Below are 218,253 nucleotides of genomic sequence, written 5' to 3' on the forward strand. Positions count from 1 at the left end.
CTATTAATACTATTTAATGTAGCATCTGCTTTAACTTTTATTGTAGTCACTTCCCAGAATTTAACCCTAACCAACTCTTCCTCCTGAAAAACAATGCTGGAATTGTAGAAAGTCACAGTTCATGTGTGAACACAATTCACATCTTTTCAATGTGGCCCTATTTCACCTTACATAAATATTCATAATCACATCACATGTGCTGTCAAAGAAGGAAGCTTTTAGGTTCATTCACACTCTTGATTAGGTGAAATCAAGTGGCAACTGTAGAGCATGCCGTCTCATCTCCAGGTTCTGATAAAAGGGTAAGCTTTGCAAACTACAGCCTTCCTATTAATATCTCAAAATCAAGATCATGACCACAAATCATCATCATGCGCCAGACAATGTGGGTGGGTTGAGCTGATGACCACTGACATCAATGGGAGTTTTTGGATGATAAAGGAAAGAACAGGTGGATTGCTTAATTGATTAGTATTGCGCTGAAGGCTAGATCAGCTTTGAGCAGACCCATCAGATCCTCACAGTTGGTCTATTTCTTATTAAAGATCTGACAAGATTAGAACATTTGAATGGGTATGGAGCTAATATTTCTCTGAAGTCAACTGGACATCAGCTCTTATGGCAGTAAAAGTTTTACAGTAATATATTATATAAGACTGTTGGTGAATCTTTGAGCGATGATGTGACCTGCACTGCTGCTCCTTCCTCCTTAACCCATTCCCCACTTGCACTTACTGTTGTTGAAAGCTTCACTAGTCACAAGACTTTGCAGTCTTGTGATTATTATCTTCCTATCCTCCCTTTCCTTTTCTCCTCACATCAGTCCTGTAGTGTTCCTTCCACAGTCTCCAAAATCCGTGTTTTCTTCTCTATTCCCCATTCCAACAGTATTCGTGTCCTTATCTCAGCACAGTTACTGCAATCTGTGTCTCTGGCTTCTCTATCTCTGACATCACCTCTCCCATCCATTGACTACTCAGCAAGCAAAATAATATTCCTATCATATTAAACTCACCCTCAAATTCCTCCACTGGCTTAATCTCCTTTCATCTCAAGGTCAGGCTGTTCATACTGGCCTTCAAGGCTCTGTACAGTGCTGGACCTGCAGGCATTTCTGCCATGGTATCCTACTACCCTACCTTTGGTACACTACTTAGACAACTCATCCCACCTCACTGAACTTTGCATCTTTGACCCTGGTAGCATTGGAGAGCATTATAATTATTAATTATTTATACAACAGCTCATTGGGAAATTCCAATTTGAGGGCTTGCTTCGGGAAGGTACCATAATTAGAACCCTCAGAGATCAGTTAGAATTCACAGCATAGGGTAGCACCTTCCAGCTCAGAAAATCAATGGGAAGCAGGGAATAACCCGCTTAGTTTTGTTTTGTTTTTTTAAATCCCATAAGGTGCCTTTCTACATCTTTAGACCCCTTAATACCAGCTGACCCTTAGGCAGTTTTGAAAGTTTTACCCTGCATCTTAATGACTATTGTGTTAGTTAATTTATGAGAGCCAGAGGGCAGAGAAAGCTGCTCTATAAATCTCTATTGCTTTCCAAGCAGAAATATCCTGAGAAGCTATGAGTAACTGTAGTTAAAGGCAGCAGGAAGGGTAATTTAGTCAACCTTGCCTCTGCTGGTACAATAGGTACAGTCAGTGTATCTGTGAGTTTTCAAATAAGGCTGTTAGGAAATATATATGTTTGTTTGTGTGTGTATTTCCCTCCTCTCCGTCCCATAAGAAAAAAGTCATTTGATACTGTGAAATTTCACAGTATCAGTTTTTTGCTTCACAGGAAGCATTGATGTAATGGCTGGCATTTCATACAAATATTTATTATCAGTAGTAGGAAAAAAAAATCACATGGCTTAGCCTCTTCACCCTATAGAACGGCACCTTCTCTCCCCTGAAACATTTAAAAAATGTACAAAAGTAAATTTTTCATGTTAATAAAATTTTAACCTGAAATATCTAATCTCAAAATTCAGATTATTACTTCAAATCTGTTTTCCTAAAAAGTGAAGTTTTGCAGGTTTTTCTGCAAAACAAGCAACACCCTTATGATAGGACTCCCTCACCACTCATGGCACCCCCTCCTGGCAGTCCTGGGGATCAGCTCTGCCAAGTGCTTTGCCCTCCTCAGCAGTCTCTCTACCAGTCTTCTGCCCTATCTGCAGCCTCTGGTTTGTGGCTTAGCCCTCTAGCCAGGTCACTAAATTCCTCCCCTTCCAGGGAAATCACAGTCCTTTCGGACCAACTGTTTGGCTGACGTCTCCTTGTGCCACTATCCAGGGGCTGGTAGAGGACAGGTCTGGGTTCCAGCCTAGGAATCCGATAACATGTAGCCAGGGCTTGTACTGGCTTAGCCTTTGCTGCTATTTCCTAGGGCTCCTTCCTCCAACCCTCTCTGGGTACACCAGCCTTCCAGCTCCCTCCTCTCAGGGAGGAACTGCCTTTCCTGCAGGCCCCCCTTACCACTTGCAGCTCCTGGGCTTCTTCCCCATGTTCCGTCACAGAAAAGGACAAGATGGCCTTCTAGAGGAGAGGTGTTATAACTCACGTATTATATCCACTCTGTAAGCAACAATCCACTTATAGTGGTGAGCTGTAATGCACTGTGCCTACTGTTTAAATGTAATATTTTTTGAATTAACTTAATCCATCCTTTGATGAGCTGCCCAGTGTATTAGAAAAAAAGGAAACAGCTGATATATAAATAGCTACTGAGTGAGCTGCCCAGTGTAGTTCAGGAAATACAACAAACCCACTGATTCTGGTTCATGATATACCATGTTGAATAGTTTCTGTGTTTAGGTAAATGTGAGTCAACTTTGCCAAGTCTTAATATCAAATGTTCTTGGGGTTTGATAGTATATTCTGGGCAAAAAATGTGCTGCAATAATGAATAGAATAGCTGAAACACAGATCTGTATTTCAGTTGGTGTTGATGTAAGTCACTCCTTTTTCAGAGACACAAAGAGGGAGATTTTCAAGAGATACTGTCACAGGGTGCACCACTCACCACTGGCCTGGCACGTCCTCCTCATCACTCTGGGGATTAGATCCTGAGGTAGATGCCCCCATCCACAGCTTGCACAGTACCACTCTGACTCTAGTCTGCAGGTCCTCTCTCTCCAGGATCCGGCAGCATCTCCTTCATGACTTAGCCCTCTGGCAACGTCACTCAGCATTCCCCCTTCCAGGGTAGCCCATCAGCAGTCCTAGGGAGTCTTTCCATCCACTGCCTCAATTCTATGCCACACCCTCAGTGCTGGTAATGGAACTCAGGCCCACGCTCTTCTCTGGGTTCTACTCTAGGGACCCTCAACTTAGCAGCTTTAGGCTTCCTCCCTCTGCCCTCACTGCTCTTTCTCTAGACTGCTTGATCCCCTTCTTGCACTGAGTGTACAAGCTCCAAGCAACTGCTTCCTGCCTTTGCCATTCCCACCAGCCTTATCTGGCCTCAGCACTTGGGCTTTATAGGCCCCATCTCATCCTGTCCCTCTGAGCTTCCTTTAATCAACTGCCTCCAGGCTAAAGCTCCCTTGTTTGCAGCCTAATTAGCTGATTGAGTCCACCTGGCCCAATTCAGTTCTTGCAGGGCTGGTGTGGGGAGTTCACCCCATCACAGATACATACAGTTCTTATAATACTGCCAATGGGAAAAACCCCACTACCCCTAAAATCTTACATAAAAATCAGATTGCAAGCTCTTTAGGATAAGGGGCTGCTCATGTACTACTTTTTTTTGTACAGTGACAAGCACAAATAAGTTACAGCCTAGTTGAGAGCTCTAGGTGCTACTGCAATACATATGTATAATAATAATAATAATATACTAAATTGGCATGCATGTAGCACGGGAAGGGCATCAAGAATCCTGTACAACACATGTCTAGGGACATGGTGATTATATTAAATGATGAGACTTTATCTTTTCCTCAGTAATACAAGCAGACCTCCAGAGCTCAATGCCTCAAGACACATACAAAGGTATTTCGACACGGAAGTTATCCAGCTACCTACACAGACAGACAGACATACGGTGACACGATGGAGTTGAAAAGAAAAGGATCTGCAAATATTTTACAGGTGCCACAATGATGGATGTTTAACATGAGTCTAAGAGTACGAGAGGCTACTGTGACTAAGAAAATCGTACAAATCAGTATCCATTAGAAAGAAAAGGGAATTGATTCAGTCTCCATTGCCCTGTTGACTCTTCAGCTACCACAGAATCATGTACAATGTTGCCAAGTACATTTACTCTGTATAACACACTCTGTGTAGATGTAACAGTGTAGACGTACTTGTACTTTATTTTTTTTTTAAATGTATGTATGGCAAATACTTTATTCTTCCAATTTAAAGTAATAGATTTTACTAGGCTTACTGGTATTATTTAGGCTTCTATTAAACATGTGTCTTAAAATATAACCCCTTAAATTCATTCAAGGCTATAATTTGGGCCCAGCCCTGAGAAAGGGGAGCTCTGTGTCTCAGAAGGTAAAATTCCTCTCCTCCCTGCTCTGGGGTAGTATTTTGTACCCCCATGTGCTGGCTTAGTGAGTTGGTGGGTGGCACCAAAGCTCCTCCCATTCCTCACCCTTCCTAATTCACTGACTCTGGAGTGGAAGTAAATGGATTTGGAGCAGCTACTTACTGCTGCTTAGATATCTTGCACAGGAGTGTAAGGGGAGTTCTTATTCCTAGCATAAGCATGCAGTCCATCACAATTAAGTCTTTGCTGTTTTACTCACTGTTGTCTAATGATCTGAATATGATTGTATAAGCGGAAGACTGTTCTGGACAGTATGCAGAAAACCACACTTGCAGAATCTTTTGGCTATAATAATTAATTCAGTATTTCATTTGGAGCTTACTCCATTAGCTAGCTCTTTATAGTCATGATAGTAGTTGAACAACATGCTAGAATAAGATTGAGAAGGTAAATTCCTTTCAGGTTTTTCCAAATTTCTATTTTAAATCATACTTTTCAGGTCTAATAACTTGACTATATAAAAGCACTTTGGGCTAAAACCCTGTATGGTATACAAGCTATTAGCAAGAAAGCAGCTTTGCTTCACACACTTTATATTTTTGCCAGACTTTAGCAAAAAAATAAAAAAAAATTGCCTTAAACAAGTCAAATTTAAAGGCATTTACCGTGGTTACAATTCCCAAGTAGGACAATCTCAGGGGAAAACTTGTGCTTCTCTTCTGGGTTTTTTTTCACTTCTCACTGAAAAGGAGTGAGGCACTTGCGAGGACTCACAGAGCATCGTACATTTTTAAGCAATCTCCTGTTTGTTTTGAATCGGACAGCAGAGAAGATGCTGAGACCAACATTTTCAAATGTGGTCTGTAGTTTTGGTGTCTTATATAAAACTACTTCATTAGGAGTGCTCATGTGCTTAAAGTTAAAGTGTGTAATCAAGTGCATTGACTTGCTATGTCACGGTTTTAGCAACTTAGCAATCTTATCAAACTAAGCAATGAGAACTGAGGTGGATGCAAGAAAGGAAGAAGAGGCAGAGTGAAAGGGGCAGGAATACCAAGTACGAGGGCCCATTAGATTCTGAGTTTAGGGCAGACAAGACAATGTGATCATAAAAGGGCTTTTATGGAAAACAATGTACTTCATCAGGAACTGTGAGCAGGCCCGAGGTGTCTAAAATCAGGCAATCCAAAAATAAAAAACCTTGAATTGGAGCTACTTTTGAAAATCTGGGTCTTACTATACACCTCATTGGGTTTCACTCAGAGATGGGCTGAATAAGTAATGTTGAGCTGCAGATCTGGATTAGGTTTAGGTTAGAGTCTGCCAGATATCCAATTTTACGATTTTAAAATAATCCCAGATGTACATCAGAGGTAGCAACCATACCTGGTGCCCAGGGTGGGTCTGGTTTCTCCTGCCAACCACTGGTAAGGTGGTGTCAAGCCCTGATATAGAGAGCTGTGACTGCTGGAAGGCCTGAGAAAAGGTATATGAACCTTCACATCCAAAATCGAGAGAGATATATTGAGCACTTGTGTTTTTGCTGGACTTTGTTGCCCCAGAAGGGATGGGACTAAATGTGACTTAGCCAGGAGGTGGAAGGAGTGGGGACTGAGTCATGGCAAAAGGCAGACCATTTCAGGGCCAGCATGGCATTCGGCAGGGTGTGCTAGATGAGGAGAGCCTGGTATGCCTCATGGGGGCACACTGCAGTGAGTACGCCCTTCTAAAATGTTACTGTTACTGAAGAAAACGTATTTGATGTCCACATTTCATACTTTATTATTTAGGGTGATAGGTGCTAACCACCTATTAAGCACATGGGATGAAATGTTTAGGTTGTCAAAATATTTTAATTTTGAGAGTTTTTGATTTACTGCACAGCAAAACTGTGATTGTGTGAATCTTAGTATTTTTCAGTCATGGTTTTAGTAAATTATGACATTGTGGTGGTATAGTAATCTACCGATACTTTTCTAGTCAACATTATGCAGGATTATCACATTAATTTTATGCTACAAAATCTTATTGAAATAAGTTAGAGGAGATATGGGGGTTACATTTGTACAGTGAGACCCTGTCTACACTTACCTCCGAGATTCAGCGGCAGTCGACGGGAGTTACGCAAGCGATGCAAAAAACTTGCGTAACTCCCGTTGACTTCTCTGCTACTCTTCTGCGCACCGTCTTCACTGCACTACACCAACGGGAACTACGCCACTTGTGAAGGTGGTCTTAGTATGTCGATTTCTGGATCGACTGAGCGGGTCTTCACTGACCGACCGCTCAGTTGATCCAGAGAAATCGATCTGATGGCGGCGACTTTGCTGCCATCAGTGTAGCCGTAGCCTAAGTGTAATATCGTTTTATATTGCACAGAGAGAGATTGGACTAGATTCTGATCTCTGTTATACTGATGTAATCCTGGAATAACTCCATTAAATTCAATGAAGCTACTCTGGATTTGTTCAGGTGTTACTAATGGCCAGAGTGACTGCAGTATGTGGTAAGTAAAAATAGTAGGCCTTTCTGTAGAAGGAAAAGGGAATAGTTTTACTATGTTTTGTTTCTATTGAATAAAGTCACTTATTTAATGTAAAAATGTACCATGGGTTTCAATAGGACTTTGCCTAATTATCAGACTGAGTAGTAATTCTGCATAATACTGACATAATATGATATAGCTACTGTGCAAGAAGCTAACTTGGTTGCTGCTGCACCTGAGGGGACAAAAACCACATTCCACTTGGGAAAATGTCCTATGCTATTTGTACTATTACTTAAGACTATCCTTAAACAAACAGACAAAAGTTAAGCTGTAAGGTATACATTTTCCATTTGCTATGCAGGGAATTAATCCCATCAGCAAGAATAGGAGCTGTATTTTTGTATTGAATAGTTTGCATACTGCATTGAAAATTGACCCCATAAATCTGATGAGTTTACAGAAGCGAGGGAATTCAGAGTGGTTCTATGGTTTGAACAAGGGGTGATCTTGCTCCATCTTTAACTCTTGCTGGCCCTTTCCAAACAAATGGTCAAATGAATTCTTAAAGGTGTGTGTGTGTGTGTAGATTATGAAATATCCATTTCTCCAAAGGATTAAACTTTAAGTGGTTTGCCTGAGCATTATATACAGCACTATAAATCTAACAGCCCAACGAGATTTATTTTTGCTTCCTGTAGAGCCTCAGGTATTTCTGCTGCCAGATGGCCTACTGGTGTAGTTTGCTCTCAGAAAGAACACCCAGCAGGGGGCGGGGTGGAGATTTTGGTTCTGAATCTGGCTTAGGTTTAGGTTTGACTTCACGCTTCAGGTTCAAGGCCGAATGAAATCAAGAGTTCAGGGTTATTGACACTGACATCTCAGAGGTGGTGGTGGCTTCAGATGGTGAAAAACATAACAGGTTAGCCATTCTCCATGTGTCTTTCTCCACTTTTGGCAGAAAATCTGTCTTTGACCCAGAAAATCAGATCCCACTGGTTTTGGCTCTACCCTGCACCCAAAGGTGTTGGGAAGAAATAAACACAGGTATTCGAATATGAGCTACCTTGACTTCCCAAAGTCCAAGGGGTTTAGATAAGAGGGCTTCATTTTGGCCCATCTCTATTGTTGTCCCATTTCCAAAGAGCCTCTTACATACCACATAGGCAGCAGTACTTTGCTACAGCATAGTGTATTAAGATCAGAATGTAAGCATCCCTCATCCCCCCTCTTTCTATGTGTGATTTTGTTTCATACACAGAACAAGCTCTTTAGAAGTCCAAGTGAGAAAAACCACTACGAAGGACACTTTCTGGTTTTTGTTCCTGGCTCTTTCATGACCTGCTGGGTGACTTTGGGCACATTGCTTCACCACTCTATGCCTCAGTTTCCACATTTGTGAAATGAGAACAACAATGTTTACGTTCCATTGTAAGGTGCTTTGAGAAGAGTGGCTGAGAAAGCACTACATAGGCGCTAAGTAAGATTATTTTCCAACAAAATAACATGCTTGTATATTAAAAGTTTAGCATAATTAGTTAAAATAGACATGGCTTTGATTTAACTGCAAAATCTTAAATACTTGAATGTTTTTGTTGACGTAGGGCTATGGAAGAATGTGTACATGTTTTGGTCGTGGTGTGTGTCAATGTAACATACACAATACAGAGGCACGGATCAAGCAACATTGTGTTTAATGCTTTGTTAAAAAGAGACGCATTGTTCCAAAGTGGACCACTGTGGGGCCTGTTTATTCAAGCTCTTGTGTGGCAGGCCAGCAGTTCTCTTCTGAGATATAAGAGGATGTGTGGGGTAGGAAGAATAAAATAGAGGTTGGTAGAGGTTATATAGAGGTAGAGATTAATGAAGCTGTGGGAAGACCGCTGGAACTGTCAGTGTGTGGCTGGGTAAACTGTTTGATAGTTAAAGAAATCCTTGTAAAGTGGTTTATGGGCACATTGAGGTTGGGAAGAACTTCACACAGAAAGGAAAGACCAGCTCAGAAAAGTTCAGGAGAAGTTACTGTGACTCTTTCAGTCTTCTGGAAGCAAAGGTGTGTTCAGTTTCTCACGGGACTGTTTGTGTCTGTGCATTACCCCTTCCATTCAGAGTGCAATATAAACATAATGGATAGAACTTTTCTAAAGTTAAAATCCAAGCATGCACAGATTTAAAATGTACACATGATATACACACCCAAGGAATAAAGGTGTGTGTATGTAAAAATCATAGTAGGGGTGGCACATGAAGTGAGATATACAATAGGAACACCATAGTCTGATGGCTAGAGAATTGCCGGTATCACCCTATAACCACACAGGATAAGAGGTATTACCCCTAAGAGATAATATAAGAAAATAAAACACAGAAATATTTTATTTTGAACCAAAAGTTAAAATTTTATTTTGAATATCAATATCCCCCACGCAAAAAAAATAAAAAGTTCATCTTAGGTAGTGAAATATCCATTTGAAAATGGTAAAATAAAGATATTTCTCTTATTGTCTCCTAAGTATCGTATACATTTAATCTTATCTGAAGAGGAATCTAGCTCAAGCTTTAATATTTCAAGAAGCCAAAAAGGTGTAGTGGCTTTTGAGGAAGCAGAAAAGTCAATTAGAGCTGTGGGGTGGATGAGGTTTTTTTTTGGCAAATGGGCCTGTTTGAAGCTGCCCAGGACTAGGAAGAAGTGGAACTTCTGAGAAATATTATGATGTCAGTGGAATTCTGCTGTATGTCCAATAGGAAAGAGAATTTAAAACTCATCTGCTGGGCAAAATGCAGCATTCCACTGAGATATTGAAGTTATAGGAAAGGCCCGTTACTGCCCAAGCAGCAGAACGCACTCTACACAGTTGTTCTAACTAGGGTTGATGTAGCTGGTTATCTTGAAACCTGCTTGGTGGTTTTGGCTCCCATAGAAAAAAAACTCCAAACCCCATTCCAAGACTCTAATCCTGCAACTGGTTCCTGATGGGTAAAGACCCCTCTGGTCACGTACAGCCACAGTGACGTCAGTGGAGCTCTGCATTGACATGGATCCAGTTGCAGGATTGGGGCCTAGTGGAGTATTTTGTCTTTAAATGAATATAAGAAATATAGAAATAAAATAATAGAAAAATATTGAAGATATCTCCTTATAATTTCTGAATTCATGTTAGGGAGGGTAATGTGGCTAAGGATTAATGACTTCTGTGTCTTCAGGGCCTGTGAGGTGCTGAGCAACCTCAACACCCATTGAATTTAGGATTTAGGTCTTTTATCAACTTGTAGGACTGGACTCTAAAGGCCTGAACCAAAGCCCACTGAAATCAATGGATGTCTTTCCATCAACTTCAATGGGATTTGAATCAGGCCCTGAAGGAGAGAGACATTACACTGATGTTGGAATTCATCATCATCCATAAAGTATATCTATATTTATTTGCATATAAATATATTATACTGTTATAAATGCTTCTGAAATACAGGACAGAAAGCAAACAATTAATTTGTTTTGATACATCACATTGCACCACACTGTATCTGGTACCTGGCCACAAAGGCTGCTGTTTTCATAGTCACAATCATTTGTGTCTTATGCAGTCTATTACATAAAACTGACTACCTGAATACAGGAGGACTTTAGCTCACTTAAGTGGTTGGTCAACTAACATTCTCCCAAGACTTAACTTTATAACAGAGAAGAAACATACTGAAATGAAGTCTTCAGGGTCAAAAGCTGTCAAACTTTATATATATATATAAACAATTCTAAAGTTGTCAAACACTTGAGTGGGACCAGAGAGCCACTGTATAACTAACTACTCAACAAAATGCTTAGGACAGACCATTTCACTGAAGTATTATTCCATCGGCCACGGTAGTATAAGCTGTATGAAATACCACCCATTTACATTAGACTCATGTCTAGAAAGGTTGCCAATCCACATCTAAAAATTAGGACAGTAGATGTCATAGGTTGACATCAACCTGCACCTTGATTTGTAAACAGCTTTTATCAGTAACTATCACCTCTTGGAACACAGGACTGGATTGCCTTATATATCTACAGTAACATACACCCTAATCCATGACTCCAACTACTAAGGTTGCTTGTTGACTGTATTTCATTTGCATGGCTGTGTCCTTAGCTTGTAAGGTAAATGGAGTTGTTAGTTTACTGTGACATTCTACTGGTGGGCTCCATATGAGTAGTCTCTTTTGCAGCCAGTCACTCTTATGCGCTATCTGGGAGATCATAGATAAATCATTTGTGACTCTGATGTACAACTGTTTGTAAGCATTGGTTATCTTCCCACAGGCACAACTTAAAGAGCTTTCAGACTTACCCTACTTTTTGACATTTTATTAACCAGTTGAAAATATTTTCTTTAAATAGTCACTATGCAATATCACTGTTTAATGAGAACCAAATTTTGCTCTTAGCTGCAGTAGTACATATCCAGAGTAACTTCATTGACTTCAGTGAAACCATGCTGGATTTATACCTGTGTAAATCAGAACCGATTTTGGCTCCAGTGTGCTGAATTCATCATTGATGCAACTTCCTTGACTTCACAAGGCCAAATGAATCCCATAAACAGTACTTCCAACTGTCATCATTTTATCCTAGGTCTATAATACTTAGTTTTTCTCTTAGTCTGAGCTCCTGGAGTCATGTGACTACAACAGAGTCTTCTTGGCTTTCATTGAAAAAAAGGTAAGTCTCTAGCCCTCATGTTTGTTTGTAAAGGTTGAAACTGTGACTCTTAAAGCACAAAATGCTGAAGGCAAAGGAAAAGAACCCAACATTTATTATTTTTAAATCATGATTTCTTAGGGCATGAGTCATGAATTTAACAGTTTGGACTGACAATACTGCATAAACTTCAGCGGAATTACACCAGGACTGAAGCTGGTCCAGTATGTTAAACCTAGATGTTATTGGGTTGAAGGAGGGTGTCTGAATACAATGTGAACATAAAAATAAACATTTTGTATTTGCTGTTAATCTAATTTAAAGAAATTGAGAATATCACATTTGAATCTAGTGAAACTTCATCAGTAAAAATTTTACTGTACAATACTGCAATATAAATAAATGAGTCCATAGTATGGTATTGGATAAACTGTATGGCATCTGATAAATGACAATTCAATTTTCAGTGTGGCCATCAATTTCCTCAGATATACTGCCAAATATAATTCTAATCCTGTTATTTGAGTAGTCCCATTTATTTGCATGAAGACTTTACTCAGTAGCTGAGTTCCCACTGGACTTCAATAAGCCTTCTAAGGTATGTTTACACAGCAAATGAAGGTGGGATTGTAGGTGCAGGTAAACATAACCACGCTAACAATATCTGTGAAGATGTGCCAACATAGGGTGGCTGACCCAGTACAAACCATCTGTGGACCTTGGTATGTACTTGGTTTACTAACCCATGTTGAAGTCCATGCTACCACATCTTCACTACTGTTACTCATGCTAGCTTTAATCTAGCTAGCATAGGTATGGCTACCCATGCAATACGCACATCTTCATGTGCTGTGCAGATGTATCCGAAGTGGAGTAAGGTACTACTCGTTGGGTGAAATTCTGGTTTCATTTACGTCAAGGGCAAAGCTCCCAGGAATTCAGTCTGGTCCTATATGTTTAAGGACGGTATCATTGGTACCTTGACAAATTAAACAAAATGATGTGTAAAATACTGTATATTGTTTGAAAATACGGCAAAAAAAAAAAAAAAAAGATTATTTAAAAAAGTATACTGTATTTTCCCTCTGCTTAAACCATTGAGATCAGCCTACAATACTTTACCTATCTATGGTCTAGCTTTTTATTTGTATGTTTACTGAGCCCTTAAATAAACATGAAAGAAATGAAAATTAATGCAATTTCCCCCCAACTAGTCAGATAAAAGAAATGGTGCTACAGAGTGAAAATGTTGGCCTCAGTCAAGTCAATGGCAAAACTCCCATTGGTTTCAGTGGGGACAGGATTTCAACAGACATGTGGGTCACTTTCACCTCCTCTTTGTTTATTACAGCTTGCCTAGAAATGATTAGAGATCACAGCAACACAGAACTGAACATCTGCGTGGCACAACTGTCTGCTTTTACCAACATTTGTGTTCTGACTGAATTCAAGTTTAATTTTGCCTTTTCCATCCTTAATTATTTTGCTTCTCTTATGTTACTGATATCTTTAAACCAGGGCAAAAATTAAGCAGGAGTAAACAGCTTATTGTGCATTATAATTATCTACTTCCAAAGCTGTGAAATACCATCATTTACACATTTAATTGGTTTTCTTTAATAGTTCCATTTATACAGAGGTTCTATCATTTAAGCTCATGTCCTTTTCACTACTGAATATCAGATTTTGCTGTTGGTAATGTACCATAAAATAAGGCTAGATCAATAATTTAAGTAACACACATGTAAACTTGTTTTTCTGCTTGTTACAGTTATGGGTAGGCCCCCACAAACTTTCTGATTATTTTAAAAGCATTCACATAATATGGGATGTAACTTTATTTTTTTTCTTCTTCACATAATGAGACACGGAAAGCCCTTGTCATCTCTAACAGCTCTATTAAGCAGCTCTGTTTTATGAATGACAGCACAATTAAAGCCAAAATAATAATACTTTGTACTGTACAATCTCCAGTTGAAGCAAGAAAGATAATGACAATCTTTTGCATTAGCCAGAAAATATGATTCTCTTCCACTGCACTTTTTTCTCACAACGTGTATATGGGTGTAGTTGTTGTGTATATTCTATGCAGAACAGCAACTCCTATTCTGTTCATCTAGTTCTTCTAATTGTTTAGTTAAACTACCAAACTGATACAATTTTGAATACTACGTTAACACATTTAACATCAAGTTTACATACTTGCTTTTTGAAATACTAGGAACTTGTACACATTTTATTTGGCTTTGTAAGGACTGAAATATTACAGATAATGCAATCTACTTTTCTTTGAAAGAATATGGCTCTTATCAACTAACTCTCTCTGAGGTTCAGAGTGAAATACCTTTTCTCATATCTGTAGCTGACTTGAGAATAGGTGGTCTTCTTAAGTGGTCAGTAGGATACTACAGTACAGATTGTTTTTAATTAAGGATAATTCTCTCCGGACATTAGAGCTAAGCTGTTGCAGCAAAATTACTTCATTTAGACTAATTTTTCTATGCAAGTCTCAAGAAAAATTATTCCAAGTGTGTTTCATTGTAGTATTTCCGTATGACCAGAGGAGGGCACTTTAAACATCTTTGCACTGCTTATTAAGCAAATGCAGAAACACAGTGTTACCCAAAGTCACATTATACAGTCCTGCCGAATGCTATTAAGGTTGCAGATATCTTTTTCTGAAGTTCACAAAAATATAAAATATGTGCTGTACCACAGGGCTCTATTCTGTAGATAGAGTGCTTATCTCTAGCTATTTAGGTTTTCTTCTGATTCCTCCCCACCTTCATTTACTTCAACTGCAGTTATAATGCTGATTAATCTGAGACCAACAGATAATATATTAGGGGGTTCTCTCTCTCAACCCCCTCACCCATTGCAATGTTGCTAGCCCCAGGTAATTTAACAGAGATTGATTTAACCTTCTGTCTTATTCTGCTGCAGAAATTCCTTGATTTTGATTGGAAAATGCACTTGGAAAAAGCACTCGGAGATATGGTATGTATTGTAACAGCACATCTCATCACACTAAAATGGTGTAAAATTACTCCTCCTCTCTGCCTGCTCAAAGCATTGATGTTGCATCCCAGATCTGCGTGCACAGCATAGTACAGAGTGGGGAAATCAATCTTTTATCCACTCCATTCACTACTGCAGTGGAGTTCAATGACTTTCCATAACAGACATTCAAGGTAACCATTCATTTTTCACATTTGGGCTAACATGTCAACCCTTTAGGAGAAAGTTTTTAATTTTGTAGCTGTACTGGTATCATAGACACAGTTTGTCTGCTATCTGCTTTGTTCAAATTTAATTCAGAAAAAATTAGAAAGGATATAGAAATAATTTGTTTTTAATAAAAGTCTTTCTTCCATCTTTGGGGAAGCACAACACTTTTCCCCCCCACAAGATGTTATTTTCCTTCTTCAGTTTTTCCTTTCTTTTTCAGAGCTGACAGGTTCAAGAAGGAAGATGTCTTTCATCAGCAGTCCATTGAGATGGAGTAGAATTCAGTGAGTCCTCACCATGATAGGATCATAAACTTACTGGGTTAAACCACCCTAGCTGTCCCTAAGCTGCTGAGTTTTAGCTGCACCATACATATGTTTCCTTGTGCCATTTTCTTTTGTTTGTTTTTCTTTTGTTTTTCTTGATGACCCTGAGCTATGGCTTCTGTCTCGTTTCTACCACTAGTCAGCCTTCCTTGCTTTTCTGGTTTTGCCGATGTAGGCCTCAAAGAAGAAATGGCAGAATAACACAAAGTAGCTGAGGTACATGAGAGAAGACCAGATGATGTTCTGAACATGGGAGTGGCACTGCCCCTGTTGCATCCAGGAGAAGACCAGGTAATTAACTACACAACCAATCAACATCTGAGTGATCTGCGATAAGGTGATGAACATGGCAAACTTGCGTGAGACTCTGAAGCCAGCAGCCCGCAAGGCATAGTAAGAGTACATAACTGCGTGCACCCCATAGTTCATGGTCATAAACCAGCCACCACCAGCCACCATGTCCTTGTAAGAGTACCAAGAATAAAGCAGCACTGTAATGTGGTGGTACCAGTGGAGGAAGATGAGCTTCTGTTTCCTAAGAATAATGAATATTGTATCTCCTGTAAGAGAGAAGATGGGGGAGGGGGAAATATCAGAAACAAATCAAACTACTTTGTTATTCTTGTGTTCTGCCAGGTTTCCTTTCCTTTAAAGTCATGGAAGGTTATGTAGATTGTACTGTTTTGGGGCATCGATGAAAATTTCATATCTAACCACCCCTGAACTTTATTGGGGTTTAGAATCTACTTCTGTATGTACGTCCAGAGCCACATTTTACTCTTGTCCCTTTATCCTTATGATGGGGAGACAAAAAGCTCCAGGTCCAAACTGTTGGGGTGTTTGTTTGAAAACATAGGATCCAAACTTTGACATGGGTAACTGCTCTTTTAAAATGCCAGTGCTTAATTTAGAGACATTTGCTATTCAGAAGGTAATGTGTGAAAGTCTCCCGTAAGCATTGTATTTTTTATGTATATTTTTACATTTTGAGCACAAGCAATGTCTATTTGTCTGATGCAACTGCAGGAAGCAGTGCTATTTAAATAGACACCAGAAAACCATATTTATCAAATCAAAAGCTAACTATAATAAGTAAACACTGACTATATTTTGTCCCTGAGTTATAAGGTAGCAAATTCAAGTTAACATTTTCAAACCTGGGCGCCTAAACTTAGGCTCCTAATCCTATATTTAGGTGCATGAATGAAAGTGTCTGATTTCCAGAAGTACTGAGCAACCCCTGGCCACATTAAAAGTCAATGAGAGTGGTAGCTGCTCAGCCCTTTTTATTAGGAGCCTAAATATGGATTTAAGCACCCAAAACTTAGCACCTCCCCCTCCCCCAACGTTTGAAAATTTCAACCACAGAATACAAAGATTTTGTATCACTGGATCCTGGCATATAGGACAAAGTAAAGAAGATTCCTTGTGGGACTCATCCTCCCCTGTGTCCGTTTGTCAGTGGAATTACACTGGGGTAAGAACAGAATCAAGCTCTGTAGAGTTACACACAGCAATGACAGTCCTGAGTAACAGGGAAGAGTTTGTGCCATTGTGTTCTAACAATAAATATCCAGTCCACTGTGGTACTAAGTTGTTAATATAAATAACAGGAGGGCCTATACTAAAAATTGTTTTGTAGCGAAGTTTTATGTCTGTAATAATTAAGAAATCTGTTAAATGTACATCACTTCAGAGTTTGTATAAAGAATATTATGACTTGAGCAAACTATTGTCAAATCTTTCACTGTCGATCAACACAAAGGTCATTAACAAACAATTAAAGAAAGTAAGCCTTTCTGCAAAAGGCTTTAAGTCTTTCCCTCCAGGCAAACAGCATTTTTTGACGGTAACTGCCAGCATTGTTAATGGGACCTTAGCAGTTAGGGGTGTGGCGGTGGAGGGGAATATAGAATAAAACAATGAGTATAGTCAAGATTTTCAAAATGATTAGTGATTTTGGGTGCCTCAGTTTTTTGAATGACCAATTTGGGACGCCTGAAATGGTCCTGGTCTTCGGGGCAGGTGCTCAGCAATTTCTGTAAATAAGGCCTATTTAAGGTGCCTCAAAAATCTGAGGCAACCAAATCACTAATTATATTTGAGAATCTTGGCTGCACCTTCCATTGACACTTTACTCAAAACTCCAACTCAACTGTGTCTGAGATTTTGAAAAGGCCCTGGGACTTTTATCTATCATTGGTTGTCATTTTCACACATTTCTGCACTTCTTGACTGTGGCTTGACTAAAAGTACTAAATAATTGAAATCTTAAAAAGAAAAGACCTCTGCTGTTTCTAGCCAAACTGAAGTGGGAAGTACCAGGCATCTCAAAGGAGTACCTGATCTCATGAGAGTTTGAGCTCATTTTTTAAGACTCAGGTCAATAAATTCTCTTCTCTGTTACATACATCTATGTAAAGTTGGAGTAGCTCCATTAATGGCAATGGAGTTGTTCTGGATTGACTGAGTAGTGTGACAGCATCGGGCTCAACAGGTTCAAACCATTTGAATAAATATCTGAATGCTTGATACTTATGCAAATCAACCTGAACCATCTGTGTTCACTTATTACTATGCAAAATGCTACTGTATATGTAACCTATACCATTGGAGGGGGAATGCAAGTTTTAGATAGGTTTTAGATAGGAAACAGGGTACTTCTGAAATATCTCAGTCTTTTCCTCCAAATTCTCATGGTACTGCTGCAGAAATATGTTTTAGTCCTCTTTCCACTTACTGTTTTCCTCTCTTCCTGATGCTTGCCCCTATTGCATTAATCTTAATTACTTTATTTATGCACATATACTTTTATTATAGATAGACAGTGATCTATAGGGGGAAAAAGCATCAGGCGTGAAGCACGAAGTGTGTTATGTGCCTATATCCTTGGAAAATCCAAATGATGAACATTAATGAGGGGTAAACTGAACCTATGCCTTATATACTAAGGCTGCAGTTATAAATGCTTCATTAGCTGCAGAAATGCTGAGTCACATTCGTAAGAACCGAGACTTGTAGCAGATAGTTCCTGATTTTAACAAAATCAAATCTTGGTGGCTTTTGATTTAATTCAAACAGTAAGAAATCAGAGTCAGAAGCAGCAAGATGGCGGCTGTGTGTCTTGTCTCCTGTGCTGAGAAATTGCTAATCTGAAATACACTGAACTGAGTTTGCTGCTGAAATAGAAACCTATTCTTGCTGTTTATCTGTATTTAGTGAATTCTGCAGCCCTGTGAGGTTTCAGTAACCTGTAGCCTCAGAAGTGAACACTGGAGGGCTGCTGACTCATGGTCTCCTACTTTGTATTAACACCATCCTCTCTCATATTAAGAAGTCCTAGGAGCAGCAAACGTACAGGTTGGGTACTAAACATACTCTAGCAAGTATATTTTTTATAGCCTTACAAAAATTGCTGGAGAGAAAACCATTTACAAAATCTGTGTCCAATAGGAGGGTGGGTGGAAAAAACGCAATACTACTGGAAAGGGTTTTTTTTTTGGTCTGCAAGAAGCAAACTGCCAACTGGGCCTCTGTGTGTTTTGGGGAAAAAACCACATTGTTCCTAATTATGTGTACACATACAAAATAAGGACAAATAAAACAGCACTGAGGTAGAATGGGGCCTGAAGCCTCTTACTTCCATAGCTTGATGTTATCGTGTGTGTGGCTTCCAGATTTATATAGAGTAAGGCAGAGATTGAGTGACTCTGCAGATCCCTTTACTAATGTTTATCTGTAATCACTGACAGTTTCAGACATGGGGCATCTTGTTCAGTCTGACACTAAGTTTTTTGTACATGGTTATTTATGGGAAAGGCCTAGATAAGGTTAAGAGGAGCCTGGTGTATTGCTTTATACTGGGCTCAGGGCTTGTCCCTCTGTAACCAGTCAAAGCCCAAGACTGCAACTCTTCCTTGACACAGTCAGTATGACGTCTATTCTTGAATATTGAACCTGCGACCTACAGAGCTTGGATATACCTTCTTGGATATTGAACCTTGCGACCTACAGAGCTTAACCATAAACCTGAACAGCTTGAGCTAAAGAACCCCAAATGACAGTTGTAATTCATCTCTGCTGTGGACAACAAATAGAGAGGGGAGGCTGAGTAATGGCTTACATCAGGTTTTCTTGACCTGGTGACTAATATGAAGTGGGTGTTCTTCAGCCACCATCTGCAAGAAGTTGAATAGCCCCAGGTACCTGGACCTAACAACACTTGTATTTCAAGATGGTACCTCTTTGGTCCCTTCCCTGTCTCCTAATTTCTACTGACCCTAGGTGGCTTGTTGGGTGGTTCCCTATGGCTATAAGGAACAGTCAACCACTTCCTCTCCTTATACTCCAATCTGGATAACTTGTTCTGGCTGCACATTCTGGGAATTCCTATTACATTTTATTTTTATTCTGAACAAATTGTATCAGGAATACACTGATTTAAGTGAAGAATAACTCTCTTGAGGTTAATGTCATTTTGCTGGTGAAAAGTTCATATCAGAGGATGAATCAATCAAACCTTAAGTAATCTATACGTTGGCTGTTCAATTTCAGTCAAGAAGTCATGGTCACTAGCTCAATGGCCGACATCCAGCCCTGGTTAGTAGCTGACTACAAAAAGCAATTGATTTTTAGCTGCGTAAAATGAGTTGATGGTTGTGGTTTGGTCACTAGGTGCCCACATCACCAAAACCACTAACACCCTATCCGCTATCTCAGCAGAGAGGCTAAGGACTATAGAGAGAACTATAATTTCAGTCCTACATGTGATCTGTCCAGATCAGTTTTGGTGTATATTAGCATGATAGTATGGGGAAGCTTGCATTGCCAATGCCTGTACTACATCTGAGAAAGCGCTTCATAGTGCAGGGCTGCTGAACTAGCAAGTTTAATAAGTGCTAAATTCACTTCCAAAAATGAAATTTAGAAATAGGGGGCAAGGCCCAACTATTTTGCAGAAGGCCTGGGTTTATGATCATTAAAGTAAAGTAATGAAGCTTCTAGCGCCATGGTTGGTACAACCACTAGATAAGATTTATTTATCTCTAGATAAGGTAGGAGGATAAACAATGAACCCTATGAAGAGATAAATGAAGAACAACACAACATGGATTTATTTGACACTCTCTGTCACCTCCTATGGGAGAGGAGATTGCCCTATCATGAATTTTTTGCTTAAATCACCAGAGGAAGCACTGCCTCCGAGCTAGCAGATAACACTAGGTCACTCCCATTTCCACTATGAACTGCTAATAGGGGCTCGGTTGTCCCTAACCCTAGCATAGGTGTGCAGAAATAGTGGGGAAAACAAGGGCACAAAAGCTGTCTCTGTCTCCTTCCATACCCTCCAAAAAAGTCAAGGAGAAAAAAGATCCCTGAGCTTGGGGAAGCACAGTGACTGCTCCATCCATTGCCCCAATTAATACACTGTGCTCCAGAGAGGGGGATGAGAGGTACAGAGCCATGGGCCTACTTGCCCTCTACATTGGCTCATGGAGTTGGGTGGGTACACCGGGAGGAAGCAGCCTGCACCAACCCAGAGGTATGGGGGAGCTAAGGGAGGGACACAACATGTAGGCTCTATGTGGTTCTTTAATATCCCCAACTCAGGAGCTGTGATTAAATGCCAGGGGCATGCATTAATTAAGCAAAATCCCAGCTCGCCTAAGCTGAATCAAAACTGCTACAATTTAAGGTGAATTGACTTGAGGGGTTTGGGAATCATTTTATTCAACTTTTCATTGCTCTAATCTTAGCTCAAATGAGATTAAAGATTAGCGATTGAGGAATATGGGGTTTTTGGTTTGGCTTTTTTATTTACTAGCCTGAAAAGTGGTTTTCTGCAGCACTGAATGGTTTTGCATGTTTTCTGCATGAAGTCTTTTGCCCAAAATGTGCACATTAAACAAAAATGAGAACAGGTACTCACCTAGTTCAGGTGCTTTGCTTAGCACAAATGCATAAGCCCAGAATTTGCTGACAGGTCCATTGTAAAAACTCTGGTCACACACTGACTGCTTCAGGCCTTTGGACATCAGAATGTACAGCATATAAGCACCAGTTCGAACAGCACCAAATATACTTCAGAATAGAAAGAGAAAATAAAGAATATTCAGTAGCTACTTAATAGCTAAACTTAACTTCAAATCATTATAGTAAAAAGCCAGTGACGTTCTCAATTATTAGCAGTATGGGGCCAAATATTGATATTAATTCAGGTGTAAAGCTGGAGCAACTTCACTGCCTTCAAGAAATTCTTCTGAATTTCCACTGATGTAAGTGAGAGGAGAATATGAGTGGTCTGCTTTTTTACTGGACTGAAATAATGCTGCTGGTTACAATCTGATAGTCATATCAGCTCCCTTCTTTCAGTCCTAGGGAAATGCTACTTCAGGTGTCAGGAGTAGGTGGGAATGTCTCCTTTAAACACTGTGTGTGCAACCTGTGGAATTTTGATCTGGGTGGCTGGGAAACTACACTGCCCACAAGCGATGAGTTTAATAATAGCTTGCATTTTTTATTGTTATTAACTCCCTCCTCTGGGTTCCTCAGTGCGTTCTGTCATCTGTTTTCTGTGCCCCAGTCCTGCAATGAATTTCATGCAAGCAGAATGCCTGTGCCCACACAGACCTTGACTGACTTCAGTGGGGGACCTACTTCAAGAGTGGAGCTTAAGCTTGTAAACTCCTTACTATGAGAAGAACTGGCAAGCTAGCACTAGACGAATTCATTTAATGAGAAGCAAAAATCACCCTAATTTTCTTAAACCTGTTTGGACAGCAAGGTATGTTGTATTCTGTAAATGAGAAACATTAGGAAGTACATTATGGTGTTAGTGACATTGACGGAGGAGCTCATTTTAGATTACAACAGGCATACAGGTGGCACTATTGAGACAGCTTGGCTTCAGTACTACCATCTGTACCATCATCTAGTAGCTGAGCAGGTTTTAGTCTCCACTTTCCAACCCCTAGCTGTTGGCTCGGTAACCAGAAGGATGAAAGGCCATTCTGATGGCAAACATAGATGCATTACACTCCAGCTTGAAAACTGAATGTGGAGAGCGAGAGACTCAAAGGCTTCTTTCTGACCACAGAAACACCCTATAGTGGCAACATAGGCACTGGCTTGGTCCTGGTGAAGGGAAATTTGAATAGCTTGCTATGTTACAACAAGAGCACTCAGGCATACTGGCTAATTAAGTAGCTTCACTAGCATTTCTGAAACCGTACTTTGAGAAACTTTAAGTAACACAAACAACCTGAAGAAAGTTCAGGCCTTTCACGGTCTGAACACTCAGAGATGCAGAATTCATCACCCTTCATCACTGTGCGCCAACACTGCCCCGCCTCACCTCAGCCAGTGCTTTGTTTCATCGCTGTGCACAACCACCGCCCCGCATCACCTCAGCCAGTGCTACGTCCCATCACTGCCCCCTGCATTACCTCAGCCAGCGCTACGTCCCATCGATGTGTGCCAGCACTGCCCTGCATCATCTCAGTCAGCGCTACGTCCCATCGATGTGCGCCAACACTACCCGCCTCATCTCAGCCAATGCTACGTCCCATCACTGCCCCCCTGCATTACCTCAGCCAGTGCCACGTCCCATTGATGTGTGCCAGCACTGCCCCACATCCTCAGCCAGCGCTACCTTACATTGCTGTGCACCACCACTGCCCTGCATCACCTCCCCGCATCCTAAAGGTCCATTATTGTCCCACATCACCATGCCCATTGCTGCTCAATTTAACTGTGCTGCATCATCTCCCCCATCACTGTGACTCCTCCCTTCCCAGTATCACACTGCTCACAGCCTCATATCACTATGCCTCATTTCCAGTGCCCTGCACCATCATTCCCAATCACTGCTTAGTGATACTGTACCCATCACGGCGCCACATCACCTACTCCATCAATTCCCTGCATCCATCTGTGTCCCCCATCACCTCCTCCATCAGAGTCTCATAGCACTGTGCCCCCATCACCACCGTGTCACTGCCCCCATCAGCTCCTCCACTGTCCCTCATCACTGCGACCCATCACTGACCCACATGACCAGCTGGTCCCCTGTGACAGCCACATGACAGCAAGAGGGATGAAGTGATGGATTTGACTGTTGAAATGTATGCATATTGGCAATACATATTCATCACACACGCAAAAAAGATGAAATAAAGTGCACTTTTTTACAGTGAGGTACTTAGCCATTGGGACAGCTCACCTGGAGTTGTGGTGGATTCTCCATCACTTGCAGGCTTTAAATCAAGACTGGATCTTGCCAGAGACATGCTTGATCTCAAACAGAAGTTATGGGCTTGAGGCAGAAATTACTAGTTGAGTTTCTATGACCTGTGTTACACAGAAGGTCAGGCTAGACAATTATAATGGTCCCTTCTGTCCTTAACATCTGTGACTCTACTAATCTAGTTCTATATATAATTTGTATAACATCTCTTGATTTCCAGACTGACAACATTAAAAGATATGCCATAAACTGATCATTGCTCAGGCCAGCAACACCCCATCCTCACACTCACTGCCACATACAGCGCTGCACACGAACATTGTACCAGACATTACAGTCATTTTTAACTTCCTGTAAAGCATCAAGTATTGGGCTTTATAGCTCTGCTGCACATGGAGGGAAATATTGCTTCCGGACTCCTGCTCTGATCGTCTTATGCCTTGAAGCATGAGGTTTGGTTATTCTGTTAGCATATGCAACTACAATTGTTATGAACACACAAGTTATCCTGTTCTTCTAAAAGTCAAGCTTCATTATGTGATATGATGGTGATATCATCATTTGTATAACAATAGCTCTTAGGACCCCACCCCATTGTGCTAGGTGCTGTATAAGCACAGAACAAAACAGAAACAATGGAGATGGCAACTGATTTACTTATTTAAATACATACATTCAACTGATATATTGGGGTGTGCTGGGTGCCAAAATTCTATCCAATGTACAATCTGAAGTTACCAGACAGAGTAATGTTTTATGAATGGTCCAAAGAAACAGAGCTGCTTTTTGTGTCCCCATCATTTAATCATGTTGTTCCTTCTGGGAGGCGTGATCAACCAACTGATTTACGTCTCGCATAGAAATGATGTGCATGAGGGTGGTGGAATTGTTGCTCAGGAAATCACTTCTGCTTCATTTTGCCCAGGCTCTGCTCTGTAGTGTAATTATTGTGAGGCATTAAAATGAACTGCCTACCACAGCAGTCTGGCGAGTGGGAATCAGCTGGGATTCTAGAATCAAGGTAATGGTGAATTACTGAACAGTGACAGCCTTTCCAAATGAAGAGACTTATCAAAGACATACTGCACTGGCAAATATTGCTGTCTCATCTATTCAGATAAAAAATGGCCTCCATTTCTTTCCCTTCAGGCTGTGCCTTCTCAAGTAGACTAACAAGTGTCCAACTGATATATTTGATCATGCTATGGACAGTGAAATATCTGCTAATATAAAAATAATACTCTTCACTTACTTTCTTCTTTTAACATGAGACTCTCAAAACACTTTAAAATGTGGATTAAGACCATGAGACTTTTGAGAAGGCAGCATTATCACCCTCATTTTGGAGACGGGGAAATTGAGGCACAGAGCAGATAAGTGAGAGGACTAAGGTCAAAAAGCAAGTCAGAGATAGAAGCTAGGAATGGAATCTAGGAACCCCGACTTTTAGTTGGTTGATATAACCACTAGGCAACATTCTTTCCACATAACTGTAATACAGTAGAACCTCAAAGATACGAACACCAGAGTTACGAACTGACCGGTCAACTGAACACCATGTGAAGCCAAAAGTAAGCAATCAGGCAGCAAAGGAGGGCAGGGGGGGAAGCAAATACTATACTGTGCCTGTATTACATCTTAAAAGCCAGCACATCTGGGTTTCCTGTCCCCGACTCCACTTGCCATGTGAAGGGCAGCCACTTACAGATAGAAGGTGAAGACTCTGAGGTTCACAGTCACTGCTGTGAGTCCCTGCTGCTTGCCCAAGGCAGCCTGACTAGAGCAGTGTTTCTCAATTAAATTTGGCCGCGGAACCCTTTTTAACTTCTGCGGGGCCATGCGATACCCTCCGCTGAAAAATCCGGGACATCTTCCCCTTTTCGGCAGCGCGGTATCGGCTGTTTTCGGCGGCGCGCGCTGTCAGCTGTTTTCGGCGGCGCGATTTCAGCAGCTTTCGGTGGCGCGATTTCAATTTTTCGCAGAACCCTGAAATTCATCTCGAGGAACCCCAGGGTTTCACGGAACACCAATTCAGAAACACTGGACTAGAGTATGCAGGGCCGAAGCACTGCCCCTCCCCCTCAGGAGGGGGCCAAGCTTACAAACCCGGTGGGAGGAGTCTGAGTCCCCAAAAGAAGGAGCTGCTGAGAGCTGCTGCTGTTACAATCAAATCCTGGCCTGGAGTGGGAGCCAGAGGCTGCACTCTGGAGGAGTTTCAAAGGGCCACAGCCTGTACACCGATGCAGCCCAAGCTTTCCTGTGGCTGCACTCCTGGGTCATGACTGCACCTCTGGGAGTGCAAGGGGCAGGGGAGGGAAGGGCGCTGGCAACGGGCCAGCCTTGCCACATGCTGCCTCTGGAGTGCAGTGGGCAGTGGACAGAGCAGGGTGAGCCCTGGGGAGAGGCAGCTGAGGGCTGGGGCTTTTAGCACCAAGGGTGCACCGCAGGTCTTCCCAGTTCCACCCAAAGGCAAGAAACAGGAACAGGGCAGGGAACTGCTCGCAAACCAGGAAGTCCTGCCAGGTGCCAGCTTTGCAGAGATCTCTCCCAGCTTCAGCTGGAAGACACTGACTGCAGGGTACTATGCCATAATGTTTTGTTCAGAGTTACGAACCTTTCAGAGTTACGAACAACCTCCATTCTCGAGGTGTTCGTATCTTTGAAATTCTACTGTAATGGGAATTGCACCTGCTTATGCACGGGCTGAATTAACTCTTGGTGTCTATGCTACATAGATAGGAAAGCATCTGACAGCGACTACTACATATACCAAAATATCGCCATTGCAGAGCTGAGCAGAGAACATGGTCTCATTTAGCTCTTTAGAACTATCCAGAAATATCCAATTTTCTTGTTTAGCTCGCTGCAGTACAAGTACTTTCTGTTATTCCACATGGAACATTTTTGACATACATTTTATTTTCTGCTCACAGATCTAGAGACAAAACCCATTTTGACATGCACATCTTAGAACAGAAAACAACGTCATCCCGTACGTCAAACAGGTCCTCCTATCAGTCAGCACAAATATAGCACTCTGGCTGTTCTTTTTATAAAAGAAAAAAAACCAGAACAAACACATAGCTTTGTTTCTGCATGACTAGTTGAAGATGGGGCCATACTGGAATCTGTAAGAATTCTGCATATGGTTCAGCTAAATTTAAAATTCATCAGCTATGGGTTACACTAATGTTTTACATGTACACAGTGTCTCTTATGCCAAAGGATCCTACCATGCTTTACTAACTATGTACATATGGCAGGGGTGAAGTGCAGCCATCTCAAGCACGGAGGCCAGCAGCCAATTATATCATAGCAGACTGCACAAAAACAGAGGTGGGGAAATTTTGGCCAAGGACTTCAGGCAAAACCCTTCTCATACACATGGGATATTTAAACACAAAAGAGAAAGGAGCTTGGCTTTTAAGATCTCATCACAAATTCACCTTCTCCCATCCACCAACCCACAATAAGTCTGGGTTGGAAGAACAAAAGAGTGAGCTTTGAACCACTAGTTCCAGGAAGCCAAGGTATTCCAAACTTGCAGTTTGGGTGTCACTCCCTTTCACGGAAACATCTATGGGAAAAACTGGGTGGGGGGGCTGTCATGTGACTATGTTAAAGATTCAAAGAAAGTCTCTTTCTTCTAACACTTAGGAAGGAGCATCATTAGAATGAGGATAATAGTATTATCCCTAAAGGTACTCTGTCTCACTGTGTTTCACTGTAGATCTTCTGCTTAGAAATAGTTCCAACCATGATTCCTGTTACAAGTTTAAAAAAACCCTAGCAAACATACTCTTGCAGTTTCCCTCTTTCTTTATAAAGAGTCTTAGAACATAAGAATGCCCATACTGGGTCAGACCAATGGTCCATCTAATCCAGTATCCTGTCTTCTGACAGTGCCAATGCAAGGTGCTTCAGAGGGAATGAACAGAACAGATAATCATCACATGATCCATCCCATCAGCCATTCCCAGCTTCTGGCAAACAGCAATCCTTGCCCATCCTGGCTAATAGCCATTGATGGACCTATCCTCCCGTTATGGTCTTGGCCTTCCCAACATCCTCTGGCAAGGAGTTCCACAGGTTGACGGTGTGGTGTGTGAAGAAATACTTCCTTTTGTTTGTTATAACCTGCTGCCTATTAATTTCGTTTGGTGACCTCTAGTTCTTGTGTTATGAGGAGTAAATAATATTTCCTTATTTATTTTCTCCATACCAGTCATAATTTTATAGACCTCTATCATATCCCCCCTTAGTCATCTCTTTTCCAAGCTGAAAAGTCCCAGTCTTATTAATCTCTCTTTGTATGGAAGCTTTTCCATACCCCTAATCATTTTTGTTGCCTTTTTCTGTACCTTTTCCTATTCCTATACATCTTTTTTGAGATGGGGGGGACCAGATCTGCACGCAGTATTCAAGATGTGGGCATAAGGATTTATAAAAAGGCAATACGATATTTTCTGTCTTATTATCTATCCCTTTCCTAACGATTCCCAACATTCAATTAGCTTTTTTGACTGCCGCTGCACACTGAGTGAACGTTTTCAGAGAACTATCCACAATGACTCCAGTATCTCTTTCTTGAGTGGAAACAGCTGGTTTAGATCCCATCATTTTATATGTATAGTTGGGATTATGTTTTCCAATGTGCATTACTTTGCATTTATCAGCAGTGAATTTCACCTGCCATTTTCTTGCCCAAGTCACCCAGTTTTGAGAGATCCTTTTGTAACTCTTCGCAGTCTGCTTTGGACTTAACTATCTTGAGTAGTTTTGTATCATCTGCAAATTTTGCCACCTCACTGTTTACCCCTTTTCCCAGATCATTTATAAATGTGTTAAACAGTACTGGTCCCAGTACAGACACCACTATTTACATTTCTCCAGTCTGAAAACTGCCCATTTATTCCTATCCTTTGTTTCCTATGTTTTAACCCATTACTCATCCATGAGAGGACCTTCCCTCTTATCCCATGACAGCTTATTTTGCTTAAAATCCTTTGCAGAATGATCTTGTCAAAGGCTTTCTGAAAATCTAAGTACATTATATCCACTGGATCACCCTTGTCCACATGCTTATTGACCTCCTCAAAGAATTCTAGTAGATTGGTGAGGCATGATTTTCCTTTACAAAAACCATATTGACTCTTCCCCAATAAATTGTATTCATCTATGTGTCTGATAATTTTGTTCTTTTACTATAGTTTCAACCTATTTCCCTGGTATTGAATTTAGCTTACCATCCTGTAATTGCCAGGATTGCATCTGGAGCCTTTTAAAAAAAATTGGCATCACATTAGCCATCTGATACAAGAATTAATATGTAACAACAAATATAACATATCACTGGAACATAGCATACTCCTGGAAGTCAGGATACCCCTTAACTGGTACAGGGTGCGTGCCAGGGATGGGGAAAAACAGGACTTGTAGGGTCCATTAAGAACCCAGTGGCAGAACTCAGAGCTGTCCAGTTGCAATCATTGTGAAACCCAGCCCTGAATATCAGGGAGCATAATTCTGTCTTTTCATATTTATGAAAAGGTATGCATTTCAAGGAATAGACATATATCAGCAGTGAGTTTCTGTTGGAGTGCACATCTGTAGTGTTAGCCAAATTTTCCACTAAGCATATGTCATAGTTAAATCCAAATCAAATAAATTTCATACTTAAGAGATCACACACTCCTAATTGAGATCAACTTACATGCAAAGTTTGAAGCTTCAGTAGCTTTCAGCCTCTTCTGCTATATACCAATAAAGAAAAGAAGTGAAGCCACAATTTTTTATAATGAGAAGATTTACAGGTGAAATGTGCTGAGTCAGATAGAAATGTCTCAAGGTCAGTTCCTAAAAATTTGACATTTTTTAACACATAACAAAAGTTAAGTAGGCTTAATGTTTCATTCAATAGAAGATAATTTATTGAATGTATTAGGCTTTCCATTCTTCTACCAAAGAACTGGTTTCTTAATGGTTTGGGGCCTCACTATGCCAGCAAGTCTGCATGCTAATTTAATAGCTGCAACTTCTTACGAATGTGCAATAGGTTATATTTTCTTTTAGTGATGTAGAAATTGAGCTGTTGCATGTGTGTCTGAAACAGTGACATCCCTCACACTGACGGGAATAAGTGACATGGTGTACTACAAACATGCTGTGATAGATCAGAGATATGGTAAAAACACCGAACAGAAAATCTCTGTACATAGCTGAGTGAGAGAAAAATGGATAGCAGCAGGTTATATAAGGTCATCTATAGGAAAAATAATTATTTTATCAAGGTTCATAGCAAATAGATGCTACTGATGTTCTGTATGTATAATGACATTTACCCCAGTAAATAGCAGTCACAAAACCCATCAAAACAGCCTGTCTCAAATCCTCATATTGGAAGTTGCCTTCTTTGAATTCTGGATCAGTGAAGCAGCATTGGAATCTGGAGACTAGAAATCTGTAATATTACATGCATAGTGCATCAAGTTCATAACTAACATAAATGGAGTTGGGCCCATAAGTAAATTTGGCCCATACCTTCCATGTTGTAAGAGACGCTGTCACTTTCTTTTTTAAATTAATAAAAACCCATTTCTGACATAACAACCTTGAAATATGAAAGGATTTTTAAAAGGCTTTTCTACTCTCATACTGATGTTTATACAGGCAACAGAGAAGCTTCCTTCAAAATGTTTCATATTTGCTAGAACCTTTTGAAGCTGGATCCAAAAATATCTGTGACCAACTTTGTTTGAAAGTCTACCATTGAGAAGCACAGAGAAAAAAAAATCAGCCATGGCATAAGTGGAAACAACTTCTATTTTTTCCACAGGACTTGTACCTGCTTATGTCTGGGATAAATGTGGTCCTTCATCTTCATCTTCTAGTGGTCCTTTTCCTGTTCACTGCAAAACAAGTTTTCCCACAGATGATCTGAGATAAGGTCGGCAAGAAACTGTTGTTGAGAAACAGATATTCCTTTGGCATGTATAAGCAAGTATAGGATAGTCTGTAACAACAGTGCAAAGATCCTACAAACAGCTTCATTCATTGCATAACCTTAACTCAACTCCAAAATATGGATCATCCTGTGGACTGAATGAGTACTGGAGGAAAAATAGTATGGGATCATGTAATTAAAGAATGTATCCTAATGCATACACACAAAGGAGCTGAAATAGGATTGGACAGGCAACCTTAATTCTGGCATTTCCTAAGCATTTTGAGTGCTTGACTTAGTAACGTTAACATTAGCTGGGTGTTTTTTGTAATCAACACTTTCAGTTGGCAGCTGAAAGGGAGAGTTCTTGCGTAGGACTAAGAATAGCCAAAGAAAGACACCTGTCCCTTGTAGATTTGTGCCCAGGTTTTACACTCACGCTGGGGCAGAACTATGAGAGCTTAATCAGTGCTATGTACAAGAGAGAGCTGTGTGAAAAACTTTACACAGAATTTAAAAACCTGAAATTTTAAACACTCAAAAATCAAGAGTTTTTCATTTTGTTTTGAATTTTCAAAAATTCTTATTTTGTGAAATACCTAAGCTATATGGCAGTGTGGCGGGAAAGTTGGTTCTAAAATTCGGGCCAGTAGGGAGCGAAGTGTTCCCTTTCTCTATGTCCATGTTAAAATGCAAAACACTCCTGGATGACCTCAAAGCCTCACAGAGGCAAGAACTGCAGATGCAAGATGAAGAAGAGAGTATTTAGTGCTTCTTGAAAAATCCAACAAAGACATAGAGGAGAGGGTGCCTTTGAAGATGAGAGATGGTTCTGGAACATAATGGGAGAGGGGTGGAGCTCACTGACTAATTTTCCAATGGTTCACTCCATGTGCAGCTTGGAGCAAGAAGTTCCTACCAACCTGATGCTTCAAGCACGAATTGTGGTCTGTACAAACTCTGTCATTTACGGTTTGTGAGACTTGCACCATCTGAAACTGGGACATTTGACCTAGCTGTAGAGCTACCGATCAGCACGAGAGAACTGGAGCTCTTATTCATTCAGGTGTTGAAGGCTGGTTTCCACTCCTTTAGAAACGAACCTCAAAGAAGGGAGCGTGTGCACATTAAAGCTTGTTAGAAAGAGAAACTATTATTCACAACAAACACGTTTTTCTTTTTCGTTTGTTCCAAATTTTGTTTCAAAGGATTTTTTTCTGTCCAGCACACAAGTATGTGGTGGTGCTGAGTAAAATTCTAGGATCAATAGTCTACTTATTTTCACTCTTTTCTGGACACTTTTTTCAAACGTATTGTTTAAAAAGCCTTCACTCTGTCTATTTGTCCCATCTGACGGAAGAATTCAGCAGGACATCATTTAGCATTTTTTAGCAGTCCTCCTCCCCTAAAATGGGATTCATTCCATTGCAGGGACAGGACCTGCTAGATTTTCTATGAAATATGAATTACCTGATATATGGAAACAAAGGATGAATGAGCAATATAATCCCTGATTATATTTTCTCCTCAGTTGTGTATTCCTGAAGAGAAAAGCGGCACATAGCTACATTGCTTCCCACTAACACATGAGCTTTTTTTCCCGTTATTAACAATGAATCTGTAAAGGAATGAAAGTTTCAAAGGAGCAGAACAATTAACCAGAGTCTGTAATAACTTTGCTACCCTTGATAGTACACAGGGTACTACTGGGTACTTGCAAACTGGGTAGATTTCATTGCAGATGTTCTTTCCCTTTTTTAAAATTAATCATTTCTTACTCTACCATTTGTTTCCTTAAATGAAGAAATCCACACTCCTACACAGCTTTGAAGTGGGAAGAGACCCGCCTTATTAGTCTTGTCGAGCATAACTTCTTATGCATGCTTTGGGTGCCATATAAGTAACATGGGATTTTCCAGAAGGAATGGATCCTTCTAATGACAACAGATAGTAATTCATCTTTTGACAGCTTCAACATTCTTTTATTAGAAGGCCAGTGGGAATACTGATGTGATCTTCGGCGTGATTCTGATCTCGCTTTACAATGATTTTACCCAAGTGTAATTCCAGGTCTTCAGTGGAGTTATTCCTGCTTTAAATAAGTGTAAAGACTGTGGTATGCTGTTTATATATCTGTGACTAGATAAGTATTATCTTTTATCAAGCCATGTCTTTAAACAGAGGTTTTGCGTCCGTTACCATGAGATATGCAGTGTTGCTGAAGCCACATCAGTCCCAGTAACAGAAATTGGTCCAATAACAGATATTGCATCACCCACTTCGTCTCTCAAATTACCATGAGATGCTAAGTGATTGATTTCTTGGTCACCAGTTAAAATCTGGAGCAGGTTGGTAATGACTGCAAGTTATTACTATTTTATGGTTGTTTAGTGACCTATGTGGAATTAACTGATCTCATTTCAGTTCCTAATAGATAGGTGTCTGCATCCCAAAAGCAGACATGACAATTTGGCATGTTATCTAACTCCAGAAGGGAAACAGGATAGAAATGGATTTGTAGTCTGACTACAGGCTCCCACCCTGCCAGTGCCACACAAGCACAGTGTTCCTTGGTATCATGTTGGCTGTGAGGTGCATGAGTCAAAACTCTGACCAAAGAGTACAGGCAAACCTCATTTAACCAGATTCCCAATTATCCAAAACTCAGCGTCGGAACCGATTCTTATTCTGAGTAGTGTCTTAAATCCATAGACAAACCTTTGTCTTATCCAAAACCCTGCTTAGCCACATTATTTTCGCTTTCCCCATCTTCTTTTGATAAACAAGATTTGACAGTAACTGATAAAAAATGTAGCTTTCAAATAAGATGTCTCTCTGAATGTTAGGAATGCTGTGCTGATCAAACTGTAGCTGGTTTCTTTTAAACCAGATCCAAGAATGAGAGGGTGCGTGAAGCAATCACTCTAGATTTGACCTCTCAGTCCTCATCCTTAAAAGAGACCTACACAACGCCTTTGAAATACGAGCCTGGGAGCTGAAATTCATAACTTTGCTGGACACTAAAATAATGGACTGAACAGAAATACTGGATTTATGGCTCATTACAACAACCTGCAACCCCCTAACCCCCCTGCCCCCAGCTTCCCTTCCCTCCATGACTGGAGAGGTGTTAACAGGCCCCTTCACCTTGAATGACAAGTTATACTAACTAGTCCGTTTCAACCTTTTTTAGCTGTGACACCGAGTTCTTTCCCCAGGCCTGAAGAAAAGCTCTGTGTAAGCTCAAAAGCTTGTCTCTCTCACCAACAGTAGTTGATCCAATAAAAATAAAAAAAATAAAAAGACCTCATCCACTTTGTCTCCCTATTCTGAGGCTCCCAGGCAAAAGAACTACCACCTCCCTTTTGGGCTGCCCCATAACTAATTATCCACAAGCAGGCGGCTTCAGTGGTATTCTTGCCAGTGATACCTTTGGTTCCATCTCAGACATACCCTATATAAAGAGAGCTTCACCAAGCATCAGCCTTTAAGCATAGCGCTACTCTAAATACTGAGTTCTGGCACTGCTTGAACTCAAGTCTAGCTTCCCCCAGCCTCTGTTTCTATCTATTCTGGTACTTCTATGTCACTCATCCCTACGGTATCTGAGCACCTCACAATTATTAATGGTTTTAGCCATGCAGCACTCCTATAAGATGGCAAAGTTTTATACTCCTCTTACAGACAAGGAACTGAGGCACAAAGTAGTTTAAGTGACTTTTAAGGAAGTCAGTATCTGAGCCAGGATCTGAATCCAGGACTTGAGTCCCGGGTCAGAGCCCCATCCACTAAACTATCCTTCCTAGATCTGTCTGAGACAAGCAAAGGGGGCTTTGTGCTCTACTTTACATCAGCGAGGACTTATACTACTGAATTAGTGCACTAAGCACACTATAAGCAGGAACTATCCAGGCAGGAATCTAACTCACAGCAGCCTTCTGTAACTTTTCACTTTTAAAGGTTTTCTGTAAATATTTCTAAGCTTACAAGCCCCAAATCATCTGTATTCCAACAGATGCACTAAGACCCTTCAGGATAAATGTGTTAAGGATATAGGAGCTGTTATTACACCTCTTTAGATCACATTTGCATCATCTGCTCATGCGATGTACTAGCAACACACTTCAGGACCTAAATATATGTGGTGATGCACAGAGCTGTAGTGAAAGTTTACAAAAGTGCAAGGTCTTAGGAACAAGAACACACAGCTGAAAAATCTACCAATTTAGCATAAATGCCATAGAAGAGCAGCAGAAGTCTTCTAAAAATTCAGTAGCTGTCTTTCTTCAACTCTTTTTCCTGGACTCACTATGCAATGGGTGGGCATAGTGTGCTATAGGCGTTCTAAACTCACTCAGCACCTACAGTTTTTCCAGTAATATCTCCCTTGGTGCCTAGGTTTCCATCTTCATGCAAGTGCACTGCAGCCTCTCTCTAGGCACCCAGGTGCCTAAGCCCCAGGGCAATGCATGCTCTGAAAGAAGATAGAAGATCCTCTGCCTAACTCACCTGCAGGGCCTGATCCAGAAAGTGTGCTCGGAGGCCACTTAGCAGATCCGGCCCTGCACACAACCTTAATCAAAAGGGGAGGTGAGAAGAACTTCCCTCAACTTTGAGCCCAATGGTTAGGGTATCAGCTAGGATGTGGGAGTCTCCCAGTTCAAGTTCTCTCTCTGCCTTAGGGGGAGAAGGGATTTGAAACCTTTTAGAGGAGTTCCCTAACCAATGGGCTATGGGATATTTTGTTGAGGGAGCCCCACATCCTCTGTGGTTGAAGCTGTTTCACTTCAGCTAAATAATTAAATAGTCACTGAAGCCAGGGGACCTGATCCTGGGTCTCCCATATGTTGGATGAATGCACTAACCACCAAACTACAGAGTCAAGCTCATGCTTGCTTTTATTCTCTCGGGCCCACTGACTCCTTAATTATTTATACATAGTGGAACAGCTTCAACAGGAGAGGCAGTCTGAGGGAGGCAGGAGCCTCACATCAGAATATCCCACAGCCTACTGGTTAGGGTACTATGCATCTAAACCTTTTAAATACATGCCGGTTAAGTTATTATGTCCAGAAACACTTATGTTCATTTAACACTGTTTAAACAAGAATATGGAATTTATGGCTGTTCCGTTCACTGGTGTGAAAGTTCACAGATTATGATGCAAAAGTTGTGCTAAGCCTCATAGTTTTTATCGCTAGTGTTGACATAGGAATTTTTTACTTTCATTAAGGACAAATTCACATGCACTTTGAGGTTTAGGTTTGATTCGACTTAAAATCTCAAAGCTCTATTCAGTAAAATCTGATGAGTTTGCCCCTTTAAAAAAAACAAAAAACCTCCCACTGAAACTATGCATTTCAGAGCAAAACAAACAATTGTCCCATGAGGTCTCAAAAGGCTCCTTACTAAATTTCTCAATTAATGTGATTTAGCTTTGGAGTTGAAACAAAATGCGAATCCAGGGAAGTTTAGAGTGATTTAGCATTTTGTGCAAATATTTTGCACAGCTCTACTAAACATGCATCGGCATGTGCAGATGTATAAATAGGCAAGTGCATGTGTCTGTGACTGGTTGTTATTTTCCTACCTGAGCGTTTGTTTGCTCTGTGTATGTGCGTATGTGTGTAAAAAGTGAGATATTGCTCTTGAGATATCGGATATAAAGTGAGAAAACTGTAAATTAGCACTATGAGTAAAGATTTGCCTAATGTTTTCCAGAATAAGTTATGGAAAATATTAATTTGGGTCATTCTCATCACTCTTCAGTTCTCCTCTCCCTACTTTTATAGCCTAGGCACCTTCCTCCACCTCCCAAATGGAAATATAACATGGCTTAAGTTTACAGAAGGATAAAGAAAGAACAAAAATGAAAGGAAAGAAGCACTGCCAAGTGAACGGTAAATGCTCGGAGATATGGGATGACAGGATGCAATTGGGAGAGGAAGAAACATAATAAATTTCATTCCTTCTGGGGCCTTATGTCCAAAGGTCTCAAAGTACTTCACAAATATGAATGATTTAATCCTCAATGCATGCTGGGGTGGCAGGGAGAGGGAAGTTACAAAGTGGGAAAGCCAAATGCAACCTCAAAGAAGATGCATAGGTAAATCTGGCTCAGAATGATTCAGTAGCTTGCTTTAAATGACCTGGGAAGCCTGTGGCAGAGGAGGCACAGACCCCAGATGTTTTAACTACCAGTCCTCTGCCTTAACTAAATGCCACCTCAATTACTTTTATCAAGACTATTTGTCTGACAGCTCAGAGAGTCTCACATAATGCTAACAAAGAGCCCCTTGCCACACCATGTACATGCCCAACTTCAGTCAATGGAATTTTCAGTAACAACTCACACTTCCCCTGAACCTATGTCCCTTTCCCTTGCAATAACAGAATCTGAAAACACTATGCCTAAGGTAGTCCTTCAAGTCCCAGGAGACCTCATTAAGTACACCCAAACAATAGCATCCCCAATTGGCCCTAAATGCTGAGGATCAATGATCCCTGTCTGCTGGAGACTTTAAATCACATAATGCTGCAGTAGAGTAAAATCCATCCACCTCTCATTTCTAATGTGTCAAAACTCAACATCTCTGGCAGCTGCTGCAGCTACCACTTGGATTGATTTTTTTTTTAAACACATAAATAGGACTTCCATCCCAGCTACTTCTGTTCTCGTATAGCCTTAGTTCCCTCTCCAGGGAATGCAATTTGATGCTCCAAACCCACCCTTGTTATGAGAGGGATTAGCTGTTTTATTCCAATATTCAGACAATCCCATGGAGTCCAGCACATTACCAATCAATGAACTGAAGCGCTGTTAATTGCTGCAAAGAATTTCACCAATTTAAAAAGCAACTATCACAGAAATAAGTGGCATGATTAAATCCTTGTTTATATTATTTTTACCAGATGAGGAAATTGGTGGAAACAGAATGGGGGTGCAGCTCCATAGAGAAAGTAAGGGTCCACCAAACAGATCATTCACTAGTTATTGAAGGCTTGGCAGCTTTTGGCTAGGAGATGAAACAACAGCAACTGTCATGCTGGAGACCAGCTTTGGTCAATCGTCTTTCTTTAGACACGAAAGGCATCCTTTGCTTATTGAGACATCAGCTTAACCCTATTCCAATGAAGAATAACTAACTGTTCTCAAGGATGGAAGAAGCATTTATTAACCTTATCCACTTTCAACTTTCCGTCTAATAGTCCTCTTCCAAATAGTCCCCTAGAAACTAATCAACAGTTTCATACCACTGTTTCTTTCTGTAAGCAAGGGAATAATAGAGTCTTGCCTGTGTGCTGTCAATTGAAACTGCTCATTGGATTTCTGATATAGGTGGAAGGCATCTCAAAGGAACATTATTTATTGAGTGAATCCATCATTTTACAAATAACTCACTAATCCACCCACGAAAATAACTGAACCTCTGTGCATACCCCACTGACTCTCCAGCACTCGTAAAATAATTTGTCAACTGAACAACCTTATCAAGAAACATTTCTTAGTTCCGCAATATTCATGTTAACAAGTTTGGGCTATAGCTAAATTACTAAAAAAAAAAAATTCAATTTTCACCTTAAAGTTTGTGTTTGGCAAGAAATCACATAAGAATTAAGGAACCCTCTTAAGGATTACTAAAGTAGCCCTAAAGGAATTCATAAGCATAGCATGAATTACTCCTAAGTAATCCTTAATGAATGCTTCAGGGGCATTTGCGCTTATTCCCTGCATTATTACTGAAACTATTTTAGGCTCTTAACATTATCTCAAGAAGATTTCAGAATAATCTGTAATATTCTGGCAATTTGAACAGTAATCCAAAAAAGGGGTATACCTATTTCTGCAGGATAATTTTAAGATTCTTACAGGATCAAACGTATCAAGTTGTTATAGCAACTGGAATACTTACCATTGAAATGTATGTATTCAGGAGTTTAAAATTACCCTAGCCAAATTATGCAACAAAAGTAATAAAATGAAAGATTTACCAGTGAATAACGTCAACTCAAGAGGACTAACGATCACTAAAACTGTAAAACAGTCAGCAAACAAATTAAGCAAAATCTAAATTACAAGGAAAGATTAGTATTTGACAGGCTAAAGGAGGATTAAAGAAGCTAAAAATTATAATATAGCTATAATGAACTGCTCAGCTCGATAAAATGAATGGCAATTACAGGGCTAGTGCCACAGATTCTTACTTAGTTTTCATTCTTTACTTTTGCAAATTCCTGTTGATTTAAGTAGAAGTCCAGATCTCAGGATTTAGCCTGCAGTTAGTAAACAATATATGCATGTGCAATCTAATAGCAATTTAGAGAAGACATTGAATGGAACATTGCAGATAAAGGAAATTGAACTGCTCTTCTAAACAAACTTGTAGCTTACAGATAAATACACAAACCTCTATCTCCATTTCCTCCCATTGCTCCTCTAATCTTATTTCACTAGAACTCACTGTTTGAGATTACTAAATTAATAGACTCATTCATGAACCAACTGTTGGATTTGCTGAGGCATAACAGGTTAAAGAGTTGTCAGCATTTGTTCCAGTGAAATCCCACAAGGATAATCTTTTGTGGGCATATTCAGCAGAAAGTAGCTGGAGACTTCTGTTTCACAGAAGGTCCCTGCTCTTCCACCTGCGCCTATCCAAGTTTTATTTGACAGAATAACATGGGTCACATATCCAGGTTGACCAAGATGTCAAAGTGCCTTCCACAGAGATACACAACTGGGGTGGCTGACATCCTATAAGTATGTCCCATTCACACAAGTGCAGTTCTCTTCCTGATTCATCAGCCTGGGTGTTTTTAATTCCTCAAACAATCAAAAAATTTTAATTCACTAACAAACTGGAGAAAGCACTGGCTCCTGCCATTGGACCATATTCTTTCTGATAACCTGGCTCATTTTCAGTAGTGCCTTGCAAGTGCTCCCATAGACTCCAGTACGGTTAGAAAGATAGAGAACATCACCCCTTGAACTCAATGACAGCCCTTCATTGGCTTTGATGAGAGCAGCACTGGATCAAAATTCTCTTTGAAACAGCAGATCTCCAGAAGATGTACTGAATTCACATTGCAAAAATGAAAAACTAAACCCCACAAAATTTTGGCCAAAACCCATTTTTGGGAGGGGTTTTCAGCTCGCTCTCACATCGCCCACCAACCAGGAAATTAGACACTTTCCAATAAAATTTTAGTTTAGCTTTTCCAGTTTCCCACTGAAAAATGTTTTGATGGACATTTTTCTGCCACTCCTATCTATAATGTCTGCTGTAAACTGGCAACAATCCACTACCCTTTGCTTGTGGCAAAGCCACGATTTAACCCTTTATGGGGCCTGATTCTCCTCTCAGGTATGCCAGTGTAAATCTGGAATAACTATTAAAATCAATAGAGTTATAGAGGGGTAAATCTGTTTGTATGAGAAGAGAATTAGGCCAATGACATAAAAGTACAAGTATATGATTTATTTCCTAATTTAAAGACATATAATAACAGTTTCATCTGATTGCAAAAGAAAGAAAAACATGCCTATGCTGGGTAATAAAACTATACAGGATCACAGAGGTCAGGAAATGATGAGAAATTAATAGCAGGAAATTCCATCACATGACGTTAATGATGAGCCTATCTAGCCATAGGAATAGAAATATTTGGATGGGATGGTATTAACTAAAATAAATGAGTGACTGTAGTTGTGATATTAGAAATATATCTTTACTTCATTATGTTATCCTGATCGCTGTTACAGTGTGTATGCTGTAATAATATAATAAATCATTTCTAGTTTCTGTTCCGAGCCAGTGTCTAATTTGTTCTTCAGTTTGTCAATTCAGCCTACACAGCACGACTTGTATTTCCTTATCAGGATTATCTAGTTGCTGCTACTGAAGTCACAAATATAGGGTCATAAATATAGGTGAATTGAAATTAGTTTTTTTCAGACTCCAACAATCCCTGTCTTTTTCCCTCCCTGTTCAGCTTTAGAATATGTTTTAATATACAGATTTGTTGAGGATGTAACCCCGCTGGCATGATTTTGTTATGAGTTAGAATATGGAATAAGTGACTCCAACGCTGAAGATTGATTTACCAATCAATTACACGTTTCTGAGGAAGGCATAGTACTCACAATAAGCAGTATATTAGGACAGCCTTCCAAAAGAAAAAATGACAGCGATTTTCTAATGAGGTTTGCATGTATTGTGATCCAAGTATAAGATGGATCACTAGTGGGATACTCGCCTCTTAGTTTTGCCAAATATGTGACTTACCAACAGCCATGCTAGATAGTGAAGCTGCCACTTTTGATGAACACACACGTAAGTACTTAAATCTGAAAGATGCACCCAGGGAAATTACTTTTGGCCATCAGTTAATTAGGCCTTGTATTCACTACAAAACTTTGTTGCATTAGGATACAACTGTGAAAAGTTCAGTTAGCTGAAATGATGGCCACAGCGTAGGCAAGGACAAGCCTGTTCAGCATTGCATCAGCTCATCATGGTTAAAACTTGGTTTAGTCTTGTCTTCATTGACTGCAAAGTTGTAGTTAGCACTTTTAGCTAACTTGGCTCCTTACTGTCATGTAATAACAGGGGCATGTACAAGGCGGGGCAAGCAGGGGCCCGGCCCCCCGCACCCCATATTCTCCATGTGTCCCTGCAGCCCTGGGAGGGAGAAAGCAGCAGGGTGACTGGCTTCCGGCTGAGTTCCTCCTCACCCCATTCCTACAGCTGCTGCTTCTCCTTGCATGCTGCTGGAGTCCCATGCATTGCTTCTGCCTCTACCCCCTGACATGCCTCAGTGGGTGGTCTGCAAAGCAGGCAGCTGTGCTGGGACGCCAGCAGTAGGGAAGGAGAAGCAGCAACTGTAGGGGTGGGGCAGGTAGAAGTTCAGCCAGCAGCCAGCCGCCCTGCTGCTTCATCCCTCTCTGGGCTGCAGGGACACGGAGAGTGCCGCTGTCAGGGGGAGCTGCCGCCTCCTTGCTGCTGGGCATCCCCACCAGAGGTGTCCTGAGAAATGGGGACAGGGGGTGTCACACAAAACTTTCCTTTGTGTTTGTTTTAACGTGCCCCTCCAAAAGCGGTCAAATTGAAATTCCTGCACATGCCCCCGTGTAATAACATGATAAAGTGTTGTAGGACAAGCCCTTAGTGGCATTACAGGCAAATATGGCACTCCTTCCGCTACACATAGCATTTTAAAAAGGCAGGTCAAAGGAAAATGAGGCCCTGCTGCTGTTTGGTGTGAAGAGTAGGTGGTCAAATATACACCTGACCTATCGAAACTTTTGTTGCAGAATTCTGGATAATAGTGCAACATACACAGTAAACAGTCTGGAAGGTCTATGAAGAATTAATTGCAATAATCTAGCTGAGATGTAATGAAAACATGAACTAATGGCTCAGTCTCCTTCTGTGAGAGCACTGTTCACAGTTTAGCTGTGTCCTAGGAATGCCAGCATGATATTTTTACTGTAGTGTAGCTAAGAACAAGTATCAAAAATGACCCTAACTTTACCTTTGCAATAGGATGTAAACTAACCTTATCTAGAGGAACTGGCAACTCAAATTAGCTGTGTTCTATCAGAATTTAACTTCAGGAAATGTTCAAACATCCAGGACTGAATACCATTTAGACACCTAATCAAATTAGATATTGCTTCCTCGGGTCATTTGAGATGGAAAAATAAACCTGTGTCAGCATCATAAACACAATGATAATGGTTAATTGTTACTCATCCTGTAGCTGAAATTATGCAGCCGAATGAGAGGAAGCAATGGGAACATACTGACACAGAACAACAAAGATTTAAAAATTGAACCCTCTGGAACTTCATCAAAGAATTGAGATGGGTACAGTACATCCAGCTCTCGTAATTAAAATGTGAGAGCTGAATGAAATAAGACTAAAATAATTTGAGATAGCACCAAAGAGTTATCCTTAAGTCTCTCACACTTGAAATGGGCCAATAGGCCAGTGAAGGGAAACAAATGCCTACATTCCTAGCAAAACACATGAAAAATCATGTTTTTTGTTGTTTCAAAATGAAAAATATTTTGTGGTTGTAACTGTTACTATTGTTAAACTATTTTTACTGCAAAAATGACATTATACCTGAGAGTAATATTTGAAAATTGGCAACATTTCCAAAGAAAAACCAAGTCATTTGTCACCCTCAAAAATGCTGCTTGCTGTTGGCATTGACAGGTTTACCAGCCTAGTGGAGGTAGCAGTAGATGTGAAATATCTTGATTTTAGAAAGGCTTTTGACACAATCCCACATGACATTCTCATAAGCAAACTAGGGAAATGTGGTCTAAATGAAATTATAAGGTGGGTGCACAACGGGTTGAAAGACCGTACTCAGAAAGTATTTATCAATGGTTTGCTGTTAAGCTGGGAGGATGCATTTAGTGGAGTGCCACAGGGTCAGTCTTGGGTCCGTTACTATTAAATATTTTCATTAATGACTCGGATAAAGGAGTAGAAAGCATACTTATAGAATTTTATATATAACACCAAGCTAGAAGGGGTTGCTAGCACTTTGGAAGACCCAATTAGGATTCAAAATGACCTTGACAAATTGGAGAACTGGTCTGAAATCAACAAGATGAAATTCAGTCAAGGCAAGTACAAAGTACTACACTTAGGAAGAAAGAAAATCAAATCTACAACAACAAAATGGAGAATAATTAAGTAATAGTACCGCCAGAAAGGATTTGGGGGTTATAGTAGATCACAGATTGAATAAGTCAGCAGTGGGATGCAGTTGCTTAAAAGGCTAATATAATTCTGGGGTGTGTTAAAAGGAATGTTCTATGTTAGAAATGGGAGGTAATTGTCCCACTCTACTCAGCAGCAGTGAGGCCTCAGCTGGAGTACAGTGTTCTGTTCTGGCATCACATTTTAGGAAAGATGTGGACAGCAACAAAAATGATGAGGTTTTTCTAAACCTATGAGGAAAGATTAAAAAAATTGGGCATGTTTAATCTTGCAAAAAGATTGAGGGGGACCCAATAAAAGTCTTCAAATATGTTAAGGGCTGTTATAAAGAGGATGGTGACAAATTGTTCTCCCTTTCCACTGAAGGCAGGACAACAAATAATTAGCATAATCTGAAGCAATGGAGATTTAGGTTAGATATTAGGAAAAACTTTCTACCTATAAGGGTTGTCAAACTCTGAAATAGGCTTCCAAGGGAGGATGTGGAGTCCCTCATCACTGGAAGCTTTAAAAACAAGTTGGACAAACACCTGCCAATGATGGTTTAGTTTACTTGGTCCTTACCCAAGGGGGGCTAGACTCGAGGTTCCTTTCAGCCCTACGTTTCTATGATTCTACGACTAAAATTCACCCTTGAACAAATGAACTCACATTAAACTCTCAATAATTTGTGTGTGTTCTATTGTTGTTTTTTCTTAGAAGCACAGCTAGTTTCCTATCATAGATACCACCACACTTCAATGATCTTGGCAAGAAAAAGCACATTGATACAGTTTGAAGAATGGCAAACATTGCATGGCAAACAGAATTTCCTATTTTAGTCTAGGACACAAGTTCTCAAATCTCAGCAAAGTGTTAATATTTATGATGATACCTTGAGCAGATAAAATGGTAGGATTATTAGAAGATGCAGTGAGCAAGAAACTCACTTCTTACTTTAAAAAATGGCTTTCACAGGCCTTGAAGTTGTATACAGGACTAATCTATCAGATTTTGATTAGACATCACTACACAGCAGATAAGAACATGGATTATTAAAGTCTCTGATTGATACAGTAAAAGTAATATAATTTCAACAAAAAGTAAGAAAAGCTAAGGAGAAATGCTGTACAAAAATAAAAGTATTTTCCTGTAGAAGATGGGAGTCAGATCCTACTCATATGCATACAAATTCTATCCAATGTTCCCGAAGTTTTGGAGCAGACATTTCCTTCTCATGCTATACCTTACTGCCTTCAGCAGGACAATTACCTCCCGTGTTTTACATATAATACTCCTGTTAATACACCCCAAAATGATATTAGCCTTTTTCACAACTGCGTCACATTGCTGGCTCATTCATTTTGTGATCCACATTTCTTTGGGGACCTGGCAAAAGCATTAAAGCCACTGGCAAAGATTACAGCAGTAGCAATGCTGGATTATGTTTAGCACACTTCAATGAGACTGGTAGTGACTGATAGCCCTAAGGATGGAACTGGAAATTGTGCATCCAGGAAGAGACACTGAAAACTAGTTTCATAAGAACTCTCCAACATAAATTTTATTTATTATTATGGATTCGCTCTATCCTGCGGCAAGTGGTTCTTTTCTTTGAGATAGTATGTGAACATGGAAGCCTCATAATTAAAGTTGTCCAGAAAAGGGAAATTCTTTCCCACAAAAAATGCTGCAGTTTTGGAGGGTGAGGGGAAGCTAGTCCTGGACTAGGACAAAAAAGTCAAAAATATGAAAATTTTCGAGGGAAGGGATTTCTAGAAAAATTCTCTTTTGGGAGAATAAAAAGGGAATTGTTTTGCTTCCTGGATGCGTGCCTGGAAGGCTCCAGTCAAGTGAAAGAGAGTGAAACAGCACAAAGTGAAACTGACAAGAGACTTCCAGACCAGCTGTGGGGCGCAGCAGAGCAAGGGCATTGCTAGAGAAGCGAAGAGCCTGGCTGCCACGACCACTTCTCCCTGCAGTTCCAGGGTGGAGAGGCAGAGAGCGCAACGGTTGTTCAGACTCTGTTGTCCCAATGCTGGGCACTCCATCTCCGTGCCGCACTGCTGGGGGGGCGAGCTGAGAGCCGGGGAAGTGGAGAGTCAGGGTGCTCAGCTTTGCCAGCCCTCCTAGAAGACTTTTGTCAATTTTACTTTCTGCCCGCAGACAGACAGTGACATTGAAATTGGGGAGCTTTTTCCCCCAATGGAAAACTGATTTTTTTCCCAGCAAAACAGACGTTTTCCACCAAAAAAATTTCAATTTTGCAAAAACAGCACTTTCTGTCAGAAAATCATTCCAACGGAAAATTCCCAACCCATTCTACTCATAATCCACCTTATAGTTACATTTTCTTTTCATAAGATGTTGACCTCCTTCTTCCCTCTTCCCCCTATACAATGCAATTGCATCATATCGTTAAGATGCTCTAAAGCCAGTCCTAGAGAAAGGCGTACATCTTAAGCTTGAACTCCAATAGTACCACTGTCATAGAAATACAGTATACTGAAGCCAAATGTATTGATATAGTCTTATGGAAATGATAAAAGGGACATCTAGTCATATGTTTTAGGTGCCCTTAATGTAACTTAAAATAAAATCCTTCCTAAAGGCAGCCAATACGTTTTAATACAACTCCACCAGTAACTCAGGCAACTTCAAAACTCAGATCTCCATCTCTGCCCAAAACTACCCACCCTTGCAGTCTCCCCCCATTTTCCAGCATGTGGGGAAAATGATGAGTTTTGCGATGTACCCTGACGGTCACTGGAACTGGACTATTTAGACTGTGGGGGGCAAGGAAGAGGAAGCAAATTCCAAAGCAAATTCTCCCTCCCAGATAATGCCCTAACAATAGCTCAAGCGCCTCTGCTCGTCCTCAGTGCACCATATTCTGCATGAGTTTCAGTTTCTGGATGTTTTAGCCCCATGGTACATTTTCCTGGTCATTCTTCTGAGTGGAACATATTGTTTGTTTGGAAAACCCTTAATAAAAAAAAGCTTTAGAAACTTCATCGGGTCATGATTATGGTATATTTACTTCAATGTATCTCAGCCTGGGGCCAATCTGCATTGAATGCAATTTTTTTAAAAATCATCTTGGTGGCCTCTTTCAAAGACACAGATATGCAATCGCACTACACTTTCTCAAATTGGGAATTAAGCTAACATTATATTACAGAAGGCAGCTAGCCACTAATGGCTATATTTTATTGGTAACATAATTGTAATCATGTGTGTGTTTCAATCAAATGCATCCCAAATCACTTTACAAATTCATCTAGAAACCATTTAGGAACCAATGCACTCATCACTGATATTAGACACTTCTGGGAGAAAGTATAGCAAATGCTAACAGGTGCCCAGCAATCGTATGGGTCCATGAAGGATAGGAAGTGGAGAATGCAGTGCTAATTGAAGCTATCAGGAAATTATACGTTGTCAGAATGTAAGAACTGAAAGTAAAATTTAGCCAGGACACTCCAGGCTTGTCTTCACTAGGCAAAAGATGATGATTATTTTAAGAACAGTGTTTCCCAAACAGTGGGTCCTGATCCACCAATGAGTCACAGAACAGTTCTAGATGGATTGGCATATCCAAGGCTGGATTAACCAGTTGATCACTGGGCTCTGGCTTTGGTAAACACATGCTTCAGGTGCTGGGGCCGAGGAAGGAGGAGAACCTGTCCTGCACTTCCCCTGGAGCCATGACTTCTGTCCTGCCGGGCTGGGCTTCCCATTCTGGGCACTGTGATCTGGTGCACTCCGGTTGGTCTGGCTGCCCCTGTGACCCCGTGTACCAGGTCGCAACACCACTCGCTCAAATTTAGCCCGGTTGCCCCTTTACAGCTGGTCAGACCTAAGTGGAGAGTGGGCCAAACCTGGTGCAGGGAGCTGCTGTTGCAGGGTGAGTCTGGGGTGGGATCGCTCTCCACCCTCTAGAGGCTCCCCTCCGCACCTGGTTGGGATTAAAGTTGCAGTACTGGAGCAAAGGGTGCATATATGTAACTATGTAATGGGAGTCGCAAACAAAAGACAAAATTCAATGGTGGGTCGCCTTGTGAAGTTTGGGAAACATTGCTTAAGAACATCTTAGCTAGCACGTTCAAACTAGCAGGTTATAAAGCTCTAGTGCAGACAAGGCACAGGCAAGCACAGGCTCGCTGGCTGAGTCAATCTGAGTACATCTTATCTTCTCTAAACTATGTTTTAGACTGTTAAAACTTGCCAACATTTAAAAAAAAATAAAACACAAATCCTTTTATGGTAGTGAAGACAAATCCTCAAACCAACAGTCTGTGAAATAATCTGTAAATCATCCATAATGTTCTACTGACATCTTTGTTCACTTTGCAAACCTGCATCATGGGCTTGTGAACTACTATAATGAAGTTATGGAGTTATTATGATGTTAGAAATATATGCAGTTATGAGTGGTCTTTGATATTGGTTTACAAATTGTTTCCATGCTGCACAGTGAACTATAACACGTGTTCCGTATAAACACCGAAATCTGTGATACTCTGAGTTCACGATCACTAGTTCTCTGTACATTAGTAGCCTGTGGTCAGTGAATTGAGTTGGTACCATGTGTATCTGGAAAGGGAATTAGGGGAAAGCTGTCACTAATATCAATCAGACTCACTGCAGGATCCAATAGGTGACAAAGGGCCTCTCTCCGCTATCAATGAGAGTTTCACCACTGATCAAGTTCAAGCTCAGAGGAGGTAGGTCACAGCACAGTAAGATTCTTTCCCATCGCCCACTATCATCCCTTGCCAATGCATTAATAAATTCTTTATTTTACATCCTTGGAATAACCCCAGGGCTAGATTCTGACCTCAGTACACCAGTGTAACTTCATCCATGTCAACAAAGTATTTCCAGATTTACACCAGAGTAACAGATCAGAATCATGGCCTAATTATTCTACTAACACAACCATAATACTAAACTATAAAGGGGAACAAGTCTAACAGCATAACTGGCTTATTTCATTTTGTAGGTTAGATCGCTAGGATAGTTTGGCTGTCACAAAAATACAAAGTAATTTTCTGATTTAATCACTTCTCACCTTACTCTTTAAGAGATTGGCTATTAGTTTTCTTCCTCTTAAGATGTTTATGATGTGATGGGCAGAATAGGACTATTTTGGGGTTGGGGGACTTAATGTCATTAAATGATAAAACTAAAGCAATACTTCTTGATCATTTTGATGCTCTTGTTATGGCTGCATTTCCTTTAACTCTGTTAACTTTAACTCTGTTAATAAACTAACGCAAACAATTCCTTGCTGTTTCAAAAAAGGCCTACCTGAAGACTGCAAGGCTCAGGGACCAGAGCACTAGTGGTTTCCTCAGTTCAAATTTTGCTCGTTTGTTCATTAGGTGCCGACCACCAAATATAAAGGCAGCGTATAGAGCTGAAAACAGAAAAGATTTCTTCCTGTAAAAAAAGCGAAGAAAAAAAAATCCTCATAAAATATTTATTATTCATCAGTTGCACACAGTGTTTTCTCATCTTTAGATGATTGCCAAGAACTTGTCACTAAACTTGCTAAAACCAAAACAATTTGAATGTACTTCTGCCACTAATTTGGATAACGGAATAGCCAAAATTACATGAGTATAAATCCAGATCCTGAAATTCCAATCAGGGCAAAATTCCCATCGACTAAATTGGAACTTTCCTGAATAAATACTGCAAGCTTTGACTGGTATTGCAGATATTTCCTCTCCCCACTCGTTGTGAATGTTTTCTTTTAGTGAATAAAAACAGATGTCACATAGGCCCATTTGGGCCTCTGCCCATGCGTGTAGTTCTAAAATCAGTGTTCAGTCTGTATCTGAAGCAACTGATCACATTTTGTGGATCATTCAGCATGTTCAATTGATAGATCATTGCCTGCACGTTTCTTGCTGAACATGCACTTACTTCTCATTGCGTCCTCAAATAAGAATTTTGACTACCTTCTGTACTGCAAAATAAAATTGGAAGAGGCTCCTAAAAGGTGGGAACATCTGGCTAGAGGCCAATAGTTCTATTATTCAGTGTTCATATTATTTTGATTTTTTATAGTTCGTGAGTTGCAATTTGGGAGAAGTGCAAGATTATTCTCTGTGGAGAAGAAGTCTAATGAGTTTGCTGAAATGGTCATATACTACTCTGCTAATGAACTGAACTACAAAGGTAGTGTTGGATTTGCAAGCTTCACTTGAAAATGCCTATAAATCATACATCAGGATATTTCCATCAGCCAACATTCGAACCTCATTCTTATAATTCACTGAGGCTCAACCATAGCAGGTCAAAAAAGGATGAAATTTGGGATCCCTTTCTTCACACACAAGGGATTCAGATGGCTTGTATCAAGCGTTTATATGCCCAATTAATAATGATGCACAACATTACTAATGTCCTAACTGTGTAAATATATATTTAGGAACAGGTTTTGGACAAAGTATGTAATTGCAAACAAAGGGAAAATGAGTGATCATAAATATCAATGGACTATATAAGCCCAGCTGCAGCAGATTGCTCTTCGCTGTAGTACTACAAAGTGAGCCAGTTTCATCTCCAGCCTTAATGAGTGATAAACATATAAATATAATACAACAATGAAAGCTAAATAGTAATATAAGCCCAAAGACATGAAAACAAATCTATAGCACTAGGGATTGAATAACAGGGACAACATAGGATTTTCATGTTTCCTAAAAGAGCGTGTTTCTCTTGACACAGTTATGGCAACATGTAACAAATCATCAACTGGAAAGAAAAAGCAATTAATAATACTGCATGAAGAGTTGTGCTGATGTACAGACAACTCTGCTGTGCCTTAAGCTGTCTCCCCAGCTGAAAATATCCTTGTCTGGCCTGGCACTGGGGTCACCTACTTTAACTTCAGTATCCATGCGGAAAAGGACACTTGTACGTGGACTCATTTCAAAGATTCCATGACAAGCACGGGTCTGTCCTGTCTTGGAGAACACATTGAGATCGTGAGTCACTAGGATGGCAATGACGTAAGCATGTTTATCATCCAGCAATATGCTTTTTTCAATCAGACCTGGATCGTACCCTTGTGCTTTCCTGAGATGAAGCACTGGTGGCCCACTGAGATGGGGCACTGATGAAGATGAGTTGGCTGAATTTCACTCCAGACTAGAGGGAGGTGATACCAATGGGCACAGAAAGCTTTTAGGTAAATTGGATGAGGCTGTGTATTGTGACGGGGCCAGCCCTGACGGCTATAGGAGGGTGCTCCTATTTGCAAACTAGGGTTATAGGAGGGTGCTGGAAGGCATATATATTAGCCCCGGGCTTAGCAAATCCCTGTTCCCTGGGTAATCCTGCTGGGGCTACTCCACGGCAATTAGGCCAATTAGGCCAGCTGAGGCCAATCAAAGAGCTTGCCCCAGCAGTTAAAAGCCTCCCAGCCAGGCAGATGGGTGCAGCTGAGGGGGACTTGAGTGGAGCAGAGCTGCTGCAAGGTGTGGAGTCAGTGGAGGAGTGGAATAGAGCGGAGCAGAGCTGCTGCAAGGCGTGGAGTCGGTGGAGGAGTGGAATAGAGTGGAGCAGAGCTGCTGCAAGGTGGGGAGCTGGTGGAGGAGCTAGTGTGGGTGTGGTGAGAGCACCCAGCCATGGGAGTTAAGCAGGAGCCTGTCCAGGCAAGACCAGAGGACACTTGCCCCAAAGAGACTGAAGGAGGACCACAAGTGGAGGGGCTACAGATGAGCGACCCAGGGAAGTTAGTAGCCCCTGGACTAAGCTGTTTGAGGCTACTCCTTGCAAGGTCCCTGGGTTGGGGCCTGGGGTAGAGGGTGGGTCTGGCCCCCCCAGCACACCACCAGCATAGCTGTAGGGAGCACAGACCCATGGGGCCAAACAGGCCCACCTTGCCACAGTATGCTCCCTCTGTACAGGGTATACTCACCCTTTGTCAAAGAGGTTCACACTTATGGGGTTATTTGGACCCTAAATTGCTCTAGACTGGAATCATACTGTTTTACATCTATGCTTGTCTAGGGTATTGCTACTCTTTTTCTTGACTACGGTCTTTATCATATAGTTATCCATACCTTTGTCATCTCTAGGCTAGACTAGAAATCCCCTCTACCTGGGACCACTCAAACAGAGACTCTTCAGCTGGTGCAAAACTCAGCAGTCTGCTTAATTAGCGATGAAAGCTGTATTGAGTACTTTATATCTGTGCTCTGTATGTCCTACTGGCTTTGTCATTGCTTCCGAGTGGGATTTTCAAAATCACCTGGGGGAATTAGACACCACAGCTGGGCATCCAAATCTCCTAGATAGTTTTGAAAATCTGAGTCTCTAAGCATATAGTTTTAGGTTTTAGCGCTAATCCATAAAACCATGCATGCTGAGCATCCTGACTGTTTTAATCTGCCTCTCTCCCTGCTGTATGTATCCTCCTAGGAGCTGAGATCAACCATGGTGTTTTTGATAACACTGTTTGAATTCTGGGGGGCTGAAGGCAAGTCATTTTCTCTGGAGTGTCCATAACTCTGAAATTGACCCCTGTTCTGCTTTACATGCTGAATCACCATAGTGGAAAGAAATAAAATGAATCCCTATGGAATATTTAATATGTCAAAATGATCATGGGTCAATTTTTTAAATTTATCTAAAGATATAGACAGGTGCCTAGGCACTTTTGAAAATCACATGAGGTGCCTCTCTGCATCTTTAGGTACCTAAATGAATATCTTTGGAAACCTGGGCCCATGTTCCTGTCTTAATAAAGAAGATATAATGTACTTTCAATGTTTGTCTTTTCTTTCACAGTTAGGAAAGAAACATAATTATGCCCCTTCATAGGCAAGTTAACACTTATTTACCCAAATGGCATTTCATTTAGGCTATTATTAATGAAATCATTGCTTTCTGTTAAGTCTAACCAAGTAGGTCAGTAATTATATTATACTAATTGGTATAGCTATATTTTAGGTCACTTCATCAGTTTTTTTTAATGAGTTCCATATTTCTTATTTTAATGGTACAGTGTCTGTACAGGAGTTCCCATTGGCACTGACAAATGCTAGAGTATTTGACTGTATTGATTATCTGTACAGAACAGTTTTAAATTAAGAGGGGCACAATAGTACAGTCCTGTGGTCACTACAGGTACAGTATATAAGGGAGTCTGATATTGAAAGCATCCCTTCGTTTTCTTTTTGATTGTTCACTTTTTAATCATTCAATTTTTCTATCAGTAGCTTTTTATTTTTTTATTTTTCCCTTATGGATTAATTATTTTAAAGGACATTGTATTATTAGAGGACTGAGTAGTAGTACAGATGATTGGTTATTAGGCTGCAGAGCCTTTCATTCTAAAATTATTGGTTCAAATCTGGACAAGATCAGTAATGACCAGAAGTTATTTTGCAACGTTTGTATGATGTTCCGTGTGAAATGTTGGTAGTCTCAGTCCAGTTCCTAATGAACAGATATAAAGCAATGGTAATCAAATGCTATTCAGTTTTTAACTGCAATAGTTCTGGCCAGCAGGACACCGGTATTTATCTTTTTGGAGTAATTCTAGGACATTATTATACCATTGTAATATAATGGTATAATCCCTGACGACAATCTAAACACAATAGAACAATAAAGTAATATTAAGACTTGAAGCTCAAAACCCAAAAGGGTAAGCCAGTAACTTCAGTGTTAGCACATTCATATGTTTGCCTTCAATTCTGTTCTCTAGGTAACACAGTAGACATAAAGAAAGACAAGGCTGCCAAGTCCCCCATTTTGCAGGAGTTCCTGCTTCTCACAGTTGTCTTCCACCTTCCTACATTTCCAGTCTTCAGGGATTAAGCACTATCTGTACTGAGTACGCTGCAGCCTTTGTTAAACCTCTGAAAATTGCCTGCTGTCTCTCAGTCACAAAGACTGGAGGAATCGTCCTAAAAGCTATATACAGAGCACTGTGCTCAGTATGGGGATTGCCAGAGGGAGGAAGATGTGTGGACTTGCAGGCTGAAAATGTGGGGGAGATCTTCTGAAAATCACAGCAGAGAAAGGGAAACCTTAGCATGGCAGAAAGGAAATTGGAAGGGAAAGGTTTGTGGGAGAAGACAGACAAAAGTGGTTGACAAGTGGAAGGAAAATGGAGGAGGAAGGAGAGGATGACGATGATGGAAAGAGAGAAAAGGAAGTTGGCAGGAAAGAGAAGGAAGTGAAGGTAAGAAAACAGAGGGGAAAGAGAAATGAAGTGTAATAACAGGAGAAGTACAATGAGAAAACAGGAGATAGAAAACAGACAAAAAGGAAAGGATTAAAAACCGAGAAAGGAGAGGCAGAGACTGCAGGAAACAAAGAAAGATGGAGAAAATCCATCCCACCAGAAACAGTGCTTCTTGTCAGTCACAGACAGGAAGTGTTGCCTCCAGGAAAGCCAATTCAGGTATCAAGAAGTGGCAGGGAGAGTCTGAGTCACCTGGCCTAAGGTAGGAAAACAAAAAAAAGTAAACAAGACAAAAGGTAAAGAGAAAGGTACGGTGTGATAAATCTTCCTTCCCCTCCCCTCCAAAATATGTAATTTGTAAAATATTGAAGAATAATTTTTTAGAACTAATATTCTTGTTGGTGAAATGAAAGCTAATATGCTTTTAAGTGTTTTTCTCCTATCAGAATCAGCCTTCCACAGAAAAAGGCTATTGCTGTTATGATTAAAAGATCAGACTTATGACTAGTTTAAACTACATTTGACCTGAGAAACTTTAAACTACACAGCACATCTATGTGCTCATTTTGCAAACAGCCTGTGCAACTCAGGAATGTTGATTTCTTCAAGATGCTAATTTAAGATTGCAAGTTCTGTTCATATAAAAAAAGGTGTGAAACCATTCATCATCAACTTAGCATTTGTACTTCTGAGATACCAACAAAACAAAAACTTTCTCTAGCTTCACAGATACAATGAGAAAAATCACCAACAAGGGGTTTGCTGTACGGATTTGTCAGCTTTAGATAATAATAACTATAAATCCAGAATGCAAATATGAAATTCTGCAACTGTTTCTTCCATACTCTATAGTACTTAAGAATTTTAAAGGAGGGAAATACATCAGAAGACCAATCTTATAAACATGTCAGTGTAATCTGGTTTATGCCTACAGCACAATGTCCTGTGATATTTATATTTAGAGCACTGACAATGAAAGTCAATCACATGGGTAAGTGCACTCATTAATGAGGTTCTTCCAAATAACACATTACCAGTGAAATACAACTTAAACAGGTGTCAGCTTCACCTTGTTTCCCCCTTTGCTGGATTTCTACAAAAATTGGCTTTCAAAATGCTAGTGTGACATTACCATGGGTACAATTTGGACTGATGAACAGCTGTGTCCCCTCAGTTCTCCAACCTGGGGTGCCTCTTACACTGCGTCGCTGTGAGAACCGCAACTCCTGGTCTGCAGACACACTGCCTCCAGCATGTAAGTTACTCCCAGTTATATTGTACAAGTGCTATAGCCAGCCACTCTTGAATTACACTGCAGAGCAATGCCAGCAAATTCTTAGTCCCAGACTTTCACCTAGAAATGTGCAACTCGTACTGCCCAGATCTTTCCTGGACAATACTAGCTCATATAAAGTCGATCATTTTATTAATAGAAAATGATATGCACAAACCCTGTTATCCGAAATGGAGTTTCGCAAACATTCCCATCCAAACTCACTGGTTTAGATAAAACAATTTAAAAAATGTACTAACTCGAGAAAGATAGATTTTAAGTGACTAAAGTAATGAGCCATGTGTTTCAGCATGTTACTGGCTGAATTCCTTTCAGTCAGGATCCCTCCCCAGTCCAATGATGCTTCCTTTGTTCTTCAAGTTTTGTCGATGCCAGGGGTAGAGAGGAAGGGAGAGATCAGTCGAGGTGTGTCTGCTCTCCCTTCTTATAGTTCTCTCTCTTCTTTGAGAATCATCGCCAGCTGAGGTTCAGGAGACACACAGTCTGGTGAACAGGAACCCCAGCTGTTTCTCTGTCATGATGTAGATTTTCACCCACATTCTCTTTGCTGCCAAAGAATGGCCACTTAACCAGGTGATGGTCCATTAGATTTTGTTGACACCTAGCTAAGGCGTCGGCTAGCCTTTTGTCACTAAGCCATGCCTCACCAGCTACCCTGGTGCTAGGGGACCTATGTGAGAATGTACACTACACATTGCCAAAAGAAGTATGCCGCATAGATGTACCTTAGACTACTATAGCCTGAAAGAAACAGCTATTTAAACAAGTTGCAGAGCACTGGATAATCGATCCATGTTTTGTTTCAGTTATGTATTAGAGTCAGATCTCATTGTCTTGAGTATAAATCCTTAAGTAACCCTGTTTTTTGTACGGTTACTTGGGATTTTCACCAGTGTAACTAAGAACAGACTCTGGGCTGTTCATTTCTGGTAACCTACAAAACAGTGAACATCCCAGCAATATTAGAGGTCAGAGTGCAAGGAGATTTAGTGTCACACAGTTCCCATTTAAGTTAATGGGAATCCATGTAGCTAAATCTTTCTCAGCACAATGTCTTATAGCAAGACTCCGTTATAAAAGAGGCAATGGTGATAAACTATTTCTGCTTGGACATGTTATTGCATTCTCAAGACATTGCTGGAGTTGTCTGTCCATCATCAGAGGGCTGGCACAATGTAGAATAACAACAAGGAAGATTATGTAGGTCACAGCCACTGTAGCTCTGATGCAAAGCTACAGTACTTTCACTTTTAATATTATCAGCTTCCATTTAAACTTCTGCCCTTTACTAGCTCCAGATTTGTGTTATAAACAGATACAATTGCAGCTAGTCTTGGGGACTACTCACCCACATCTCACCTAGTTACAAGGATACTATTTGTATCAGAGTTTCACCAAAGGTTATTCAATTAAAATATCTACAGGGAGAAGTCCATTTTACAAAAACAGTACAAAAACTTAAATCTCCATCACATTGTCAATTCTCCCGGGTCCCCATAAAGCAGATCAATATCAAAGTGACCAAATTCTTTTCCAGTTATTCTCATTTCATTATCTTTTTTCATTTTAAAGATAAAATCTTATATTTTAAAACCTTTCATCCAAAAGGCTCCTGTAATAGTCAACCCTCTTTTGGGCACCCCTTCACAGCCTGAAGTGGCTCTTGCCTTAGTTTTCCCTTCACTCAGCATCCTCAATGACTATACAAAGCCTTGTGACCCATAACAACCCTTCCTGGTGTTTTGTTTACTAGCATAAAGCAAACTCAAAATAAAGAATCTTCCACCCCATCTGTTTTTAATTTTCCAGTTTGGACACAGCTTATCAGCCCTTCACAGGTTCTGATCAGCCACTCCCTTCAGCCCACCATAGTCTCCTTAATACACTCCCTGCTCTCTTCAGAGCATCCACTCTCAGGCCTTCCGACCTGGAGTCCTTCCCTGTTTTTTATCTCTGCAGAAACTCCCAGGCGTTTTTGCCTGGAATTTTTCCACATGCTCACAGTGTCCAAGTGGTCCTTCAGGCCCAAACCCTTCCCACTGGCCAAGGATCTCCTGCAGGAGCCTCATGATGTCTGCAGCCCCTGCTACAGCTTCTTCTCCCTGTTTCCTGTCCTCCTCGGGCTCTTTATAAAGACCACCTACCTTGTATCAAGCCCCATTGAGAGGCTATGTTAATGAGGCACAGGTGGGCTGGACTAGTTCCCTCTAAAAGGGCCCAGTCCACCCTGTGAGAGCTCCTTTAACCTCTTTGGTCAGATTCACAGGGGGCACTTAGGCTCTGCAATCCTCAGCACCCTGCCATCTAGTAAAATTAGGCTCCTCGGCTCCTGACACAGTGCACAGGAAGAGTTAGGCACCTAAGAATGGGCTTCACAAAAGCTAGCACAATGAACACAGAGCCACCTAAGCTAGCCAATAAGACACAGAAATCATAGAAATGTAGGGTTGGAAGGGACCTCGAGAGACCTTCCCTCCACACTGAGGCAGGACCAAGTAAACCTAAGCATCCCGACACGTCTTTGTGTAACCTATTCTTAAAAACCTTCAATAGTGGGGATTCCACAACCTCCCTAGGTAAGCTGTTCCAGTGCTGAACTATCCTCAGAGTTAGAAAGTTTTTCCAAATATCTAAACAAAATCTCCCTTGCAGTAGATTAAGCCCATTACTTCTTATCCTCCCTTCAGCGGACGTGGAAAATAATTGATCACAGTCCTCATTGTAACAGACCTTAACATATCTGAAGACCTATTATTGTAAGGATCTGCAGGATTAGAATTTAGGGATGCAGCACCTGGGGCAGCTGACATTCCCACAGCCACCAGAAGGCACACCAAGGAAGTATCACCCAAAGGGACCAGAGCAACAGCAACTTCTGACCTTCTGATTGGCCCATGGTCGCTATTTAACCCTGGAGGATGGCCCAAGAAGTTGCCTGGGCAACCATGTATGAAAATTATAAATTAGCAGATAAATATAACCCCCCCCCCCGCCAAAAAAAAAAAAAAATGGATAGAAGAACTGGCCAGCACTGCTTGGATCTTATTAAAAGAAGATGTAGATATGGCTGTCATTATCATAACGATAGCACTGCAGCAGAAAGCAACTCGCTATCTATTGTAGTAACCTCACATACATACTGAAGAAGGGAGGTGACACAACAGAATCTGCAGGTAAGAACCCTTGGAGTGAGTGACCAATTACCCTACAATATTTTCTGACACCTCTCAGAAAAGAAAGAACAATGTTGCCAAAGAATAGGTCCTGGAAGCATGCCTGCAGCATCTTGTGATCATCAGTATCACAGACTGCTTGACAACTAAAAAAATCTGCAATGACACCTAACCTTCCTTCATTGCCAGGAGGAAATCAATGTCCAAGGATACTAATGAAATCACTGCAGAGTGCCCAGAACTAAAACTTGACTGATAGGAAACCAGAGGTATCCAGACAGAGCTGCACAAATCTTGCCATCACCTTTTCAACCTCCCCTCTAAAAGGAAGGTTTGAGAAAGAGGGCTCAACCCTGCTACAGGACCTCTGTGCTGCTTCTGCAGCCAGGTGGGCATTCTGCTGGTGTAGGGGGCAGGGTAGGGAGTGAATCAGGGGTGTAGCTAGACCATGCTGTGCTCCCGCAATGTTCAAATAGTAGAATGCCAACTTTATGCCATGATTTAGAGTCTAAACACCACCTCCTGGAGCAGGGAATGGCAACTGGCTCCTTTGCAGCTCCACTGCCTCTGATGTGCTCAGTAAAGACCGAATGCAGCAGAGAATTTAGCCAAGAGTGTTAACTGATTAGGTCATAAAGATAAAAAGGTGTATTCTGGAGCAAGCATTTAACATGGATTATTTAAAGGGAATTGGCACTTTACATACCGAGATGAGGTTTAAATCCCCGACAGTGAATAACAAACTCAAAATTTCCTTGTTGTTGACTTTTAACTAATCCATGATAGCCACATCATAGATTACAGCCTGCAGCTTCACCATTAAATACAGAACCACTGCACTTGAAACCAGTAAAACTCCAGCAGTGAACAGTACGTATGACTCATCCTGTTTTGACAGAGCTCTCATGGAAATATCCAGACTGGTCTGGATCCACTTCATTTTATTTGTGGAGAGGTGGGAAACCACTTTACAGTGAGAACCACTTTGAGTGGAAGTAGTTTCTATTCCACTGGGCTGCTAACCAAGTAGAACAGCCCAGCTGGTCAGGAATTCAAGGATATAATGATGGATATGAAAAAACACATTTAGCTTCCATTACAGCCATCTCACTGGAATGTAAAATCTCAGTTATGGAGTCTATGAGACCTGGAATGAATTTCCTGCCCCTGGTGCTCAATTTCCCTCACAAGGATCTTGCCAGTTCTTAATTCACCCAGATAGCCCTTATTCACTCACACAGCCCCTACACATCTGAGCAGGAATTTGCAGAACCAGGCTTACAAATCTTAATTTTAGCTCCACTGGTGTTCTAAGATGCCCTTACCAGAAGACAGATTTCAGGGCAGAAATCCAAGATGGAATATTTATCAAACAAATAATAAAACATTCCATTTGCTCACGGATCATGTAGAAACAGCAATATAAATAATATAGCTTACTAAAGTACTGACACAAAAAACAGAATCGTAGTGTATCCAAAAATGATTGCATCTCCCACGTTTTACCATCCTGGTGCACAAAACTATTAGTAAACGTTAGAATCTGGGAAATACCAAAGGAGGGGAGGGATTAAGAAACAAGATAACAGATTGTGAGGGTGCAAGTGATTACAACTATGATGGAACAGATTTTAGTGCAACAGGCTGCTGCTATGGTAGAAGTAGTAAGTGGTATTAAAATACTCTTGTAGCACAACGAATTGCTATTTCTTCAAAAGTAGCAATGTTCAGTTTGATTGCACTTGCACAGAGCTATCTCATTTCCACACAGAAGATCAGCACAATGGGCCAAAAACTAATTTTTTAAAATGAATGTATCATAATATTGGACTTAATGAAGTCACTAGTAGCTAGGATATAATATAGCAGTGTAAAGTTCAAAACCAACTTTGTAAATGGCGGAGTGTGACTGTGATTTTTAAGCAGAACTCCCACTGCCATTAAGGGCAATTCATGCTCCTATAATAAATGTACAGATGTTTCTCAAGCATAAGAACACTATGCAGCTAATAAAATAAAGTATACTACATCATATAGTTATCACATTATACAGTTTCAGGAAAATTCAGAGCAGCTGCACTTATAAAATATGAATGTCTTCCTTTTGGAAAGATATTAACTTTTCTGGTGGTTTTCCCCTTTTTAATTATAGGCAATCTCTCTCAAACTGGTAAAACCTTTCATAAGGGAAGAAACTTTTAAAATGTGACCTCTGTAAAGGCAAAGTGATCAGGTTAATGGCTGGCATTCATCATGTTAGTTTTCTGGGTATGCTTTATAAAAGTATCTAATTCTCATTTCAAAATGTCACTTAGGCCCATACTTTTAAAGGTATTTAGGCATTGCTTTAGTGAGCATTGCATGGCCTAAGTGATTTATGTGGCAGAGTCCCATTTTCAAAAGTGACTTACCCACTTAGGAGACTACATCCCACTGACGTTCAATAAATGAATAAAAGCAGAAGAAAGGATTGTGGGACTAACAGAGACAAACAGAATTTTAGCTACTTTAGATAAAATGACCAGACATATTTTAAAGACCAGGATACTTAAAAGCGAAGAGCGAATGAGAGAGAATAGAGTATTAAAAGTATGAAATCAAGCATGAAGTTAAGAGACTCTGATACCTTGCTTGATCCTTGTTCCTCCTGGTGACACGATTGGTTTTATACATTTGAAACTAACCTCATTACAAACATGCTTTTTTACTCTTTTTTAAAAATAAATGTAAAAAGTGGGAAAAATCAGTGTCCAATTTCTGATCTCATATTCGTGAGTAAAGTCATCCTATTGTACATTTATTGCAGTTATTGCTCTGTTTAATATCCAAACCAAGTCTGGATTTGTGGTTTGGATCATTTGAAAAATTCTGGACCGGAGTTCTGTAACATTTTGATGTCCTTATTTTAGGAAATGACAAATTCAGTTAATTAATTTGACTGAGATTTGAGTATCCAAACCCCTTAGACTGCTTTGAAAATCTACGCTAAAAATTATAGTAATAATCTAGCGTGATAACCATAGAGACATCAGATTGTTGTGGTTTATTATACTTGTTAGGGTGTCAGCCAGGAAAATGACTGGAGTCACTGTTTTCTTAAGCAACAGGAAATGGAAACACGATAGGTAGGTTCCTAGACTTACAGCAATGGTAAACCACAAGAGAGACATACTCCTCAAAAACATTTCCATGTTGAAAAAGGTGATTATAGTTAGTGACAGGTGAGGTTTTCAAGGTATCCTCTGTCTTTTGTCATAATGGGACTAATCATGGAAGGCAATGTGTTGAAAAGCTGAATAGTTATGGTCCGTTGTAAAACAAAGGGAAAAAAAACCCAAGAGTGTCTCAAGTCTTCATTTTTCTTGGCAAACATTGGTGCCTTTTAAATTCTTTGGGAACTGTAGATGTGATTATACTGACTGGCACATTGTTTAAACCTGTGATAGTGTGGCTGTTGCACAAATACCTCTATGTGGCACGTTTATTTACTCATATTTGATCTATATATAGATGAAGAAAACATGATTATTAAAAAGGCAAGACTGTCTTAAATTAATGGGAAATTGCCACATCACATGTGGTGAATGTTAGAAACCTGTGCAGCAGAACTTGTTTTATTCTAATAGAATGGAGGACATGGAAAAAACAAGGTTACTTACCAGTAACTGATGTTCTTCGAGATGTGTTGCTCATGTCCATTCCACAACCCACCCCGTGTCCCCGCTGCTGGAGTTGGCAGAAAGAAGGGACTGAGGGGGCGTAGGGTGGACAGTGCCTCACATACCACGGCATGCGTGCGGGACTCCAGGGGGCACCTAACGGGGTCTGCTAAGGGGAAAAAAGTTCCAGGAACTGCGCATGGTGGCGTGCACTCACCTATAGTAGAATGGACATGGGCAATCACTCAAAGAAGAAGTAGGCTCTTTTCAATGGAAGTAATGCATCTTATGGGACATAACTACTTAACAGGCCTTTTGAATAAAAGCAGTTCAAGTCAAGAGTATCGGCTGTATTCAAACCTACATACAGAAAACTGTCCTGTACCGGTTTCTTCAAACAATTACAGTTTTTATAAGAGCATCAATGAATCTGTGCCATTGCTTTCATGTCATGACCAGATGTTATTACTGCAGGTGAATTCAGTCACATTAATGCCTTTTTTGAGTTTATGGAAGACATTCTCTTTCATCCTTTCACTGTTGTTGCTCTTTTTCTGTTTTTGTAAGAGCTACAAATGAGCACATTGGTTCCTTGACAGCTGCAACCCCAGACATAGCAGTAGCCTTTTTCTTTTCCCCCTAAGATACCATTTTCCAGAACATGCCCTAAATGTTACAAAGCTTTCCAAATTTATAAATAAATTGCTCTTTGCAGTGTGCCCAGCACATCCTGTATATATCACTCGCTGAACTGTGAGAGCACTGATAACTGTGTTCCTCTCGGCACTGAATGGGCTGTCACACTGGTATGCCTTTGGCACACAATACAAGTCTTTTCAGTTCCATGCCTTCTTACTATTAGTAATAATTTCCTTCTGCAAACACATACCAGTCCACTTACTACAGTCTTCACTCTCTCCGTCTAGTTTAGAGGTGACCAGACTTTGCAACACCCACAGCTGAAGTGGGATCTTGCCAGGATTCTCAGGGCCATATTGAATGGGTATGTATAATATCATATGCTGACACTTTAAAAACCAGTCAATCAACTAACCAACCAGCCAAAAACTTCACAACCATACTAGTTGCTTGTATGTCTCTTTCTTGTTAGATAAATGGAAATTGCTTGTTGGTTGAGTTCAACAGCGAAAAAGACAAAGACAAAAATATTCAGAGACAGATGAATCGCAGACTTGGGCTATAGCCTACTGGACTGAGTAGCCTTCATGGGCCATGCTTTCATATCTATTGTAAATTATACAAGTTGGTAGCTGTGCACCACATGTTAAGATTCCAAACTTTACATTTTGGGCATCCATCCAGTACAAGGTATTTCTAATGCACCATAATCATATCATGTAGATGCCATGTCACCACAAACAGACTAAGATGTACAAGTCACCGATGTATATAATTGTGCTACTTTACTCTCATGGAAAATTAAACTACATGACTTGGTGATAAAGGTAATCTTGCACATGTGGGAACTTTTACAAGCTAAAAAGCCTGGGTTTTTTACATTCTTTTCCACTTAGGGGAGGTTGATGCTGTTTCACAGAGGTAATTCTGTGTGTATGGTCCAGTGTGACAGTATATTCGCCATCTAGTTAACAGAAGAGCTCAGAGAATAATTGTTATCAATACTATATCCAACAACTTTTCTGCTTGCAGAATACCCTGGAGCAGATTCCAATTTCCTCATGGGTATTCATTTTCAATTATTATTTTGCAACTGCAGCTTGGCACAAGTAGTTTTCTGCAATTTTTCACTATTTTTCTTTTTGAAATTAATAGATTTTAAGGCCAGAAGGGACCATCAGATCATCCAGCATGAATGTCTGTACAACACAGCTCATTGAATTTCATCCAGTTACCCCTGTACTGAGCCCAATAACTTGCATCTGGCTAACACATATCTTTCAGAGAGGTGTCCAGCTTGATTTGGAGATACATTGGGAATCTACCATTTCCCTTGATTCCAGGGATTAAAATTTTGTACCTTATTTCTTATCCGTATTTGCCCATGGTGACTAGCTGTGACTAGTTAGAAAAATCACATGGTATCTTATTTGATCCTCAACTGAATGAAGACAAAACACTTTTGATGTGAATACTTGTGTGTGCAATTTTTGATGAATACTCACAAATGCAACTTTGAAACTCACTTTATTAGCACTTCAGAGAGCTTACTCCATACACTGCAAAATGTCTTTTGCTGTTTCCATGTTCTCATCTCCTCAGATTTGTTTTTTGATGAAAATGAATCCGCAAGATTTTATGATGTATATTAAGGTGAGGGCGGAAAAAGGAAGAGGGAGCTGTTAAATAACATACGCGTGCCTCTTATCTTCCAGAATAAATTAATGAAGATACTGTGCAATTTTCCATGAAATTCTGTAGTCTTCCTGAGTCCTGTCTTTCACTATACCTACTGTCTGGTCCTGGTCCTCTCCTGAGCAGAAACAGCCCAGAGTACTAGACTTCAGCCTTGACCTGCAGTATCCCAGCAAACCAGTTTAGAGCCTCTCATGAGCAGAGGCTGCCAAGTGTACTAGGTTGTGCCAAGATTAAAAACCAAACAGCCCTGAACACATTCACTTCTGTGCTGAAATTGAATATATTTATTTTTAGACCTTGGTTTATGTTTTAATCCGTCTAGCTACCAAGGATATCTGCAGGAAGTTCCACAAAGCCATTCTTTTAGGTGTCTGTTGATCTTATATGAAGCTGGTGGTTCATTTAAAAAGAATAAAAAACTATACATACAGAACACTGCACTTTATATTTATGTTTGAATATATATATGCAGAGATGGACTTTTCCCGCCAATATTTTAGAATGCTAGATACATATTCAGAACCTCCCAAAATAGTAATGGAATTATGGTACAGACCTGGAAGTTAGGGCAAAACAGATTCTAGTCTCAGTGCTAGCAGAGTTTTTGAGATCTCAGGACCAGTCAGTTAACCTATGCTTTGGTTTATACCTTTATAACATGGGGATAACATCCGCCTAACCCACAGGACTGTTATGACACTTTAATGTTTGCAAAGTGCTTTGGGTAGATGGAAGGTTCATATAGAAAGCTGCAATCCAGATTCCTATACCCCCACTAACAATGAATAGTGTGATACTACTCAAGTGGCCCCATTAAAGAACGTGAGTTCATTCACAAAATGTTTAAGGATATCAGAATCTGGCCTTGAGTATTATGATGATGCCATTGTCACACTGCTGTTAAGTTTGTGTTTTGTTTTGCACTTAAAGCAGGAGTACAACTTCTGTGTTTTCTAAGGAAAGCAGCATACCTCTCCCTATAATCCGAGTAAAGGTTGACTTTTCTGAGACGTTTCAACAAAACAGTTAATTAGTTTGAGTTCTAATTAAACTTTAAAACTACAGACAATAGTTTTGTGGTCACTGTGATTTTGGTCGGCTGTCTCGGGTATGCAATTACTTTTTAATTAACAAAAAGGAAAAAAATGGCATTATTGGTCATAACTGAATTTTATATGCTGCAGTTAGCCACCTGAGAAAATGTTCTCTGTTAACAACTTCTGTTCTCCAACACAGTATATGGAAGCATTTTTACAGGGTTTAGGAGAGGGATATTAAACTATCTTTTGGCATATACCCCATTAATGCTCCCTGCATCCAAAATTTTCTTTTACAATTTGAGGTATAGGGAACGGATTTCACTAGTCAAATCGTGTTGTGTCAGAGAAAACCTTCAACATAATAATGACTACTTTCCTGAAGAACAGGCTCTCTCAAACTCCTGAACCAGCTGATCAGTTTAATGATGACCAAGATCTTTGACACTGTCCCTGTTGCTTTACTGAAAACCACAACCTGTGTGAAACTCATCAGCCAGTTCAAAAGCTCAGTTTCCTGAAGAGCAGGATATCCACCAAAGTAATCCATTACTTTGACAGAGATTCCATTCTGTGTTAAAAGAGCTATTGCTACCATCGACAATCCTACTCTTTGTTAGTTTGTTTAACTGGCTCAATGGCTCCCCTCCTGAATCGGGTGAAGACTGGAGCTGGCTGACATTTTTTTGAAAAAATCTTGGGAGAAAAATGGCCTCCCCCATTCCCCAAAATGGAACATTTCTAAAACACCTAAATGTGTTAGGATCTAATTGGATCCAGTAGGAGCAGCAGCAAGAGGTGAAGCAGAGAGGTTGTCTGGATACTTACCAGAGCAATCACCACACTGGCCCTCAGACAGCTAGAAGGAACAACTGCAGCCCAGCCAGATATGTAGAGATGTGTGACAAGGCTACACATTCACGAGAGCCAGGTAAGAGAAGTCAGAATTGACAGTAAAGTTCCGTGGTGTGAGTGAGGGCATAATACAGCTCATTGTCTTTCCTGTCCTTTTTTAGTTTGGTATGACTGGGCTGAAGATGCTGTGCCTAGACTTAAAAAGGGGTCGAAGGAGAGAACCTGGAAATGAAAATCTGAAAGAAACTGAATTCAAGTCATGAGTTTGAATTAGGGCAACCAACTACAGAGTGAAGGCAACCTCCCTTTTCTCCCCCCTTCAGATCCAGACTTGTTTAATGAGACTCTTCTTAGTGACTTTTCTTTTATAATTAATAAATGAAAAAGAAATACAAGTCTCTGCATTTTTTTTAAAAAAAACCACTGCAGCTGCTGCACACAAGTTACTTTAATTTCTAAGAGTGAAAAAGGATTTGCTGCCTCTATTTAAAGCAAAACACTGCTTTTCAGCCTCATTTAAAGGAGTTTTTTGACAACTGAGTGTCCTAAGGCTTACAATGTTCTTATATCCATTTTAAATAAAATATACAATAATGAAATATTTGTGCATGCTATCGATGACTCCCTTTTGGTTTGTTTCTGCTCCTGAGATATTTTAGAGAGTGGTCTCTCGGTGCCTTGATAATATCCAGGGTGCATGTTGCTATTTGGATGACATTCTCATGTTTGCTAAGACCCTTCCTGAGCATAATGCGATTCTGGACCAAGTGCTAACCCAACTTCAACAAACTGGCATAAGTTGAATGCTACCGAGTGTAATTTTGCAAAAGATGCTGTGGAATTTCTAGGGCATTCTCTGTCAGTTGATGGTGTGAAACTGACACCCTAATGGTTACAAGCTGTTGCTTTGCTACCATTACCCACTGATCATTGCAGTTTACATTTGTTCCATGGTCTAGCTCAATATATAAGCTGATGTGCTCTGCCCCATTTTAATACCCCTGCCAAGCACTGTGGGTTTTAACCCAGGGCCAGTTGGTTTGGACTAAAGATACAAAGCAGGGTTTTGAAACCCTGCATCAAGCCCTCTGTTGGATCCAATCCCACGCTTATGTTGATCCAAGGAAGCCAATAGTGATTCAGAGTGATGCATGCAATTGGGGCCCGGACTCAGTTCTGCTCCAGGAGGGACAGCCAGTTGCATCCCCTACTCTCATCCCAATGGAAGCAAAATATTCCCAGACTGAGCTAGAATTCTTGGTGATGGTTTTTGCTATTGTATGGCTGAATGTCTACTTAGACATTTGACATTAGAAACTGATCATTTGCCTATTTTGGGCTTCTATTATAAAGCCATTGACCTGCTGAACATGAGGCTGCAGCAGTGGATTATTCAGTTGCAACAATATCACTTTAATTTGGTACACATAGCATTTACTTGCCAATGCTCTTCCGAGAAAGGTTTGGCATCCTTGTATGCAGAAACGGCACAGTACACAATATGTTTTTTACTTAATGATATGCCAATTGACTAACTGCTGACACCGCTCTTCAAGATGCTGAACTGAGCAGGTTGTACAAGCAGATTGGACAGTTCTAGTCTTTAAGAGAACTTTGTCTACATTATATAAAATTTGTTCCATGCTCACAGTGAAGATGTGCTGCTGGACAAATTTTATGCACAGGAGCATAGCTACACACTGTTGTATTTTATAGACTATTATTCACATTACCCCTTTGCATGCACAATTTCACAAGGCACCTCAAAGGAGCTCATTTCTTGCCTAACCACTGTATTTGCAATATTTGGCCTATTAGAGAGCCTTGTTTCAGATAATGGGACACATTTTGTATCAAGAGAGTTTGAAAGCTTTCTGATGAGTATTGGTACAATACATTATCAATCTGCTGTGTGCCATCCCTGAGGAAATCGGATAGCGAAGAGCTAGTGCATGGGACTCTGAAGAAGTGTGTAGCTTTCACATTGGAGGAATGTCAAGATACACTCTTCCCTATTGCACTGAGCTCTGGTTTACATGAAACTTAGAGTACACCTCATGAAAGTACTGGAGAAACCCCTGTCTCTTGGCATATCAGCCAGCCTATGAGGACCAGGTTGTCTATGCTAAAAGAGAAGGTTCATCCCAGCCCTTTACCATCCTCGAAGCTGACTGATGTGACTAGGAAACATATGAGTTTCAGCAAGTGCATCCATGCAATTCTCCATGCATTTTGTCCTGGACAAGTAGCGTAGGTTAGGCGAGAGTCTAGAATAGTTTTTGATACTCATGGTGTGATCTTGTGGGCTGCAGGAAACAGAGCTTGGCAAGTACATTTACCATACAGAGAACGAATGCGCACACACTTCCTGCTCCTTGTTCCAATTTGTTTCCTGGTTCCTACTCCCTGAACTTAGTGTTCCAGTTCCAGTTCCTGTTCTCGTGTGTGTGTGTGTGTGTGTACACATAACATTGGTTGTGTGCAGTTACCCAGCACCTGCTGCTACAGACCTGCCATTTAGATTGTTATGATTTGATCAGACTGTTGCTGATGTAACTGATTCATGGTGTAAGTGTTTCTGGTTCCGTGGGAGGCCACAGTGGCTTTCTACAGGGGAATAGCTCGCGTTTGGCGAGAGATCAGTCTAGGCAATTCGCCCATATGTGGGGCGAGCACTCAGTCTACCACTCAAGCCCTCAGTCCGGGCGAGCGAGCAAGGAGTCTATCGCTCCAACCCCTAGGCAGAGGTGAGCAAATCGCTCAGGCCCTCAGTCCGGGTGAGCGAGCAAGGAGTCTATCGCTCCAACCCCTAGGCAGAGGTGAGCAAATCGCTCAGGCCCTCAGTCCGGGCGAGCGAGCAAGGAGTCTATCACTCCAACCCCTAGGCAGGGGTGAGCAAATCGCTCAGGCCCTCAGTCCGGGCAAGCGAGCAAGGAGTCTATCGCTCCAACCCCTAGGCAGGGGTGAGCAGAGGCGGATCGCTCACGCCCTCAGACGGGGCGAGCGACCAGGAGTCTAGGTTCTAACCCTTAGGCAGGGTCAGCAAAGGAGGCAACGGCTTCAGGCGGGGTCAGGAGAGCAATTCTCCTGGGGTGGCTAGGGAAAAGGGGAAGGGGAGGGGGACGCAGGCCCACCCGTCTCCACTGCGTCCCAGCCCAGGGCCCTAGCAGTGGCAGAAGCGGCTGCCACTGTGCTGGCGGGGCTCCCGCCGCAACACACCGGCTGTAAGGCGGCTTCAGCCACAGGCCGTGGCTGTCCCTGGGCTACTTCCTCCCCACTGACCCTAGTACCTGCTTCCTCCGTGGCACGGGGATAGTCCACCTGGTGTAGTGCCGTCAGTCCTTCCTCATCAATGGGGGGTAAGGCAGGAAGCTCCTCTTCAGGGGGCAGCTCCTCCAGGTCGTTGTAGGTGGGGAGTGGCTCGGCCTCGGGAAGCTCCTCCAAGTCCTGTCCCACTGCAGGGAGAGGCTCGGCGGACGGCAGTTCCTCCAAATCCGGCCCGGCCTCCGGGGGTGCCCGCCACTCGGGCTGCTCTGGGGTCTCGGCCCAGCCAGGCGGTTCCAGAGCACGGCCCCGGGCTCGGGGTCGGGGTAACTCGGCCCAGTCATCCTGGCTGGGTTGCCTTGTCCAGCTCCTCGAGGGCCCTATCCAATCCCCGGGCCCAGGTGGGGCTGGGGTTCGTCGGCGGCGGCTAGGCTCTGGCCTAGGCCTCTGCTGGCGGGGCAGCACGTCTGCCTCTGGCGGCAGTCTGGGCCCTACTGAGCTCAGGGGCCAGGCTTTTGTACTTCCCCTTCCTGTTGGGGCTCCGCCCCGCGGCTGCCAATTGGCCTGGCCGGGTGGCCCTATAACGGCCCGGGTCCCTTGTTGCCGGGCAGACTCTGGGGCAGGGTGTGAGTTGGGCCAATCAGAGCGCTTGTGTCCTTCCTCAGGCTCTGGTTCCATGGGAGGCCACAGTTGCTTCCTACACATGGTTATTACATATTTTGATTGACCACCTACCTGCATGTCTTGTTTTGATTTCCTTGTGTTTTGGGATTGTTATTCTGGGGTGCATCAGAGCGTAACACCTGTCCCATTGGGAAAAAACCCATAAGTCAAATACTTATTTCTCTATTAAGTTTTCCTACTTTGTGTGTGTGTAATAACTTTTGCTTTGGTTTCCAATTGTATTTTATCGCTTCTTCCTTTAGGACTTTCTTACAGACACTAAATATGACAGTCCATGATAATACTTTTTCTCTTCCATGCCAGTGCCTCTCGGATGAGTTCACCTGATGTTAACAGCTAGTTGTATCTCATATCTCATATTTTATATATATATATAATTCCCACCTAACTGTGGTATAGTGAATTTTAGTTCTTCATCAAACTCTTCATACAGGGAAGTACTTTTCAGTCATAATTTGAGAACATCTGGTGGAAGGTGCTGAAAAGCCTTTTCCAACAAATAATGAATTAAAATTCACGACCCCCACTAGGTGGGAATTAATGCCCCCATTTTACAGATAGGGAAAACATGGCACAAAGAAGAAAGTAACTTGTTCAAGGTCATACATGGAGTCTGTGGCAGAGCAAAGCCAAACTCTCCCAGCTTCTTGTTGCATGCTGTAAATAATAATCCATGGTTTGCATATATTTTTATATATTGTACTGGTATTATGGTGTGAGAGTTCACACCTGCTAGTAGTTGTGCATGAATTTGCGCCAACCCATTTTACTCAGTGGTGGTAAAACGAGATAGTAAATTGTTTAAAAAATACTTAAGTGATTTATGCTCCTCAGTCCCCTTTTCAAGAGCGACTTAGGCCAGATCCACTTTAGAATCTTTTGCCAGCATAGTAATGTTGGTTAAGTGTGTGATATTTTTTGCAACATTTTTATACTGACAGAAGCCCTAGCATAGGTACAGTTATAATGGCATAAAAATACTTTTTCTGGTTTAGCTTATTTTGTTTGGGGAACCGATATAAGCTACACCAGCAAAAGCACTTTTTTAGCATTGTAAGTTGCAGCTATACTAGGGGTACATATCTATGATTTGAGCTGAGGGTTTTGTTCTCAACTCAAGGAGACATATCTGTGGTTATGCTGATGGAATTAGTGCCCTAAAAATAGAGTGTGTAGCCCCAACAGCGTGAGCAGCAAGAGGTGCTCACTGCCCTGAATATATTCCTAGTTATTCCAGTAGAGCTGGACCAGCAAACATTTTCTAGTGTAGAGCTGGACTTAGTCTCCTAAGTCACTTAGATGCTTTTGAAAATTTTACTAAAAATGTTACACAATAGGGGTAAATCAAAAATTCTGAACAGGTGAACCGTGTATGGCCATGCAGTTCTGATTCAGCCAATTAAAACAGCCTATTTAAGTGCTCTGTGAAATAAACATTCTCATTACAGTGCCAAGCTGGCAGTGATAGGGGATATCCCTGAAAGGTTGTATTACCCTCAGGGGAAAAGTGCTTCTTGGAAATCACACTTATGCAACTCCTGTTACCTGCAGACCAATTGCTAGGAGTATGCTGGTTTCATGTCTATTCAGGAAAGAGCTCTTCTTCCTCCCAGGTCAGTTTCAGAGAACCTATGAGGGACCAAATTCACTGGGAACTTTCTGTTAAATAAGAACATATTTTATGTCCCTAGACTAAATTCCTGGCACCAGTGCAACTTACCAATGCTAGCCCTCACTTGCACTGATGCAATGTGTCTACATTAGGGATCTGCCTACTTCAGCGTAGTTACTTTGGTGGAAATTTCCCTAGTCTAGACAAGTCTTTAGAGGGCAACTAATGTATAGGAATAAGAGCAGAATTTATTGAAAGCAAAGCATATAGCTACATCTTTGTTTTACAGTAACTAATAAGTCACTGTTGTATAACCTGTATGCCAAATCACACTCTCACATACCTTTCCCATTAACTTTACTATGAGGCATTTAATTTCTCAGTTCCCTTTCTGTAAAATGGGGATAATAATTCTTCCTTTCCCTGATTTTTGTTTGCCTGGTTTATTTACACTGTAAGCATGACTGTCTCTGTACTATATGTCTGAACAGTACCTAGCCCAGTGGGGCCCAGATGTCAGTTGGGGCTCGTAGGCGCTATTATTATAATAAACAAAATAAGACATGCATATCTGAGGGCAGAATTTGATTCTCTTTCTTCAGCTGATTTCTCATATCTGTCAAGAATGACAGAAATTTTATGACCCATCTGAAACCATGTGAACACTGATGGATTAGCTTTTTTTTTTAAATATGGGTTATCTTTACCATATAGGATAAACAATCCTTTGCATAATTTAGAGAGAAAGCAGTTGTAGATGCAGCGCCTGATGGTGCTTGCAAACTGAACTGTGTGTTTGGTTCATGAGGTGTCTGGCAAAGAACCAGTATCTATATAGGCCCAAAGCTTGATTCTGTTATATTGATTTTATGAGAAAATACCCTTATTCTTTTAGTACATGACAAACAACCACAGCACTCTCTGTGAGGCTTTACATTTTGGCCATGTAGGGTGATCTGTTCACTATGAATAAGTTTGTATGAAACCACCATCTGTTTATTTGAAACTAACATTTAGTCATTGATTATCCTGTTTGTAAAGTTACCAAATATCATCCTGGGAAACCGTTGCTATTGTTGAAGTACATATATTTTAAGATCGCTGTTTAAAGTAACATCAGCAAATGTTCTGAAACAGAAAGATTCATTGTTAAATGATTGTGTTTTGTAATAGCAGGGAATGTTTTCAATAAAAAGAAATGTTATTGTTTCTGAAGGACACTTGCGTCCTCCAGTTACAAGTTTTAAGTAAATGTTAAGAAATTAGTGTTTAAATAGATGAATAAGTAATGTGTGTATGTGAGACTAGGGAGTGACGGAGAAAGGCGCCAGCCTCAAATGTTTAAGGGAGTGAAGATAACAACATTTACGACCCAGATGGCCAAGGAATGCCCGCCCTGATAACCCTGGGGTCCACATTGAAGGACAGAAACAAAATGAACAACAATGGTCACACTTGAAAAAAAAGGGTGATTGATAATCACACCAGAATGCAGATGCAGCATAACGAAGCAAAACCCATAGAGTGGCATAAGAGTGTACCCCTATAAAAAGGGGACAAAAAGATGAGGATGTTGGGTTTGGTTCTATAATCATCCTCCAGGAGCATCGGTGCGCACCGGCAGACCCCAGTTCCCTCCCTTGTGCCTTAGCCACCTGGCCAGTGGACTAACATGAGCAACTGAGGCTGGTAACTATACCCCATCTTTGTATAACTTTGTGTGTGTGTGTGTGTGTGTAGGCAATTGTTTTTTGAAATGTTTGTATTCACAATAAATGTGGCATATTGCCTTGTCCCCCTGAATAAGATCCTGCTGTTTATTTTATAAGTATAACATCTATCTAAAATACTTCTATGGCCCCAGGCACTGTAGTACCTGGGCACCTCACACTCTTTAGTGTCTTTATCCTCACAACACCCCTCTGCGGTAGGGAAGTGCTATTATCCCCATTTTACAGATGGGGAACTGGACACAGAGAGGCTAAATGACTTGCCCAAATTCATGGAGGCAGTCTGTGATGGAGCAGGGAACTGAACTCTGATCTCCTGACTACTAAACTAGTGCCCTAATCACTGAATTAGTTCCTTCACATTCATTGGGAGGTCTGAGTTAACACACAAACTTCCAAGGGAACATCCCACTCAACCCAACATGGGCCGCCTCCCTATGCAATCCTCCCAAAGCCCTTGAATCCTTCTATTTGCCATTGCCATTATCCTGAAAATGTAGGCACGGAGTGAATTTAGGTACCTACAGGGTTTGGTGGCAGCTGAGTGGGAGTTCTGTGGATCACAGTGGAGCCTAAAACTGTGACTTCGGTGCCTAAGTACTGTTGTGGATCTGGGCCTGACTGACTAATCCACCATCTTCTGTTTTTAGGGGATGACAGACAACGTCAGTACTGCACACACTCCAATACCAAAAGGTGAGGCCAGAAAATGTCTGTTCTTTCCAGAGGGCAGCAGGAGAGGGGAAAATCTCATCCTCCTGCCCTCGCAGCTCTACACTGAGCCCTAGGGCAGATATTGGCCTGTTGCGGTAGCGAAGTAATCTTTGAGGGCACCAAAACAATGAAGCTATTCCCAAGTAGCCACATGCATGGAATGACATGGCTTCACTTTCTTGAGAGTTCATTGCATGGGAACCACGGAGTGCTCCCTAGCTATTGCACTTGTCTTTGCAACTTCCTGCAGAGCTACTAAAGCAATAGAAGAGTTTCCTGTCCCACCCACAGCAGATTCTCAGGCCACTTCTTGTTACCTCCTACCATTGGGCAGTGTTCCACTGCCTAGGGGTCCCTTAAAAAGTGAATTTAGGAGATTGGCCAGCTCAAATTCCCCAGAGATCCAGGGGACGGACCACTGGGCTCAGAGATAATAGAGAGGGGAAAGAGGTGCTCCTCTGAATACGGTAATGGTCAATAAGGAATCCCCAGGCTTGTGGGGAAGGAGAAGGTTGTTTATTAAGAGAGGGAGGCTAATCCCAGGGCAGATGTTTCAAAAGGGGGTTCATATTTCTCTAGTGTGCTAATGTCTTTCCCCTAAGGACCAAAACATATTAAATCTTGAAGAAGTCACTCACCTTGTGCAGTAACGATGTTTCTTCGAGATATGTCCCCTGTGGGTGCTCCATTGTAGTGTATCTGCATCCCTGCGCTGCTGATCGGAGAACTTCGGTAGCAACGTCTGTTGGACCTGCACATGTGCTGTCTCCCCTCGTGCTGTGCCACAAGGCAAGCCAGCACGCGCAGGCTAACCGTCCTCAGTTCCTTCTCTACCACAGTCATAACAAGAACTCTGAAGTAGAAGGGAGGATGGCAAGTAGTGGAGCACCCTCAGGGACACATCTTGAAGAAACATTGTTACTGCACAAGGTGAGTAACTTCTTCTTCAAGTAGTGTCCCTATGGGTACTCCACTGTAGGTGACTACTTAGCAGTATCTCTTCTGGAGGGCAGGACTTCAGAACTGGGTTAGACACTGATGATAGGTGGAGCCAAAGATGGCAGCAGAGGCAGAATCCCTGGTGATCGCACGATGTTCTGCGAAAGTGTGGACTGATGCCCATGTCGCCACTCTGCAGATCTCTGAGACAGAAGGCGACAGTTGAGGAGATCGATCTTGTGGAATGTGTACAGATCAAGTTTGGAGGAGTCATGTTACGGATTTAGTAGCATTGTCTGATGCAACTGGAGACCCACTTGGAGAGCCTTTGGGCTGATATTGCTGACCCCTCAGATCTTTCCGCAATGGAGAGGAATAGTCTAGGGGACTTACTGAATGCCTTTGTCCTATTGAGGTAGAATACCAGGCCTCTCCTGACGTCTAATGTATGCAGTATGGCTCCCATATTGCCTTGGTGAGGCTTAGGGTATAAGGCTGGAAGATGAATAGACTGATTCCTATGAAACAATGAAGACACTTTAGGGATGAATCTTGGATGCGGCCTAAATGTAACCTTATCTGGGAAGAACACTGTGTATGGTATTTCCCCAATTCTTCTAGCTGAGGTAATTGTGATAAAAAAGACCGTTTTCATTGATAGGTATGATAGTGAACAGGTGGCCATAGTTTGAAAGGGGGCCTCATCAGCCCTTTCAGCACTAGGTTTAGATCCCACAGGGGGGGTAGGAAGTCAAGGTTGAAGGAAGAGATTTGTTATTCCTTGCAGGAACCTCTTAATGGCCAGGTGCAATAGAACTGAGTACCCCTCTACAGGTTGGTGAAATGCTGTAATAGCTGCCAGTGGACCTTGAGGCTGCTCAGGGATAATCCCAATTTTTTTAAGGGTCAGGGCATATTCCAGAACATGTGGAAGAGTTGCCAAGACTGGAGAGATTTGCTGGGATGTCCACCAAGTTTTGAACTTGGACCATTTCTGCAGGTAAGTGCATTGTGTGGAGGATTTTCTACTGGGAAGTAGAACCTCCTTTACTTCCTTTGAGCATGAGCTTTCTATGTGATGGAACCACATAGAAGCCATGCCTTGAGGGGGAGGATCGCCAAAAATTGGGATGTATGGTGCACTCTGTATCCTGAGGGAGAAGATGCGGAGTGGCCAGAAGGGATATTGGTGGGCATATTGCGAGCTGCATCAGGTATCAAGCTTTGCGAGCCCAGGAGGTAAGCTGTAGAAAAGGTGACATTGTGAGAGATGCATCAGTTCCATAGTTTCATCACCTCTGAGAACAGGAAGGGTGATCTGGCTCCTCCCCGGTAGTTGTTATAATACATACAGGCTATGTTGTCCATTAGGATCACATATAAAGACCTTGTTATCAGTAGGAGGAAATGGGTGCAGGTGTTCCTGACCGCTCTTAAATCGAGGGAATTGATATGAAGGGGTATCTCTGCAGGTGACCACTTATGTTGTGCTGTGAGGCCATTTAAATGCAAGCCTCATCTTATGAGGGATACGTCGGTGGTAAGGAGTAATGAAAGCAGTGTTTGAAGAAAGGGGATCCCCTGGCCTGTATTGGCCGGGTTCTTCCATCAGTCGAGGGAGTTCCTGACCCTGGTGGGTAGTGACAGATTTTTGACCAGACCTGTTCCTATTCAGTCTAGACTGAACCACATCTGTAGGCAACGCATGTGCATTATAGCATGTGGAATCACCACCATGCTGACTGCCATATGCCCCAGGAATTGGAGGCAGATTCTGGCTGGTATGTGACGGCTGCATTGAGTTGTGTCTATAAGTGATACCAGGGATAGAAACCTGTCTTGAGGTAGAAAAGCTTTGGCCTGCAGTGCATCAAAGTCGACCCCTATGAATTCTAGATGTTGAAATACCATGAAGGTTGACTTCTGGGAATTGATCTGCAGGCCCAGTTTCATGAACAAGTATATCGTGTCCTCGATGGCTTGATGGGCCTCTTGAAGTGACCAAGCTCCAAGGAGACAACTGTCCAACTAAGGTTAGATCATTTCCCCCATGATCGTAGATGACTGGCCATTACTGAGAGGACTTTAGAGAACACTCTAGGGGCCAATGACAGGGCAGGACTCTGTATTGGTAATGGTCGTGCCCCAGGGTGAACCTTAGGAGATGTCTGTGAGCTGGTAGTATCGAACTGTGAAAAATAAGCATTTTGTAGGTCGAGGGCCAAAAACCAGTTTCCCTTTTTCCTCTGGGGTTCATAGCCCCATTGTGATGGAAATTGGGATGAATGAGGTCTTTGTTGATATTGAGGGCTAAAGCATCTCTTTTGCCCTGATGTATACGGAGAGGCCCTGGAATCCTTCAAGGAGTGAAGGGAGGCATCAGTCTTCTCAGCAAAGAATCTCATGCCTTCAAAGGGGAGGTCCTCTTGGCCAATCAACGTCAAGGGCTGATTGCAAAGACATTTTTGTCACCAATTGCCTCTCCTAGACAATGGCCTTGAAGGAGTCTCAGGAGGTCTCTGGCAATTTATCAATAGTCATGTAATTTGTTTCAGTTCTGTAATCACATTTTGCCATGAGCACCTGGTAGTTGGTGACTCGAAGTTGTAAGATAGCCAAGGAACACACCTTTCAACCAAAGAGATTGAGGCGCTTCCAATCTCTATCGTAGGGTGTTGTCCTGGAGTGGTGTTGCCAGCCATGAGAGTTTACAGCATCCACATGAAGGAACTGGGTGGGTGGAAAATAAGAATTCTAAGTCCTTTGTGAGGACATAATACTTTTTGTTCGCTTGCCTGCATGTTGGGACCACTCAGGCTGGAATTTGCCACACTGTCTTGGCTGGGTCTAAGATGGCGTCATTGATCGAGAAGGCAATTTTGGGGGTGGCTGAAGCATGGAGGATGTTGATAAGCTGATGGTGTGTATCTTTAACCTCCTCCAGTGGTATGTGGAGGGTATCCACCGTGTTTGCCAGCTCCTGGAATAGGTGGAAATCATCCGCCATGGATGGTGGTGATGGCATGACCGTTTCATCTGGGGATGAGGGGGATATGGCCTTGGGTATGACCTCTTCCTCTGTGTCCATCTCTTGCTCCCCCCTTTTCTTGGGGTTCTGAGGCCTGTGATGTTGTAACCAAGGGGGCATATCTGTGAAGTTCTCGAGCAATGTTCAGTGTCCCTGAGAAAGGATATCAGTATGTGGCCCAGGGGTCCCAGTATGGCCATTGTGATGGCATTGTAAGGGCCCAGGGGAGGTGCCCATGGGTGACTGTACAAAGATGGTGGCAGTGCAATCTGATGATACATTCCTGGCCCCTGTTGATATTGGGTCCCATATGGAGCTTGGGAGGAGAAAGAAACCTCATCAGGCTCACTATCTGATCCCTTGCTTGACATCGGAGGGGATGGCATGACTGTGAGGAAATACCCCTTGGTTGGTCAATGGCTTGGTTCCGTGATCTTGGTACCAAGGTGTGGAGAGTTGGGAGCTTCCAACACAGCCTGGTCATTGGCCTGATGGAAATCTGCTGGTAGCAAGCATTCCAGTAATGGTGCTCAGGGGGGATAAGGCCCTCACCCTTACCGATCTCTCTGGTGCCAAATGGTCTGATGCCTCTGGTAGTACCAACACAAGCTCGCGTACTGGAAGCATCTTAGGGCTTGCCCTTGTGTCTCTGTACTGAAGATTTAGTGCCCATGCTCAAAGGGTCTGTGGGCCTATTAATGGCACCAAACATTGATGGTCGCCCTGAGGCGTGAGTGCTGGATGATCTGGTGGTGCTGAGGATACTGAGTGAGATGGAGATCGATTTTGGTTATCTCTAGGCTCACTGAGGGGACGTCCCATTCTCTTTTTTGATTTGTGAGAGGAGTTCCCTGACATTTCTTTGACCCACTATTCTTCAAACTCGAAGGTTGAAGGGAAGGCTCAATGGAGAGCTGTGGACAGAGAGCTACCTCCATAAAGATGATTTTATGGCAAAGCTCCCTGTCATTGCAGGATCTCAGTCGGAGCTGTTGGCAGAGGGGACAATTTTGTTGGTTGTGGTCCTCCGAGCCAGCAAATGCACTGGGAGTGCTTGTCCATGACCAGGATCGTCTTGCTGCAAGTACAACACTTCTTGAAGCCCAGAGAGCCAGGCATATCCTTGTCCAGGAGTTCCCTCCCCACCAGGGGTCGAAAGAAGAATAAAGTATTTTCTTTTCTCTCTTTTTTTTTTTTGTTTTGTTTAGGCATGGCCAAATAAAAGTCAAAGAAAGCTAAAGGGTTTCTAAAAACTAAAACTTAGTAATTGAAAAGGAGAACTAATGATCCATTAATGGACAGCTAAAGGCTCCATCTCTAGCCAGGGGTGGTTGAGAAGGAACTGAGGATGGTTAGCCTGAGGGTGCCGGCTAGTATCATAGCGTAACACGAGGAGAGACAGCATACGTGTGAGCCCAATGACCACTGCTACCGAAGTTCTCTGATCAGCAGTGCAGGGATGTAGACACATCTACAGTGGAGCACCCATAGGGACACTACTCCAAGAAGAACGTAGGCTTAGTGTAATTGGGTTCATGCTGTGATGCAAACATTTTACCTAGTACTGCTTTGCAAACCTTCTGAACACCTGAAGTAGGCAATAAGAATAAAAATGCTGCACAGGACTCTCTTTCTCTAAATAGACATACTTCTGATTATTTACTCCTTTAATTGATTGCATTAAGGAATCAGCAGCACCCAGCACTACTTATTTAGAACATTTCTGCATTCTTTTTTTTTTAATTCTCCTTCTTCATCATTTGTAATGTATTCCTCTCATTTACTATGAAAACAACGTTTTCCTAATGCAGACTGAATTTATTCTAGAGGACAAAAGTCAGTTGCCTCTACTACAAATATATGTACTTCAATGTACTTGATGGCTATTAATGAAATAACATTTGAGCTTTTGCCACTAAAATGTTAATGAGAGGGACTGGATAGTGGTTCGGTAATGGGATAGAGATCTTTTTACCTCTGGTTCATTAGTTCAAATCTGGCCCATGTCCATAGTTACCAAAGGTCATTATTACCTGGTGTCTGGATAATCTATGTGCAAGGATAGGTGGTCTCAGTCCAGTTCCTAGTAGAAAGAAGCCTTAAAAATACCCAACATCACAATTTACTCACTGTGAGCAGAGAGGTGGAAGGTAGGAGGGCTGTGGAGAATGTCTATGGTTTCCCTGCTAGAAGTAACCTTTTTATATCAGTGTTCAAGCACTTTTGTAAGTCAGTGTTGTGCCACTGCTTGTACTGTATCTGGCCTGGGGACAGAAAACTTCAGTATTCAGAGTTGTTTATCCAACACCTTTCATCAGCAGTAAATACAATGAAGAAGAATTGAGGGAAAGAAGTATTAGTTTAAAAGGAAAGGTTGTTTTGATGCAATATACAATTTAACAAGTTGAACTCAATGCTGCAAGTTATTACCGCTTAGCAAGCTTCAAAAGAGAATTAGACACTCAAACAACAATAGCTCAGCTAAAACCTACCAAAGCTATCACCCCTCTCATGTTTCAGAACATAAACTAATCACCACCTGGATTCAAGAAGAAATTTCCTTCTATGCTAGCAATTTGTACAATTGTTTGGTTGAATTATCAGTGGTGGAGGTTTCTGTTATTCTTAAGCATCTGGTAGAGGCAACTGATGAAGACACTATAGTAGACTAAACTGCTGCAAATATTGTTCAGGTCTACAAACAACATAATAAGTACCGACTAGTTTCTATGATGCCTCTCAACCAAGGATCCCAAAGCATTTGACAAACTGCAGTAATATAGTGATTGCTGAAGCAGAGACACTCTGGCATGTAAGATGGAATTTTTAAAAAAATTCCATAACCCTATACACAATTCTGAACAGAACTGAAGATAACTGGATCTTCCATCTGGATCCTTAGATGGCCCGCAACATAGTACTTGAGCTTCTCCAAAAAATCAATGAATACATCCTCAGAACATCCCTGTGAGCACAGTGAAAAATACTCCCTCCATTTTACAGATAAGAAACTGAGGCATAGAGCAATTAAGTTCTTTGCTCAAGGTCACACAGGAACTGAAACTGATTAAAATTATATGGGGAATTTTAGGAAGGCATCATGTAATTATTCAAATAGAAATCCAACCAGTTCATCAAGGCTAACCTCCCTTCTCCTGTAGCCACACGTGGTCTAGACCTAGGTTTTGTTTAATTGAGAAGATGGCACCTCCATACTGCAGTTCCCCTTACTACCATGCTGGACCATTGCTTCAGAGGAAAGACTGCTACTGACTGTATCCCATGTATCCCATTTCCTACAATACTTATTATTTTTAATAGAAACACGAACATATCATCCTGCATATCGTAATTTGAATTAAGCTTTCTTGTTTATACCTTTCTCTTCGCTTGTTTTTTGGTCATAGGAAGGGGGTTTTTAATTGGACTATATTCTCTCTTGGGAGTGGTGCTGGCGGTAGAGGAGGGAGCAGGCTTATGGATTCTTGTGGCTAGTATCAGCCTGATGCAACTTAAATTATTGCCATGCAGATAAAAGTTGTGTCTGTGGATCTCTGCCACACCCTCCACACATTAGTGTACTGTGTTGGATCATTCTTTTAAAGGTGTTTTTTGAGATACAGTGCCTGGATTGTCTCGGTGTTCGGGGATAGGAGAAATACAATAATGAAAGGCTTGTACTGTGTGGTCAGCAAAGTTTCATGGGAAACCACAGCAATACATACAATAATCAGTTTCACCCAGGCTAGTCTAGGGCCCTTTCAGAAAGCAACATTTCAGATAGCTAAACCCAGGGAGTCCAGAGAAACTCTTAAAAGATCACCTCAAATTATATTAAATGAGCCACACTGAAACTGGCCTATATTGGCGATGTAACTCTACTGTAAACATACATAGCTGGTATTTCATTAGCAATAAAGGATGCATCAGGCAGTCAGAGTTGCAAGGAACAGGGATTTATTAAACATAAAGGCCTAAATTTTCAAAAGTGACCAGTGATTTTGAGTGCCGCAATTTTCAGGTGTCAATTTGAGACCCCTTTAATGGGCTTGGTTTTCAGAGGACGGTTGCTCCGCACTTTTTGCAAATCACACACCTCTAGGATATTTCATATCAGGCACCCAAAGTTTAGGGCACCTAAAATCACTGTGAGACACCAGTATTATGTACTCAGGGTCTTGTGTTTTCATGCAACTTCCAGGAACAACTCTGAGACTATGCCCTCCTGAAAGCTGATACTTTTTCTCCAGTTCCAGTCATCACGGGCAGCACAGTATAAGGCTTTTGGGAAAAGTGTAAATAAAGCAAAAAAAACCCACAAAAACCCCCAACTAAACAAAAAGACCCCCACATCCTACCACTAGAAAACCAAAACCAACCCCCATCCCCGTCCCCGTCCCCCCAAAACAACCAAACAATGTAGACAAAGAAGGAGAGGTTACTCACCTTGTAGTGACCTGAGTTCTTCAAGATGTATTGTCCCTATGTGTAGAGCACTTCAGGTTGCATGTGTGCACCATTCCTCCAGGCCCAGAGAATTGGGCACTGTCCATATGGTCCATGCATGTATCCCCACCCTTCTTGTGCTGTGCAAAGAGGGCTGCTGGGCTGCCACCATCTTAGTTCCTTCTCTACCACCAGTCCCACAGGGAAAACCAGGCAGTGGGGAAGAAGGGCGGGTAGTTCACTACACATATGCACTGATCGTGTTTAGTGAAGGTTTGCACAGAACTCCAAGGTGCTGCTCTGCAAATGACAGTGACAGAAAAGAATCTCTACAGGAAGCTATTAATGCTGCCTGAGCTCTAGTCAAGTGAGTTCTCATGCTTCCCTCAAGGAAGACATTGTTGAGCCTGTGGTAGAATCAGAGGCTCTCAAGATCCATTGTGAGAGAATCCAAGGGTCAGGAAGTGAGGTCTGCTGGCTCCTGGGTCCACACTGCCACCTGACAGCTCTGGCAAAGCAGGAAACAGCAACCTATAAGCCCTACAGGTTCAAGCACCACTGGATGACCCACCCACGGAGGTCCAAACTGACAGAGCCTACCATGTTCCCTGATTGTCCCAGGCATGCTATTTAAGGCCTAGGGGAAACAGCTAGAGACTGGTGGAGCTCCTATTCTACCCCAGGAACTCAGAGTCTGCTTTGATTCCTAGTTCCATGCAGTGGAGGTATCGGACGATGAAGCTCCTACCTAGCCTGTGAGTGCTAAGAAGGAACTTAAGATGGTGGTGGTCCTGCAGACCTCTTTATCCTCTTCATGTACAGCACAAGAAGAGCAACAGAACACAACCAAAACAGACACTGCTAAAGAAAATTCTCTGGTCCTGGGCAGACCATATACATGTGCAACCCTAAGCGTGCTACACATACGGACAGTTTCCCTATACAATTCAGCATGCCTATTGCCCTTCTGACAGATAATAATGTCCACCCCAGGAACAAATTGGATCCATTGCTCCCTCTTCACTTGACTGTTGTAGCAGTCTTTACAGCTGCACAGTGGGCTGGCCCCTTATGTTCTTTCCATGAGCACGACTGAATAAAATCTGGAATATTCTCACCATGAAGAAGCTCCCACTACTAAAATTCACAAAGTAAACTCTGCAATACCTTGACTGGATATGATTCTTGTGCACTCTAGCTCATTTTCTGGAGATTATCGAGTTCCAGAGGTAAAAGTTAGAGCTGGTAGGAAAAATAGGTTGTTATTCCATGGAAAATTCTAACAAAAACTGTTTTTCCTTTTTGTCAATTTTCCCTAGAAAAATTCCACTTTTCATCAAAATATTGAAAAGCAAAATATTTTTATTCCAAACGCCACTGAGGTGCTGCTGCCTGTTGTAGTTTGGGTGCCTTATACTCCCATTCTCATCTATGGGTGGGCTGTCAGTCTGGACAACATCTCCTACGATGCAGCTCTTAATGAGAGGAGTGGGTGCATCAGAGGAGTCCTTGACCATGGTGCATCATTGGAATCATAGAACCATAGAATATTAGAGTTGGAAGGGACCTCAGGAGGTCATCTAGTCCAACCCCCTGCTCAAAGCAGGACTAACCTCAGCTATATCATCCCAGCCAGGGCTTTGTCAAGCCTCAGCTTAAAAACCTCTAAGGATGGAGATTCCACCACCTCCCTAGGTAACCCATTCCAGTGCTTCACCACCCTCCTAGTAAAAAACTTTTTCCTAATGTCCAACCTAGACCTCCCGCCCTGCAACTTGAGACCGTTGCTCCTTGTTCTGTCATCTGCCACCACCGAGAACAGCCTAGCCCCATCCTCCCTGGAACCCCCTTTCAGGTAGTTAAAGGCCGCTATCAAATCCCCCCTCACTCTTCTCTTTTGCAGACTAAACAAGCCCAGTTCCCTCAGCCTCTCCTCATAAGTCCTGTGCTCCAGCCCCCTAATCATTTTTGTTGCCCTCCGCTGCACTCTCTCCAGCTTGCCCACATCCTTTTTGTAGTGGGGGGCCCAAAACTGGACACAATATTCTAAATGCGGCCTTACCAATGCCGAATAGAGGGGAACAATCACTTCCCGTGACCTGCTGGCAATGCCCCTCCTAATGCAGCCCAATATGCCATTAGCCTTCTTGACAACCAGGGCACACTGCTGACTCATATCCAGCTTTTTATCCACTGTTACCCCCAGGTCCTTTTCTGCAGAGCTGCTGCCCAGCTCGTCGGTCCCCAGTCTATAGCTGTGCATGGGATTCTTCCTTCCTAAGTGGAGACGCAGTCTGGCCTGACAACCTGGACCACTGGGGAGAACAAGACAGGGGACACCTGAATTACAATTCCCATGTGGCACCATGGAGTTCTTTATAATTAAAATATTTCCATTTTTGTCTGAAAACTAAAAACTTTTCAGTTTTCACATGGAGTAGCAAGAATTTCTGCAGGAAGCTGATGATTTTCACGAAAAATTAGTTTAACCAAACCCCCAATTGTCTGTCAAAAGCAGTTTAGAAAGAAAACTTTCCACCAGCCCTAGCAAATGTAAATACATTAATTAAATATTTGAAACCACTCAATCCTATTTATTTGCTTTTTCAAAACTCCCAAACATCCAGATGAATTTTTCTTCTTTCATTTTAATTTTGTGTTCCGAGTTTCACCTTGGAATGAATTTTTAAATCTTGATTATAGGCCCCTGAAAGCAGAGGTTTCCAATAGAAATGTTTCCACATTCTAAGGAATACCAGGGGAAGCCAGTACCATTATGCACCCTCCACATTATCTACATGCATTGTCATTTTCAGTACAATCAAATTTGAGCAATTTGTGCATTATGTAATTCTATAATATTTACATCTGCTACTGTATTATTACATGGCAATTTCCTTTTGACATTGATGACTCACATCAATGCTGTTAGAAGGACATCCTTTTCAGGTAGTCTTAATTATAGTACATTAGGATCTAGCTTAATGCATAACCACGGTACACAAAAATGAATTCGTTTAATAGCTCAACCTGAACTTTACAGTTTGCTGCACTAGAAATTTAATCTTTTTTCTAGCATTCATGTCTTTATCAAGTTGTAAAATATGTTCTCTCCATTGATTTCTGGTGCTGTTCAACTGATAATATATCTTACCCTTTGGGTTTTTTCACAGTGGGATCCACTACACTTTCCAATGACATTCCTGAAATAACTTTAGAGAAGAAATAATGAGCCTCTTCTTATTTTATAGGTTCTCTAATACAAGGTAAGCAGCTTTACAAGGCTTAGCTCGTCTCTGTTGACCTAACTGCATACTTCACTCCTATGACAGGCTAACATCAGCATCCCGCTTCCCAAGACAACTCAGTACTTAAAATACCAGTTTTCCTTTTTTTTTTAAGGAAAAAAAATCACAATTTTCAAATCAGACAGAATAAGTTGCCACGGATGAAACTGTTCGAAACCTTTCATGTTTAGAGAGATCATCTTCATGTTAATAAGCAAATCAGTATATTGGTTGTTCTCAGGGACTGACACAGCCTCCCACTTCAATGGGTGCAGTGTGGGGTCACTGCCCTTCCCTGCATGAAGCTAGGAGGCCACTGCCTGTCCCGCCTCTCCTTGAGCTCTGGCCCTGCTGCCAGTGGGAATGGTATCGCTGCCTCCGCTCCCACCTCAAGCTCTGCACAACAACGGCAGTGGTGGGATTCAGACCCAGCTAGGCAGCCAAGTCACTCCCAGCACAACCATGGCAGGCAGCAAACCTGCACACCGGTTTGCAGGCCCCAATCTGCACACCAGATCAAAACACCACTTACTCAGATTTGGCCTGGCTGCCCCTCAACCATATTGGAGGGGCAGCCAGGTCAGACCTGAGATGGGGGCCCTGTCTGCAAGTGCACCAAGTGCACATTGGTTGATCCAGGCCTGCTTTCTCTGGGTGCAATTGCACCCATGGACCTTGGCTATAGACGCCGTTGGTGGTTCTTTTTTTGTTTTGTTTTTTTAATTTTACAATTGTTTTGATTTGTCTGCCTTTGATTCATATTATCACAAGCAGAACTTGTGTCTGAATCCCTGATGGCTGCTGAGTTTGACACATTGCCAATCAGCACTACACTGTCTATATAGAATCAGGCTGCTAGTGAGTCACACCATCCCCGCTGAGAGCACGAGGTCACTTGCTGCTAGATCAGAAGGCCAGAAGAGCTCCCTGACTGTGGATGGACTGGAGTGCGGAAAGAGACTTAGATCAGAGGATGATTTTAGACACCTAAGCACCTTTGAAATTCGGCCTCAAAAGAGGCAGGTAGGTGCCCAGTGGGATTTTTAAAAAAGTGTAAGCAGGTGAGGCACCTAACTACCCCTGACTTCAATGTGAGTTAGGTACCTTAAATACTAGGGTGGTTTCATAACCCCCACAGGTCACCTCTCGCATTTTTACTTATCTTTAATTCCTTTGAAAATCTTCACTGTTGCATCTATTTTCCATAAAGCTTCCTCTACTCTATATAGGAGAAAGCTCTCATTCACCGGTAAACTCACATTTCATGGCATTTATTATCTGGACAAACTATGTGCGTTATATTGCACAGAAGAAGAAATGAAGAGAGTTTTGTGGCTCAATACTATATACTTAGTAAGTAATATCTTTTTAGGGGTTAGATTGGAGAGAAAAAAATGTACTTTCCCAAGCTCTGCCCACTACTGATGCTACTGACAGTTGACTGTCCAAAATCTCCCAGCTTTTGTTGTTCAGCAGTGAAAGAACTCACAGAGATGATGTTTAAATTGACATCAAACTGCCACCATGGCATCTAAGCACCAATCTTTAATTTTTCTAATCTCTAGTTTTCTTAATGTGCCTGTTATTACAATAATCAGGCCATTGTGTGCGGCTGGCAATTTTCCTGAATTCAGCAGTAGATAAGAATTTATAATAAGCAACCGCTAGGTAGTATGATGCACTTTCCTTTATGAACAGAGCTACAAAGTTCCTACCATTGTAACTGCAACAGGAAACTGTGCTCATGCTCTCCATACTTTCACTGACAGCAGGATGGCATCACGCTCCAGAAAATCTTTCAGTGATTTTCAGCGGGCTGTCAATAAGCAAGACTGTGTAGGGGCAGTGCATTCTCTGAGAGAACGGTGGCACGAGGAGTCCTGGGGATGGAGTCAGAGAAATCACTGATTTTCATCCATCTCTTCCCTGAATACCAGTGAGAGAAATGGGGGAAAGAGAGCAGGAAGGAAGGATTTAGTTAGAACCAAAGTACAGTGTCCCAAGGAGTCTTTGCCCCAGAACTTCAACTTGAACAGGGTCTTGTTGCAGCAGCTGCCACTGCTGGTGAGAGTCAGATTAGAAGGGAAGTGTTACCTTTGAGGAACACTGTGCTATGTAGGCAGGCTTCAGCGAGGCAAAGTGACTGTTCCTGGGTCACAGCTCATACTGGACCGTCCCCCCAAGCTCCTATCCCTGTTCCTTGCACTGCGTCTCTTCTTCCTCCCTGACTTCATTCTTCATCCCCCTACAGTCAAGTCAAACTGTTTGCACCTTCTCCTCCACACTATCCGGATCCCAGTGGGAGAGCAGTGAGCGCACACAAGCTGAAACTTCCAGCCCTCCCTTCCCACCCCAAAAAAAATCAGCCTGAGGCAGACACAGCATGGAAAATTTAATCCTAAATGGTTTAAGTTTGGCAGAGTTATAAGCAACTGAAAATAGGGTTTTATAATTTCAGGTGTCAGACACCCTTAACTCTAGGTGTCACCACCTATGCAGCTTAAAATATATGCAGCGCACTGGATCAGATCATTAAACCCACATTTAGGACCCCGACTTAGAGTAGGAAACAAAAAGCTACAGTGTACAACCTGATTCAGGTTGTTTCCTGATTCATCTTGTACCCAGAGCTGTGTGCATGTAAAGTTATACATCAAAGTTAATTTAATATGAGTTGCTTTACTTTGTTTCAATTAAAAAAAAATCTGAGATCACCCCATAAAGATGATGAGTTTTCTAACACTTTGTATCTATAGTGTAGGTGCCTGTAAAAATATGTAGCATTTCAAGAAGAGTTCCTATTTATACTGATAGAAAATATTGCTGGAAAAACTAAAATGTTTCATTTTTACGTGCCCCCATTGTATATTTCTCTGTGTATACGGTACCTATTAAACTGATTTGTATGTATTTATATTAGAATGATTAGGTCTGTGTAAAACCACCAGAAGAATAATGTTCCAAAGCTTGGTATCGTCAGGGCAACACTCCAGATCCCACATTTAATTCACTCTTGTTTATTCATAGATTTATAGATTTTAAGGCCAGAAGGGAATGTTACAATCATCAAGCCTGACCTCCTACACAACAAAAACTACAGAATTTCACCCATCTCTACCATGCCTCCATTTTGTATCTCTTTCTTTTTTTAAAAAATCTGCTCTGGAAAGAGAAAAAGGTAGTTTGAATTACACAGGAAATAGTGAAGGCACAGTGACCAGGGTAGAAGCTAATAAAATATGGTCTGGAAAAATTTTTAACCCCATTTTAGCTAAACAGCCCAAAATAGATCTAAAATGAAAACTCGGTCCAATTTTCTAATCAGCCTCAGAAAACATTCTACATTAGTATGCTTGCAACTGCAGTTTGTGAAGAGTGAGAATCATTCTCTTCACGAGTCATTGGGGATCAGCTCTCTATTTCTCACTTTTCCTGAGAGTGACCAAGATTGATCTCCCTCATTGTCACGAAGAGTCTTTTGAAATGGAATTTGCTCTTTGCAGCCATATAAAGAGTGTGTCGAGTCCCGATTGCTGTCCTTACTGGCAACATGCACACTGCCAGAGGTAAGGGTGTCAACATGTAAATCCTTTCCCCAATGGACGGGGTTGATGGGTAGCCAGTAACTTCTCTGAAAGTAGAAATTAATGAATTTAGGATGTGGTCCAAACCCATGTCCCACTAAAGTCAATAGGAGTTTTACCATTGACTTCAATGGGTGTGGCATTTTGGTACAGTGCCTTTAGAACAGTGGTTCCCAACCTGTGGCCTGGGGGCCAAAAGTGGCCCACAGGGGCTGCCAAAGTGGCCCACAGCTCCTCTCCTGCAGGCTGCAGAATGGAGCCGCTCCCTAAGGACCCAGGTGGAGTCCGTTTCCTTGGATCTAAAAGACCGGTACAGGCTCCTTGCTGCAACCAAGGGGACGGGAGATCAGTGCTCCCCTTCCCCTGGTGGTAGCAGGGAGCACGGCAAAGCGCTGTGCCTAGGTCCATAGGCGCTAGGGTCCCTGCTGGAGCCAGAGGGAGGGGAGCACTGATCTTTCGTCCCCCTGGCTGCAGAAGGGAGCCACTGCCTAGGGACCCACATGGAGCGCACAGGATGTGTGAGGTTTCCCTGCTGCAGCCCAGGACACGGGAGATCAGCGAGGAGGCAGCTCCTTCCATCTGGCTGCAGTGCAGGGGAGCTGCTGGCAGAGACTGGTGGCCCTTCAGGGTTGTAAAAATGATATCTGTGGCCCCTGAGCCAAAAAGATTGGAAACCACTGCTTTAGATTCTCCTACATTCATCCCTGTAAACCCAGTAAAAAGGTCCTGGCTCCACTTCTGCCTATGCATGTGACTCTAACCATTAGCTGACCTTTTCCAATATACACAAAAATGTCTCCTGTGCTTTTTCTTCCTCTTCAGACATTTGACAATGCTCTGATGGAGAGAAAATGCTGACATGTCTCAGTCCAGAACAGGAATAGTGAGGGGGTCAGACTTGATTCCTACACATGCATGGAGACATGATGTAATCACACACATGCACCATTGTTTCTGATTGGAGCCCATAAACACATGCTGCATCTGCTCATTTTCCCCACCATCTATTTTATTAAAGATTAACAGCAACAGTGTGAAGAAAGGCACTGATTTGTTGGTCATTTGTGGCTGGACAAGAAGGGGGGGGAAAGCCAGCTGACCAACAGCAGGTGAATACTGGCATTTTCCCAAACTTTGTAACCTGAGAAATATGGAAATGTCAAGAGCACACAACAGCAAGAGCGCTACAACTAAAAGTATAGAAAAACCCCAGGTAGGCCTACTATGTGAAATCAAGGTTAAGTATATGTCTGAACAATTCACAGTTCAGAGAGGGAGAGAGTAGGGAGGGATGCTGTTGTTTTACATGTAACAAAGAAAAAAAAAAAGAGACTTGGTATATTATTTCTGCATGAGATCTTCATTTCTTCTCTGACTGTGTGTGGCAAACAGCAGATAAATTAAAGAGTGCTTTAAATAGATCTCCCTGTTGTAAGTCACAGTAAGAAAATGGATGAAAGTTATGGAGTCAACATGCTAACATTGTCATGACTGAGATATTGAAATCTCTGTTTTGATAAGAATGTAGTAAACCTTGTGCATTTCTTTTTCAGGATAAGATGGCCAGCAGGAAGAATCAAGAGAAATTATACTGTACAAAAAATTCATTATTCAATGTAAAGGTTGAGACTTTAATTGCACAAAAGTAAGGACATTTAGTTTTACCATTCCCAAACTAACTTTGTCCTCTTGCACTTGTGCATTGCATTCCTCACATTTTTGTGCAACTCTAGGCAAAGTGATGTATTTATTCAGCAAATTTACAATGTACAAGGAACTACACATTTTAAACAGCAGATGCATAAATGTTGTAATTTGCTTTTCTGTAATTATTCCAGAGCTGTACTTTAAATACTCCTTGTTCAATATGACTACATAAAAGTGCTTAATTCTGTACTATTCATGAACATTTGAAATGTACCCTTTCTTATAATTATAGATGCATGTTACATTTTGTATTTGTCATATTATCATATACTTCAAGAGCCTATTATAATGCATACAGGAAGAGTTATACTTGCTACAGGAACCTTAGCTCTAAATTTAGTTGGCCATACTTTGTGCTTTCACCCCATATTACACTGCTGAAGGTAATCAGGTTGCAAAGATGAATGTTGCTGCTGAATTTGGCTCCTTTTTTTGTATCATCTTAAAATCTCAAAAGTAACAGTTTATCAATAGCTTTGGGCATACATCTAGATAATGTTTAGAGCCATAAACTTCCCATAAAGTAACTCTAATTAGCCAGAAAGGGAATGATCTGCAAATACTGAAAGGAGGGGGAAAAAAATCAAACTCAATTTAATACAGCATTTGCTTTTTTGTTTTTTCTTGCTGTTGATGAACATCACATCTGTTGGCATTAATTCCCAAGTGTCTTCTGTAAACTTTCATCATTGTTCCCTACATACACAAGTCCTATATATCTTTAAAGGGATGCATACTTAGGGTTCTAAGGAAATTATTCTAAAAAATTAGAGAATTTAACAGTTCTATAGCTGAGATCTGATTTCCTAGTAAATTTGATAAGACTCTTCCATAAGTTCTGCATTTGTGCATATGTATCTGAAAGGAAAATTTGTGATGCACCTGATTTCCTAATGGACATAACAGGCCAAAATCAACCCTGATGTAATTCCATCCACTTGTCCCAGGATTAATTTGGCCGAATATATCGCAGGGAAAGTCTGATTATATTTACGTCTCTATGTGTAGTTTCAGTAATTAAGGAGGAGATATCAAATATTACACGTGGGTTAAATGAAAGGTAAGGAGACACTAGAAATTGATGCTCAACTGATACTGTACTCTAACTCTGGTCATTAACCATATACACAATCTCTGGAATTTTAAAAAGATTAATAGATACCCTCATATTCGGATTACATTTTCCCAGCTCCTAATAAAGTTTGGGTACAAACCTTAGACCACAGCAGGGACTTTTCTGTCTTCTGGGATCCTCTCCTTTCTTGCAGATTTGGAGCTCAATCATTCCCTAAGCTACATTGCTATGGCTGGCTTCAGGGAGCAGGAGTAAGTGAACACAGGAAAAAGTTTTTCACTAGGAGAGTGGTGAAGCCCTGGAATGGGTTACCTAGGGAGATGGTGGAATCTCCATCTTTAAAGGTTTTTAAGCTGCGGCTTGACAAAGCCCTGGCTGGGATGACTTAGCTGAAGCTAGTCCTGCTTTGAGCAGGGGGTTGGACTAGATGACCTCCTGAGTTCCCTTCCAACTCTAATCTTCTATGATTCTATGATAGAGAGTCAGCATCCCTGGACAGAGCAAGTGCATGGTGAGTGCTAAGAGAAAGCGTACAGGTTAACACATCAGCCATGAGACACAGACCCCAGCCCTTTGGCAAAGTTGTTAGGGAGAAGTTCAACACCATTACTGGTTATTGCATGCCCTAGTCAGGATACATCTGTTTTTGGTCAGAGGATGACTCCATTGTTTGACTATTGTCATCCATCCTCTCCTTCCTGTGGATTCTTGTCTTGGGTGGCAGGAGTTATTTACATCAGATGCCCTGGGCAATGTTTTTGCTCCTCTTCCTTGAATGATTTGGGGCAGAATTTAGCTCGTAACGTTTTTAAAAAAAACAAGTTGAACTGAAACGCATTTTAATAGGCAAGACAGGCTTAATTTACAGGCCCAACAACAGGCTATCAAGTGCGGATAAAGAGTGACAGGAGCAATATAGGAAACCAAAGAGAAGGGGGGAGGGTAAAAATGGACAATGGATTTCAGTAGAAGAGATTTCTGACCACAATGAACAGGGGAAAAGAATTAGAAACAAAGCATCACCCTTTATTTTTAGTTGAGTCTTTTCCTTTTCATATTAACAGGCGCATTCTCTCGATGGAAGGTGTTCTATAATGCCTAGTACTGCATTGATAAATTAGATCTGCACCAAGAGGTCCAGATTGGATATTAAGGAGTATTCTGCTCTCCTCCCTTCCCACATGCCAAGATTTCTTCTCAGGGAAAGGATTTCTACCCACTCTCTTCATTCTCATTTTCATGGATTTTTTTTAAAAATCAAAAAGCAGTGTGTGTACTTTGTAGGTGGTGAGACTTTTGGTTAGTCTAATCTGGTAGCTAGACCCCCTTGCCCTAGGTGACAAACTCTTCAGCTCTCAAGCCTTTTCCTCTGGGATCTCTTAGCTGCATTGTCTCAGAAGAGCAGAGTCACTTCCAAGAGCCATAGATTAGGAAATGGTGACCTGCATAGCAGGCTCCTTATCTGTTGATGACTTTAAAGAGTAGGATAGAAGGCCTTGCACGGGCAATGAAAGTCTTTGGTTAGTCAGTGAGGACAAGGAGCACTGCGTGATATGCTCACAGCAGCCTATCATGCTAGGGGGTGGACTGCTATATTCTACATAAATTGCAGCCTCTGTATTGCTTTCATCTCCAGCTCCAGGCATAATGAATTACAGAAACCCAGTCTGGTGCTTGGCTGTACCTACTTTCTCAGAGATTTCTACCTCTCTGATTTTACCTTACCCTCACCAAAGTAAGACGCTGGCTCTGGGAGAGGAATATTGTGCACTGAGCTGCTATACTGTACATGTCTGTGTGGCTAGCATTGCTCTTAAACACTGTGGCTTGGAAGGAGAAGGAAAACGATATTACATAAAAGGTGTGAGACTGTTACTAACCCTGATCCTCAGTTACATTACATTTTGAGGTAGCCATTTAGCGTGTGTGTACTTGTGCATGCACACACACCCCTAAAGAGAACTGTAGCTTTTCTTTGGAGAGCTTCTTGTGCAAGGTGAGCATCTAAAAAGTAACTGGTTTGTGCTTTCACTTCAAGAAGTCTGTACTTTATGCTTCAGTTCTTATTAATTTCTCTAGAGAATTTGGTATCTTGATTTATGAATCTACTTGCAGAAAAAGCATTAAAGTGATATGGTGGAAATCCCGCCAATAACATACACTGTCATTGTCAGCACAATCCACATCAATACAATAGCTTTAGGGCAGATTTTAAAATCCCCTAAATTAACCTTTTATCAGAACTAATGCAGTTAACCAAGTGATGCTGAAAACATGATGACCTATTGTTTTGCTGTAGTGGATATGGAATAAAGTTTTGTAAAACAAAACTGTGGTAGAAACATTGAAACTTTTTTTAAGACCTTAAAAAACCCAACAAACTGATGTGAAACATTTTCATACTGAACAACAAGATGAACTTAACTTTAAAGAGTACAATATAATGGGATTTAGGTTCCAGTTCACACTCACAAGGTAGGAGACAATTTAGACCCAGAACCCAAGATCCTCAAAGCCCTCAAGATAATCTGAGATCTGGACCTGAATTTTGTATCTGGAAATACAACTCTGATTATTATCACTCTGGTGTGAATCAGCAGCAGCTCCATTAAAGTCAATGGAGCTATACCTGTTTCAATGAGATCAGAATCAATCCCTACATCTCTAATAAAATAATCTTCCATAAAACATGGCATATACAGAAAACCTGATGATGTGATGCTAACGTTTTTATTGGCACTTGTTCTTGATTGTAGGAGCAAAATGGGAAACTGGGATCAGGCCTCTATAAAATATTGTTCCTTTAATTTCAAGTAACACTATGAAATTACAAATTGTTATTCTAACAATCACTAATGCATATTAAGTAGCATTTCTGGTTCAAGAACTAGTAAGCTGACATTTGCTATATCAGAAATGCTGACATCTTTAGGGCCTACTAAATGATACAGTCATTGGTCACTAGTCTTTAACCTTTGAAGACCAGAGTTTCAACAGGCTGAGGTTAGAAATTTGGTGGTCTTGTGTGGACATCTGTCTATCTCATAATATCACCATATAAAGCTCTGTCTACAGTGTACTAGTCTAGGCTCTTTATAGACAAGGTCTCTCATAATTTAAACAGATCATATGCAGACAAAGGAGAAGAGAATGAGAGCAATTAAAGGTAATGAGATTGAGTAGTGAAATTAACTAAGCATTTGTAGTTCCACAATTTCTGCCTGGATTGATTTTTCTTACACAGTTCTTCAGTAAATTAAGATAGATATAAACTCATCATGAGGGAGGGATTTATAAACGACCTTGTAGAATTCAATGTTATGTTTTGGGGTGTTTTTAAAAGATTATCTTTTCTATAATTATACAACAGTGTATTTATTTATAAAGGGGAAGATTTCACAAAGCTTATACAAAGAATCTTCACACAGCCGGGGCAAATAGCAGTGGGAACAAAGCCTTAAAGAGAAGTGCCTGGAGCTTCAGTTTGTCCAAAGTGTGTGTCATTCAGCCCCGGGATGAGCCCTCTAAATTCTGGGGAAATAGTCTCCAGACAGGACAGTCATGTCTCCCTACTTTTTAAGCAGATATTTCAAAGCTGGGCTGCAAAGCCTCTTTTCCAATTGGTCCTGCATGTTGGGGGTTCTTTAGCTTTGTGTTGGAGCAACTATTCTGCTCTGAGAAATTCAGCATGCAGCTGCAGAAGGGGACATACATTGGGGTTTTTTTGTTTTTTTTTACCAGAAGCAAGAGTTGATGTGTGTGAGAAGGAAAGAGCTCATTCGCTTGGTTCAGGCCTCCCTATACCAGCGTGCAAGGTAAAAGAAAAAAATCATTTGCCTGCAATAGGCACTAGAAGCAAAGAACTATGTTACAGAACAGACCCAATAGCGTGAGTGATACCTTAATGGTAAAAACAAAGTATTTTTTGTTTTTAAACTCTCACACTAATATGTCTGTTTCAAACTTTTCTGTTACTTTGAGGAAATAAAAATATCAATTCAAATCAGAGATTGCTAAGGCTCTTCACCAGTACATTTAATGAAAATTCAAAGGGCTAGAAAAGAACGGTCACATTTTATGCAGGATATGAAACTCTGCTCATCCTTTAAACATAGTTGCAATGGCTGATGGGACCATGCCTTTGCACTGAGGTCTCAATAGGAATAAACCAGAATTTTATCTTGTTGGAAGCAAATATTTGGCCCAATTTGTATCTGGAACAGATGATAAAATGTGAACACAAATCTGAATAAAGGGCTTGATCTTGCGAGCTCTTCACACATGGAGCTGCCAATGGACGTTCTGCACTGAAAAGACTTACAGAGGACTTGGTTCAAAAAGCAGAATGACATTTATGCCTTGAAAAATGACTTTCTGCTCAATGAAAATACCACAGAAGTTGGGCACCTAACTCCCTCCAACTCTTGTGGAAATCCCAACTTAAATCACTACTATTTTTAAATCCAGAATATCTGTTTGCCAATGCTCAGCACTGCTCTGGCTAATAATGCGAAATCTGCACCATTTAAATCATAATTAAGGAGTGACCTAGACAACCTGGTTCAGCATGCCTAAAAAACAAAAGCTAAAACCCCTCCGATGGATTACTTTAAGGCAAAGCCATCAAGCCCAAAGCACTCAGAATTGCCACACTTGGAAGCTGTAGAGACCAACAGGCAGATGTAGGAACGGCATCAGAAAGAAAAAAAAAGATTTTAAAGCTACTGCAAGTGCTGAATTCTCTACAATGTACAAACTGAAGAGCAGGACAAAGAGGTAACAAGGTAACAGGCTCTTGCTGCATTGCCAAGTGTCAGGATCCTGACAAGGGCAGTCAGGACCAACAGTCAAAGCATCAAACAGTAATGGAGAAGTTCGTAGTCAAGTTCCAGGTCAGGGTTGACACCAAAATTCAGAATCTGAGTCAGGTTTCAGGGTCTGGGTCAGCAGGCAAGGTCCAAATCAAGCTGAAGCCAAAACCGGGAGTTCAAGAGCAGGAATGGTTGTGGCAGCTACAGGAGATTGGTGCTATTGCCCGGACACTTCTTGGAATGCCCCCTGGGTTTACATGAGGGGGGAGCCAATCAGGAGCTGCGAGGCTGTCTGTTGGACCCCTTGAGGCAGGGCTTCCCATGGTCTGTGTCCACAGAGGTCATGCGTAGTGGAGCACAAGCTGGTTGCAGGTGGAAGTGTTTGCTGCCTGGCAGCTCAGTGTTCAAGAGTTGTTGGGCCTTACATCAAGTTATTCTTGGTACCTGCTCCTCTGCACATGTTAATAAACCAAGATGACTGGATTATATTATCAGACAATATCATCTAACTGATTTTGCCTAGAAGCATGTCACTTTTCATATGAAAACAGTGCACCCAACGAGACAGCTTTGAAGCAATACTCACTGAAATTAAACTTTGCACATAACTGTGATCAGATCCCAACATGTACTATTGATGATGCTGTTCTCTGCTTTTGGGACCCTCATGGGGCTGCAGTGGAAGGCAACCGCTTTTGTAGTCATTATAACTGTGGTGCATCACACTGCTCCCTTCCATGTGTGCTACACCCAAACCACTGCTTCTTTCTGCTGGCTGAAGCCTGATGACTCCAGTCCCTCAAGACCATCTTCCAGGGGGCCCTTGCTCCCATCCCCAGGAATATCTTTCCATCATTTCTAAATGTCTTTCACTTGTCCTTTCTCCCACCATACAAGATTTAGATAGCTTTCTTCACTTTCCCATATGGAAAATATAGAGGGTGCACAATTGATGGTAAGTAGGACCATGGTGGTGAGCATGACAATACTCCATAGAAGGCGAGTCCCTCCAAGATGAAGCACTTCTAAAGTTTTATTTTGTAGGCTGCCAACCTCAAAAGCCCAATCACAAGGAAATTCTTATTTCAAATTCCTCTAGGGATTCACTTCCTCCCTGGTGCCCACAAGAAGTAAGTCAGTCATTATATTAAATACATTATTCTAGCTATTCTCTCCTCTGGGTTTCACAGTGCATGTCCTCTATACCATGTCTGTCATGTGTAGCTTGAAAAGTCATTGGAGGCATGGCCTGTTTATAATTTGTATCTTCTACAAAGGGAAGCATGTTGTTGGTGCTTAACATTAAATAGTAGAAACAACACAGGGGGATTCACCAAGAGCCTCTAGACAATAGGAAAGAATCCAGTGAGGGGCATTGCTCTCTACATTGATGTTTTAGGGATTCCTTGGTTTTGGGTATTTTATGAGTCCCAACATGCAAGACCAACTAAATCTAGATTTCATGCATTTTTCTTTTGGCTGGATAGAGAGCTTGCAGGTAGATAATATTTGTATTCAAATGTCGACACTTCCCACCACAATCTGAGACAAATGTTAGTACTCTGTCTGCTGCAGTGTTTGCGCACAACACTAATAGCTGAGATAAAAAAGAACACAAATGGGAGAAGGGCGGGGGGGAAAGCAGTGTAAGAGTGAGTCAGCACATTCTCACATGTTAGTCTGATGTGTGTTTTTGAACTCACTGTGAGATTATAAATATCCCAGACAAAATCAATATGTGCAATCAGAACCCATCCAGCTCTGCTTACTTAGATAATACATCACTCTTGTGTTATGGCCTTCTTCTTTTGCAATATAAGCTATTTATTTCAATAGTATTTTGTGGAAGGCATCACTGCAGTTTTCTTTCATTACTCCAGTTAAGGTTAAGAAGGGGGGAGGGCGGGGAAATCTATATAATATTTAGAAAGACACAGATCTGTATGTAGTCTATATTATATTTACTAAAACAGAGGACTAAGGTCATGCTAATGCTGTATTAAACTGTCATGACAAAGAATGCATTTTCAGAATTTGCCTATTCATTTTGCCTGTCATATAATGCACTGTTAATTCTGTTTTACAAATCTGTGCCAGTGCTCTGGCTTATTCTGTTGAAATCAGGCACTTCTAAGTAAAAGAAACATTACATGGTTCCTGAGGACTGTATAGAAAGAAGATGCAAATATGTTGCCTATAGCACAGGTTTGGAAATATTTTTCAGTCAATGGGTCAGACTCCATAAATTAGAAATAATTTAATTAAAATTAGTGGACTACATCAGCATACAAACTATTGTAAGAGGAGAATCAGCCTCTAAGCAAATGCAATCTGTGCTTTTGCTGAAATCACTGGACCTTAAGGAAACTAGGATACTCTGCAATCTTGTTGATCTGAATCCTGCATTTTGCAGATTGGCTTTGCTTGATGTTACAATGAGAGTTTCCAAAATCTAGGATTCCAATCAGTTGATACACTGTGACTTTATCAGAGCCCTGCATTCTTATTATTTGCCTCTGCCACTGTTGTTTATGAACCAGGGATACTTTCAGGACATTTTAATTCAACTACATTTTCATCCTCCCCAGTTTATATCCTACATATAAACAACCTTTAAAATGGTGATGTGAACTTGGATTTTTCCTTTACATTCTGTAGGCCTCGTCTACATGAGAAAATTATATCCAAAATTTAAGTGCTAGAATGGGAGTTGATTCCAGCACTAATTTTATTAGTGCATGACCATAAATGCACTGAAGTCACAAGTACAGATCATCCTGTCTGATGTATTAAAAGCTGACAACTTCCCTTTCCCCCACAACTGCAATTCTTCACACTGGTGTTCTACCCATTGATTAAACAAAACAAAACGGGTGGAACTGGATATTCTGGTACCTATAGCCCAGGTCACTATCTGAGCAAGCTATATTCCTGGTTTCACTTATGAATGGGTAACAATGTTTGCCTAATTCACAAATTTGAATGTTTGGCTGCTGTCATGGGAGAGCCTTTTCTCCTTGTGCACACAGCCAGGTCCGATCCTTTCATACTGCACATGAGTGCATTTGAAGGTCCACCTGAAGAATTTACCAGCAGCCAGCCACGTCCATGCCAGAATATATGCTGGCACATGCTAGCAGATAACATAGCAAACGAAGGACAGATTATCTCCCCCTTCTGTAGCTAATGTGACTACTCACAGTAAGGAACTACTCAGCATGAGTAATGGGGAGAATCTGCCCCTAAGTCAATGGCTCCAACTTCAAGAAGCAGTAAACATGATCAGATTCACTATGGTAGCCTGTCCTGATGCCACCCCATGCAAGGTGTATGGCCAGGAATTCACCACTACTACCCTATGTGCTGGAGAACAAGGGAAGTGCAGGCTCTAGTCCAGTGTCTACATAAAATAAATAAAAAGTAGACAGCATGATGAGTTCAGCTATCAGAAAGTAGTACTGGTATGCTCGGAGCTTTAGTACATATAGGGGGATACTTGATCTCAGGGACCAGAGAGCACAAGTCCCATTGACTTTCAGTGAGACTTAAGGGATAGAGGTGCAGAAGTCCATTGAAAGTCATTTGAGGTTTTGCTCTCAAATCCCTTGGATGCCTTTGAATATCTCCCCCCGAATAAACGATAGTAGCTTTTGAGCCTGGTAATAAGGCTGGTATTTGTACGCAACTTCATAGTCTCACAATGCTTTACTGCCTTTAGATAATTAACCTTCAGCATCCCAGGGAAGTAGGTTAGTGTTATGATTTTCAATACACCTGTTCTCACTATTTTTACTACTAATGAAACATCAGGAGAAATGGAACAGTGTTACCATGGTATTTCTAGTGTTTTCCAGTTCTTCTTGGTTTGGACATCTTGCGAGATTTCCAACCAGAATGATTTGAGTAGCCTTCAGATAAGGATCTGAACTTCTCGAAGCTTAGCTGAATCAAACTAATCCTTTTAAAGGTATTGTCTCCTTCTGACTTTTAGGTATATGTTATTTTATGGCGCAAAGCTATACAATGTTCCTGACTCACCAAGAAATGTGACTATGGGATCTGTTGTCTATAGCAGAAGGAGTCTGTGGGATGGAAAAGAAAAGGGAAGAAAATAAAAGATCTCTGCCAAAATAACTAAGTGATCCTATCAAATGTTTCAGAGAAAATAAGGTCAAGTGCAGACACACCCAAGTGTCACTATTTTAAGGTATACAGCGCTTCACAAAAACAGCATGAGGGCTACTTGAAACTTCCCAACTCGGACAAATCTGAAAACAAACAGGGCTTCTGATGTTTCCAACTCATGTGCCAAATTAACCTTTGGTGTAAGCAGATACAATTCCCTTAACTTCAATGAATCTGTGCCTGCTTTTTGTCAGCAGCAAAAAGGGACCATGTTGCCCAGGATTTACAGTCATATCATAACTAATGAGGTCAGTAGGGCACAGCCTGTAAAAGGCAAGAGATCTGAACTTAAGCATAACAGATGAGTGCTAGCAAGATGTATGTGGTCTATCAAAAAACCTCTCTCAATGAAGGTGTAATTTAAATTGACCCAATACTAAAATGTTTGCCTCACTGACTAGAGTTATTCTTGACAAACGAAAAGAATATCCCAGATACCACATGCACAATAGATACTTCCTCTACCTGAACTCATATACATTCCATTGGGAAGGACGTTGTGAATGTACCACAACATTGAAACAATTGGAGACGTCACCGAACAGTTGAATACTGGAGAAAGGAGAACACCTAGAGAACTTGACTATTAAGTTTGCACAGCTGGCTTTAACGCTAACAGAAAATACACAATCCCATAACATCCCCAAATCCCACAACTTCCTTCCCCTGGATCAGGGCATGATTCAGTTTATTACCAATGGAAAGCACAATCATAGAAATGTAGGTCAGGAAGGGACCTCAGTACGTCATCTAGTCCATGATGAAAGAAAGATGGGAAGATGCTATACAATTTTGGCAGAACTTGATTGACTATGTAAGCTAAGGCACTTACGAAGCATGTACACATACTAAAAAGCTCAGGTTAGCCGTTGTTCTTCATCTTCTCCCTGTTCCCCTAGCTTATCCATTTTATCTCCCTGTTGTGTCTTGTCCTAAATCTAGGGATTTTCTTTTCCCTAGATGTTTTTATCATGCCTATTATAATGGAACCCTGATCCCCGTTTCGAGCCTTTATAAACAATAAATTTCAAAATATGAATGTCATACCAATCAAATTACATAGTTTATGCAATGCTGTCGTTTATCAAAAAGTATTAGTTCAGGTTGCAGTCCTGCTGCTCTTGAAGTTGGTGGAAGTTTTGCCATTGACTTCATTTGGAATTTTCATATCAGGTTATATGGAAACTTTCATATTGGATTATGCCAAGAGGATCCCAAATACCCTATCTGCATGACTAGATGAAAGAGGGCTCCCAAAACGTCTTTCTGTTGTAATCTGGGGTCATAGTATAGAATCATAAAACTCAAAGGGCCCTTTAAAGGTCATCTAGTCCAATCTCCTGAACATATGGGAGGACCAATCATTATCTAGACCATTTAAAAAAAAAAAGAAGACAATGATGACAAGTCTGGTGGGACGTGAACCCACAACCTTTGAATGCCCTCCACAAGGCTAACACGCAAGCCATTGCACCACAGATCCACCTGGAAGAAATGCACTGTACACCACACTATGGAAAGTACTGAGAACAACTAGGTACTCCATTCATTCAGAGGTAGGGTGACCATATCTCCCAAAGGGAAAACAAGACACTGTGTGGGCTAGCCTTAGTCCTCTCCTGTCCCGCTCCCCGTGAAGGGCTGGTCTGAGCCGCTCAACCAAGTCCAGTCCCTCTCCATCCCCATGGGGGACTGGCATTGCTGCTTGCCCAAGCACTACCAGGACCCTCAATCCCCACAGGGCTGGAATCGTTGTTTGCTCAAGCCTTGCCATCTCCCCTTTCCCTCTTGCATGAGGCTGGGGCTGGCGTTGCTGCTCGCCGGAGACCTGCCATCCCCCACCCAAACCCTGCTCCCTCCACTCCCTCCCCCCACTCTCCCCCCGCAGGGGGGCTGGTGTCGCTGCTCACTCCCCCCCCCCCACACATCTGACTTTTTTGGCAAAAGTGGAGCATTTGTCCCGGTCACCAAAAAAGTTGGGATGGCCGGGAAAGGGTTTAAAAAAGGGATTGTCCTGGCCAAAACAGGACATATGGTCACCCTATTCAGAGGTGGTAGAGGGGTAAGGTTAGGTTGTGAGTACTTCTGTACATTCGCAGTGCAGTGCGTCAAATACCATGAGCCACCTTTCTACCTTCCCCCGTACCTGGCCCAACCAGGAGTTACTCCAAATTGGGCTGCCTCCTGTGGCTCAACTGAATGAATGTATATGCTGCAAAGAGTAAACTGGTTTATTCTGTTATAGTCTCTCTCTATATCTTAGCTAACAAGTTCATCACGAAACCTAGGCTAAATGCAATGTATGGACATCATATGAAAGGCGCTCGTTCTTGTTTTAGGTGCTTCATGTTGCTGAATTGAGAAGGATGAGATCCAACACTAAAAAATGTTTATTTTCAAGTTGCTAAGAGAGGAAGAACACGAACATGTATTTCAAATTGAATGGTATATACCTCCTTTGATTTAGTTTTGCCACAGTCCCTCAGGATATGTACACTGCAATAAAAATACCTGTAGCTGGCCTGTGTCATTGGACTAGGTTGTGGGGCTATAAAAAGGCAGTGTAGATGTTCAGGTTCAGGTTGGAGCCCAGGCTCCAAAACTCCATAAGGGGGAAGGATCTCAGAGCCCAGGTTCCATCCCAAACCCAATCATCTACAGTGCAATTTTATAGCCCCAGAGCCTGCATCAGCTGCTACAGGTATTTTATTACAGTGTAGACATACCTTTAGGGTCCTAACCTGAATTCCTTACACTCCTATAACTGCTCTTAATGCCAGTTGAAGTTTTGGGTATGGAATGAATGCAAGACACGATCCTTTAAGTGTGAAGTTGCTCTTTGCAACTAAAGAATAGAGAAGTAATTAAACTTTGGGAATAAAATAGTTAAAATATCTTTAAAATGTTTCTCTTCCAACAACAACAACAAAAGTTATGGGCCAGACACACCAGATGTGTCAAACCCCAATCCTGCAAACACTCATGCGTGCTCAGTCTCATTGAAGGCAAAGGATCAGATCAGATTATTTGTGTGTAAAATTGAGCATGTTAAGTGTTTGCAGGATTGTGACCTGAATTAGAGAATTTTGTTGACTTCAGTAGAGTTGCCTTCACTAATACTAGCAGCTAATAAAGATATACAGGGCAAAATTCAATGTATTATTATGTTATTTGTGCATACTACTTCTTCCATTAAGCACATTTATATGTTGCTAATATGATTTTGTCTAACATTCACTGTAAGCTTAAATTTACTTATTTTCTTCCTCCTGGGAAGCAATCGTTGTTTCCATTATTTGATTCACCTCAAGTTTATATACAAATATTTCATTATTTGTACCAAGTTGTGACTTCAATATGTATCTTTCTTCTGATAAGCCTTTCAATTTTCAAAAGAAGAAACATGATAATCCAGTCAAGACATAAAAGGAAACAAATTACTGAACATGATGGATTTTGTAATGTTGGGCAAGTCATTCAACATCTTTATAACCCAGATCCCCATCTTCAAAATAGGAACCATAAACCTTCCTTGGTCTATTCACATTCTAAATTCTTTAGGAGCAGAGACTGTCTCTTACTATGTGTTTATGCAGGGGCAGATCCTTAACTGATGTAAATTGTCATAGCTCTGGTGACTTCCAAATAATATGATAATACTGGTTGAGGATCTCTTGCAGTGCCTTGCTCAGTGTGGCTCTGATCTAGATTGGGACTCTGGGTGCTACCATAATGCAAACAGTAAATAATAATAGTTTGGGTGTTTCTTTGCATTGGAAATCATCTGAACATGACAAAATGCAAATATCCCTGGGATTGTTTAACCCCATTCCCAAGCCTATTGGCTTGTAACTGAAACGTTTTCATGAAATTCAGACTCCGTCTGCTTTGATTGTAATAAGGTTTAATGCTAGGTCTTCACTGGGGGGGTTTTGATTGTCCAATTTCAGAAAATAAGGAGCTGAGTGATCCTACCTGTCCAAGATGCACCTGAATGAGGTAGTGTGTTACCTCCTTACAGCAACTAGTATCTGCAGCAACAACAGGTGCAGAAAGATTCTAATAGTGCAGCATGCCTGTGCAGAAGGGTTTTTCCAGCAGCTTCAGCTCAGATTGAAACTCACTAGTCACTTTTACTCTACAATCAGTGCTGCTGGCAAGCTCTTGCCAGAGCTGCTGGCCTGGCTGTTCTTAAGCAAAAAAAGTTACAGCAAAGATGAAAGAGAGACAGAGACAAAGGGAGGAGGAAGAAGGTGGAAATATGTAGAGAAAGTGAAAGATAGAATAAGGTCGAGAGACAATGGAAGACAATAAAAACAAAGGAGATACAGAGTGAGATGACAAACCATAGTCCAAAACCTTGTGTTAGATCAATGCTGGTATCCCACATGAAGGCTGCATCATTATGATTATGATGATGCACCACAGACTAGAGATGACTCACAGGTCTCTTACAAATATACAATGTCAATTTGTCTAAGTCTTTTTTTGCAGTTCACTTGTTTTAGTTCAGGACTCTAGTGACTGAAATTTAATGGCATCTCATGGCAGTTTGGAGGCTTATGTAAAATGAATTTGGTTTCAGTCATTTCCTACTAGACAGGAATCCATAGCACAAATAAATCACCAGAAATAGCCCTAACTAGATAAAGTCTGCAAAGTGATTGAAAGGCAAAAAGGAATCTATAACTATTAATATAATAATGAATAATAACTTGCACTCTTGTTGGCAGTCAACAAACGCCAGAGATTGAATGGTCATCGGTGTGGTAAGCCACCCAGAACAGGAGCAAGGCACACATGTGGGAAGCATGCACTGCCACTGTCCACCCTACACCACTTCGGTTGGTGACCAGATGACTTCAGTCTCCAAGGTTGTCAAAACAACACCTTGTGTAGGCACCGTGAGCCAGTTTTTCAGAAGAGGTCAGATTCCAAAACCTAGCTTTTCAAAATGAATTTAAATCCCATTTGGACATTAAAAGAAGTGGCAGCATTTTCAAACAGTTTAGCACCTTGGGTACTGAGGTCTTTTGAAAAATCTGGCCATAGGAGCTACTAAGTCCTGAGCAATTTTGAAATCAGGCCCTTATTTAATCACATATATGGGAGCTAAACTTTTGCAAATCTGGCCTCATCTGTGAGCACGGAGTACTTGAAAATCTGATTCATGCTCTACAGAGAGTCTGAAAGTTCACTAGAAATTGTTAAAAAAGAGTCAAAGGGGGAAACTATTTTAGACATTTAGTGTGTCTATTGACAGTACAGTTCTTTGTGAAATTGGTGTTTCAGTTTGTTTTATTATGCAGGCTTTTCAAGTTTTAATTTTTCTTTTTGTCCTGAAGTTGCTTAGAAAATTGCGCAGCAGTATTGCTGTACACTATCAACTCACTGCTGGTTTCCAGTAGAATGTGAAAGGACGCCCATGTTCTATAAATACGTGTGCAAAGCTTTTTGCATCTTTCAGAATAAAAATGTATGTTGTGTGTTATATATTATTATTGTTGTTAAAAATGGATTGACATCTTTAGGACATCTGGCAACAGAAGCAAGAGACCACTAGTAGACAGACTTCTGTTTCTTTTAGCCTGACCTTTTTGTATGTTTGTTTTATCCGACTTCCCGGCCCTGCCATATACTTTGTGCCAGTAAGCACAGCTGGCTCTAAGGCTACTGTCTCTCCATCACGCCAGTGGGCACAGTGTAAAGTTCATAATTTTATCACCCTGATGGTGATGACATAGTACAGCTGATCTCACTCTTGCATTACTGACACTAACTGCTAATATTTACCTTGACCATTTGAAAAAAAAAGTCATACTGTTTCACCCACTTATCTAAAACTAAGCCTTGGGGCACTTGAAAAAGGGACTGTATTTTTACAACATGTCTGTACAACACCTGTCATAATAGGACTTGGCCTGGTTGAGGCCTATAGGAGCTACTGAAATATATATTATAATAATTTGGAATTGTCCACATCATCCGTCAGGCCATGTATAAATTTTTTAAAACAGGATTTAACTCTAAGTTATTTATTAAATTCTGAAAGAGCAAAAGAATGATGTAACAAAAATTAGCTGATGTCTGCCTATGTTAATCACATTTGTGATGTGCAAACAGAATAAAGTCCAAGCCAGTAATACAGATAGTTGGCACTTTAGAAGGGTCAGTTTCACAAAGCTGAAAAAAATTATGAACCAAATCAATTGAGAGAGAATTTAAACAGAAAAATGTGAATGATAATTCAGAACTGTTTAGGAACATTTTACCAGATGCAACAATGGAGAAACATACTGGCTCAAAAAAAAAAAAAAAAAAAAATCAACCTGGCTTAAAGAGGCAGTGAATGCAGCTATACATTTTTTTAAAAAAATATATAATGAATGGAAAAAAGAGGAAGTTGATAGTAATGAATATTAATCAGAACCTAGGAATTGTAGAAAATCAATAAAGGAAGTAAAAAAAGGACACAAAGAAAAATCTGTAGTCAACAGAGTTAAGGACAATAAAGGGTTTTGGGGTTTTTTTAAGTTTACTAGGAACAAAAAAATCCTAACAATGGTACGGGTCTGTTACTAGATGAAAATGGTACAGCTGTCAATAAATATTTCTTATTTGTATTTGGGAAAAAACAGATGTAATCATATCATATGAAGATGAAGAAACATTTTCCATTTAAATAGTAACTCAGCAAGATGTTAAACAGCAGCTACATTTTTAAACAGCAGATTTGGATAACCTGCTTCCAGAGAGTTTTAGAAGAACTGACTGAGGAGCTCATTGGACTGTTAAAGTTTATTTTCAATAACTCTTTGAACACTGGGGAATTTCTAGAAGTCTGGAAGAAAGCTAATTTTGTGCCAATATTTAAAAAGGGTAAATGGGATGACCTGGGTAATTATAGGTCTGCCAGCCTCATATTGGAATTGATTGGTAAAGAATTAAAAGAGGATAATATAATTAATGCCAATTAATATGGGTTTATGGAAAATAGACCCTAACTAACTAAACTGATATTTTTTAATGGGATTACAAGTTTGGTTGGTAAAGGTAATAGTGTTGATGTAATACTGTAGTGAAGCAGTGTGCCCTCCCTCCGAGGCCGACACCAAGAGGCCAACACATGCCACCTACTGGGTAGGCCCGAGTATGGCAACACTCGCAAGCTGGAAGTGCAGGGGCAGGACAGGAAGATGAAGTATAAAAGCCAGGCCTTTCAGCTCAGTCAGAGGGAAGCTGCTGGAGGAGAAGGACGTCTCTTCCCCAGGGCTGGGACTTGAGCCCGACCCTAGGCCCGTTAAAGGGCCACCCGAGCTACTACTGGCTGGCGGCTAGGGGGCTGACCAGAGCTACCTGTCACCAGCAACTGGGAAGAGCTGCCTGCCAGAGGGCCTGGGCTATAGACTACTTACTTTGCCTACCCCGCCCTGCCTGATGATCAGAGCCACTGAATCTTTGCTTGCCCCGCCCTGACCAAGGGCCAGGGCCACTGACTCTTTGCCCGCCCCACCCAGATTGAGGGCCAGGGCTATAGACTATTTTTATCAATAACGGAGAAAGTTTGTAGATGACACAAAAATTGGGGGAGTGTTAATAATGAAGAGGACAGGTCACGGATACAAAGTGATCTAGAACACTTGGTTTCGTGAGCCCAGCTTTCGATATGTGTTTTAATACGGCCAAATGTAAAATTATCCATTTAGGAACAATGAATAAAAGCTATACTTAGAAGATGAGAGACTCTATCTGGGAGCAGGGATTCTGGAAAAGACTTGAGGGTCATGGTGGATAATCAGCTGAACAGATACTCCCAGTGTGACACTGTGGCCAAGAGGGCTAATGTAATCCTTGGATGCACAAACAGGGAATCTCAAGCAAGAGGAGAGACGTTAAACTACCTCTGTTTTTTGCACTGGTGCAACTGCCTCTGGAATAACATGTCCAGTTCGGGTGTCCACAATTCAAGAAGAATGTAGCTAAATTGGAGAGGATTCAGTGAACAGCCACAAGAATGATTAAAGAATTGGAAAACTTGCCTTAGAGTGTTTGAGCTCCTTGACTCTATCTATTCAGTTTAACAAAGAGAAGGCTAAGGGGTGACTCATTCACAGACTATAAGTACCTACGTGGGGAACTGTTGGAGGGCCGTCTGATCCAGTCCAGTCCCTTCCTCGGGTCCTGGCTCTGGGAGAGCCGCAGCGCCTTCCTAAAGGGGGAACAGTTCACTCTCTTGTGGGTCTTAGCCTGCCCCTCAGGCAGGGCGGGCGAGCGAGCATGCAGTCGATCGCCCCGGCCCTCAGGCAGGGCGAGCAGGCAGTGCTTCCACTCTTTGGAGCGGTAGCGAGGATGAGAATCTCCCTGGGGCGGCTAGGGAAGGCGGGAGGGGCCCTAGCAGTGGCAAAGGCATTGCCACTGAGTCGGCGGGGCTCCTGCTGCAATATGCCGACAGGGTTACCCCAGACTCAGCCACTGTCTACGGCTATCCCTGGGCTACTTCCTCCCCGTATCCCCATGTACCTGACTCCTCAGGGTCACTGGGGCAATCCGTCCGGGGTAGGCCCACCAGTCCCTCTTCGTCCACCAGCGGCAATGCGGGGAGCTCCTCTGCGAGGGAAAGCTCCTCTAGGTCACAGGGATCAGGGGAGGGTGCGGCCTCAGGCAGCTCGTCCAGGTCCTGTCCCGACTCTGGGGGCTCGGCAGCCGGCAGCTCCTCCAGCTCGTCCACTTGGGTTGCTCAGGGGGCTCGGCCCAGTCCCGGGGTTCGGGGGCTTGGTCCAGTCCCGGGGTTCGGGTATCTCGGCCCAGTCTCTCTGGCCAGGTTGCCTGGTCCAGCTACGAGAAGGCCCTACCCAGTCCCCAGGACCGGGTTGGTCCGGGGATGGTTGGAGTCTCGGCTCTGGCCTAGGCCACAGCCGGCGGGGCAGCACATCTGCCTCCGGCAGCGGTCTCCTCCAGATTGAGCTCTGGGGCCTGTCTCTTATACTGCCCCTTTCTTGAGAGGCTCCACCCCACTGCGGCTGATTGGGCAGCTGAGGTGGTCCTATCCCTGCCCGGCCCTTGCATTGCCGGGCAGACTGGCCTGCCAGCCCTATCACAGCCTGGCTGTTTCGTTGCCGGACAGACTTGTCTGTGGGGTCTACTCCTGTCCAGCCTGGCCACTGCAGCCCTTCCTCGGGTCCTGGCTCCGGGGGAGGCCACAGCACCTTCCTACAGGAACAAATACTTGATAATTCAAGCTGATAAATCTAGCAGACAAAGATCTAACAAGATTGAATGGCTGGAAGTTGATGGTAGACAAAGTCAGACGGGAAAATAAGATGCAAATTTTTAACAATGAGAGTAATTAACCATTAGAAAAATGTACTACAGTTCTGGTAGATTCTTCATCACTGGCAGTTTTTAAATTAGCATTAGATATTTTTCGAAAAGATACGGTCTAGTTGAAACAGGAATTAATCCAGGAAAGTTCTAAGGCCTGAGTTATACAAGAGGTCAGATTAGATGACCTTTTGACATTATAATCTCTGAGAGTTTCAACAGGAAGCCTAGAAATGTTTTTGGAAAGGAAAAAAAAAAAAAAGAAGAAGAAAACAACGTTTCATACGACGGTACAAAACCTTGCTCACATAAATTTTTATTATATTTACTGGTAGGGTTCAGTTTTCACGACTTAAACTTTCACGTTGGAAACACAAAGTGAAAACACAAGAACCAGGTGTGTTTTGCTGGATTCACATAATCCTGAACTTCTCTTCCCCACAGCACCCATAGCCTAGCCCCCCTCTACTCTCCTGGTCAGACAGAGTTACACACACAATTCTCAGTGTCTTCAAGGAGGGGCCATCTAGTCTATACCTCATCCCATCTCTCCAGGTGTGGTCTGCAAAGCAGACCTATTTCTACCTGACAATTGGTATCTTCAGGAAAATGCTTGTTTTCCCACAGTGGCCAGTGTATCCAGCAGCATACAGTGGGGATCATGAAAGTACAGAATACTCACCTTGTTCTTGTACGAGAAAGGGAATTTCCCTTAGGCCCAGTGCACTCTGGGGTATCAATTGACCCTAGAGATAAAGGGCCAGTACTGCAGTAGCAAATGCAAGAAAATGAGTGGCAAATAGTGTAGGCAGTATACCACTGGACGAAGAGCTTTACAATCAACCATTCCCTGAAGAACACGGGAGGGGGAGAACTGCAGTTCTACATAAGAAGCTGGATATGAGTCAACAGTGTGCCCTTATTGCCAAGAGTGTGCCCTTATTGCATATTGGGCTGCATTAGTAGGAGCATTGCCAGCAGATCGAGGGAAGGAATTATTCCCCTCTATTCGGCACTGATGAGGCCTCATTTGGAATATTGTGTCCTGTTTTGGGGCCCCCCACTACAGAAAGGATGTGGACAAATTGGAAAGAGTCCAGCAGAGGGCAACAAAAATGATTAGGGAGCTGAAATATATGACTTATGAGGAGAGGTTGACGGAACTAGGCTAGTTTAGCCTATAGAAGAGAAGAATGAAGGGGGATTTGATAGCAGCCTTTAACTACCTGAAGGGGGGTTCCAGGGAGGATGGAGCTAGGCTGTTCTCAGTGGTAGTAGATGACAGAACTAGGAGCAATGGTCTCAAGTTGCAGTGGGCAAGATCTAAGTTGTACATTAGGAAAAGCTTTTTCACAAGGAAGGTGGTAAAGCACTGGAATGGGTTACCAAGGGAGATGGTGAAATCTCCATCCTTAGAGGTTTTTAAGGTGTGGTTTGACAAAGCCCTGACTGCGATGATTTAGCTAGGGTTGGTGCTGCTTTTGAGCAGGGGGTTGGACTAGATGACCTCCAGAGGTCCCTTACAACCCTAATCTTCTACGATATTCTGCAGTTGAGACACATACCCAATTCCTAGTGATGTCAATACAAATTCTGAATTCAGAAGGAAGGAAGAGAAAATAAGCAACATAGATCTGTAGTGCAAATCAGAGAGGAAAGAATTTTTAAAAAGACAGATTTTGTAAACAATTATTAATGAAAACCACTATCTTCCCATGCCCCATGGGACAGTGCAACAACCTCATTTTTCTTTCATTAAATTTGTCTCCTTTTTTTCTGTCCACATATGAATATATCTTAAGGGACAGAGACCGCGGTGTAGATAGCTGTATTAAAACACAGGGTCAGAGTCATCCCTGGTATAATTCCAATGTCTTCAATGGACCATTTCGCTGAGGTCAGTTTGGCCCATTGTCTCTACCTCTTAAAGTGTCAATTAACCCCATGCAGTCCTGGGATCATATTTTTTCCAGTGTGTTTATATTTAATGAATGTTTAATCAAGATTTACAGAGAAGGTATTTATTCATACAAATGCGCTTTCATTGGGCATAAATTTCATATCCTGGAACACTTGAGGCAGTCAGTTGTTATAATCAAGATATTAAATTTGAAGAGCTCATTATAACAGAGGATTTTTTTTTTTAATGTTCACTCAATTTGCAGACATCAGATGCTGTGGCTAAATAACAACAAATCTTGAACAAATCTTTTCCTGCAGTTTACACTCTAGTTCTTCCTACCAAAGGATAGAGGCTCCTCTGCACACCTGAGATCTGTCCACCATTTCTTCACTGTGGTACACCTACTCTGCACAGACTCTATGCCAGGTCACTATTCTTCTAGACAAAGAGTAGACGGTACTCCTTTTGGAGATCTCTGTCCTGCTTTTTAATCAATAAGCGGGGCTGATGGTTATCAAAGTAAGCAAGCCCACACAAGGGCTCAACCAGTTGCTTCTGCTAGTCTGAGGAGATTAGGAAATAAACTCAAATATGGGTTGATCTCACGTCAGCGCACATATGAGAACTAGCACAATACCCTGTTATTATTAGTAAAGTAGCACCTGAAGGCCCCAGGCAGGATCAGGGAGCCATTCTGCTAGGCGTTGTACAAACAGAATAAAGACGGTCCCTGTCCCAAAGAACTTCAATTTAAAACTATAAGACTAGACTCAACAAGTGAGTTTGTCAAACAACAGGAGACTGAAGGGAAGGAAGGGTGAGAGTAGCAATGATAAGATAGTGTGGTTACATGAGGCGAGCTAGTGCCTACAATGATGAAGTCAGAGTCAGCTGGAAGTTCATTTGTTTTAAATCTTGACCAATGCAAATTTCCAGTTTAAGACCATAAGCCATAGGTGAAGGTTAAAATGAATATACCCCTTTTAAAACATGTAAAACTTCTCCCCAGATCTAATTTTTTTAAAATGATGGATTAGAGAGTCTTGCCATGGGCACTCCCTGCAGAATCTGTACTATAAAAAACAAAGCTATCATATCTCCATGAATGCTAATGAGGTTTATCACTGACTGTAATAAGAACAGAAGCTACAGCTCTGCTCCCGAGATGGTCTCCGGAAAATTTTTAATTTCCTATGTAGGCAGGTACTCTGTACACCCCAATTACTACATAGCCACAATTCCCTGAACTCCTAACTCAACCATCCTCCATCTTATCCAAAGTATAAACAACCATAAAAACAGAAACAGTACAGTCAGAGGAAAAAATATCAATGATCCTTTTTTCTCCAAACTTATTGCTAGAAGTCAGCAGCTCTAATAAGTTCGCTTAAAGAGGGGTTATGATAAAAGCCTTCATTAAAGGCCAGATTGTGACCTGGGATTGTGTGGCAGTACAAAGGAGTATAGATGCATAAACCACTCCCTTGCACCTTTGTGCTGGCTGCCTGCCTGCATTGCTGTAGTGCGGATGCCTTCCAGAGTGCGGATGCCTTCCCACCTCTTACAAGCAGTGGGGCCTGGGCAGAGCCTTATAGCATAGTTATACAGGTGCACTGGGGACCCACACTGCTGTGAGTAGAGGCCTCGCTATGGGTACTTCCTCTGCAGAGTAAGGGGAAACCTGGAGGCAAGATTGTGACTGAGAGGCACAATCTGCCTTCCAGTCTGTTCCTGTGGCAGCATGACAATGCACTGCCACTTGCTCAGGGCTGATGGAAAAGTCGTAAGTGATTGAGCCTTAAGAGAGCATGGCAATTCTTTAGTGAACAGGATTTCAGGATACACAAAATACTGTCATTACCCCCCTCTACCTCCCGAACAAAAAAGCGTTGACTCCTCTTAGCACTGGAGAGTCAAGACATCTGTGGAACAGTGGGATGGATTCCACTCTGCCTCATGCATCACCCACAAAACAGACAGCAAAGTTCTTATTATGGGTTCTTTAGTCCTGGTGACATGTTTTCAGATCCCAGGTGAAGGTTGTACACTAGGAACGGCAGATGTGAAAGATCATCTACATGGGAAACACAGCAGCACAAATCCCAGGAAGGTGGGACTGACTGGCTCAGCTAACAAAAAGGGAAGAAGGGATGGCCTGGGAGAGGACAGGGCAAGGCTCCTGAAGCTGTGTTTGTATAGTGCCTAGCACTCTGGTGCTCAGCGTGCACAACTGGGTTTTTAGGCACAGCTACAATACAAATAATCAATCCTCAATTCCATCATCTGTGGTGATGATTTGCCCCTGCGCTTGCAGGAGTCAGCTGTGCTGGAGAGGAGACTCAGACATAGGGGAACCATGTGATAGTAATTCCCTCTGCTCTCCCTTGGGGTATTGCCAGGCTGACATACAGAGCTCAGTTTTGGCCACTTCTCACCAGCCTAAGTGGATGGTGTCAACTAGGCAAATATTACACGGAAGCCAGTGCCTGGGGGGAAATACAGTTTCCCAATACCAGTTCTTCAAAACTTATTTGCAGAGCAGAACCACATTAGTGTTCAGATAATTTAGTCTATACATTGTTACAGTTCATGTGATTCACTCTAGCAATATTGAAATACACTGGTTCACATGCAAAACTTCTGTCCACTATTTTCTCAGGTAGCCATGACTTATTTCCAAAACTATGGAAAGTTATTATTGTTATTTATTATTAAAACACAATCAGCAGTGTACCAGATGCTTCACAGTTCTGCCAAACATTTCTGTTCCCAAATAATAAAACCAAGGAGGACGCTTATTTAAAAAGAAGTGAACAAATCTTAAGTAAAGAAAAAGCAATGAATAAAGCAGATGAAGAGATATTACAACCTGTTGTTCGGTCAATATGATCCTATTCTATTTGGCTTTGTATGCTGCATCCATCACTGTGGCATCGGATTGTCTACCCTGTGTATCACTTGTTCTGACATATGACTTTTATCAACTCTAACCTTTGACTGATCTGTGCAGTAAGGCTGAAAACTCCATGTCATTACTGTATCTCTTATGACATTATTGCTTAAGGACCAGGCTGTGGGCTGCTTTGAACAGGATGGAGAACTGGCCTAATAACTGAAACAAGGGTGACCAGGCCTAGTAGCCATGTATGGTTCAAAAACTTTGTTGCCATTGTCCCCAGTTATACTTTAGTGACCATGATCCTTGGGGGTGTAAGCTTACTTGCAGTAAATTCCTACCAGGACAAAAATTACTCTTTGTTTCTTTCCCCCTCAGAAGGAATGGGTTAAGATGTTGTTTCCAAGCCTTTGTTTGACACACTGCTTATTGGAGCTGTGATTCCTGATCCAACAGCTAAATGCAAGCAGCAAACTATAGGCCGGATCCTTATCACACTGAAGTCAACAGAAGCAGGGTCGGGCTTTCCGTTAGTAAGGACCAGCAGGCCCACTGGATATCATGAATGCTTAAATTATTATCACAGTAGCACCTAGTGGCCTCAACCAGTCAGGGCCCCACTGTGCTAGGCAGTATATAAATATAGTAAGTGACAGTCCTGATCCTACAATGAACTCTATGAGAGTGGACCCATGCTCACATGGAGCCCCACTGAAAACAGAAGTCTGTCCCCATGGAGTTCACTAGACGACTGCAGCCTAACATATTTCTATAGTCTGCCCACATTACCTTTCTAGTCATATTACTGCTGGAGAATTTAATCAGACTGTATCTATTTATTATGAGCAGCAGCACAAGAACAATCTCCTTGGTTGATTGTATTTACTGATTTTATATGAGGGATGTTAAGGATCGCCAAGTTGCAAAGAGCTGATAACTGCAAATACATTATTACAAATACTAATGGAAAAAAAAAAAAAAAGAATACATCAACCTAAATAACAGTGGTACACTGACAAGGTCTGATTAAAAAATGAAAATCATGAATGGAATATTATGCAACACCAGAGAGTAGTCAAGAATCATGGTTAATGTAACAAACTAACTGCTAACAGCACCTCAACTATGCTCATATAAACTTGTTTTTCTTAACATGTGGAAGTGACCTTTAAAGAACGAACTGATGAGGGACTGGTCTGAAATAAATAGGATGAAATTCAATAAGGAAATATGCAGAGTACAACACTTAGGAAGTAATAATCAATTGCACAATACAAAATGGGAAATGACTGCCTAGGAAAGAGTACTGGCAGAAAAGGATCTGGGGGTTATAATGGATCACAAACTAAATATGAGCCAACAATGTAATACTTTTATGAAAAAAAAGTGAACATCATTCTAGGATGTATTAGCAAGTGTGTTGTATGAAAGACACGAGAAGTAATTCCTCCACTGAACTCAGCACTGATAAGACCTCAGGTGGAGTGCCAGTTTTGGGCACCATACTTTGGGAAAGATGTGGACAAACTGGAGTTCAGAAGAGCACAGCAAAAATAATTAAAGGTCTAGAAACCATGACCTATGAAGAAAAGAGAAGACTGAGGGGGGACAAGATAACACTCTTCACATATGTAAAAAGTTGTTATATAAGAGAAAGGTGATAAATTCTTCTCCTTACCCATTGAAGACAGGACAAGATGTAATGGGGTTAAACTGCACCAAGGGAAATTTAGATTAGACATTGGGAAAAAAACTTCCTAACTGTAAGGGTAGTTAAGCACTAGAACAAATTACCCAGGATGGGTTGTGGAATCTTGGTCACTGGAAGTTTTTAAGAGGTTTGACAAACACCTGTCAGGGAAGGTCTAGATAATATTTAGTCCTGCTTCAGTACAGGGGACTGGACTGTATGACCTAATGAGGTCCCTTCCAGGCCTACATTTCTATTATTCTAATTTATGCCAGGGGGTGGCTTAAACCCCTCTCTGCCCTCCACATGTGCCTCTAACCTTGGACCTGGGTTGAGCATAGCTCAAGCAGATGAGAAACTCACGCTCCGTATGTGGAAAATACACACATTCTTTAGTTTTGGTGCTTCTACAAATCATGAAAAGCAAATGAATTTAAAAAAACCCAAAAATTTAGTTATCCATGTTTATGCTCTTCATTATCTCAGCTTTGACTCTGAAAATCAACTGTTAGACTCAAGTTTCTTTGTAATAACACTTTCAAGTTCTCAGTGCAGCAATGTTACAGTTTCAGACAATAAAGGGTTAAAAACAATTGCTGCCATTGGAATTTATTTTTAAATTGCAGAAACATTTCTATTTGTCTCGGGTTTATAAAGATAATTTTGGAGCCATATTTGAGTTGCCTGTGACCATTAAATAAATAATTGGCTTACTTCAAACAATGTTTCATTCTGTACTGTTCTTTCTGTTCATTCTTATTAAACAGCCCTCTGCTAGAAGATATCCAAAGAACATTTGTAGCAAAATAACTTACAGAGTTAGGACCAATGCTGCTCTTAACTGATACCTGGAACTCCATTTGGTCTGCAAGGTGTTAAATGAGAACAGAAACTGGCCTGTATAGTATATATATGTATGCATGTTTGTTTGTTTTAAGGAGATTAAATTATTTCAGAAATAAACAAACCTGAAAAAACAAATCTGAAAAAAGAAACAGTTTGAGGAAAAAGTACCTATAGGTAGCATACATGACTAGAAGAGCTATATACAGTGCCAGAAAACAGAAGGGGGAAAGTTTCTGTGAGGTTTTAGGCAAACCCTCTCCTGACGTAACCTTACATAGATAATCTCCGAGCAGTCAGCACAGACCTCCAGCTTTCCTATTGGTGAACACAGTGTCAGCAGACATCAGAAGATAATTATTATTGGCCAGACAATTACAACAGGAGCAACTGTCATTTAGTGCTGATAGCATAAACCTGGCAGTCTGCAGGCACATAAGGAAAGAAAGAGAGTGGGCATTTATAGCTCACTCAGTGAATTTTTATGATTTTTTCAAATCACTGACACACTGACTGCAGCTGTAAATCAGAAGCCCAGCTCTAGAATCCATTCCACAGTCCATCTGACGGCAGTGTAAATTTTCTTCAAACAAATGATTTATATGTACATTCTACATGACACAAAATAAATACAACAAATAAGTAAAAATGTATTAACTCCTCACCCAGCTGTTTAGCTGGAGAAACAAGAGTCTGCAGACTTTGCTAATTTTCTATATCCTCTTTCTATACCCTCCTTTTTTGCAAGAATGTAGAGCGTTTTTTTTGTTTGGTTGGTTTTTTTACATAATTTAAGAAATTATCTCAACAAGTTTTGGGCCCAGTCTTGCTTCCACTGAAGTCAACACTCCCAAAGCTTGGGCAGAGCACGGGTGAGGGAGACAGTATAGTTTGGTATTTTATAAAAGCCATCAGCTACATGTAAAAAACATACTTGCATCATGAAGTGAAGTAAGTTTTTATGATGACAAGTGGACCTACCAGTCCTAAAAGCATTGTTTGATTCTGTACATTAACTGCTGAGTCAGTAATCTCACCTTCAGTGAGTGGTGCATTACCAGGTCTTCGTCTGGCAGCCAGAAGAATCATTCTTAATTAATTTTTTAAGTGGGAAAGAATGAGAGATTATGGGGGGATAGCTGGAGGGGTGTATTTACATTACACACACACGTATTAACAGAGACATAAGATATATTAGCTCATACAGATCACAAAAAAATTGCTCATTTTGCCTGCATTTAAAGACACTATGCTACTTACTATATTGCCAATTTAGGCCCAAATTTCATTGGGACTCTGCACCAGCCTAGCAGTCCACCTATGTGCTACTCACTACAGGATCAGGGTCTTTATGAAGTAGAAGGAGAACATCTGGAGTTAAAACATGGAAGGCCTGATTTACCATGGTTACTCCCACTATACATCAGTGGCACTCCATTAATTTCGACCTCCAAGGGGGAGATTTTAAGAGGTACAAATAGGAGTTAGCGCCTAATTCCCATTCATTGTCACAAGTCCCCCTGTTGGAAGCTTGCTAGGGCAGAGCTGGAGGGTGAAAGTGTGCCAATAGTGTATGTTGCTATGAGGATTCTGGACTGTATCACAATCGATGGGCCATTTTAAGTTAGAGGGACATTTCGATCACTTGAGTGGCCCAGAATCCAGAGAGCATGAAAGGGGGAAAAGCCACTTTTGCCATACTTTCCCGTAGGCTTCAACTTCTGTCCTGAGTCTCTACAAATAATATTGTATAAACTATCTGAGATTCCACACATGCTATCCAAAATGCAGACGCAGTAAATTCCCTAGGCTCATTTCACCCTATCCATTCAGAACAGTCATTTAAAACATTGCAGATTTATTTTATGTAGCTTGGTAAAATATCAAGATACATTTCAAACATGGAACTGAAATAGTAAATGCCACACTTAAGTGATCTTCTTTCTACCTCCATGTTATGATGATGATGATGTATTCTAACTTAAAGGACTATTGCAAACTCTAGTATAAAACCTCCCACCAGTGGAATGTTTTGATTTTTTTTTTAAAGCAACAATTTTGCTTATTCCACTGATAGTTGCATTTGCTACAAAAACAAACATGTTTATCCCTGGAACATGCTCTTAAATATGCCTATTTTAGGACCCTTATATTAATGACACTGGTCCAGAAAACCGCATATTGAGCCTATAACGAAGTCAAGAAGCCACTTACTATCCTCGATATGGATAAATCCCATTGATGTCACTCTGTTAGGAGATAAAGAGGCCTTTTTCCCTCATTCTCTTTAGCTACAGAATTTTACCACGTAAGTTCTCTTAAAAATTAAAAATACTAGATACATCATGAATTGTTTTGTTAGAGAAGTGAATTTCCTGAACAAGTTTAAAATTTACTTTAATTATAAAGAATTGTACTAGCATTTCCAAGGGAATGCTCACAAGACAAAAAGCATCTCAATGGACATGACTCCATTTCGTTTTCAATAATGTTCTCAAACCTGAAACAAATCTCTCCTCTCCTACAGTTTAATATGGAGGTCTTAATTCATCAGTGCCCTTATAATAGAAGAAGTTAGATTGAGAAGACCAAGTCTCTTCAGTTGAAAAGTAATAGCATGAAAATGTTTGTTCCACTCTTAAACCTAAAGAGCAGGAGATTAATATTATTGGAATTCCAGCATGCAAACCTTTGCAGTAAATTCAGGCACTTAAAGTGATTTTAATAATACTATCTAGTGCTCATACAGTATTTTACATCTTCAAAACAATCTACAAACGTTAACTAATCAATCTTCAAAGCACTCTAACAGGTGGGTATGCAAGCAATATTATCCTCATGTTACAACTGGGGAAACTGAAGCACACAGCAGCAACGCAACTTCCTCAACGTGACAATCACATAATGAAGTGCTGTAGAGCCAAGACGAGACCATAGGAGCCTGACTTCCAGTCATATGCTTAATTCATTAGGCCACATGGCTTCTCTTGTGGGTTTATGAAAATATTTATTGAGGCAACAATCTCCTCCACCCAGGCATAATTAATTATTTTTTGTCAAGATCCAAATTTCTTGGTCAAGGCATAGTCAAGGTCCAGACTCCAGGGAAAATATTACAAAAATAATAACAATAATGATAATAAGTACATAAAATGTTTTGTGGTCTGTTCACACATCTGGAGGTCCAGATTTGGCCTGCGCTCCACCTATTGACTATCCCTGCCTCCACTCCTTTACTGAAGTTACATCATGAGGATAGGTTTCTCCAGGAGTAGAGAGAGAACTAAAGAAACAAGAGCTACTATGCCTAATGAGATGTGTAAGACCTAAGAAAATAAAAACAAACAAAGGCACACCAACAACAATCAAGCTGAACAGAGTGCCTCAGTGGGTACCCTTCTGGACTAATCTCCCTAATCATGTCTCTTGCAGGTGAACAGAGAAGTCAAAACATTTAATGGTCATTTTAATTCACTGCTTTTCTCACAGGTGCCACTAAGCCAACCCAGAAGCATCCCTGGTACCCCAGCAGGGCCTTGGATCATTCTGCCTTGCAAAACCAGGATGTGCAGCCTTAACCTGTAGCTGGCTCCTATCCCCCCATCTATCACCACCCGAGAAATAGGGAAGATACTGTGGAAAGGGCTGGGGGCAGGGGAAAGCAGAAGAAGAGAGATGGCAAGGGATGTGAAAGGTGTGTGTGGTGAAGGAGTGAAGGGATGGGACACACGATGTGAGGAGAAGGGCACAACACAGAGGCAAAGAAATGAGAGACAGGTTAGGGATCAGAGTGCAGCAAAACAGGTAAGCATAAGGGGCAAAGGGAGGAGAGGGGAGGGGAGGCAAAAAAAAATATAGCACAAAGTGGGAAGTGAATGCAGAGGGCAAAGGAATGACAGGCACAATATGCACTAGAAGGCAGATGGAGAGGGTAAGGAATGAAGGGATGAGAGGTGCAGGGAACCTAGTGGGTTGCAGTGAAAGGGGAAGGCATGTGATGAGGGATATAGAAGGAAAGCATCAGAAGCAGTGGGGGGAGAAGAGGTAAGGACCACAGGATGTGGGGTCAGGTGGGAGCCAGAAAGGAGAAGGCTGATGGGCACAGCTTCTCTCTGTGAAGGAGGGAAGGAAAGAAGAGCGCAGGACATGGGGTAAGGTGGGTTCAGTGAGTGAGAAGAGTACTGTGGACACCAGGTAGGTGCAGCAAGAAGGCATTGGGGGGGAGAGGTAACAGTCAAGGGAGAAGGAATGAAGGGTAAAGAAGCAAGAGCGGCAAATAGGGGAGAGGTGCAGGACAGGGGGGAGGTGGCACAGGGGCAAGTGCAGCACCAGATGAAGCTGGTGAGGCACTTGCTTTTCTCGCACAATCAAACCGCCACAGCAGAGAAGGCAGTGGCAGGCTCCGGGCCAAGCACCCGGGGCTCTACTGTCCACCTAACCTGCCCAACCGTTGCCAACTGTGGTGATTTTACAAGTTTCCTGATATTTGGTGTTTGTTGAAGCCCCAGCTCTGCAAAGCAGGTGAGGAGGTGTGACTCTTGGTTTTCATTCCCGAAACAAAGGAAGTTTCCAGCTCTCCCGGTTGCAGAGAAAAACTGAAAAGATGTGACCCCAGGGCAAAGGTCAGCAAAACCGAGGGCAAATAGAAAGAACCCAACATTTGTAATGAATTATTTTTAAGTCTCATGATTTTTAAGGCAATCTCGTCATTTTGGGGGGCCTGACTCATGAGACGTTTGGGGGTGGCAATACAACACTGCCATTTCGGGGGGTGGCAATGGTTTCTCTTTCTCCCCTTACAGGAGCCCCCCTCCCCCTCATGAGCAGAGCTGCAGCTGCTCCTGTACCCCAGCCTCCAGCAGCTTCCACGGCAGGGAACAGCCCCAGCCCCACGCAGCAGTGCAGACCCCCCCACGCCCAGCCTAGGCCCCAGCGCGAGGCGGGTTAAATGCGGCAGCGAAGGCCGGGCGATGCTCTGCCACAGCAGCCGCCGGTCCAGCCCCGCTGGGCGGGAGGGAGGGAGCGGAAGGAGGAGGTGGAAGATTTGAAAGGGAGGCAGGCGAGCGAACTGGAGAGAGGCGCACGTGTGTGTGTGGCCCAGTGCCCGGGGGATGGCGGCTCTGCAGTCCCGGGCGGCGCGGCGGTGGCAGGCCAGCGGAGACCGGCCAGCTCATCATCGGCCGGGCACGGGGGGCTTTTAGCCCCGCTCCCTAAAAACCACAGCGCAGAAGAGCGAGCGCCCTGTCTGCCGCGGCTCCTGCTCAGATCGCTCCCCCTCCTCTCTCCGGCTCATCAATGAGAGACAAGGGGTTTGTGAAAGAGAGCGAGCCAGTCTCGCCGGCGAGCCCTAGCTCTGTGAATGCCGCCAGCCGGGGTCTGGGGAGCCCTAGACCTCCGCACACAACAGGCTTTTTGCCCTAGCTTCAATCCTCCGCCTACGTGTATTTGTTCTCCCATCTCCGCCCGGTGAATACACAGGCAGTGCACTTTATAAACCCTGCCGGGTGACTCCATGCTCTGCTGTGCCCCGCCAGTGCACGGCTTGCAGGCACCCATCGCAGACATCATGTGCCCTGCATGCGAACTTCTACTGCTCGAGTTAGTTCCCTGCCTGCCTGCCTGCCGGCCCCTACGCACTTTAACTTTGCTCCATCAACTAGTAAATCCAGGTCCCTGAATACCTCCCCAGTTGCAGATACAGGCAGGCACAAAAAGTTAATAGGAGCGTGGCTGCAGTTTAAGTTTCATTTGAAGCAGGGGACTCTACACTTCCTCGTGTTTAACTTTTTCTCCTGCATTACAGTTGGAAGGAGGTAACTGGAGCAGTTTGGGGGGGGGGGGGGGGAAGAGACCCTGATTGAGGAAATGGGGCACACGTACAAAAAGGAATTGCAAGGAGAAAAGAAGGACATAAGGGAGATGGAAAAGAACGAACGAGAATGAGGGAAAAAAGGAACAAAAGTAAAATGGAAGCAGGTCGCAGGGAATCGTTTTCTCTCATTATAAAAATATTTTTATTAGTGGGATGTCATCGTGTTACATAACTTTTAGATTTAGAAAAACAGGGCAGTCTCAATCTTAGTATCCTTGTGGAGCTTTGGTTGTGTGGTTGGTTATGTCACTGGAATAATTCACACACACACACACACACACACAGCTAAGCATATGCACACACTAATGAATGTCTGCATATATCGGTATGTATGTTTATATATACACATACATACATACACATACCACTGCTCCTCATCAGAGCCGGCAATATACAGAGATTGGCTCAGCGATTACCCTGAACTCAATTATGTCTAATCCATCCATAGATATAAAACACACAAGCTCAGAGAGACAGCTACAGTAGCGACTGGTAAATACTACATTAACCATCACCTACCAATTCTCTTGCATCCACTGGATGGCTTCATTCTCGTTGAATTGCTTTTCAAATTCGTATTCTTGCAAAGTCAACACTGACATGTTCATTGGACCAATCTTCTGGGGGATGCCTTCCTATGTCTAAATATAAATCTATTCTCTACAGCTCTTTTCCCCGGCGTGTCTTCCCTTTAATCGCCCCTTTCTCTCTCTGTCTCTCTCTGTCTGTCTCTCAGCTATATCCTTGATTTCGCATTGCTTTTCTCCTCTTCCTAGCCTTCTCCACCCGACTCTCGAGGTCTCCTCCTCTCAGCTTCTGCATCCACCCTGCGAGGAAATGGAGGCGTTGCGGTCTTAGTGCCCGTCTATGTATAGCTCAGCCTCTGCTTCCTCACAGCGACATGCAGACCTCCTGCAAGTGAGAAAGTAGCAGCTGAGCTAGAAAATCCTCCAGTGTTTAGTACGAGACTCCTGCAAAATCTGGGAAATAAGATCTCCCAAGGTTGCAGCAGTAAGGGAATCACCCCTGAGCATTGGCTTCTTTGGCATCTAATCACGCTCACTTCCTTTATGGCTTTGAATGAGACACTCCTCCCAGCACTGGAAGTTGTTAATGACCTCACCCACTATTTCACGTTAAAGTAGTAAAAACAAACCAATCCCAGGAAACATTCAGTACTGCTAATATCAGAACAAAGCTCAAAGCAGATTGTCTCAGAGACTGGATTTGAATATTCACATTTCTTTCCTTTCCATTTCCCCTTTTTAAAAAGGCACTAAATGGATGTGAAAATGATGTGATCCTTCCTGCTGACTGTGACAGGAAATCACCGCGGAGTGGGCGGGCAGGGCGGGGAAGGAATTAGATCAACTGTCCCAATCAAATGCTTTCTCCCTCCTCACTACTACTAATTCGAATAATTTATTCCAATCAGTCAGATTCTGCTCCGGCAATCACTGTTCACTCTCGGGCACATCTTAACGCACATGACTGACCAGAAAACTCAGCCCGGTTGGTACTGGTCCCTAGAAACCATGGTGACGGGCACACGATAAATGCATAGAGTGGTAGGATGGATAGCACTAATATAGATACTTATATTTGCTGCACATCACACATTACTCTTTCCCCCTTTATTTCCCCTCACCCTTCTCAACTCAGTTGGAAGTTGCACCCACAAAACAATTTAAATAGATGCTGTCAGGTTAAACATCATGTGAGAGAGGACAAACTTCCTAAACTATTTTACAACCACCACCTTATTTTTCTTTATTAGCAAAATGTCCTTCTATGCTGTTTTTTCTTCGTCTTTCAGCTTAAACACTGAAACTAGTCATTTTCACATTTGTCATTAGTCATTTTCACTTCCAAGGCCATGCTCCAACACAATGATGCACTAGGTCAGTGAGTTTCAAGCTTTTTTATTTGTGGACCCCTAAAAAATTTCAGATGGAGGTGAGAAACCCTTTGGAAATCTTAGACATAGTCTGTAGACTCGCAGGGGTCCATGGACCACAGGTTGAAAACCACGGCACTAGTTAGATGGCAAACACTGCTGGGGAATAGTCACTAGTAGCTTCTATCATTTTAAAATAATTTTAAACCATTGGAATATTTTTATTGCGTTTAGGATTCTGATAAAGCTTCAATTCTGAGAGCTAAATATCTGGCAGAATTTGATCTGACAGGGTCCTTAGTAGAAGAATTTATCATTCTTTGGTTGATGGGAGGAATGCAAAGTGTAATGAATTTGGTGGGCTTCAGGACCCAGGAGACAGCTCTCCCTCTGCAGTTGATGAAACAGACAGGTTCTGTAGCCGAATGTCAAAATGGACTGCACCACTGAGATCTGAAAAGGGGGATACAACTCTCCTGTAAAGGGTCTATACGGATGGTCAAGACATTAAACAAAAACACTGAAATGAGAGTCAGCTGTAGCGATCCTTAAATAAACAAGCAGGGGCTGAAATTTAGGTAAAGAGTTTAGCGTCTAAATTAAATGTTTAATTTGTTGTGAAATATGTCAGAAAGGTCTAAATAAGTTAGTGGGGAACCCAACCCCTATTTTTTCCAGTTCAAATGAACCCTGTCTCTAGATTGTTCTGTAATCGAGGTATGAATGAAGTGATGTAAGACTAAGTGTTGTACCTATGTGCGCGGGAGGACGGTGGCGGGGAGAGATGAATGAGGAGCGGAAACCAGCAGGATGCTCATATGTTAATGCAGTTGCATGTGGCAGGTACAATCACTGCAGACCAGATGATCACTTGTGGACATGTGGTTGTAGCTGAACTTTTCTATATTCACCTCTCCCCTATAGAGAGGCACTCACAGCCAAGTGTCCCAAGATGGCTAGAACATGTGTGTTGTTTATGTGACTATTTAGAGTACAATCTTTGGGATTCCAGGTTGCTAACTGTTTAACCATTGTGTTCCCATAATCATCATATATAGCACTTACGTGTCCATAGCTTTGTTTTCACATCTTTCCAATCACATTAGTGACACCAGGATGTCATCTCCACTGATTTATTAGTTAGACAGCACCATATATGGACTCAGTGCTTTACAATATGACAAGTTGTGCCAAACCCATGACAGTCGCAACTCCCACAGGGGCTTGCAGTCTAAAGACAGAAGGCTTACAGCAGCAGAGAAATCTAGCCATAAATGAACTGATCCCACAAAGATCTGAGTGCTCTTAACTTGCATTGAGTTCAAGAGATTGGAGCGTGTTCACACTTTGTAGTTTTCAATACTGTCAACTCCAACCATTCAAAAATCACAAGTCAGACATCCTCCCTCCAGAATCATGAGATATTGACAACTAATCAATCAGGTTCTTATTATTTGCTGTCTGTTTTTTGAGCCCATGGGGAACATTTTAAAAATGAAAACAAATTCTCAGGGTCATTCTCTGGTTCCAGGGGCTTGGACTTTAAGCAAAACACCAAATATCACAAGATGTTAAAACTGCAACAGTTGGCAAAATTGAATTATTAATCAGTGTAGTGCCTAGGGACCCCAAATGAGATCAAGCCCTCATTGTGCTGGGGCAGTCCTCCCCCCAAAGAGTAGAATCTAAATAGACTAGACAGACAAAGAGTGGTAGAAAGGAAATATTATTCCCATTTGACAGATGGGTAACTGACACACACAGAGTTTAAAGGTGGGATTTTCCAAGGTGCCGACTGTGGGCCCAACTCTGCTTCCTCTGAAGTCAATAGTAAAACTTCCCAGAGGAGCACAGTTAGGCCAAAACTAGGTGCTTTTGAAAATCCCACCCCAAGTGAGTTTTCCAAGGTCACACAGGAGATTCTTGTCAAAGACAGGAATTTAACCCAGATATCCTGAACCTCAGCTCTGTGTCTTGACCACACAATCATCCTTATAATGCTCAGCACCACTCAAGATTGCACCCAATATTAGAATTATTTATCATTTGGATAGTGCTGTAGCTATACGTAATGCTTTACAACAGGTAAGATATGCTAAGCAAAAAACTAAATAGAATACAATAGCCTTGACTAACCATGTAAAAGTATGAACAGGTATGGTAGACAAAGTGGCATAGGGGCTTTATTACTGTCAGGCTAGAACAGATGAGTTTTCAGAAGTGATTTAATGAGAAAGCGTGCTTGCTTTCAGTACATTCGTTAGTGTGCTGTTTCCAAGAGTAAAGGACAGCATGAAAGGAGACAAAAAGAGCAGATAAGACTGAAGACCAGACTGTTGCTGGTATCTCAGGGGTGCCATTTAGGGGGTGCAGGAGGCCCTCCGAGTTTTGTACAGGATGTCTGAATGTGGGTTCTTCTGCAGAGGAGAGAGGCTGTTCCCAGTTTTTGCACCTGGGGCAGGGAATCAGTATTTTGTTTATAAACAGAGGCAGGGTGATTAAGATAAGAAAGGGCTGGTGATTAGATTAAGGCTATGAAAGTCCTTAGATGAGCCTGTACACAGGAATCCCTCAGCAGAAGTGTAGGGTCAGGGTTGAAGAGAGAATTCAGGTAACTAAGAAATACAGCCAACTCCTCTGATCCAAGGTTACATTCAGAAAAGAGGGAGATGCGAGATATCAGTGAGTAGAGGTGAGGAACGTAGTGATAGGATACAGAAGGACCTAAACAAACTGGAGGATTGGGCCAAAAGAAATCTGATGAGGTTCAACAAGGACAAGTGCAGAGTCCTGCACTTAGGACGGAAGAATCCCATGCACGGCTACAGACTGGGGACCGACGAGCTAGGCAGCAGTTCTGCAGAAAAGGACCTGGGGGTAACAGTGGATAAGAAGCTGGATATGAGCCAGAAGTGTGCCCTGGTTGCCAAGAAGGCTTATAGCATATTGGGCTGCATTAGTAGGAGCATTGCCAGAAGATTGCGGGAAGTGATTATTCCCCTCTATTCAGCATTGGTGAGGCCACATTTGGAGTATTGTGTCCAGTTTTGGGCCCCCCACTATAAAATGGGTGTGGAGAAGTTGGAGAGAGTCCAGCGGAGGGCAACAAAAATGATTAGGGGGCTGGAGCACAAGACGTATGAGGAGAGGCTGAGGGAACTAGGTTTGTTTAGCCTGCAGAAGAGAAGAATGAGGGGGGATTTGATAGCAGCCTTTAACTACCTGAAAGGGGGTTCCAGGGAGGATGGAGCTACACTGTTCTCAGTGGTGGCAGATGACAGAACAAAGAGCAATGGTCTCAAGTTGCAGGGGGGTTGTCTAGGTTGGACATTAGGAAAAAGTTTTTCACTAGGAGGGTGGTGAAGCACTGGAATGGGTTACCTAGGGAAGTGGTGGAATCTGCATCTTTAGAGGTTTTTAAGCTGCGGCTTGAAAAAACCCTCATTATTTAGCTGAGGTTAGTCCTGCTTTGAGCAGGGGGTTGGACTAGATGACCTCCTGAGGTCCCTTCCAACTCTATGATTCATTGATTCTAAGGACTGGAAGATTTGACCCTCCAACTATTTTTTTCCAAGAGGAAGAGCTGCTCAGAGTTGTGCCTGTTTATTTTCTTTTCTTGCCTGCAGTGGCCCTGATATACCTCAGAAGATTCAATTTTCTCAACTTTAAAATGTGGAATTTTCTTGGTGTTTGATTTTAAATATTCTCCTGTGAGAACTGCAACTCAATCACTGCACTGTGGTTTTTAAGAGCCTTCTAGAAAGTAATTAGCCTTATACAGAAGTGAAAACTGTGTTGCCAACTCGCATGATAATTATTATTTTCCTTAAAGCCCCAGCTCCTGAAGTCTAGTGGAGATATGATGATTTCAGCTTTCATTCTTAAAGGAAAAGAAAGTTTCTAGCCCTCATGGTTTGGAGAAAGCTTCAAAATGTGATCCCTAAAGGCTCAAAATGCAGAAGGCAAATAAAAAGAACATGACATCTATTATTTTTACATAATCTCATGATTTTCAAGCCAATCTTATGATTTTCATCTCATGAATTTTGCTTACTTGGGGTTGGCAATACTGTGAAAGTGGCAGTTTCATTCCTGTTTAAAGTCACTTTCTTGTCTATGATTTGTAGAATGGTAACACCTCCTATAGCCCCAGGCAGATGCAGTATAAACGCATAGGACCTTGCCGTAGTAGAATGCTTCCAAAAGTGAAATGATCTATTCCAAGGTTGGTGAACTGCAAAAAGTAAATAGCCTCAATGATAGAAAGTAATCTAGATTTGTCTACCAGTGTTTCAATTGTTGTATTCGAGAGTTTGTAAGAAAGTGAGAATATACATTAAAATGTTATACCTAACCAGTATCCTTTAAATAACTTGACACAGAACATATTAGTATTAGAGGTGAGTGGGTCTAATATTTATGTAATTTTCTTTCTTTATATAGGAATTAGATACGGTGCTCCTGTCAGCTAATTTCTAAGTTATTAAATGCAAAAAAACTAGAACTTTCAGGTGCCTAAGTAGCCCCTGGAATCATGGCTAAAGTTGCCCTCCCCCCAAATCTGAAATGGCACCCGATGTATATGTGTGTAGAAGAGAGTAAGAAGGGCACACCCTGTGCAGGGACACACCACAAATGTAGTACCTCTGCTGTCCTGAATGATGGGAGTGCTCTTTGCTAGCACCTCCTGGGTGCTACATTACCATACATTACCACAAAGCAGACATAAGCCATGATACCCTTTGTCACTCCATTCCACACCAACCAGTAGCGCTGCCTAGCCAATACCATGCAAGGGATTGCCTTCCTGAGGAACAATGTCTTCTGGTGCTTCCCACTACTCCAAGGCTGGGCTGTGCCCAAAAGGCTACATGTGGCCCTCATTGGCTCAAAACAATATCATGTGTATTTTTCAATAAGACATTTTTATACTGATATGTGTTCAAATCAATGTCGTATAAAATATGAAGGAGATCACTGTAACTGATGCGTCGTGATGAGGTTTTGTAGAGAATAGCCCTATTTAATGAATAAATCTAGCCTTGGATGGCAATGTCCCAGTTCTGAGAGGGTGATCTTGTGTCCTGCAAGTATGCTTCTAGCAGCCACATGAATTTTTGCACATTGCTGCCATAAAGCTACAGTTATTATGGGGAGACAGCACTCTCTCCATAGGTAAGATTGTACTTTGTTTTCTATACTCAGCCTTATTTTAATTCATAGATTTTACAGACAGAAGAGACCATCATAATCATCTACTCTGACCTGATAAAGGCCACAGAACCACACCCAATAATTTCCAAATCATCACTACAAGTCTTTTTTGAACTAAAACCACCTCCATGCCCCTAATTTTGCCCAAACAAAACCAATCCACCTACAATGTCTCATGTGAGGTCACTGACAGATGAGACTTGTCTGTAATAACACTGGGGGAAGGGAGAGGGAGGTTCACACAAGTCATTAGCCACAACAGTTTGAAGTATCAGAAATCTTCACTTTTGGAAAAGTTTTCTAACTTTTCCCCCCACCTCATAAGCAAAGAGAGTTTGGATTAAGATTTAGTTTACTGTGCTGCCCTCTGGAAGGAGAAGGGCCTTTCATGAAAGTTTGCCAAGAAATTTGGTAAATTTGTGAAATCTGCAGATCAGATTGGAGGGACTTTAAAAAGTCTGAAGTTGCAGGTGAGTTAGAGGTTTGTGAGGTTTAGGATGTCTGCATCCTAAGGCTGCAGAATTCTTAAAGTCTGTGTCATAGCTGGCAAAATATATATGGGATAAAGATGAAGGTTCTAAAATGCTGTAAATAAAACTATGGCAGGGATTATAGCTACAGTAGGGATTCCTGTGATAATAACTGCTACCACCAGGGATTTCTACCCAGGAAATAATTCTTGCAGGGACCTCTGTGAGAATTATAATCACTGCAGGCTGCAACCCTCTAGGAATCACAGCAATATTTAGAACCTGTGCAAGAATTCTTTGGTAGATATAACAGTCACAGATTTCAAACTGAGTTGTAATTTGTGCAGGAAATATTGAGATAGGGCAAGCTAATAAACTCCCCTGGGATTCTCAAGAGTTTTATAAAACTAGCAGGAATCTCTGCAGGTTTTATAAAATCTCACAGAACTCCTGCAATGGTTAAAAGATCTGCAAGGAATCCTTCTGCAGTTACTGTATGATCCTCACACAAAGTTCTTGAAAATTTGTAATTCCACATGAAATCTTGGGCGTTTATAAAATTCACATATATTCTGGACATTTACAAAGTGCATGAACTCTAGCAAAAAATTTTTATTAAAGTAGAGAAATTCTCATAAAAACTTTGTTAAATTGCAGTTAAGGTTGTAAATATATATTACATCCAAAAATTATGCTAAAAGAATGGTAAGGCTATAAAGTCAATCACTCAAAAGTTAGGAAATGCCAGAATTAAGGTTACCTATGCAACCTTAATTCAGCTTCTTTGTGTGTATGCATTATGATACAGTCTGTTATTACATGCTCACATACTATTTTTTCCCCATAGGATCCCTACTTTATCCAATGAATGGGAAATTATTCATTATTTCTTTTTATCCTCCTCATTCAGTACGACACCCCAGGCCTTATTTAATTAACACCATCCAAACCTTGCACTGAACACAATTAATATCTTCAAGGGTGTTTTGTGGTGCTCCCACCACCTCAGTTCTTCTCAAACATTAATGATTTTATCTTCAAAAACATCCCTATGAAATGAGGGGGTATCATTATCCCCATTTTACAGATGGCGAACGGAGGCACAGAGAGGTTGAAGCCAAAGGGACAGATTTTCAGAGACACTTAAAGATGCAGATAGGCACCTAGTGGGATTTTCAGAAGTGCCTGAGCAGTTTAGCCACTAACCTCCCGTTAGTAATCAAAGCCCTTGTGCAGCACCATCTTGTATTCCCACTGTAGCCAAAAGACCACAAAGTGTGTCCATTTTACCTTCTACATACTCCAGAGCCTGTGTGCTCTGCAGCAGGATCCCTGGATTCTCTAACTCTGATTTGATTGTCTGGAATTTTTTTGGGAACTTTATTTAAGTTAAACACTGGGGGTTTGCAATGAATTAGACATGCAAATGAATAATACAACTAGCATAGTAGCCTCTATTATTAAATTCAGTGCATTTTACACTGTTCCCACACTTTCCATTTTCAAAAGTCCAAAGATTTTTATACTGACAAAGCACAATTAAATGCAGAAGAAGTAAGAGAAGATGGCAGTTTCAACAACTGATAGAGAAGAGGTGGGACTTTTAGCATCTGGGGATGTGTGGGAGGTGGTTTGGGATTAGGGGATAACAAACACATTAGCTGGATATTTCTGCAGAAATGATCATCAGTGAAATAGTTAACACTGTTGACATTTAGAGTCATCTTTGGGGTTCAGTTTATATCTGAAAGAGTTATTGTTATGGGTGTCTATAGATTCCGGCAGACATCCCTGCACGCTCAGTGCCTATTTTCAAGGTTTTCTTCACAACCACGAGGGACAAACATTTTTTTAAAATGAAAGCTTCAATTCTATGACAAGAAGTGGATTCCATGGCAAATTCTGTGGTCATGAAATACATAGGGTCCCATACATAATGTACCTTCCACAAATACCACCCTTCCTTTCTCAGCCACTCCACTATAAACTACAAGTACCAATCTATCCTCTCCATAGATATTAGAAATAGCCCTAAACAGATCTTATTTACTCCCTCCATATGACTCCAAGACTCCATGTAACTAGCTGTCTCCTTTGAACCTTTTCATTCTGCAAATACAGCCACAGACTCCAGAATGTTTCATACTCAGAAGCAATAAATGAAATAAAATATTTTTCTTCTACAGCACCAGATAAGATCAAACAGCTTTACAGAAATGAATTTGATCTCATTTTGCTGGGCAGGGATTGCTGTTTGCCAGAAAGTGGGAATGAGCGATGGGATGGATCACTTGATGATTATCTGGTCTGTTCATTCCCTCTGAAGCACCTGGCATTGGCCACTGTTGGAAGTCAGGATATTGGGCTAGATGGACCAATGGTCTGACCCAGTATGGCCAGTCTTATGTTCTCACTACACGCCTGTCAGGCCAACAAATACTATTCTCATTTTTCAGATAGGAAACAGAGATGAAGGCCAAAATGTTCAAACTTTGGGTACCTAACTATGAATTTAGGGATGTAACTTTATTCACTTAAATTTGAACATTGGGGTTACACATGAAGTCTGAGATGGAGCCAGGAAGAGAAACCATGTTTCCTGACACCCACTCCTGTATTTCAGCCACAAAATTGTATACTTCTTTTCTCCCATATAATCTATGGTTTTACCTATTCTGCAGAGAAAACACAGAGGAGTTCAGGTATTTTTTCCGTAATGAATAATTTAAAAAGTTGTTAAAATACTGAAGGCTGCATGATACTCATATTAAAAGATTGTTTTGAGTGATGCTGTGGTACAGGGGAGGGTCAGGTTGTTTGGACAACTTTAGCTGTGTGAGTGCCAGTGTAACATTACTGGATATATTTGGGTGGTGAGTGGGTGAGGCTAGAAGGGTACAAACAAGAGTTAGCGCTGTTTTTTCTACTTATACTTAACTATATACTTTAAAAAAGTATAAATTTAACATTTCTGGTCTCTGTGTTTGAAGGGATTTTCAAAAGTGGTCAGATCCCATCTAGTCACTTAAACCACATAGCCAGATTTTCAAAAGTCTGAGAACAGAAACTGTGGAGTGCTAAGCACTACTGAAAATCTGGCTGACCATGTTCTTTGATGATTTTCCCCCCCTTAAGGTGGTAAATAAATATCAATGACTTAAGTTGTTTGTCTGGGAACTGAACTGAGAAAAATGTCACTTTTGTACTCATCTAGTCCCTGCTCTCTGCCGATTTTTTTTTACTTTCACAGTTGCCACAACTAATATTGCTGCATCCCAATGAACAAAATAGCTCACTCCCTCTTCTAAAAAAATTGCTGTGTAATAATGGTGGTGCCAAATGGCTGCTAAGTTCTACTCCAGAGATGGCTGCTTTTCAATGCATTCAGACATTGATCCTGCTACTGGATTTTCTAGCAAACATCCCTGTGCCCATGTACAAATGCAGGGGGGATATACACAAATGCAGGACTCCAGACTAGTAGATCTGATTGTGGAATCAGTGCAATAGGCACTGATCCAGCTGCCTACTGTGTCCATTTGCTGCCAATGGTAGAATTGGGGCCATTGCTTGTAAAGCATTTTGGAATCTTCCAACAGCAGAGCTGTGATATAACAATGTTATTTTTCATTATTATTAAATCCAATATAGAAGCACAATGCAAAACCCATACACCAAGTCATTTACAATGACAGGCCGGCACCATAGGCTAAATTCTATCCTCAGTTACACTGCACAATCCTTTTGGTTTTAATGGGATTACACAGATATAACTGAAGGGTCAGTGATTTTAGAAATAGGAAGAAGGGTTCTTTTTAATAACAAAATGTAGCTTTAAAATATTAAATATATTCATTTTAATACATTGAAAAAGTTTCTTCAATGATGACTCAGCTTCCCTTGGAAAAATGAAAAAGGAAAGCTGTCTGCTGAGGTTTTTTTTGTTCTTTTGTTTGATCAATTGGGCTACTAATTTTAGTTAGTGATGAATGGGAGACAAAATGCTGCACCTACATTTACAGGCACCTGCTTCAAATGCTGAAGTTCTAAGTAGCAAAATCATTTGCTCTACACCATCTGGAAGCTGTGAAGAAAATGAGGGAAAACATATGCAGGTACTGCACTTTAGCGTTGTGCACTTCAGCATACCAGACAGTATGTTTAATAGTAGAACAATTAAACTTTCAAAGACTATCTAGATTTTTAAAGGGTCACATCTAACCAGTGTGTCCAGGTACCTTCCAAAAGAAGCCGATACAAAAATATTTATTCTCTCCCTTATAGCAGGAACAAACTTTGTTAGTGGTTGGATTTTTTTAAAATAAAAAAAATAAAGGATGCCGATGTGTGGTTGAGAGGGATATTGTGTGAAAGCTACATCCAGGAGATGGTTTGTGTCTCTAGTTCTGAATGGAGAGGCATATTGTTACTAATTCAGAAGGCTCAGGAAGCTCTATTTACTTATGCCCAGATTCTGCCACCTTTACTCAAACTGAGGGCTAGTCTATATTAGCTGCACTAGACGTACTACAGCGGCGCAACTGTGTCTATCTGGTGAAGACTCTCTAGGCTGATGGGAGAGAGCTCTCCCATAGGCATAATAAATCCACCTCCACGAGAGGCGATAGCTATGTCAGTGGGAGAAGTTCTCCTGCTGACAGTGCTGTCCACACTGGCTCTTAGGTCAGTGTATCTTGTTTCGCTCAGGGGGGTGGCTTATTCACACCCCTGAGCGATGTAAGTTAAACCGAAGTAAGTGGTAGGGTTGACCTATCCCGAGTAGTATCTTACTTCTCAAATAGTCCTACTGATGTCACCAGAACTATGTATTAAGTACTACTCCACACAGGCAAGGGTGGCAGAATCTGGCTCTGATTCCTTTACATTTGCACCTATCAGCAGTTCTCTAGGTGCAGACATCAGAAATCTACTTTCCCGTCCCAAACTGAGCTATACTAATTCACCTCTGTCCTTATTCTCTTCCCACTCCTGCTGTGTGAGATTCACCTCTCGTCTTCTTCCTCTCCCTATCCCAGAAAAGTTGGGGAAGAAAGAGGAGTCTTACAGCAACCGGGATGGTCAGCAAATCCAAGTCTTAAAGGGCCAAACACTGCAACTGTCCACAGTGAGAATTCGGGGAGGGTATCTTTAAATCTGTCTAGAACTCCAGCAAAAGAATAGCCTGATTAGAAAAGGATGCACTGAATCAATGCCCTGACTTCTGGTAACATGCTGCTGGGGATACCCAGAGCTGTGAGTCATTGTGTTCCTCTCTGCCCTCAGCAAGAGTGCATTTTGCTGGTGATTAGACTGTAGCAGCTCCCTGCCCCCCCACTCTGTCTTCCTCCCCAGAAGACTCCTCAAAGCTCTACTGGCCCAAACCTTGCAATCCATGAACTCCAGCTGCTGAGCTCCTCAAATGTTATTCTGCAATGCACGGCCCCTTGCACTGTGCATTCATAGACAATATGAAGGTTGCTACTCTGTTAAAGAGTCAGTACATCATAGTTTATTAATTTAACTGGGGTGAATACACCCTTCCCTTCAAACACACACAGCACTGCATTGGTTTATAGGAGAAGTAAAACAAGTTTATTAACAAAAGAGCAGGGATTAAGTGACTCCAAGTAAGAGAGATATAGGTAGAGATTGTGACAAGCAAATAAAAGTGAAAACACATCTAAAAGTCTAAAACTTAATCTAGCAAGATACAGTTTTTATTCAAGATGTCTTCCTTTACCCATTCCCCTTTCCAGCTTTTTACTGGCCTGCCTGGCCAGGACCCATCATAGAGATCAAATTGCTTGGTGTCTTCATCTCCTAGTTAAGGATAAGGAAGGAGTCTCTCTCCATTCTTGTATTCCCAAAGGTAGGTCTTTATCTTTCAAGTCAGGAAGGCCTCCTGGGGAATTCAGTCTCCTGTCTCTCTGGGGTGCAAATGCTATGCTAATTCTCTGTCTCTGGAGTTCACTGGTTAAGTTCAACAGCTTTGTTTACTGCTAATATGTAAACTGAGGTAAACCCACATTCTTTGTCTAGGACAGACCTATTTATCACCACCAAGGTTAGGATCTCTCGTCTTAAACATGTTCTAGGTAACATTGTACAGAGGGAATTCATAACTTCACATATATAGTAACACGTGCATTTTACAATGATATTAATAACCAGCATATTAGTTTTCATATGATACCTCACAAGACATTTTGTACAAATATCATTGCAGCAGTGTGTAGGGTGTGAATACGGGGATGCCTGGGGTCACATACCCCCAACCTCCTTGACCAACCCTGCCCACTTCCTGATGTGTTCAAGCCAGCTCCAAGACCCTGCAGCAGAATAGGGATTATGGCTGGTTTGTGCTGCTTCTTCCTATCCATCTAGGCAAAATTTCTGCTGCCAGGAGTCTGGGCTTCAGGGGTCAATGGGCCTAATCCAACATCATTTAAGTCAATAGGAGATTTTGCCACTGACTTCAGTGGGTTCAGGTCTAATGGGAATGGGCCAATACTTAGAATTATACACACACACTATTTATGGTTAAGGCATAGGACTGAGAACCTGGAGATTTGGGTTCTATGACTGGGTTTGCCGCAGAGTTTTGAGGTGTCTTCTGACAAGTTACTTAACCTTTCTGCCTCAATTTTGCTCTGTGAAGTGGAGATTATAATTCTTATTTTCCTCACAGGGGGGTTTGTGAGGCTAAATTCATTAGTCTATGTTAAAAGAATGGAGATTCTTAGAGGGAAGGTGCTATTTTAAGTGCAAAGTATTATTACACTGTATAGACACTATATACATTCTCAACAAAATTAAAATGTGCTTTAAAGTTAGTGCTAAAAGAGACTTGTAAATCTCTATTTTAGTCATTTATAGAGCACAAACATGGGAATATCTACATGCTGTAATACTGTAGCTAAGTGTTGATTTGTATTTTGTCACATAGGAGGACTATACTTACCAATGTGATCTGCTGAGGCAAATACATGAAGCTCATGAACTGTGACTAAGGCACAGCCCTGCAGTGGGCAGTGTCGAGTTGCACATAAATACAAGCTGGTAAATAAAGAGTGAATGGGAATGGCCTCACCTCTACTCTGCTCCTTTTGGAGTGCTCTGTACCCTGATCCAAAGGACAGGGAGCAGTCTGTGTGCATTCCTGAGTGCTGGGACGACAGTTGTTACTGGTGCTTCCCTCCCTGTTTTTAGCTCCGCAGCCTGACTCAGAAAAATAATCTTTCCAGTTTGCAAAGCTGGCTAATGTTTTTCCATTTTCCACAGCACAAGATGATCACTGAGACCAGGCAGCCCCACTATTAATAGAAATTATTTAAAAGAATGAAAAATAAGGGCCAAATTCTCATCTCCATTGTAATGGTGTCCATCTGGAATAATTCCACTGACTTCAGTTGAGTTACTCTGGATTTAAGATGTAAAGAAGAACAAAAGTTGGTCCCAAGTTATTAATACAGTGAAATCTGCCTTAAGCACCTACTCATAAGAACAACAAAATTCTTCAACAAAAGTGGTCTAATAAAGGTGGAGTAGAATTATACTCACTGGGTTAGATACATTCCTGCTGGCTCAGACAAGGTGCAAATCACACACGATGTATCAGAGGAAGAAGCGGCACCCCTGAGGTGAGTATAATTCATTCCTCAGGGAGGGCTAGAGATTCTGCCAGAAGACAGCAGTTTTAATTTAAAGCTAGCCAGTCAGAAGTCCATCACCTGAGCATGGCTAGTGGAATGCATAGACTTGGTGCATTTGCCAGGTATCTTGGCCCTGCATCATCCCATAACAGTTCTGCTCACTTTCTGAGCTCTGCTCCTTTCTGAGACCTCCCTGCTGGAATGAGCAGCTGGTGCCACTGCAAACCCTCTCCTCGCAGACCCTCTGTTGCCCCAGGACAAGAGAGCTTCGATACTGTGGTGGAATCAAGCCCATTAAGATACTTTGGGACGGTCTCTTAAGAAGTTGCTTAATAAACTGCAGTGGGAGACTCTTGTACAGGTCTCACTGTATAGCTGAACTCCTTGTTGAATATACTATTCATGAGGGGCCAGATTGTCAAGAGTGTTCAGGACTCACAGGGCTGCATTTTCAAAAGAGCTAAGCACACAGTAGACTGAGCGCTTTTGAAAATGACACCATATTTTCAAATAAAGAAAATTTCAGATAAGAAACCAATAAAATATTAAAAATACATTGAGTTTTATTACAATACACTGGATTGAGTCATGTGCAGTATCCAGTTGTACAATATGCACATTACAGTTCTTCATTTTGTAATGGTACATAGTTTCCATCCTTTCAAAGAAAGGCAACAGTTAAAAGAAAGCACACACAATGTGGTTGTGTACATGATTTATTTTATACAGCTACAGTAAGGGAAATTAAAGTGTGCTACTGAAGGATACCTTTAAATGGAGAATTGGTATAGGTTCAAAGAGAGGTGCAGATGGCTAAATGTACTGCATGTGGCTCAAATTCCTCCTAAGATTTATGTAAAGATAGAGTTGCTGGGACACGTTCTTAGCTGGTGGGAACCATCATGGGGGATGTTTTCCACTTTAATAGATAGGTTAGATTCTCAGCTGGTGTCGACACTTTGTGAAGGTTCTTTTTGCAAACAGCAACCCAGGAAAGTACTACATTTCCTCCTTGTGTCTAGTGCATACCTACTGAATCATGGACTTGATTACACTGTAATATGTATTTGTGCCTTCCCCTTTCCTGGTGAAGAGAGGTGTTCTCCCACCTCATAAATGAAACCAGTAATAAAATGTATCCATAGCCAATTCCCTTCTCCATGTCTTTATGCATGCACATGCTATGCACTTTGAGGGCTGATCCCACTTTTATTTATACTGCATTAATGTATTTACCCCCAAATTAATGGAGTGCTTCTAAAGGCAAACCATTGTGCAGGGGACATACTATTCTATGCGACTTTAAATAAAATAAATTATGGCCTATGTGGAGTGAATTGAATGGTCTCAGTCCAGTTCCTAGTGGACAAGTATTGATATTACAAAATACATCCATACAAATGGCATTACAAGTCAGTCTCAAATGAAAGGCTGAAGACTGGATGGCCATGAAGACTGACTCATCCTCTCCTCTAGTGATCCTTCTGGGGCACTTCAGTGGACTGTGCATGCTGCTCCCCATGCTGTACCTGCTCTGTAGATAACCAGGAGACAAGCAGCTTTTACAGATACAGGGGAAGAGTTTTATTTGAAGGAACCTTAAAAAAATCATGTTCATTCTTAAATCAGTAATCTGACACTGTTAGACTTCCAAGTTATTTTTTTTCTGCAAGCTTTCAATGTTTCAATTTTTCCACCCACTTCCTGGGTCTGTTAATGCCACACCTTTCACAAGCCCTAAATTCACACACAAGAGCCAAGCCCTGATTTCAACACAGCTCAGAAAACAAATATGTCTCATCAAATTACAATTTTACAGAACAAAACATTGCTACCACAATTTTTTTAAAAAAATATTCTAAATAGAGCAGAAGTGAATCACATCTTTCCATCAGCCTGCACATGCATGCCCTAGAAACTCTGAACTGTTCTTGACATTTTTCACTTCCAAAACATAGTAGAGATTTTGTAAGCACATTGGGCTAAATACATCCTTGGTGTAATTTACTTCAGTATGAGCTTTCACCGGGGCTAGATTTAGCCTGCATGGAGTGATCCCTCTTTGTTAATCAGTCTTCCTCAAAGAGAGTTCCCACTGACTTCAGTGTCATGCACAAAAGTCAGATTTGGTATTGGATTGTACTTGAAACTTATCTATGAGAGTTTTGTCTGAGTAAGAACTGAGAAATTGCCTGTAAAGCACCATGCACATCTGGGTGTTCTATAAACAGCCAGAATAAAGTTGTGAATTTGCACAAGGTTTATAGATTCTGTATTGTAGTCCTTACTCTAGTACTGTAGAGAGAAGCAAGACGACTAGGGGTTAAATCCTGGCCCCAGTGGGTAGATGTCCCACTGACTTCAACAGGAAAAGGATTTTAGCCATGCTTTCTACCCCCAAGAATTTACAATCTAAAAATAGACAGAATGTAACACTGAAGATCCAGGGTGAAGTAGGGGAGATAAAGGAAAACAAAGGGAATAGAAAAATTGCTTGAGAGAGTACAAACAGCTACAATCATCCAGTTTGTTACAGTTCCCTGTATCTTCCCCTCCCCCCCCTTTGAGAATGTTTTTTTCAATTAAACATCTTTAAATATAAATAGTCTTATGCATATATCTTGTAAAAGAGAAATATATTATATAATATAAAATACCATTATCTTTCTATATCTTAATAGGATATAATCAAGCTATGAGAGAGAGCAAATAGTGCCAGATTGAGATCTGAGATGCATTTACTTACGCATACCTTGACATGCTGCAGACATGCCTTTAGTGCCTGAGAGCTGAAACTGAGAATGGGCTTGCTACCTGCTTTCAAATGGCACCACTTTGCAATCCCATCCTGCAAGATTAAAAGCCCTCCCTTTCTAATAGTATAGAGCACTTCTATGAAAAATTGCATTGCAACTTCAATGCATCTCTCCGCAAGACTAAGCCATAAATAAATTTAGAATAGGAAAATTGAGATTTTGGACTTTTACAGCATATCTTCTGCCTGCATTCACTTATAGACTACACTTCACCACCACCTTGCTGGTCCCTTGCTTCAGCATCTATGCTGCTCCACTCTATTCATAGTCATGAGCTGACTGAAAAATAGTGATCCTAATCCAGGGTCTTGAACTAACCTTTAACTGATGGTTCCTTTAGGCACTGAAATACTTCAGTGATGGGTGCAGTATAAGAACCCAAATGATAAAAAAGACTTCAAGATTAAAGGAAAACTGTTAGATTCATAATTTATGGCAAGAAGGGACCATTAGTTCATCTATTTTAGTTCAACCTCTAGTATGTTTCAGGCCATTACATTTCACCCAGTTATAGGTAGTCAGCATGCTTCACCTGAGACATGATTAATATTCACAGGCTTTACCTCCTAGCCCTTTCCTTAAGCAGAAGGATTTCACTGAGGTTAAGGTAAAAATAGGTCAAATTCATCCTAATTTTGAACTTGCTTAATTTGATAATTTAAACAGTTAATATTCTTATAACATGGCTATTTTTATAGAAGTCACATCTTTAAATAGCTGACTTGTACTTTTAAAATGCATATTTTTAACTTCTGAAATTGTTTTGGATCAGAAATCACTTCAGTTTACTTTAAAAAAGCAGTAAACTGTAACTGATAAGAAATTAGCCAATTAATGGCTAAGTTGAGTAGCAAAGCGGGAAAAAGCTGGCTGTTACCTTGACTACTACTGGAGCTGGATCATACCTTTAGCCCTGATTTTATACTGCTGTTAACTTCAGTGGAGTTACTCCTGATTTGTATCCATACAAATGAGAGAATAATGAGGCTCTTTATCTCTAGCATACTTTTATATCAATGGCATTGTTTATTTTGCTGTGTGTTTTATTAGCTTGTATTTATATTATACACACACCCCAACACCTATGCTAAAGGAACATAAAAGATGTAAAGTCAAACATTCTGGGTATGTCTACACTGACGGCGGCAAAGTTGCCACCATCAGATCGACTTATCTGGATCGACTGAGCGGTCGGTGTACACCTGCTCAATCGATCAGGAAGTCAATGTACTAAACCCACCGCCTCAAGTGGTGCAGTGAAGACACCGGACAAAACAGAAGTACAGCAGTTGACGGGAATTACACAAGCTACTCTGCGTAGCTTGTGCAACTCCCATCGACTGCTGCCAAATTGCCGGGTAAGTGTAGACCAAGCCTCAGAAGTAAGGACATGTTAGAATTAAGGTTTCCCGTGCCTATGGGAATGGTGCATGCTCAGTGCAGATAGATTCTTCAGACTTGGCCAAATTTGGGAATTTTCCCCATGAGAATTGCAACCCTCTACCCCCAACAAATTTCAAGCTTCTGCTCTACTGCATGATCTTTTGAATGAAACTGCTGTAAGAATGATTTTTTAACATGAGCAAAAAATAATGTATGTTTCCCTAATCTTGTTCTCAGTAATAACTGATCCATTTCAAGCTGAACTTTTTGGTAAAATTTCAGTTTAAGCAGAAACTCATGGAAAATTTCTGCATGAATGGTTATAGCTTTGCCAAACTTTAAGCAACAACTGAAAACTGTGCATTATAAAGGAAGTGTCAAGCAATCTTAAATATAGGTGGCACTACTAGCTCATCTAGTCATCTTATCAAAAAGAGTGCTTTTTGGTGAGAATGTGCTCTGGGGTAGCTGCCATTGGAGTAATTCAGCCTCCCTGTACAACAATGGGCCATACTGAAATTGTGTGCAGATATGGCTATAATTTTTTGTGATATGAGCATTGAAGCATAAGGTTAATGATTCCACGCATTTGATTTTGACAAGCAGAAAAATAAAATGTCCACCAGCATGACTCAGTGTAAGAACTTTCTTAGTTATGCCTGAAAGACCAGATTTCAAAAAGAGCAATTTGCTATAGCCGCAATTTTAATGCATCTATTAGTTGACAAGGTTCAGATAATATTATAAACCTATTGAACAGCACTCTCTAATTATAAGGTTTATAATAAGCCTTGGTTACAGTGGGGGAAAAATAGATTTTCTAACAAGAATAAACCGCAGTTCTAATGAACAATTAGGACCAAATTAAATACTGGAATAAATGGGCAAATTTCCAATTGAAGTCAGTAAAATTTGGGCCTAGTTAGAGCTGATCAAACATTTTTTATTTTTTTAGAACTTTAATTGAAATTTTGATGAAAAACCAACAAATGTTGACTAAATTTTCAGTTTCCCTCTGGGTTTTTGGCCAGCTGATTTTCACCCACAGTACAGAGGTATGTATGCAGTCAGATTTATTTTGCACATTCCGATTTCTTGTGCGTGCTTTTTAAACTGAGTTTTCAAAATGAGTTTAGTGCTCCTGAATATGAATTTAGTGCTGCCATCCCTGCATAAACTGAAGTTCTTGCTTTGGCCCCCACAATTCAGCAAGCTCTCCTTATTACAGCAAAACACTTAAGCATGTGCTTAACTCCTATTGACCTCAAGGGTAAATGCAATCTTAAATCATTGGTGAATTAGGACTTCAATCTACAGGATAGGTACAGCATAGGGAGCAGTAGTACATAATTCACCACACCACCCTATCAATGTGCCTCAACCCTGACCTCTAGGGGTGAGAGGAAACTTTTGTTTTCATGCATATTCCATGTTTGATTTATCATCTGAAGCTGCCTCTGAAGCTGCCACAGGTGCCAATTAATGTCAGTCATGGTGATAGATAAGTGTCCAGATCATGACAGTTAGGAGAGGGAATGCCCTCTCGTGTCACATGCCACTCAACTACTGTCATACACTAATGAGTTTTGGTCACTATTGACTTGGATTATATTTGAACTGATGACCTAGAAGTGAAAGGTTCTGAATCCATTACCCATTTCCTGAAACAGCCAGGGTATCATCCTTGAGGTTTACAAAACTATCAGTGTGTGGGGTTAGCAGTAAACTCCCTGAGCGATTAATTTTATGCTACTTGGCTGGAAGTCATTAACTGTTACACACACACTTCCCCTCAGTAATATTTGGCAGTGCGTGCTTATTGAGTTACTTTCTAACACGTGTTAGATAATGAACATGTATTTATAAAATAAATATTTCAGATGTTTATGGTACAGTGAAGCTATTCTGAGCAGTTTCAAAGCCATTTTCAGTTTCTCTCCCTTCCATCATTCCTAAGTAATACCGTTTATTATAGGAATCCCACTCATACTGTAAAAGAGACAAACAGCCAGATCTTCAGCAGTAAATTTTCATTGAACAATTTCTCTTTACATTACAATAGCTCCTGTTGAGATCAGGGTCTCCTTGCTTTAGGCACTGTAGGTACCCACACTAAGACAGTCCATGTTGCAAAATACTGTAACTCTTCCACCAGGTTTGTCAGCAGCAAAAAGGGCTGGGTTCAGTTTTCTGGGGGTTCTTTCTAAAAACTGAATTAATGCTGCCTTAAGTCCCCACTCAGAAACGTAGGAAACTATATATAATCACCCTAGGTGCCCTTAATAGGCAATACTTCAATCAATCAATACTTGCTAGCAAGCACAGAGTCCAGAGGTTTTAAGCAAAGAGGACTTTACTGGAAGCAGTAGTGGGTAATGGGGAAAGACAGAATAAACTTAGAAAAAACAAAGTGACACTATTAGTTAAGGCTCACTATCCTCCTGGGGGTTTTAACAATAGTCCCAACCTCTGTCCTCTTCTTGCACTTGAGAGTGACAAAGGCATTCTAGCCACTTCCCTCCTCCCTAGCTCCCCCACTCAGTTTGTTGTCCAGGATTGGTGGAACCCAAGCATTCTGGCAAGTCAGTCTACAGCCCTAAGGGAAGGGTTTTCTGGACTGCTCTGGGGGCTCTACCACCTAATCCAGCTGAAGTGATTTCAGCTTTGATTGTTGGGTAGTGAGGCCTACACAGAGGTCCCTCAGCTAGGCTGCTGATGGCCAGGGCTGAATGCATCCAATCTTGTCTGATCCCAGAAACTAAAACAGTCCCAAGCCTGGCTGGTACTTGGACAGGAGATAACCTAGAAATCCCAGGTACTGTAGGCAGGTACACTGCTGCTCTCTGCAGCTGCAGTCCAAGCCACTTCAATGCCATCACCTATCTCAACTCACCCCCCCATGTCAAAGCCACCTCAGCTCTGTCTGCTCCCTCTGTGCTGAGACTTTAGATGGGAATCCATGGTACACAGGACCCTTAAAGTCCTCATCACCAGAAAAGCACTCACTTTACCACAGAGGGTAAAGATCCCTCTGCCCTACCCTCTCCAAGCTCTTACCCAACTGTGCCCGAGTGCAGTCTCAGTCAGGATGAGTCCTCACCCCAGGCACAGTTGGTGTTGTTCTCTTTTCTTTCATTTCCCAACAGAGTTAATAGCATTGCATTTGCCTCCCCCTCCTCCCAACTCCTTACCCAAACAAAACAAACTTAACTTAACTTTAACCAAAGTTCAGGGGAGGGCTTCAGGCCAAAGGGCAAAAAGATGAACAATCAGAACCTTATGCACTGTACAGACACACAGACAGAGAAACAGACCATGTTGCAAAGTACTTACATCAATAAATGAGAGATCAGAAGTACTATCCCCATTTACTGGTGGGTAACTGAAGCACAGAGAAACTAAAGTCCAGATCCACAAAGGTATTTAGGTGCCACTGCCCCTCAGCTGCTGCCTAACTGCATAGGTGTCTATGTTTCTGCCCACTGACATTCACAAAGCCACCTAAGTGGCTGCAGCTAACAAGCTGCCCAGGATCCTAGCTCAAGCTGAAGCTTCAGTGACCCCAAAGTTCAATCCTGCAGGTGTGTACTCAGAGTATGCCTGAACTCTGTTACTGTTTGGGAAGTGGGTAAGTGAAGCACTTGTCTGGGATGTAGGAGACCCAAGTTCAAATCCCTGCTCCAGTGAGCATTTATGCATACGAAGTGGAAGAACTCCAAACAAGACCGTGTGAAAGGTCCACCACAGAATATTCCATGGCCTGGTGGGAGGGTGCTCACCTGGGATGTGGGTTCAAGTTCCTGCTCCAAATCAGGGATTTCAGCCTAGATCTTCCACCTCCCAGGTGAGTGAGTGCCTTAACCACCGGGCTACTGGATACTCTCCCTTACTCATTTTATTCTCTTTACAAAAGCCATCCAAAGGTCTCAGTTTCATCTGCCAAGGCATGGGCTACCAAAAGAGCAGGCCTGGCTTAAGCACTGGACTCTAGGACATATTCACAGCTGAGGATCTGAATGGAGGGAGGCGCCTACCTCTGGCAGGTCAGTCAGATGCTAAGCCCTAGATCACTGGGAGTTAGGTACCCAAATACTTTTTGGGATCTAGTCCTAAGCCCCACCTTTCCTTTGCATTTCAGTCTTACCAGTTTGCTTCTGAGGATTCTTTTCTTAGACTCTGCTCATACATTGTATGGGGAGCCTGGGCACCTAAATTAAGGCTAAGAAGTCTACCAGGTAGCAGGTGATCTAGGGGTTAGACGTTGCAACACTGAACAGACTAACTGCCTTTGTTAATCTGGCCCTAGATGACCTGCATAAACCATATAGGAAGCCTACAGCAGAGCAAGGCATTGAACCACTACTGCCTACATTCCAGTCCAGTGCCCTAACCACAAGACAAGCCTTTCTGGTCATTACAAGTATGTATTTGTTTTGAATCCACAAATAAACTACACAAGCAGGCTTGCTAGCTATGACTTCATTTTCTCTTTATTTCTCCCTGTTGCAATGAGGACATCTAATCCCTGGGAACCGGCTGCAACCACCATTTGATATGAGCAGGGATTTTCCTCCCTCCCCCCAGAGATTTGCTTACTTGCACACACACTGCTGCTACTACTACTACATGCATATTGTGAAACACTCCCATGAACACAGCTGAAGATGCAGAATGTATGTCAGATTGGTTGAGGAAATCCCAGTTGCTTTCTTAGACTACTAACTGGCATTATTGTTAAGATGGACACAGCAAAGAGTTTGAGCTAATGATAACTGTTCCACATGCGTCAACCATGTTTGGGGGACAGACAGACCTGGTCATAGAACGCCCGATTCTTTAGTCACTTAAAAAAACCAATTAATGCATGGACTAATTATCCAGCATGTATGAATTTTTAAAACTATGCATGTTCCACGCTGACAAACAGGAGCTAAGACTTACCGGCAAGGCTGTGTAGTCTAGAATAGGCTAAAGGCTAGAAATCAGGAGCTCTGGGTTCTTGTTCCTGACTCGTGTGAAACTCATCCTGTGCCATGAACCCTTTCACAAGTAGTCTCGTGACTTCAGGAGATTACAGCTCCTTTGAGAGCTGTAGATGTAAAGTACTGTGTAAACACCAGTCACTGTATTTAGTGACTAATCGTGTTTAACAATTAAATAACCAACCCACAGCATTTCCTTTTGTACCACTGAGGACTCCAGATCTGCACTGGGGGTAAAACGACCAGCTGTGGTATAAATTGTCCTTCATATTAATCAGATCTGATCCCTTAATAAATGGCCCACATTGAAGTCTGCCTATTGCTAGACAAATGGTATTCCTTTGGGGAGGGAGGTCTTATTTTCTGACAAGGTAGGGCTCAGCCTTTAGTGATTATCACACCTATCTGAATACACAGTCAAGAAATGGTAACTGCTTTCTTGGCTGAGAGCAGAATTTTGCTCCCTATTTAATTCATTCTGTCCCAGGCCTTTTTTTTTTTTGGCAAGAGTGCACAATTTAGATTGTAAAAGTAATTTCATTGTTACCATTGCTCTAGATTTTGCCAAAACAGTCACTTATGATTTTAATACTTACTTACTACACATCAGCCTGATAAACAGCAACTGGCAAACACTAATATTGAGCTAGCAAGATCCTTTATGTTTCGCTAAAAGAAAAATAGCAGTTAACATCTTGACATGATAGGTGTGCTTATGAATCTGCAAAAAAAGTTAAGTGAATTTGAGATGAGAACCTGGATCCCTTAATGAAGGAAAGTAATGTTTCTTTTTCCTTTGCATATTCATCTCACCTGATTTTATTAGCGAGTTGGAAGTGGATTTTGAAATCCAGCAGCAGATTTGACATTTTAGAACTACGATATCCTGTTTTCTTCATTGTGGCTAAATGTAAAATTCTCCAAGGCACAGACAGACTTAAGATATAGCCAATAAATACTTTGTGACTTGAACGAGAGTAGGAAAAATATTGCTTAAAAACATATGATAAAAGAAAAGTCAGTTGGAGGCTCTGTGAATTTTTGTTTTAGCACAAAAGTAAAGGTGAAATTAAAATATTTTGAAAGCATGATTTCAAAAGTGTTTTCTGCATGCAAATTTGAAGACCCCATTAGCATGGCCCAGTAGACAGGCACTGATCTGGGACTTCAGAAACCTGAATAATCTTCCTGGCTCTGCCATTGATCTGCTGCATGACCATGGGCAAATGCCTCTATTTTACTCTCTACCCTTTATCTGTCTTTTGCAGTGTTATAGCCATGAGAGAGACAAGGTGGTGAGATAGTTTACTGGACCAAACTTTGGTTGGTGAAAGAGACAAGCTTTCAAGCTACAGAGACCTGAAAAAGAGCTCTGAAGCTTGAAAGCACGTCTTTCAACAACAATCGGCCTAACAAAATATATTACCTCACCCACCTTGTCTCTTTCTTTATTTGTCTTGTTTGTTCAGTCTGTAAATTCTTTGTGGGAGGGACTGTCTCATACCTATTGCAATAGGACCCTGTTCTCAGCTGGTGCTAATAGATTCTTGGTAATAGAAATATAAAGTTGCCCTTCTAAAGAAGAGAGCTCATGATCACTATAGTCTCTGAAGAGGCCAAATTCAATCATGGAGGAACTAGGTACGACTTCAGATGGGTGCCTGCTTCCTCCAGGGAAGAAGTTGACCTGTGTTGGCAGCTACTGAAAAGAGAGACAACCTAATTCTCAGAGGTGATGATAGTCACAACTTCCACAGAAGCCAATTGGAGATGTGAGTGCACAGCCCTCTGAAATATAAGGCCATACATTTATATTTAAACCAGCACTTTTACCAGCTGTCGGTTAGAATGGTTGAGAAAACTCCAACTAAACACTTTCATTGGAATTTTTTGATGTGTCGGAATTGAAATGTTCGTCGGAGCAGCGGAGACATGTCAATTTTCATGAAATTCTGACAGAACCCAGGAGGGTTCCTGCCAGCTCATCTGCCTGGCTCTTTGTCAGCCTGCCTGGTGGGCTGATGGGGAGCTAAGAGCCTGGAAACTCTGAAAGCCCCAGCCTCCAGGCTCATGGTTTCTCAGCAGTCCAGGCTCCCAGGGTTCAGTGCCCACAGATGTGGGGCTGCCTACCATGAGGAGAACTTCAGTATCGGGGACCCTAGGGCTTCCAAGGTCTGCACCTCTGGTTCAGTCTGCTAGGTGCACTATTTATGGGCCAGAGAGTATGTTGGAATGACTATAGTCTAGTGGTTCAGACACTTACCTGGGAGACCTAAAATCCAGTCCCTGCACTAATGATTAAACATCTTCAACAGGAGAGATTGAGACACACCCACTCAGAATATCCAAGGCCCAATGGTTAGGGCACACTCCTCAGAGGTAGGAGATCTGGGTTAGATATCTATCTCCCTTTGAGTGGCAGGGCTTAGGCCACACTCCTCTCCTCAGCATTTCCATTGGTTAACTTAGATAGCTCCCCACCCAGTTTGTTGGCTTTTGTGGATCCTATTCTTAAACATCTAACTCTTCCCATCATAGTATAGGGAGTCTGGTGCCTAACTCTGGCGGTAGATTAACTAAAATGCAGGGCAAGTAAATGTTAGACTCTCAGTTGCAGCATCTATGCCCTCTTTATGATCCAGACTTGAATATGTGATGTTGCCTCTGGCAACTGCTAACTGCCAATTCTGGTTATGTACAGGCTTTCTTAGGTGATCCAAAAGCTATGAACATAACTGGAGTGCACTGTGATATTAACTGAATTTAATGATAACATTTATTTTACTATTCTGAGACACTTGCATCTTTTGAATTTCCGGTCAAAAGCCTGGTGTTTTGCTTATCATTCCAATTTGGTAGCTTCTGTCTGCACTGGTGAGCAGCTGCAAAAAATTTAGCAGCAGTGCAGTGGCCTGTGCAGTTATGAAGACTATTATATGATTCCTAAATCTGCAGGTAGTAGAATTCAGAACTATTTCTAGCAGATCTGAGAACCGATGAAATTGAGACTGATGATGTGATTGGAGTTACCAGTAAGGCAAGCGTAGCACCTGATGGTTACACTCCTATGACCAGTGTGTGGGCTGGATGGTAGAGAGAGCACAGGATAAGCTTTAATCACAAGTGACTGTGCTTCTCTGAGCAGACTTACAGTTTAGGTTGGCTCAATTTTCCCCTCCAGGAGAAAAGATGCAGTTCATGACCCAGTCCCACCTTAGCAGCTTTGGGGGTTACCTCTGCATTCCCATGATTCAGTAGGAAATACCATGGAGTGCTATTACTGTGTACCAGAGTCAATAGGTATCAGAGTGATATGTAGGTGAACTAGTGGAATTTCAAAAGGAGGAAGTGGCTGAGTTCTCAGCTATGCTGGTAGTTAGTGCCTTAATTAAAAAAACAGGATCCAGTGACTGTGTGGAGCATTTTATAAGCCTGGTAAAAATACCAACTTCTGGTGCACTTACAAATAACCTCATATCTTTTGTTCTCCTATTTGCCTCTCTGAAATAAAACAGTTCTGCTAACAATTGTTAAGTCAGATAACTGTTGAAGCCATGAACTATTTTGAAAATGTCTGATTTTTTTTAATAAGGTGATTGCCTCCTAATGCCTGTCTAGGGTCAAAGTCAGAAAACGCATGAGAAGACAAGGCATTGTGGGTCGAAGGGCTCAGTACAGAGGTGAGTGAGGCAGTTCTGGTTTCTTCTTCAGAACAGAGTTGGAGTGACTTCTCACTGCCTTAGTTTTCCTATCTGCAAATTGGGGATACTACTTCTTATCTACTTACTTTATGACATTAGTGTGAAGATTAATTACTTAATGTCTAAACAGTGCTTTGAACACAAAAAAGTCACCAATACATGTTATTATGGTTACAGAGAGCCAATCACTTTAATAACTTGCATTTTGTCCGTTGGGTCCTGCAACTTTTCTGTTTTCATTCTAGATCATAACTCAGCCCATACATTTTAAACTAATTCTATTTTTAGATTTTGGAGAAAATCAGATAGGAATTTGTAGCTAAACTTGACTCCCCAAACCACAGCCTTTTAGATAGGATCAGAGCAAAGTACACAAGAGTTAGCCAGGAGCTAAAAAAATGCTTTCATAATGTTATCATAGATGTTAGAGATGGAAAAGACCTACTAGGTCATCTAATCTATCTCCCTGCCATTGAAGGATTATTCTCTAGTGCATATTTACTAGTGCTTTGTCCAATCTGGTATAAATGTTCAAAACCAGGCTCTTCCACAACTTCCCTCAGGAAATCATTTCACAGTCTAATAGTTCTCAGATTGGAACAACTTTCCTGATCTTCATCCTAAATTTTCCTCAGTTTCACCTTGTAACTATTATTGACAGGCCTGAACCAACACCTCTGACCTGAATACCTCTAAAATGTGAAATTCCAAATATGTACACGATCTCCCGACCAAATTCCAAGATCCAAATACTCAGTTTTAGGAGTGCTCAAAATCAAAATCCACAGGTTCTGATCCATGCCAACGTCTACTATTTATACCCACTGGAATCACCATAAAAATTCCTCTGCCTTCTTGATATTTAGATTAATCAAATATTTATAGACCTGTCCTGCTGTCCTTCCTCTCCCCAATTTTCCCCCAGTTTACATCCTTGGTCACCACTTAGTCAAACTAAACCTATAAATTTAGGATCAAAAATCTTCCCCTGCATAACCAGGATTGACACAGGGTAAATTTTTTACAGGGGTGTAGTCCTCTCCTCTTCAGTCCTATCCCCAAGAAAGCAGAGTGTTAGAGTAACTTCATAATCTACTACTACAGCCCTGAAATTATACTAGACTCTCTTGGAGGCAAGGCACATAATCTCAGTTTGTGCCTTCATATATGAAGCTCAGAACTGATTTAGTCTTTTCTTTCCCCTGCCATATCACATTGCAAACTCATTATATTTGCTTTACATGTTCATCCCTATGTCTTTCATATCTCTCAGCAGAAATCCTTTCCAGGATTCTCTCCCCCTTGGGTTATTTTCTCCCCCAGATGTATTAGTTTACATTGTTATTTTAAGCCCATGTTCCATCCTTGCTATACCTCTTTGTATCTTTTCTCATGGCCTTGCTTGTGGTTGCAGTTCCCCGCAGTGCAATATCTGAAATTTCATTAACATTCCATTTGCTCTCATTAATAAAGATATCAAATAAGACCAGCCTAACCTCATAAGACACCTCCCATTGGTAGGGCACATTTAGGTTTCCCTTTACTCTTTGTTTATGGTACTTTGGCCTGTTTTCAAACCCTGTGACAGTATCTCCAATCCCCTTTGAACTAATTTTGAGTGGAAGAATTTGTCAAATGCTTTTGACAATTCAAAAACACTATGTACTGCTTTCCCTTCCTTCATCCATTCATTCTGTAATTCTTTTAAAAAGCTACCAAACTTTCTTAGCAATTTTTCCCTCATGAGCTCATGCTTCTGATCACTCATGGTTCTATTATCCTCAAGGAGCCTGATTCTTCTACTACTTACACCATTTTTACTCAATTGTAATTCCATTAATTTTGATGGAGTTACTCCTCATTTACATTAGTGGAAGTGAGGGGACACTCGGGCCTTAGATGTCTAGTGATGTTCTCTCTCAATATTTGTTATCTTATATACTAGGAATAGATGTAAGATTTAGGAGACAGTAACTGCCAGGATCACATTTCTTTCCATTTCAGAAAAACAGCACTATACCTACTTTTCTCCAATCTTCCGGTAACTCCCCATTTTCCATGGTTTGTCATGGTTTCCATAGTTTGTCAAAAGGCATTGTCAGAGGTTCAGTAAAATTGTTGAAAAGTTCCAAAATTGTTAATTCCATCAGTGCCCAATCCCATGCTGATTGATGGAGCACATTTGTAAAAAACTCTTGATTTAAGGGCTCAAACATATGTCCACTGGATAGCCAAGGATGTATATAATTCAAAGTAAGTGATCTGTATATGTTCAAATTTTATATATATTCTCTTGGCTGCTATTAGTAGATCCATAGCAATTACTAGGTCTTCCTTACTATCTGATTGTCTCAACTTCTTTTCCTGTCACACATACTGAATTTCTCTAGAAAGGTGATATTAATGATATACTAGTCTCATTTGTTTTCCTGTCCCATTTTTCCTTCATATATTTGAAAAAATCCTTATTTCTTTTAAGTCTCTTTGAGTAGCATTAACTTATTCTGCTTTTTTTCGTTTTTTTCGTTGCTCTCATCTTCTCCACCTCTTAACCAATTTGTGTATTCCTTTATGCCACTCTCATAACTTTCAACTTCCAATCCAGGGTTTATTTTGCTTTTTCACCTGAGACCTTGGAGCCTTTTATGAGTTTAATGATATTTAGTGCATATTTAGTGCAAAAATGTATGATTTCTATACTTGTTTAAGTAGCACAATACAATTTCTATAATTGTTCTAAGCAGCATAAAGGATGGATTTTCAGCTATTTCCAAACCCAATACCTGCATTACCAATGCTTGAATTATTATGCAATTTTAACTTGGTCATCTTTATTGATGTCAGAAGTAGTTTTCATCATCAGTATAAAACACAAGCACAGGGAAGGAATGAAAGAAAGAACAAATGAGAGGATAATGCTAAAAATAAAGTGGGAAGAGGAAGGTGCATGGAAGTATAATTTCAATAATAAGTTCCTGCTCTAATCTGGGCAGAGTAAGAACTTGAGCCTCTCCCCCATATTCCAGGCAAGTAGATCCAGAAAGGATTGACCTGGTTTAGGCACCTAACTCTAGGACAGTGCTAGCTTGAAACACAAGTGGAGGGAACCATCTCCCTCCTACCCAGAGTTAGCACCTAAGTCCCTTGAGAGGCAGGTAGCTTAGGGCACAAACCTTGCCTTGACATTTCTTACTGGCTAGTTTAAGCAGCTCCCCGCTCAGTTAGATGGCTTTTTTGAATCCCATAGTTAAGTGTCTAAGGATGTCTATATTGATGGCGGCAAAGTCACCACCATCAGATCGATCTTTCTGGATTGATTGAGTGGTCAGTGTAGACCGCTCAATTGATTAGGAAGTTGATGCTGGTAAACCACCCTTTCAAGCAGCGGAGCGCTCCATTGATGGGAATGCAGTTCCCATCGGCACAATGCAGTGAAGATGCTGCGCAGAAGGGAAGCACAGCAGTCGACGGGAGTTACGCAAGCTAATATCCAGGTAAGTGTAGACCAGGGCTAAGGGTAAGTCTGTACTGATTCCGCTGTGTCGGGCTCCGCGGATCAATGCAGCAGATCGATTGAATGGAAAGCACTTCCGGGATTGACTGAGTGGGTCTCCATTGGCCACCCAGTCAATCTCCGTTCAACACAGTAACTCCCACCCAAAAAAGAGTAACGCTGAGTTGATGAGAGGGCATTTCACATCAGCCCAGCACAGTGAAGATGCCACATTAAAGGAGTCCAAGTAAGTCGATGGGAGATGCACATTATACAGTATGTAGCTTGAGTATCTCCTGTCGACCCAATGTAGATCAGGCCCAACTCTCCCCATGCATTGTAACAAGAGCTTAATTCAGAGCTAAGTATTCCACTAGGTGCCAGGGTGCCTATTGGTAGGTATTACAACACTGAGCCCAACTCTCCTTTGAGGATTTAGTCCGAACCGTTCAAACAAAAATCGCTTATGTTTCTATTAGGAAACATGGGGGACAGCACGGGAAGAAATGTGTTCCTTCAGGACAATAGAGCCGGGAAGCAAGAAAGAAATAAAAAGCCATTGAAGACAGTTGTACCTTTGAACTAGCTCCCAGCTCTTTCAGGCAACTTTAGCAGGGCTACGCTAAAGGGGGAATGTGGAGTGGGGGTTGACAGTTATGGTTTGCTACGAGAAGGTGGGTAGAAATAAAATTCTATAAAAATAGACCTCAAATAAGCAGAAAATAATGCACTAATCCTATTTAGACATATTAATTCCCACTGTATGCGTTATTTATAGTACTGTAATCCTAGAACTATAAGTAGCTCTATTCTTTCTTTTCCTCTGTTAAAGATAAAAGATCAGAAGAACATGTATAAAGAGTATCAAAATGTACACTAAAGAGAGCAATTGATCATGTAATTAGAACAGGTCTCTTTTCATGGAATTTAAGGATTTTTGTAAAAACAATCTTACATAATGGAGATTTTAATATAGAATTTTTTGCAATAGACACAATGCAATCGAGGGAAAAAGATCCCAATAATGTATGGTTAAATTACTCGCAGTTGTGCAAATAGTCTTTGTCAACTGTGAAACTGGATAATTTTAACGAATATTTGTGAAAGACCAATTTTGGTAATTACGATGACTGCTGAAAACAGGCTTCTATATGACAGATGAATTATTGATTTTTCTCTCTGCCTTACTCTTTCCTTCTTTCAGTAACTGATATTTGGGAGCTCAGCTCATTTCTAGATTGCGTGCATTTTTTGGTTTAGTGCCAAAACTGAATTCCAAGTGAGGATGAATAGATTCAAACTGGTAAGAAAAATCCACCAAGATTGACCTGTGAAACCACAGCAGATGGTTTTCAAAACACCCTATTCCTGATATAATTCCCAGGAACCTGATGGTCACCTGTGGAGGAAGGGTCGCTTACAGGTAACCACTAGTGATAGTGTACAGATTGGCTGGCTTGGCAGCTAGATCCAGATGTTGTCAAAGTTATTGTTCAGGACTCCAGTTTTTATTCAAAGTACAGCAGTGGTCTGGGTCTGGCTTCTGAACCAAAGTGGTGGGAATCTTGCAACAGCTACTTTCATGAGATTTCCAGAATATCTGCAGTTGTTGAAACTTATTTAGTTTTCATCCATCTTAAAAAATAAATGATTTTTTCCATATACAGCACAGAGAGGTTGACGTTTAGGGCCTAATTTTATTACTAGCTATACTGGAGGTTGTGGTTCCACTGGCTAGATTCCAGAATACAAATTAGATTACCTGAGTTTTATTCCTGGTTCTGCCATCTAATTGGTGTGTGACCTTGTGAAACTGGGATGATGATACCTATCCACATTTGTATATTGAGAAGAAAAGTGCTCATCACTACTACAAATCTCACTACATTGAGTATGAAATCAGGTTGTACATAGAGTATCTGATAGATTTGTGGGTAAACATTGTCAGCAGTACGGATATAAAATCCTGACCTTCACTTTTTGCTTCTATAAAGGACATCTCACAGTCCAGTGTACTGGTTACACAAATAATTTGCATAGATTACGGGGATACTTTATGGAAAGTGTGGAACAACAAGGAGCTCCTTCTATTCATACCGCTCTTCTACTGAGGAAATCTACTCTCTAAATCAGTGTTACATGCAAGTTTGAAATATTTTCAAACCAAATGACATCTGCTCTTTACTACCCAAAAATAAGATTTGTGATTCACTCCAACCATTTTATGAATTCATCTAGAAAATGTTTTTACAGTTCAATGCCTTTTTAAAAAGTCAGCGAACAGGTATAGGCCATAATGCTGACTTTGATTATTAGGACTGTGAGCAGAGATGGAAAGGACCATCCTTTATCCCTGGGCCAGACCTAGGAATCCTAGGACATGTAAGCCACATGGGACCCTCTTGCAGATTTGGGTAAATCGTGTAGCACACAGAGCTGTGTAAAGTAGTGTAAATCAGTGTTTTCAAAATTAGATGGAGAAAACTTATCTTTAAAAAATGCATCATCTAAGTAGCACAATGCTTGACTGTCAAATTATTCCAGTTTTAGTGTATTTCTTGTTATGTTGCATCCATCCATCTATACCCTACATAATACGCAAATTATCACTAAAATTCAGGAAAGTTATGAGAGTTGACAAACATATAGAAAAAAAAGATAAATTATTGTTCATTTTGCAGTTAAAAAAATTGTTAGTAATGGAAACAGTTGTAGTGGAAGATGTACTGTAGGAGGCATATATCAGCTATTTTAGGGCACCAACATTTTCAGATACTATCAGCAGCATATCTGAAAGGAGATGGTATTATCAGTCTTTATCATGTGGACAAGTGTCCACATCCCAATCAACAAGCATCAGTTACATCTTTGGCATCTCTTCTGAGATTAACAGCAATGGAACCCCCCGAATAATGGTCTCTCCATAGCAGAGGAGGCACCTTGTACTGGTACCACTTGTATTGGGCAAAATCATTGATCATTATGCACCCACAGCCTCTATGGGGCCACTACTTCTCCTCTGATGCAGGCGGGTGGGCAGTGGGGTGACAAGGGTGAGGAATGGGCAGAGCTTCGACTCTATCCCCCATTGCACTGGCCAGCACAGCTGAACTGACACAGTGGGGGAGGTCATCTGCATCTGGTAAATGGCCGACAGATTATTTCCCCCTTGCAGCAAGGGGGAACTAGAGACTGCATCATAACTCAGAGAGTCACAGTTGAGTCCTGCTCTGCTGGAAGTTATACAACTATGTGCTGCCCTGTACTCAGAGCAGAATGCAAAAAATGACAATTTAGTCCATTACCACCTGTTTTGTGGATAGATGGCATTTTTCACTAGAACACTCAAGACAGCATCTTTCATGAGCACTATGTACTTAGAAATTTGTATGCATGCTATAACACGTGGTCACCTTAAAAATCTGTTACATTTTTAACTAGCAGAATATAAGAGGATCTCCCTGCTTAACACAAAAAGCCTTATTGCCAGTTATTAATCATGTAAAGAACAAAAACTACACACTTGGCTCTCCATACTTAATACAATGAATATCTCACACAGATTTCTTTCAAACATGTATTTGGAAATTAGGTTGTTTCACAGCTAAATCACATTTAATGAAGCCAAAATCAAGGCCAGCACTGAATTAATCATTCTTAGAGAGTAATGCCACAAATTCCTCCAGATAGTACTAGTGGTAATTACATTCTGGTCCCGCCAAAATAAATGACATTTGGCACTTAAAATTGTTAGTAGTTACAGATAAGTGTCTGGGGAATAGACCAAATATTTTCTCATCTGAATTCAGGCCTATTGTACTACAGAAAGAAACAAAGCTAATTAGAAAGTAGTGGAAAAAAATATACTGCTTTTAACGAATGGCTAACTTTCTCACAAATCACACATAATAAGGTGACAGCCAAATGCCTGGTGCTAAATCAGCTGTAGCAGGCATACTGTACTGCACATATATGGCACACCTCTATTTGATTTTATATTTACCATAGTACATGGTTAGATGTGAAAAGGGACCCAAACATGTAGGGTGAACCTTTACTGTTTTTTGCATACAGAAAGAGCATAGTCCATATATATGATGCTATTCACACTAGCTGTAGGGTGCTTCACTACCATAGGCTAACTGGAAATTATACCCGTTCCAGGATCACAGTTATTGAACTCAATGAAGAACTACAAAATATTTGGCTGACTTCATTGATCTCCTGTTCTGCTTGCATGACTGAGTTGGTTCTGCCTATTGTAGTTTGGTACAAGTGAGAAAATCAGACTGCCTGCATATATATGGCACTGTCAAATACAGAATGAAATAGTAATATCACAATTATGATAGTATCTCTGATTTCCATTATAGATCTTGGCATCAAGGTAGGTCTGACTCAGCAGGTGATTTCCATTTAAAGGTATCATTATCAATCTTCTTTCTCTCTTCTTAAAAACTCATGCTGATGACTATAAGTAGTGTTTTATAATATCAGTGAGATGGAGCATTTATAGTTTCCAAGACAGATTCCCACTGAAAAAAGTGTGACTGAGCAACTTTCAGTTTTTACTATAAGAACTTTCAAACATGGCAGAAATATAAAAAATCCATGGGTGTACTGATGTAAATTGGGAACACCTCCACTGAAGTCAATGGAGTCACCCTGATGTACAAGCAGTCTCCGCTATTGGAGAATCAGGCCCCATATCATCTGTACTGTAGCTATATGTATGAAAACATGTTTTGTAAAACCGTTTGTTTTTAAAAAGTAACAAAGTCCTTTTCTGGTTGTGAAATGAGTGGGATTTTTAAGAAAAATAGAGTGAATTCAGTGCTCATCAACAATTGTTGACTAAAATACTTGGAAGGTTGTTGTAGCCGTGTCAGTCCCAGATTTCCTGAAAAATCTTTCCTGAACCCTCCGTCTTCTGGTGTTCAAACAATCCCAACCTCTCCCAGCTCATCATCAGAAGAAAGCTCCTCACAGATCAGGACACCAACTCAAAGGGGCACCAGATCCAGCCAGAACAGATGCAGAACCTGCAGACACATCTCCACTGCTATAATGAGCAACACCCTATACAACACACCTTTCAACGTCCATGGGTCCTACACGTGCCTATTTTAACATGTGGTGTACCTCTTTGTAGGACAGGCTCCTGCCCGGTCCAGTCCTGGCGGCCCTTCCTCGGGCCCAGGCTCAGAGGAAGGCCACTGCACCTTCCTGTCTCAAGAGGGGAATATTAGTTTTCTGCAGACTTTCGCCCCGGCCCTCAGGCAGGGCGGGCGAGCAAGGAGTCTTTCGCCCCGGCCCTCAGGCAGGGTGGGTGAGCAAGGAGTCTTTCGCCCCGGCCCTCAGGCAGGGCGGGCGAGCAGTGACCTCGAGTCAGGTGAACGGTAGATGCTAGGCACTCTTTGGGGTTGGCAAGGATCGGGGGGAAGGGGAGGGGGACACAGGCCCATCCAACTCCACTGCGTCCCAGCCCAGGGCCCTATCAGTGGCATGGGTGTTGCCACTCAATCGGCGGGGCTCCCGCTGCAACACGCCGACGGGGGTTTTCCCCTAGTATAGCCACACCTCTGGCTGCCCCGGGCTTCTTCCTCCCCGGGTTCCCCAGTACCTGTGTCTGCCAGTTCCTCCGGGTCACTGGGGTATACCGCACGGGGTAGACCAGTCAGTCCCTCTGCGTCCACGGGGGGTAGAGTGGCAAGCTCCTCGGCGAGGCGCAGCTCCTCCAGATCGCAGGGCTGGGGCTAGGGTTCAGCCTCCGGCAACTCCTCCAGGTCTGGTCCTGCCTCCAGGGGTTGGGCGTCCGGCAGCTCCTCCAGGTCCGGACCGGCTTCCGGGCGGAACTCCCAGCTCTCTGGTTCAGGGGGCTCGTCCCAGTCACTGCGGCCCCGCGGCTGGGCCCAGCGCTTCGGGCCTGCAGGCCTCAGCCAGTCCAGGGGGCCCGGAGGCCCGACTCAGGCCTTAGAGGAGGGCTGCCGGCGTCGCTCCTGGGGTCTCAAGGCCGAGAGAGGGTTACCTGAGGCGGAGGCCTGGCGTGGTTCGGCCCTTCGCTGCAGCCGGTGAGACAGTGCGTCTGCCTCCGTTGGCTGCCCTCCCCCTTCTGAGCTACGGGGCCTGCTTTTTATGGCTGCTGTCCTCCCTGAGGCCCCGCCCCCCTGCTTCCGGGTTGGCCGACTGGCCGGGCCTATCGGAGCCCAGCTGTCTGGTTGCCAGGCAGACTGGGCTGCCAGCCTGTCTAGGACCTGATTGGGTGCTTGCAGCCCTTCCTCGGGCCCAGGCTCAGAGGAAGGCCACTGCGCCTTCCTACACTCATCAAGTGCACTAAATGCCCCAATAGCAACTATGTGGGTGAAACCAGACAGTCACTACATTCTAGAATGAACTCACAGGAAACTGATGAGACAAAAACACCCTATCATCTGCGTGTGAACACTTTTCACAAAGTGATCACTCTATATTTGACCTCTCAGTACTCATCCTCAAAGGAAACCTGCACAACACTTTCAAAAGACGAGCCTGGTTGCTTAAATTCATAACTTTGTTAGACACTAAAAATCATAGACTGAATAGAGACATTTATGGATTTATGGTTTTTACAACAATCTATAATCCTTTAACAACCCCACTCCCTCACAGTTCCCCTACTTCTTTTCTTCCCTATGACTGGCGGGGTGTTAGTGTGCCACTTCACCTTGAATGGTTCCTTGAAAAGTGTTAGATACTTATGCTAAACCATCTCCTCCACCTTGTCTTTAGCAGTGACACTGAGTAAGGCGTTGTCTACACTAGCACTTATGCTGGAAAAATTGTGTTACGCAGGGGTGTTAAAAAACCACCCCTGAGCAACATACATTTTGCCAACACAGCTACTGCTGCTCATTTAGGGTTTGTTGGCGGGAGAACTCTCTCCTGTCGACACAACACAGCTACCCAAGTGTTTCGGCCAGCAAAGCTTATGTCACTCAGGGAGTGTTTTTTCACACCTGAGTGACAAAAGTTTTGTTGGCGTAAGTGCTAGTGTAGACAAGGCTTTAGCTTTCCAGACTCAAAGAAGAGCTCTGTGTAAACTCAAAAGCTTGTCTCTCTCAAATGGAAGCTGGTCCACTAAAAGATATTCACTTACCCAACTTGGTAGATTTGGAAGGTTATTGAACAAGCACAGCATGGGGAGCTGCACATTTTTTTCCCCATACTTCCCCCAAATGTGTCTTAATATTGACTGTCTTTAAAGATAATTGTTGTTTGCAATGTTACATAAGAACGGTCATATTGATCAGACAATGGTCTATCTAGCCCAGTATCCGGTCTTCTGACAGTTGCCAGTGCCAGATGCTTCAGAGGGAATGAACAGAACAGGGCAATTAGAGTGAGTCATCCTCGGTCATCCACTTCCAGCTTTTGGCAGTCAGAGGTTTAGGGACATCCAGGGCATGAGGTTGCACCCCTGACCATCTTGGCTAATAGCCACTGATGAACCTGTCTACCATGAATTTATCTAATTCTTTTTTGAACCCATTTATACTTTTGGCCTTCACAACATTCCCTGGCAACAAGCTCCAGAGGTTGATTGTGCATTGCGTGAAGTAGTAGTGAAGTAGTACTTCCTCACCTTGGTTTTAAATCTGCTGCCTATTAATTTCATTGGGTGACCTCTGGTCCTTGTGTGATGTGAAGGGTAAACACCACTTCCCTATTCACTTTCTCCATACCATTAATTATTTCATAGCCCTCTACCATACCCCCCCTTTAGTCATTTCTTTTCTAAGAGGAACAGTCCCAGTTCTTTAACCTCTCCTCATATGGAACTATTCCATCCCTCTAATCATTTTGTTGCCCTTCTCTGTGCCTTTTCCAATTCTAATGTATCTTTTTGGAGATGGGGCAACCAGAACTTGCCACAGTATTCAAGGTGTGGGTGTACCAGGGCTTTATGTAGTAGCATTTTATATTTTCTGTCTTTATATCTTTCCTAATGGATCCTAATATTCTGTTAGCTTTTTTGACTGTTGCTGCACACTGAGTGCATGTTTTCAGAGAACTATCCACAATGACTAACATGGTTCAACCCACCACCTTGGCACCTCCTGCTGGCTATCTGAGGAATCAACTCTCAGCCAGGCAGATGCCACTCTCTGCCATGTCTCAGCCTTTGTCATGTCTCTGGTGGACCCTCCTCCCCTTTCCATTCTCGGCACTTCCCACTGTGGCCACCACAGTCCTACCAGCACTCCAATGGTGGCCAGGGGAGGGGTGAACCCAAGCCCACCCATTACTGTGGGTCCCAGCCCAGGGACCCTGTGTGTGTGCGCCGGCCTTCCCTTTTATACCAGCCTCCTGGGCCCTGATTGGCTGCCTTGTAGCCCCTTCCTATTGGCTACCTTTTGCGCAGCCTCTCCAAGGGCCCTCTTAACCCTTTCCAGGCCAGTGAGGGGCAGGCACAGACTCCAAGATCTCTTTTTTGAGTGTAACAGCTAATTTAGACCCATCATCTTATATGTATAGTTTGGGATTATATTTTCCAATATTCATTACATTGTGCTTAACAACAGTGAATTTCATTTGTCATTTTGTTGCCCATTTATCTAATTTTGTGAGATTTTGTATCTCTTTGGAATCAACTTGTGACTTAACTATCTTGAATATTTTGCTGTTTGTTGTTCACTGTTCACCTCCTTTTCCGGATCATTTATGTTGAGCATGATTTCCCTTTACAAAACCCATGTTGACTCTTTCTAACATATTGTGTTCATTTATGTGTCTGATAATTCTGTACCATACTATAGTTTCAACCAATTTGCCTGGTACTGAAGTTAGGCTTACCAGTCTGTAATTACCAGGATCGCCTCTGGAGCCTTCTTAAAAATCGGCTGTACATTACCTATCCTCCAGACCTCTGTTACAGAGACTGCTTTAAGTGACAGATTACATTCCACAGTTAGTAGTTCTTCAATTTCATCTTTGAGTTCCTTCAGAACTCTTGGGTGAACACCATCTGGTTCTGGTGACTTCTTACTATTTAATTTGTCAATTTGTTCCAAAACTTCCTCTCTTGACACCTCAATTTGGGAGTTCCTCAGATTAGAAAAGGAATGGCTCAGGTGTGGTAATCTCCTTCACATACTCTGCAGGGAAGACTGATGTAAAGAATTCATTTAGCTTCTCTGCAATGGCAATGTCTTCTCTAAGTGCTTCATTTGTAGCTTGATCATTCAGTGACCGCACTAATCGTTTGGTCGGCCTCCTGCTTCTGATGTACTTAAAAATAAATTGCTGTTAGTTTTTGTCTTTTTTTAGTTGCTCTTCAAAATCGTTTTTTGGCTTGCCTAATTATATTTTAACATTTGACTTGTCAGAGTTTATGTTCCTTTCTATTTTCCTCAGTAAGATTTGACTTCCAGTTTTTAAAAGATGCCTTTTTGCCTTTCATCACCAATTTTATTCTGTTGATTAGCCATGGTGGCATTTTTTAGGTCCTCTTACCATCCCCCTTTTTTTAATTTGGGATATGCATATAGTTTGAATTGCTATTGTGATGTTTTAAATAGTTTCCATGAAGCTTGCAGGCATTTCACTCTTGTGACTGTTCCTTTTAATTTCTATTTAAATAGCTTTCTTCATTTTTGGGTAGTTCCCCTTTTTGAAGTTAAATGTTACTGTCATCCATTTCTTTGGTATTTTCCCCCTTATGAGGATGTTCAATTTAATTACATTAGTATTACTATTACTGAATGGTTCAGCTATATTCACCTCATGGGCAGATCCAGTGCTCCATTAATGACTAAATCAAGAATTGCCTCCCTTGTGGGTTCCAGGATGACATGGTCCAAGAAGCATTCATTAACAGTGTCTAGAAATTGTATTTCTGCATCCTGTCCTGCGGTGACATGTACCCAGTCAATATAGGGATACTTGAAATCCCCCATTATTACTGGGTTTTCTGTTTTTGTAGCCTCTGTAATCTCTCTGAGCATTTAACAGTCACCGTCACCATGCTGGTCAAGTTGTCAGTACTATATTCCTACTTTTATATTCTTATTATTCAAGCATGGAATTTCTATCCATAGTAATTGTATGGTACACTTTGATTAATTCCTATACAAAATTATTACTATATTTGACTATCATTCTTTCACATATAGTGCCACGCCCCCACCAGTGCAACCTACTCTGTCATTCCTATATATTTTGTACCCTGGTATTACTGGGTCACGTTGATTATCATCGTTCCACCAAGTTTCTGTGATGCCTATTATATCAATATCCTCATTTAATACCAGGTCCTCAGGTTCACCTATGTTAGTATTTAGACTTCTAGCATCTATATACAAGCACTTATAACATTTGTCAATATTTGGTTGCCTGCCTTCTTGTGATGTAATTGAATGAGACTGTTTTTTGTTTGGCTGTTTCTCTTCTGTTTTTACCTGTACTTTACCAACTTCTATTCTCTCCGCTTTACTAGGTAATAGATTTAATAAATCATACCCAAGGGATGTCTGTGTCAGTACCGTGTGCTACTCTGCACTGTCAGCTTTCCCTGAGCTCTTAGTTTAAAAGCTCTTTTAAAATTTTATATGTCAGCAATCTGGTTCCAGGATAGCTGTGTTGGTCCTAGGATATTAGAGGGACAAGGTGGGTAAGGTAATATCTTTTATTGGACCAACCAACTTCTGTTAGTGAAAGAGAGAGGCTTCTGAGCTTACACAGAGCTCTTCACATCTGGGAAAGAGTGTCAGAGCTAAACAAGATGGAACAGATTGTTTAGCACAAGTAATTAACACATTGTAAGAGACCGTTCAAGGTGAAGTGGCCAGTTAACATCTCTGCATTCATAGAACAAAACTGGGGACAGGGAAGGAGTTAGTGGGTTACTGACTGCTGTAAGAAGCCATAAATGCTTTGGAGACAATAAATGCAGTCTCTTTGTTAAGACCGTGATTTTTGGTGTCTAGCAAACTTACAAATTTAAGCTCCCAGGCTTGTCTTTCGAAGATGTTGTGCAGGTTTCCTTTGAGAATGAGGACAGAGAAGTCAGAATGGAGTGATTATTTTGTGAAAAATGTTCCCCCACAGGTGATATGATTTTTTTCTCTTTTATTATTTTTCTGTGTGAATGAACTCATTCATGGCCTATTACAACAATCTGTAACCCACTAGCACCCCCTATCCCTCGTTTTCCCCCTATAACTGTGGAGGTATTAACTGGCCACTTCACCTTGAGTGGTCTCTTTAGGGTGACAGATGTCCTGAGTTTATAGGGACAGTCTAGATATTTGGGTCTTTATCTTAAATAGGCGTTTATTACCTCCCACTCTCTGTCCAGATTTTTCACACTTGCTATCCGCTCACCCTAGGTCTCTTACAATGGTTAACTACTTATGCTAAACAATCTGTTCCACCTTGTATTTAGCTGTGACGCTCTGGCCTTGTCTACACTAACACTTATGCCAGCAAAACTTTCATTGCTTAGGAGTGTGAAAATAACACCCCTCTGAGCCGACATAAATTTTGCCGGCATCAGCACTTGCGTGGACAGCGCTATGTCGGCGGGAGACACTATCTCGCTGACATAGCTACCACTGTTTGTTTAGGTGGTTTTATTATGTTGTCGGGAGAGTAGTTGACATAATGTGGCTACACAAGCGCTTTTACAGTGGCACAGCTGTACTGATACAGCTGTGCCGCTATACATTTTAAGTGTAGATTAGCCCTCTGAGTCGATTTCCCAGACCTGAAGAAGAGCTCTATCTATGTAGCTCGAAAGCTTGTCTCTTTCACCAACTGAAGTTGGTCGAATAAAAGATGTTACCTCACCCACTTTGTCTCTCTAAAGGTAAATGACAGTTTAATTTCCTTGACCAATTTAATTCTTGGCACCAGTGACAAGTTTCACAACAAGTCAGCAATACCAATAGTGGTTTTGTTTGTTAGGAACTGAACTGAAGCCATCAACAGATTTCCCAGAAGACACTGATCAGGCAACAGCTGTTTTACTATTACATAACCCGGGCACTAGATTTGCAAGGATTCACACGAACTATTTAGTTCCCCTAGAGATGTTTAAATAAGCGTTTAAGTTCACTGGTAATTCAAACACCTATGACAAGGGGACAAGATGAGGGAGAGCTACTAAAAGGAAAGGAGAGTTATCCTGGTTAAATGTTCCATTGAAACCATGCCTGTGTACACTTCCAGAACTGTTTGCACATCCATCAGTATGAAAGCACCGTGCTCTCTGGTGGCCTGTTTATGGCATTGGCTCCATGGAAACACAATATGTACTGAGCGATTGATTTCATGTTAAAACTGCCGTGTAAAATACCTTTGATATTCAGTTTGATATTGGGATATTGGGTTGGGGGCTGACATTCCCTTGCTGTATCATGCCATGATGACCTATGGCTAGTCACCCATGTCTCCTTCAGGTTGCTAAGGCTTCATTCGAACCTGTTCCCAGATTAGAAACAAATTCTAAACAGGCCGTTAGCCATTTAATAGTTAAAAATACAACTAGACAGGTAACAAGACCTTCCAATTTAAACACTGAACTGATAATACACAGGAATAAACCAAAATATACAAGAATGTTTGTGCAGTCCAAGAAAGCAGGGCTGAGGAGCATTCAGTAATATTTGCATTTTGGATTCTGCAACCTTGCTAAACATTTCAAAATTCACTTAATAGCTTTTTTATGGTACTTCCCTGGCAGACATTCTGCATCTCTGCTAGTTCAGTGGAAGGCAGGTAGGATAGTAGTTAGGAGTACTTATATTGCTATTGCTGACTGCTTGAGATTCTATAGTCCAAGAAACAGAAACCCGCCCAATAATAATCAAAAACTTACTAGCTGTTCACATAAAGCATCCTTTTCACCAAGGGGGGACAAGTGCTACTTGGTATTGTTTAGAGACTTAACTCTTGAGAGTTTATTTTACAGTCTGACATCTATGCACAAGCTCCAGCAAAGGCAACAGGACACCACTTCTACAGCAGAGGAGGCAGATGATGGCCCAACAGTTCCTCCTTCACACCTATATATTATTATACATATGTAAATGAGACAGTTGAGTTTGAAGGAGGGTCTAGTCTTGCTGACCTTTTCCAAATCCTGAATGTATTCTTGTGCATTATATTTATATTACCATTGCACCTGTAGAGATGCCATTTTGCGAGGCACATAATAAGTGACAGTCCCTGGCCCAAAGAACTTCCAGTTTAGACAAGACGGATACAGGGTGTGAGGGGAAGAGAAGGGTGAAGTGACTTGCCTAAGGTCATACAGACGTAAGGTCAGTGATGGAGCTGTGAAGAAAAGCCACGTCTCAAGAATCCTAGTCTAGTGTTCTAGCCACTGGACTGTGCTATCTTTTCTATGCATCATGCTGGACAGAAGCTGGTTAAGTTTGGGGCAGGGATAAAGGCATAAAATTGTTTCACAAGCTTGCCCCAAAACTCTAAGGCTGTCGCTGCAGAGCCTACAGAAGACCCTACTATCCGTTTAACAGCAAATTGTGGCACTTACTTGGATCTTTGATGCTTATATTTGCAAAGTAGCTGCAAATCTTCTAAAGGGAACTAATATTCTGATAGCTAGTACTTGATCAAATATTACACTGAACATTAACTTCATCGACACTACATAAATATAGTTACCAGAGATGTTGATAAGAAAAATGCTGTTGATCAGATACCACATCAACTCTGTTTCTATTGTCTTTTGAAAACTCAGAGCGGTGGTTTTGGTATCGAAGGAGAATGTCTCATGAGCTTGGAACGAAGCATTTTCATCTTGAGCTTGATGAATATCTTTGTGGGACTGAAGTGTAACTGAGTTTTATGGGAAACAATCTTTATTTTGGTAGGGTTCTGCTTTTAAAAAAAAATGGAGTCCCATCACTCTGGCACCTCCAGTCCAGTGGAGGCCCTGTTCCCCTGACTACACCCTCTAGTGGTCCTTTCTCCTATCCTGTCCTGGGCTAACAGAGGGAGCAGAACAGGACACATTGGTGTGGACCCAGCCCCCAGGGTTTCCCCAACAGCAACTGGGGAGAATCAGCAGAGCAGGAAGAAGTCCAGCTGAGCCCCCCCCAGTCCCCATCCTCCCCATCTTATCTTCAGAGCCCATGGATGCTACTGATGTCGGCAGACTTGTTTGTGAATTTTGAACTGAAGACATAATTTTCTGCCTGCTGACTGCCCCCATCTCCTCCAGCACCTCTTCTTCATTCCTTCTCCTGCTAGCCTCATTCCTCTGGTTTTCATCTTTCCCTCCCTCTTCCCCTTCCTTCCTTCTTCCCCCACATACTTGCTCTTATTTCTTTACAACCTTCTGCTATTCCAGGGCTTCATCCGACCAAATCCTCATATTAATAAATAATGAGTAAATAAAAGATAATATGATACTAACAAGCCGTATATCTAAATTCAGCACCTTGGGCTTCAGTTCAGCAAGTACGTAAGTCCATGTGTAATTTTAGCATGTAAGCAGTCAATAGGATGGCTCACATGCTTAAAATTACTCAGTTGCTGAAGTATCTTACTGAATCAGGGCTAAAATTATCACTGAAGTCACATATAGGGCTTGTTGAACCAGGTCCCTTGAGTTTTGCTTTGAGGTAATATATTTCCTGGCAAAGAAATACATTTTGAATGTAATTGGGAGTGGTCTCAGCTAACGGTTTAGTGTCCATGTCCCTAAGCTTCTTTGCAGTAGCACTGTTCAAATACATCAACAAGAAATCTTTGATTAGACCTTTCTACCACAAACTTCTAAATGCATTATTTAAATCAGATAGCAATTACTGCCTGGGCTAATAATATCTGAATTTTGTCTGAGTTATTCTGTTGATAGTCAGTCAAAAATATATTGTTCAGTTAAATAATATATACCAAATGGCATACTGGTGGAATCTATCCTGGTGATATAGTTTTGATAAAAATTGCACTGCTGATCCTGAATGTTCATAGTGTAATATTGTGTATTACAGCTCGTCATTTCTTTTCTGTTTACATAATAAAATTTTAATAAGTATTCATTGTAAAATAAGATTTTGTCTAATCCAGGTTTTGTTCTCAGACTAAAATATACATTGTTTACTTTAGGTCAAATTTTTAATCCATTTGCAGAAGTCTAAAGCCTTTTTTTTGTTGGTCTACAAGAACGCATTCGGAATCCAATTTCAAATTGATATGTAATACAATGGTATAATTTGGGAAGAGGGGAAGGAGAATTTTTCACAGGAATCAGAGGCATGTATTCTTCGTGAATTTAAGTGAAATTTGGCTTCAGTTGAATCAGAGATTTAAGATGATATTTAATGCGTTTCTTTTCTCTTAAACACAACTGATATTTTAAGACAGAAACTTAATTCTTTTTTTTCAAAACTTATTTACAATTAAAGCTAAAAAGTCATGATTTTTGTTCCTAGAGTTAGAATAAAGTCAAAAACAGGTATTCAGATACTATAATAAAGGATGTAGTATAAGAACAGAGTAGAATATAAGACAGACAGACAGTCAACAATGCTGATAAGCATAACACCAGCAAATTATTTCTGAAACATGACACAGGGGACAATGGTCCTTGGGAGATTTAGTTATGGTTGCAAAGTCACTTAGGGGTCGGACATGGTTTACATAGTCATGCCTCACCAACCAGCACTGTCCAAAGTATGGTGCGGTGCCAGCCAGACATTGCGGTATGATGAAGAGAGAGTGCTAAAGAAGCCTTCACACTGTCACAGGCTCAGAACAACTGATAATGCATCCCAAAGACAGTAATTTGGATAGGGTTCTCAAGGACAACATATTGGAGTTGTTGTCCAGAACAATGGCATCTTGGTTTTGACTGATTTGGATTTAGTTAAAAAGATTTAGGGAACCTGAAAAGATCCTAAGGACTCCAGTGGGCCCAGCTGTCTGTGGATGCACAAAAAAACGAGAAAAGAGGTTTCAAGAAAACTTTCCTCTCATCCCATCGCTGGACCTCTGTGCTAGGGCTGGATACAATCATTGTCCTTGCATTCAGGGACCTGCCACTATGAGCACTAAACTTCCCAGAAGAAACAAGGTGCTGGAAGGGAGAGGAGCACAGTCCCAATGCGCCCCTACCTCCCGCCCCAAAGGCTCCATTCAGGGAGGAACAAATGCTAGAGCCTATGGAAGGATGACTGTGTGCTGTGTTCCCCAGGGTTGCTTGAGGACTATGTCTGCCTGATTGCACATTGCCTCTGGGGCAGTGCAACTCTGCTCTACTGAAAGCACCAGTATAACTTAGCCTTTTTTGCTGAAAGTTTAAAATGTGTTTGAGATGCAAACAGCCAATAGAATAATAATTTTATAAGCAGAACCCAAATCTGTAAGATACTTAGCAGCATCTCTACTCCAGAAGAGCAATCACCCTTCACAGATATTGTAGAAACACAAACAGCTAGCACTTACATAGAGCTTTTATACAAACATTGACTCTGATCTTGCAATGAGCTTCATGCAGGCAAAGAGCTTACAAAGAGCTTAAAGTAGATTCTAGGCCATTGACAATCATCAGTCATTGCACATTAGCCATTTCAAGCAACTGAGACATTCAGAGAAAAGCAGAACCTGTTGGACAAATGAGCTGGTTTTAAATCCTAGCACTGCAAATGCAAAATGGCATATAACAGTGTGGTAGTGGCAAAGCTACTATATAGCTAGAAGGTTGTTTTTTTTTTTTTTTTTTTTGTGGTAAACCATATAATATCACTCAAAGAGGAAGAACTACACTCAAGTATGTAATTAAGACAATACAAGTGGAAGTAGTAGTTCAGAGTGAAAGCCTATTGCCTTCTTTACTGTAAACACAATTATATAATCCTGCTGTACAGATGTATTTTTCACAGCCTGCTTCTCTATCTGCCATCCTAGTATACAGAGATCTTGTGTAGGATAAATAATCTTCAGGTGTTCTTCCTGATAGATTTGATTGCCTGTGGTTACTCATGTACTAGAGATTCAATGTTCAGGAAGCTTTTAATAAATGGAGCCCAAGGAAAGAAAATAAATATTTATGCAGGTAGTATTAAAACAATAGAAGATTTTCCTTCCTTTCTCCCCCACCTCCCACCCAGACATTACTGTGAAGAAGTTAAGCATCAGTTTCAAACAAGAATAAAATAAACCAGAAGTTTCCAGACTAAGGGGTGCTGGTTACAGATGTAAATAGGGATAGATTAAGGCTACCAGGGGTCTAGATACACCATTATGTGTCTCCCATCTGCTGCCCTTCTCCTCCACCAAGCCAACTAGATCCCCCCAGCCCCATAATCTTTAATTTTTTGCTTGAGTCACTTAAAGGCATGAATTCCAACATTTGGATAATGAACAACAGGGACAATTATGACTCATGCTAAGTCTCTTTCCTAACAACCGGTCAGGGTTACTCATGCCATCTGGTGGGCAGGGGAGGAGGGTTAAGTGACATAGAAGGATTTTGTGTGGTCCCGTTGCCGTTAGCCAAGCAGCAGGACTCTTCTCAGCAATGAATACTGTCCCCTGAGTAAATCAGAGCAGTTGCTGGGTAACTACTGATACATGTCCTCTGTTTGGATACCTGTTTGCATCTATTTCAGGTAAAACCAGACAAGGATCCACTCAAGCCCAGAAGCAGAATTTAGAGTCAGTTGGCCTTTAAATGCAGAAAATAATAGTAAATCACGAGCGGTGTAGACCCCTACAGGGATTGAGATAAAATTCCAGGGTTGAGATTCTAGAAATATTCCCAACAAAGTGGACACTTGTAATCAGACTATTATGGAGATCATTCAGGATTTATTTTCTGGTAGCCTTAAAAAGAGTTCACAATTAACTTTAGGTCCTGTGACTTTTGTGTGTCTATTCTGAGGTGTCATGCTTCTGTTATGGAAACATGCCACCAGTTTGCAGTAAATGGATTCTGATTTCCTGCACAAGCTGTGTAGTATTTGAAGGAGGCAGAGTTGTGAACTAAGCTGCAATGATTTCTCTAACAAAAAAGAGTTTAGTTCTGTTCACATGAAGTCCTCCTCATTGAGGAGGCTAACTAATGAAGATTGTGAACAGAAAGGAAGTGGCTCCCGAAAGGCAAGCTCCATGAAAATTGTGCTTGTTAAACAAATAGCCAAGTTTTATCCAAAACTAGAACCTACAACCAAATCAAATGAGAGTCTCTAGAGCAAATGTCTGAACAAATCAGTAATCACCAACCTGCTCCTCGTATTGAAGATTTCTCATAGGTGCCATCCTCACCAACAGCCCATGAGCCAGATGACCATCTTCAGTATTATAACTGGATGCAGACCAAGCTATATCTTGTCTAGATGGCAAATACGAAATGTAGATTATAAAGGCAGTAAAAATAGTAAACATGGTAAACTAATAAAATGGGACTCCACTACTGAGAGTACTGGTCCAAGACATTAACACATACAATGGTGAAACTATAGTCTTTTAGGGGCATTGTTATAGATGGCTGTATTAATTAATTATTGTTATTATTATGCATACCTTAAATAATCTACAATAGGCATTTTAAATAATTTTGTGGAGTAGCAAAAAGAAACAATGCAAGATCTTGAAAATATCATTAATCCACTCTTTGTCTTGGGGAAAAGTTTATGATCTCAAATATATTATGCCACAGGAAGGTATTTTCAGCTTTCCAAAAATTGTTTCTATCTTTGAGCTATATTTGGGAACCCTGGCTAAATTTGCACCTGGTATAACTCCACTGAAAATAGGACTAATATATACACAAATTGTGGCTATTATTTTTACAAGAGCCCTTCTTAAGTCCAGCTGTTGTAATTTTAATTAGACCAATATCCTAATCCTGGACCTGGTGCTCCCAAACACTTATGCAGTGAGTAGAATTAAATATATGTGCAAGTGTTTGCTGGGATCAAGTCCTATCCAGTGTGTTACAGTGTCATTACAGGGCACTGAATAAAAGAGGAGCACAAAATTAAAACAAGGATAAAAGCTGTTAGGCTTACAGAAATCAGAGGCAATCTAAACACTTCAGAACCATTGATTGGAGTAGTGGACCCCAAGTTAATATTTATGAGACTAAAACATATATTTACCTATAGCTCTCTTGGCAGTTTTCAAGAAAGACTCCTCGTCCCTTTGTCAAAGCAGCAACATTAGAGAAGGATCACTGCACAGCTCAATGAATACTGGGCTTGTCCTCAGTTGATATATATATTCTATGAAAATATCTGCAAAAACTTCTGTGAAATAAAACAAAAGAAAGACCCATTTACCACCAGCCCTTCTCTCTCTCTCATATTTTTGATGTCCTGGTTTGCCTAATGCATATTCATGGCACAGAATCAATCAATACAATAAGATAATAATTACTACAAAGATATTCTAAAAGCCATAACTTTGATGTGGAAGTCCAAATCAACAACCATAAAAACCTGACTGCAGGAAATCTGCAGACTTATTCCCCCCTGCCCACATACATTCACAAAAAACACTCCTTTACCCCACAAAAACCACACAGCAGCATGTCAATCACATAGACAAGCCCCAAGCTTTGAACTCATATGAACACTTTTATATTATTTTATGGAAGAAAATTAGGATTTCTGCACCCAACTATCTTTGGGATCATCATGAACACCTAGAAGCACATTGTTTATATAGTACAAATACACAATATGTACATCTTATTTACAAAATAATAAGAACAAAGACAAATTGAAATGACAGCCAATTGTTTTCTATTTTTATTTGCATATTAACTTGGTTTATGTTGTATTAGGATCTACTGATTATATCTATTCTTAGATTAATTAGACATTAGATTAGATTAATGGAGTGAGCCATACTGTCCATGTACATCTTCTAAGGGGAGACATCATATTATAAAAAAAGCTTTTGAAATAACAATAGATTAAAAAAAAAAACCCAGATACGAATCATATGGCATACGCCCACCTGATATTAATGGGTTCTCGCTGCTCTATGGGTAGGTAATACTCCTACCCCTCCTCTGGCTTAGAAAATTCATTACCCTAGTCTTCGAGAGTACCTTTTACATTCTATAGTGATACCTCAGTCATTTATATTCTGTGAATTGTTGAAATGTGTTCTAGGTAAAAACCACAGTTGACCCTTTGTATAGAGTTATAATTGTGGCTCTACAGTCAAGAATGTTATAAATAATAGTGGTCACCCTCTACTGAGGACAGCCTTGGTGTAGTGAGTTAAAAGATGAGAATGAAACTATGTAGTGGTCTTTAACTTCTGATTTAAAAACTAAATTAATGCAATTTCCTTTAAAGAGAGACGTGGTTAAAAAAAAAAAAAAAAGATCTCATTAAATGATTCTTGTAAACTGAAGCTGAAGAGAGCATTATTGCACAGACCAAACAAATGGGACTTTACAATAATGGCAGGAATCCTGTAAACATGGGGACAGTGTTATAAGGCCAATTAGATCAGCCAATACTGTAAAAATACAAAGGTCAAGCCAATTATAGTGGCTGGTAACACTAGGAAAATTAATTAAATCCCAAAAAATGATTTTCTGAAGAAGGAAAAAAAAGGAAGAGAGAGAGGAAAACATTAAACCCAATAGACAAACTCAGATAAAGGGTAAAATGATAAGAAAAACAACAAATTAACACAGGAACACAAATTAAAGACAACAAAGAAAGCATTTTTAGCACTAGCCCTTGGAATGCACATTCAGCTTGTAACAGAGAAACTCACAGTTTACTGCTGTGACATCAAAGTCTCATGTTTCCTACGGACGTCATCAAGCATCAAGTGTGTGAAGTAAATCTTACACTAGATGAAAACCTGGTTGTGTCAAAGCTGAGAGTGCTTGCTGGATAAGAGTTACAGAAGAGCTTGCTACCCCAAGCAGAGTTTCCCTTAAAAAGGGAGAAGTCCTAGAGTTCATGAAGTCCATTATACAAAGGACTTTGCTATTTCTATTGATATTGCATGGAAGTAGGGTGACTAGATGTTCTGATTTTATAGGGATAGTCTCAATATTCAGGGCTTTACATAAGAATAACCATACTGGGACAGACTAATGGTCCATCTAGCCCAGTATCCTGTCTTCTGGCAGTGGCCAATGCCAGATGCTTCAGAAGGAATGAACAGAGCAGATAATCATCAAGTGATCCATCCTGTCAGCCATTCCCAGCCTCTGGCAAACAGCAATCCCTGCCTAGCCTGGCTAATAGCCATTGATAAACCTATCCTCCATGAATTTATCTAGTTCTTTTTTTAACCCCGTTACAGTCTTGGCCTTCACAACATCCTCTGGCAAGGAGTTCCACAGGTTGACTGTGCATTGTGTGAAGAAATATTGCTTTTTGTTCATTTTAAACCTGATGCCTATTAATTTCATTTGGTGACCCTCGTTTTTATGTTATGAGGAGGAGTAAATAACACTTCCTTATTTACTTTATCCACACCAGTCAAGATTTTATAGACCTCTATCATATCCCCCCTTTTCCTATCTGAAAAGTCCCAGTCTGATTAATCTCTCCTCATATGGAAGCTTTTCCATATCCCTAATCGTAGTTGCCCTTTTCTGTACCTCTTCCAATTCCAATATATCTTTTCTGAGATGGGACAACCAGATTTGCACACAGTATTCAAGATGTGGGCATACCATGGATTTATAAAGAGGCAATATGATATTTTCCATCTTATTGTCTATCCCTTTCCTTATGATTCCCAACATTCTGTTAGCTTTTTTGACTGCCACTGTACATTGATTGGATGTTTTCAGAGAACTATCTACAATGACTCCAAGATCTCTTTCTTGAGTGCTAACAGCTAATTTAAACCCCATCATTTTATATCTATGGTTGGGATTATGTTTCACAATATGCATTTCTTTTAATTTATCAACATTAAATTTCATCTGCCATTTTATTGCCCAGTCACCCAGTTTGGTGAGATTCCTTTGTAAGGCTTCACAGTCTGCTTTGGACATACCTACCTTGAGCAGTTTTGTCTCATCTGAAAATTTTGCCACCTCACTGTTTACCTCTTTTCCCAAATCATTTATTAATATGTTGAACAGAACTGGTCCCAGTACAGCCTCCTGTGGAACACCACTATTTACCTCTCGCCATTCTGAAAACTGACCATTTATTCCTACCCTTTGTTTCCTATCTTTTAACCAGTTACTGATTCAGAAGAGGATCTTCCATCTTATCCCATGACCACTTACTTTGCTTAAGAGCCTTTGGTGAGGAACCTTGTCAAAGGCTTTCTGAAAATCTAAGTACATTATATCCACTGGATCATCCTTGTCCACATGCTTGCTGACCCCCTTTCAAAGAATTCTAGTAGATTGGTGAGGCATGATTTCCCTTTACAAAAACAATGTTGACTCTTCCCGAACGAATCGTATTCATCTATATGTCTGATAATTCTGTTCCTTACTATAATTTCAACCAATTTACCTGATACCGGGGTTAAGTTTATGGGCCTGGAATTGCTGGGATCGTCTCTGGAGCCTTTTTTAAAAATTGGCATCACATTTGGTATACTCCAGTCATCTGATACAGAAGCTGATTTAAATGATAGATTACATAACCACAGTTAGTAGCTCTGCAATTTCACATTTGAGTTCCTTCTTAACTCTTGGGTGTATACCATCTTGTCCTGGTGACTTAATACCGTTTAACTGATCAATTTGTTTCAAATCCTCCTCTAATGAAATCTTAATGTGGGATAGTTCCTCAGATTTGTCACCTAAAAAGAATGGCTCAGATTTGGGAATCTCCCTCACAGCCTCAACTGTGAAGACCAATGAAAAAAATTAATGTAGTTTCTCCGCAATAGCCTTATTTTTCTTGAGTGCTCCTTTAGCATCTTGATCGTCCAGAGGCCTCACTGGTTGTGTAGCAGGCTTCCTGATTCTGATATACTTAAATTTTTTGCTGTTATTTTTTAGTCTTTGGCTAGTTGTTCTTCAAATCCTTTTTTGTTCTTACTAATTATATTTTTACACTTCACTTGGCTCTTTCTATTTTCCTCAATAGGATTTAACTTCCACTTTTTAAAGGATGCCTTTTTGCCTCCAATTGCTTCTTTTACTTTGTTGTTTATCCAAGGTGGCACTTTTTTGGTCCTATTACTATGTTTTTTAGTTTGGGGTATACATTTAAATTGAGCCTATATTATGGTGTCTTTAAAAAGTTTCTGTGCAGCTTGCAGGGATTTCACTTTTGGCACTGCACCTTAATCTTTTAATTTCTGTTTAACTAACTTCCTCATTCTTGTGTATTTCCCCTTTCTGAAATTAAATGCTTCTGTGGTCGTCTGCTTTGGTGTTTCCCTCTCCACAGGGATTTTACATTTTATTATGTTATGTTCACTATTACCAAACAGTCATCTATATTCACCCCTTGAATCAGATCCTGTGCTCCATTTAGGAGTAAATCAAGGATTGCCTCTCCTCTTCTGGGTTCCAGGACTAGCTGCTCCAAGAAATAGTCATTTAAGGTGTCAAGAAACTTTATCTCTGCATCCTGTCCTGAGGTGATGTACCCAGTCAGTATGGGGATAGTTGAAATTCCCCATTATTATTGAGTGCTTTATTTTTATAGCCTTTCTAATCTCCCTGAGCATTTCACATATCACCATCCTGTTCAGGTGGTTGGTAGTATATCCCTACTGCTATATTCTTATTATTCAAGCATGGAATTACTCCATAGAGATTCTACGGCATAGTTTGGTTCATTTAAGATTTTTATTTCATTTGACTCTATGCTTTCTTTCACATATAGTGCCACTCCCCCACCAGTATGACCTATTCTGTCCTTCCGATATATTTTGTATTACTGTGTCCCATTGATTATCCTCATTCCACCAAGTTTCTGTGATGCCTATTATATCAATATCCTCATTTAATATGAGGCACTCAAGTTCACGCATCTTAGTATTTAGACTTCTAGCATTTGTATATAAGCACTTAAAAATGGTCACTTTTTAGCTGTGTGCCATTATGTGATGTGACTGCATGGGACTGTTTTTCATTTGACTGTTTCTCATCAGATCCTAGCCATATTTTATTCTCTTCCATCCCCTCCTCCTTATTAGCATATAGAGAATCTCCATTAATAGATCCTTCCCTAAGGGATGTCTCTGTCTGAACCACATGCTCCTCCACACCTACTGGGTTTCCCCCACCTCTTAGTTTAAAAACTGCTCTACCATCTTTTTAATTTTGTGTCCCAGCAAATCCGGTTCCATTTTGGTTCAGGTGCAGTCCATTCTTCCTGTAGAGGTTCTCTCTTTCCCAAAAGGTTCCCCAGTTCCTAATAAATCTAAATCCTCCTCTCCTCCGTTCTACAGGGTCCCGGAAAGTCTCATTTATGTACCTCTCTGTCTCCCTTAACTCCCCCAGTTCAGCCAGCCTCCAAAGCCAGCATGCAGTCTCTGAGGGCCAGGAGCTCCTTGAACTGAATGCACACATATGCCACTCGCCCACAGGGTGCAATCATACATGTTGCATTCAGTGCAATAAACTGGATAGCCCCCACTCTGCTGCTGGACTTCTGCCTGAATTCTCTTTTTACTCCTGCAGCTCTTTCTTTTATTGTTGTTTGTTTTTTATTGAGGGGGGTTATTGTCTTTAATTTACAGAATGTTAATGAAGTATCTACCCCGCCTACTCTCCCACTCTCCCTCTAAACTCCCTTGCAAAACTCCCATGTTAGCTGCCCCTGGTCTTTTTGTCTTATATAGGTGCCTATTACCTTCTACCCCTTCTGATTTTTCACACTTGCTATCTGGTCACCCAACATGGAAGGCACTCAGATACTAACTGATAAGTGGCAGAATAAAGTTCTAAAACAGATAGATAAGCTCTTATTTGCAATGGGGTTGACTTTCAAAGTTCAGTATTAGGTCAATTAATTCTCTGTATTTATCTTTTTTAATGAAATAGTAACAGGTTTTAGTGTCAAAGGTAATAATTAAAACCCTCTCCCATCCGCTCAGACTTTTCAAGAAGGAAAAAAGATTCTGGGTAACATTTTCACAAGTGCCTAAGTGACTGAGGATCATACATCCCCTTTTTAAAAGTCACTAAGAAGTTACATGGAGTTTTAAACTTCTAAGTGCTGAAATGACTTCTGAAAATGGGACTTAGGTACTTTTGAAAAGTTTGCCCAGTGTCTTAAGATGTTTAGCTACTGGTTTTCAGAGCAGTTGGAGATGATAGGCCAAATTCTCTGCTGGCAAAATGACCCTGAAATCAGAGGCATTATGCCTGCTGAGAATTTGACTCACTGTTAGGAGGGGGGAAAAACAAGTAAGAAAGAAGAGGACAGAAAAGCAGAGCAGTCACAAAGTACCTGATCCGACTCCCACTGATTTCAATGGACATTGGATCTGGATCAAAACTTATTGGGAGAAGAACCTAGGAGAGAGGGTCTGGAGTAAGGCAAGGAAGTAGAAGATTGAGTGTTATATTAAGAAATACTACTAATTATTAAACATAATTCTTAAACTTCCTAGGGATCTGTTCAGAAGAAAACAATGGAGCCTTCATTTACTGTAACTGTAGACAAACTAGGTGCTCAAATGGTGGGGACTCAGTTATCAAAGGTTACAGAGAACTCTGCACTGTCATACACTTGTAGATTAGTCAAGGCCAAAATGGGACTCATAATGTTAATCCAAGAACTGAGTGATGCCATAGTTTTAAAGGTAAAGTAATTTTAGACTCCTGATGTATTGTAGAAAAATGGTTTTAGGGATTTCCAAATGAAAATATTTGTTTGTTAGGTAGCATTATCTTTTAGCTTTACCATTAATGAAATCTCTTGAAAATAATAAAATAAAAATAAATAATAATAATAATACTGTGAAATGGCAGTAGCCAACTAGAAGATCAGAAGAGTTCACCAGCAGAATATGCATCTCAGGTGCTGTCTCTACCACCTAATGCATTTATGCAGGCAAGAAATAATGAACATAGCCACAAAACACCACTTTCTTTCAAACAGTATGTTTGCAAACAATGATTGGCTACTGCACTTCAATGTATTTGCTAGGAGCAAGGCAGGCCCACTTTCCTTTAATGTGACCTCACATCCTAAGAGTTGCCAGGCCTCCTTCTTAAACTAGTAAGGCACAGACCTGGTGGTATCAGTTTAATTCTTAAGTGTGTTAAGTGAAGGAAAAAAATGCTAATTTATTGTAGCAAAATGACCAATTTTAAAGGATTCTCTTAATTAGCAGGAGGAGAAACTTTTGGCTTATACGTTTCACAATTCTTTAGGCCATACATGCCCACTTCCTGGTTCTCCTTTTCTTCAGGTACCATTTCTAAATCCAAAGACATTAATTCTCTAAATGTAATCCTTATTTTATCACTGGACACTACATTCATCCCTGGCATAAATCCAACACTGATGGCTGATTAGCTGATTATTACTCTTTACCTTCCTAGCTTTCCTAAAAGAGAAGCTATATACATTGTAGAAACTTGCCACACACTGTAGAATTTCATAAATATAAAAATATTCCCTGCAGCAATTCTGAAGATTAAATGTGAACATGTGAAATTTTAATTCTAACCATGCCACTTTGGTCTAAACATACTTCTCACAATACATATCACTGTTATACAAAAAGACTTGTCATTACACATACAAATTGATTAATGTTCAAAGTGTTCTCAACTTTCAAGGAATTTAATAATTTATTATAATTCTAAAAGTGTCCAAAAGATAATTTATTTTGTACCCCATTTCATCTTTATTCATCGTACAGTTCCATATAATTATTAAGTTCTCTGCATTCATGTAAACAGATTTTTGCTCCAATAGGCTTTCCCTTCCCCATAAGAGATGTTTAGTCAAGCTTCTTTTCTTTTTCTTTGATAAAATGTTTATTCTCTATGTGTACAAAAATATTCAGCTGAATGTAGAGCTATGGGACAACAAGAAAGGGGAAACATGTTAGCCTTTGAGAACACATACCATAGTTGCTTTCAGTGTGACATACAGGCATGTATATTACACTGGCATAGCCTTCCATAAAATTGAATCATGTTGTATCTTATGAAGGTCACTTTAAATCTAAACTAATTCTTTGCTTCTCCAAAAATCTAACATGTAGTCCTCCAAAACAACAACTGCATCATAAACTGTAGGCTTTCCAAATTGAAACATATCTGTGGTTCTTGTTTCACCCTTGAAAGATGAGCTGCAGAGATCCTTAATTTGCATTATTTGTAACTGCTGGGAAATCCACGTAGCTATTCATCTGGGAAAAGTGACACAACTGTCAATAATGCCTGTTCCATTGTAGATTTATTCTAAAGAATGTACCATCTATACAAATTTAGACAAAGATGATAATTTTTCATGTTGGTGTCCTTTTGGGCAGATCAAAAATGAGTCCACAATTATACTAAGATTTAGTCCTACTGTACTCGGAAGGACGTACAGTATAGACCGCAATGCAGAAACTAAACCTACAAAAAAGAAAAAATTATTTCCCACCATTCACAAGCCATCACTGCTGAGCCTACAGGCCCATGTGTGACTGAAGCTACTTTTGGGGCCAAAATCTTGTACATTTTACACACAACAAAAATCCACGTCACAAATTGATTTGGAATTTGGGCAGCTAAAGCGTAGAGCCTATTTTCACAATAACAAGACATGAAAGACAGTAGGACAAATAGTGTTTTCAGTTACTCCAGTGTAAATCCAAATCCATTTAAACCAGTGAAGTTAATCTGGATTTGCATCAAAGAATCGTAAATTTATTTATCGCACAGTGCGGTGAAACCCTGGCTTCACTGTGGTCAATAGCAGTTTTACTATTGACTTCAAAGGGGCCCAATATTTTAACTGTGGGTGTATGTTCATATGCACGTACAGACAGAAAGAGGCTTCAGTGCTGAGATTTCAGCACTCTAGAAAATCAAGCCACATTTGTGGGTGCCTAAATATGGATCTAGGAGTCTATTTTTAGGCACCTCTATTGTTAAAAATGTTGGCCATAATGCCTAGCCAGCATTTTGCAGCTGCAGTTGAGGACAGTATTTCTCTCCTGTAGTTAGGAGCAGCCTTTGGATTTGCTGAAAATCATGATAAAGCACAAACTTTCCAAGGCCTAGCTGCTGTGAAAGTGTACTTGGGCTGGAGAGAGCTCTGAATAAGTTGGCAGGTTCATTAACACTCACTATCAAAAATAGTAAATGAAGAATTGCCACTAGTGACCGCACATCATTGCCATCTGTTGGCTAGTTGGTAATCCAAGTGAAATGAGATGGTTTAGTACATTTCCATGTGGATAGATCCTCACATCACAAAACCTACCACAGTTGGCACCAACTGGCACCACTGTAATGGCTGGCAATCCCTGCACAGAGTCAGAGAACTGAATCAAGCAGGAGAACTATTGTCGTTCCCTTAGAAGTAGTCGCTCCAGGCCAGGTTTGAGGTATATAAGAAAGCTGCAGTGAGGAAGCTTGCAATTCTGCTGTTTGTATTCCACTTGTTATGTGAATAAACAGAAGACTCCAGGCTATGGGGCTGACAATCTGGCACCTTTCACTAGTACAAACACAGACAAAGAGAAAGAACTGGGAGTAATCATATCACCTTCTCATACAATAACATTCTGTAAATGGCAGATATGTACGGGGTGATGTTTATATAAGTTGCCAGAATTGGTAAATCTTGTATTATTCAAAACATTTTCCAAGAGAAGTCATTAATGGCAAAAGAACCCCGGATGGGTTTTGTCCAAACTTATACATTTCTCCATCCCGCCACCCCATCTGACTGGAGTGTAGAGCTGTACAAATAACTGGATTTTTATCTCACTATCCATCACAAAAAGACAAAAGCCAGTTTGCTTCAGGGCAAAAGAAACATTTGGTTTGACCTATTCATATTGAGTTTTTTTAAATGTTTGTTTATTTTTAACACAGTTGAACTATATTTTGAATAGAAAAATCAAAACATTTATAAAATGTCACAATGAACCATTTTGATTTTTTTCAGAATTTTTTTCCCCAACTGAAACGGTTTGGCAAATTCATCATGAATTTGCAAAATGGTTTTGATTGCCCTGAATTTGCACTTTTCAGTGAAAAAAGTTTTGGCTAAAATAAATTCACCCAGCTCTTCTGGCATGTCCCTCAGAAACATAGGACCATAGCACCATCAGAGCAGGAGTAATATCTTATTTAGGTCCTGATTTGACCAGCACCACTTACAATGAGAAGTGCCATAATCTGTGAGTAGCTCCCTTGGAATCAGTTAGACTAACAGTAGAGTTAAGCACAACTGAAGAGAAGTAAGGGAGGCAGAATCTGGCCCTAAATGTTGAAATGGCTTAGCTGCAAAATGCTATTTTTCCTTTATTTCATATTTTGATGTGCTCCTTCAAAAAACAATAATATCTGATCAGCAAATGCAAACAAAATCCTACACATTTGATATTCATAAATGTTATTGGGGCAGATCCTTGGTGGAAATTGTCATAACACCATTGAAGTTAACATTTCAACTAAATGTGATTTAGAAACTTTTCAAGTAGTCAGATGGCAATTTGAAGTCAATGGAGCTATGACACCAGCTGAGGTGTCAATAAATTGAACCCAATGAATTTAACAGTGCCCCAATGAATTTAACAGTGGTAAATAAATATAAATGGATCGTTGATTTTGAGACTTGTGCCTCCTTCTCGGTCTGCCGGAGCCCAAATGTGTTAACACTCTAAGCAGAACACAGAGCCCATCTTTTTTATTTGCTCTTTGTTCAAAGCTGCTGAAGAGGGTCTGGATATTGAAATGGATGTATTTATGGGCAATCCCTTTTCTGTGTTTGAGTTGTAATTTCTAACATGTGGGATAGATGCCCAGAGCACTAGATGGAAACCTATATATTTTTAAGTTTGGAGGAAAACAAAATAAATGAAATGTTAATATATATGAACATTCACACAACTGTTACACACTGAGATCAGACTTCTTGGAATTCTCATGTAGTTACAAATTTATGTGTGTTACAGTTACCAGGTCAATTCAATTTGCAGTATTAAAAGGGGCTCCAGTACATCACCTGCAAATGTTGTTCCCATTGTCCCTCCTGATGTAAAAGAAATAAGTTTTGCATTGTTCTGAAATGAGAGCTGCAACGAGACATACCCAGCTCCTCAGCTGCGTAACTCAGCCATGGGAGCTCAGGGGGTCGCAGATGAGAGTGTCCATCTCATGCAGCCTTCCATTCTGTCTGCTGCCTCTGTTCTGGTGAGCTGGCAGGATACTGACATTGGCAAAAATCCTACATTCTGGGCACTTCAGAGAGCAACATGCTCTTTGTGTCAATGCCTGTTAACAAGAAAAGGAGCTGGCAGGGGCGTCACTACACACATGCAAGCACTTGCATACGCGGCATATGTGGGGCTGTGATCACAATAAATCCAGTGTCTTGGGTTTGCCCTTTGCCAGTTGCCCAGTTCAGAGGTTGAGATTTAGTAATAATAATACTTAATATTTACTATGCGTTGTACTTCATATCTTGAAAGTTCTGTGTAGACTTTAATTAATGCTAATGTCACAAGCAGTATCAGATTGGCCAATACTCTTTTTTTATTATTATTATCAGGGGCTTTTTAGCAAAGTTACCTTTCATTAAGTGGGTAAAATTTCAGAGCTGTCAGTTTTGATACCAGGGGCCAGATTCTGCTTGCATGATTGCTCAGGTGTAACTGTGAGCAGGGTTTGGAGCTACTCTTTTAGAGCATTTAATTCTGTTGTAGGGCTTCCTCTCCTGGAGCACCCTCCTGTGGCATGACTGATGTGCCTGCCTCAGGTTATGTCTACACTTATGGCAATGTATAGAGTACATACACTGCATGCCCCCTAGCACTGATATAAATAGCAGTGCAGATGGTGAGACACTGCTTAGGTTAGTACAGCAAAGACATGCCTGAACACTTAGGTTATACACCTTACAGAGCTCGCAACTCACCCAAGCAGCGCCTACCTGTCTAGACTGCTATTTTTAGTAGTGTCCCACTGCATCCCCATTGCAGAGCCTTTCTCTGTCACAGGAAAAGACTACAATGGTGGGGAAAGACTCTGACAGAGGGGAGGCAATGGGGAAAGGCTCCGGCAGCTCCCTGCTGCCAGAGCCTTTCACTGCCATATGGATCTACACACTGCAATGTGTTGGTACACAGCCTACACCGCTGCCACCAGTGTAGGCCAGGCCTCAGTTTCCCCTTCATGTGGCCACAGAAGGAACACAGTCTCTCTCAATGGCCAATTCAAAAGCTTTCCTTTAGGTATACTTTATTGCTGTACATGTACAATAGTCTACAGCAACTTCATGATAAATCCATTTTCCCTAAAATCCTAACGTGTAACCCCAAGTCAGGGTCTCTTGTGACAAAGCTCCCCATCATGTTTATTCAGTCAGGCCTCCTTGCCTGTGAGTCCGACCCCTACTTAGGGAACCTCTCTACAGGACCAGCAACTTGTCCTTGTGCTCACTTGTTCCTGAAGCTCTCTACTCAGGCCTTCTGTAAGGGGGCTTCCTATGGTGTTCCACTCACCTCTGCCTGCAAGTCCTATCTCTGATCCTGGGATCCACCCTTAAGCACCAGCCCTCTTGTTTCAGGCTCAGCTTCCCCTGAGCAGGCTGGTTCCTCCACTTCTTCCTAGGGGAACCTGCACAGGCTCTCCTTTAACCTCACAGGACTTCCCCAGCTCTGGCCTGACCACACCAACATTTTTTTTCACCTTTTGTTCTTCTCAGTGGCTCTTTGGAACAACTCTCCTCTGCTGCTCTGGTTTCTCCCTGAGTCTCTCCTTTCTTCCTGAGGCAGTTCTCATTTTACCTCACCTATCCCTCCTGATGGATTCCCCCGTCTCCTTCTTTCTAGGTCCCAGGTGCCCTCTCTTAAGCCTGACTTCAGGGAGGGGCACCTTGTGACAATTTCCTTAATATAAAAATCTTTCTATGTTTGGCTTTTGAATGAAAGCAATATACCAAAAATTCTAAGGTACTGTATTTTTTTGGAGGGAAAGAGCTCTAGCAATGTTTAACTCTTGCTATCAACAAAATAAAACTTCCCAGCAAACTTTAAGGTTAGTCCTGGCTATAAGATTGCCAGGAACAGGGAAAAACTAGCCTTAGTTCTCCTTCTAGAGGGTTGGGGAAAGAGCACTTGGAACAAATGGGTCTTCTAAAATAGGAATATCAGAAAGTCCAAGAAGTCCTTATGACAGATGCGCATGGGCCTGCTTGCTTTTCCATGTAAGACATCCCAGGACATTTCATCATTAACCCATACACTTTCAAGCATAGCAAACTAAAAAATAGTAAAAAATGCATATCTAATAAGCAGGCATGGACTGTCTACTGTATATACCAGTAGGCTGAGCAGAAGTCAAATGCGAAAAAAGAAACCACCAAAGAAATGTAGAAATGTCTTTATAATGAATCTCTGCCTGGGCTTCACATTTTCTGTTCTTTCTCTTCCTTTAAGGCTTTGTCTACACTAGGAAGTTTTGTGGACAAAAGTCAGTTTTTGTCGAGAAAACAGTCCTGGTGTACACACTAGAATGGCGTTTTGTCGGCAAAACAGTCATGTTTTGTCGACAAACTAAGACCACTTAGATGAGAGGCATAGAGTCTTTGTCACCAAAGTTCTGTCACAAAAGCATCAGTGTAGAAACTGCTGTATTTTTATGTCATGTTAAACAGCCTCCAGAAATGTCCCACAATGCCAATCCTGACCACTCTGCACATCCGTTTGCATTCTGCTGCTCTGCAGCCACCGGCCCCTCCATCTTTACAGTTGTGGGAAGTTTTGAAATTTTTGTTCCACTTGTTGCTTGGTTGGTGTGGAGAGCTTGCATCTCATCTTCCCAGGTGACCATGGTAGCTCCACACAGCAAACGCTCTTCCGCTTGGAGCACACTAGAACTGCTGGACCTGATCAGTATTTGGGGGGAGTCTTCCATGCAGTCCCAGCTCTGCTCTAGCCAAAAGAACTTTGATATCTACAGCCAGATTTCTTGTGCCATGGCGGAGAAGGGCTATGAGCAAGACACACTGCAGTGCTGAGCTAAAATCAAGGAGCTGTGGCAGAGCTATCAGAAGGCCAAGGAGGCAAACCATCGCTCTGGTGTGGAGCCAATGAGCTGCCAATCCTACAAAGAAATGGAAGCCATCCTCAGTGGGGACCCCACATCAGCCCCAAGACACCCGTAAACACCTCTGCGGCCCCAGGGACACCAGATAGTGGACTAAACCCCGACAAAGAGGAAATTGATGAGGAAGTGGAGCTGGAGGATGACCTGGAGCCGGGAAGCAGCTCGGTTGCTGAGGTTGGGAGTCAGGAGCTGTTCTCCACCTCAGAAGGATACAGCTAGTCCCAGCCCTTCAGCTCAGGCGCTCAGGATGCAGGAGAGGGGAGCTCTGGTAAGTATTTGGAAGCTGATGCTGCTTGCATCCTGGCGGCATGGGGGTCCTTAGCTTGGCTAAAACATACAGGTCTTGGAAGGGATTGAAATGTACAGGAATAGGTGTGTTTGTATGTGCTTTCCCATTTTCTTGAACATCTAGGCAGTACGGCTGAGATACCCGTTACCGCTCGACGAGATTTTGCAGGTATCCTTGCTGACTCTAAGGAGATGTTGGATTCCTTGGCAGAGCAGCTGGTTTCTTCCCTCCCTTTCCAATGCCTGCAGCATAGGGACCAGTTTGAAGCTGCTCGCATGGAGGAGATGCAGCCTAGCATCCTTGCTGACTCTAAGGAGATGTTGGTTTCTATGGCCCCTGCCTGTGGACAATGGTGGCACAATCTGAAATTTGTTTTCCCAGTGCACTTGCATGTATGTCCCAAGCAAGCACTCAGAACTGAGAACCTTGACCTATCCGATTGATCTTGTCCCCTCACCCTCAAACTTGCCATTCCCAGGCTGATCAGGGAGCTGTGCTCTGCGCAGGGGGGACAGTGAGAATGAGGTGTGTTTCACAGTGATACATGTGTACTGTTAGGGCACTGACAATAGTGGTTCTGTTCATTGTTTCTTGTCCTTACACAGATGTGACCTTCTCAGCCAAAGCCCCTACACTCACGGACCACCTCCAGCAGATAAGGAAGCAACCCCGCAGAAGCAAGGAGGAGATGTTCCAGGAACTCCTTCAGTCCTCTGAGGCATCCAAAAGAGAGAAAAGGGCATGAAGAGAATCAGTGTCAGAATCCCAGAAGATGGACAGACTGGAACAGAAGGAAAACCAGCAGAGGATTTTTGCTGGCCATGAGCTCATGTTCAAGGCCCTGGAAAAGCTTCTAAAGAGAATAGTCTCATTGCAGACACAGGTCATACAAGCTTGCCCCCCCACCCCTGCAGCCACAACAGAACTTCTTTCCCTGCACTCCACCAACCCCCCAACACATTCCTACAAAAGTCATGGACCGCCCCGATACCCTCTTCATTCCACGCTTTCATACAGCTACGAGAGCGACATCTGAACTTACATACAGCTATAATAGCAGACACTGCCCCCCCTGCACTCTCTCCTCCATGATTTGTTTATGTTGTGCACTGTTTGGAGTTTAATAATAAAAGTCAGTTCTCAGAACAATAAGCACTGTTTTTCTGTGTTAACATGAGATATGCACCTCCGCAACACATCTTTTACCTTTCACAACACATCTGTTACCTTTTACAGCAGTAAAATATCAGTGATGTTTAAAAAAAAGAAATTATGGGTTGTCATTGCCAAAATGGGCACTCTGTCTCCCTTATGCATATGGCACCCCGTTGTGTCCCCCTAATACTCCTGGCATCTGGCTTCTCATATGCAAATGTAAGGTGATTCGCCTCAACGGTCCACCCAGGGGAAAACTTCTCACCCATAGCTTCACATAAGTGTGGAGCACACAGCAGGTAGCTATAGCCACAGGAATATTGTCCTCATTTAAGTCCAGCCTGCCATAAAGGCATCTCCAGCGTGCTTTTAACCTTCCAAACACACATTCAACAGTCATTCTGCACCTACTCAGCCTGTTATTGAAGCGCTCCTTGCTGCTATCCAGGTTTCCTGTGTAAGGCTTCATGAGCCATGGCATCAGTGGGTAGGCTGGGTCTCCCAGGATCACTATGGGCATCTCAACATTCCCTATTGTAATATTTTCTTCTGGGAAAAAGATCCCTGCTTGTAGCTTCTGGTACAGCCCTGTGTTCCTGAAGATATGAGCATCATACACCTTTCCCGAACAACCCGTGTTGATATCAGTGAAATGCCCTGTGATCCACAAGCTCCTGTAGTACTATAGAGAATTACCCCTTCCTATTGATGTACTCAGTTGCGAAATGTTCTAGAGCCAAAATCAGGATATGTGTGCCATCTATCGCCCTGCCACAGTTAGGGAATCCCATAGCTGTGAATCCGTCCACTATTTCACGAACATTGCCCAGAGTCACAGTCCTTTGCAGCGAATAATGGCTCTGCACATTTGTGATAACACAGCTCCAAAAGTGGACTTGCCGACTCCAAAGTGATTGGTGACTGACCGGTAGAAGTCTGGAATTGCCAGCTTGCATATGGTGATCGCCATTCGCTTCTCCACCGAGAGGGCAGCTCTCATTCTGCTGTCCTTGCGCCGCAGGGCAGGGGCCATCTCCTCACAGAGTTCCCTGAAGGTGGCTTTACACGTTTGAAAGTTCTGTAGCCACTGGTCGTCATCCCAGACCTATATAACAATGTGATCCCACCACTCAGTGTGCTTGTCTCATGTGCCCAGAACTGACGGTTCACCATGTGCAGATGCTCCGTGAACGATAACAGTAATGCGGTGCTGCTTGTCTGCATGTCACTCAGCAGGTCAGGGTCCTCGGATTTTTGTTCCGATTCGGAGCTCATGATATACTGCATGACCCGCCGTGATGTGTTAAGAATACTGAAAGCAACAGTGGAGAGCAGTGCAGGATCCATCTTTTCAGATTCAGATGGTGGGCACGCAGGAAACGACGGGGAGCTGTTGAAAAAAGGGCACAAGTTGCTACAAGAAACGCAATGAATGATGGCACAGAAACACATTGCACCATGGAACATTGAGCCAGCACCCAAGGTGCTCTTCACTCTTCTCCCCCATCCCAGAATTCCTAGCGGCAGAAGCTGCAGAGTTGCACGGTGGGATAGCTGCCCAAAATGCACTGCTCTCACTGCCGATAATAGAACATCAAGTGTAGATGCTCTTTTGCAATAAAATGAGTGCTGTGTAGACGGACGCAAGCGCTATAATTATAGCTAAAACAACAAAAGTCCTGTAGCACCTAAAAGGCTAACAAATTTCTGTGGGCATAAACTTTCGTGGACTGCAACCCAGCTTGTCAGATGCATGACTAATTATATATTATATTAATGCATGACATAATTATAGCACTTTTTTATCACCGGTATAACTACAATCGATAAAACTTTCAAGTGTAGACATGGCCTAAGTGTGGAAGAATCTTGGGATTTCACTTTGGAGAGAAGCCAGTTTGATTCAATTATGTCATTTCAATCAAAGGTGTTTGCACTGAAGAAGCAGTGTAAGTCACTTCACTGTTTCCCTTTCCTTCTGTTTGCTGGTTTTTTCCCCTTGGGTTTGTTGCAGCAGAATTCCCAGCATATGCCCACCCCTCGCCCCCCGCCCGCTCGGTGCCAACAGTAAAACCGTGACCTGACCTTATTAGGCTGCATCTGTTGTTTACAGCAGTTAGTTGTTATGCTGCTATAAGAAAACCGCCTACGCATCCCAGTGCCTATGTTGTTCACAGATATCTTTGTTGCCCACCGATAACGGTCTATGTATCCAGTGCCATAACAGCTTCACCCAAGGCCACAGGCCTCGTCATAGTCTGGCACGTACTAATGTATATCCCTCCCCCAATCCAGAGCTACCAAACTTGTGATGCATTCTCTAGTATAAAAAGGGGTATGCCCCATGCCCAAATTGAGAAAGCGTTCGCCAGCCTGATCACCTGGACCGCCCCGCTTCTCCCGTTCCCGTACTCTGAGCGCGAAATGTGAAAGCCGGCCCGTATCGAACGACATGCGACTCCTTCTGTGCCTAGTGGTGAGATATAAAAAGTAACTGCTTTGCCTGTTTCTCTGCCTGCTTTATATGATAATCATTTAAGCTACGTATTAAGTATTACAGCGTGTACCCCATATTCCTTAATAAAATTTTGTTGTATTATCCAACTGACTGATTATTGACTCTGGGAGATCCATAACCTGTCGAGACAGGGTTGTTAGTTTTCCCTATGATTACCTCTGTCATATCTTCCATCATCTAAATCTCTCCCTGTCCTCTCCAATTCCCCCCTTCTATCCCTTTCCTTCCTTCTGCCCCTCACTCCCATTTGGGCCTCTTAAATTTACCCTGCCTCCCACAGCACCCCATTACAGAGTTCCCAAAAGGGATAAGAAGCTGATGTTCTGTTGCCCCTGAGATCTCCTCTCCCTGGGAATGGGGAGGTTCTCCTCTGCTTTTCTTCTCCCCACATGCTGCTGACAGCAAGGGTCTACTTATTCTCCTCTTTCTTTGGAAGGAAGAAAGAGCTAGTGAGGTACATATAAGACATACTACTACACTCCTGAGGTGCTGCTGCTTCTCCTACCACTAGTAAGAAGGCTGGAAACTCTCCAGCCAGGCACCAGACCCTCCTGGTGCTCCCCCTCGGATTCCCCTGGCTCGTGAATCTTCACTTAGTTCAGCAGCAAGGAGCAAATTCTTCTGTTCATAGGGGCCAAAAAAACCCCCCTCACTGTTGCTTCCTATACAGTCTCAAGATCTGAACAGTTGGTGTGGCCAGGAATTATGCACACGACCGCACAGCCCTGCTTTCAAGAGGATTTCACTTTCTACCTAGGTGCTGAGAACACCTGCATCTACTAAGAGCAGGATTCTAGGTGGTTAATTCTCAAAGGAGAATAAATCTTTTTATATACAACTTCTACCTCCTACTTTGCAGAATAAAGGCATATCACAAAACTAGATATGTGCAGAAGCCTAACAGCCATCAAGTAGTTTTACCCTATTTATGGTATTGCTAGTGAGGAGCAATATCACAAGAGCCTTCTGGCATTCCAATCTCTCTCTCTCTTTTTGCTACTAGAAAATATGTGAAGGCCAACACCACAATTAGGAACACAAATCAAATGCATGTCTGTAGATAATATTGGACTACGTGTTAAGAAACACAACAGCACATGCGTGCTGAAGAGAAGAACTCAGAACAAAGAACGTGCTGCAATTTAAATTTGGTTTGTTTAAAGCAGCAGAATCCCATGAAAGGAAAGAGTCTTTAGGGTAGCCACGGTATTTGCTTATAGACTTACTGTTGAGACAAGCCATTAAAGGTGAACATCTATGGCAATTACCACTAGATGACAGGCTCCTATATAATGTTATATTTACAGAGCTTTGATTTTGATATTGCAGGTAATATCGTCCTTTATCTGATCTTTAATTATCATCAGGTGTAATTAAGCATTTGTTTAACATATGCAGAGAAAAGCTTACAAAGAGTGGCCCAGTGGTCACTATCAGAAAGACAGCATTTGCCAACAGTGATCGCACAGTGGTTTATGGGTAACACTGTGTATCTCAGATAGCGCTGTGTGGTACCCCATAGCGGGTGTTGGATTTTTAATAGCGAGCCTTATAAGCATACCTTTTAACACCAGAGAGTCAGAGTGGGAAACACTGGGGAACAGTACACTTCAAAATGTTTCATCTATCCCTTTTCACTTCTCATCTTGGCCTCCAATCTGCTCCCAACCTCATTTTTCTGCCTCACATTCCTCTTCCCCTCTGGATGGCCCTGTTTTGGGTTCCTTCACTGCCCATCAAGTTACACCAGTCCCCTTCTTTCTGGATGAACTCCCATTCAGTTTTACCCAGATAGTCAACCCCTATCTTAGTGCTGCCCTTTTCTCTGCAATCCCTCTTGTCTGAGACTCCCACAGCCTCTCTCTAACATTTTTGGCTCCCATATCCTGGAGACTCTTGTAAGATGACAGTGTGTCTGTTGGGCTGTTAGACTGCTGCTGTATGAATACCAGGATACGCTATGTTTTCCCAGTCAAAGGTACAAAATGTGCTTTGGGCTGTATGTGACTGGGAATCCAGATTGTGACTAAAATCAGCAGCAGCCTTATGGCCCAGCAAACATACTGCTGGACCTATTACACCCTTCAAAGATCTTCAGAGTTAGGATAGCTGGAGATAGGTGAACTTAGAAGAGCATGAGGAAAGTTTGTAGAGCATGATGTCTGGGGGAGCCCTTTAGGAAATCCTACAAGGGAGCCAAACTTTCAGGGGCTGTGGAGCCCACTGAAGGTGATCGACAGGAAGAGGTTTAAAGGACTCAGTACGGGGCCAAGGAGGAGTGCCTGTTGGAGGGCAGAGAGATGGAGACAAGAGGTTATAAGTGAGAGGAAGTTTCAGGGAATGGTCTGAAAATCACATTGATTCATATTTCAGAGAAGCTATTTTGCCCATTCCCAACATATGCATACAAGCACATATCACTCATAATATGCTATCATGTGGCTACATTCTGATGTAGCTAAATTAATTATACGTACCCACTGGCCAGATTATCAGCCTTTCCCAGCCTGTTATAGTAATGTGAAAACAAATGAGTTATTCATGGTCGAAGATAGCCGGATGTTAAAGGGAACACTGGCAGTGTGGTATAGTGGACCAGGCACTAAACTAACCCACAGAATACTTGAGTTCTGTTTCTGGCTTTGCTACTGACATGCTATGGGGCCTCAGGCAAAACAGTGCACCCCTCTGGGCTTCTATTTCCTACCAAGCCTTTGTATATTTACAGCATAAGCTCCTCAGGGCAGGGACTGTCTCTTAATTGTTTGCATAGCATCTAGCACAAAGGGCCTTGATCCCACTTGGGACCTCTAGATGCTACTGTAATAAAATGATTAAATAAATAATAATAACAATAAAGATTTGTAAATATAAAAACACAGCACACCAGGTTTGCCTCACCTTTGTTTCAGTTTAGCACACCAAGATTCAGCTAGACCTACCCCATAAATGGCACCATCAGCATATTGATTGAAATATGGCTTTTACGGTGGCTCTGAAGCACATGATGATAAAACTGACAGGAGGTAGAAACCCAGGTTGTTAAAAATAGGATATGTGTGGATAGTTTGAAGGCCAGAGGTACCGACCAGTAACATAAAAAAGCTTAAAAAAAAGATTACTATTGCTCTATAAATCTGTACATTATATGGACTTCTTGCTTCATGTAATTTATTTTTTAAAATGTTTGTACCTCATGAACATAATTAAATCCAGAGATTGGAGGTATGCTCAGAAACATCACCATCATCTAAATGCTCTTGAATGGTCCAGTGAATTCCTGGTGGAGTGTTTGATATTTGCCGCTTTGGCTCATTCAATCTACCTATTTTTATTTTACTGAAAGTGGGGCTGTTGTTCTTGAGGATTCTTTCTCTGATAAATGCCAGGAATTATCTGTGAGGGAAGAATGGTCTTGTGATTCAAAGAGTAGCCTGAGTCTCAGGAAAGCAGGGTTCTATTCCTGGCTCTGCTACGATGACCTGGGGCAAGTCATTTTATCTCTCCCTGACCTTTTTCTCTTCTCTAAAATGGGAAATAATATTTCCCTACTTCACTGAGGAGCCGTGAGGATACACTAATTCATATTTATGAGGCACTTAAGTGATTGTGATGAGCACCATAGAAAGGCTGACATACATAAAGGTCATTTTGCATTCTGTTTTTCAAGTATAGATGTTTTCTCTTTTTCTTAAAGCAAGGACTTTTTCTTAGGAGTAATATTTCTCATCTGTAACATTTCTTGCTTTTACCGCTGGACGATATGTACACTTACATTGTAATTGCAGTGATTACCTTTATGAAATAAATGCTATATAAAACCTTCAATGCCCTCTATGGCATACTGAAAAACAGAACCAAATGTTTTCTTTTAAGATTTATTTTTGAAAACCTGTTGAAGGTACCAGACTTCCAGACCACAAGAGTAGAGGATATTACTTTCTTACACAAAAACGGAGCAAGGACAGGAAGCCGCAATGAAAGAGGAGTCCTAGCTCCATGTTCCTTCAGTCCCAGTAAGGATGTGATGAAGGTACTAGACTTAGACTTAGGAGACCTGGGTTTAATTCCATGCTTTGCTATATGCTTCCTGTGTGACACTGGGCAGGTTGCTTAGAACCATATTTTCCTGAGAGCTCAGTGACAATTTAAACATGTAAAATGAACCAGATTTTTCAAAAGTACACCCAGCAGCTCTCATTGTGACAATCTCTGTTTGCCTCATTTCCCCATAAAATATGGAGATATTTCCTGTCTCCCACCCTTTGTCTGTCTTGTCTATTTAGATTATAGGCTCTTTGGGGCAGGAAATGTCTCTTACCATTTGCAAGTACAATTCCTAGCACAAGGACACTCCTTTCACAGTTGGGGCCTCTAGATGCTATGATGGTGGTAATAACATAACCCTTCTGGCAGGGGGTTAACAGCAGCAAAAAGTGCTGGGTTCAATATATCTTGGGTCCATCTTGCCAAATAACTAACCTGGCTCAAGCCCCCTCCCCTCTTTGTGTGCCCTTAACAGGCAGGACTCCCCCACTTGCAAGCACTCATAGACTGTGCACAAACAAGGAAATCTTTGATAAGGGATAAGGGAAGGACAGTCATAAACTTGGAAAAACCCAGCAACAGAATATATGCTAATAAAGAGTATCATACACCCACCTTCCAGTAACTTTGGCAGTAGTCCCTCTAGATCCTTTCCCACCCAATGGTGTGAATGTCCCATAGGTAAAGCCCCTGGACTGGATCATCTCAGCCCTCCATGAACTAGAGAAAGAAGGATAACAATGGGTGTTGGAGGAATGAAGGAATCACTTGTAGCGTGGGATACCTGTTACAGAAATTGCTGCTGATTTAATCTTTGTGGAGATAAACTCCTGCCATGATTAGCAATGTTTCAGGGTTTGCACAAGCTAATGCTCCAAAAGATAGTGCGAAATATAATCTAAATATTTATATTGTACCTGTCACCATAGTATGTGAGTACTTAACAAAATTATCAGCACCACAGAGGCAGCTACTGCTGTTGCTGTAATATTTACTAAGTACATTCCACTTTGAAAATACCAGAATCTTTTTACCACCAACTTTGCAACACCAGAATGACATGCATAAGTTAATTTTTTTCTCTTGATGATTGAACAATTCTTTTCCTAAATATACAGCGAGGTTGGATGACATCAAAGAATAATATAGAAATTAGTCAAGCAAGTTATTTTAGAATTCAGATTGGTAAATGAAAGACTCCAAAATATGCTGAGAATGACATATTTTGATTGTGTTATATACAGCAGCTTAAAAACAACTTGATAAAAGATCATCTAAAGGCAGAGATTCTAAATCTTTGGCAATATTTTTTCACATGCTTGATCAATGTAAGGAACAGTAGGAAGCTATGTCAGATTGTGCAGACAAATAGAAGATTGTCTAAGTAAACTTCTATTCACTGGAATTCAGTAACCACTGTGATTATCCTTTCCTGCTGAAGTGATGTAGTTGGTTGAGAAACCACTACTGGAGAAGCATTTTTAAGCCATATACTGCCACTTACAGGTCAAAGTAAATCTGCATTTGTTACTTTAGGATATGGATAGATGAAAATAAATATGTATGTGCAGATACAGGGCATGACTTCGATGAGAGATACAGATACATAACATGTTGAAACATCAGATCTGCAGACTATTACCCTAGTGGGAAAGGGTGTCAAATATGACCACAGCCTGAGTAAAATTTGCCTCTTGGGATTTGGGACAGACAGGATAGTATAGGCTATACTCTCTCTTCAATGGGTATTCATGTTCCACTCCCATACATATGAAAGGAGTTGATGAGCATGTTGAATGGCAAGAACGAACCTTAGAGCTTTAGTTTTAAGCTGCAAGGCAAAATTAACTGCCTTAGAGAGAGAAAACACATCTCTACCATTTTCTGGTAAACATTTTGCATAGCTTGGATGCTAGGAAGCATAAATAAGGGCAGTCACTGAATTAACCAGGGATGAAAAAACTGTTATGGAATTACTCAGTAATGGTAATTGCATTTGCTCCTTGATGTAGAACTTAATTGCTCTATTTTTTTTATTAGTAGAAACTATATGCATTTCACCCATGGACGGTATAATTAAGTTAACAATCAGTGAGTATAATGAATTTGTGCATAAGCCTTATTTTCTGAATCTTTCATTCTTGCACTTTCTGTAATTAGGGGTCTTAAGTACCTTAAATAAGTTGTAAAAATGTTTACTTTTCTTTAAAATTTCCTGGCAAAGAAAAACACAAAATATAGTAGAAACTTGCTAATTGCTACTAATGACTGGAAGCCCCATTGAGAATTACTCAACTTTGAGAGTTATCAAATGAACAAAAACAACTTTTAAAAAGTAAGGATAATGCATCATCACCAAATGTACTTTGTTCATCTATATTGAGAAACATAGTTCAGTTTTAATTATCTATTAAGATACTTAATATAAAATGTTTATTAGTTAAAATAATGAAGTATTAGTAATCTGAAACCTTCTCTTTGAATTTTGCTGTTAACTCTTTTACAAAATAGTTCCAGAGGGGTAGCCGTGTTAGTCTGTATGCAGCAAAAACAATGAGTTCTGTGGCACTTTAAAGACTAACAAATTTAATATTTGTAGACATAAGCTTTTGAGAGACTTCAGCTCTCTTCTTCAGGTGCAGTAATACAGAAAATAGATGCCTCTGTGTTACCTATTTTCTTTATTACTGCATCTGAAGAAGAGAGCTGAAGTCTCTCGAAAGCTTATGTCTACAAATATTAAATTTGTTAGTCTTTTACAAAAGTATATACTCAATACCCAACCATTTTCAGTTTATTAGTTCACCTTCTCTATCTAATATTCTGGGACCAACATGGCTACAACCCTCTGCATAATTCAAATGGTGTCATTTTAAACTTATCAGATTCAGAATATTTTTCCAAAAAACTTAAAAACTGAGCAGAATATTGCATATTTTAATTTAAAAAGCTTATGCAGTTGCAAACACTATGCCCCAGCTATGTTTCTTTGACCTGTCACGATGAGCATTGCAGAGGTCTCAGTGATTCTACACACGTTTTCAAATTTGTGCAACCAGTGGAAATTTAATAGTGATCTACAATTCTTTTTGGGTGAGGAAATGAGTTAGCCAGGCAATTGAGTGCAGAATGCAACAAATAGCAAAGCTAAGAAAAGCATAAATTATTTTTAAAGCTTACCCTGTGTTTCTTTTTGGGTACCACAAAGTCATTCTAGCCAACTCCAGCTCCCCTTGACACCCCAGAATGCATCTGCCTCTGACAACAAAGGTACCAGGAAGCTGTCGTTGAGTTACATAGACAAAGCATATTTAAAGCTTGAGTCATTAGATTATAATTTTGTTATAACCTCATTATAGTTTTCTCCTCTGGGGAGTGGATGATCAATTTCAGTTTCCTAGAGCCTATATTCACCAACACTGGCCAGTCACACCAAACCAGCCCTGATCTTTCTCCTTCACCCAACCTGGCCATAGCCTTCCTTATTGTTGTGTATTTATGGCTAAACATAATACAAAGCCATTAATCCTAATTCCTGCAGCTAAAGTCAATAAGAGATATTCCCGAGTAAGAACTTCAAGATTTGACTCTAAGAATAAAATGATCTTTAGGGATATTTAGTATAGTGTTCAAAAAAAAAAATGGACCATTGCAATTCTGTTCTCAGGTCCTCCAGCTGGTACTATACATCAATACCAGCCAGTTCAAACAAGGCTAGTTTTTAAACTCAGAAGCTATCACCCTATATCTTGAAAAAATGCTCTACATGCATCTAAACTCTGGCTCAGTCATATTTCATCTGTACTCAGATCATAACATTAGCTTCCCATTCTAACAAAGATTCCATTATTAACATTCAAGGCATTTCATGGTCTACCACACAAAGCTCATCATATTTTATTTACCTGTCAGACAATTTGTTCTGCCTCTCTTGCTTCACAAGATGCTTGCAGAATTCATTGCGAAGTGATGGATGCTGGGAAATTGTGGCAGAGTAGCCACCTATGAGTCAGGGGAACTGGATGCCCTTGAATAAAGGTTCTTGCTTGGCCTAATTAGGGAATGTAATAAAGGGGTTGAGTTCAGTTACGGGCTTTTTAGGCCCTGCCTGCAACTGTATAAGCCTTACTTTGGGAGCTCATTGGAAAGGCTTTCCTCAGAGACTCCTGCCTAGCAGGGATTTTTTCTACCAAAGATTTTACCCCAAAGGCTGAAGGTGGAAGAGGTTTATCCTTGGGACTGGCTAGAAAGAGAATGAAGCCTTTGAGCTAGGGGATATGGGCAATTAAATTATGCTAATTAAATTTCCAAGAGTGTTTTCTATGTGTTTGGACATCCTGCCTTTAATTTGAGAATCTGGATTAAATGTGCATGACCTAAAGGAATTTAAGGTGCAACATTTGGAGGGTTTTTTAGAAGTATTCTACTGTTGCATTTTTGTGGCACATTGTTGCTCAAGTCAATCCTTCTACATAGAATGGTCTTCTGTTTTAGGATTGCTTAGTTCACCTCCAAATCACAGAGATGTCTAACCACATATCCCCTATGTGGGGGAGTTCTTTTGAAGATTACACTGGATGAATTCAATATTGTATTAAAAATTCAAATTTCTTTTAAACTTGTGTATAATCAGCCCAGTTATTCCAACATAATGTATATTACTTCAACAAGGGCTCTAGGATGTTTATATGAATGGCACTGTGTACATATGTTTTGCATCGCACTTCACATTCTGTAGTTGGAAGAAGCAGAAGCACATGGCAACAGAAGTTGTCTGCATAGCATGCACTATATTTTCTGCTTAAGCTACCAGTACTCACTAAAATATTAGCACAATTATACCTGCATAAGAACCTAGATACCTGTCCATTGCAAAGAGGGGGCTGGACTCCATTCTTGTGCAAATAAGGACATCAACCTTCAAGTGCAAATTGATACACTTTGTGCTCTTTCAGATCGGTGTGAAATGAAATGAATCTAAGACACTCTTCAACACTGTATATGTAATGCTCTTAGTTTGCCTATTACCCAATGCAGTTAAAAACTAAGGGAAAGAATCATTTAAGCTGGGCCTGTGTCTCCCTGTGACATCTGATTCTGTTGCTCACTAAGGAAGATTCTCTTCAAGAGAGGGCAACTGGTGATATCTTTCAAAAAGTGCTGCCCTTCTTCAAGATTTCCATCTCTCAAAGGCTACTAGGAATGGGAGAAAAAGAGTTAAGAATAATCAGCATGACAATGGCAAAGAAAAGTGAAATGAAAGAGGTCTCCAATATCATGGTGACTGGTATGATATAAGAATCTAGGCAGACAGATAAAGGAAGCACATAGATGTTTGAAGTAGCTTTATTCCAAAAAGAGAGCCAACGAGAATGTCCTATTGAACCTCCACTATTAGTTGGAGAAAGCAAGACAAAATCTGTAACCTACTGTAGGAAGCCGCGGTGGCCTCCCCCGGAGACAGAGCCTGAGGAAGGACGCCTGCGCTCTGATTGGCTCAACTCACACCCTGCCCCGGAGTCTGCCCGGCAACAAGGGACCCGGGCCGTGATAGGACAACCCAGCCAGGCCAATTGGCTGCCGCAGGGCGGGGCCCCAACAGGAAGGGGAAGTACAGAAGCCTGGCCCCTGAGCTCAGTAGGCTCCAGACTGCTGCCACGCCAGCAGAGGCCTAGGCCAGAACCTAGCCGCCGCCGACGAACCCCGGCCCCACCTGGGCCCGGGGATTGGATAGGGCCCTCAAGGAGCTGGACAAGGCAACCCAGCCAGGATGACTGGGCCGAGTTACCCCGACTCTGAGCCCGGGGCCGTGCTCTGGAACCGCCTGGCTGGGCTGAGACCCCAGAGCAGCCCGAGTGGCGGGCACCCCCGGAGGCCGGGCCGGATTTGGAGGAACTGCCGGCTGCCGAGCCCCTCCCTGCAGCAGGACAGGACTTGGAGGAGCTGCCCGAGGCCAAGCTACTCCCCCTCCCCTTCCCCTTTTCCCTAGCCACCCCAGGAGAATTGCTCTCCTGACCCCGCCTGAAGCCGTTGCCTCCTTTGCTGACCCTGCCTAAGGGTTAGAACATAGACTCCTGTTTGCTCGCCCCGTCTGAGGGCGTGAGCGATCCACCTCTGCTCACCCCTGCCTAGGGGTTGGAGCCATAGACTCCTTGTTCGCTCGCCCGGACTGAGGGCCTGAGCGATTTGCTCACCCCTGCCTAGGGGTTGGAGCAATAGACTCCTGGTCGCTCGCCCTGCCTGAGGGCCTGAGCGATCCGCCTCTGCTCACCCTACCTAGGGGTTGGAGCAATAGACTCCTGGTCGCTCGCCCTGACTAAGGGCCTGCGCGACTAACTGCTGCTCACCCTGCTTAAGGGTGGATGACTAGAACTACTCCCTCGCCAAGTGCGAGCTATTCCCCGTTTGTAGGAAGCTGCTGTGGCCTCCCCCGGAGCCGAACACGCTTACACCTACTCAGGTAAAACTCCTATAGGAGGCTTGAAAGCAATGGGAGCTTTGCCAGAGTAAGGACTTCAGGACTGGGACCTCTGTGATTGAACAGGATATTCAGAAGGTCTTCAGAAGGCTGAGGGGGTTCTGTCCTGTGACCTCCTGTTGCCAGTCTCATGATTTTATTTCAAGTCTCATGACATTTTATATTGTACTTAACATCTCAACTCTCGGAGAACCTCAGCTTTCATTTGAATAAAAGGTTCTCTGCATGGTTGCAGAGAAAAGCTTGAAAATGTGACCCAGATACACCCTAAATGCTCAGAAGTCAAAAGCAAGTAAAAAAAACCAATGTTTATTGTTTAGAAAATGTGCATGATTTTTAAGCCAATCATGATCTTTCAGCATTTGGAGTTGGCAGTACTACTTCTTCTTATTACAAGTCACGAAACTAGGACAGAATGTGCCTTCTTAATTCAATCGTCTGTTAATGAAAGAGAACTCAGTTATTTTAGTGCCAACTCTTGCAAGGTGCTGAATCCCCTTCAACTCTCCTAGATTTCACTGGGAAGATGAAGTTATTCAGACTTCCCAGGAGTCTCAAGCTTTTGATCCTTTAAAGAACAGGGGGATGTCTCATTTGTTTGGTTGTTTTAATCTTAAACCTTAGGCCACTGCCATGTTTGTTACTTTGCCAGCCAAATGATTCTGTAACTATGGTAAGTGGATGGCTCAGCAGCCTGGGGTTTATTTTAATAATTCACATAAATCCTGGCACTACTCAACATTTTCCTAGACAACCAAATCTTACACTTGATTGAAATTCCCGGGGGGGGGGAAACAAGTGTGCCCCTATATTAATGGGATGTGGGAAGGCCAACTCTGACATTTTCTTAACCAGACGTATAATTTTTATCATTAGCAAACTGCAGCAGCACACATTTTCCTGTTACAAATGCAAATGTAACATTTGTATGGATCAGTAAATAGTTTTCCACTGCAGTGTAAACAGACTTGACAGTTTAAATCTGTCAAGATTGCAGTGATAATTATGCAAAATATGTACAGTACCAAAGGAAGTTGGTTTCTCAAATATCCATGTGGGAATATTTATGTTGTAATTATAATAGCAAGGTTCATAAGATTAGAGGGGTACTGACCATGAAATATCCACGATGACCTTATCCTGCTTGAGCAGCAAGGAATAAACAGACCCTTCTATGGTAACTGTGACCACTGATACGGTAGACAAAAAATTCTGCCATTTTTAAGATTATCTGCCTCCTGGGCCATGGCTGCACAGCCACTGCCTGACAGGGTACCAATATATGCCTGTACCAGGATCAACCACGTACAGCACCAGTTTATGCCAGTGCTAGTATATGCTACGTTGAGTACCTTTTCAGAATATACATGCAATTCATAATTCCTTGGGGCCATTTATGACAGATTTTGCATGTGCTGTGTTAATGATCACATTCTGGCAGATTCTGATCCAACTTATACTGATGTAAATTAAGAGTCTCTCCATTGACTTTGAGGGATTTACTTTCATGTTTAACGGTGAGTCTTCAGTGAAAGGTTATGGCTATCCTACAGCCTGAGTGTTGGAGGAATGCAACAGATTTATTAGTGCATGTATCAATTTCAGATGGTTAGCTCTTCTGAACTATTTATGACATGATACTCTGTCATCTATAGCTTTACTGTGATTGTAGCAGCAGTCAGTTCATTATGTGACTAATATGTCCTAACTATTTGGAAAGCTCTCCTTCTGCCCAGACTAACATCAGATTAGTGACTGGTGAACCAGTTTGACAGACGTAAAAATTGAATGGAAATATTACTCACCCCCTCAACCAAACTGAATATCAGACTAAGTGAAATGCTGCCAAAATGTTAACAAAGGGCTCTCTCAACAATTTGCCATCTCAACTGTTGAAATTTTCCATTTTTCAGACAACAGTTTCACCTTCTCATATTACCCACCTATGTTTCTAGGCAATGTCCCAAGCAGATGTAGTTTACGGGGACTACATGGTACAACACCTAAAAGCATGTGTTGCCATAGCCACAGCACTAGTGGGAACATTCAAAGAGCTGGACAATTTCTCAAGTGTGGTCAGTATTTTGGAGTGTGTTACAACTTCTGAGAACCTTTCCCACAAATACAAACAAATTCTGGCCATGGTCACTCACTATATACAGAGTCAGCCTAAGGGTTTTGGGAAAGGTCAAGGAAATCATTTTGGGAGACACTGCCAGGTTGTTTAGACCTGGTCAGACTTTTTCCCATCCCACATGAAATTTCAAGAGTTCAAAAAATTTTCTGGTCCCTGATTTGGACAAAAAGTTCATCTAAAAATTTTTTGCAAGCCAAAAAAAAAAAAAAAAAATTTAGATCAGGTCAATCTAAACTCCACTTATGTCACATAAATAATGTGGTGAGGAATGGGTGTGGGGAGGACCAAATTTAGGTTCCCCCATATGCCTCCTGTTGCAGAATTGGAGACCGGAGGAATGCTACTTTCAATCTTAGCAATATATTTGTATCAGTTTGCAATTTTAAGGCAATTACCATGAGAGAAAAGGCTAACAAGTCTGTTTGAAAATGAAAGCTGAGGTTCTCCCCATCAGAGGATTGCTGGCCCCTTTAAGAGGCGTCTAGCCTGGGCTACCTGTGATGAGCTAATTTAAGGGGAATGAGCCTGTCTAGGCAGTTAATTGGATAACGACTACCTGAGCTTGATAAAAAGCCATCAGGACTCCTAAGTGAGAGGGCCTCAAGGAAGAGGAGGGCTGTGCAATGGCTTGAGCCCAAGGGAGAGACTACAGCCTGGAGAGGCCAGAATTGAGAATCACAGACCCTAAGGAGGAGGGCTGTGCAACCCCTGTGAGGCATGGGGGGAGACTTTGGTTCCAGATTATTTAGGGGTTTAGTAAAGTAGAACCTAAGCAGGGGAATTTTTGTCTTGAATTCTTTTGGGTTGTGTAGAGGTCTTGAGGAGCCCTGAGAGAAGGGAAATTGAGGCATGGAGCGTCTGCAGCACTAGGTCAGCAGAGCACTCTACAGGTCAGGCACTCCTTTATAGAGCCCAAAGTCCAGACTTGGAAACAAGAGGCTCATGTGAGCTTCCTCCAGCTAAAATGCCTTAACTCTTTTTCAGGTTGGACCTCTTTGAACAAGGGCTCCTTCCTCTCACATGAGAACTTCGTGGCTGTGGCGCCATCCCTCTCCCCATGAATGCCCAGTTGCCTGTCTCTCAGTGATAAAAGGCCATTTATCCCTAGTCCCTCAACACTTCAGAGGGTTCACTTGTCTCCCTGCAGTGCTCTCACTTTCAAGTACCCACCACACACAGTGATGAGTTCATTGTGAGGCCCACCAGCCTCTTCACTGGGTTCCAGTTCACTCTGTGAGCACACGGTCCGCAAAGCGCATGAAACTGGAGATGACTGACAACAAAAGCCCAGAAGCCAAGTGGTTACTAGAGTTAGCAACCTCTGTGCTGGTATCTTTAAAGGTGAGGAGGAGGCCCAGCCTCAAGAATATGAATTTGGGAAGGTGTCACTGCCTTCTGTAAGATACCACTGGAAATGCAGACAGTCGTGCCTGTTAAAGGGCCCCAAGAACATGAAGCTTATTCTCAGAACCTTTAACATACCTACGATTACAGAGAAAGTGTTCTTAGGCAAGGTTCTATTCAATTGTGAATTATCCCTCACCATTGAAAAATGATTAAAGGTCATTTTATTAGAGGGGAAATGGGATAGCTCAAGAAGATAGTATAATCTTTACAGCAATGATCATGTTAATTATTATCTCCATTCAAGGATTTAATAAGCCCTTATTTTTTTGCTGACATTTCAAATCTCTCTGTCTTATCCTGCCCTATCATTCTCTATATAGTATCATGGTTGCGACGAGGGATGTAATGAGACCAATTCTTTTTGGAATTATCTAGAACACTAAACATCCATTAAAAATGCCACCATTTTTCTAAGGCTTATATAAAAATAACTTGCACTGTCAGCAATTCTCTTTATCTTTAGTACAAATGTAGCAATTAAAAATGGTCAGATATTAAATACCAAATGAGGTAATTAGACAGGACACACAATTTGAACAGAATAATGAAATTCTCTTTTCTAAAATATTGATATAAAGCTATATTTATGAAAACTATCACTGCACAATAGAAGTGTGAGAAATATTGCAAACATTACAATTTTCCAATGTAAATTGCATTATAAAATACAACTTAGTTTTCTGAGTGGAAGCAAAATAGCAATAAGTAATATTTAATCTGCAATATGTAAGTATTGTCTATCTATATGGCACCCATCTTAGTAGCTCCTATTTGTATTGCAATAGCACCCAAAGAACCTAATCAAGATCAGGGATTCATTGCACTAGGTGCTGTACAAACACATAACAAAAGATAGTCCCTGCCCTGAAGAGTTTACCATTGGAACTAAAAGACAGGTGGGTTTAAAAAACAATGAGATGCAGTGTAGAAGGGAGGTCAATGTTTAATAGGGACATGTAGTTACACAGGCTAGTGCAGGGGGACTCCCCTCTCTCACAGAATGTTTCAGGGCTCCTTGCCTTGGGGTGGAGACTCCTCCCACAGTTTGGGGAGGCAGGGATTCACCAGAAAGCACTGCAAGACTGTTATCAGTAACAAACAATTAGCTTCATCAGAAGCAGTGACCTACCATGAGTGAACAAACAGCCCAGGTGCCCCCCAGCATGGTCATTGATCCCGTGGTCACTGATCATAGCATCTTCTTCCCTTTGGGTTCTGGCTGATTCTTGCACGCCATTTAGTGTCAGCCTCCTACAGGCCATGCAAAAAGGCCCAGGCCTGTGTCCCAGCCCTGAACTCAAACTCTCAGTCTGCTCTATCCATTCCTGCAGCCTGCAACCCTTCTCAAATCAAGTCCTCCTCCTTCAATCAGAAAACAGCTGGCAACAGGGGTGGGATTTTCTTCCAGCTCTCTAGCCCACCAGGATCCTGGCGACAGAGCAGAAAGCTGACCCTTTCACACCCTTGATAGTGAATCTGGGGCTCCACACTAGCTATGTGCACAATTAAATGTTTTTTAAATGATAAACATGTAAGTAAAACAGAGCGTAAGAATCCCTATTTGTGGAGCACTTCAGTATCTTTGAGGCCAGCTAAAGTCCAAGATTTACATAGATATAGGGCAATTATGCCCAGAGTATGAAACAGTAAAAACATTATTGTGCTAACATTCATGTTAGTTTGGATGCATTTGGACCATCCCCTTTAAAATCCTCTTTCCTCAGCACAGTTCTGATACTGAATACTGATAGCTGGGTTTTGGTGGCTCTTTTATAAACTTTTACATTAAGTGCATCATGAAGAGAGGGAGCTAGCAAGTTAATTAGCCCAGCAGCTTAATAAACATAAATGGCCCTATGCACTAAAAACTATCAAGTGCATAAGTGAAACAAAAAGAATTTGTGCTGCCCATCAGAGCTTGCATATATCATGCATTTGGCTGCATATGTTTGTTATAAAAAGTGGCACGAGTTGCATGATCATGAACCAATGATCATATCGATATGGCAAACAATCTGTAACATGGCAAAGCATCAAATTACCCATTTGCACATGGATGGGGCCCAATCTAACTCATAATAAAGTCAATGGACAAAGTCCCATGGGAACTGGATGAAGCCCACAATACCTTCTCTCTGAGATTTTTCACAGCACAGAACAGAATTATGAGATTGAGGCAAAGAGAAGTTAAATGATTTCTCCAAGATTACACAGGAAATCTCTGGGAGAGCTGAGAATAGAATTCAGACCTCCTAAGTCTCAGCCCATTGCTTTAGTCACAAGATCGGGTAGTACTTTGCAACCACATAATTTTCCCAAAGGCATTTTCTGTGCATATCATTAAGTTCAACTGTAAATGATGTCTGTAAATGATCACGTGCAAATGACTTTGTAGTCTTACCCTTGAGATCATTAAGACAGTACTTTGCCAACAGTTAGCATGTGAGCTAGCACAGCTATTTTCCCATACTTAGATTAGGGAATTAACTGTGGTATCTCAGAAATATTACTGGGCAGTATCTGTGATAAATATAGCCTATTTAAAATGGTCCCCACTGAATCTGGAGACTTGTATTTTTAAACAAACATGTATTTAGAAATCAGGGTGACTGCCATTACAAACAGGCTTTCAAACACAAAAGGCCACATCTCAGGTGTATCTGAGCAGCTCTCAGTAAACTCAAGGAGGGGCAGTTGCACAAGGGGCTTTTTGCCAATTTTGACCAACCCTCCCATCCTGGAAGCAGCAGGAGGCCACTTTGGTCCCTGGCTCAAGTGAGCATAGCCACAGGGCACACAGTGATCTCTGCACACACCCTCTGATTGCCATCTTGGTTAATCAGGCTGGAAGCAGGTGGAAAAGAGCTGACTATGCTGGATTTACACCACCCAGTGATTCCCCTCTGCACGCAGAACCTCAGCCTGGCCTTTAAGCCTGCCTTCCATTCCTTTCGTGCTGCTGGAGTGACATAAAGAAGATGGGGCGGAGGGTAGGATCTGACCCAAAGCACTTGCTACAAAGGTAAAGTTATACAGCCCTTTACATCTGAATATTTCCATATGTCAGTTTTGGAGTCAAACCTTTGTTTTCAACCATAATCAAATCTGTTTGATAAAATATGGCTCTGTTGGTTTTTTTATGGCCATTGAGATTTATGTAGATTGGCAGTGCAAAAATAGCTTACACCACTTTAAAGGATGGCAGTTAATCCTGGGAAAGGGATTTAATACATCATGATTAAAAAGCTGGGAGGGTGGGGGAAATTCCATTTAAAAATATGACATTGTATGTGTAAAGAATTGGTGCCCCCTGTTTCCCAACAGAAAAGCATGAAAAACCACCATCACAGTTGGCACTGACTGGCAATCTGGTAGGCAGTTTCAGCACAGACTCCAAGGAGTAAGTGTTAAATTCCCCCTGCATAGAACAGGAACACGTGGCCCACTGCACAACAGAAGCCCAAGGCATTGATGGTAACTGACCTTTGGTGGGCATTTGCAATGGGACGGATTTCACACTTTGGGCCAGATTGGGCCAAGAAGCCATGGATTTGAGTGGAGTCAGAATGATTCAGTGAGGTATTGTAGGCAATGCCTGCTGGGAGTTCTTGTGAGTGCAGCTCCTGAGCTCTCCTTTGTGGCTGTCCTATTCCACTGATGGTCCTTCCCACCCATCCTCGTTCCTTCTGGAGAGGCCAGCAAATGTGAGGAAACTAGCCCTGAATAGCCCTTGAGCTCAGAAGGACATAAGGACTGCACTTTTGGCTGGCCCCTACGGGGCGGCTACAAAAGGGGTAAGGCCCATTTTGCACTTTCCACTCTTATGTATGGAAACCAGCCACAGTCGAACCGTAAGAGAGCATGGAAACTGAACTACTCTCTCGCCCCTAGACATGCCCCCTAGGTCGGGGTAAGAGATACTGGTGTAAAAGCAGGGAGAACCTCTTAGAGAGAAACGGAGGAGTTTGGCCTCCAGGGCTGCAAAGCAGGCACCTTGCTATGAGCCAAATCCTTGCTTAGGCAAAAGCTCCCATTGGTGCTAATGGACACTGTGCCCAAGTGAGATCCTGAGCCAAAGCCTCCTGAAGTCAATGAAAAATCTCCCAGTGACTTCAATAAGCTTTAGATCAGGCCCAAGATAAGGGCTTCAGAACAGGCCCATTAGTTTTCCTTTAGTTACAGAAGCGTACAGATATTGACATTTAAATGACTAATATATTGGTTGACAACTTATGTGGAGTGTTCCAGAAAGTGATGAGTCCAGTTTAAAAAAAAATAGGTCTGCCAAGAAAAGAAGTATCAGAAGAGAAACGTATAAACAACTTTAATGGAAAGGTTTGTGTAAACATTGGCCGCACCGACTCAAGGCGTAACCCAAAACACAAAGGAAGTGGAAAGCCTGAAATCGGGAGAAGGGAGATTTAACTATTCATTGGTTTGCTGAAATGGGAAGCAGGAGAGTCTGATGAATTAAGGACATCTAAAGCCACTGGAAATGTTACATTTTATTTAGGGGACCTCCAATGGTGAAGAGAAACAAATAATTCAAGACACTAGGTCCTTTTGTAGGGGCTATACTGCAGTGGTAAACACAGTCATTCTTTTCATTATAATTGAATTAAACTGTCTATTAACTTGTATTCACACTTACAATGGGGACTAATTACAGCTTTTCTTTATGCAAAATAAATATCAGATACTTTAGTTTATCAAGGCCAGATTCCATCCAGCTGCTGTGTGAGTGAGCAAGGGAGGAGGCGGCAGAGCGTTAGGGTGTAAACCTCCCCCCACAGCCCTGGCTTAGGAGCCAAGCACAACCACAGTCCCTGCACTCCCCAGAGGACTGGGACTGCTCTCTTCTCCAGCTTGTAGCAAAGAGAGCAGGCAGTAGGTGAATTCCTGGCTCACCTCTTGCCCAGATACAAGAGGTAGCATACTGCACCACTTCAAATGTGGTGGAGTGGGTGCACTCCTCTCTATACCCAGGACCTCTGGGAAAGATCATGTAATCCAGTGGTTCCCAACCTTTTTGGCTTGAGAGCCACAGATATCATTATTTCAACCCTGAAGGGCCACAAGTCTCCGCCAGCAGCCCTCCCCCCGCCCCCTACTGCAGCCAGATGGACGGAGTTCAGTGAGGAGGCTGCCTCCCTCTTCACTGATCTCCCGTCTCCCTGGCTGCAGCAGGGAAACCGCATGTGTCTTGTAGTCCTGTGCGCTCCCCCTGGGTCCCTAGGCAGTGGCTCCCTTCTGTAGCCCGGGGGATGGGAGATCAGTGCTTCCCTCCCTCTGGCTCCAGCAGGGACCCCAGCACCTATCGACCCTGGCGCAGTGCTTTGCCGTGCTCCCTGCTACAGCCGGGGGGAGGGAAGCGCTGATCTCCCGTCCCCTTGGCTGCAGCAAGGAGCCTGCACCGGTCTTTTAGCCAAGCAGCAACGCGCTCCACCTGGGTCCTTAGGCAGCAGCTCCCTTCTGCAGCCAGTAGGAGGGGAACGGCGGGCCACTTTGAAAGATCCTGCGGTCCATTTTTGGCCCCCGGGCCACATATTGGGAACCACTGCTATAATCCCTGCTGCAGTGCGTACTAGGAGTTGGGGAGAGCAGATTTGTGCTGCCCCCAGTGTTTGTCAGGGACAATCTGGCCTCAAGAGATTCTCTTTCCCTGCGTTACACATACAGGACCACTGAGGCAAGTATGATTGCTGGGGGATAGTGAACTGCGTGCCCTCACACTATTGAACTTGCATGTTGGATTTAATGAAAGCGACCCCTGCCCAGGCAGAAGGATGCAGTTCTACTACTTAGAGTCCACAAGGGTGTTCATCAGAAACTCCGCTGGGCACCATAAGTGTTCTTCCTCCCTGATCTCCTGCAAACCTGCATCTCAAAGTACCTAAGAAGGCTGGGGAGCACAGAGGGAGCTCAACAACTTTCCCCATGAAAGATCTTCTTTTTTTTTTTTTTTTTTTTAAATCACCACAGGCCGGGCGGTCAGTAAAAAGCATTGGTGTGGTTGTGAAGCTGTGGTAAGGGTATATTGGAGTCACACTGCCTCAATAGAAGCACTCTGGGGCACTGTACCTGAGGGAGGCCAATGCCTATAGGAATGGAGCTGCCGCTAGATCCTTTAATAGCAGTCAGCTTGTGTTCCCAGATAACCCATCTCAGCTCCACTGTCAGCAGCCCTTCTTTCTCAGTCCTCATACTCAGGGAGCTTTGCCTCCTTTCCACTTTATTCTCTATAATAGAAGCCAGGAGACACTTTATACACATTCCTTGGGTCTTCAAAGAGCATAAAGACAGTATACGTCAATGAGGCAGGAACTCCTGAATTCTTATCCCAGTTCTGATACAGTGTGGCCTTGGGTATATCACAACATCAATTTCTCCATCTTTAAAATGCGGATAACAGGTCCATATTTCACAGTGGTGTTGTGGGGATTACGTTCTGTATTACAGTGCTTTGAGAGTATACAGTGCTATAAATCCATAGAATTATTATATAGATATAGGATCACTGTCTATCAGAGTTAACCTATTTCTTATTACAGACTGAAACAAAGGAAATAATTAAGGTTGAAGAAAGAGCTCCAGTTCTCCTGAAACATGGCAAGTATTTATTCTATTGCCATACAAAAATCCTAGCAGCTTTTTCTAGGGGGATCAAATTTTGAATCCAAGATTGCTTCCAATATTGAAGAACTATTTTCCTCATGGTAATTCCCCTAATTAGCAGCAGTACTCTAGGGCTACCCTTAAGTCATGTCTTAACAGTTGGTTAAAGCAAGTTCATGTTTGGATATGGATCCAAACTTTTACTAAGAACAAAAGAACTGCCATGTCAGGTCAAACCAATTGTCCATCTAGCCCAGTATCCTGTCTTCCAAGAGTGGCCAATGCCAAGTGCTTCAGAGGGAATGAACAGAACAGGGCAATTATTGAGTGATCCATCCTCTGTTGTCCGCTCACAGCTTCTGGCAGTCAGAGGTTTAGGGACACCCAGAGCATGGGGATGCATCCCAGACCATGTTGGTTAATAGTCATTGATCAACCTATCCTCCATGAACTTATCTAATTCTTTTTTAAACCCAATTATAGTTTTGGCCTTCACAACATCCCTGGGCAATGAGTTCCACAGGTGGACTGTGCATTGTTTAAAGAAATACTTCCTTTTCTTTGTTGCTGCCTATTAATGTCATTGTCTGACCCCTGGTTCTTGTGTTATGTAAAGGCGTAAATAACACTTCCTTATTCACTTTCTCCACACCATTCATGATTGTATAGACCTCTATCATATCTCCCCTATATCACATTCCCCGCTTTCCAAAGATTGGTGGTGTTTGGATCTGAAGGGTTGGTTTGGGCACCTCTAGGTTTTTAGTCAGGGTCCATCTCTTATTCATTAAAAGATTAATCATCTAATACATCAGAGATGTACCATTCCCACAATTTGTGCAATGGTGATAAATTCTATTTCACCCTCCTTATCAGAATTTATGTATTTATTCTAGTTGCAGCATGTGTAAAAGTCCCAAGAACTTTGATAATATTTTTCTGTAATCTTTTTGTCAACAATTAAAACAACAGCTGATGAAAGAGGAAAGTTCACTAACACATAACAGCCCAGATAGCGAAGAAAGCAAGTCTTGTAATTTGTTTTAAAATATCACTGGTGAATCATGTGTAAAAAATTAACTTGGTAAGGATACAAGAGACTCTTTAATTTTAGTATTGTACCAAAAATAAAACATCTTGAAAATTAACACCCAATAGCAAACTAAGTATAAACTTGTTGCACCATACGTTTAATAAGCTTTCTCTCTACAAATATACAGGTGGCTAGTCAGTATGCAGGTGCACAGAGTATTAGTGGGAGGAAGTATAAATTCCCGACTCCTCACCCTCACCTTTGTGCACCTGAAAAGGGCCACCCACATTACAACTTTGGGAGATCAAGGGAAAAAGGGGTTGCATGCCAGACATTTTATCTGGGTGAGAATTGGATAGGGAGTAGATGGAACTGTAGCTCTGCTCCCACCTCTTAAACATTGGTCAGCAGAGCGGGTTGGCTGCTCAAAGTTATGTGTATTACACTGCATAAAGGGGCATTGTGTCAAGGTACCTGGAAATAATTTCACTTTGCACACCTGTTCCTCTTGTGTAGATAAGGGGAACTGTAATGGAAATTTCTGTCACCAGGGAGTATGACAGCTGAAGCATATTCTCATGAGAAGAGAGAAAGTAACTCTTGAACACAGCCATAAATAAAATGGATAGAGTGAAAATGGATCGGCCTCACTGAAACCAATGGAGTTTTGCCATTGAGTTCATTGAGGCCAGGTTTCCACTCAGGGGATGGTCTACTTTTGCAGAAGCAGCCAAGATAAAGGAAATTTGCTAGAGAATAATGGTTGATCAGGTGAACTTGATGTCCTAAGGGGCACTGAACCCAACTTTGCTCTCATCTAAACTGGTGTAAATCTGGAGTAACTGCATTGTTTAAGGTGGTCATTAATCCTTAGAAAATATCCCTGCCAGGTTTTCTGTTACCATTATAAAATAGATATATTTTTTAAAAATAAAAGGCCCACTTTGGAGGATTTTCTATGATTTTTCTTTGCTTGTCTGGGCACAATGTGCAGGTGTTGCCATTGATGGCAGTAGGGCTATTAACCAGGTATCAGAATATGATTAGGCATTTGGCTGAATTAGATAGCAGGTATTATTACTAACACTTCACCTGATTGTGCCTTATGCTCCTCACCCACCTGCTATTCCTCTCACTTTCTCAAGAAGAAACTGGCCCTTTCTCAGCTTGTTTCCCCTCCCACAGACTCAACAGCAGAGTTCTAGCTTATCCCACTGCCGTACTGCTGTTTTTCTCCCTATTCCCATCTTCCCAGCTTACCATTGCTGCCCACTTCAGTTCTTTGCGAGTCTCCTTTCCAATTATATATATATATATATGTGCTCTCTGCTCTGTCCTGACAATGACAAAAGCTTGCAAGGGGATAATGAGTGTGGGGAAATCAGTGAGGGTTTCCATTAGCAGGGATATAGAAAAAACTAGAATTCATTCCATGAAAGAATTCTGACCCATCTTCTCACTGCCCTTGTCCCTGGACCCAATCCCTCAAAGTTTCCAGTCATTCATCTATGTCTATGTCTACACCGATGGCGGCAAAGTCGCCGCCGTCAGATCGACTTCTCTCGATCGACTGAGCAGTCCGTGAAGACCCGCTCAGTTGATCCAGAAATCGACGTACTAAGACCACCTTCTCAAGTGGCGTAGCGCTGCGTCGACAGGAACGCGGTTCCCGTTGGCGCAGTGCAGTGAAGACGGTGCGCAGAAGAGAAGCAGAGAAGTCGACGGGAGTTACGCAAGTTTTTTGCGTAGCTTGCGTAACTCCGGTCGACTGCTGCTGAATCTCCGAGGTAAGTGTAGACAAGCCCCTAGAAACTAGACGCTTTAAGGGTTAGAAACAATCATGCAGAAATATATACATAATGTATTAGGCCAGTTCCAGATCCTATTTATGTCAATGGATATTTTGCCATTGAATGCACCGGGAGCAGGTCAGACCACTACAGATTCAGCAGAATAGTTTTTTTTTTTCTTTTGATTGCTCTATTGGTCATCTTTGTCAGATTTTAATTAATCAAGTGTACATAAATGTATGAACAATAGACTTTTGTAGTCAATTAGTTCATTTTTATCATCCATTTATCATTATGTTATGTGATGTTATGGTCAGTTCATATGCTATTTCATATACAATCAATGTATGCTAAATAGATTTAAGTGGTAGGATTATAGAAGTATAGGATTGATGAGTATTTAGGAGCGATGAGTGTGTATTAGGTATATAAGTAAAGCATGGTTGAAATGCAAGGCCTACTGGCTGAGACCTGTAAGATTTTAGCTTAACCATGCTAGGCCAAAGGCTTAAGAAAGCCTGACGTGAGTGGATGACCTAGAAATAGCTTTATGCCAGCAAGATTACAAGGTTACTGCATAAGGTGGTTATGGAAAAATGGATTGAAATAGACTGCAGTGTATTGTCCAAGACCACGAGACAACTGACTGTAACATCTTTGAATGTCTGTCTTGACCACAGGGTACATGTTGTGTATAGATACTAATGAAATAAGAAGAGGAACTACAAACAACCTCTGAAAAATGGGGCACCCTAGTGTTCATGGGGTGTGGAAATACAGATTACGACAAGAGGGTTAACACCTTCATGCATATGCATGAAGTGCTAGGTATGGTCAGAATTACAAACATAAAAGAGGATTTCCTGGTTGGGTAAAAGTGGGAAGACCCAAGGGATGACCCCACAGGAAACCCCAGCAAGAACCATCCCTCTAGCAATGATAGTCTATTAAGCGGTCCATCAGACCCTAAAATATCTTTGAGGATTTGAGTATGACTAGGTTATAATTGTTGCACAGGATTTTCTATATGCATGGTATTTATAACTTTACTTATTGCTTTAATAAAACTTATCATACAGATAAGACTTTGCACTTGTGATTGTGTCGGTGGTCATTATCCTTGGACTTCGTATGTTCCTAAAGCCTCCAAATTTGAGAAAAGCAACAGAGGCAATTTCACTCTGTTGAGCTTGAAACTGTAGCAACTGGAGCCGAATCCGTGGTGGTGTAATAGAACATCACTAAATTCACTTTAAACAAAATAAGCTACACTTCTTTTTATTGCTAAAAATACATCAAATTTCTGTTGCCATTATAAAATAAATATATTTTTTAGAAATAAAAGGCATCAGCAGGCTGAATTAGAAAAAGGCAAAAATATGGATAATTGGATGTCACTGTTTCCAAGACTGACACACATTTATTTGGCTCCCTGTCTACAAAGTCCACTGTGTCTACCTAGCCACTGGCTAAATAATAACTACTTCAGATAAACAGACAAAGAATGACTGAATGGAAACCGTGGAAGATGTTTGGTGACCCAAGGAGGTGAAGAGCAACTTTTATTTATAATTTGGGTGTATACACAAAACAGATGTAGTTTTCCCCTTATGGAATGGAATAAAAAAATTCTTTACCAAGGGTGTATTTTTATCCATGCTGTATCACAATCATGACTGATTCTAACATTCCACTGGAATGAAACTGAATTGTCAGGAAAATCACTTCCTGTTTTTGTTATTTCATTTCTAGGAGTCAGAGTCTGAACACCTGTCACCTGAACCACAGGGTGTCAAGGGCAGTCATTTTTAGTGGCATCATTATCAGCGGGGAGACAGTCTGACCTGCACAACTCGCAACTGTGCAGTTTCCAAAAGGCATTTGTCTTTGCTTAGGGTTTTTTAAGCAGTCTCTGTTAAGTGAATGGTAGGTTTGAAGGTAAGAGACTGATCAGGGAGATGTAATGGGTTGAAATGAAGGAAAAGAAAAATAATGCTGATAGCAGGAAAAAAAAACTCCTGACAGTGGCTTCTGTTAGACTTCTGATTAATCAACTAAGGTAAGTGAGGAAAAAGCCCATTACTGAGACATTGAAAACTAGACTAAACAAATTACTATAAATCTCACACTACTCCATAGGGGGAAATGGCTTATTTGACCATACCACTATAAAAGTATTTTTATTTTATATACACTATAAAAGTATAACCCTAATTTAAAAGATTTTGTGATATCACCAAGGCTGAACATTTATATAGGAAAATACAGTGAAGAGGATTTGTAGAAAGATCCCACTTCCCGCTGTCCAAAGCTGGGAATTTCTTTAGGTGGACAATTATCATGAATGATGTGCTCTTCACTACTGATTGCATCACAAAAAGTGATGGAAGATCTTTGAGGAGACTGCAGTCATATTTAGAATGATAGAAATGGCACTGAATAGAGTAAACATGATGAGCTAACAGAGTAAAGCTACTTTCCAGGTGGTAGATGAGTCTAGCTGGTAACAGGGAGCAGAATGTTCCACTCACCTCTTCAAAAGCACCAGATGTGTATGTAAGGCTGAACTTGCTCTGATGGCACCAATGACACTAATCCTTTTTATGGCTGGTAATCTGCTCTGTCCTAGGATGCATGATTCTATTGTTTTCAATATATTGCTGAATTTCATTTCCT

At 41.5% G+C, this 218,253-nt stretch overlaps 1 protein-coding gene across 1 annotated transcript; it reads right to left on the reverse strand.

Moving 5' to 3' along the window:
- Positions 1 to 9,413: 9,413 nt before the first annotated feature.
- ELOVL6 (ELOVL fatty acid elongase 6) lies at positions 9,414 to 124,139 on the reverse strand. Its single transcript, XM_067568238.1, has 4 exons — positions 123,815 to 124,139; positions 48,450 to 48,581; positions 21,158 to 21,309; positions 9,414 to 15,788 (listed from the first exon to the last, which is right to left on the reverse strand). Exons 1-4 carry the CDS (start codon positions 123,901 to 123,903, stop codon positions 15,364 to 15,366), a joined length of 798 nt encoding a protein of 265 aa, XP_067424339.1. The 5' UTR covers positions 123,904 to 124,139; the 3' UTR covers positions 9,414 to 15,363.
- Between the last annotated feature and the right edge of the window lie 94,114 nt (positions 124,140 to 218,253).

This window comes from Emydura macquarii, unplaced genomic scaffold, assembly GCF_026122565.2.
Source record: "Emydura macquarii macquarii isolate MOO-44397 ecotype Brisbane River unplaced genomic scaffold, CSIRO-AGI_Emac_v2 contig_2863, whole genome shotgun sequence".
NCBI classification, from domain to species: domain Eukaryota; kingdom Metazoa; phylum Chordata; order Testudines; family Chelidae; genus Emydura; species Emydura macquarii.

Coding starts and splice junctions, on each gene's coding strand:
- ELOVL6 (XM_067568238.1), bottom strand. CDS start 123,903: ATGAACATGTCAGTGTTGACTTTGCAAGAATACGAATTTGAAAAGCAA. Junction 48,582..123,814: donor CAGTGGATGCAAGAGAATTG/GTAGGTGATGGT, acceptor CTTTTTTTACAG/GAAGAAATCTTTTCTGTTTT. Junction 21,310..48,449: donor CTGAGCCTTGCAGTCTTCAG/GTAGGCCTTTTT, acceptor TCTATTCTGAAG/TATATTTGGTGCTGTTCGAA.